This window comes from Mastigoproctus giganteus, chromosome 11 (assembly GCF_048544385.1).
Source record: "Mastigoproctus giganteus isolate SK-2022 chromosome 11, ASM4854438v1, whole genome shotgun sequence".
NCBI lineage: Eukaryota > Metazoa > Arthropoda > Arachnida > Uropygi > Thelyphonidae > Mastigoproctus > Mastigoproctus giganteus.
In genome coordinates, this window is record NC_143585.1 from 157,834,307 (window position 1) to 158,078,099 (window position 243,793).

Here is a 243,793-nt window from a genome sequence, read left to right on the forward strand (position 1 = left end):
ATTTCTCCTCCACTTTCCGCTCAGTTATTACAAAATCATCTAGCTCACTGCCAATGTTTACTTCACCTATGACATTCCTCTTCCTGAATAACTCCTCATGTGTGAATGTAGATAAAATACTCGTTTAAATTGTTAGCCACCTGAGCAGGATCCTCAACTGTTGAACCATCAATATCCAGTTGACCAATCTGATTCATCCCTTTCCTTCTTGAGTTTAAATAGGTAAAGAACTCTTTTCTGTTTTTCTTTGCATCCTTTGCCAAGGATTTCTCATAATCTGCCTTTGCCTGCCTAATCTCCTTTGTGACTTGGTTACAGACCAACTTATATCTATCATAGGCTTCCATGTCACCCATTAATTTGTATGTATCCCATGCATTTTTCTTCTCTACCATATGTCTCATTAGCTCATCTGACATCCATTTAGGCCTGAACCTTTATTTCTTAGTTGGTATGTAGAGCCTGGTAGCTTCCAAGATTAGTTCTTTGAATGCTTCCCATTTTGAATTTCCTGTTGGTAATATCATTAGTTGGTCCCACTGTATAGAATTGAAATGCTGTCTCATACCATCATAGTCGCTTTTACGAAAGCAAAAACCTTTCCCTTTATCTCTGATGGTAGTTACCTCCTTGAGTATATCCCACTCCAGCACACTGTGATCATTGCCACCTAGTGGTTCCTTTATCTGCAGATTCTTAATGCATGAAGAATTGCTACTGATAATCAGATAAAGAGTATTGCTCCCTCTAGTTGCCTCCCGAACATGCTGATGTAGAAAACAATCATCCAATAAATCCATAAAAACCTTGCTAGTGTGTGAGTGATCAACCCAAAAATTCCAGTCAATACCTGGGAAATTAAAATCCCCCATTATAAGACTCCCTGATTTACTGGCCCACTCTATTTCCCTGTACAGTATCTTATTATACTCAGCAGAGTCATTAGGCCTATAGCACACTTTTACTTTCAATTTTGATTTCCCTATGCCACACCAAACTGACTTGACACTGCCCTGTCCATTGATGTCAACTGGCTTCACTTCCTTGGATTTTATGTGTTTCTTAACTAATAGCATAACCCCTCCTCCCCTGTCTATCCTTTCTGTACACATTGTATTCCCCAAATTCCAGTTCTGCATTCCTTATATCTGTGTGACACCACGTCTCTGATATCCCAACAATATCTGCCTTTGATATTTTGAGCAATACCTTAAATTCATCTAATTTATTTACCAAACTCATAGCATTGGTGTACAAGCAAGTATACATGCACCTGTTCTTATTCTTAGCAGCCCTAATACAACCCATGTGCTTACTTGTTCCGCGATGACTCCCAGCAGTCGCTGAAATATCCTACGTCTTGTTTTCTAGGCTGTTGCTCATTTCAATAGAAGCAGTGTAAGAATCACTTTCACCTCTGCCAGTAGCTACTGTTAATCTATTAGTTCTTGTATCCCCCCCAAACTAGCAGTTTTCCGACCCACCTAACACTGTCTCGACAGCATCAGCAAATATTCCTGCACCCTTTCTGTTTAAGTGTATCCCAACCCTGTAGAAGCAGTTTCTCCTGTTAAGAAGTACAGACCAGGCTGAAAAAAATTCTACCCTTTGAGCCTTGCACAAACTTTCCAGGGCCGAATTGATCGACAAGGCTCTCTCATCATATAGTCCCTCTTATCATGTTTGGGCAGAATTGCAGACACTTTCAAATTCAACCCTATTTCACGGCTTTTTTTCAACAGTGACCTGTACTTGTTAAGTAAATCCGCCGGTCTCCTACTCTTAGCATTAGTAGAGGCATATGATGCAAGAAAGCAAGCTTATTCAGCATCAGCCAAAAAAAAAAAAAAAAAAAAAAACACACACCACTCCCATTTCACCCCTCCGTTCGTTTGAAATACCTGTCCAGTTGAGCATTAAATTTGTTTAGGCTATCAGCTTCAACAACAAGTGATGGAAGTCGGTTCCACCAACCAACCACCCTCTGGCCAAAAGCAAATTTCCGCACATCTATCCGACATCCGTCCTTCCTCAATTTGAATTTATACCCTCTGAGGTGATTATTCTGAGCAAGATGAAGAATCCCATTGGCATTGAGCATGCTCAAACCATTCAAAGCCTTATACACCTTTATCAGATCACCTCGCCGGTGCCTAGTCTCCAGACTCTGTAATTTGCAAAACTTAAGCCTTTCTTCGTAAGAGCAACCCTTTGTTCCATTCACTAATCTTGTTGCCCTTCTCTGTACCCGTTCCAGCAGCTCTACATCCTTCTTGAAATGAGGCCTCCAGACCTGTATACAGTACTCAAGATGTGGCCTAACCATTGCCTTATACAAGGGAATAATCACCTCTTTATCCCTGCTAGAAAAATTCCTGTATATCATTGATAAGGCACCATGAGCTACTCTTGCAGCTCGTCTGCACTGCTCAGAGAACTTCATATCTGCCTGTGCACAATTACCCCCAGGTCCTTTTCATTCTCCACCACTGTCAGTGTAGTACCGCAGAGTCGATACGTTGCTCTGGGGTTACTGTTTCCCATATGTAGTACTTTACATTTGTCAATGTTAAACTTCATTTGCCACCTCTCAGCCCATCTGTTCAACCTTTCCAGATCCTGTTGCAGCAGCATAGCGTCAGTAGTGTCCTTAACAACCCTGCCAACCTTTGTATCATCTGCAAACTTGGACATTAAACTTGATATCCCATCATCAATATCATTCATAAACACCGAAAACAACAACGGACCCAACACTGAACCCTGAGGAACTCCACTAATAACATTAGTCCACGTTGAGCAGTGTCCATTGATTACCACTCTCTGTCTTCTGCCACTCAACCATCCCCTTATCCATAGCAGCAATTTGCCTCCAATGCCACACTGCTCCAATTTGTGCAGCAGTCTTCCATGTGCAACAGTATCAAAAGCCTTTCTAAGATCCAAATATATAATATCAAAGTTATTCCCTGCATCCAGTTCTTTTGTGACTACATCATAGTATCCAATCAAATTGGTCAGGCAAGACCTGCCCTTAACAAAACCATGCTGCGTCTCAGCTATAACTGAATTCTTGTCTAGATGATCCTGCAGTGCTTCTTTAACCAGTGCCTCCATTAATTTACCTGGAACAGAAGTTAAGCTCACAGGTCTATAATTACTTGTGTCAGCCTTTGATCCTCCTTTGTGAATTGGGGTTACATTTGCACATCTCCAGTCTATGGGTACCTCCCCTGAGTCCAAAGAAGCTCTCATAATTATGGCTAGGGGTTTGCTTACTTTCTTTGCCGCCTCCTTTAATATAACTGGATAGATCCCATCCACCCCAGGTGCCTTTTTTATGTTTATCCTCAACAATCTCTCCTCCACCTTCTTCTCAGTTATTACAAAATCATCCAGCTCACTGCCAATATTTACTTTACCTACATCATTCTCCTTCCTGAATAACTCCTCATGCGTGAATGTCGATGCAAAATACTCATTTAGATTGTTAGCCACCTGAGCAGGATCCTCAACTGTTGAACCATCAATATCCAGTGGACCAATCTGATTCATCCCTTTCCTTCTTGAGTTTAAATATGTAAAGAACTCTTTTCTGTTTTTCTTTGCATCCTTTGCCAAGGATTTTTTGTAGTCTGCCTTTGCCTGCCTAATCTCCTTTGTGACTTGGTTACAGACCAACTTATATCTATCATAGGCTTCCATGTCAGCCATTAATTTGTATGTATCCCATGCATTTTTCTTCTCTGCCATATATCTGTTTAGTTCATCTGACAACCATTTAGGCCTAAACCTTGAACAGTATTTCTTAGTTGGTATGTAAAGCCTGGTAGCCTCCAAGATTAGTTCCTTGAATGCTTCCCATTTTGAGTTTGCTGTTGGTAACATCATCAGTTGGTCCCACTGTATAGAATTTAAATACTGTCTCAGACCATCATAGTCGCCTTTACGAAAACAAAAACCCTTCCCTTTACCTCTGATGGTAGTTACCTCCATGAGTAAATCCCACTTCAACACACTGTGATCACTGCCACCTAGTGGTTCATTTATCTGCAGATTCTTAATGCATGAAGAATCACTACTGATAATCAGATCAAGAGTATTGCTCCCTCTTGTTGCCTCACGAACATGCTGATGTAGAAAACAATCATCCAATAAATCCACAAAAGCCTTGCTAGTGTGCGAGTGACCAACCCACAAATTCCAGTCAATATCTGGGAAATTAAAATCCCCCATTATAAGACTCTCTGATTTACTGGCCCACTCTATTTCCCTGTACAATATCTTATTATACTCATCAGAGTCATTAGGCCTATAGCACACTCCTACTCTCAATTTTTATTTCCCTATGCTTATGTCACACCAAACTGACTCGACACTGCCCTGTCCATCGATGTCGACTGGCTTCACTTCCTTGGACTTTGTGTTTCTTAACTAATAGCATAACCCTTCCTCCCCTCCTGTCCTGTCTATCCTTTCTATACACATTGTATTCCCCAAATTCCAGTTCCGCATTACTTATATCTGTGTGACACCACGTCTCTGATATCCCAACAATATTTGCCTTTGATGTTTTGAGCAATACCTCAAATTCATCAAATTTATTTACCAAACTCCTAGCATTGGTGTACACGCAGGTATACATGCACCTGTTTCTATTCTTAACTACCCTAACACAACCCATGTGTTTACTTGTACCGCAATGACTCCCAGCAGTCTCTGAAATATCCTGAATCTTGTTTTTCAGGCTTCTGCTCATTTCAATAGAAGCAGTGCAAGAATCACTTCCACCTCTGCCAGTGGCTACTGTTAATCTATTAGTCCTTGTATCCCCCCAAACTAGCATAATATCATTATGCTAGTTGAGGGGGATACAAGGACTAATAGATTAACACTCTTAATATCATTAGTGCCAACGTGTACAACTATATCACCTTTTGTGCCCTTAAAAGATAATATCCGCTCTACCACCTTAAGTGTAGTATCACACAGTTGGTACGTTTCTCTGGGGTTACTTCTACCCTTATGCAGTACTTTGCATTTGTCAAGGTTAAACTTCAGTTGCCACTTTTTAGCCCATCTGCCCAAATTATCTAGATCTTGTTGCAGTAGCACACTGCTATTACTGTCATTAACAACCCTGCCAAACTTTTTATCATCTGCAAACTTCGACACTAAGCCTGATATACCTTCATCAATATCATATATAAATATCATATATATCATACATAAATATACAAAACAACAGAGGACCCAACACCAAACCCTGTGGGACTCCACTAATAACATTAGTCCATGAAGAGCAGCACCCATTAATTACCACCCTCTGTCTTCTCCCACTCAACCATCCTTTTATCCATTGTAGCAACTTACCCTTACCCTTAAGGACTATAGGGTGACACAAGTAATTAGTACCTGTTAGTTTAACTTCTGTTCTGGACAAAATAATGGAGTGACTGGTTAAAGAAGCACTGCAGGATCATCTAGCCAAGAGTGCAGTTATGGTTCAGACACAGCATGGATTTGTTAGGGGGGGGGGGGAACCTTGACTAACCATTTTGATTGGATACTACGATATGGTCACAAAGGAAAGGGATGCAAAAAATAATTTTTATATCATTCAAAGATAACTAAAGAACTAAGCTACTAGGCTTTACATACCAACTAAGAAATATTGTTCAAGGTTTAGGCCTAAATGGATGTCAGATGAACTAATGAGACATATGGCAGAGAAGAAAAATGCATATTTTTCTATGATAGATATAAGTTGATCTGTAACCAAGTTACAAAAGAGGTTAGGCAGGCGAAGGCAAATTACGAGAAATCTTTGGCAAAGGATGCAAAGAAAAACACCAAAGAGTTCTTTACTTATGTAAACTCTAGAAGGAAGGGGATGAATCAGATTGGTCCACTTGATATCGATGGGTCAACTGTTGATGATCCTGCTCAGGTAGCTAACAAACTAAATGAATATTTTGCATCGACATTCACACATGAGGAGTTATTCAGCAAGGGGAATGCCAGAGGTGTATTCAACTCTGGCAGTAAGCTAGAGAATCTTGTAATAACTGAGAGTAAAGGGGAGGAGAAATTGTTGAAGATAAAGATAAGAAAGGCACCTGGGGTGGATGGGATCTATCCAGTTATATTAAAGGAGGCAGCAAAGGAAGTAAGCAACCCCTTAGCCATATTTATGAGAGCTTCCTTGGAGTCAGGGGAGGTACCCATAGACTGGAGATGTGCAAATGTGACCCCAATTCACAAAGGAGAACAAAGGCTGACACAAGTAATTATAGACCTGTGAGTTTAACTTCTGTTCCAGGAAAATTAATGGAGACACTGGTTAAAGAAGCACTGCAGGATCATCTAGACAAGACTTCAATTATAGCTCGGACACAGCATAGTTTTGTTAAGGGGAAGTCTTGCCTGACCAATTTGATTGGATACTATGATACAGTCACAAAAGAACTGGATGCAGGGAATAACTTTGATATTATATACTTAGATCTTAGAAAGGCTTTTGATACTGTTGCACACGGAAGACTGCTGCACAAATTGGAGCAGTGTGAAATTGGAGGCAAATTGCTGCTGTGGATAAAGGGGTGGTTGAGGGGGAGAAGGAAGAGAGTGGTAATCAGTGGACACTGCTCATCGTGGACTAATGTTATTAGTGGAGTCCCTCAGGGTTCAGTGTTGGGTCCATTATTGTTCTTTGTATTTATAAATAATATTGATGATGGTATATCAAGCGTAATGTCCAAGTTTGCAGATGATACAAAGGTTGGCAGGGTTGTTAAGGATGCTATGCTGCTGCAACAGGATCTGGAAAGGTTGATCAGATGGGCTGAGAGGTAGCAAATGAAGTTTAACATTGACAAATGTAAAGTACTACGTATGGGAAACAGCAACCCCAGAGCAACGTATCAACTCTGTGGTACTACACTGACAGTGGTGGAGAATGAAAAGAACCTGGAGATAATTGTGCAGGCAGATATGAAGTTCTCTGAGCAGTGCAGACGAGCTGCAAGAGTAGCTCATGGTGTATTGTCAATGATATATAGGAATTTTTCTAACAGGGATAAGGAGGTGATTATTCCCTGTATAACGCAATGGTGAGACCACACCTAGAGTATTGTATACAGGCCTGGAGGCCTAATTTCAAAAAGGATGTAGAGCTGCTGGAACGTGTACAGAGAAAGGCAAAAAGATTAGTGAATGGAAGAAAAGGTTGCTCTTACGAAGAAAGGCTTAAGTTTTGCAAATTACAGACTCTGGAGACTAGGCACCGGCGAGGTGATCTGATAGAGGTGTACAAGGCCTTGAATGGTTTGATCATGCTTAGTGCCGATGGGATTCTTCCTCTTGTTCAGAATAATCACTGAGAGGGCATAAATTCAAATTGAGGAAAGACAGATGTAGGATAGATGTGCGGAAATTTGCCTTTAGCCAGCGGGTAGTTGGTGGAACAGACTTCCATCACTTGTTGTTGAAGTTGATACCTAAACAAATTTAAGGCTCAGCTGGACAGGTATTTCGAACGAACGGAGGGGTGAAACGGGAGTGGTTTTTTGTTTTTTTTATGGCTGATGCTGAATAAGCTTGCTTTCTTGTATCATATGCGTCTACTAATACTAATTTCAAAATTATTTTTTTCTTCCAGTTCCTTTGTAACCACGTCACCCTTCAATCCCCCTTTGTGAATTGGAGATACATTTGTACATCTCCAGTCCATGGGGACCTCCCCTGAGTCCAAGGATGCTCTCATAATTATGGCTAAGGGTTAGCTTAGTTGCTTTGCCACCTCCTTTATCCACCTGGGGTGGATGGAATCTATCCAGTTATATATGTTTAACTTCAACAATTTCTCCTCCACTTTGCTCTCAGTTATTATTTGTTATTTGTTTGTTATTTTAGTTTTTAGGAGCATTATCAACTAAGGCCATATTGCTCCGGGGATATGCGGTGGTAATTCCTTGACCTTTCCACATCCTCCGTATTTGGTGGTCTTGGGCTCGAACCCCGGTCTAATCAAGAAATGTGTGCTGCACACTGCTGCTCTTTTCCACCTGGCTACGGAGGTGCCTTAGTTATTACATATTACAAAATCATAATCGCACTGCTACAATTTGATAACCTTCTGGCATTTTCAATGCTTAGTAACTCCTCATGTGTGAATGTCAGTTCAAAATACTCATTCAGTTTGATTGCTATCTGAGCAGAATCATCATCAGACGAACCATCTATATCATGTTTGATCAATCTGATTCATCCCCTTCCTTTTAGTTTATATAAGTAAAGAAATCCTTGCTGTTTTTTTTTGGCTTCCTTTGCCAAAGATTTCTCGTAATCTGCCTTCGCCTGCCTAATGCTTGAGAAGGGTTGCATGCTAAACTAACTAAATGCTGATACCTTTATTCTAACTTTTTTTTTTTTTTGCAAATTTAAATTAGCTTAAATTGAGAAAAAAAAAATTGTAAGGGATTAGTTGACTGCTGAAATTAAACTTTTACTTTGTAGAATTAGGCAAATTATTAAAAAGTAAGCAAGCATGAAACGAATTTTTTTTTTTTTTTTTTTTTTTGGCTGATGCCAAAAAAAAACCCATTGAATTGCTGTATAAGTCTGCCTTCTTGCATTATTTGAGCAGCCATTCTGTATTCTGAAATGATAAAATGGCTAATATAGTTCTGTTTTGGATGTTTCATCACAATAAAACTATGCTGTTCTACCTTGGGTTTTGTTAGAAAATTTTTGCTAGATATGATCTGCTGCCTGTCAGCTTGCAAAAAAAGCTGTTGATATGGTATCCGAGCTTTTAAATAAAATGAAAATGGTGGATTAATCTTTTTTTTCTTTTTTTTGGTTATTCCATTTGTTTAAAATATGTGCACTCTCAAGGCAGTTTGTGTTTAGTGGTTATTTTGCTGTAATCATTAAGACTGTTGCACTAACTAAGCAGTTTAATCATGAAACATCAATTATTTGTAAATATTGCAGGAGTGGCCTCCTCGACCAGACCCTAATACATCCAGTTCTACAGTTAATGTTGCCCTAGGAGCCTTACCACCTGGATATACTGTAGTTCCTGTGCCATCAGGTAAAGGAACAAGAGTGCGCCGTTACCTTCCTTTGCCACCACACACTGATCCCAACCTTGGCACTATTAGCTATCTGGATGACACTTATAAAAAAGCCAAGTGAGAATCAATCATAGATCTTTATTTATATTTATTCATGTCTGCATAATTCATGTAATGATTATAAAAGTTCCAAAAGTTTGATTTCAAAATTCAGTAGATGTATATTTTTTTTATTTCCTACAATTTAATGATAACACAAGTAACAAATTATTTGAAATTCATTTCATGAAAGCAGTTTAAATCATATTGTACTTACATACTCAAAACAATTGGAAATGAGAAAAATATTAGGACAAATCAAAAAATAAAGTCTCTTTTATTTAAATTTAAAAGCTGTATGTAGTATGGAAATTGAAATTTCAGCACTTATAAAATGTTATTGATAAATTTTATGAAACTCATTTAGTTCCTCTTACATTTTTCTGTGAGGTGAAGTATTAGAAATGGCCTGCCATATAGACATGTATCCAAAAATGTATGATGAATCATCCATTTCTTTTGGTTTGAAGGCAAGAAACCATTAGGAACAATAAAGAAGTTATGGCTTTATTTAATGAAACAGTTTTCTGTCTGCAAAAAAATTGTTAATTGTTTAAGGAAGGAAAAACAACTTGCAGGTTTGTGATTTGTTGTTGTTATTTGGTTTTTATGAGCATTAGCAACTAAGGCCATATTGCTCCGGGAATATGCGGTGGTCATTCCCTGACCTTTCCGCATCCTCCATGTTTGGTGGTGACGGGCTCGAACACTGGTCTAATCAAGAAGCGTGTGCTACACACTGCTGCTCCTTCCCACCTGGCTACGGAGGCGCCCAAACAACTTGCAGGATGATGATGAAATCACTTGACTGATTTTGCAGAATTTGACTTTAGTGTTAATTCAAAAAACATATTCTCTAATTCTATAAGCACCCATAAATTCCATAACAAGAAAGCAACTTCATTTTATTGATGACAGAGTCATCAACTTGCATGGCTGGATGAGTGTCTTCTGTGCAGCTGGCAGCACAGATTGGATGCAGCACTTTATAGCATACCCATATAGGCTGATTAACAGCTTGAAATTTCCACCGGGGCTCACATCTGGTAAGTATGGTCTTGGCACACCCAGGGTCCTGAACTGGATATCATCACTTCTTTCTTGGTGATTCCCTTCTACTTCTGACACTGACTGACTGACTGACACACACACACACACACACACACACACTCACACACACACACACACACTCACTCACTCACTCACTCACTCACACACACACACTCACTCACTCACTCACTCACTCACTCACTCACTCACTCACTCACTCACTCACTCACTCACTCACTCACTCACTCACTCACTCACTCACTCACTCACTCACTCACTCACTCACTCACTCTCTCTCCCCCTCCCTCCCTCCCTCCCTCCCTCCCTCCCTAGGCTTCCTTGCATAAATAATAATAGCATTACTTGTTTCTTGAAACATTTCCCTAGCATTGTTTTGAAAATCTAACCAAATATCAGTAAATGTTTAGAAAGAGGCTACATGTCTTTTTATAACTATACATGACTTCTTTTCTATGTTCCGTATGTTATTTTCATAAGTTATAAGACATATTTGAGCCGACCGGGCTAGCCGAGTGGGTAAAGTACCTGCCCGGCAACCCAAAGGTCGCGGGTTCGATTCCCGCCTCGGGCTTGGATCAAAGTACTGCAAAAACCTTGGGAGGTGCAATATGGCCACAGCAGCCGATGCGCCAACAACTACCAAATCAAAAAAAAAAAAAAAAAAAAAGACATATTTGAATTAGTAAAACTGTGATTTCCTCTTTAAATTTTTCTAATTTTTAAAAAAACTACTGTGAATTTCTATGCATTATAAAATCTGGCCTCCGAAGCTGAGCAGTCAGTAGAGTGGTGGGCACTAGCACATGCTCTTTGAGTAGACTGGGGTTCAAGCCCCTACCTGCTAAATGTGGTCGATCTGCCAACCTGCACTGGACCGGAGTGGCAGATTATGCTCCATTTCCCTCAACGTGAATTGTTGAGGAAGCTTCCATCCAGCAATGGATTGATAATGACCTTGGAAGTTGAAATTTCATCATATAACTAAGTTATTCATCTCTCTAAAAGATGATTTTTATAATAGAAATTGTACATATTGATTAAAAAAAATTTGATAAAACTGATATAATGATTAAAACACAACACAAAAAAATCATTCAACTAAAGGATGCAAAAACAAAACACAAAACAGTTGGAGACAATCATAAGCCACGCCCATCGTAAAATGAAATAAGTAAGCACCTCTTGACATGGTCACTGGTTAGTAGAATCAACCGGTTTATAAAATCAAATTTCAGAAATAAATCATTAAAATGCACTACACTTTCATCATTATCACATGTTCAGTTGTAAGAATCAATTTTGAATGACTTAAAACAATAAGAATAAAACAATAAAAACAATTTTCAGTTTCTGGTTTATTGGGCTTTTCTGTTAGTGCAATTTATTATAAATGATTAGTAAACTCGATCTTATTGCATTTGTGATAGTACTGATAGCTGGAAATTTGTGGATTTTGACGTTATTATGGCGAAATGTGTTTCCCCTTCCATGGAATCTTCAGTCATATAAAAAACATAAATAAATTTTTAGAATCTTCTCTTCATTCCTATTTTTTTAATTTTCATAAACTTGCTACTCCGTATTGCACTTGCACATATCACGTTAGTTGAAATTTTATGCGTGCTGTGTTCTTCATTATTAATTGCGTATGTTTTTTTACTGTATTAAATTTTACAACAAAAAAATGTCAGTGAACAGAAATATCAATTAGTTAGCATGTACATAATACAATAGTAATTTATCTTTGTACATATGTGTAAATTTATTTTGCTAACCTGTGGGAAAATTTCTTCCAATTTCCATGTATCATTTAATTTTGTTAATTGGAAAGACAATAAAGAGTAAATTTGTGCTTTATATGTATACTTTTATAGCCCGTGGATAATATTGCTTCTATTTTCGCTTATCAGAATCACCATTTAATAGAATTAAAATTCAATTAACAAACGGGATCACAATAACTGCCGCTTACTACATATCATATAATGAATGGAGAGTCCATCGTAAAGTGATTTGCTCATAAAGTGGGGGTCCACCATATATATATATATATATATATATATACTGTGGTTTACATAATCTCACTGCAAGGTGGTTTGGTGTACAAGATTCTAAGGGATTATCTTTATAGTCTTGATATCAGAGTTAGCTGGGAAGGAGGTCAAAACGAGGGAGGTCAATACACATTTAAGGATATGTGATAAAAAATTTAAAAATATGAAAATTGTTTTAAATGAAAATAGAATAAGGCAAATTCAATAAATAAACTAAGTAATATTGTAGGAAAACTTTTCAAGTTAAAACCTTCTACGGTGGTTGCTAAGGATTGACCTAGGTTGTATGTACAGGCACTCCCCGGCCATAAGTCGACTATAAGTAATAGTCGACTTATGGAAGTTCGACTTTATGTAAGTTTTTGCTGGCCAGTGTAAACTTAAAAAAATCTTGGAAATGCATTTTGCATCACGTAGGAATGAAGGTATGAAAATATCGTAATGTGAATGAAAATATCGTAATGAATGGTATGAAAATATCGTAATGTATTTTCATACTTTCATAAATGAAGGTATGAAAATATCGTAATGTGAACCTAATAACACATTGTTGTTTTTTTTTTTTTTTTGTTTTGTTAATTCATTCCAAGGCCTTGGAATTTGAAAATTTTTTTTTATAACAAAGATATTTATCTCTCTAAAAGGTAATTTTTATAATGGAAATTGCACTATGCTTTCATCATTATCATATGTTCCATTATAAGAATCAATTTTGAACACCTTTGTGATATTTTTCTAAAACATGTTTCTGGAGGTCACTACCATAAAACATTAAAAACAATTTGCACTTTCCGATTTATTGGGCTTTTCTGTTAGTGCAGTCTATTATAAACGGGTGTAAACTCGATCTTATTGCATTTGCGATAATACCGAAAACTGGAATTCTGTGGGTTTTTATGTTATGGTATTATGGTTAAATGGCTTCCCCTTCAAACATAACTAAATTTTCAGAATCTTCTCTTCATTAATATTTACTTATTACAATTGCGAAGGGAAAGGGACCAACAGAATGTGCAAGTGCTGGCAGTGCTAGGAAACAAAACAAAATTGATTTAGAAATGAAGATGATTAATTAAGAAGTACGAAGCAGGACAAAATTTGTCATCTATTGCACACAATTAGGTCTCGCTGCTTCAACAGTGAATACTATTTTCAGGGACAGTGCACATATAAAATAACATGCTAAAGGACCAGTGCATTTAAGATCAAAACAACATTCAGGTGCTATATCAAAGATGGAAAAGCTGTTAATTATATGGATGGAGAATCAGATTCAAAAGCAAGTGCCCCTGAGTCCAATGGCCATTCAAGCAAAAGTAAGAAGTATTTATGAAGATATTAAAGATAAGTACAGTGAACCCTGAGCCACGTTTTGGGCATGCAACGGGTGGTTTAATAGGTTCAATCATCGCGCTGGTTTCCAAAACCTTAAAGTATGCGGTGAAGTCCCCATTGCCGATTCTGCAGCTGCAGATAAATTTTGTGATGTGTTGGAAAAAACCCCTTCAAAATCTCCACAGCCCTCAACTGATGCAATGGCATGCTTATCACTAGAGAGTTAATTCTTTCAATGATGCTTGAAAGGTAAAACTTGCCAGTCTCCTCTCTCTTTTTGTAATTTTATAATTTTGAAATTTTTCTAATTTTGTACACTTGTAATTTTTCCTGTGCATGAGATAAAAAAATTGAATAAATAATTCTATTTACATGTTCGTCGAACTTTACTTTTTTACTTCAATCAAATGCGTTCCGCGTAACGCAACCCTTATGTCAGTCGGGGAGCGGCTCCTTAGTTGGTGGGACATTTAGTTGGAGTGTTGGTTGTGGTTAAGAAGTTTCAAATCATTTTTAATTTGGGTTAAGACTCTATTCTAAAAAATGTGCATGTGGCTATTTTTGATCTTAATTCTCTTGAAGTTAATATTATCCATGGCTCCTGTTACAAAGGCTTCCTTGTAGAGTCTACAGGTATGGTATCTGTCTGTGCTGCTGTTGTTTGGAAAACATCGATTTGTGGCCCTCCATTCGTCTGTGGAACCATACACTGAGGACAGTGGAGAAAGACCTGGGGCTAATTGTGCAGACAGGCTGCTAGAACAGCTCTAGTGGTTTATTGCCAACAGTGATAAGGAGGCAATTGCCCTGTTGATAAGGCAATGGTTATGCCATATATATATATATGGAGGCCTCATTTGAGGAAGGATGTGGATCAGTCATAATAGGAGCAGAATGAGAAATGAAAGAAGGAGCTGTTGGAATCTATCCTTCTTAAAATCTATCCATTTTAAGAAGGATAGATTTTACATCTTTCTTAAAATGAGGCCTCCAGACCTCATTTTAAGTACAGTACTCAAGGTGTGGCCTGACCAGTGCCTTATACAAAGGGATAATCACCTCCTTATCCCTGCTAGAAAAATCCCTGTATATCATTGACAAGACACCATGAGCTACTCTTGCAGACCGTCTGCACTGCTCAAAAAACTTCATATCTGCCTGCACAATTACCCCCAGCTCCTTTTCATTCCCTATCACTGTCAGTGTGGTAGCACAGAGTTGATATGTTACTCTGGGATTACTGCTTTCCATATGTAGCACTTTACATTTGTCAATTTTAAATTTCATTTGCCACCTCTCAGCCCATCTGTTCAACTTTTCTAGATCCTGTTGCAGCAGTGTACTGTCATTAGTGTCATTAACAACCCTGCCAACCTTCGTATCATCTGCAAACTTGGACATTAAGGATATACCATCATCAGTATCATTTAGCATTAGCATTAGTAGAGGCATTTGATGCAAGAAAGCAAGCTTATTCAGCATCAGCCAAAAAAAAAAAAAAAAAAACCCACTTCACCCCTCTGTTCGTTCAAAATACCTGTCCAGCTGAGCCTTAAACTTATTTAGGCTATCAACCTCCACCACAAGGGATGGAAGTCTGTTCCACCAACCAACCACCCACTGGCTAAAGGCAAATTTCCGCACGTCTATCCTACATCTGTCTTTCCTCAATTTGAATTTATGCCCTCTCAGGTGATTTTTCTGAGCTAGAGGAAGCATCCCATCAGCATTGAGCATGCTTAAACCATTCAAGGCTTTATACACCTCTATCAGATCACCTCGCTGGTGCCTAGTCTCCAGACACTGTAATTTGCAAAACTTAAGCCTTTCTTCGTAAGAGCACCCCTTTGTTCCATTCACTAATCTTGTTGCCCTTCTCTGTACTCGTTCCAGCAGCTCTACATCCTTCTTGAAATGAGGCCTCCAGACCTGTATACAGTACTCTAGGTGTGGCCTGACCATTGCCTTATACAATGGAATAATCACCTCCTTATCCCTGCTGGAAAAATTCCTGTATATCATTGACAATACTCCATGAGCTACTCTTGCAGCCCGTCTGCACTGCTCAGAGAACTTCATATCTGCCTGCACAACCACCCCCAAGTCCCTTTCATTCTCTACCACTGTCAGTGTAGTACCACAGAGTTGATACGTTGCTCTGGGGTTGCTGTTTCCCATGTGTAGTACTTTACATTTGTCAAGGTTAAACTTCATTTGCCACCTCTCAGCCCATCTGCTCAACCTTTCCAGATCCTGTTGCAGCAGCATAGTGTCAGTAGTGTCCTTGACAACCCTGCCAACCTTTGTATCGTCTGCAAACTTGGACATTAAGCCCGATATACCATCATCAATATCATTTATAAATACAGAAAACAATAATGGACCCAACACTGAGCCCTGAGGGACTCCACTAATAACATCAGTCCACGATGAGCAGTGTCCATTGATTACCACTCTCTGTCTTCTCCCCCTCAACCACCCCTTTATCCATAGCAGCAATTTGCCTTCAATGTCACACTGCTCCAATTTGTGTAGCAGTCTTCCATGTGCAACAGTATCAAAAGCCTTTCTAAGATCCAAGTATATAATATCAAAGTTATTCCCTGCATCCAGTTCTTTTGTGACTGCATCATAGTATCCAATCAAGTTGGTCAGGCAAGACCTCCCCTTAACAAAACCATGCTGTGTCTGAGCTATAACTGAAGTCTTGTCTAAATGATCCTGCAGTGCTTCTTTAACCAGTGCCTCCATTAATTTTCCTGGAACAGAAGTTAAGCTCACAGGTCTATAATTACTTGTGTCAGCCTTTGATCCTCCTTTGTGAATTGGGGTCACATTTGCACATTTCCAGTCTATGGGTACCTCCCCTGAGTCCAAGGAGGCTCTCATAATTATGGCTAAGGGTTTGCTTACTTCCTTTGCTGCCTCCTTTAATATAACTGGATAGATCCCATCCACCCCGGGTGCCTTTCTTGTGTTTATCTTCAACAGTTTCTCCTCCACTTTACTCCCAGTTATTTCAAGATTCTGTAGCTTACTGCTAGAGTTGAATACACCTCTAGCATTCCCCTCGCTGAATAACTCCTCATGTGTGAATGTCGATGCAAAATATTCATTTAGTTTGTTAGCTACCTGAGCAGGATCATCAACACTTGACCCATCAATATCAAGTGGACCAATCTGATTCATCCCCTTCCTTCTAGAGTTTACATAAGTAAAGAACTCTTTACTGTTTTTCTTTGCATCCCTTGCCAAGGATTTCTCGTAATCTGCCTTCGCCTGCCTAACCTCCTTTGTAACTTGGTTGCATATCAACTTGTATCTATCATAGGCTTCTGTGTCATGTGTTAATTTGTATGTATCCCATGCATTTTTCTTCTCTGCCATATGCCTCATTAGTTCATCTGACATCCATTTTGGCCTAAACCTTGAACAATATTTCTTAGTTGGTATGTAAAGCCTAGTAGCTTCCAAGATAAGTTCTTTGAATGCTTCCCATTTTGAATTTGCTGTTGGTAACATCATCAGTTGGTCCCACTGTATAGAATTTAAATACTGTCTCAGTCCATCGTAGTCGCCTTTACGGAAGCAATAACCCTTCCCTTTACCCCTAATGGTAGTTACCTCTTTGAGTAAATCCCACTTCAGCACACTGTGATCACTGCCACCTAGTGGTTCATTTATCTGCAGATTCTTAATGCATGAAGAATCACTGCTGATAATCAAATCAAGAGTATTACTCCCTCTAGTTGCCTCCCGAACATGCTGATGTAGAAAACAATCATCCAATAAATCCACAAAAGTCCTGCTAGTGTGTGAGTAACCAGCCCCCAAATTCCAGTCAATATCTGGGAAATTAAAATCTCCCATTATAAGACACTCAGATTTACTGGCCCACTCTATTTCCCTGTACAGTTCCTTATTATACTCATCAGAGTCATTAGGCCTATAGCACACTCCTACTCTCAATTGTGATCTCCCAATGTTCATGTCACACCAAACTGACTCCACACTGCACTGTCCAGCGATGTCGACTGGCTTCACTTCCTTGGTTTTTATGTGTTTCTTAACTAATAGCATAACCCCTCCTCCTTTCCTATCCTGTCTATCCTTTCTGTAGACGTTGTACTCCCTAAATTGCAGTTCTGCATCCCTTATATCTGTGTGACACCAAGTCTCTGATATCCCAATAATATCTGCCTTCGATGTTTTGAGCAATACCTCAAATTCATCAAATTTATTTACTAAACTCCTAGCATTGGTGTACACGCAAGTATACCTGCACCTGTTTCTATTCTTAGCTACCCTAACACAACCCATGTGTTTACTTGTACCGCAATGGCTCCCAGCAGTCTCTGAAATACCATGCATCTTGTTTTTCAGGCTTCTGCTCATTCTAATAGAAGCAGTGCAAGAATCTCTTTCACCTCTGCCAGTGGCTACTGTTAATCTATTAGTCGTATCCCCCCAGTCTAGCAGTTTTCCGACCCACCTAACACTGCCTCGATAGCATCAGCAAATATTCTTGCACCCTTTCTATTTAAGTGTATCCCATCCCTGTAGAAGCAATCTCTCCTGTTAACAAATACAGTCCAGGCTGAAAAAAATTCTACCCCTTGAGCCTTGCACAATCTTTCCAGGGCCGAATTGATCGACAAGGCTCTCATCATATACTCCCTCCTATCGTGTCTGGGCAGAATTGCAGACACTTTCAAATTCAACCCTAATTCTCGGCTTTTGTTCAACAGTGACCTGTACTTGTTAAGTAATTCTGCCGGACTCCTACTCTTAATATTATTAGTGCCAACGTGTACAACTATATCACCTTTTGTGCCCTTAAAAGATGATATTCGCTCTACAACATCATCGACCTTTGCCCCTGGCAGACATACCCTGGTCCTGTTCCACCTATCTTTTTTACAAAGCATGTTCCCCGTTTCCCTGACAATAGAGTCACCAACAACTACTAGTTAGCATTAGCATTAGTAGAGGCATTTGATGCAAGAAAGCAAGCTTATGCAGCATCAGCCAAAAAAAAAAAAAAAAAAGTAACATAAATAAATAAAAATAACCACTTCCACTTCACCCCTCTGTTCGTTCGAAATACCTGTCCAGCTGAGCCTTAAACTTATTTAGGCTATCAACTTCCACGACAAGGGATGGAAGTCTGTTCCACCCACCAACCACCCGCTGGCTAAAGGCAAATTTCCGCACATCTATCCTACATCTGTCTTTCCTCAATTTGAATTTATGCCCTCTCAGGTGATTTTTCTGAGCTAGAGGAAGAATCCCATCAGCATTGAGCATGCTCAAACCATTCAAGGCTTTGTACACCTCTATCAGATCACCCCGCTGGTGCCTAGTTTCCAGACACTGTAATTTGCAAAACTTAAGCCTTTCTTCGTAAGAGAACCCCTTTGTCCCATTCACCAATCTAGTTGCCCTTCTCTGTACTCGTTCCAGCAGCTCTACATCCTTCCTGAAATGAGGCCTCCAGGCCTGTATACAGTACTCTAGGTGTGGCCTGACCATTGCCTTATACAAGGGAATAATCACCTCCTTATCCCTGCTAGAAAAATTCCTATATATCATTGACAATACACCATGAGCTACTCTTGCAGCTCGTCTGCACTGCTCAGAGAAATTCATATCTGCCTGCACCACCACCCCCAGGTCCCTTTCATTCTCTACCACTGTCAGTGTAGTACCACAGAGTTGATACGTTGCTCTGGGGTTGCTGTTTCCCATATGTAGTACTTTACATTTGTCAATGTTAAACTTCATTTGCCACCTCGAAGCCCATCTGCTCAACCTTTCCAAATCCTGTTGCAGCAGCATAGTGTCAGTAGTGTCCTTGACAACCCTGCCAACCTTCGTATCGTCTGCAAACTTGGACATTAAGCCTGATATACCATCATCAATATCATTTATAAATACAGAAAACAATAAAGGCCCCAATACTGAACCCTGAGGGACTCCACTAATAACATTAGTCCACGATGAGCAGTGTCCATTGATTACCACTCTCTGTCTTCTCCCCCTCAACCACCCCTTTATCCATAGCAGCAACTTGCCTCCAATGCCACACTGCTCCAATTTGTGCAGCAGTCTTCCATGTGCAACAGTATCAAAAGCCTTTCTAAGATCCAAGTATATAATATCAAAGTTATTCCCTGCATCCAGTTCTTTTGTGACTGCATCATAGTATCCAATCAAATTGGTCAGGCAAGACTTCCCCTTAACAAAACCATGCTGTGTCCTAGCTATAACTGAAGTCTTGTCTCGATGATCCTGCAGTGCTTCTTTCACCAGTGCCTCCATTAATTTTCCGGGAACAGAAGTTAAACTCACAGGTCTATAATTACTTGTGTCAGCCTTTGATCCCCCTTTGTGAATTGGGGTCACATTTGCACATCTCCAGTCAATGGGTACCTCCCCTGAGTCCAAGGAAGCTCTCATAATTATGGCTAAGGGTTTGCTTACTTCCTTTGCTGCCTCCTTTAATATAACTGGATAGATCCCATCCACCCCAGGTGCCTTTTTTGTGTTTATCTTCAACAATTTCTCCTCCACTTTGCTCTCAGTTATTACAAGATTCTCTAGCTTACTGCTAGAGTTGAATACACCTCTGGCATTCCCCTCGCTGAATAACTCCTCATGTGTGAATGTCGATGCAAAATATTCATTTAGTTTGTTAGCTACCCGAGCAGGGTCATCAACAGTTGACCCATCGATCTCAAGTGGACCAATCTGATTCATCCCCTTCCTTCTAGAGTTTACATAAGTAAAGAACTCTTTGCTGTTTTTCTTCGCATCCCTTGCCAAGGATCTCTCGTAATCTGCCTTCGCCTGCCTAACCTCCTTTGTAACTTGGTTACAGATCAACTTGTATCTATCATAGGCGTCCGTGTCACGTGTTAATTTGTATGTATCCCATGCATTTTTCTTCTCTGCCATATGCCTCATTAGTTCATCTGACAACCATTTAGGCCTAAACCTTGAACAATATTTCTTAGTTGGTATGTAAAGCCTAGTAGCTTCCACGATAAGTTCTTTGAATGCTTCCCATTTTGAATTTGCTGTTGGCAATATCATCAGTTGATCCCACTGTATAGAATTTAAATACTGTCTCAGTCCATTGTAGTCGCCTTTACGAAAGCAATACCCCTTCCCTTTACCCCTAATGGTAGTTACCTCTTTCAGTAACTCCCACTTCAGCACACTGTGATCACTGCCACCAAGTGGTTCATTTATCTGCAGATTCTTAATGCATGAAGAATCACTACTGATAATCAAATCAAGAGTATTACTCCCTCTAGTTGCCTCCCGAACATGCTGATGTAGAAAACAATCATCCAATAAATCCCCAAAAGCCTTGCTACTGTGTGAGTGACCAGCCCCCAAATTCCAGTCAATATCTGGGAAATTAAAATCCCCCATTATAAGACTCTCTGATTTACTGGCCCACTCTATTTCTCCGAACAGTTTCTTATTATACTCATCAGAGTCGTTAGGCCTATAGCACACTCCTACTCTCAATTTTGATCTCCCAATGCTTATGTCACACCAAACTGACTCGACACTGCACTGTCCAGCGATGTCGACTGGCTTCACTTCCTTGGATTTTATGTGTTTTTTAACTAATAGCATAACCCCTCCTCCCTTCCTATCCTGTCTATCCTTTCTGTAGACATTGTACTCCCCAAATTCCAGTTCTGCATTTCTTATATCTGTGTGACACCACGTCTCTGAAATCCCCACAATATCTGCCTTTGATGTTTTGAGCAATACCTCAAATTCATCAAATTTATTTACTAAACTCCTAGCATTGGTGTACACACAAGTATACATGCACCTGTTCTTTTTCTTAGCTACCCTAACACAACCCATGTGTTTACTTGTACCCCAATGATTCCCAGCAGTCTCTGAAATATCCTGCATCTTATTTTCCAGGCTGCGGCTCATTCCAATAGAAGCAGTGCAAGAATCACTTTCACCTCTGCCAGTGGCTACTGTTAATCTATTAGTCCTTGTATCCCCCCAATCTAGCAGTTTTCCGACCCACCTAACATTGCCTCGATAGCATCAGCAAACATTCTTGCACCCTTTCTATTTAAGTGTATCCCATCCCTGTAGAAGCAGTCTCTCCTGTTAACAAGTAGTTCCTTCGGGACCAGCGCATTCTGCCTTAGGGGTTGTCTCTGTGTCACGCGATGCCCAAGTGCAAGCTCTGGCGTTGATGTGGGCAGCTGAGAGCTTGATGGGCCCCCCAATTTAGTTTCTTCGAGGGCATCCACCCTGTCCTTCAAGCTCTCATATAGGCCCACAAGAACGCCGAGTTGTTGCCTGATATCGATACACTCCTTGCATCGCGCACACACAAAGACATCCCCCTTGGCAGTATCATGTCCCGTACCCGATTGCTCTGCAAACATCAAGCAAACAGTGCATTTTATAAGGCTGTGAGTCAGAGGACAACTGCCCCCCTCAGTTCTGCTCTGAGCCACAGCGCTTCCATTAGCTTGAGCCTTTTGCTTTGCTGCTCTGGTCTGAGTCATGATTCTATTAATTTATTAATTAATTATGTTATGTTATTAATTATATTACGTTTGTAATCTAAGTCGTTATATGTATTTATTTAAACGTACAATTTAACTGCTAACGAAGTTCAACTAATGTTATCTAGTACGGTATATAACCTACGGTATATCTAGTACGGTATCACAAATTTATAAATACAGAACACAACAATGGACCCAACAATGAACCCTGAGAGACTCCACTAATAACATTAGTCCACAAAGAGCAGTGTCCATTGATTACCACTCTCTGTCTTCTCCCACTCAACCATCCCTTTATCCATAGCAGCAATTTGCCTCCAATGCCACAGTGCTCCAATTTGTGCAGCAGTCTTCCATGTGCAACAGTATCAAAGGCCTTTCTAAGATCCAAATATATGATATCAAAGTTATTCTTTGCATCCAGTTTCTTTGTGACTACATCATAGTATCCAATCAAACTTGTCAGACAAGACTTCCCCATAACAAACCCATGCTGTGTCCAAGTTATAACTGAATTCTTGTCTAGATAATCCTGTAATGCTTCTTTAACCAGTGCCTCTATTAATTTCCCTGGAACAGAAGTTAAACTAACAGGTCTGTAATTACCTGTGTCTCCCTTTGATCATCTTTTGTGGATTGGGGTCACATTTGCACATCTCAAGTCCATGTGTACCTCCCCTGAGTACAGTAACGCTTCGGGACATAATTATTTGGTGGTCACAGGCTTGAACCCGTGACCACAAATACAGAGGATGCGAAAGGTCAGGGAATGACCACCGCACATCCCCAGAGCAATATGGCCTTAGTTGCTAATGCTCCTAAAAACCAAATTACAGCAGCAACAACCTCCTTTAATATAACTGGATAGATTCCATCCACCCCAGGTGCCTTTCTTATGTATATTCAACAATTTCTCCTCCCCTTTACTCTCAGTTATTACAAGATTATCTATCTTACTGCCAGAGTTTAATACACCTCTGGCATTCCCCTCCCTGAATAACTCATCATGTGTGAAGGTAAATGCAAAATATTCATTTAGTTTCTTAGCTACCTGAGCAGGATCATCAACAGTTGAACCATCGATATCCAGTAGACCAACCTGATTCATCCCCTTCCTTCTAGAGTTTACATAAGTAAAGAATTCTTTGCTGTTTTTCTTTGCATTCTTTGCCAAAGATTTCTCGTAATCTGCTTTCGCGTGCCTAACTTCCTTTGTGACTTGGTTACAGACCAGCTTATATCTATCATAGGCTTCTGTGTCACCTGTTATTTTATATGTAACCCATGCATTTTTCTTCTCTGTCACATGTCTAATTAGTTCATCTGACATCCATTTAGGCTTAAATCTTAAACAATATTTCTTAGTTGGTATTAGTACTAGAGGCATATGATGCAAGAAAGCAAGCTTATGCAGCATCAGCCAAAAAAAACCTTCCACTTCACCCCTCCGTTCGTTCGAAATACCTGTCCAGCTGAGCCTTAAATTTATTTAGGCTATCAACTTCCACAACAAGGGATGGAAGTCTGTTCCACCAACGAACTACCCGCTGGCTAAAGGCAAAGTTCCGCACATCTATCCTACATCTGCCTTTCCTCAATTTGAATTTATTCCCTCTCAGGTGATTATTCTGAACAAGAGGCATTATCCCATCAGCACTGAGCATGCTCAAACCATTCAAGGCTTTGTACACCTCTATCAGATCACCTCGCCGGTGCCTAGTCCTCAGACACTGTAATTTGCAAAACTTACGCCTTTCTTTGTAAGAGCAACCCTTCGTTCCGTTCACTAACCTTGTTGCCATTCTCTGTACTCGTTCCAGCAGCTCTACATCCTTCTTGAAATGATTCCTCCAGACCCGTATACAGTACTCAAGGTGAGGCCTGACCATTGCCTTCTCCAAGGGAATAATCACCTCCCTATCCCTACTAGAAAAATTCCTGTATATCATTGATAACACACCATGAGCTACTCTTGCAGCCTGTCTGCACTGCTCAGAGAACTTCATATCTGCCTGCACAATTACCCTCAGGCCCTTCTCATTCTCTACCACTGTCAGTGTAGTACCACAGAGTTGATATGTTGCTCTGGGGGTTGCTGTTTCCCATATGTAGTACTTTACATTTGTCAATGTTAAACTTCATTTGCCACCTCTCAGCCCATCTGCTCAACCTTTCCAGATCCTTTTGCAGCAGCATAGCGTCACTAGCGTGCTTAACAACCCTGCGAACCTTTGTATCGTCTGCAAACTTGGACATTAAGCTTGACTTACCATCATCAATATTATTTATAAATACAGAAAACAACAGTGGACCCAACACTGAACCCTGAGGGACTCCACTAATAACATTATTCCACGATGGGCAGAGTCTATTAATTACCACTCTCTGTCTTCTGCCAATCAACCATCCCTTTATCCATAGCAACAATTTGCCACCAATGCCACACTGCTCCAATTTGTGCAGCAGTTTTCCATGTGCAACAGTATCAGAAGCCTTTCTAAGATCCAAATATATAATATCAAAGTTATTCCCTGCATCCAATTCTTTTGTGACTACCTCATAGTATCCAATCAAATTGGTCAGGCAAGACCTTCCCTTAACAGAACCATGCTGTGTCTGAGCTATAACTGAATTCTTGTCAAGATGATCCTGCAGAGCTTCTTTAACCAGTGCTTCCATTAATATTCCTGGAACAGAAGTTAAACTCACAGGTCTATAATTACTTGTGTCAGCCTTTGATCCTCCTTTGTGAATTAGAGTTACATTTCCACATCTCCAGTCTGTGGGTACCTCCGCTGAGTCCAAGGAAGCTCTCATAATTATGGCTAACGGATTGCTTACTTCCTTTGCTGCTTCCTTTAGTATAACTGGATAGATTCGATCCAACCAAGGAGCCTTTCTTGTATTTATCTTCAACAATTTCTCCTCCACTTTACTCTCAATTATTACAAGATCATCTAGCTCACTGCCAGTGTTTTCTTCATCTGTGGCATTCCCCTTCCTGAATAACTCCTCATGTGTGAATGTAGATGCAAAATATTGATTTAGTTTGTTAGCTACCTGAGCAGGATTATGAACAGTTGAACCATTGATATCAATTGGACCAATCGGACTCATTCCCTTCCTTCCAGAATTTACATAAGTAAAGAACTGCTTGCTGTTTTTCTTTGCATCTCTTGCCAAAGATTTCTCGTAATCTGCCTTCGCCTACCTAAACTCCTTTGTAACTTGGTTACAGATCAACTTATATCTATCATAGGCTTCTGTGTCACATCTTAATTTATATGTATCCCATGTATTTTTCTTCTCTGCCATATATCTGTTTAGTTCATCTGACATCCATTTCGGCCTGAACCTTGAACCATATTTCTTAGTTGGTATGTAAAGCCTAGTAGCTTCCAAGATAAGTTCTTTGAATGCTTCCCATTTTGAATTTGCTGTTGGTGACATCATCAGTTGGGCCCACTGTATAGAATTTAAATACTGTCTCAGACCATTGTAGTCGCCTTTACGAAAGCAATAACCCTTCCTTTTACCCCTGATGGTAGTTACTTCCTTGAATAAATCCCACTTCAGCACACTGTAATCACTGCCACCTAGTGGTTCCTGTATCTGCAGCTTCTTAATGCATGAAGAATCACTACTGATAATCAAATCAAGAGTATTGCTCCCCTAGTTGTCTCCTGAACATGCTCATTTAGAAAACAATCATCCAATAAATCCACAAAAGCCTTGCTAGTGTGTGAGTGACCAACCCACAAATTCCAGTGGGACCACTAGGTGGCAGTGATTACAGTGTGCTGAAGTGGGATTTATTCAAGGAAGTAACTACCATCAGGGGTAAAGGGAAGGGTTATTGCTTTCGTAAAGGCGACTACAATGGTCTGAGACAGTATTTAAATTCTATACAGTGGGCCCAACTGATGATGTCACCAACAGCAAATTCAAAATGGGAAGCATTCAAAGAACTTATCTTGGAAGCTACTAGGCTTTACATACCAACTAAGAAATATCTGGGAAATTAAAATCCTCCATTATAAGACTCTCTGATTTACTGGCCCACTCTATTTCCCTGTACAGTTTCTCTTATTATACTCATCAGAGTCATTAGGCCTATAGCACCCTCCTACTCTCAATTTTGATCTCCCAGTGCTTATGTCACACCAAACTGACTCAACACTGCACTGTCCAGCGATGTCAACTGGCTTCAATTCCTTGGATTTTGTGTGTTTCTTAACTAATAGCATAACCCCTCCTCCCTTCCCATCCTATCTATCCTTTCTGTAAACGTTGTACTCCCCAAATTCCAGTTCTGCATTACTTATATCTGTGTGACACCACGTCTCTGATATCCCAACAATATCCACCTTTGATGATTTGAGCAATACCTCAAATTCATCAAATTTATTTACCAAACTCCTAGCATTGGTATACACACAAGTATGCATGCACCTGTTCCTATTCTTAGCTACCCTAACACAACCCATGTGTTTACTTGCACCACAATGACTCCCAGCAGTCTCTGAAATATCCTGCATCTTATTTTCCAAGCTGCTGCTCATTCCAATAGAAGCAGTGCAAGAATCACTTTCACCTCTGCCAGTGGCTACTGTTAATCTATTGGTCCTTGTATCCACCCAATCTAGTAGTTTTCCGACCCAACTAACACTGCCTCGATGGCATCAGCAAACAATCTTGCACCCTTTCTATTTAAGTGTATCCCATCCCTGTAGAAGCAGTCTCTCCTGTTAACAAGTACAGACCAGGCTGAAAAAAATTTTACCCCTTGAGCCTTGCACAATCTTTCCAGGACCGAAATGATCGACAGGGCTCTTATCATATACTCCCTCTTATTGTGTCTGGGCAGAATTGCAGACACTTTCAAATTCAACCCTGATTCACGGCTTTTTTTCAACCGTGACCTGTACTTGTTAAGTTATTATGCCGATCTCCTACTCTTAATATCAAAGCCTAGTTGCTTCCAAGATTAATTCTTTTGAATTTGCTGTTGGTGACATCTTCAGTTGGTCCCACCTTATAGAATCTAAATACTGTCTCAGACCACTGTAGTCACCTTTACGAAAGCAAAATCCCTTCCCTTTACCCTTGATGGTAGTTACCTTTTATGAGTAAATCCCACTTTGAATAAATCATCAGCAAACTTATCTGCATCTTTGAGTAAATCATCTGCAAACTTAGGCATTAACCCTAATATACCTTCATCAATATCATTGATAAATACAGAAAAACAATAGTCCCAACACCGAACCCTGGGTACTGCACTGATAATATTATTCTACGAAGAGCAGTGTCCATTGATTACCACTCCCTTCTTTCTCCCACTCAACTATCCTTTTATCCATTGTAGCAACTTTCCCTTAATGCCATACTGCTCCAATATGTACAGTAGTTTTCCATATTCCACATTATCAAAAGCTTTCATAAAATTCAAATATATGATATCAAAATTATTTTTGCATCCAGTTCTGTTGTGACTACATCGTAGTATCCAATAAAATTAGTCAGACAAGACTTCACCTTAACAAACCCATGCTGTGTCTGAACTATAACTGCAGTCTTGTCTAGATGATCCTTCATTGCTTCCTTAAACAGTGCCTCCATTAATTTCCCTGAACAGAAGTTAAACTAACAGGTCTGTAATTACTCATGTCACCCTTTGATCCCACTTTGTGAACTGGAAATACATTTGCACATCTCCCACAATTATGAATGCTTCCTAAGTCATAGGAAGTATTCATAATTATGGCTAAGGGTTTGCTTTGCTGCCTCTTTTAATATTACTGAATAGATTCCTTCCATTCCAGGTGCCTTTCTTATGTTTAACTTCAACAATTTCTCCTCCACTTTGCTCTGATTTATTACAAAATCATTTAGTTCCCAGAGTTTGATAAACTTCTGGCATTCCCCTCTCTGAATAATTACTCATGTGTGAATATAGATGCAAAATACTCATTCAGTTTGCCAGCTAGCCGAGGAAGAGCTTCGCCCTATCTAGCATAAATGACCTCAGTGCTAATAACTATGGTTTAATTTTCAAATATAGGCATAACGTTTAAAGGAAACAAGCTTCATTTGAGCCAAAAAGCAAGGCATATGAACAATTGTGCTCTGAACAATGAACAATTTTTCTTCTCTGCAACGAGTCTCACTAGGTCATCTGACATCCATTTAGGCCTAAACCTTGAACAGTATTTCTTAATTGGTATGAAAACCCTAGTAGCTTCCTAGAATGCTTCCCATTTAGAATTTGATGTTGGTAAAACCATCAGTTGGTTCCACTCTACAGAATTCAAAAAATGTCCGAGACCACTGGGTCACCTTTACAAAAAGCATAACCCTTCCCTTTATCTCTGATGGTAGTTTCATCTTTAAGTAAATCCCATATCAGTACACTATGATCACTGCCACCAAGTGGTTCCTTTATCTGAGGATTCTTAATGTATGAAGAATCACTGCTGATAATCAGATCAAGAGTATTGCTCCCTCTGTTTGCCTCTTAATATGTTGCTGTAGAAAACAATCATCCAATAAATCCAGAAATGTCTTGCTGGTGTGTGAGTGACCAACCCACAAGTTCCAGTCTATATCAGGGAACTTAAAATCCCCCATTATAAGACAATTCGATTTACTGGCCCACTCTATTTCTCTGTACAGTTGTTCATTGTACTCATCGGAGTCATTAGGCCTATAATACACTCCTCCTCTCAGCTTGGTTTTCCCAGTGCTTATTTCACATCAAACTGACTCAACCCTGCACTGTATACCCATGTCAACTGGATGCACTTCCTTAGATTTTGTGTTTCTTACCTAACAGCATCTCACCCTCCTTCCGTTCTATCCTATCTATCATTATGTACACATTGTGCTCCACAAATTGAATTCTGCATTCCTTATCTGTGTGTGACACCATTTCTCTGATATACCAACAATGTCAGCCTTTGATGTCTTCACGCGCACCTGAAATTCATCAAATTAATTTCTATACTCCTAGCATTGGTGTAAATACAAGTATACGTGCCCCTGTTCTTACTCGTAGTTGCCCTAACACAACCCATGTGTTCCATGCCTAGCAGCCCTTGAAATTCCTAGTACCTCGCTTTCCACGCTGATGCTCATTACAATAGAAGCAGTGCAAGAATCACATTCACCTCTGCCTGTGGCTATCATTAATCTGTAATTCTGTGAATCCCCCCCCCCAATCTCTCTCTCTCTCTCTCTCTCTCTCTCTCTCTCTCTCGCTCTATATGCATAAACTGTGAACAGACACAATTTGTCCCCAACAACAACAACAACAACCCCCCCCAATCTAGCAGTTTTCCAACCTACCTAACACTGTGTGAATAGCATCAGCAAATATTCTTGCACCCTTTCTATTTATAGTGTATTATACTTTTCTATTATAGCGTATCCCATCCCTGTAGAAACAGTCTGTCCTGTTAACAAGCACAGACCATGCTGGAAAAAATTCTACCCCATGAGCCTTGCAAAATCTCCCCAGGGACGAATTGATTGACAAGGCTCTCAGCATATACTCACTCCTATCATGTCTGTCAAAAATTGCAGACACTTTCAAATTTAACCCTAACTTGCTACTTTTTTTTCAACATTGACCTGTTCTTGTTAAGCACCCCCAGGAGCTCATGTGTGGTGAGTACGGGCTTGGCAACCCAAGGTCCTGAGCTGGATATCATCATTCTTCTCTTTCTTTCTTGGTGATTCCCTTCTACTTCTGACTCTCTCTCTCTCTCTCTCGATAACTTAGAAATTTTTTTTGCCTTAAAAGATGATATCTGCACTACAATGTCATCAGCTTTTGCCCCTGCCAGACATACCCTGGTCCTATTCCACCTATCCTTTTTGTACAATATATTTTCCGTCTCCTTGACAATATTCACCAACAATAACTAGATCCTGTAGGACCAGTGCATTCTACCCCGCAGGTTGCTGCTGTGTTTCCTGATGCACAAGTGTGAGCTCTGACATTGAGTTGGGACCTGAGAATTTGATGGGTCTCCCATTTCAATTTCTATGAGGGCATCTACCCTACTCTCCAAACTTTCATAGATGCCCATTAGAAAGCTGAGTTCGCACCTAATTTCTTGACACACTCTCTGCACCTAGAACACACAAAGACATCCTCCTTGGCTAAATCATCTCCTTTTCCAGAAAGGTCTGCAAACCTTTCACGAGTCGCACATTTTTTTAGGCTGTGATGCATTGGAGAATCACCCTCTTCGGTTCTCCCCTGAGCCACAGCCCTCCCGCTGCTTTGCTGCTCTAGTCTGGGGTATGATTTCTGCTTAAATGCAATGAAAATGAAATTAAATAACAATGAAAATTAATAAGTTTAATAAATTTAATTGATTAAATTTAAGCAATAAATGAAGTAAAATAAAATTATAATAAATAAATTAAATAAATAACAATGAAATAAGTGAAAGTAAAAAAAAAAATAACTTAAGTGTAAGGAATTAGATACAAGTGAATATCTGCTGATTTCTATAGAGCAGGGATCACATTTGGTTTCTTCATTGACTGTGGTGAAAGAAAAGAAAAAAAGTAATTCATCATAGTTCTTTTTTGGCATTAGATTAATGAAATATTAAGAAAATAATCAGATAACATATTTTATTTCCTTTTATTAAAGAACACTTCCTGGTGACTGAGTTGTCAGTGTAAGTGTGTCGGTATATGTTCTTAAGTTGATCATGATTTGATTTTATGTGACCACTAAGTATGGTGATATTTTTGCATTGTCTATCTTGTAATCTCCTCTGTACTCTCTGTGACTGTCCCTTAGTATCGATAGAAAATATATTTATTATTATTACAGAATGTGAGGTGCATTCAGTATAATATATTATTGATTTTTTAAATATCATTTATCAGATTAAGATTCATCAGAATTTTATATCATTTGAACTTGCTAAAATGCAAAACTAAAATAATTACTTATTTACAAGGTGACTTAGGTTCAGGTCATTCTAAGTCCATGATAAATCATTCTCAGTCCAAATGGATACTGAAATATGACAGTTTAGACCTCCACAATAGGTGCATGGAGAATTGTAATGATATGATTAAAATATAATTAATTGTAATTTTTGTTTTAATTGACATTTTTAAAATATATCCCACGACCATTTTCAGTTGATTTTTGCCATATCTCATTACAACTAAAACATTTTGATTGTATTTAGATGTGATAGCAGCGCAAATAAGCAAAACCAACAATTTACTTAGTAGATAAACCTAATTTCTTTTTGAGTGATTGCCATTAATACTGATAAAAGTTGGTTTAGGCTTTGGTTGGTTTTTGAGAAATTATTATGATGCAAATTGTCGTGGTCATAGAGCATGGTTTTATGTGGTGCTGATTATGTAGTACTAACCAGAGTATCTTAATTTGTCGTATTGACTGTGATTGTTTTTAAAAGAACAGATTTAAGTCTGTTTCATTGTATTCACAGGTTAGCTGCATGTTATAGGCTGAATAACCCATGGCCTGAAAAACAAGAATAATCTGAGATCAGCTAAATGTAGCCCCAATTATAGCAGCCTGAATTCTTTCAGTCTTGGGATTAGAATCCAGACTTTGAAACATGGAACAAATGTCAAATCTACTCCACTTTCATGAAAGACAAGAACAAAAATGATATCAAAGATGTTTTATTGGATGAAAAAAAGTAAACTGTATGTAAATAAATGTTGGTATTAAAATACTGTACCATAATATGCCTTCCTATACTTTAGGTGCATAGCTGCCAAGTCTCCAGATTTACGATGGAGAAGCAGCCTTTTTTACTTGATTTGAGTCTTCTCCATCTCGCCATTATAACATAGTATAGTTGTAGCAAAGAGTTTTTCTTATCTTTTTACAAAAACTCTTTTTTTTCATCTTTTTCTTTTTGCAAAACCATAATAAAACTACATTAAAATTAGATTAAAAAAAAAAAAAAAAAATTGAAAATGTATTCTTATTTTCTTTCCCAAATTACCAGTTACATGTGCTTTGGAAGTTGTCTATATTGCAAAATAGAAATCCACAATAATAGTAGTAGTAGAAGTGGCATGTGATGCAAGAAAGCAAGTGTATAAGCTTATGCAGCATCAGCCAAAAAAAAAAAAAAAAAATCACACCATTCCCTCCAAATGCCTATCCAGTTCCTCCTTAAATTTATTTAACCTATCAACTTCCACGACAGATGGAAGTTTGTTCCAGCAATTAACCACCCGCTGGCTAAAGGCAAATTTCCGCACATCTATTCTACATCTGTCTTTTCTTAATTTGATTTTATGCCCCCTTAGGTTTGTAATCTGAACAAGTGGAAGGATCCCATCAGAATTCAGCGTGCTGAACCCAATCAACGCCTTATACACCTCAATCAGATCACCGTGCAGGTGCCTAGTCTCCAGCCACTGCAATTTGCAGAACTTAAGCCTCTCTTGGTAAGAGGATCCCTTCATTCCCCTCACCAATCTTGTTGCCCTTCTCTGTACCCCCTCAAGCAAATCTACATCCTTCCTAAAATGAGGCCTCCAGATCTGTACACAGTACTCAAAGCGTGGCCTGACCATTGCCGTATACAGAGGGGCAATCACTTCCTTTTCCCTGCTAGCAAAATTCCTATATATCATTGACAAAACCCCATGGCCTGCCATGGCAGCCTGTCTGCATTGCTCTGAAAACTTCATATCTGACTGCACAATTACTCCCAGGTCTTTTTCATTTTCTACCACCTTAAGTGTAGTACCACACAGTTGGTACGTTTCTCTGGGGTTACTTCTACCCATATGCAGTACTTTGCATTTGTCAAGGTTAAACTTCATTTGCCACTTCTTAGCCCATCTGCCCAAATTATCTAGATCCTGCTGCAGTAGCACACTGCCATTACTGTCATTAACAACCCTGCCAACCTTTGTATCATCTGCAAACTTCAACACTAAGCCTGATATACCTCCCTCAATATCATTGATAAAAATAACATTGTTTTCTGTTATGTGCAGTAATTTCTTAATACAAGGAAATATGAACATAAAATTCCAGAAGACATATACACAAGGTTTTCCATGTATTGATAAAATCTAAAAAAAAAAAAGGTAACATCATTTACCTTATGTATATAAGGTAAATAATGTTACCTTTACCTTTTGCAATATCATTTACCTTTTGCATTATCATGCAGCTGGAAACTGTGATTCAATCAGACATTTGCAAACAAATAAGCAGAATGACATTGTGCAGTGCATAGAAAAAAATGGAAAAATAGATGCTGCTGTTCAGGATGGCAGTGATATCGTACCTGGCATATGTTTATTTTCATATTTTGTCCAAAAAAATCTTCTTTGGGTTGTGCTGAACAAGCAGGTTTATTGTTTAGAAATGTTTTCTGATAGTGAAATAAGAAAATAAAAAAAAAAATTATTAAGATTTTGGAAGAAAACAAGAGACATTATTGAGGTGTTGAAAAAAACAAAAACAACAGACACAGGAGCTGGTTATTGGAAGTGACTCTACTGTCAGGAAAAGGGAAAATATATTGTGCAAAGATGGTAGGTGAAGAAGGATCAGGGTATGTCTCTCAGTGACAATAGTTGATGATGTATAACAGATATCATCTTTAAGGGTACAAAAGGTGATTTATTTATACATGTTTACACTAATGACATTAAGAGTAGGAGATCTGCTGAAAAAATGTCATGAGTTAGGGTTGAATATGAAAGTTTCTGAATTTCTGCACAGAAACAATAGGAGGAAGTATATGATGAGAGCCTTGTCAATCACTTCGACCCTGGAGAGATTGTACAAGGCTCATGGGGCAGAATTTTCCTCTGCATAGTCTGTGCTTGTTAACAGAAGACAGTGCTTCTACAGGGATGAGATACACTTAAATAGGAAGGGAACAAGAATATTTGCTGATGAAATCAAGGCAGTGTTAGGTGGATCAGAAAACTGCTAGCTTTGGGGGGGGGGATACACAGACTAATAGATTAACAGTAGCTACTGGTACAGGTGAAAGTGATACTTGCACTGCTATTGGAATGAGCAGCAGCCTGGAAAGCAAGGTGCTGGGGATTTCAAGCACAGCTGGGAGTCATCATGGAACAAGTAAGTACATGGACTGTGTTAGGGTAACTAAAGGTGAAAACAGGTGCATGTATACTTAAATAATACACCAGTGCTAGAAGTATAGTAAATAAATATGATGAATTTGAAGTGCTGCTCAAGACATCAAAGGCGAATATTGTTGGGAAATCAGAGATGTTATGCCACACAGATATAAGGAATGCAGAAATGGAATTTGGGTAGTACAATGTCTATGCAAATGATAGACAAGATTGGAAGGGAGGAGGGATTCTGCTGTTATTTAAGAAACACATAAAATCTAAGGTTGACTTGGGTGGACAGTGCAAAGTTGAATCAGTTTGGTGTGACATAAGCACTGGGAAAGCAAAAATGAGAGTAGGAGTGCGTTACAGATCTAATGACTCAGGTGACTACTACAAGCAACTGAGGTCTGAGACTACAGTGGTCTCAGAGATTTAAATTCTATACAGTGTGGCCAACTGATGATGTTACAACAGCAAATTCTAAATGGGAAGCATTCAAGGAATTAATCTTGGAAGTTACTAGTCTTTTCATACCAACTAAGAAATACTGTTTTGAGAGCTAAATGAATGAGCTTCTGAAATTAGCAGCAGCAAATAAAATGCATGCAATGCTTATAAATTATCAGGAGATTGAGGAACTTGCAGTAGCTCTAAATGATTCTGCAATCAATTCACAATGTGTGTTAGGGAACTAAGGCAGATTACAAGAAGTCTCTTTCAAAGGATGAAAAGTAGCAAAGACTTTTTTACTTATGAAAAACTAGACAGAAAGGGATTAATCACATTGGTCCACTAGTGTGACCAAAGTGAGCAATCTGATGATCCCACTCAGATTGCTCACAAACTGAATAAATATTTTTATCTGTGGTCACATATACTCAGCTTCTTAGGAATTGGAATGCCAGAAGTATATCAAATTATAGGGAGCTAAATGATTTTGTGATAACCAAGAGGCAAGTGGAAGAGAAATTATTCAAGTTAAATGTAAATAAAACAGTTGGGCAGATATAATCTATCTAATTGTATCAAGGGAGGCAATAAAGAGGTAAGCTTTAAACTTTAGTCATAATTTTGAGACCATCCTTGGATTCAGGGGGGGGGGGAGTTCCCCATGGACTGGAGTGGTATAAACCTGAGCCATGTCAACCAGTTTGGACGTGGAGAGATTGTGCAAGGCTCATGGGATAGAATTTTTCTTAGCATGCTTGTTAACAGGAGGGGACAGCTGCTTCTACAAGGATGGGATAATCTTAAATAGGAAGGGTACAAGAATATTTGTTTTAGCATTAGCATTAGCAAAGGCACATGATGCAAGAAAGCAAGCTTATATAGCATCAGCAAAAAAACAAAAAAAATCCTTATTTCACCCATCCACTCACTCCAAATGTTTGTCAAGTTCTGCCTTAAATCTGTTTAAGCTATCAACTTCGACAATGACAGATGGAAGTTTGTTCCACCAATCAACCACCCGCTGGCTAAAGGCAAACTTCCGGACATCAATTCTACAACTATCTTTCCTCAATTCGAATTTATGCCCTCTCAGGCGATTATTCTGAGCAAGAGGAAGAATCCCAACCGCATTAGCATGTTCAAACCATTCAAGGCTTTATACACCTCAATCACATCACCTCGCAGGTGCCTAGTCTCCAGACACTGTAATTTACAAAACTTAAGCTCTTTCTTCGTAAGAGCAACCCTTTATTCCATTCACTAATCTTGTTGCCCTTCTCTGTACTCATTCCAACAGCACTACATCTTTCTTAAAATGAGGCCTCCAGATCTGTATACAGTACTCAAGGTGTGGCTTGACCATTGCCTTATACAAGGGGATAATCACCTCCTTATCGCTGCTAGAAATATTCCTGTATATCATTGACAAGACGCCATGAGCTACTCTTGCAAACCGTCTGCACTGATCAGAAAATTACATATCTGCCTGCACAATTTCCCCTTTTCATTCTCTACCAATGTCAGTGTAATACCACACAGTTGATATGTTACTCTAGGGATACTGCTTCCTATGTGCAGTACTTTACATTTGTCAATGTTAAACTTCAGTTGCCACCTCAGCCCATCTGCTCAACTTTGCTGGATCCTGTTGCAGCAGCATAGTCATTAGTGTCACTAACAACCCTGCTGACCTTCGTATCGTCTGCAAACTTGGACATTAAGCTAATATACCATCACCAATATCATTAATAAATACAGAAAACAACAATGGACCCAACACTGAACCCTGGGGGACTCCACTAATAACATTAGTCCATGAAGAGCAGTGTCCATTGATTACCACTCTCTGTCATATCCCACTCAACCATCCTTTTATACATAGCAGCAATTTGCCTTCAATGCCACACTGCTCCAATTTGTGCAGCAGTGTAAAAAGCATTTCTAAGTTCCAAATATATATCAAATTTATTCTTTGCATCCAGTTCCTTTCTGACTACATCATAGTATTCAATAAAAGTTTTCAGACAAGACTTCCCCTTAACAAACTATGTCCAAGCTATAACTGAATGCTGTGTCCAAGCTATGGACACAGCATAGCTAGTCCAAGCTAGTCAAATTTTTCAGACAAGACTTCCCCTTAACAAACTGTGTCCAAGCTATAACTGAATGTTATATCCGAGCTATAACTGAAGTCTTGTCTAGATGATCATGCAGTGCTGCTTTATCCTGTGCCTCCATTAATTTCCCTTGAACAGAAGTTAAACTTACAGGTCTGCAATTAACTGTGTATCAATGGGAGAGTTGGTTTTCCAAGTAGGGTGTCCTACTGTGGTCTGATTTAGGGTGGGGCCCTGAAAAAAATTCACACAACCATTCCCTTAAAAGTTTGTCGAGTTCCTCCTTGAATTTATTTAAGCAATCAACTTCCACAGTGACCTATGGAAGTTTGTTCCAACAATTAACCACCTGCTGGCTAAAGGCAAATTTCTACACATCTATTCTGCAACATTCTTTCCTCAATTTGAATTTATGATCCCTTATGTTCATTATCTGAGGAAACGGAAGAATCCCATCAGAATTCAGCATGCTCAACCCATTCAAGGCCTTATACACCTCAATCAGATCACCGCAGGTGCCTAGTCTCCAGTAGCTGCAATTTACAGAAATTAAGCCTGTCTTCTTATGAGGATTCCTTCTTTCCCCCTCTTTAATCTTGTTGTCCTTCTCTGTACATATCAGAGAAGGACAACAAGAGAAGGCCTCATTTAAGGAAAGATGTAGATTTGCATTAACAAATCTACATCTTTCCTTAAATGAGGCCTGCAGACCTGTATGCAGTACTTAAGGCATTGCCTGACTATTGTCTTATACAGAGGGATAATCCCTCCTTTTCCCTGCTAGAAAAATTTTTGTATATCATTGACAAAACTCCATGACCCGCTCTTGCAGCCTGTCTGCATTGCACAGAAAACTTCATATCTGACTTCACAATCACTCCCAGGTCTTTTTATTTTTCTACTACCCTAAGTGTAGTAACACACATTTGGGACATTCCTCTGTGGTTACTTCTACCTATATGCAGACTTAGGTGATTACTACCTTATAAATAAATGAAATTGTTCCATTTAAATCCCCAGTTGTCACAGCTAATCCCCAGTTAGAATGTCACAGTCATACCATTATAATTCCACACTTTCCTGGCAACATACGTAAATGGGAGTGAAATGTTAGTTTTTGGTCAACAATTATACTATATATTATTAATGCTGATATTATTTTACCTGAAATTTTGATTTGTGGGTATCTGTTTAGTTTACCTTTAAGCTGTATTGATTTGGTTTTAGATATTTGTAGTTATGGATGTTTACCCATTCCTGTAAAGTATTATTTAATGCAGTGTTTGTCTTAACCAAAAGAGCAAGGTCATCAACAAATGTGACCTCAGTGTCAACTGGCCAGTGTCCATCCCTAGAAGCAGGGACCAAGCACTGAACCCTGAGGCACCCTTGTGTTCATTTCTGGTATTACATTAGTGTTTTGTTTTAACTGAAACGTGCCTATCATTGAGGTAGTAATGTATACAAGTTCTGGTGTGTTCCAGCATGATGAATGTTAACTTGGACATTAAGCTTGATATACCACCATCAATAATATTTATAAATACAGAAAACAATAATGGACCCAACACTGAACCCTGAGGGACTCCACTAATAACATTAGTCCACGTTGAGCAGTATCCATTGATTACCACTCTCTGTCTTCTCCCCCTAAACCACCCCATTCTACATAGCAGCAATTTGCCCCCAATGCCACACTGCTCCAGTTTGTGGAGCAGTCTTCCATGTGAAACAGTATCAAAAGCCTTTCTAAGATCCAAGTATGTAATATCAAAGTTATTCCCTGCATCCAGTTCTTTTGTGGCTGCATCATAGTATCCAATCAAGTTGGTCAGGCAAGACTTCCCCTTAACAAACCCATGCTGTGTCCGAGCTATAACTGAAGTTTTGTCTAGATGATCCTCCATTGTTTCTTTAACCAGTACTTCCATTAATTTTCCTGGAACAGAAGTTAAACTCACAGGTCTATAATTACTTGTGTCAGCCTTTGATCCTCCTTTGTGAATTGGACTCACATTTGCACATCTCCAGTCTATGGGTATCTCCCCTGAGTTCAAGGAAGCTCATGATTATGGCTAAGGGTTTGCTTACTTCCTTTGCTGCCTCCTTTAATATAACTGGATAGATCAAATCCACCCCAGGTGCCTTTCTTGTGTTTAACTTCAACAATTTCTCCTCCACTTTACTCCCAGTTATTACAAGATTATCTAGCTTACTGCCAGAATTGAATACACCTCTGGCATTCCCCTCGCTCAATAACTCCTCATGTGTGAATGTCAATGCAAAATATTCATTTAGTTTGTTAGCTACCTGAGCAGGATCATCAACAGTTGAACCATCGATATCAAGTGGACCAATCTGATTCACCTGTTGCTTCTATAGTTTACATAAGTAAAGAACTCTGCTGTTTTTCTTTACCTCCCTTTCCAAAGATTTCTCGTAATCTGCCTTAGCCTGCCCAACCTCCTTTGTAACTTGGGGGTTGGACATGGCAATATCATGTCCCCTACAGAACATGATATTGCCATGGGGGATATCTTTGTGTGTGCGCGATGCAAGGAGTGTTACGAAATCAGGCAACAACTCAGCGTTGTTATGGGCCTATATGAGAGCTTGAAGGACAGGGTGGATGCCGTCAAAGGAACTAAATTGAGGACCCATCAAGCTCTCAGCTGCCCACATCAATGCCAGAGCTTTCAATTGGTCATCACGCAACACAGCGGCAACCCCCCCCCCCAAGGCAGAATGCACTGGTCCCACAGGAACTAGTAGTTGTTGGTGACTCTATTGTCAGCGAAACGGGGAACATTCTTTGTAAAAAGGATAGGTGGAACAGGACCGGGGTATGTCTGCCACGGGCAAAGGTTAATGACGTTGAAGTGCGGATATCATCTTTTAAGGGGACAAAAGGTGATATAGTTGTACACGTTGACACTAATGATATCAAGAGTAGGAGACCGGCAGAATTACTTAACAAGTACAGGTCACTGTTGAAAAACAGCCGTGAAGTAGAGTTGAATTTGAAAGTGTCTGCAATTCTGCCCAGACATGATAGGAGAGAGTATATGATGAGAGCCTTGTCAATGAATTCGGCCCTGGAAAGATTGTGCAAGGTTCATGGGGTAGATGTTTTTTCAGCCTGGACTGTACTTGTTAACAGGAGAGACTGCTTCTACAGGAATGGGATACACTTAAATAGAAAGAGTGCAAGAATATTTGCTGATGCTATCGAGGCAGTGTTAGGTGGGTCGGAAAACTGCTAGCTTGGAGGGAGATAAAGACTAATAGATTAAAAGTAGCCATTGGCAGAGGTGTAAGAGATTTTTGCACTGCTTCTATTGGAAAGAGCAGAAGCCTGAAAAACAAGATGCAGGATATTTCGGAGACTGCTGGGAGTCATTACAGTACAAGTAAACACATGGGTTGTGTTAGGGTACCTAAGAATAGACAGAGGTGCATGTATACTTGCGTGTAGACCAATGCTAGGAGTTTAGTAAATAAATTTGATGAATTTGAGGTATTGTTCAAAACATCAAAGGCAGATCTTGTTCAGAGACGTGGTGTCACACAGATATAAGGAATGCAGAACTGGAATTTGGGGAGTGCAACGTCTACAAAAAGGATAGACAGGAAAGGAAGGGAGGAGGGGTTATGCTATTAGTTAAGAAAGATATAAAATCCAAGGAAGTGAACCCAGTCAACATCACTGGACAGCGCAGTGTCGAGTCAGTTTGGTGTGACATCAGCGTTGGGAGATCAGAATTGAGTGTAGGAATGTGCTATAGGCCTAATGACTCTGATGAGTATAATAAGGTACTGTACAGGGAAATAGAGTGGGCCAGTAAATCAGAGAATCTTATAATGGGGGATTTTAATTTCCCAGATATTGACTGGAATTTGGGTGCTGGTCACTGACACGCTACCAAGGCTTTTGGGGATTTATTGGATGATTGTTTTCTACATCAACTAGAGGGAGTAATACTCTCGATTTGATTATGAGTAGTGATTTTTCATGCATTAAGAATATGCAGATAAATGAACCACTAGGTGGCAGTGATCACAGTGTTCTGAAGTGGAATTTACTAAAAGAGGTTACTACCATTAGGAGGTAAAGGGAAGGGTTATTGCTTTCGTAAAGGCGACTACGATGGACTGAGACAGTATTTAAATTCTATACAGTGGGACCAACTGATGATGTTACCAACAGGAAATTCAAAATGGGAAGCATTCAAAGAACTTATCTTGGAAGCTACTAGGCTTTACATACCAACTAAAAAATATTGTTCAAGGTTTAGGCCTAAATGGATGTCAGATGAACTAATGAGACATATGGCAGAGAAGAAAAATGCATGGGATACATACAAATTAACATGTGACACAGAAGCCTATGATAGATGCAAGTTGATCTGTAACCAAGTTACAAAGCAGGTTAGGCAGGCGAAGGCAGATTATGAGATATCTTTGGCAAGGGATGCAAAGAAAAACGGCAAAGAGGAAGGGGATGAATCAGATTGGCCCACTTGATATCGATGTGTCAACTGTTGATAATCCTGCTCAGGTAGCAAACAAACTAAATGAATATTTTGCATCGACATTCACACATGTGGAGTTATTAACTGAGGGGAATGCGAGAGGTGTATTCAACTCTGGCAGTAAGCTAGAGAATCTTGTAATAACTGAGAGTAAAGTGGAGGAGAAATTGTTGAAGATAAACACAAGAAAGGCAACGGGGGATGGGATCTATTCAGTTATATTAAAGGATAAAGGAAGTAAGCAACCCCTTAGCCATAATTATGAGAGCTTCCTTGGACTCGGGAGGTACCCATAGACCGGAGATGTGCAAATGTGACCCCAATTCACAAAGGAGAACAAAGGCTGACACAAGTAATTATAGACCTGTGAGTTTAACTTCTGTTCCAGGAAAATTAATGGAGGCACTGGTTAAAGAAGCACTGCAGGATCATCTAGACAAGACTTCAGTTATAACACGACACAGTATGGTTTTGTTAAGGGGAAGTCTTGCCTGACCGATTTGATTGGATACTATGATGCAGTCACAAAAGAACTGGATGCAGGAAATAAATTTGAAAGTATATACTTGGACCTTAGAAAGGTTTTTGATACTGTTGCACATAGAAGACTGCTGCACAAATTGGAGCAGTGTGGCATTGGAGGCAAATTGCTGCTATGGGTAAAGGGGTGGTTTAGGGGGAGAAGACAGAGAGTTGTAATCAATGGACACTGCTCATCGTGGACATCATTATCAATGGAGTCAATCAGGGTTCTGTGTTGGGTCCATTATTGTTTTCTGTATTTATAAATGATATTGATCATGGTATATCAAGCTTAATGTCCAAGTTTGCAGACGATACAAAGGTTGGCAGGGTTGTCGAGGACACTACTGTCACTATGCTGCTGCACCAGGATCTGGAAAGGTTGAGCAGATCGGCTGAGGGGTGGCAAATGAAGTTTAACATTGACAAATGTATAGTACTACATATGGGAAACAGCAACCCCAGAGCAACGTATCAGCTCTGTGGTACTACACTGAGAGTGGTAGAGAATGGAAGGGACCTGGGGGGTGGTTGTGCAGGCAGATATGAAGTTCTTTGAGCAGTACAGATAGGCTGCAAGAGTAGCTCATGGTGTATTGTCAATGGTATATAGGAATTTTTCTAACAGGGATAATGAGGTGACAATTGTCTAAGGCAATTGTCAGGCCACACCTAGAGTACTGTATACAGGTCTGAAGTCCTCATTTCAAGAAGGATGTAAAGCTGAGCTGCTGGAACAAGTTACAGGGAAGGGCAGCAAGATTAGTGAATGGAACAAAGAAAGGCTTAAGTTGTTTTACAGTGTGTGGAGACTAGGCACCAGCGAGGTGATCTGATAGAGGTGTATAAAGTCTTGAATGGTTTGAGCATGTTCAATGCTGATGGGATTCTTCCTGTTGCTCAGAATAATCACCTGAGAGGGCATAAATTCAAATTGAGGAAAGACAGGTGTAGGATAGATGTGCGGAAATTTGCCTTTAACCAGCGGGTGGTTGGTTGGTGGAACAGACTTCCATCCCTTGTCGGGGAAGTTGATAGCCTAAATAAGTTTATGGCTCAGGTGGACAGGTATTTGTAATGAACAGAGGGGTGAAGTGGAAGTAGTTTTTTTTTTTTTTCTTGGTTGATGCTGCATAAGCTTGCTTTCTTGCATCAAATGCCTCCACTAATGCTAACTTGGTTACAGATCAACTTATATCTATCATAGGCTTCTGTGTCACGTGTTAATTTATATGTATCCCATGCATTTTTCTTCTCTGTTATATGTCTCATTAGTTCATCTGACATCCATTTAGGTCTAAACCTTGAACAATATTTCTTAGTTGGTATGTAAAGCCTAGTAGCTTCCAAGATAAGTTCTTTGAATGCTTCCCATTTTGAATTTGCTGTTGGTAACACCAACAGTTGGTACCACTTTATATAGAATTTAAATACTGTCTCAGACCATTGTATTTGCCTTTACGAAAGCAATAACCCTTCCCTTTACCTGTGTTGGTAATTACCTCTTTGAGTTTTTTTTTTTTTTTTTTTTTTTTTTGGGGTAGTTGTTGGCGCATCGGCTTCTGTGGCCATAATGCACCTCCCAAGGTTTTTGCAGTACTTTGATCCAAGCCCGAGGCGGGATTCAAACCCACGAATTTTTGGTTGCCAGGCAGGCATTTTACCAACCCGGACCTCTCTGAGTAAATCCCACTTCAGCACTGTGAACACTGCCTCCTAGTGGTTCCTCTATCTGCAGATTCTTAATGCATGAAGAATCACTACTGATAATCAATTGAAAAGTATTACTCCCTCTAGTTGCCTCCCGAACATGATGATGTAGAAAACAATCATCCAATAAATCCACAAAATCCTTGCTAGTGTGTGAGTGACCAACCCACAAATTCCAGTCAATATCTGTGAAATTAAAATCCCCCATTATAAGACTCTCTGATTTACTGGCCCACTCCATTTCCCTGTAGAGTTTATTATTATACTCATCATAGTCATTAGGCCTATAGCACACTCCTGCTCTCAATTTTGATCTCCCAATGCTTATGTCACACCAAACTGACTCAACACTGCACTGTCCAGCAATGTCGACTGGCTTCACTTCCTTGGATTTTATGTGTTTCTTGACTAATAGCATAACCCCTCCTCCCTTCCTATCCTGTCTATCCTTTCTGTAGACGTTGTACTCCCCAAATTTCAGTTCTGCATTCCTTATATCTGTGTGACACCACGTCTCTGATATCCCAACAATATCTGCCTTTGAGGCTTTGAGCAATACCTCAAATTCATCAAATTTATTTACCAAACTCCTAGCATTGGTGTACACACAAGTATACATGCACCTGTTCCAATTCTTAGCTACCCTAACACAAACCATCTGTTTACTTGTTCCGCAGTGACTCCCAGCAATCTCTGAAATATCCTGCATCTTGTTTTCCAGGCTTCTGCTCATTCCAATAGAAGCAGTGCAAGAATCCCTTTCACCTCTGCCAGTGGCTACTGTTAATCTATTAGTCCTTGTATCCCTCTAACACTCCCTCGATAGCATCAGGAAATATTCTTGCAGCCTTTCTATTTAATTGTATCCCATCCCCGTAGAAGCAGTACCTTCTGTTAACAAGTACAGACCAGGCTGAAAAAAATTCTCCCCCTTGAGCCTTGCACAATCTTTCCAGGGCTGAATTGATCGACAAGGCTCGCATCATATACTCCCTCCTATCGTGTCTGGGCAGAATTGCAGACGCTTTCAAATTCAAGCCTAATTCACGGCTTTTTTTCAACAGTGACCTGTACTTGTTAACTAATTCTGCCGGTCTGCTACTCTTAATATCATTAATGCCAACGTGTACAATTATCTCACCTTTTGTGGCCTTAAAAGATGATATCCGCTGTACAACGTCATCAACCGTTGGTAACTCACAAGAAAGACAAACCTCATCTGAATATCTAAACAGCTACCTAAATACATTCTGTAAGTATGCAAAATTTTTTGGCCTGTCTGTTAATCCAGAGAAGTGAAACTATCTCATCTTTACTCCAAGTTGGATGACTTCTGCTGATACTCCATGTTCTCTATATCTGGAATTGGCAAGAGATGTTCTGACTCCCACAGACAGTGTCAAATTCCTAGGAGTAATCCTTGATGCCAACCTCCCCTATAAAAAACAAATACAAGCTCTGTATTCCAAAGCCCTGAGAATGTTCTGGGGGAATGAAAATAGATCTGTGCAAAACTCACAATAAGCAAATAATCAGGAAATACCTTGCAACTTACTTCTGTAGTGTGCTCTCCTATGTCGTGGTAGTTTTGTCGGTGGCACCATCCACCTGCCTTTGGAAACGATGGGGCCTCGAATTCTGGGTGCTGAGATGGGCCAACTTGTGGACGTACCAGATTAACACGACATCTAAATATGCACTCTACTCCAACCTGCAATACACGCTCACAGTCCACAGAGCCCATGTACTAAAAATAAAGGCATTCCTTCATCTGTGCTCAGCTAAGCATGATCACATCAACATCTGGAACACGGTTGGTTGGCATTTGCCAGGCTGACATCTCCGCAGTATCTCCACCTTGTGCTCAAGGCTCCAGCAATTACAGAATTTCAAGAGATACTTCCGAAATGTGACTCTGGATACTCTCAACTCGCTCAACATCGACCTGTGGACTATAGACAAGGCATATCCCGATGCCATCTTGTCCTATCTTGCCGTTTGTAAAGGACATTTATGTAAGTGCCGATCTTAGTTAGCCGATGTCATTTCATGTTCGTTATAATTACGTCTTCATATTTGCAGTTTGATTATTATTTTTGTTTTTTATTTATTAATTATTATTTAGTTTTTTTTTTTTTTTCTATTAAAAAAATCACTTGTATATACAACATATTTTAAGATTTCTCTGGCTTTCTGTGTAAAGAATCACTATTGTATACAATTTATGTAAATAAAAAATATTATTATTATTATTATAATTTATGAAATCCTCAGTGGATGTCATAAATTTTCAAGTCATAAACAGTCTGGTTTCAAGCCACTTCCTGGCTTGAAACCAGACTGTTTTTTGTATTTTAAGCCTGCACTCAAGTAATGAGTGTCCAAGCAAAGTAGCATTGTCCTTTTCAAGGTGATGGGTCTATAAGACTCTTTGGATCCATTGGTGGATTTTTCTGTTTTTTTTGTTTTTTTTTAATTAAACTGATATTTGCCTGTTTCCAGGTAGTGGGAAAAATTCCCCGCTGCAGGCAGTTGTACGTCTGAAATAAGTGACCTGAGAAATTTTTAACCAGTTCTTTTAGTATCTCTTATTTCATTGAGGTCATTTCCTAGGCATTTATTGTTCTTAGTTGTATTTTAAGCTGCAGTTAGTTCCTCAGTGGTGAAAGGTCAATATTTTGGTAGTCATTAGTTTCAGTGCAGTTGTTTGCTTGTTCTTCATTTAGGGGTTTGTTGTCAACTAGAAACAGTTCATCTAATATGTTGCTAACTGTTTCCTCGCAGGAATTTGTACTCTGATCAGCTACAGTATTCACAGTTTAACACCATCTCTTTTTGGCAGCATTGTTGGTAGCAATGTAGTATGCCACACCCCCAGGGTCAGCATTACCACTGGTACCAACAACTGAAACTGATTGTTAAGACACCCTTTCTTTTTCTGCCTAATAAGGTGGGGCACTGTTATTGCATTTAAATAGTAAAGACATATCATTTTGTGCTGGCTGCAATTTTAGCTGAAAATTTATTGGTAATAGATTCTTTAAGGGCAAGAAGGATTTATGGATATGATAAAGGAAGTGAAGTTCTACTGAAATATTTCATTTCAGGAAATTGGTAACTATATAAACTGTAAGAGTTTAAATTTCATTTTGACAGCTGGGATATTCTGATCCGAAAAATATCAATGTGCTACCTATGCTACAGCATAGGCAGCTAATATTGCCCTTTTATGCATCTTTAGTTCAAACTCTGGGTTATCCCCAGGGGCTCACATCTGGTGAGTATGGGCTTGGCTCACCCAGGGTCCTGAGCTGGATATCATCATTCTTCTCTTTCTTGGTGATTCCCTTCTACTTCTCTCTCTCTCTCTCTCTCTCTCTCTCTCTCTCTCTCTCTCTCTCTCTCTCTCTCTCTCTCTCTCTCTCTCTCAGGGTAACTCGAGAATTTTTTTTGGCTGGTGCAGCATAAGCCTCAGGCTTCCTTGCACCATATAGCTGCTAATAATAATAATAATAATAATAATAATATATTACAACTAGGGAATTATCAAATGTGCTGGGGGCATTTCTGTACTTTGCTGGGCCCAAACATTTGCTCCATTTCAGAGTGCCATTGTGGAGAAATAAAATATTTTAGTATTTTCACTCATCTGAAGCATTTGAAAAACATAACTAGTTAGTTCAAATATCATTGTTGCAGGAGGTAGAAGATCTTAGCTAGCACCACGTGATTGTTTAAACCATTACTGTACTGGCGTATTGTCTCATTTCTTGACTGTGAGACTGCAAAAAAAAGGACTTTATTGAATTTAAAACAAAACACGAGGAGGGAATACAGTGGTCTCCTAAAGGATTTCGGAGTGTTGATGATATGGAAATTTCATAGCAAACTGATCATATCCCAAGTGGTGTTGTAACTGGCTTTGGAAGAAGGGTCATGGAAATTTGCTCTGATATATTGCTGATGCATCCAGATAGTAATGCTAAAAAGAATTTGGAACATCAGCTTTACATGAAAAAAACTACAAAACTGATGCTTCAAAAAGAGTACAGTGACTAAGAAAAAGCGTTAGAGTAAAAGGAAACCAAAACGGAAAAGGGACAGCAGGTGACTGGAAGAAAGTCACAGCTGGTAAAACCCCCTGGAAAGGAAAAGGTTGACAACAATGGGAAATGAGGTTAGTGTAACACAAATAACTCACAAGGATTGGGAGGGAGGATGTTGTGTCTGGGGTAGTGTTTGAGGATAGTCCCCTTTATGCTACGGATTGTGCTTATGATGAGTTAGATCGCAAGTGGTTGACTTTTAGGTAGGGCATAAACATTGGAATAACAAAATGGGATATTTTAGAAAATACTCCTCATTCCAAAGTAAATGACCCACACTGTCAAAAATGAACACTATAAGTATGATCAGATGGAAACTGTTTCATATACAAGTGAGTCATTGGCATTAGAGTGAGTACAACAGAATGTGAAAATGGAAATAAAACTCATGCAAGATGAAAGCTGCATATCACATGATAGTAAATTGGAAACTCCTTGTGTTGTTAGGGAACAACTCTCACCAAAAGGTATAACATCCCCAGTTTCAGGTACTACTCACAGAGTTGGTACTATACATACTTTTGTACCCAACTTTGAACCTGATGAAAACAGTTTCGGGTCAGACGATATCATGGAAGCAGTAGCACATGAATGCAAAAAAAAAAAATGGGGATTCTTGTGATCACATAGAGACAAAACAAGAAAAAATTGAAGCTATTCCTACAGTTAAACATGGCCAAGTTTGTTTATGCTGTGTAATGCAGGACTGGAATGCTCTGGAATAGCATACATCAATTTCTGTTTGATGAAAGAAATGCAATAAATTGTAGGGCAAAAGCAAAAATCCTTTCAAGATGGAGTGAACTTGAAAACACAGTACAGTAATACCCCGAAGTTACGCGATAGGTGGGTCCAACGAAGATCGCTTGAGTCAAATTCGCGTAAGTCGGGGTACAACTTTGCATATAAATACATATAAATTTTGTTTAATTGGGACAAAGGACTAACAAAAACACTAGTTTAGAAGAAAAATATTTAATAAAATTGCAGTTCTTTATACATATTAATATAAAGAATAAATGTATTAATATGTATTAATATTAATACATATTAATAAAAAAATAAATGAGTTACGTAAGAAAGTTATTTCGATGTTGATGGCTTCATAAAATCTAATAAATTCGTCTGACGACACAGTGCCTTCTTTTTTTCATGCAGAATTTCTTCGTAGCAAGCTAATAATTTTTTTATTCCTTGCTTTGTAGCTATAATGCATTCTTCGTTGGAGTCTATGTTTTCTAAAATTTTTAAGCCCTTTTCAGTTGAGCTGAGACCTTCTGTCAAGCTTTCAATTGTCATGTGCTTTTCTGGTGGAACTGGGTCTGAAGTGTCGGATACTCCAGTGACATTTTGCTCATGCATCTCTATGAGTTCATTCATTGTCAGCTCCTGACTATGTGAATCCAACAGCTCGTTGACATCATCACCATTGACTTCCAAATCTAATTGCCTGGCAAGATTAACAACTTCTTCTATCACATGAACGACATGATCAGTTTCTGGTGGTTTTTTTTTGTCTCGGTTTTGAAAAAAAATGGACAAAGTTACTTCCTGACACATTCAATGTTTTTTTGTGAATTTCATCTCAAGATTCTTCAGTGATTCTTACAGCATCTAAAACATTGAATTGTTTCCAAAAGTCTTTAACAGATATCTCACTATTTTGTCTCATAGCTTCATTCAGACGTGGAAACAAATGTTTTGATGAATCCCTGGTCCATGGGTTGAAGCAAGCTGGTTGTGTTTGGAGCCAAAAACAGAACTTTCACACGTGGGTAGAAATTAATTAGGGTGGCAGGAGGGTGACCAGGTGCATTGTCAATAAGAAGCATCACTTTAAATGGAATATGTTTAGACTTGCAATAACGTTCGACTTCAGGTATGAAGTGGTGACCAAACTAGTCCTCAAAAACGGAAGCTGTTACCCAAGCTTTATGATTTGACTTCGAAATCACTGGTAAGCTAATTTTAGATATATACCAAACGAAAAAATCAAGAACCGCGTAAGTCTGGGTATTACTGTAATTGAAATGGAAGAACTTAATGAGTGCATAAAGGAAAGAAGAGATTGGAGGAAATGGTTGAGGAATATTAAACTCAAATAAGAGAATTACAGCGCGGGATCAGTGGATCAGGGTGAAACTGTGGGTTTACGAATGAATAACATCACTTTATAGTGATGGAATCAAGGGTCTTGGCTTGGGAATAATACTATTAAAAAGAACTCTGGGACAAATTCAGGGGACAGATACTGTGCAAAATAATGATCTGTTGAGGAACAAAGGGATAAAATGCATGCACTTATTTTAGCATTACATTAGTGGAGGCATACGATTCAAGAAAGCAAGCTTATATAGCATCAGCCAAAAAAAAAAAAAAAAAAAAAAACCTCCATTCATTCCAAATGCCTGTCCAGCTCAGCCTTAAATATATTTAGGCTATTAGCTTCCACAACAAAAGATGGAAGCCTGTTCCACCAATCAACTACCCCTCTGCTAAAGGCAAATTTTCCCACATCTATTCTACAACTATATTTCCTCAATTTGAAACTGTGCTCCCTCAGGTTCTTAGTCTGAACAAGACGAAGAATCCCATCAGCATTTAGCTTGCTCAACCCATTCAAGGCCTTATACACCTCAATCAGATCACCTCGCAGGTGCCTTATTTTAGCATTACATTAGTGTAATGCTAAAATAAGCATTACACTAATGTAATGCTAATGTAATGCGAAAATTGCTGCGCCTCTCCAGGCGCTGCAATTTTCAGAACTTAAGCCGTTCTTGGTATGAGCAGCCCCTTGTTCCCCTCACCAATCTTGTTGCCGTTCTTTCTACTCATTCTAGCAACTCTACATCCTTCCTAAAATGAGGCCTCCAGACGTGTACACAGTACTCTAGGTGTGGCCTGACCATTGCCTTGTATAATGGGATTATCACCTCCCTGTCCCTGCAAGCAAAATTCCTATATATATCATTGACAAGACTTCATGATCTGCCCTGGCAGCCCGTCTGCACTGCTCAATGAACTTCATATTTGACTGCACAATTACCCCAGGTCTTTTTCACATTGCACTTCTCTAAGTGTAGTACCATCCATTTGGTATGTTTCTCTTTGGTTATTGCTACCCATATGCAGTACTCTGCATTTGCCAATGTTAAACTCCAGTTGCCACTTCTCAGCCCATTTTCGCAACTTATCTAGATCTAGTTGGAGTAGCATAGTGTCATTACTGTTGTTAACAAGCCTGCCAACCTTTGTATCATCTGCAAACTTGGACATTAAACCTGATATACCTTTATCAATATCATTGATAAATAAACAAAACAACAATGGGCCGAACACCGAACCCTGGGAAACTCCACTAATAACATTTGTACACAAAGAGCAGTGTCTGTTGATTACCACTCTCTGTTGTTTCCCACTCAACCATCCCTTTATCCATTGTAGCAACTTACCCTTGATGCCATACCTGTCCAATTTGTACAGCAGTCTTCCATGTGCAACAGTATCAAAAGCTTTCCTGAAATCCAAGTATATGATATCAAAATTATTTTTGGCATTCAGTTCCTTTGTGACCACATCATAGTAAGCAATCATATTGGTCAGACAAGACCTCCCTTTGACAAACCCATACTTTGTCTTAACTATTACTGCAGTCTTGGCTAGATGATCCTGCAATGCTTCTTTACCCAGTGATTCCATTATTTTCCTCAGAACACAAGTTAAACTAACAGGTCTGTAGTTACTTGTATCACCTTTTCAACCTCCTTTGTGAATTGGTGATACATTTGCACACCTTCAGTCCATGGGGACCTCCCCTGAGTCTAAGGAAGCTCTCATAATTATGGCTAAGGGTTTGCTTACTTCCTTTGCTGCCTCCTTTAATATAACTGGATACATCCCGTCCACACCAGGTGCCTTCCTTATGTTTAACTTCAACAATTTCTGCTCCACTTTGCTCTCAGTTATTACAAAATCACTTAGCTCCCTGTTAGCGTTTGATAAACTTCTGGCGCTCCACTCATTGAATAACTCCTCATGTGTGAATGTAGATGGAAAATACACATTCAGTTTATCAGCTACCTGAGCATGATCATCAATAGTCAACCCATCTATTTTAAGTGGTCCAATCTAATTCATCCCTTTTCTTCTAGAGTTTACATAAGTAAAGAACTCTTTGGTGTTTTTCTTTGCATCCTTTGCAAAGATTTTTCATAATCTGCCTTCGCGTGCCTAACCTCCTTTGTGACTTGATTACAGTCTAGTTTATACCTGCCATAGGCTTCTGTATTGCCTGATACTTTATATTCATTCCACACATTCTTCTTCTCTACCACTAGCCTCATTAATTCATCTGATATCCATTTAGTCCTAAACTTTGAACAATATTTCTTAATTTTAATGAAAAGCCTAGTAGCCTTGAAAATTAAGTCCCTGAAGGCTTCCCATTTAGAATTCGCTGTTGGTAACATCATCAGTTGATCCCACTGTACAGAATTTAAAAACTGTCTGAGACCTCTGTAGTCACATTTACGAAAGCAAAAGCCCTTTCCTTTACCTTTGATGGTAGTTACATCTTTAAATAATTCACGCATCAATACATTGTGATCACTGTGGTTCCTTTATCTACAGATTCTTATGCATGAAGAATCACTACTGATAATCAGATCAAGAGATACTTTATATGCTTGAGACATATTGTTATTATCTACAGCAACATGTTCTAGAGACAACCCTCTGGTTGTGTCTCAAACATGTTGCTGTAGAAAACAAGTGATCCAATAAATTCACAAAAGTCTTATTATTATTATTATTATTATTATTATTTGCCATATAGTGCAAGGAAGCCTGCGGCTTATGCTGCACCAGCCAAAAAAAAAAAATTTTCAAGTTACTCAGAGAGAGAGAAAGAGAAGTAGAAGGGAATCACCAAGAAACAGAAGAATGGTGATATCCAGCTCAGGACCCTGGGTGTGCCAAGCCCATACTCACCAGATGTGAGCCCCTGGTTTGCTAGTGTGCGAGTGACCAATCCATAAGTTCCAGTCAATATCTGGAAAGTTAAAATCTCCCATTATAAGACATTCTGATTTACTGGCCCTCTCTATTTCTCTGGACAATTACTCATTATACTCATCAGATTCATTAGGCCTATATCAAATTGCAGACACTTTGAAAGTGTCTGCAATTCTGCCCAGACACGATAGGAGGGAGTATATGATGAGAGCCTTGTCGATCAATTCGGCCCTGGAAAGATTGTGCAAGGCTCAAGGGGTAGAATTTTTTTCAGCCTGGACTGTACTTGTTGACAGGAGAGATTGCTTCTTCAGGGATGGGATACACTTAAATAGAAAGGGTGCAAGAATATTTGGTGATGCTATCGAGGCAGTGTTAGGTGGGTCGGAAAACTGCTAGCTTGGGGGAGACAAAGACCAATAGATTGACAGTAGCCCTGGCAGAGGTGAAAGAGATTCTTGCACTGCTTCTATTAGAATGAGCAGAAGCCTGAAAAACAAGATGCATGGTATTTCAGAGACTGCTGGGAGCCATTGCGGTACAAGTAAACACATGGGTTGTGTTAGGGTAGCTAAGAATAGAAACAGGTGCAGGTATACTTGTGTGTACACCAATGCTAGGAGTTTAGTAAATAAATTTGATGAATTTGAGGTATTGCTCAAAACATCAAAGGCAGATATTGTTGGGATATCAGAGACGTGGTGTCACACAGATATAAGGGATGCAGAACTGCAATTTGGGGAGTACAACGTCTACAGAAAGGATAGACATGATAGGAAGGGGGGAGGGGTTATGCTATTAGTTAAGAAACACATAAAAACCAAGGAAGTGAAGCTAGTCGACATCGCTGGACAGTGCAGTGTTGAGTCAGTTTGGTGTGACATAAGCATTGGGAGATCAAAATTGAGAGTAGGAGTGTGCTATAGGCCTAATGACTCTGATGAGTATAATAAGGAACTGTACAGTGAAATAGAGTGGGCCAGTAAATCAGAGAGTCTTATAATGGGAGATTTTAATTTCCCAGATATTGACTGGAATTTGGGGGCTGGTTACTCACGCACTAGCAGGGCTTTTGTGGATTTATTGGATGATTGTTTTTTACATCAGCATGTTCGGGAGGCAACTAGAGGGAGTAATACTCTTGATTTGATTATCAGCAGTGATTCTTCATGCATTAAGAATCTGCAGATAAATGAACCACTAGGTGGCAGTGATCACAGTGTGCTGAAGTGGGATTTACTCAAAGAGGTAACTACCATTAGGAGTAAAGGGAAGGGTTATTGCTTCCGTAAAGGCGACTACGATGGACTGAGACAGTATTTAAATTCTGTACAGTGGGAACAACTGATGATGTTACCAACAGCAAATTCAAAATGGGAAGCATTCAAAGAACTTATCTTGGAAGCTACTAGGCTTTACATACCAACTAAGAAATATTGTTCAAGGTTTAGGCCAAAATGGATGTCAGATGAACTAATGAGGCATATGGCAGAGAAGAAAAATGCATGGGATACTTACAAATTAACACATGACACAGAAGCCTATGATAGATACAAGTTGATATGCAACCAAGTTACAAAGGAGGTTAGGCAGGCGAAGGCAGATTACGAGAAATCCTTGGCAAGGGATGCAAAGAAAAACAGCAAAGAGTTCTTTACTTATGTAAACTCTAGAAGGAAGGGGATGAATCAGATTGGTCCACTTGATATCGATGGGTCAACTGTTGATGATCCTGCTCAGGTAGCTAACAAACTAAATGAATATTTTGCATCGACATTCACACTTGATGAGTTATTCAGCAAGGGGAATGTCAGAGGTGTATTCAACTCTAGCAGTAAGCTACAGAATCTTGAAATAACTGGGAGTAAAGTGGAGGAGAAACTGTTGAAGATAAACACAAGAAAGGCACCCGGGGTGGATGGGATCTATCCAGTTATATTAAAGGAGGCAGCAAAGGAAGTAAGCAAACCCTTAGCCATAATTATGAGAGCTTCCTTGGACTCAGGGGAGGTACCCATAGACTGGAAATGTGCAAATGTGACCCCAATTCACAAAGGAGGATCAAAGGCTGACACAAATAATTATAGACCTGTGAGCTTAACTTCTGTTCCAGGAAAATTAATGGAGGCACTGGTTAAAGAAGCACTGCAGGATCATTTAGACAAGACTTCAGTTATAGCTCAGACACAGCATGGTTTTGTTAAGGGGAAGTCTTGCCTGACCAACTTGATTGGATACTATGATGCAGTCACAAAAGAACTGGATGCAGGGAATAACTTTGATATTATATACTTGGATCTTAGAAAGGCTTTTGATACTGTTGCACATGGAAGACTGCTACACAAATTGGAGCAGTGTGACATTGGAGGCAAATTGCTGCTATGGGTAAAGGGGTGGTTGAGGGGGAGAAGACAGAGAGTGGTAATCAATGGACACTGCTCATCGTGGACTAATGTTATTAGTGGAGTCCCTCAGGGCTCAGTGTTGGGTCCATTATTGTTTTCTGTATTTATAAATGATATTGATGATGGTATATCAAGCTTAATGTCCAAGTTTGCAGATGATACAAAGGTTGGCAGGGTTGTCAAGGACACTACTGACACTATGCTGCTGCAACAGGATCTGGAAAGGTTGAGCAGATGGGCTGAGAGGTGGCAAATAAAGTTTAACATTGACAAATGTAAAGTACTACACATGGGAAACAGCAACCCCAGAGCAACGTATCAACTCTGTGGTACTACACTGACAGTGGTAGAGAATGAAATTGACTTGGGGGTGGTTGTGCAGGCAGATATGAAGTTCTCTGAGCAGTGCAGACGGGCTGCAAGAGTAGCTCATGGAGTATTGTCAATGATATACAGGAATTTTTCCAGCAGGGATAAGGAGGTGATTATTCCATTGTATAAGGCAATGGTCAGGCCACACCTAGAGTACTGTATATAGGTCTGGAGGCCTCATTTCAAGAAGGATGTAGAGCTGCTGGAACGAGTACAGAGAAGGGCAACAAGATTAGTGAATGGAATAAAGGGGTGCTCTTACGAAGAAAGGCTTAAGTTTTGCAAATTACAGTGTCTGGAGACTAGGCACCAGCGAGGTGATCTGATAGAGGTGTATAAAGCCTTGAATGGTTTAAGCATGCTCAGTGCTGATGGGATTCTTCCTCTAGCTCAGAAAAATCACCTGAGAGGGCATAAATTCAAATTGAGGAAAGACAGATGTAGGATAGACATGCGGAAATTTGCCTTTAGCCAGCTGGTGGTTGGATGGTGGAACAGACTTCCATCCCTTGTGGTGGAGGTTGATAGCCTAAATAAGTTTAAGGCTCAGCTGGACAGGTATTTTGAACGAACAGAGGGGTGAAGTGGAAGTGGGTTTTTTTTTTTTTTTTTGGCTGATGCTGCATAAGCTTGCTTTCTTGCATCAAATGCCTCTACTAATGCTAATGCTAATCACACATCTACTCTCATTTTTCCTTTCCCAGTGCTTATTTCACACCAAACAGACCCAACACTGCATTGTCCACCAACATCAATTGGATGTACTTCCTTAGTATTTATGTGTTTCTGAACTAACAGCATAACCCCTCCTCCCTTCCTATTCTATCTATCCTCCTATACACATTGTACTTCCCAAATTCCAACAACGCACTGCCTATATCTGTGTGACACCACATCTCTGATATCCCAACAATATCTGCCTTTGATGTCCACTAGCACTTCAAGCTCATCAAATTTATTAAATATTCTCCTAGCATTGGTGTACATGCATCTGTTCCTGCTCCTATCCCCCCCCTAACACAGCCCATGTATTTACTTGTTCCACTATGACTCCCAGCAGTCGTGGAAATCTCCATTACCTTGCTTTCTAATCTGCTTCCCATTTTAATAGAAGCAGTGCAAGAATCACTTTTGCCTCTGCCTGTGGCCACTTGTTAACCTTTTAGTCTGTGTATCTCCCCCATGCTAGCAGTTTTACAACCTACCTAATATTGCCTCGATAGCATCAGCAAATATTCTTTCACCCTTTCTATTTAAGTGTATCCCATCCCTGTGGAAGCAGTCTCTCCTGGCAACAAGCACAGACCATTCTGAGAATAATTCTACCCCTCGAGCCTTGCACAATCTCTCCAGGGCTGAATTGATTGACAAGGCTGTCATCATATACTCCCTCCTATCCGGTCTGGGCAAAATTGCAGACACTTTCACATCAAATCCTAACTGGCAACTTTTTTTTCAACATTGAACTGTACTCGTTGAGTAAATTTGCCGATCTCTTACTCTTAATGTCATTAGTTCCAACATGTACAACAATATCACCTTTTTTGCCCTGAAAAGATGATATCTGCTCAACAACATCATCAACTTTTGCCCCTGGTAGACATACCCTTGTCCTGTTCCACCTATCCTTCTTACACAGTATATTCCCCGTCTCCCTGACAATAGAGTCACTAACAATAACTAGTTCCTTTGGGACCAGTGCATTCTGCCTTGGAGATTGCCTCTGTATTGCCCAATGCACAGGAGTGAGCTCTGTTGTTGAGCTGAGCACCTGAGAGCTTGATGGGCCCCTCATATTAATTTCTTCAAGAGCATTTATCCTACACCTCAAGGTCTCATAGATGCCCATCAGAACGCTGAGTTGGCACCTAATTTCCTGACACTCCAGACACCTAACACACACAAAGGCATCCTCCTTGGCTAGATCCTATCCTATTTTAGAAAGGTCAGCAAGCATTTCAGATTTTGCACATTTTTTGAGACTGTGTTGCATTGGAGAATTGCCCCCTTCGTTTCTACCCCGAGACACAGCACTCTCGCTAGTCTGTGAGCTTTGCTTCGCAGCTCTAGTCTGGGTCATGATTTCTGTTTAAATATAATTTAATTAACAATGAAATTTAATAAGATAAATAATATTTTTGATTAATTGATAATACAATAAGCTAACAGATTCCTTATACAGTGCTTCGTATTACGCTATCTAGTTTAACTTTATACCTTACGCTATCAGTTTGAGATATATATACATTAAGCTATTTCTTATCGACTACAATATGGCGACTAGTTGAACAATATTGGCGCCAACACCGGGTGTCATAACTTCCAAAATCGCTGGTCAAATTCAAAATAAGAAGCTAATGAACGCTACTAAACCTAATTGATATCTCTGTAAAACACAGTGTACTATGTTAAATGACGAAGAATACGTTAAAAATTAAAAAATACTTATCCCTTTACAGCAGCCAAAAATCCACCATCCGTACTGTTCTGCGATCCCAAAGCCCTCCCTTATTATTAAAGCTATGAATGATTCTCACCTTAAAACAAGTAATGATGTCCAGAAAGCTGTCAGCAGAGTTTTGACTGTTATGCTGAAGTGTATAAGAATATGTAAGGTGAGGTAAATGGCGGGGAAAGGTATCATTTTGGAGTTAGAAAATTAAGACAACATTGATCGTATAAAACAGAATGAGAAAATTAAGCGGCTGGAGTTTCTCTCTTTTCAAGAACACCAGGCCCAAAATTAATAGTCTATGATGTGGAAGAGGACGTATAGACAATTTCATGAATGACCTCTACGAATGCAATTTAAGTTACACGAAGATGAAAATGGTGGAAATGAAAAGCAAAATTTTAATCTGATTTAAAATTAATTCATTAATTAAGTTAAAACAGGTATAAATTGGGTAATGGAGATGTCATGGTGATCTACAACTATTTATTACATCAAGGATGGATATACATAGGAATTATGTCCTACAGAGTAAATTTGTTTAATTTCCTAGCCATCTCTTACAATTATTAATCATTCAGGTATACACTTCGAAAATGTGTAGACATTATGAACCACTCTGTCATTGCACTAAGGATGGACATTCATGCCATAACTATCCTAATATCCATTAACCACCCTCGTTACAAATTCTGTATCCAGAGGGAATAGATCAAGCACTCAGTTAGAGATGAAAAGTGTCTGGAATATGAAAAGGTGAGGACACTTATAACTGAATGGATGGATTACTTCTTATTCAATAACCTATCAGTAGAATAAACATAAGAGTGGACTTAGGAACATGCAATATATTGGTGTGCTGCGATCTATAGCACAAAATAGAGTGACTATGATTTATGAGACTGTTAACATAATAAAACTGAATGGACAAAGGTCCAGGAACATTGCAAATTATTGAGAATAGCCTGCAACTGTGAAAGAATTGATCTTGGCAGTATTTGGAAGCTGTATGAATGCAATGATAGAGTCATGGGCTATTCACTGAGCACCGAAATTGCTTTGTGCATTCAGAGCAATTTATGTGGCAAAATTCTTGTTTTTAATCACAACTTGTCCATCACCCTGCTCCATTTGGCATTTGTGTTGAAACTGCGGAGTTAAATTTTATTTGGTGAGCATGTATTTTCATCATGATGGTGACATTCCATTACACTTGATTATATTGAAAGCTTGCTAGACCATTTGCATGGAACTCGAAAAATACATTACGGTTCAGTAGAGCTACTTATTGAAGGGGACAATTGTTGTAGGAGATTACTCAGCATGACTTGTTCGCTGACAACCCATGATCTGAACATAGTACATTTTGGACAGTTAAAAGAGAATCCAATATTGATGGTGCCAACTGTTCAGACATCTGATTTAATCAATAATTGGGCTGTTTTACCAGATTGGGTATCCAGTGATCACCAAGTAATCAAGTTCCAGATGAGACTGACCTCTGTTTATATAAACTGTGTAGCAACAAATTACCCTGCTAGAGATGTTGCACATTCAATTCAGGCTACAGGAAGAACAACTCATATTTGGGAGAAAAGTATAATACAAATATTGGACCATTTGGTGGGATATTTGAAACAACACAATGTGAATGAAACTAATATTTATGCATACATCAATGTGATATTGCTTAATGAGAAAAACACTGGCATGAGAAATGAGCTCCAGTTTCAAACAGAGGAGTTGGAGATAGCAATTCATGAACTAAAAAATAACAGATGTTCCAGTATGAATCTGGTTGAGGGTGAGGTAATTAAAAGAATTGTTCCTGTGATTCCAGCATATCTGCTTACTATATATAATGCCTGCTTGAGAGATGTTATTTTCCCAGATGTTTGGAAAGAGGCATTGTTGAAATTAATTTTGAAATTGCCACTGAAGCCTCCAGAATTGGTGGATTCTTACCATCCATTAGAATTGCTGAGCGGATTGGGGAAAGTCTGTGAACATATGTTGGCTGTCAGAATAATGAGATATGTCTGAAACAGTAGCATCCTGTCAGATGCACAATATGATTTCACTCAAGGCAAAGGAATGAGTGATGCGCTTAGGCAGCTAGTGACTATAGTGCAGCAATCGCTGGCAAAATACTGACTAGGTTGACCTCATTGATTTTGCAGGTGTTCCACAGTGTTATCTGTTATAGTGTGCTTGCTGGACAACCTTCATCACCTGGCGATTAAGGCAATCGACTTCTATAATAATTCAACGTTCAATGTGTGCAATGAGGTTTTCGGGCAAGTTCAATCACTAATATTAATGTTCCAGAAAGACACCTGTGTTTTACATGACCGACTAGTGATTTATTTTAGCACAGAATCTCGTGTTCTCAAGAACTACTCTGGGACGTGGAGAATATACCCGCAACAACAAGATCGCGTTGTGATTTTCACTCTGGGTTCTTTCCAGATGGTTGGATTCCAGAGCGCCGCAAATGATGGTCCTTTCTCTGTTATTTGTGCTATGGATAGTGTGTAGCAAGAGAATGGTCATGAGGCAAGTGTGAACAAACAAAACATGGTTTATTAAACATAAACATATTACACAAATGGTTAAAAGAAGACAATAGTTATATCTTTAATATGATAACATCATTTTCTATCTCTGCTTCTAACTAAACAATAGGTTAATATGACAATTATACACTTCTACAAATTTGTCTGTGTTCTTCATGTAACCTTGGGAGGACAGCTATTACTCGTGCTTGGGTGAAACGATAGACATCTCGCTGTCTGAGCATTCAACTATCAGTGTAAAACTAACTGGTGAGTTTGACGTCTCACTGTATTGTGTAAAGTAATGAGTTACATTGGTAATATAATTTAGGGTCTAAGTGCAATAAATAGGCATTTAACAAAGTGCATATCTCAGAGGAGAGATGTATGAGGGTGAAAAAGAATACAAGAGGGGGGGTGGATTTATTGGTGGGAAGTTTCATTAGGGTTGTAATCTAAAACAAGGGTGGACTTACAGGAAAATTCCTGGTTAACCACGAGGATCAAGGAGTCAGCAGAGCAACCCATCTGATACTATTTTTCCACGATCTTGTCTTGATCTTCACTTGTCTTGTTACGGTGACACAACTTCAAAACCTTAACTCTCGCTTCTCTCTGCAAGGAAAACCGCAACCTGCGATTTTCCTTGCAACCCACAACCACCACTCCAGCAACAACAACCCCTTTTCCTTCTTCCCCCTTCATATATATATATATATATGACCCCCTTTTGAGTTTCCCCAGACTTGTATTGATTTACAGGTCAATTTTACGGAGAGAAGAAAAACACAGGGACTGTCATCTAGGGGACTTGGCACAGCCAAAGATGGAATTTATGAGGAGGGAGGGGAACTTCATATTTGTATAGGGTTGCTTCTCCAGACTGCCTAGCCGAGGTTACCAGCCATAAAAGCTTGCCCACTTCTACACAAGGCATCTCCAAAACAACAAACATCCCGTTGTTACCTGCTTCGGATTACACTAAAAGGGTATTTCTTTCTAGCAGTACTCTTCTTTCCCGACAAAAGTTGCATACTTTCTCACCGTTTTTTGTAAATATTACGTCCACAACGTTCGTCCAATCCAATTGAATAACGACCTCTCGCTGTGACCCAGCTGGACATATTACGGTGGAATAATGTTTCAACCACTGCTTTCCCTAGCGCGGCGTGAACGAGCGCATGCTAGAATGAAAGGTAAGCAGTCTCTTGCAGGAAGTTTGTTTGTTTGTCGTTTGGTTTTAGGAGCATTAGCAACTAAGGCCATATTGCTCCGGGAATATGCGGTGGTCATTCCCTTGACCTTTCCTCATCCTCCATATTTGGTGGTGACGGGCTCGAACCCCGGTCTAATCAAGAAGCGTGTGCTGCGCACTGCTGCTCCTTCCCACCTGGCTATGGAGGTGCCGCCTTGCAGGAAGTGAATGTTGTTCTACAAGTATAGCAGTGGCAAAAGTATAGGGGGATTTGGAGCGGTGACTGCTTCTTAATGGCAAGCCATGAGGTAAAAATGAAAGCATTTTTACACTCTTCCCTCCATTGCCAAATTTTGGTTATGGGAAAAGAAGAATTCACATGACCAAAATTCAAGATTTTTTTGAACAGGCTCAAAGATAAATTATGGACTCTCTCGGTTTGGAGCGCGGGGAGGGAGGGTGAAATAAACATACCTCCTCTTACAAAATTGGATTAATCTTAATCAATACAAATAGTACCTAATAAAACAATCTACTCTACATAACAACATTCTGTATGTTACTGGGGTTGTCAGAGGTTAACCAACGTCAACTTGATACAGTTTTACATACGACAACCTTACCTTGGTCAAAGCAATCGTTACTACAAGGATCTCAAACCAAAGAAAAAGAAAAGAAAAAATTTTTAACATGATTTGGAAGATATAATGTTCTGTTCACTAAGTGGCAACTGTTCATAAATTGTTGTAAAAATGTCTTCTGGGTTCACACATCCTTTTCTTTTATCATGGTGTAGAATGTTCTCTTGTTTGTTAGTGTTGATTTTGGAAATCTGTAGTATTGGTTTGCCGAAGTAACGATCTATTGCTGGTCCGAAGGATCAATGGGAATTCACTTCTTCTAGGACACACAGAATGTAGTTTCCATGTCACACTCTTCGCCCGATGCAGTAGCATGATTTGGAACAAAATAAACAAAGAGTTAGCATCTACTCTTTTCTCTAACATTCATTGAAAGTATCATGTATACTTAGTACTAAACATAATTCATATTTATGACAATCAACATCTAAAGAAAATACATTATACATACGGCGCATTATAGCCCTAGCTGCTAATGCGCCAATAAAATCGAAATCAAATCATTATACATACAATGTTATTTAACAACTTGTATAATTGTATATTTTGGCTAAATACAATACATGTTAATCATCCCTTAAAATACATAATCAAGGTTTAATAAAAGAAAATGTTCAAGGTAACAAACAATTATAATGGTTAAATCAAGAACATAGAGTGATATACTTGATTAATTAATAATGGTTAAATCAAGAACATAGAGTGATATACTTGATTAATTGATAGCATAATTACCCATGAAACAATAAAACAATAGGTATTATATATGTCCTTATCATTTACGAAATTATCAACATAAGATCTTCAAACATATTGTAAAACCATTCACTATGGAAAAACATAAGGTTAACATATATCAAAACTAAGATTAACATTTATATACGCACTCATAATTAAAATAGGATATGCACATTAACATACAATTCTACTTCATTGATACAACATTAATACTTCAAAAGACTATCCAATCCTCAGAATTATAACACTTGCTGTTGATTGTTCCCTGGTGATGATGAAGGTAGTAGGTTCAGCTTCCTTGCACTTATTTAATTGTTTTCAATGCAATAGTTGCTTCCCTTTTGAAAGATTGAGACACTGCACTGTACTTCTGTTCTCCAAGGAAAATAACTCACTGGGGTACATAGCACTGCACGTCACATGAATAGCACTAATAGAGTTGATTCAAACGATGACAGCCTTTGCTAGGGATTAAAGCAGGATGTCCTCGCAGAGTAGGCACATCTGATGATTCCAACTTCACACTTGATTAAACTTTTCATTCCGGTACTGATTTCTTTCACAGCTTTATCAGTGCAGGAGATTAATCAGATTCTTATTTCTTCTGGCTTCCAACCTAATTATTATTGACAGCTTCAAAGACCTTGTTCTTCCTTGGTCTTGGCAAATAAAGAAACTTTTCCTTGCTATCTTTTTTTTCATTCGCTTACTTTGAAAAAATAGGCACAGATTACCTTAATAACACAATGTTTTTAAACAGTAGTCTGGATTTTTGAAGGCACGAGCACGAATACAGGAATAATTCTTCAGCAGTTTTGTTTCTATTTTCCCTTTTAGTTGATAATAGCTATGTATTTGTTCTGTCTTGACCTTCTTACATAAATGCAATATCAATCATTCCCTTGATTTCATACGTAATAGAGGTCTAATTAGTAGGTAAAGTTCTATTCGAAAAATTATTTGTAGAACTAGAATTCTGATTCATATCATTTCAAATCCTTATCTCAGAGGGAAACTGGGTTTTTTTTATTTTTTCAAAGTAGCACAAGAAGAATATCCCCTTATCTTGACCTTGAAATTCAGATGTTAATTCTTTTTTTACTTAACTCCTTTCTCTAGAAAAATGATAAAAACAAGTAGTGACTGGGAGGAACCAGCCGTCCCCAGGCTAATCGCTCTTTCTCATTTCCAAAAAAAAACTGAATATATCATTTTTCTTTTCTTTTCCGCTCCGGATCTTCTCTCTTGAACATGAATTTAGAAATTTAGATATGCATTGAGAGAGAGAGAGAAACCAAAAAGTAACTAGGGAGGTACCTATGAACCCCTAGACTAATTGCATCCTTCCTCTCTACATTTAATCCTGTATAATTAAGACAAAGTTTGTATACCCAAGATATATTTGTGTGAGAAAAGTAATAATGTCTGCTCAATAATAGTATTTGCTCAATGGTCATATTATGTTTAAAAGTTCTGGTACCAATCCTGTTTTTTTTTTCTTGATTCCTGAAAAATAACTTCTGCTTCTGCCTGAAATCCATAGTTATAATAAATTAAATTCTCTTTTCTGTGTTTTTACCTGTACCATTTGATACCCTGTGTTCGTTGAGTCAATCAATAACATAATTGCTGATAAAACATAATGACAGAGTCTAATGAGATCTATCCTTTTCTATAAACATGACCTCTAACCCTTGCTCTTCAAAATGAGTTTCCTCGTCCAACGACATGTCTCATGTGTCTAACCTGATCCACGTTTTCCATTGGTGGTGTCAAACACATTCTGTTTGACACCACCAATGGATTCCTAACAGTCTGCGATCCAACTCTGCTAGCCAATACGTTTGGCGCCTCCGTAGCCAGGTGGGAAGGAGCAGCAGTGCATAGCACACGCTTCTTGATTAGACCGGGGTTCGAGCCCGTCACCACCAAATACGGAGAATGCGGAAAGGTCGGGGAATGACCACCGCATATCCCGGAGCAATATGGCCTTAGTTGCTAATGCTCTTGAAAACCAAATAACAAACAAACAACCAATACGTTTCGGCTGCTTGTCTCTGACATACACATGAGGACTGCTGATTACACTCAGTTTAAATACAGAAAAAGAAATGTCACTCTCATATGCCTCTCCTGTTCCAAAAAAAATTTTTTTTCAAAGACAGATGAAACACAATAGCGAGCCTTCTCCTTGTAAAGCTCTCTCATTCTTCAGAGTTTTAATCTAAGATTCATTAATGACCCCAAGCAACTCTAAGAAGACCTGTTAAATCAAAACCTTTGTTATAGTTTTGTGAATCCAATCTCGAAGCGAGTGGTCCTAACATCCACTGTATTGTTCTTTCTACTCCACTTGGCTGTTCTACTTGATCTGAGTTTCCTTGTTCCTCAATATTTTGATCTAGAAGTCCACCACTCTGCATCCCCGTTTCACCAATGGGATTACTCTGTCCTGTTTCCTCTCTTCTAACGGAAGCTGATTGGGGTATCATCACTTCATTTTGTGATGGGGGAATAAGGGTTACCAGATGTGGGGCATGAGTCATGCCACTGCGACTGCGTAAATTATACCATGCGACTGGGTTGGCATACGGGCGATTTCGTCTGACTTCACAGACTGCTCTATGTCTAATTGCAGGTGCCTCCGTAGCCAGGTGTGAAGGAGCAGCAGTGCGTAGCACATGCTTCTTGATTAGACCGGGGTTCGAGCCCATCACCACCAAATACGGAGGATGCGGAAAGGTCAGGGAATGATCACCGCGTATCCCGGAGCAATATGGCCTTAGTTGCTAATGCTCCTAAACACCAAATAACATATCTAATTGCCTATTCTGATTCTCATTTTGGAAAGATAACGAGGGAATTGACACTGGAATAGATGCAGTTTTAGTTGGTTGGGTTATCACAGGTCGGGGGTCTATTGGTGGGATCAAATCACACTCTTCCACTATGGGCTCATCAAAAATCCAGGTTTCCTTTGGCACTGTCTCTGTACACGTTTGATCTGGTAATTCAATGTCTTCCGATTCCTCTATTCTAAGTTCGGGAAAACTTTCTGATTAACTACCTTCGTCAATCGATCTACATGTACAATCTGCTTATCTTTTGGATTATTCAGATTCTGTATTTCATAGTTAACCAGTGAGGTCTGACTGATCACTCGATAAGGGCCTGTATTCAAACGAGCCAATTTCTTTGTAGTACCTACTTTTATCTTAGGAGTAAAAAGATAAATGAGGCTTCCTACGTGGATATTCTTGTCTACAGCTATTGATGCTCTACGTTGTTCTTGCTTTTGCACTGCTTCCTCCAAATGTTGAGAGACAATCTCATAAGTTCTCCGAAGGTGTGCACACATCTGTTCCGAATAATTTTCCAAAGACGTGTACGAACGTCTTACTTTGACATGCAATAGGTCAGAGGACAACACCAAATCTCTACCATATCAAAAAGTTGGGTGATTCCTGCGTGGAACTGTGAGTTGCAGCATGGTACACAGCGACTGCCAGTGGAACCATGACATCCCAATCCGATTGAGCATCGTTGACTACATGTGACAAAATCGTTGCTAACGTACGATTCAATTGTTCCACTTTAGCATTGCACTGAGGGTGAAAAGAAGATGTGTGGAGTTGATGGATGTTTAGCTTCTCACACACTTGCCGTAACAACGAAAACATAAAGTTACATACCTTGATTTGTAAGTATGTACTTAGGAATTCCATGTCTTGCAATCACATTGTTGATGAAAGCTGTGGCTACTTCGTCAGCCTTTTGGGTCTGAAGTGGAATCACTTCGGCGTAATGTAAAATTATCCACTGCTATCAATAGATATTTGTGTCCTCTCAAAGCCATTGGAAGAGGTCCGAGAATGTCCAGAGATACTCTTACCCATGGTGAGTTTTCAACGGGAACTCTCATCAGGGCCGCTTTGGCCTTAGGGTTGTATCCCTTCCGTTCCATACAAGATGGACATGACTCAATGTAATTGTTGACATCACTATACATACCTAACCAGAAAAAACCTTTTCTGATCTTCTCTAATGTCTTCTGTAATTGTAAATGTTCCCCACTGAGGACATTGTCATGACATGATTTTAACACTTCTGTCTTCAAGCCAACTGAGACTACTAATTGTTCGATCGGCTCTTGCAGTGTAGCTCCAGGGTCAGATAAAGTGTAATGACACAATATTCCATCTTCACTCAAATAAAAGGAATTTGGGATTTTCGTTGATGCCTGGAGTACTCCCTCCAGCTGTTCAATTAACCTTTTCAAATTCGGATCCTCTCTTTTAAGGGTTTTAATCAAAGTTCTGATTTGCTGTTGTGGCAAAACCAGTGATTCGCAAGTTACATCTGCCGATACAGGAGCGACTAATTCAGTAGTTTTGGGTTTCTTTGGATTTTCATCTTCCTCTAGCACTGGTCTGGAAAGAAAATCTGCATTCGAATGTGCTTTACCAGGATGGTATACAATTTTGTTGTCATACTCTTGTAACAACATGCTAAACAGGGTGATGGTTTTTCAGATGGAGCAAATAGCTCAACAGTTGGTGATCCGTTAACAGTGTGAAACTATTGGACACTAGAAAAAGGTCTGAATTGCATTACCACAAAAACTATCACCAAGGCTTCCTTTTCTGTAGTACATTATCTTCGATTTCTTTAGTAGCCTGGAAGCATAAGCAATGGGCTGTCTCAAATTCTCACTTACCTCTTGTTCTAACACGGCCGCGACAGCATAGGATGAAGCATCAGAAGAAACAACGAAGGGTTTCGTGAAGTCGGGGTAAATCAACAGAGGTTGCGTTATCAAAGCAGTTTTCAGCTGGTCAAAGGCCTGCTGAGTGGAGCTGTCCCAAACAAAAGGTGTTTCTTTCTTGGTAAGCTGCGTCAAAGGGCGTGCTATTTCAGCAACTCTGGGATAAATTTTCTATAGAATCCTACCATTCCAAGAAATTATTGGACTTGTTTGACTGTCCTTGGAGGTCGACACTCTCGGATTGCAGTGCCATTGGCTGGATCAGGGCGAATACCATCTCCGCTAACCAAGTGGCCCATATACTTCAACTGCTCTTTCAGAAATTCAGATTTTTTTAGGCTTCAACTTAAGGTCATATTCTCTCAAGCGCTGGAAAACTTTCTTTAGCTTCATAAGAGGTGAATTAAAGTCAGCGGATGCAATCACAATTTCATCCAGGTATGCAAAAATCGAGTCTCTTTTCAGATCCTGTAGTGCCAAAGACAGCACGCACAAACAAACACAGGGTGTTTTTTTTTTTAGCCCGAACGGTATTTTTTGATATCGATACAATGATTCCCCAGTGGTAAAAGCTGTTTTATGGTGATCTGCAGGATGGACTTCGATTTGATGAAATCCACATTGCAGGTCCAAGGAACTGAAATAATGCACTTGTCCAAGAACTTCCAAAATTTCTGACATGTTGGGGATTGGGTAATTGTCTGCAATGGTCTTTGCGTTAAGCTTATGGAAATCAATACAAAGACGATAAGATCCATCTTTTTTCTTTACTAAAACAGTTGGTGCTGAATATGGAGAATTACTCGGTTCAATGATATTCGACTCCAGAAGATCATTTACTTGCCTTTGGACTTCATCCTTCAATAAAAAAGGAACTCTATAAGCCATTTGCTTCACTGGGATATTGTTGGTCAATCGAATTCTGTGTTTAAACACTTGAATCACCTAACTGAGCTGGGGACTTAGTGAACACATCCCTATATTCGTACAACAAGTCTGACAATTTGCGTCTTTGATCATCTGTCAAATGATCAAGGTCAAAGTCTTGTATAGTCACAGGAGATGCTCTTTTCTCATCTCCTTCCTCACCTACAAAGGTAACCGGATTATTATTAATGCGTTCTATATTAGCAATTCCCATTCCTTTTGGGTGACGAGGTTCGGTCGTCAGATTAGCAACTAGCACTTAGATTTTCCCATCTGGTCCTAATCTGTCCACTGAACACCTAACAGCTAAATCATCCCGCCTCAAATTAGAATTTGGTTCTGCTAGTACTAGTTGTTCGGTAGAAGCAGCAAGCTGGTTACAAAATGCTGTTACTACCTCTCTGAAGATGCTGGTAGCAAATGCTTGGAAGTAAGTTTGGCTACAGAGGGTTTGGAATCCAAGAATTGTTCCTTAACACCTTCTTCTCTTAGGCAAATTCTTAATGGCACCAAACATACTATTCCTTTACCTAGGTCTATTGTGAACGAAAATTGTCTTAAGACATTTAATCCCAATATTATATCGTATTTTCCCTTAAAATTTACAGTAAATTTTCCCTTAAAATTTCCAGCTACTAAAACATTTTCCCAAAAGGTTGCACTGTCTAATTTAAGATTTGCCGTAACTTCAATATGTATAGGAACAACATATTGTTAATCTGTTAGTCCATGTATCCCCCCCCCAAGCTAGCAGTTTTCCGACCCACCTAACCCTGCCTTGATAGCATCAGGAAATATTCTTGCACCCTTTCTATTTAAGTGTATCCCATCCCTGTAGAAGCAGTCTCTCCTGTTAACACTATCTTCTGATAGTGACTACTCAACCTCAACATTCTGTGAAGCTATTAAAGCTCACAACTTTGGAGGACACCCAATAAAAGTTACTCCTCATGCCACCTTAAATTCCTCTACAGGAGTAATAACAGAATGGGACTTATTACTTGTCTTAGAGGAGGAAATTGCCCAAGAATTACATGATCAAAAGGTCATCCAAGCAAGGAGAATCAAGATTCGAAAAGATGGTACTCTGGTTCCAACAAGGATTGTAATTCTTACTTTTAGCACTCCTAACTTACCAACATCTGTAAAATCAGGCTATCTACTGCCGTGTCTGGCCATATATCCCATCAGGTGCTACAAATGCCAAAAATACAGACATTCACAAACTACATGTTGAGATGAGTCAATATGTCCCAACTGTGGTTCAAAGGAAGATAACCAATATGACTGCACTATTACCACTCCGCATTTCCCAAACTGTAATGGTAACCATCCGGCTTTCTCAAAAACATGTGAATTATGGATGTAAGGGAAAAAATTTCAGAAATATAAAGTAGGAAACAAAGTGACGTACTCAGAGGCAAGAAGACAGATAATCAAAACAGAGACAAAGTGAACATATGCCACAGCAGTTCAACATTTACAGTCTGTAGGGATCTAGACTGAAGTATCAGTTCCTCTGAATATATCAATTGCAAACTGGGCACATTCATTGCTCTCTATTTCAAAACAGTGTCCTACACAAAAAACAAGTGAACAGTCTAGTAATACCCCAATTACCATACCAACCGATGTTTCATCAACAATAAAACCAAAAGTAACAGAAACCATGAAACTGCAAGCATGACTCTCCACTGGAATGGATATCGATGAACATCGTGATTCAGATGATGGAATCCTAGAATTACAGGCAACCGATGAGATTGATGTGACCCACCCCTTCTTTCCTAAGAAAGACCAAACAAAAATAGATCGATACAAGCAAACTACAACTAAAAAGCAGTCAGAACCAAAAACAACCCATAAAACTACATAATGGAAAGAATCCTTCAGTGGAATTGTAGGGGCTTTCGGAATACAGAAGATGATTTGCAGGATCGCATCAATCAGTATGCACCAGTTGCCATAGCTTTACAGGAAACTTTTAAATTCTCGAGTGTGTCCTACCGTCATAAGCTATGCTATCTATAGATGAGATAGGAGTTTTGATACGCCAGCTCATGGAGTGGTGGCGATTAATGTCAGAAACAATATTTCCATCCAAACAAGTTTCTCATAAGACTCCTTTTGAAGTAGTGGCAGTGCACATTGTAATTGGTACCCCTCTTATATAGCTTCTATATACCTCCCTCCAAATTTCTCTTTCTACTCAGATGACTTAGAGAACCTAATAGATCAGCTACCATCTCCCTTCTGCTTATTTGGGGACTTCAATGATCATCATCCGCAATGGGGATCTCCAGCAATAGACAAAAAGGGCAAACTAATTGAATCCCTGCTTGATACTCATTGCCTTACCCTGTTAAACACTGGCAAGCCTACCTGTATTTATGGGATCCATGACTGCAATAGATCTCTTAATCTGCCTCCATATATGCCAATATATGGTGGCAGATTCTCATTCCATATATGCCAATACGGAATCGTTATTCTTGATAACCCACTAAACAGTGATCATCTACCAATCCTTTGTAAGATTCAAACACGAGTTAACTTGTCCCCATTGCGGTGCTCCAACTGGAAATTCCATAGGGTTCACTGGCATGAGTATACCTCTCTAATTCAGTTTGATGATGATATAATTCAGTCCCAGGTCCATAGATAATGTCACCGATCATATAACCAACCAGATGTTAAAAGCTGCTACTTCTGCAATACCTAAATCTGTGCCTGGGAAATGTAAACACAGCAGTTTCTGGTGGAATCAGGATTGCACACATGCTAAACAACAAAAAAATAGAGCTTGGAATTTATTTCGAAAATTCACTACAACTGGTAATCTCATTAACTTTAAAAGACTCAGAGCCAAGTTCCTCAAAATAAGAAGAAAAGCAAAGAAAGATGCCTGGTTAAACTTTACTTCCGTTTTAAGTAAAACTTACTTAAGTTTTACTTCCACCATTAAAAAGAACGCGGACAATAGACCCATCTGGAAGAAAATTCAAGCACTTAATGGTAAATACGTGCAGTGCCCAGCCTCAATCTTAAACTGGAAAGGACAAGAGTTGTCTACACCAACAGAAATAGCCAATGCACTAGCCAAATCTTTTTCCAGTATATCAGCAGTGTCCACATACAATTGGTGTACATGCATGTGTACATGCACCTGTTCCCCTATGACTTCCCGCAGTCCTGGAAATCTTCAGCACTTTTTCTAGGCTTCTGCTCAATCTAATAGAATATACCCAGCAATGACTTGGGGGTATTGACAGTGCTGCACGCCCTGGTTATCAACAGTACCATAAATTGCTATATAGAGTCCAACTTGTGTTTGTTTCACTCCAGTGCAATTTTGGTGCACTGGATTGAAGCACCATAACAATCAGAAAATAGACTGCTTTTTAGATTAGGGTTGTTTGGTTTTTAGGAGCATTAGCAACTAAGGCCATATTGCTCCGGGAATGTGCGGTAGTCATTCCCTGACCTTTCTGCATCCTCTGTATTTGGTGGTGATGGGCTCGAACCCCGGTCTAATCAAGAAACGTGTGCTACGCACTGTTGCTCCTTCCCACCTGGCTACGGAGGCGCCTTAGATTAGGGAGTGGTCTCTTTGCTTTTGGCCCCTATCTGGTCTGATGATTCTTTTAATCATGGCTGCTTATTTCTGTATTTTAGTTGTGAGGTATTTCAAGTGAGGATGGAAGATTAGCTTGGCATCAATATAGAGGTCTAAGTACTTAACTTCCTCTTAGAGGCGTATTGAGATATTGTTGATCTTCATGACTGGAGGGCTTCGGAGCTGTAGTTTCCCTTTCAGAAGGATTGATTTTGTCTTCTCACCGGGAATCCAACCAACCAACCGACTTCTCACCAGAAATAGTAAGTTGATGAGCAGTGACCCAGTTCTGGGGATGTCCCAATGCTTCATTGGCCTTAACCTCCAGAGCAGCTCTAGAGTCAGACTGTACAACAAGGACTAGATTGTCGGCAAAAGCTAAGGGGTAAACCCACTAAGGTCCGTCCCCAGAAACTGGTTCAGGACAGTGGACCATAAAAATGATCCAAGAAGAGAGCCCTGCAGACAACCCCGGAAGATACTTCTTGTGAATGTCTGAAATTTGGTGACAACCTGCACTCATCTGTCTTCAAGATATGATCTAATGCTGCTGTAGAGGTTATAATATGAGAACAGATATGTTTGTGTCAGACTAAACCTGGGATTTCTCCCATCTCCCAGTGTCCACATACATGTAGACATGTATAGTATCTTATGTAGGATGGCACCTGAACGAAAGTTCAACTCCGTCTTTGCACACTGTAACAGGCCAGAAATGTGTGTTCATGTGTTGTTGTGTTGTTTCTGGCCGTTTTGTCACCAGGCATTCAATCACCTGGAAAGCCTGCCCAGTGTCCATCTACACCACGGGGAGGTAGGCTACAACACAACTACGCATGAACCATGGCCAACCTCCACGGTCACGCACTGAATGACCAAAGAGAGTTTGGAGCCATTCAAAAGAACCCCAAGCCGGCAACACACACATACACACAGTAATTTCCAGGAGACAGGACAGCAGAAGACGAAGAAATAAGGAAGATAATAGCATAAAGAAAAAAAAAAAAAAAGAATAAATAAAAATAATAATAATAATAATAATAATAATAAAAAAAGAATAAATTTAAAAAAATAATAATAATAAAAAAAAGAATAAATAAATAAAATAAAACAAAAATAAAAAAAATCAAATAAAACAAAATAAAAATAAATAAAATCTTTATTCATGTGTCCACATACATGTGGACATGCGTGTGTATGGGTATGGTGGTTCCTAGAACGCCGTTCAAATCCACCTAATTTCTTTGTATGTTGAACAAACTCGGCAAAACAGGCCAGCATGTAATAGTACAATGTTCGTGTAGTTTAATGCATGTTGTGTTGTGTCATGCTGACCTCTTGGCTACCCAGAAGCAGCTATCACCAGGAAGGCTGCTTCTAGATACTTGTCCACACCACGGGAAGGTGGGCCAGTTCCAATAGATGGGACACATAAGGTCTCAGGTTATGAGACAACAACACTAAAAAAAAAACCCTCTGGGGACCCAATCCAGAGCTAGAAAAAAAAAAAAAAAAATATATATATATATATATATATATAATAATAATAATAAAATAAAATAAAAATAATAAATAAATAAATAAAGGTTTGGCTGTATGTGTCCACATACATGTGTGGACGTGGTTTTGTAATGGGCGTCACCTATAACGTCAGTTCATCAACGCCTCGCATCTCTGCGAAGAACAGTACCACTGTAGAAGGGCCAGAAATAAGTAGTGTATGTTTGTGTGTATTATGTGTGTGTTCTGTTGTTGTGTCTGACCGTTTGGCTACCCAGAATCATCAGTCACCTGGACAGATGATTCTGGGCACTCACCCCCACCACGGGAAGATGGACCAGTCTCAATGGAGCTCGCACTGTCTCCATTGGCAGAGGTGAAAAAGATTCTTGCACTGCTTATATTGGAATGAACAGAAGCCTGAAAAACAAGATGCAGGATATTTCAGAGACTGCTGGGAGTCATTGCAGTACAAGTAAACACATGGGTTGTGTTAGGGTAGCTAAGAATAGAAACAGGTGCATATATACTTGCGTGTACACCAATGCTAGGAGTTTAGTAAATAAATTTGATGAATTTGAGGTATTGCTCAAAACATCAAAGGCAGATATTGTTGGGATATCAGAGACGTGGGGTCACACAGATATAAGGAATGCAGAACTGGAATTTGGGGAGTACAACGTCTACTGAAAGGATAGACAGGATAGGAAGGGAGGTGGGGTTATGCTATTATTTAAGAAACACATAAAATCCAAGGAAGTGAAGCCAGTAGACATCGCTAGACAGTGCAGTGTCAAGTCAGTTTGGCGTGATATTGGGAGATCAAAATTGAGAGTAGGAGTGTGCTACTCTGATGAGTATAAAAAGAAACTGTACAGGGAAATAGAGTGGGCCAGTAAATCAGAGAGTCTTATAATGGGAGATTTTAATTTCCCAGATATTAACTGGAGTTTGGGGTGTGGTCTCTCACACACTAGCAAGGCTTTTGTGGATTTATTGGATGATTGTTTTCTACATCAGCATGTTCGGGAGGCAACTAGAGGGAGTAATACTCTTGATTTGATTATCAGTAGTGAATCTTCATGCATTAAGAATCTGCAGATAACCACTAGGTGGAAGTGATCACAGTGTGCTGAAGTGGGATTTACTCAAAGAGGTAACTACCATCAGGGGTAAAGGGAAGGGTTATTGCTTTCTAAAAGGTGACTACGATGGACTGAGACAGTATTTAAATTCTATACAGTGGGACCAACTGATGATGTTACCAACAGCAAATTCAAAATGGGAAGCATTCAAAGAACTTATCTTGGAAGATACTAGGCTTTACATACCAACTAAGAAATATTGTTCAAGGTTTAGGCCTAAATGGATGTTAGATAATCTAATGAGACATATGGCAGAGAAGAAAAATGCATGGGATACATAATAAATTAACACGTGACACAGAAGCCTATGATAGATGCAAGTTGATCTGTAACCAAGTTACAAAGGAGGTTAGGCAGGCGAAGGCAGATTACGAGAAATCTTTGGCAAGGGATGCAAAGGAAAACAGCAAAGAGTTTTTTACTTTTGTAAACTCTAGAAGGAAGGGGATGAATCAGATTGGTCCACTTGATATCGATGGGTCAACTGTTGATGATCCTGCTCAGTTAGCTAACAAACTAAATGAATATTTTGCATCGACATTCACACATGAGGAGTTATTCAGCGAGGGGAATGCCAGAGGTGTATTCAATTCTGGCAGTAAGCTAGACAATCTTGTAATAACTGAGAGTAAAGTGGAGGAGAAATTGTTGAAGATAAATACAAGAAAGGCACCTGGGGTGGATGGGATCTATCCAGTTATATTAAAGGAGGCAGCAAAGGAAGTAAGCAAACACTTAGCCATAATTATGAGAGCTTCCTTGGACTCAGGGGAGGTACCCACAGACTGGAGATGTGCAAATGTGACCACAATTCACAATGGAGGATCAAAGGCTGACACAAGTAATTATAGACCTGTGAGTTTAACTTCTGTTCCAGAAAAATTAATGGAGGCACTGGTTAAAGGAGCACTGTAGGATCATCTAGACAAGACATCAGTTATAGCTCGGACACAGCAAGGTTTTGTTAAGGAGAAGTCTTGCTGACCAATTCGATTGGATACTATGATGCAGTCACAAAAGACCTTGATGCAGGGAATAACTTTGGTATTATATATTTGGATCTTAGAAAGGCTTTTGATACTATTACACATGGAAGACTGCTGCACAAATTGGAGCAGTGTGGCATTGGAGGCAAATTGCTGCTATGGATAAAGGGGTGGTTCAGGGAGAGAAGACAGAGAGTGGTAATCAATGGACACTGCTCATCGTGGACTAATTGTGGACATCGTTATCAGTGGAGTCCCTCAGGGTTCAGCGTTGGGTCCATTATTGTTTTCTGTATTTATAAATGATATTGATGATGGTATATCAAGCTTAATGTCCAAGTTTGCAGACGATACGAAGGTTGGCAGGGTTGTCAAGGACACTACTGACACTATGCTGCTGCAACAGGATCTGGAAAGGTTGAGCAGATGGGGTGAGAGGTGGCAAATGAAGTTTAACATTGACAAATGTAAAGTACTACATATGGGAAACAGCAACCGCAGAGCAACGTATCAACTCTGTGGTTCTACACTAACAGTGTTAGAGAATGAAAGGGATCTGGGGAGTGGTTGTGCAGGCAGATATGAAGTTCTCTGAGCAGTGTAGACGGGCTGCAAGAGTAGCTCATGGTGTATTGTCAGTGATATATAGGACTTTTTCTAGCAGGGATAAGGAGGTGATTATTCCCTTGTATAAGGCAATGGTCAGGCCTAGAGTACTGTATACAGGTCTGCAAGCCTCATTTCAAGAAGGATGTAGAGCTACTGGAACGAGTACAGAGAAGGGCAACAAGATTAGTGAATGGAACAAAGGGGTACTCTTACAAAGAAAGGCTTAAGTTTTGCAAATTACAGTGTCTGGAGACTAGGCACCAGCGAGGTGATCTGATAGAGGTGTATAAAGCCTTGAATGGTTTGAGCATGCTCAATGCTGATGGGATTCTTCCTCTTGCTCAGAATAATCACCTGAGAGGGCATAAATTCAAATTGAGGAAAGACAGATGTAGGATAGATGTGCGGAAATTTGCCTTTCGCCAGCAGGTGGTTGGTTGGTGGAAGGGACTTCCATCCCTTGTTGTTGAAGTTGATAGCCTAAACAAGTTTAAGGCTCAGCTGGTCAGGTATTTCAAACAAACAGAGGGGTGAAGTGGAAGTGGTTTTTTTTTTTTTTTTTTTTTTTTGGCTGATGTTGCATAAGCTTGCTTTCTTGCATCAAATGCCTGTACTAATGCTAATTCGAGACTCTGACCCACCTGATTGTTAGCAAAAGATGGGCCAGATTCCTCTGGGGGCCCACTCCAAAGGAGAGAAAAAAAAAAAAGGTAATTTCCGCGTGGTGTTAAAAAAAAAATAATAAATAAATAAAATAATAATAATAATAAAAAAAATTATAAAAAAAATAATAAAAAAAAAAAAATAGGGAATGTTGCTCTCTATTGAGTAGCTCCACCAGACAAAGGAGTAGAATTATTTGTAGCCGTATAACTGATTCTTCTTCTTGTGAAAACATCAGATGCAGACTGCTGAAGAGGAACATAAGAATTCTTGTCCCCCACCAGCAAAGTTTCATACCCATGAGAGAGTGTAGAAACTGACAAACGAATAACATCTCTAAAGTCATTATATAGCGGACATTCAAATAAAATGTGGATCCAATTTTCATTTTCCCCGCATTGACAAGCTTCTGTTCTAGAAAGACCAAAATGACATAGTGTTTCGTTAAGAGATCCATGTCCCGTTAAGAGGAAGGATGTATATAAGTCTAAAGAGAACCAAACAGGTTTCTGCTCTACACAAAAGGTCACCTCAGGGAAAAAAAGTCCTAGTAACAGATCCGACAGATGACGTATCTTAGCGTGTCTGCCATAGATTTATCATTTCATTCCAGAAACGATTACATTCTTGCTTAATATCTGAATTAATATTCAGAACCAAACCCATAAATTCAGTTGATAGTTGGTTTTTTAACCTATAACAAAGATCTCTGTATGCTACATGAAGGTCCAATGGTAATACACCTGCAAGAACCTGCAGTGCAGAAGTTGAAACAGTATGACAAGCTCTTAACTTACATAATAATATTGTACGTTGCATAGTAGCCAACTTCAATCGAAATTTAACAGTTCTAAGTCTGTGAAACCATACACCTGCAACATAAGTAGCCATAGGAAGGAATACGGCATTATAATAGATTCTCATGGTATGTCTAGAAAGTCCCCAGTCCGAACGAGAAATTTTTACAATAGCACCAGTGAATCATCTGATCTTTGTTGTTACATTATTTAAATGAGAGACAAAATTAAGCTTTGAGTCGATTGTAATCCCAAGTAATTTAGTTTCAGAGACAAGTGGAATCCTGTTATTATTAATCTTCACTAAAGGGTGTCGTTGAGAGTTTAAATGTGATCCAAAGATCATCATTTTAGTCTTAGACTAACTTATTGTCAATTTATTATCCACTGTCCATTGAAATAAATTTTGTAAGACATCATTGGCATTACTTTCAATAGCAGATCTAGATGAAACATGAATTAAGATAGTAAGATCGAAGGCATAAGCGATGATTTTAGTACTACTGAATCTACGGGAAATCCAATCCTAATACCATATTCCATATAAGAGGCCCTAAGATAGACCCCTGGGGACATCCTCGTGAAACTTCTCTAGACACCTCCTGAAATTTAGATTTCACTAAAATGTGATGATTACTGAAATAGCTTGTGAACAGGAGGTATAGTTGCTGAGAGCATCCAGCTGATCGTAACTGTTCGAGAGCATTCTGCCACCATAGAGAGTCAAAAGCGCCCTCGAAATCAACAAAGGTAGCTAATGTGTACTTTGATGTTGAACTCTCAATACTGTATGTGTCCACATACAGAAAAACCTTTAAAAAAATTAATAAGTCATCTGCAGAAAAACATAAAATAAGCTTCTCTACCATGCTATCACATGTATAATCAGCCATTTACATTAACAGAAATTTTACAGTCTCTCAATAAAACATTCAGTACTGCTGCTGGTCTGGATGCAGTCTGCTATGTAATGTTAAAAAAACTAAATAACAAAGCAATAAACTCCCTGTTGAATTTCTACAACTGAATATTTGTAGAAAATGCTTTTCCTCCTTCCTGGCATCACTCAATTCTACTAGCATTTCTGAAGCCAGGGAAGGATCATACCATCCTGCATAATTACAGACCAGTTTCACTGACTAACTGTTTAGGCAAAGTCTTTAAAAAAAATGGTTCACAGGTGCTAACGTGGTTTCTAGAAGCTGACAATCTGCTAAACCAAAACCACTTTGGGTTTCGGAAAAATCACTCAAACTTAGATGTGATGATCAAAGCAGAAGCTAACATTCACAATGCTTTTGTAAGGAGACAACATCTGGTTATGGTTAATCTTGACATTGAGGAAGCTTTCGATACCACGTGGAGATATGGTGTCCTCCAGGACCCTCGTTCTTTTGGTTTAAGGGGGCAGTTACCCCAATTTATACAAAACGTTTCAGGTCGGATCTATGAACAGTTTATCTAAATCATTTGAACAAGAGGAGGGTGTATCACAATGTTCTATCCTAAACACAACATTATTCCCAATAAGAATTACAAATATGACACAAGATGTACCAAAAACAGTTGAATCATACATGTTTTCTGATGACCTCATTATCTCTTGTCAGTCACAAACTATAAATACCATTGAAAGGCAACCTCAACTATCCATAGCCAGAATAGAATCATGGGCACAATGAAATGGATATTCCTTAGCAGAAAATAAATTGACTGCAATTCATTTCTGTAAAATACGCAAATTACATCGGGTTACTGAAATATATTTAAAAAACAACCTGATTCCGCTTACCAACAATTTTCGTTTATTGGGTTTATATCTAGACAATAAACTTAATTTTTCCAGTAACATAGCCTATCTTAGAATGGCCTTTCTAAAGAACCTAAACATCATAAGAGCTGTCCGCTAACTCCTTGGGTGCTGATAGACACTCCTCCTTTCATGTTTAAAAAACTTTTAATTCGGTCCCGCTTAGATTACGGATCACCTGTTTATTACTCTGCAAGAAACAGTTCCTTGTTACGTCTCAATACCATTCAACATAGTGCCCGAAGGATAGCCATGGGCACTTTCAGAGCATCTTCAATCCACAGCCTGTATATTGAGGCAAATGAACCACCACTGCACCTCAGACAAAAATCTTTACTATGTAGCTATGCTGCAAAAATTAAAAGTATTCCATCTCATCCCAGTTGGGAAAACCTGTTTGACCCTCAGTATATAATGCCATACCATAATAAACCTAATGAAAACCATCCAGTGCATCTTAGATTGCAAGAGCTGATGCCTAGTTGAAATATTAACTTTCAGCATATCCTTGAGGACAATACTCCTGAACATCTCTCCTTCAATCCACACCTCCTTATGATAATTTCTTTCTGAGATGGGGAAAGGCTCCCTGCCAAACAACAACTTACAGCAACTTCATGAAACCCACACTTTTGAAAACTCAGAGATACTACTTATTTATACTGAAGGCTCAAAACCAGATGAAGCTGTAGATGCTGCAGCAATTTGTTCTACCTTCTCAATAGCTGTGCCTCTTCCTACAGAATGCAGTATCTATACAACAGAATTGTATGCAATAAAACTAGCCCTAGTTAATATAGCCAAGCAGCAATTCAAGCTAGCTCTTATATATACAGACTCCTTAAGTGCAGTCACTGCCTTTCAATCTACTACTTCTTCCCACCATCCCATTCTGAAACAGATCCAGTCTCAATTATATCAGTATCAAATATCCAACCAGATGGCCACATTCTATTGAATCCCTGGTCATGTCGGCATTCCAAACATTATCAGGATGTTTAGCAGATCGTGCTGCTAAACATCCTGATAATGGATCTTTCTGCCATCTGAAAGTGCCATTTTGGCAAGACTCCAGTTCGGGCATTCCTATATAACTCATCTGTTCCTGCTTATGGGAGAGAACTCTCCTCAATGTTCCTTCTGTCAATCCCAATTAACAATCAAATATATTCTCATAGAATGCCCTCAATATTCAAGTATCCAGAAATCCAGTTTTTGCTCTCTATCGGACTTCCAGGAACCTTTGACTTTACAGCACATACTTGACAATAATGCAGATTTTGAAGCTCTGTTTCAATACTTGATATGCATTAATATTTATAATCACCTCTGATAACTATATTATATTTTCAGCCATATGTTAATCATGAACAGGCACAATATGACTGTACTTATGGCCTTGTGCCAAAAAAAAACCCAGCACAACAACAACAGTGGTTAAATCAACTGATCGGGGGAAGGCTGTCCCGGGGGGGGGGGTGCACTGCACCCGGACACCAATATTCAAGGAGCACCTGAAAACCTGAAACGTACATATACATATGAAGAAAATTTTAAAGGGGCACCAAATTGCGATTGGCACCCCAGCATCACATTCCTTAGAAATGCAGTGCTGGGGTGCCAATGATTCTGTCAGAAAAAGCATGCGAGGTTTCAAAGATTGTTGGTGGAAATGGACACATTGAGATTAGACCTGAGACCACATATATTTGTGAAATGATTGGGAGGTTTAAATCTTTTCATAGATACGTTTGCTCTATTAGTGTGACTTCAAGGTGTATTCAATAGTAAGAAAAGATGGAGGGGAGAGGGGACATGCTGTATAAAGTAATGAAATTTTTGGATATGGCATACACATGGCAAGAATATACCCAGATCCTTGGCATAACATGGCCTCGACAATTCTTCCCCGCATACACACTACTTGGGCTCCTTCCACTCACTATCTGGCATAGTAGAGGCAGTGAGATTATACACTAGCTGATCCAGAAGCCTCCTAGATGATACTAAAATTAAAATTAAAATTACGGTTGCTCAGAGTGAAACGGATACAAATATAGATTGTAACAGGTTTAATAGGAAACATACATATATTGGATAGATACATAAAGCTTTCGGTTATCTAGTTAACCTTCTTCAGTTGATATGAAATGACAGTTAGAATGGAGGCATGTACTGCCAATCTGGTACGTGAATCGCGTGGCTAATTGTTTGAGGTTGAAGCCTGTGGCTGTGATGCATGTGGACGTGGCCAGCGCTTGTCAATAGACAGGATCGTTGCTTCGGTGATAGGATGGACTTGACAACCACTGTTCCTGTTCACTGAGGTATTGGAGCATTTGATGTTTAACGATTCCAACCAGGCCCGGTGCAGATAATGGCGGGACTTATCCACAATCACGACATCGCGGTGTGGGTCAATGTTGTGGTGGGTTGCCCAGATGTGCTCGGCAATAGCTGAGTGCTCCACATCTGCTAAGCGGATCGCTCTTTTGTGTTCGGAAAGGCGTTTTTCGAGCCGTCTCCCAGTTTCCCCGAAGTAGCAGCTAGTGCAGTCACAGCAAGAGATGCGGTAGACCAATCCGCTTTGTAGCAGTGTGGGGACAGGTGTTTTCACTGTGGAGACGAGGGATCGTAACTTCCTGCCTGGGAGTTGCATGCACTTTATCCCATGTGATTTTAAGATTCTACAGACCTGTTGTGACAGGTTTGGGTAGTATGGGATAAAGGCGCTCATGGTTGAGTCACCACCTTGGATATTTCTGTTGGTCGCTATGTGGTCGCGTGCCTGTAGGTCACACCTGTCAAGGGTATTGATGGGATAGCCACACCTCGTAAGGTCTGCCTTGACTTTAGCGATTTCTGTGAACCTCTCATTTACAGAGCTAGAGTGTGTCCAGGCGCGAGTTAGTAAGGTTCGTGCAATGGCAAGAAGATGGCTATGCGCGTGTGCTGACCGGAAGTTGGTAAATTGGCCAGCACACAGGTTTACGATGGATCGTTGTCTTCAATCATGTGCCCTCGCGCCGGACAAGGGTGTCTAAGTGTGGTATGGTGTTGTTCGACTCTAGCTCAATCATTAATTTTATGAAAGGTGACAGAGAGTTGAGGTGGGCTAAGATTTGGTCACCTGAATTTCTGGGGATAACTACGAACACATCGTCCACATAGCGACACCAAAAGGCAATGGGATCTGATATGTCTGTAAATGCACGACCCTCTAACTCCTCCATCGCGATGTTTGCCGTGACCGAACTAACTGGGGAATCCATGGCTGTGCCGTGTACCTGCTGGTAAATGGAGTCGTTAAAGATGATTGCACCGCCTGTTAAGCACAGTCTGAGGGCGGTGGAGATATCGTCTGGTGTTAGTTTGGTTCTGTTGCCAAGGGTTTCATCACTATCTAAGAGTTGTTTTGCACATGTGATGACAAGTTCTACAGGGATGGAGGTAAAAAGTGAAACTACATGAAACGATGCCATAACCTGATCTTGTGAGATGGATATGGTACGGATCTTTTCTATGAACTCACTACTGTTGGAGACGATGTTGGTGGTCTTGCCTACTAGTGGAGAAAGGAGCCTCGAGACAAACTTAGATAATTCGTAACTCGGTGAGCCACAACAGGATACAATGGGTCTTAATGGTGTGCCTTCCTTGTGTACTTTTGGTAGGCCGTAAAATTGTGGGATCTGGCAGCCGGAGGCACAGAGGTTGATTACGTGTTGATTTTGTTATTTTCTTTTGAGCCAGCTGTTGACGAGGATGTTTACTCTTGACTCCCATCATTCCAAGGCTTTGATGGGGGGAATGGTTAAGGGCTTGTAAATAGAAGTGTCCCGCAAGAGCAGCAAGTCTTTTCTCATAATCTGCACGGTTCATTACGACTGTTCGATGTCCTTTGTCCGCCGGTAGGATGACGATGGATAAATCCCGTTTCGGTGTCTTAAGGGCAGAAATTTGTTTGTGGCTGAGACTGGAAGAAGCAGGGCGAGCATGGTGTAGGACTGCTGCAGTTTTTAGGCGAATTGCGTTTGCCACATCTTCGGGGAAGTGTGTTAAACATGCTTCTACGCCTAGAGCAATATCAGTGATCGGTGGGTTCCTTGGGAGAACAGCAAATTTCATACGCAGGGTCAATACAAAATCTGTGCGACCTGCAGAAGGGGTATTATGCTGATGACAAAATTGACGGGATTCATTAATTAAAGCATTGAACTTACATATTTTAACATGCACAATAGCGTTCAGATTCTCTGATGGCTTGGTAGCACAAGGTACGGATTAAATTGGTGTAAATAGGATCGGGAACTAGACTCCTAAGTTCGACCAGCAGGGCTGCTTTGTTCGTTGAAGCATATTGCAAGTCTCGGTGAAGGCAGCCAATCCATGTGCTCAGGGTCTTGTAGCTGAAGTTCTGACAGGCACGTCGCATGCATTCGTTAGGAAATGGTGGTTTGTAATGAAATCCTTTCGGGATAACTCTGTTTGATTTGCACCTGTGAGCAAATCTGAGCTGTTGTTTGCCACGGGCTATGAAGATGAAATCCTTTTGCAGCTTCACGACCATATCGTGTGTTGGTTGGCCAAGAACAGTCCGAATATGATTAAAGAGGCCTATGCCCTCCAGATTCGTTACTACTAAAATTAAAATTAAAATTACAGTTGCTCAGAGTGAAACGGATACAAATATAGATTTTAACAGGTTTAATAGGAAGCATACATATATTGGATAGATACATAAAGCTCTCGGTTATCTAGTTCACCTTCTTCAGTTGATATGAAATGACAGTTAGAATGGAGGCGTGTACTGCCAATCTGGTACGTGAATCGCGTGGCTAATTGTTTGAGGTTGAAGCCTGTGATGCATGTGGACGTGGCCAGCGCTTGTCAATAGACAGGATCGTTGCTTCGGTGATAGGATGGACTTGACAACCACTGTTCCTGTTCACTGAGGTATTGGAGCATTTGATGTTTAACGATTCCAACCAGGCGCGGTGCAGATAATGGCGGGACTTATCCACAATCACAACATCACGGTGTGGGTCAATGTCATGGTGGTTTGCCCAGACGTGCTCGGCAATAGCTAAGTTTTTCGAGCCGTCTCCCAGTTTCCCCGAAGTAGCAGCTAGTGCAGTCACGGCACGAGATGTGGTAGACCAATCCGCTTTGTAGTAGTGTGGGGACAGGTGTTTTCACTTTGGAGACGAGGGATCGTAACTTCCTGTCTGGGAGTTGCACGCACTTTATCCCATGTGATTTTAAGATTCTACAGACCTGTTGTGACAGGTTTGGGTAGTGTGGGATAAAGGCGCTCATGGTTGAGTCACCACCTTGACTCAACCACGAGTGCCTCACAACTGAGTGGTCACCCACAGGACTTGCACATAGGGGTTATATCCAGGGTCACTAATAGTCCCAGCCTCGTGAAGGTGCAAGCTCCTCAATGAGCCCTAGTAGTATACTGTACTGGCTCACTGTGAAATTTCCTGCCATTAAAGTTTTGCAGTCTGCCATGCATGTTGGTAATGGCAAAATAATATAGTAAATATTGTCCAGTGGTTACCAACTTTGCCAAACACTAACCTAGATTTTAACTTTTGTTCATCTGTGTAGGGTAAGCAATGGGGAAGAGAAACTGGATACTTTATCAGCTGTTTTTGCAAAAGTCCTATAAATGGGCACACCGAGGGTCCTGAGTTGGATATCATTCTTCTCTTTCTTGGTGATTCCCTTCTACGTCTCTCTCTCTCTCTCTCTCACTCAGGGTAACTCAGAAATTTTTTTTTTGCCTGATGCAGCATAAGCCCCAGACTTCCTTGCACCATATGGCTAATAATAATAATAATAGGGAGACAGTCTCCCGAGCAAGACAGTGGAGCAACTGGCGCTGTCCCCCATAAGGCTACCACAAGTGAAGGGCAAGACCATCCAACTGGAAGTACTTCCTGTGCAACTGTGCTAGTGACCACCCAGGAAGGAAGGAAACGCCAATGCATGAAGTGGTGCATTGAAATGAATATGTACATCATGCAAGCATACTATGAAATAACCAGGCTAGAGACCGATATGACAATGTACAGGTCGTGATGACATACCAAATAGTTGGAACGATACCTGGATATTCAGGTCACCGAACAGTGATTAGCAGACCAAAGAAGGACCATCATCATGAAGAACCTAATAGCTCCAGCCATCTTGGAAAAAATCAAGCAGGATGTCAGTGATCAACTACAAAGCACAAAGAATATGGTCAATATAGAACCAGAGGAGGAACATCATACCATGGAACAAGAGAGAACAGCAAGAAGAAATACAACCCAGATTAGCTGAAATGGAAAGAGATGAAGTCATGTATCCAGAATAGAAGATGAGTGGAAGAAGGCCCTAACAGAATTCGAAGGAATGGACCCCACAAGAACCCATGTGATATCTAAGCAGAGGCCAAATAAAATCCTGTGGAGAGTAACAGACCACCTCAATCGGCAAATAATGCCACATTACCTTGACAACAATGGTGCAACGCTGGAGGCTATCCACACAGCCATACTGTGTTGCCATAGCAGCCACTAGGATTAATGGAAAAGAAATGAGAGACAAGCATCAGAAGAACAGAAAACAGACGTTACCACCAGCTTGGGAAAGAAGACTTCAACAGAAAATAGAAGAATTAAGAGTCAAGATAGGTCAGTTGACCCAGTACCTAAAGGGCAACAGAAATAAGAAATTGATTGGAAAGGTGAAGAGCATCCTCAAGAGAGACACACAGCGTCCACAGCAAACACGAGACCAGAAATCAGAGAATAGGAGAATATTTGGTCACACTTCAGCAGAACTTCCTCACACTCAGCAAGAGACTGCACAGATACAAAGAGAGCTCCCAAAGGAAAATAAACAACTGAATCTTTGATGAGAATCAAAGAGCCTTCTACAGGAAACTGGGCGAAGATAAGAAAGCAGGAAATGGACCATCTGAGAAGAAGACAATCGAGGAGGCCTTTGACTCTGTACCTCATAGTTGTCTTATTGAGACTCTGAAGATCTACAAGGTCAATCCTATAGTGACAAACTTCCTAGGAGCAACAATGGTGAAATGGAGTACCACCATTATGGTCGAGAACATCACAACCAGTCCAGTCCCCATCAGAAGAGGAATCTTTCAGGGAGATTCTCTGAGCCCACTGTGGTTCTGTCTAGCACTCAACCCGCTATCCACCACGCTTAACCATGCTTAACCATGCAAGTATGGATATAACCTCAAAGAAGGAAGAAAGAACCTGTACACCCTCACCCACCTGATGTACATGGATGACATCATGCTCTATGCGGCAACCGAGTAGCAACTCCAGCGACTACTCCGGAGCACCGAAGAATTCAGCAAGGACATCTGGATGGAATTTGGTGTAGACAAATTGCTGCAGTGTGTGTGTGCAAGACCCACACACACACTGCACCAGGGAAAATTAGTTGGCCGAAACTACCAGCTGCTGACTGGTAAAGAGATCAAAGCTATGACAGAAGTAGAGAGCTACAAATACCTAGGGATGATGCAGGCTCAGCAGTTAGAGAACAAGGAAATCAAGAAGTCCCTGACTGAAAAATATTATCAGAGACTCAGAAGCCTGCTGAAAGCAAAATTGAATGGAGGGAACATAGTTACAGCCATAAACACCTATGCAGCTCCAGTACTAACATACACCTTCGGGATCATAGATTGGACCAACACTGAGCTAGAAGATATCATGATTTCTGTTTTCTGTTGCTCTATTTCTGATAGAGCAACAGAAAACAGCGATAGTTAACCTGATGGATTACTTCGAGAACCACACAGCACCACTCCACCAGGCCATAAGGAAGATAGATAAGTGGTAAATCCCACTCAACCTAAGCGAGGATCCTCCACCCACCCACCCACACAACCATCCTGTGTACTTGGTAGCAGTACCCGTCACGGAGTGGAATCCCCCAATCAGGGAGAAATAATATAAGAGCAACACCAATAATAATAACATCAATAGAGTGATAATCTCAGTGCATGAGGTTTGTCCCCCATTGTTTTCTGCTGACCATAACTGACAACTGTTGTCAATCAAAGTGCGATTTCTTACAGCTACCACAAAGCAAACTTTACATAAAGACTTCCACATTTCTCAATACCCATTATAGGTAACTTAGCCTTATTCAGTAGAATTGCATTTCTTAAATGATATTCACTATGGATAATAATAATATTAGCTTCAAAGCTAACCCTCACCATTATTCAAATGAGTACAAAATAACTTAAATGAATTCTTCACACTCAAAGACAAAATTGATGAACCAATGTACCTGGAATCAAAGGTCTAAGAATCTCAAACTTGCCCCCAAAATACATTAAGCCACCAGCCAATATCCACGAGAGAAAGAAGACATTAGGCTCATACTTAAATGGATGCCAAAATAATATTTTAAAAAATTTTGTTAGTTCTCTGAAGTGGACAAGGCTTTTCAACTTTATTCTCGATCACAGGATGGTAAAATGCGAAGTGTATGATGGAATTTAAAGCAGAAAGATTAGTTGTTATCTTGGTGCATATGCGTGAAGGACCAAGGATCTGAGATAGGATAGGGGCAACACGCATTAATTGAATTTTGGTGCAGTTTAATTTCAAGGGTCTCCTTGATTAGCAACTTTGTGTAATTGTGTTGAATGTCAAGTACTTTTGCTTCATTTAATAGAAAGGTCTGGCCTTCATTGACAGCTTGGAAAGCCAATTTGAAGCAGAATAATGGGAAGCAAGAACAGATGTTGAATGTTGCTTGACCCTCATATCGAGTGTAGAGCCTTGGTATGAAGAATCACAGTCTTTTGATTCTTCATACCAAGAATCATTTGTTTGAAATGATTCTTGTTAGAAATGCAAAGGAGGATTGGACTGATTGATTATTTAGTTATTATTTAACTGCATGTAGTTTCTTCATCGGTCTAGATACAATTTTAAATTCAGTGTCTTTGAAAAGTCTATTTAATTGGTGGTACCATTATTCAATATATGGAAAGGAAATAAAATGTTTTTGTTTACTGTATTACTATTATTGGTTGGTGTGCTTTTATGTAACCTATTTTCAGCTTTTATCCTTATTTGGTTACAGATAGGCATACGTTACAGGAAGTCTACGTAGCCGAGTGGGCAGGAGCGGGAGTGCAGTAGCACACGCTCTTTGAGTAGACCGGCGTTCAAGCCCCTGACTGCTGAATACGGTCGATCTGCCAACCCGCACTGGACCAGCGTGGCAGATTATGGTCCATTTCCCTCAGCATGAATTGTTGAGGAGGCTTCCATCCTGCAGTGGGTTGATAATGGCTGCACTTTACTTTTTTTTTCTTTTTAGATAGGCATAAATCCCTATTTGGATATCTATTAGTTTATGTTTATTGTGTATATAATGTAGAACTTACTGAGCCTTGCATTTTTTGGCAAATGTTTTTATTAAAATTTTCTGCACTGCTACCTTTCATGCCTGCGTACTGTTGAGTTAAATGTTGCTCACAATGATACCACCTTTGTACTTTCAAATGTAACATTTCAACAACTTCTGTGATGTTAATTTCCCTTCTTAGGAATGAATTCAGTGTGATAATACATATATATTTAAATGCAAATACATGTACATGTATGTATGTATGTGTCTTTATTTATATTGTTGTAAATATATTATTACTTTAGGAAAGTCCTGGGATTAAGAAGAGTCGATCCGTTGCCATCATTTGCTCACACAATGAGATCTGTTGAATACTTGCAGGATGATTCGGTACCAGTAGCTTTAGTAATGGGTGGACTTCATCCTCGCGATCCTCTTAATTATTCATATGGTGAGTAATATAATATATGAAGCAATATTTATGTGTTTACTATTCTTGAAGGTAAGGCAACAATAAGGTATCCATTAAAAATAAACAGACAAATTAAAATTTGTATTATTCAGAAAATTAAAATTAAATTGAAAAGTTTCTGGCCTGAACTTGAAAGGGTAGTAGTACAATGTTAAAAATTTCTGTGCTTAATGGGAAACACTAGTAACCCAGCAAATTTCATCCAGTTTTAATAACATCTTTTTTAATAACAGGTCCTGAAATGAACAGAGTTGTGTGAATGAGGAAATATGGACAAAATCACTCACCATCTGGTCATTCAGTATTTGGGGAAAAGAGACTAATGCCAAATACAATTTATGATGATATTATTGCAGCAAGGGGGAGGATGCCCATTCCATTCTTTGGTCAAGAAATGGACAACAGAATTTAAATGAGGGAGGAAGATGACCCATGCTATGGAAGACTTGCATCACCCATCACTCCAGAAATTGTTGATTGAGAGTGTGCATGATCACTCACACACGCTAGCAAGACTTTTGTGGCTTTATTGGATTACTGTTTTCTAAACGGCTATTTTTAAGAGACAAGCAACGGGAGCGATACTCTTAATCTGATATCAACAATGATTATTCATGCATTAAGAATCTACAGATAAAGGAACCACTAGGTGGCAGTGATCTACTGTGATGGATACTCATGTGAGATTTACTTAAAGGTGTAACTACCATCAGGGGGGGAAAAGGAAGGGTGTTTGCTTTCATAAAGGTGACTATGGTGGTCTCAGTCAGTTTTAAATTCTATGCAGTGGGAACCAACAGAAAATTCTAAATGTGAAGTATTCAAGGAATTAATTGAAAGCTACTAGGCTTTTCTTACCTTCTCATTTTAAAATGGTGTTTGCAGGCCAGCTGCTAGTACACCAGACTGAAGCTATTGATAACTCTCTATTAGGCTTCCTGATCAACTAGTGTATAATCTCGCTGCCTATACTCTGCCAGATAGTGATGGAGGGAGTCCGAGTAGTGTGTATGTAAGGAGCATTGTCGAACCCACATTATGTCAAGAAATTGGCTATATTCATACCATGTGTAAACCATATCCAAAAATTTCATTACTTCATACAGCAACCTTTTTTTACTACTGAATACGCGTTGAATTGTCAAACTTATAGATCAAAGTTATCTGAAAGATGTAAATCTCTGAAATACTCATTCATTCCACAAATATAAGTGATCTAAGTTCTAATTTCAATGATGTCCATTTCCACTTATTACAGTCTGCCAAACCCCATGTACTATTTCTGAGAGAATCTCAGTTATTGGTTGATTCAACCACTGCTCTTCTCAGTTGCCCAAATTATTCGCTGTATGATTCCTTTTGCCTCAAAGGTGGTACTTGTGCATATATCCGTTCCAATATTTCCTGTCAGAGCCTTCGTAATTTGGAATTTGGAATCTCCTCTTTTCAATCTTCTCTGGCATAAAATCTTTCTACCAAATACTGTCAAATTCATCTGTTGTCCCTACCATTCCCCCAACTCCACTAGTCACTTGGAACTCTCTGACTTCCTCTGTTTGAAACTTGACTTTCTCCAGTCCAACTTTCCTAACAGTGAGGAAATTTTCCTTATTAACTTTAATGTTCACAACTCCAGCTGGCTTCCATTATATAGTCACCTGGACCCAGCTGTCAAGATGCTGAGGTTTTTGCTATTACTAATGACTTTGCACAGATTGTTCATTTACCTACCAGAATACCAGACAATCCTAACCACACGTTCAACATGCTTGATATTTTTCTCACGAACAACCCGTCTAAGTAAAATGTTGAGGTGAATGGTCCACTAAGCACTTCAGATCATAGGTGATAGTCTCTTCTTAATGGAAACTTTCTCTCATGGCCATTCCAAACCTCGTATTCAGTGGCATCTGTGAGTTTTCTTTTCTTCTTTCCTTGGTCAGATTGCTGATTCAAAACTTCTGATGTCAACATTTGCTCATATTTTGTCAGTGAAATTATTCTATTAAGGATGGAATCCGTTATTCCACACTATACCTTAAAATCTTGACCTTTATCTAAACCTCAGTTTTTCAATAAATGTGCTAGGGTTCAAGAGAAGAATGTTGCATATCATAATTGGCTTGTTTACAAATCTTCAGTTTCATTTTCTGCTTACACCAAAGCTCACAACAATTATAAAGCAGTTATTAATCAGTCCAAACTAGATTTAAAACACGCTAAGAGTAGAAAACTTGTTTCTTGTCTGAATGATAGTCAAGCATCGTGGTCTCTTGCCACAGCTATTGACCACACCTTTTACTCATCACTACTCCCATTTCTGTCAAAACCAGATGGTTCTATTGTCACTTCAGCCAAGAATAAAGCTGACCTGCTAGCATCCCATTTTTCTTCCAACTCATTCCCAACATGCTCCATTCAATGCCTCCTGTGGTCTTCCATCAAAAGGATGTCAGAAGGAATTTGAAGAATCTTGATGCTAAGAAAGCTCCAGGTCCCGATGGTATTTCTCCACTTATTCTCAAAACCTGTGCTCCTGAACTTACTCCTATTCTTTGTCATCTTTTTTCACTTTCTTATTCCAAAGGTGTTTTTCCTTCTGCTTGGAAATTTGCTCATATCCAGCCAAGCACTAAAAACTATCCTTCCCATCCAGATATCATCCCATTGCAATTACTTCTACTTTTTCTAAAGTAATGGAGAAATCAATTAACCATGAACTCTTAAACTATCTGGAAACCTTCCATCTGATCAATGATCACCAGTATGGATTCCATCAGTGTTGATCAATTGGCGATATTCTGGCTTATGTTACCCATCTATGGACAAATTCAGAGGTAAAATGTGGTTAAATCAACAGTTCCTCTTGACATTTCAAAGGCTTTTGATGGTGTTTGGCATAAAGGACTTCTAAATAAGCTTCTATGGTTTGCCAACTGTTTTTTGTAATTGGGTATCGAGTTTTCTCTCTCTCTCTGACCCCAAACTGCAGGTGATGGTAGATGATTCTCTGTCTGCTAACTTCTCCTCTAATGCTGGTGTTCCCCCAGGTTCAGTTCTTTCTCCTACTCCTTTCCTCTTGTATATTAATGATCTTTGACTGATATAGTATCCATAGTTTTGCTGATGATGGCACACTATATTCATTTCATCTTCCAGTTTGAGAAACCTTGCCCTCCACAAACAGCTTCAACATCTTAAATATCTCTTACCAGTTCCTTAAATGCTAATCTCCAGGTAATTCTCTAGTGGAGCAAAGATCACTTAGTTGATTTCAGTTCTTCTAAAACTGAATCCTGACTTCTATCTTGCAAAAAAAAGGATTCTTCTGCACCTATGCTTATCTTCAATGACTGATTTATAGGCAAGATCTCTATTGGAGATTCTCTGCATCTAAAAAAACTTGCTTTTCTCTTTTGCTTATAGCATTACTTTTCTTCCAACAGCTGTTCACTCTGTATAAATCTAAAATCTGTTCTACCATGGAATATTGTGCCCAAGTCGGGGTGGGCACAATATTCCATGGGGTGGTGCACCGCCCAATTCCATGTTGCCATTCCACCCCATTCCATGTGAGAGACAGGGTGGTGCCCCAAAATCTGTCTCTCAGGCTTCCAGATTCCATTCAAAAGAGGGCAGTTAGGTTAATTAATAACTCATTTACAGAGTCTCTTCACTCTTTGTCTTATAGACATTCTCTTTCTGCTGCATGTGTTTTCTATAGGTACATCCATCGGCACTGTTCTTCTGAATTGACTTCTATAATTCCTGCTCTCTCTTTAAAAGCAGTTCAAACACGTGCCTCAACCAGTCAACATCTTTTTACTGTTCAACTTCAAACTCAGAGAACCAACTTTTCTTCTTCTTCATTTATTCATTCAACTTAATTTTATGGAAGTTGAATGAATAAAGGAGGTCGCTGCTCTTCCCTCATGACTTATTTCCTGAAAATGTCCGTAGATATTTCTTTCTCATCATCATCTCCAAGCCATGCATGGTACTAAGTACTGTAGACTCATCTATAATACCCTTAGTTTCGGGTTTTCATTAAAAAAAAAATAATAAAAAATACCAACTAAGAAATGCTCTTCAAGGTTTAAGCCTAAATGGTTGTCAGATAAACTAATGAAACTCATGGCAGATGAGAAAAGTGCATGGGATGCATATAAATTATCAGGCGACACAGAAGCCTATAGTAGATATAAGGTAGTCTGTCATCAAGTCACAAAGTAGGTTAGGCAAGCTTAGGCAGATTATGAGAAATCTTTGGCAAATGATGCAAAGGAGAAACATCTAAGACTTATGTACACTCTAGAAGGAAGGGGATGAGTCAGATTGGTTCAATTGATATCAATGGTTTTGCTGATCCTGCTCGGGTATATGACGAACTGAATGAGTAATTTGCATCTAAATTCACAATGAGCAATTCTGTGAGGAAGTGGAGGCCAGACGTTTATCAAACTCTAACAGGGAGATAATGATTTTGTAATAATTGAGATCAACGTGGAAGAGAAATCGTTGAATTTAAACATAAGAAAAGTACGTGGGGTGGTTGGGATCTATCCAGTTATACACTGGTGCGCAAAACTTAAAGACAAGTCAGGCTTTCACCTGTAGCTTCTCATAGGAGTGGCCTGGATATGGGAAAAGCTTACCAAAGGAACCATGTGAGGTACAGAGCTGCACCAGCCAAATTATACTCATCAGATTCATTGGGTCTATAACATACTCCTACTCCTATTTTCTCATTCCTAGTGTTGATGTCTCACCAAACAGACTCACAGTTGCACTGTCCATCTATGTCAGCTGGATGCACTTCCTTGGATTTTATGTGTTTCTTAACTAACAGCATAAACCCTCCTCCCTTCCTGACATGTCTGTTTTTTCTGTACACATACATCCCCAACTTCCAATTCTGCATTGCTGATATCTGTGTGACACCACATATTCCAACAGTATCTGCCTTTGATGTGTTGATCAGCACTTCAAATTCATCAATTTTATTTACTATACTTTCTAGCATTAGTGTACCTGAAAGTACAGGCTGTTACCACATTAAAAATTTTCACTTTGAGTTTCCGGGTATGCATACGATTTTTTTTTTTTTTTTCCCCTCGAATATCAGGTATCGACAAAATTGAAAATACAAACATTAACTGCAAAAAATGAATGTTAAATACCATGTTTGAAACCACACACGTAGCTATATAATACAGTGTACCCCGTTTTACGATTTTAATCCGTTACCATCGTATCGTGAACATATCGTAATGTGTACTCAATAACACATTGTTTTTTAAGAATTTGAAGTTGAAATTTTCGCTGTATAACTCTCCAAAAGCTGGGTTTTTTTATAGTGTAAATTGTATTAATTAGCAATTCAAATCATTAAAATGCACTATACAGGCATACCTCGGTTAACGTTACCTCTGATAACGAAGCCTCGATATAACGAAGTCGGCAATTTCAAGCCCCATTTAACATAAAAAAATATTCCAATTTAAGACCAACGCCCGACAATCATTCGATTGGTGACTGACGGCGACTCGTTACGTATTCCCGAGCTGCGGGCGTGTCTGTTATAACAGTTTTGCGCGTCAATCGCATAATTTAGTTGTTGTTTACATGATTTGACGTTGTTTCAGTGTGGCGCATTGCAATAATCGACGTAGGTTCTTTGTAGCATTACATAACGTAGATTTTGTAAATTTTAATAGAAATATTTTTGTTTTAGTTAATTAAAATGTCAGAATCAAAGAAAAGAAAAGCAATTTCTTTGGAAACTAAACTAAATATCGTACGACGTGTTGAAAGCAGCGAAAGAAAATCCGATGTGGCACATTCTTTAGGATTAGCGCAATCAACTTTAACAACCATACTAAGTCAATCAGAAAAAATAAAACAGTCTGCTCAAAATTGTACAGATGTTACAGCGGCAAAATTAACTCGCTTAAGGAATCCAATTTTAGAAAAAATGGAGAAAATGTTAAGTTTGTGGATAGATGATATGTCACAACGTCATATGCCTTTAAGTCAAATGGTGATTCAAGAACTTTTTCATTATTTTTGTTTAATCACCTGAAATCTAAACAAACTGAAGAAATTACAGAAACCTTTAGGGCTTCTCGTGGTTGGTTCGAGAAATTTAAAAAAACGGGCCAGGATTCATAGTGTAAAATTAACAGGAGAAGCTGCAAATAAGTTTCCAGAAAAACTAAAGGAAATAATTGAATGTGAAAATTTTCCACCAAATTTGGTGTTCAATGTTGACGAAAGCGGTTTGTTCTGGAAACGGCTACCAACAAAAAGCTTCATTTCTATTGAAGAAAAATCAGCTGCTGGGTTCAAAGCAGCCAAAGACCGTTTAACGTTACTCTTTGGATCAAATGCCTCTGGCGATTATAAATTAAAATTGTTATTAGTTTACCATTCAGAAAATCCGAGGGCGTTAAAAGGTAACATAAAAATGAATTTACCTGTAATATGGAAAGCAAATAGAAAAGCGTGGGTTACCAAGGAGTTATTTACTGATTGGTTTGTTAACCACTTTTGTCCTGGAGTAAAACGGTATTGTCAAAAAAAAACAACTTTGAAGAAAAAGCTCTTTTGTTGTTAGACAATGCTCCGGGACATCCTACTGATCTTAACACGTTGGACACATGCATTCCTGTCAAAGTTGTGTTTCTTCCAGCAAACACAACTTCCCTGATTCAGCCATTGGATCAGGGAGTAATAGCATCATTTAAAGCTTATTATCTGCGTCGAACATTAAGCAATTTAACAAAACTAGAGGATAAAGAGGAAATGACAGTTAAAACTTTTTGGAAAAATTACACCATTAAAAACGCAATTGAAAACATTGATAGTTCTTGGAAAGAAGTCACCAAGAAATGCTTACATGGAATTTGGCGCAAAATATGGCCAGAAGTTGTACTAGAAGAAGAAAATAACATCCAAGAAATTAGAAATGAAGTTATCCAGATGGCTCAATCAATAGGTTTCGAAAATGTCGATGAAGAGGATGTTAGAAATTTATTGAATGCAGAAGATGATGGTTTTTTCAGTGGAAGATTTAGAAAACCTTGTTAGCAACGAAGACAAAGATAATGAAGGCGAAGTTAAAGAAGTTCCTGCCGAAAAAGTGTTAACAACCAAAGATTTAAAAAGGTGCTTAAATGACATTGAAAACGTTTTAAATTTTTTTAGTGAAAATGATCCTGATTTAGGAAGAAGTGTTATAGTTAAGCGATCAGTGTTAAATGCAATAACTCCGTATAGGCAATTGTTAAATGAAAGAGAAAAAAAGCATAAACAATCAACTTTAACCTCATATTTTAAAATGTGATTTCACTTTGTATGTAAGTTGACTGTTTATTTAATAAAACTTTTCTTTGTTCGAAAAAAAGCTTTTCATTTTCTTTAAGTAGGAACGTATCCCTATTCTGGCCATAGTATTTTTACCTCTGAAAACGAATTTTCGCTTAACGAAGTAATTTTGTGGAACGCATCCTATTCGTTAATCGAGGTATGCCTGTACTTTCATCATTATCCTATGTTCTGTTATAAGAACCAATTTTGAATGGCTTTGTGATATTTTTCTAAAGCACATTTCTGGAGGTCATGACCATAAAATAATTTGCACTTTCCGGTTTATTGGGCTTTTTTGTTACTGCAAGCAATTATAAACGGGTAGCAAACTCGATTTTATTGCATTTGAGAATATACTGATAGCTGAAATTGTGTGGTTTTTTTACTTTGGTGAAACGTGTTTCCCCTTTGCTGAAATCTTCAATCATATAAAAAACATAAATAAATTTTCAGAATCTTCTCTTCATTCCTTTTTGTTTTTTAAGCTTTGTAAACGTTATTCTGCACAAATCGTGTTAGTTTCAATTTGTGCGTTTCATAAAAAAATGCTTATGCATGCTATTGAAATTTATAAAGAAAAGAGAAAATTATCTTGGAAATAAATGCCTCTTGAAGCATTTGCGAAGAAGGCAACTCCTTGTGCAACAAGCCAATAATGAGTGATAAACAAGTGTGCATTTAGTTGATGATGATGAGGAAGAATAAACATTCTTTAACATTTGTAAGTCATAAATAATTTCTCTATTATTATAATTTGCTTTATTTTTCAGGCTGTTTTCATTTCTTTGGATAAATCAATCTTAGTTTAAACATAAACTAATTAGCTAACATAATTTCATTGTTGATAATGTAACCCCTATTTTTCTCCATTATGTCTATGGAAATAAATTCCTGCTTTACGAGTTTTCATTTTACGAGCGTGTGCTAGGAACAAATTAACTCATATAGTAAGGAACTACCTGTATACATCACTTCTTCTTACTCTTAGTTACCCTAACACAGCCAGCCCATATATTTACTTGTTCCACTATGACTCCCAGCAGTCCTGGAAATCTCCATTACCTTGCTTTCCAGTCTGCTGCCCATTTTAATAGAAGCAGTGCAAGAATCGCTTTTGCCTCTGCCTGCAGCCACTGTTAACCTTTTAGTCTGTGTATCCTCCCCCCCCCACGCTAGCAGTTTTCCGACCCACCGGTTCGCAGGAGAGCCCTTCGGTTCTCCTGCAAGCCACAACACTGGCTATTTTGTGAACCATGCTTTTCTGCTCTATTCTGGGTCATGATTATGTTACGTATAATTTAATTAACAAGGAACTTTAATAAGATTAATAATTTTTGCTTCTTAATTATAACACTGTATTAGAAATCTGTTACTAATCTAACAGATTTCTAATACAGTGTTACATATTTCTCTATCTAGTTTTACGTTAAACCCTATGCTGTTCCGTATCGTATAACAATGGCAGCAAGTTACGAATGTAAAGTCTACAGACACTAAGTATTATCTTTTAAAATCGCCATCTAGATTCAAAAATAACCACGGAGCTTGGCTAGAACTCTAAATCTACTTATAGAAAAATTATTTCATATAACAATTAAGTCAATTAAACGACTAAATATAAATGAAAACTTAAGTGTTCACCGGAGCTGCAAAAGTCTTGCTCAATGTGGTAATAACCTCGTACCCACATTATTCGAGTTACCATCCTTTCGCTATTATTTGAAATTATTTTCTATTATTTTAATTTTAATAATTTTCTATTATTTAAAATCAATTCACAAATGCATATAAATATATGACAATGCAGACTGCATTAGACCACGAAATTGAAGAGCTTACATACAGGTTTCTAAATATGGATATTCGTAAATAGGATGCAGGCTAAAGAAAGTTTGGTAAATAATGGTAACAGCAACAAGGAGGGGAAAAAATATTTTATCATGATTCCATATGTCCAACAATGGTACAAACAACTCAGTATTCTTTTTAGGGACACTGATTCAACGTAATAGCAAAGCCCACTGAAAAACAGCATTCCGTTCTGAAAAAGCAATCTGCATTTTCCTCTTCAGATATGGAATTACTCGATGTAGTTTACAATATTCCATGCAGTAATTGTGATTCTTCATATGTTGTTTACACTAAGTGCCTTTTAGATACTAGTTTAAAGCAACATGTGGCTTCGGTTAGGGCAGTAAGGACAGCAGCATCTGAACTATCATTTCATTCGATAAATGAGGATCACGTCTTTTTGTTTAATGAAGCTAAGGTTTTGAGCACACATCATGATTACATAAGACTTTTCATAACTGAAACATAAGAAATGAAAATAGAAAAAAAATGCAATTAACATACGGAGACATTTGATCATATTGGATTTTTGGACTTTTTCACGCATGTTGGTTACAAAGTAATCTCGTAACAAATAGCATGGGGGCAGTTCACATTAGTCAGTTTCCCACCTGTGATCACGACAAGTCGAAAAGTTTTGTCCCTTGGAGAGATTGCTTTTACAGGGATGGGATACACTTAAATAGAAAGGGTGCAAGAATATATGCTGATGCTATCGAGGCAATGTTAGGTGGGTCAGAAAACTGCTAGCTTGTGGAGGGAGATTAACAGACTAATAGGTTAACAGTAGCCGCAGGCAGACATGAAAATGATTCTCGCACTGCTTCTATTGGAATGAGCAGCAGCCCAGAAAGCCAGTTGCTGGGGATTTCAGGAACTGCTGGGAGGTCATGAAACAAATAAATATATGGGCTGTGTTAGAGTAACTAAGAGTAAGAACAGGTGCATGTATACTTGCATGTAAACCAATGCTAGAAGTATAGTAAACAAATTTGATGAATTTGAATGTTGGTTAAGATATCCAAGGCAGATATTGTTGGGATATAAGTGATGCAGAATTGGAATTTTTCAGAATAGAATATGTACAGAAAGGATAGACCTGATAGAAAGGGAGGAGGAGTTATGTTGTTAGTTAAGAAACACATAAAATCTAAGGAAGTGTATCCAGTTGACATAGATAGACAGTGCAAGGTTGAGTCCGTTTGGTGTGACATAGGCACTGGGAAAGCAAAAATGAGGGTAGGAGTTTGTTATAGGCCTAATGACTCTAATGAGTACAATGAACAATTATACAGAGAAATAGGGTGGGCCAGTAAATCAGAGTGTCTTATAATGGGGGATTTTAACTTCCTAGATATTGACTGGAACTTGTGGGTTGGTCACTCTAATACTAGCAAGGCTTTCGTGGATTTATTTATTGGATGATTGTTTTCAACAACAGCATGTTTGAGAGGAAACAAGAGGGAGTAACACTCTTGACCTGATTATCAGCAGTGATTATTCCTGCATTAAAAATTTACAGATAAAGGAACCACTAGGATCACGTCTAGGAGCAGTGAACCTAGTGGTTCACTGCACCACTAGGAGCAGTGAACACAGTGTACTGATGTGGGATTTACTTTAAGATGTAACTACCATCAAGGGTAACGGGAAGGGTTTTTGCTTTCTGAAAGGCAACTACATTAGTCCCAGAGATTTTTTGGTTCTATACAGTGGAACCAACTGAGGATGTTACCAACAGCAAATTCTAAATGGGAAGCATTCAAGGAAGTAATCTTGGAAGCTACTAGGTTTTTTGTTACAACTAAGAAATACTGCTCAAGGTTCAGGCCCAAATGGATGTCAGATGAAATAATGAGACTTGTGGCAGTGAAGGAAAATGCTTGGGATACACATAAATTATCAGGTGACAGAATCCTATAATAGATACAAGCTAGTCTGTAATCAAGTTACAAAGGTGGATAGGCAAGCAAAGGCAGATTATGAAAAATCTTTGGCAAAGGGTGCAAAGAAAAACAGCAAAGACTTATTTACTTATATAAACTCTAAAAGGAAGGGGATGAATCAGATTGGTCCACTTGATATCAATGGTTTGACTGTAGATGATCGTTCTCAGATATCTGCTGAACTAAATGAGTATTTTGCATCTACATGCACACATGAGGAGTTATTCGAGGTGGAGAGGGCCAGATGTTTATCAAACTCTAATATGGAGTTAATTCTTTTGTAAGAACGGAGAGCAAACTGGAGGAGAAATTGTTGAAGTTAAACATAAGAAAGACACCTAGGGGTGGATAGGATCTATCCAGTTATATTAAAGGAGGCAGAAAAGGAAGTAAGCAAATTGTTATCCATAATTATGAGAGCATCCTTGGACTCGGGGAAAGTCCCCACCGACTGGAGATGTGCAACTGTATCTCCAATTCACAAAGGGTGACACAAGTAATTACAGACCTGTTAGTTTGACTTCTGTTCCAGGGAAAATAATGGAGTCACTGGTTAAAGAAGCATTGCAGAATCGTTTAGACAAGACTGCAGCAATAATTCAGACACAGTATGGGTTTGTCAAGGGGAAGTCTTGTCTGACCAATTTGATTGGATACTGTGATGTGGTCACAAAGGAACTGGATGCAAAAAATAATTTTGATATCATATACTTGTATTTCAGGAAAGCTTTTGATACTGTTGCATGTGGAGGTCTACTGTACAAATTGGAGCAGTATGGCATTAAGGGAAAGTTGCTACAATGGATAAAGGATGATTGATAGGGAGAAGACAGAGAGTGGTGGTCAGTGGGTACTGCTTTACGTTGACTAATGTTATTAGTGTTGTCCCTCAGGGTTCATTGTTGGGAACATTGTTGTTTTGTATATTTATCAATGATATTGTTGAAGGTATATCAAGCTTAATGTCAAAGTTTGCAGATGATACAAGGGTTGGCAGGGTTGTTAATAACAGTATGCTGCTGCAACAGGATCTGGAAATGTTGTGTAAATGGGCTGAGAAGTGGCAACTGAAGTTTAACATTAACAAATGTAAATTACTGCATATGTGGGTAGCATGGGTAGGATCTGGAAATGTTAGGTAACCCTAAGAAATGTACCAACTATGTGGTGTTGCACTCAGGGTAGTGGAGAATGAAAGAGACCTTGGGACAATTGTGTAGTCAGATATGAAGTTTTCTGATCAGTGCAGACAGGCTGCCATAGTAGGTCATGGGGGTCTTGTCAATGATATATAGGAATTTTGCAAGCAGGTATAAGAAGGTGATTATTCCCTTGTATAAGGCAATGGTCGGGCTACACCTTGAGTACTGGCGACAGATCTGGAAGCCTCATTTTAGGAAGGATGTAGAGTTGCTTTAGCAACTCTATCCTTCAGATATGCTTTAGCTTTAGCCTATGATATGCTTTAGCCTATTTGATATGCTTTAGCCTATCAGAGTTGCTTTAGTAACTCTACATCCTTCCTAAAATGAGGCTTCCAAACCTGTATTTATTGAGAGGAGTCTAGCAACTCATCTCAATGTGTACAGAGAAGGGCAACAAGACTGTTGAAGGGAACAAAGGGGTGCTCTAATGAAGAAAGTCTTAAGTTCTGTAGATTGCTGCTTCTGGAGCCTAGGCACCGAGGAAAGACGGTGGTGAAATAGATGTGCGGAAGTTTGCCTTTAGCTAGTAGCTCCAGCAGGTAGTTGATTGCTGGAACCAACTTCCATCTGTTGTTGTGTAAGGTGGTAGCTTAATAAATTCAAGTCAGAACTAGACAAACATTTGGAATTAATGGATCAGTGAAATGGGAAGGGGTTTATTTATTTATTATTTTTTTTTTGGCTGATGCATATAAGCTTGCTTTCTTGCATCATATGCCTGTGCTAATGCTAATTTTTAATATATTTATTAACATATATTTGTACCTTCGTGAATTTTAATTTGTATTTTTAAGAACTTTGACACAATGTTTTCAATTTCTCGAGGTTGTGAGGTGTATTGGATAGATCTGGGGTCTGATTGGGAGCCTTTGGTTATGATCCCGGGGATGTCTAAGCTTTTATGAGCTTAGAGAATTGAATGCATTTATTGGATTTTAAATGTAGTATATTTTAAATCATTTTAAATTTTGAATCATGTATAAACAAGGGAGGGTTTGGAAGGGAAGTAATCCTATGGGGAAAAATAAAATAGAGGTAACTTGAATTTTTTATAAAAACCAGTAAATGTGTTGAATATTCATCCAAATCTCCAGTTTTATTTTCTGCATACACTAAATCTTGCAACAATTATAAAGCAGTTATTCATCAGTCCAAATTAGATTTTGAATAGGCTACAAGTACACTACTTGCTTCTTGTGCAAATGGTGGTAGTAAATCTGGCATATTGGCCACAACTTTTGTCCATTTATTCTTCCATGTCTATTAAAACATGATGCTTGTATTGTCTCCTTAGCTAAAGATAAAGCAAACTTACTTGCATCTTAGGTGGCCTCTAACACTTGTATGATCTTGATAAACCACCTCCTGCCATTTCCATTGTAGTCCACTGAGTGCCTCCTTTTGTCTCCTGCAAAATGGATGTCAGAAGAATTTTAAACTATGTTGAGACCAAGAAAACACCATGTCCTGATGGAGTTTGTCCAGTTGTTCTTAAAAACCTGTGCTCCTGCTCTGTTTTGCCTTTTTCACACTTTCTTATTCTACTTTGTTTTTTTTTTCCCCTTCTGCTGGAAATTTGCTTACATCTAGCTGGTTCTTCAAAGAAAAAAATAAATAAATAAATAAAATCTTGCAAAACCTTTTCAGAGAAAAGGTTATGCAAGTTATGTGTTTTTCCTTGTATAGTAATTTTAATGCTTTAGCCTATCAGCAGTCTTGAAAAGGCTTGTTATTCTTCTATGGAAGCAGTGTCGTTTCAACCCCATGGATATACATTTGGAAAATCAGAAAAATATAATTCAGAATTGTTCACATTTTTGATGTCACCTTTATTTTCAATCTTTTCTAAATACAACTCTGAAAAATCCTTTTTTTTTTTTTTATATTTAAAAAAATATATATTTTTTAAATAAATTTTTTGAAATTAATACTTAAAGACCTATTGGAAAGCAAATTGCAAACCCCATTGCTTCAGATGTGTGCATATGGAAGCAGGCCTCTCAATAACAGGAGCACATGCTGCACAAACATGAAGTGCACATGTAAACAGTTTGATTCCAGATTATGCTTCAACATTATGAAGCCAAAGTGTATTACTGATTGGAGGAAAGCATGCATCAATAAAGCCAGCTTGCTGTCAGTAATTGCATTTGACGGATGCCGCTTAACAAGTATATATAATTAGTGCTTTAATTCCTGAATTTTTTCAAATTTGCAATAATTAACAGAGATTTATGGAATTTTTAGTAAGAAATCAATGAAAACATTTTCAAGAAGAGCTTTTAGGCATTTCAGCTGGGTACTGTCTCATCAGCCTTGCGTGCCTGGCTCACGATTAATTAACTCAGGAGTACCTGTATTCAGTTGAGCTGATAAATTTTACATAGTCATTTCTAACTTCCCTTGATATTTAATCAATCTTAATATTGCAGGAAAAACAGTATTGAGATACCATCCATTGAAGGATAGATGGGAATTTGTTGGTCTGATGCCTGAACCAAGGAATCATCATGCTGCAGCTATTATTCATGATATTGTTTATGTTACAGGTAAGGAATGGTCTAATAAATGTAACATAAGTATAAGTAACTTGAACATAAAATAAGTCTTCATAGTGTATAAATAAATCATTCCTTGATTTATTTGTATACACAATGAGTACTATTTGTCTATAAATTTTATATAAATTCATATATATAATTTTATATAAAATGTCATATTTTATAAATCCACTTAATTTCCACTAAATTATGTATAATTTTTTTATTTTTTGCTATTATTTGATTTAATTTATGTATATCCATGCACATTTACATGAAAAGCAAGTTACCGTCTATGTTAATACTTGTTCAATATGACATGCAGTTTTTTTTTTTTTTTAATGCTTCGCCATGCTAAAAATACACCACTAATATGTGCACAAAGAGAAGGCACTGCTTAATGTAACCACTGATTATTAGAATCAGTTGTGTTTTAGAATGAACTATCAGAAAAATTGATAAAAATTATAAAAATATTTTAATAGGCTATGGGAGGAAGCAAAAATTTAGCATTAGCATTAGTAGAGGCATATGATGCAAGAAAGCAAGCTTACGCAGCATCAGCCAAAAAAAAAAACCCACTCCCATTTCACCCCTCCGTTCATTCCAAATACCTGTCCAGCTCAGCCTTGAATTTATTTAGACTATCAACTTCCACAACAAAAGATAGAAGTCTGTTCCACCAATCAACTACCCACTGGCTAAAGGCAAACTTCTGCACATCTCTCCTACAACTGTCTTTCCTCAATTTGAATTTATGCCCTCTCAGGTGATTATTCTGAGCAAGAAGAAGAATCCCATCGACATTGAGCATGCTGAAACCATTCAAGACTTTATAGACCTCAGTCAGATCACCTTGCAGGTGCCTAGTTTCCAGACACTGTAATCTGCAAAACTTAAGCCTTTCTGCGTAAGAGTAACCTTTCGTTCCATTCACTAATCTTGCCCTTCTCTGTACTCGTTCCAACAGCTCTACATCCTTCTTAAAATGAGGCCTCCAGACCTGTATACAGTACTCAAGGTGTGGCCTGACCATTGCCTTATAAAAGGGGATAATCACCTCCTTATCACTTCTAGAAAAATTCCTGTATATCATTGACAAGACACCATGAGCTACTCTTGCAGACTGTCTGCACTGCTCAGAAAACTTCATATCTGACTGTGCAATTACCCCAGGTCCTTTTCATTCTCTACCACTGTCAGTGTAGTACCATACAGTTGATAGGTTACTCTGGGGTTACTGCTTCCCATATGCAGTACTTTACATTTGTCAATGTTAAACTTCATTTGCCACCTCTCAGCCCATCTGCTGAACTTTTCTAGATCCTGTTGCAGCAGCGTACTGTCATTTGTCCTTAACAACCCTGCCAACCTTCGTATTGTCTGCAAACTTGGACATTAAGCCTCAAATGTCCAAGAAATTTAAATCATTTCTTATGGCATCAACTAAATCACTTATTAAGATGCCTACAATACTGGATTAGTATTAGTAAGTGACAAATGGGGCTTAGAGGGGAACAGGTATCCTGTGTGTTATCAGACACTCAGCCTAAAACACTGATGGATTCAATATCTCTCTATTACAGAAGATTTAGGAGAAGTCCGGTTGGCCTACCTCCCTAAAATACACTCATGCACACCTTCTCGATGGTAAGCCCTGTTACGCCACTTAGGTGGCAACGAACGTGTAGAGTGGTTCTCTTCAAGACACTTGGTCAGCGTGAAGAGGAAAAGACCAAACCCTCCAGCAATGAGAGCACAACAATACAAATGGCCCTCAGTCCCCAGCAGCTTTCACTCTCCCTCTTACGGCAGCGAGAGGATCAGAGTGGAAGCAGAGGGTGCTAAGAATCTCTGGGTACGACCAGGCTGCCATGCACGGAAATTGAACTTGGCCTGTTATAACGTACGATCACTCATCGGTGAAGACAGGATATTAGAGCTGGAAAAGGAATTAGAAAATGTGAATTGGAATATCATCGGTTTGGCTGAAACAAGAAGAAGAAATGAATCACTTATACGTTTATGAAGTGGAAATCTGCTGTACACCAATGGAAACAGTGAAAGGAGTGAAGGTGGAGTTGGGTTTCTGGTCCATAAAGATTTAAAAACAACATCTTGGAATTCAAAAGTACATCACCAAGGGTGTCAAGACTAATACTCAAGATTTCTAAGAGGTACAAGCTAAAGATTATAATGATTTATGCACCAACATCGAGCCATGATGATGAAGAGGTTGAAGAAATGTACACTGAAATTGAGAGGCTTGTAGATGAGCAGAAAACCCACTACACTATTATTATGGGGGACTTCAATGCTAAGGTTGGAAAAAGGTAAAACAGCGCAGAAAGAGGAACTATAGGAAATTTTGGAATTGGTGAAAGAAATAAAAGAGGTGAAAGACTTGTGGAATTTGCAGAATCTCAAGGAATGTCAGTAATGAACACTTTTTTCAAGAAAAGGGTGAACAGAAAGTGGACATGGAAGAGTCCAAATGGATTAACAACTAATGAAATCGACTTCATCCTCACTAACAGAAGATATATTGTGAATGATGTTACCGTCCTGAATAAGGTAAATGTTGGAAGTGATCACAGAATGGTAAGATGTACACTTGATATAGATGTAGGAAAGGAAAGGAAAAAACTGACTCGAGTAAATGATACAAAGGTCTTTGAAATAACAGAGGAGGAGAAAAAGCAGTATGTACTGGAACTTAAGAACAAGTTTCAGCTTCTGCAGACTGCTCAGGACCAAGATATCGACGAGGAATATTACAACTTTCTGAAAGTGATAAAGCCCAAGAAACCTATAGGGAAACATAAATCCAAAGCAGAAAAAATTAGTCAAGAAACGCTTGTCATGATGAACCAAAGACGACAAATGAAGAGCAAGAAGAACACTGACAGGGAGAAAATTGAGTATACTGAGTTATGCAAAGCCATTAGAAAGAGACTCAGAGAGGACATAAGAAGATTTAACACAAGAAAAGTAGAACAAGCATTAAGGGAAAACAAAGAATTTAAATCAGCAGCCATGAGCAGTAATACAGAAAGACAAATGATACTGAAACTGAAGAATAGCGATGGTGTACTTATAAACAGCAGAGAAGGCATAATTCAAATAGCAGAAGACTACTATAGAGAATTATACAAGGAGCGAGGGAATGATACCAGCAGTGGGGAAGATGGATTGCAAAGTAGCAACACATACGACATACCCGATATTCTTCCTGATGAGGTAGAACATGCATTGAAGAAAATGAAGAATCGGAAAATCCCGGGGGAAGATGAAGTTACTGTAGAGTTGTTAAAATTGGGAGGAAGAGACATAACACAAAAACTGGCAAGGCTCTTCACAAAGTGCATTAGAAAAGGTGTGATGCCTAAGCAGTGGAATAATGCAATCATAGTTTTGCTGCATAAGAAAGGAGATAAATCAGAAATTGGAAATTATAGACCAATTAGCTTGTTATCCCATATCTACAATTCACAAGGGTCATTACTAACAGATTAGAAAGAATACTTGATGAGAATCAACCGAAAGAGCAAGCTGGCTTTAGGACAGGATTCTCAACTGTGGATCACCTTCACGTAATATCACAGCTAATGGAGAAAGCAAATGAATATAAAACACCATTATGCCTGGCATTTGTGGATTATGAAAAGGCATTTGACTCCATACAGCATAAGGCAATGTTTCGGGCACTGGAAAAGACAAGGCATAGATACTCCATATATTATGATTTTGAAGAAAATATATGAGAGTGCTACCTCCTTTATTAGACTAGACAAAGACAGTAGCAAATTTAAAATCGAGAAAGGAGTTCGACAAGGAGACACAATATCTCCGAAGCTGTTTACTGCTGCCCTTGATGAAGCTTTCAGAAGATTAGACTGGTCGCAGAAAGGAGTCAATGTGAACGGAGAGTACCTAAACCATTTACGATTTGCAGATGACATTGTGGTCATAAGCCACGATCCCAAAGAATTAGAGGAAAATCTTAATCAGTTATGCACAGTTAGTAAGGATTTTGGACTAAAGATGAATATGGCTAAAACAAAAGTAATGATGAACAAGTATGCCACGGAAAGGGAAATAATGATTGAAGGAGCAGTAATTGAAAAGGTGGAATCATATACTTATCTGGGACAAGTTATTAGCTGTAATAATGATAAATGGCTGGAAGTCAAGAGAAGAATAAATTTTGGATGGATAGCATTCAGGAAATATAGTCACATACTGAAGAGCAATATCCCAGTTTGTCTGAAACGTAAAATAATGAACCAATGTATACTCCCCACCATGACTTATGGAAGTGAAACTTGGGCACTCACCAAAAGAATGGAAGAGAAGCTAAGAACTACACAGCGAAGAATGGAACGAATTATATTGGGAATCAGACTGTTAGATAAGAAGAGAAACACATGGATTAGGCAGCAAACTCAAGTAAAGGACATTCTTATCAAAACTAAAGAACTAAAATGGTCTTGGGCAGGACACATAGCTCGAAGACATGATGACAGATGGACTAAGAAAATAACAGAATGGTACCCGAGAGGAGCTAGAAGAAAACCTGGAAGACAAAGGCGGAGATGGATAGATGAAATTCATGAGTTTTTGAGTAGTAAATGGATGGCTAGTGCTCAAAACAGAAGGAACTGGAAAGTTGCTGGAGAGGCCTTCATCCTGCAGTGGATTGAAAATGGCTGATGATGATGATGATGAAGTGACAAATGATGCAATGAAGCTTATATGGCATCACCCCCAAAAATTAAATAAATTAAAAAAATATATATGTATATATAAACACATAAAATTATGTACTGTGTATATAATCCAGCAGGCTTGAAAAAACATGTTTAGATCATGACACCATGATTGTTGCAATAAATAAAAGTACACAGTTTTGGAAAAAAAAAAAAAAAAAATCATCGATTCATTTGAGTTCATGGCTGAAATACCATCAATAGTGGCTCCATTGTGTGTGGTATTTATTGATGTATCTGACGATAAATCTAAATTGAAAATTATTTTTCATAAAATTCCTTTCCATTCTTGGTGTTTCGATCATTGTACACATTACAAGGAAACTTATACATAAATCTTACTATCTAGAAGGATGGATCCAAAAAAAATTGGTTGTGATATATGATAAATTCACCTTTATATAAATTTTATGTCATTAAGGTGAGAGATGATTTTTTCAAAATGATAAAAATGAAGAAAGAAAGTCCATGGAACCATGGGATGAGATATTGAAACAAGGTGAACATGATAATGAACCATTGTTAATACAACAGCAAACGTTCGTATGGTCAGAGGAAAGTATCTGTGTATCATACCTGGTTAGAGATCTTCCCCAGCAAGTTAACTATTTGAAATTCACCAAAATTTAAAGATGGGTTTAAAATCACTCTGTACATGATAGCATCTAGCAAAATCCATAGATCAAATCGCCATGGTGTAACACTCCAGCATTTGTTGTATATACCAGTACTGCAGAAAGTTTACAAGTTGCATTTAAATCTGTAGGAACCATGTTTAATATTACGTGTTCTATGTTGGAATCAAAGGAATTCATAAACAAATTAGTAGAATCCAATTTGGCATTCCTCAAATCCATTCCCAATTTGGCATATCATTGGAGTCAATGAAAATGGGATGTGTTGCCATGATTTGTTAATTAGGAAAGCTTACAACGTTCTTGACTTCAGGCACGTGTGAACCAACATGGTCTACATTACTATATACACGGTGTATCGTAAATAGTGGTCCAGAGTAAAGGAGTCGGTACACCGTGTTCTTAGGTATCACGTACAGGAATTTCAGTTACTTTTAGTCAAGATTCTCGGAAAAAAAATAAATTTCATTTTTTTTTAAATTTCTGTGTCTTGCATCACTAATTTGCCTATAATTTCAACAAATATCAATATTTTTTAATTCTGTTTTTTTATTATTACTCCTGAATAGGTGCACTATCGTAAACAAATACATTCGACTAATTTAAAGTCAAAGGTTTTTAAAGAAATTCATTTTTTTCCTATTTCGATACTCATCTCCAAAAAGTCATGTGACTTTAGGTGCATATTGTCTAAAAAAAATGTACTACACTGTCAGTGCCCATTAATTTAAAAAAAATCATTATTAAATCAAGATTCTAAAATGGTACAACATTAATTGCTAACAGTTCAGAAAAAAAAGTTATTGGCATTTAAAACAAAAAGCAGCTTAATTGCCTAAAATATTTTGGATTCAAACTTTTTTATTTTAAGTTCTTTGATTGGGTTTTTTGAAATAAAACATTCTTTTCAAATTAACTATTTATTTCAACTAAACGAAATGCTCAAAATGGCCACCATTAGCGGTGATGCATGCTCTGCATCGCTGAATAAAAGATCGTTTGAGTCTGCAAGCAAATCCGTTTGCATTAATTTCTTCAGCCGCTGTTTGAATCCTTTGACACAATTTTTCGACAGAAGTGATTTCCTCTTTGTAGACCTTTTCTTTCAGACACCCCCAGTAGAAAAAATCTAGGGGGTTGAGATCCGTGAATGTGGTGGCCATAAAATTGGGCCTAACCGCCCAATCCATCTTTGTGGAAAAGTTTGATTTAAATGTTCTCGTACAATAACAGCGAAGTGAGTGGGACAGCCATCATTCTGCAGCCACATTGTGTCTCGTATTTCTTGGTCGACATCTCTCAATAACTCAGGGAGGTCGTTTCGCAAAAAATTTAATCTTTGCGAATCTTGACTAAAAGTAACTGAAATTCCTGTACGTGATACCTAAGAATACAGTGTACTGACTCCTTTACTCTGGACCACTATTTACGATACACCCTGTATGTTATATAAATTTTGATATAATAAAGAAGTAACAACTTTACTATATACAGAGCCAGCAACTCTAATAAATGAAGATCCTGTAACATATGCTATATATTTCAATAAGGTTGTTGAAAGTATACTCTCAATTTTGAAATCAAAAATTATATCCCTTTAGATAATATTATGTTGCGGATTATTTCAAAAGAATTGAATTTGAACACAGAAGAAGTCCACATGAACATATATTTTTATGGTTAAACAATTCACCTAAATCACCATTGGACAAGAAAAATAGTAAAATGGAAGCAGAAATTAGAATGATAGATTCATTATGTTCTACATAAAAAAATTCTGAAAATACAGAATAACAACAAAGTAAACATATGTTCCCTTGTTATATAAATAAAAATAGACACTCAAAGATTTTCCTATAGAAAGAAATATAAAATGATGCCCGAATAATTGGAATTAGATGATCATGGCACTTTCTAAAAATTTCACCAAGCTAATTGATGTCATTCAGATGAGGAATATCTAAACATTTTAAGAGACACTATCTCATGACCATGTGTATTTCTTCAGTGCACAATGGGAGAAAAATTTACCAATAGTTACAACCCATGAATCTTAGACACTCTCATGTCTAATACTGATTTACAATTCATCATTGAAGAATATTTGTGTGCTACATGTGTAATCGAATATTGTTAATAAAACTAATAAAGGAATCAATAATTTACAATGATAGATTCATAGAATTTCAGGAAGAATATCTGGATATGGATATGATTGATTTCAAATGGGTGTTGAGTGTGGATGCATTTAATTCTGCAGAAATGAGTTCATAAGAAACTGCTTGGTATTTAACTATGACAGCTTATGTCTATCTCTTGATGGGGAAATCAAATATATTCCCACTATGTGGCCACCCAAGCATCAGAAATTACATAAATCTACAGTGGAATTAGACAAACAAAAAATTGATGGTGAATCTTTTAGATATGTGGAAATATATCATTTTTGATAAATACGAACAATGTGGTGAAGAATTGGAATGTGTAACTTGCACAATATGTGCTCATTATTGAAAGGGATTTAATGGAGGGGTAAAAAGGAATTTTCTAAAATTATTCAGTAATTATGATATGAGAGATTTTCATGAATATATATGTTACATGAAATAATACGTGAATGTCCTAATTGCAAAGGCCACATCTGGCCCATTGAAAATCATATGATCTCTGAAAAACAGAAAAAAATCCAGAAGTACAGGGTAGAATGAAAAGTGTCATCTCAAGAGCCTAAAAAACAAATTATGCTCAATGCATCCAAAAACAAATTATGCTCAATGCATCCAAAAACACATATGCAGCAGCCATGCATAAATATCAATCAATGGCAACACAAACTGAAGTATCAGTTTCCCCAACCATATCGATTGCAGATTGGGCCCGATCTATACTGCCATCGTCGATGCCTTTTTTTAATGAGGAGAATGAAATTTTGAATAAAACAGATATGTTGAACTTTATGAACAAAATAAATTATTAATTCATAAGTGAAGGAAAGAATTTGAATCCAATATTGATATTGAAAAGACGTTTGAAGTTATGTAGGCAACTGTGCATTGAACTGGATGATAATGATCAAACAGCAACAAAAAAAAATTAACAATTTCAGCAGTCAAAATAAACTGACAATTTCGTTTCCAATTCCAAAAATATTGACAATGAAATAAGAATAGCTATGATGAACCAATTATCATCAGTCATGAGCAGATAAATGAGAACACAAACCAATACAAGTTTTGCTGAAGTCGTTGGTTTCATCGACGATGACAGTCGTCAATGAAACCGACTCCTAAGGAGCAAAAGGTAGTAGACAGAGCCAACAACACCACAGTCACAGTTCCACCAGCCACACCACATAGATCATCAGATATTACAAAATTGAAAACAGACTCGCCTCTCAATAGGAAGACAAACAATATCAGTTTAGCAAACATGGATACCGATAATAATGCTGACCCAAATGAACCTCTCCTAGACCTTCACGCAGAAGATGACATGGTACTACACTTAAGGTGGTAGAAAATGAAAAAGACCTGGGAGTAATTGTGCAGTCAGATATGAAGTTTTCTGAACAATGCAGACAGGCTGCCAGGGCAGGTCATGGGGTTTTGTCAATGATATATAGGAATTTTGCTAGCAGAGAAAAGGAGGTGATTGTCCCTCTGTATAAGGGTCAGGCCACGCCTTGAGTACTGCGTACAGGTCTGGAGGCCTCATTTTAGGAAGGATGTAGATTTGCTTGAGCATATACACAGAAGTGCAACAAGATTGATGAGGGGAATGAAGGGATCCTCTTACCAAGAGACGCTTAAGTTCTGCAAATTGCAGTGGCTGGAGACTAGGCACCTGCACGGTGATCTGATTGAGATGTATATGACCTTGAATGGATTGAGCATGCTGAATTCTGATGGGATCCTTCCACTTGTTCAGATTACGAACCTAAAGGGGCATAAATTCAAATTAAGAAAAGACAGATGTAGAATAGATGTGCGGAAATTGCCTGTAGCCAGCGGGTGGTTAATTGCTGGAACAAACTTCCATCTGCCATTGTGGAAGTTCATAGGTTAAATAAATTTAAGGAGGAACTGGACAGGCATTTGGAGGAAATGGTGTGATTTGGTTTTTTTTGTTTGTTTTGTTTTTTTTTTTTTTGGCTGATGCTGCATAAGCTGCAAAAATTCCAATTGAACTTCACTTGCTTTTTCGCATCACATGCCACTACTACTACTGCTGGATGCTCAAACTTTCTAAAAAGAAAGTGAAGCTCGATTGCCATAAACAGCCTGGGAATAAAAAAATCATAATATAAAATATAAAAATAATTTTTATAATTTATATTTTTAAATTATTTATATTTTATATTCAATATAAAATATAAAAAAATCAGAATCATCCTCATGCAACAAAATCAAATATTGCACCATATCATACAATGGAGCTGTAGAGGAATTTGCAGCAACATTGATGATATCTATGAGCTAATCAATCATTATCAACCTGCAGGCATCTGCTTACAAAATACAAATTTAACACCAGGTGTATCTCTCTCTCAGTTAAAAATTATACTCTATTTAGAAAAGAAAGAACTATTACAAATACTGCTCATGAAGGCATAGCTATACTCCTAGATTCAAGGGTACATCATCATCATCATCAGCCATTTTCAATCCACTGCAGGATGAAGGCCTCTCCAGCAACTTTCCAGTTCCTTCTGTTTTGAGCACTAGCCATCCATTTACTACTCAAAAACTCATGAATTTCATCTATCCATCTCCGCCTTTGTCTTCCAGGTTTTCTTCTAGCTCCTCTCGGGTACCATTCTGTTATTTTCTTAGTCCATCTGTCATCATGTCTTCGAGCTATGTGTCCTGCCCAAGACCATTTTAGTTCTTTAGTTTTGATAAGAATGTCCTTTACTTGAGTTTGCTGCCTAATCCATGTGTTTCTCTTCTTATCTAACAGTCTGATTCCCAATATAATTCGTTCCATTCTTCGCTGTGTAGTTCTTAGCTTCTCTTCCATTCTTTTGGTGAGTGCCCAAGTTTCACTTCCATAAGTCATGGTGGGGAGTATACATTGGTTCATTATTTTACGTTTCAGACAAACTGGGATATTGCTCTTCAGTATGTGACTATATTTCCTGAATGCTATCCATCCAAAATTTATTCTTCTCTTGACTTCCAGCCATTTATCATTATTACAGCTAATAACTTGTCCCAGATAAGTATATGACTCCACCTTTTCAATTACTGCTCCTTCAATCATTATTTCCCTTTCTGTGGCATACTTGTTCATCATTACTTTTGTTTTAGCCATATTCATCTTTAGTCCAAAATCCTTACTAACTCTGCATAACTGATTAAGATTTTCCTCTAATTCTTTGGGATCGTGGCTTATGACCACAATGTCATCTGCAAATCGTAAATGGTTTAGGTACTCTCCGTTCACATTGACTCCTTTCTGCGACCAGTCTAATCTTCTGAAAGCTTCCTCAAGGGCAGCAGTAAACAGCTTCGGAGATATTGTGTCTCCTTATCGAACTCCTTTCTCGATTTTAAATTTGCTACTGTCTTTGTCTAGTCTAATAAAGGATTTAGCACTCTCATATATTTTCTTCAAAATCATAATATATGGAGTATCTATGCCTTGTCTTTTCCAGTGCCCGAAACATTGCCTTATGCTGTATAGAGTCAAATGCCTTTTCATAATCCACAGATGCCAGGCATAATGGTGTTTTATATTCATTTGCTTTCTCCATTAGCTGTGATATTACGTGAAGGTGATCCATAGTTGAGAATCCTGTCCTAAAGCCAGCTTGCTCTTTCGGTTGATTCTCATCAAGTATTCTTTCTAATCTGTTAGTAATGACCCTTGTGAACAACTTGTAGATATGGGATAACAAGCTAATTGGTCTATAATTTCCAATTTCTGATTTATCTCCTTTCTTATGCAGCAAAACTATGATTGCATTGTTCCACTGCTTAGGCATCACACCTTTTCTAATGCACTTTGTGAAGAGCCTTGCCAGTTTTTGTGTTATGTCTCTTCCTTCCAATTTTAACAACTCTACAGTAACTTCCATCTTCCCCCGGGGCTTTCCGATTCTTCATTTTCTTCAATGCATGTTCTACCTCATCAGGAAGAATATCGGGTATGTCGTATGTGTTGCTACTTTGCAATTCATGTTCCCCACTGCTGGTATCATTCCCTCGCTCCTTGTATAATTCTCTATAGTAGTCTTCTGCTATTTGAATTATGCCTTCTCTGCTGTTTATAAGTACACCATCGCTATTCTTCAGTTTCAGTATCATTTGTGTTTCTGTATTACTGCTCATGGCTGCTGATTTAAATCCTTTGTTTTCCCTTAATGCTTGTTCTACTTTTTTTGTGTTAAATCTTCTTATGTCCTCTCTGAGTCTCTTTCTAATGGCTTTGCATAACTCAGTATACTCAATTTTCTCCCTGTCAGTGTTTTTCTTGCTCTTCATTTGTCGTCTTTGGTTCATCATGACAAGTGTTCCTTGACTAATTTTTTCTTCTTTGGATTTCTGTTTCCCTATAGGTTTCTTGGGCTTTATCACTTTCAGAAAGTTGTAATATTCCTCGTCGATATTTTGGTCCTGAGCAGTCTGCAGAAGCTCAAACTTGTTCTTAAGTTCCAGTATATACTGCTTTTTTTCCTCCTCTGTTATTTCAAAGACCTTTGTATTATTTACTCGAGTCAGTTTTTTCCTTTCCTTTCCTACATCTATATCAAGTGTACATCTTACCATTCTGTGATCACTTCCAACATTTACCTTATTCAGGATGGTAACATCATTCACAATACATCTTCTGTTAGTGAGGATGAAGTCGATTTCATTAGTTGTTAATCCATTTGGACTCTTCCATGTCCACTTTCTGTTCACCCTTTTCTTGAAAAAAGTGTTCATTACTGACAGTCTTTGAGATTCTGCAAATTCCACAAGTCTCTCACCTCTTTTATTTCTTTCACCAATTCCAAAATTTCCTATAGTTCCTCTTTCTGCGCTGTTTTGCCTTTTTCCAACCTTAGCATTGAAGTCCCCCATAATAATAGTGTAGTGGATTCAAGGGTACCTTACAGACAAATTTCCTTACAAACCTCCATTGAAGCTGTTGATGTGTGTAATGATTGATATTACTGTGACACTTGTCTCTATCTGCCTTCCACCCAGTCAACCCTACACCATTCATGAACTTGAAGATCTTATTCTGCAGTTTCCAACCCTGATCTGTTTATTGGGTGACTTCAATGGATTCCTGTGGGTTCTCCCAATGCAGATGGACGAGGACAACTCATTGAACTTCTTGCTGATAGACAAAACCTAACTATTCTAAATACTGGCTCACCAACTTACATCCATATCTCTACAGATACAACCTCTGCAATAGCTTTCTCCATTTGCTCTCCGTCCTTCTTTCCTAGTATTTAGTTGACAGCCCTTGATAATCCGCTCAGCAGTGATCACTTCCCAGTAATATGTAAAATTCAAACAGCACATTCCATAATTTCAGAAAACCTCATAAAGTGGAAATTTTCCAAAGCAGATTGGGCAAAGTTCACTTCACTTCCCTTGTGTCCTTTGATGACCAGATCATCAAAATCTCTCCAATCGACACAGTTACCGATCACATTACAATACAAATACTGGCTGCTGCATTTACTGCGATTCCACAATCACAGTCAACCATCCATAGAATCATAAATTATTGGTGGACTGAAGAGTGTCAGTGTGCAAAAAAAGAAAAAAAAACGAGTGCGGAATTTGTTTTACAAACATTCTACCACGGTCAGTTTTAAAAACTACAAGAGACGTAGAGCCAAGGCCCGTCACATTAGGAAGAAAGCTAAAAGCGACTCTTGGATTCGATTTGCAAGCTCAATTAATAAAAATACTGACACAAGAATAATATGGAGAAGAATAAAACAGCTAAATGGCAAAATTTTCCCCATTATCCTCCCCACTTTCAGCCCCAGGGGCTGTATTTTCACAGTTGTCTGCCGTGACAGCATATGATCCATCATTCCAGAAGATCAAAGTATTAGCTGAAAAATCCCAATTGAACTTCAGATCTAGATGTTCTTCACCTTACAATCAACCGCTTACAATGCTTGAACTTCAAAAAGCCATATCAAAAAAAACAGTGCTGCAGGCTCCTATGGTATATTACATAATGCTCCTACACTTAGATAAAAAATTGGTCTCTTCACTGCTCACCTTTTTCAATCGCATCTTCCTCAAACATTCTTTCCCCAGTTCCTGGCATCACTCCTATATAATAGCAATTCCCAAACCAGGGAAAGATTAGTCTATTCCTCAAAACTATAAACCCATTTCTCTCACTAGTTGCTTAAGTAAAGCCCTGGAAAAAATAATTCACCGTTGACTCACATGGTATCTTGACTCCAAAAACTTAATCTCTGATAATCAATGTGGTTTCAGAAAAAATCAATCGACCCTGGATCTCATGGTCAAAGTAGAAACAAACATCAGGAATGCATTCATCCGAAATGAGCATCTTGTCATAGTATGCCTTGATATAGAGAAAGCATTTGACACCACTTGCGTTTTGGTATCCTAAGAGATCTGTATTCCCTTGACCTGAGAGGCCACTTACCATATTTCATACAGAACTTCCTTCAGCATAGGTCTTTTCAAGTTCGATACTGACAAGCCCTCTCCCAAACATATGTACAAGAAGTAGGGGTCCCACAGGGCTCTGTTCTCAGTATTACCTTGTTCGCAATAAGAATAAATCACATGATCTCACAGTTTCACAAAACATGACCTTCATTGAGTGGCAGCTCCAAATTTCAATTAATTAGCATTCAGCTATGGATGGCACAGAATTGGTATCGACTCTCTTGTTCAAAATCTAAAGTAGTTCACTTTTGTAACAAATGCAAAATGTATCCAGATCCAGAGCTACACTTAAAAAATCATCCTGTCTCAGTTGTGAACAGCATTCGTCTCCTTGGTCTGATATTCGATAGAAAATTGAACTTCGTGGAATACATCAAATATTTACGAACGTCATGCCAGAAAAAAATGAAAACATACTCAAAATTATTTCTTCAACATCATGGGGTGCAGTTAGGTACATGTTACTTCATTTGTATAAAGCTCTAATCAGATCTTGCCTTGATTACAGTGCCCCACTGTATGATTCTGCTAGGGGGAACGTGCTAGCATGGTTTGCCCCTATTCAACAGTCTGCCCTAAGAATAGCTATAGGCACTTATAGAACTTTTTCCAATTCAAAGTCTTTACATTGAAGCTCATGAACTTCCCCTATGCCTCAGGAAAAACATTTTACTTCTCAACTGTACAACTAAAGTCCAAAGTCTACCTACCCATCCCATCAGGCCGATAATTAATGACCCTCAGTTCACAATGTACTATAGAAATAAACCCAGTGCAGGTCAGCCTACTGCTTTCAGATTTAGGGCATTATTACAATCTTGGAATATCCATTTTCACAGAGGTCTTCAATATTCCTCCAAACAGTCCGGATTCCCCCTCCCCCCCATGATCTTATATTAAACCTTCCTGTGACAGTTATTTCCTAAACTGAGGAAAGCACTCTTTTGCAAATGTCAACATACAACTCCATATTGTCTACACACAAAATTATCTGCATTTTACAAAAATATATATTATATTTTTGTAATGGATCACCAATGGATCAAAATCTGAGTGTGGAGTGGGCAGACATCTTCCCTCATAAAACCTCCATATCACTTCCCAATGAATGCAGCAGTTATACAGCTGAATTATACGCCATTAAACTTGCAATAGAAAATATTCTCCGTCTCTCCATCCAAAAAAGCATGATATATACGGACTCCCCGAGGCTGCTTATTGCTTTACAGAACATTTCTTCTCAAACACATCCTTTAATAAAATTCATAAAATCCAAATTGATGCATGTCCAGGAACTCCAGTGAGTGGTCATTTTTTGCTGGATCTTGGCCATGCTTGGATACCAGGAAACAAATGTATGCACTATGTCGCTAACCATCCATCCAACAGAGAATCATCACAGTATTATGTTCCATATCTTGACTACAAAAGTAATATACAAAGAATATGTAGGGGACAATTCAACGGCAAGCCCAAATACATAATAAATTCCTCCAAATAAAACCTGAACCACAGGTATGGCCCTCCAGCTTCCATGTAAACAGAAGGGAGGAAGTAATCTTAATTAGAGCACAAATTGGCCACAGTCAACTTACCCACCTTTATCTCCTCACAGGTAAAGTGTGAAGTGTGTTTAGGGTCTAGCGGCACCAGGGGTTCCCCCCATCTCCGTGTAGTATACATTGTTGTGTGTTACAGTACTGTTAGAGACCAAAAATTTCAAAGTGTATGGATATTGTAAAGTGCAGTGCCATGTACCATTGTTCTTCTGACCTTTTAGCCATTGGGCCCCTAATGGGACCCACCATTGTCCACACTAAACCCTGTGGAGGAGGCAAGTCAGGTACACCAGTATTTTTATATAGTACTCTGGCAGGTCCTGCCACCTAGTTTCCTAAGATTTCAGTGGCTAAAAAAAAAAAAGCATGCTAGAGGTTGGGTTAAGCCAAAGGAATTTTAAGTTTTACAGTGTAGAATTAAGAATTTTGAGTGTAGAGGCTGGATAATTTTAACATGGGTTGAATGCTAGTTGGAAAGCTAGAGGGGGAGAGGAGACTTAAGGCTTGGGGGGGGGGGGGGGATGAGAGACAGAAATATAAGGTCGATAGAGTAGATGACCCCAAAATCACTGAGGCAGGCCCATGCCCAACCAGGCAAAGAACAGGGGTTGGCAGGGGGAGGTGGCAAACCGTCTCCTCCCACCCTGCCAAGGGAGGGGGTTAAAAGTGGGTAGAGCTAGAGTGCCCTGCTCAGATTGCCAGTATGGCATTTGGCAGCAAGCTGCAAATTGAAAAATCGAGTGGTCGCAGTCCAGATGTGGAAGACCACGTTCAGACAGCGAAAAACACAGCAGGATGCTGAGGAGCTGCAGATCTCAGTCATGGCAGTGAGTATTGTCCAATTAATCAGGTCAGCTCCAAAATTTCCATACATACGCTTACTCAATCTAATGGGTGGTGTCAAGGTCAGTGGTGCAGTATTAAGTGGTCCCATCCAGGTTCAATTTAATAGCTTCATACTTGATGACATAGACATGCAAGAAGTGCAGGTTCTGTCCTAGGAAGGAGTCTAGTTCCAACGGTGTCATCAAACACCATTACTGGATTCCAGAAGAATTTTCAGGCTTACAGTTTAGTAGTTGCATGGGCTTCAGAGTTTCCCGATGTTATCCAGTTTGAATACGTTAAGCATATTCTAGAATTGCTTGAGTCTCCTGTGCTGTCTATCTTGTTGATGGGGCTACCACTCATAACAAAAACACATGTCCACTCATAGCCCTATGGTTGAGGAAGGGTTCTTTGCCTGGTGAAGAGTTTCTGAGCAAAAGTGGAGAAGGCACTGTAATGCTCTTCATTCTCTAATAGGTGTCTTTCCTGCTCTTGTGGGAGATAATGGATCTCAGTAATTAAGATGCGTTTAAGGTCCTCATAGTGTTTACACTCGTACATCAAATGATCCCATGTTTCTTGAGACCCTCTGTTGCAGAGTGGGTTATCTGCTATGGGAAAGGCAGCCAATTTCACTGTAATGGAACCATGGCCCATTAGGAAAAGTGGTTTGAAGGCCCAGAGAGAACCAGATCGGGCATTTAGGATATGTTTGAACATCTGGGATAAATTTGCATGTGATGCCACCCTTCATGGCGGCATTACACACAAATTTATCCCAGCCTTTCTGTTGTTAAGTGAATTCAGTGTGAAGCCTAGGACTGTTTTTCCCTTGAAAAGTTGTTGTATGTACAATTCCAAGTCTAAAGGAAGCACACTGGACAAGGCATGCAGGGCATAAGTTGAGACTGGATAAGAAGGATAGAGCGCTGTATGATTTTAGTTTTACATCTGTAACCGTCCGTGTTTTGGAGAACCATGCCCCAGAGGCATAGGTGATGGCAGGGATGAAGACTGCCTTATAGAAGAGTACCATGGTACTCTTCTTGAGACCTCAGTCCCGTCAGGTCACCCTGGCCACAAGGGCAGTGTAGTTAGTAATCTTATGAATATGGATCAGATGTGGTGGGAAGGATAGCTTTTTATCTAAGACTACTCATAGATATTTCATTGTGGCTGCAGTTTGATGGTAGTACCCTGTATCTTTATTTGTGGCGGTCTCCTTTCTTGTAGCCTGCCTTTCAGGTGAGATGCTTAGCTTGTTGTGGGAGGATCAGTCCTGCAATTTTGCCAGAGCATGGTTTGCATGGCTTTCCAAGAATTCCCTAGAGTCTGCCCCGAGCATAATTATCAGATCAATTCACATAATCCTGTGACCGAATCTTGCTGAGATCAATATATAAGAAGTCATCCAACATGTAATTCCACAGCAGGGGCCCCCAATACCGAGCCCTGCCAACATCCATGGTGCAGTTGCTTTGTCACTTGACTGTAGAAGGTTTTGACCATGATGTACTTGTTTACTCACCATTTTTCAGTACATAGGAATTGCCCCAGAATCCAGGCAATGGTTGTATAGGTTCGGTATTAGTTTAGGTTCATATTCAATTGCTTTTTTGATGATTTCTGGTTCGAGAAGGTCTCTTCCAGGTGTCTTCTTGTTTTTTATCCTGAGCAGCAGCAATCTCTTCTGCAGTGAAAAGCTGTAGCAGCAAACCAGTTTTTCCGGGTAAGTTTCCCAAAATTTGCGGTAGTCCTTGGGTTGGCTTTCTTTGCCTTCACCAAAAAATCAAAAATAAATCATCATAAGCAAACTTCTATTAAAAACAAACGGACCAAACTTCTCCCTTCAAACCAAATAATGCAGCACATTCTTTCACTGGAATTGTGTGATTCTTTCAGTGGCAGTGCAACAAAGGTGAATTGTACTATCTGATTAAAAATCAGATCAGATTGCTACAGGATCTGTTATGATCCTATACCAATTTAACCCCTCAGGTGTCTCCGCATGTTATCTTTTGCACAGATGTGCTGTATCCGCTGCTCATGCAGAGGTAGTCATTCTGATGAGTAACAGCATTCCCTTTAGACATTAATTAACTTCCAAATCTCGCTGTCTCAATTCAGAATAAACTAAGGATCCTGACTAGATCTATAAGCTACTTATAGAAAATAATTTAATATTAAAATTGATCAATAAAGCAGCTAAATGTGGCTAAAAAACATCTTGTTCAGCGGAGCTGCTACTTGTAACACGTGGATTTGATACCCTTACTGATACTAAGTAATACCTACAAAATCTCTGTATAAGTTAAACTTTAAACTAAGTATCGTAACCAGGAATATAAAGCTACTCGAGAAAATAAGTTAATATGCCAATTTAAGCTAATAAAACAGAAAAAACTTCTCTATTCCAGGAGCAGTAAAAACTTCGCCTGCACAAGGCTACTCTTGGTTATAATAGATCCTTGATATATGAGATGCCTGATGTTGTATGATGTATTAAGACTATAATGCATTTAGGGCTTATGCCTCAGACTTATACAAAGTCTAGACTATGTATAAGTTAAGTGCAAATGCATCATTAATACACAGCCAATTCTAAATTTGCAAAATATTTGCAAAGGTGGCATCATTTTAAGTTGTTTTGGCTGTGTATTAATGAAGCATTTGCACTTAACTTATACATAGTCTAGACTTTCCCGCAGCCTGAGGCCTAAGCCCTAAATGCATTATAGTCTTAATAGATCATACACCATCAGGCATCTCTCATATTGTGGAGTTATACTTCACAACTCTTTTGCCAACATTGCATCACTTGGGTACCTACCCACCCACCGAAGAAGGGCCAAATAGCTCTGAAATGGCACCAGGGGAAGCCTGATGATGTCCGGAGTTTCCGAGAATAGGTAACAACAGTCTTCCCCACTGGGGAAGCGTTGCCCATTCGAGGAGTTTATGAGTGGTGTGGTTTGAAGGAGTTACTGTCCCTTTCATTCTTCTATACCGTTTCTTTTCCTCTTCCACTCCTACTATTACTTTCCCTCTACTTTTTTGCTTTTCTAAGTCTATTAGGACAAGTGGATAGTCGAGTTATTATTCCACACATATACAAAATAGCCCTGAAATGGTGCCATCTGGGTGGTGGTATCCACTGAGTATAAGTAACGTTAGCCTTCTCCTTTAGGTGAAGTGTTACTTATTCGAAGTAGTGCAATATCATGGCAACTCGTTGTGAAGGTATTCACAATATGAGATATGACTTAAAATGATGCCGCCTTTGCAAATATTTTGCTAATTTAGAATTGGCTGCGCATTAATGATGCATTTGCACTTAACTTATACATAGTCTAGACTTTCTTGCAGCCTGAGGCATAAGCCCTAAATGCATTATATATCATATATTTGTAACGAATAAAAAGAAAAAAGTTCTAAATATATTAATAAAATAATCATTTATAAAGTAGTTTGTTGTTATTATTTACATGTTTAAATAATGTTTTTGTAATACAGACATGTAGAGCTGTTAATTCACCTCTTAATTATAACCAAAAATAACAGGTAGATTAGCATTAGGAAATTGGCACCTTTTTTGTGAATGTCTGACAAAAAATCCTGCTTATGCTAACACTATTTGATTTTACAAATTTTCACGCGAAGTTCCTTTGACACTAATTTTCGAAGTTTATAATGCAGATATCAAGAAAACGTGCTGTACTGGTATTGTTTCCTAAAAATATTTACAATAAAGCAAACTTTTCTTTTATTAAATGTACATTGTAGTGTTATCAGTTTTAAAACCAATTTTTTCCTTTTCCAATGTGGCTTCTGACAGATGAATTTCTTTGATTTTGTGTTATTAGATGCAATACACATTGAGAAAGGAAATACAATCTTTTTGTTTTTTAAAAACAATTCATCCCAATTCTTTTGGTTATGTTTCTTATGCCAAGAAACAATTGCATGCATTTTTAAAAATTTTTTTTTTTCCTTCTATCATGCTCGTAAGTGTCAGGGCCTTCTGTATCACTCACTGCTCTCTGTAACTTAATTCGCTTTAGCCAGAGGCGGAGCACACACATGGGAAATACAAACAAATTTAGTGACATGTTCTGTAATCAACACCTGATTGTTTTTCTTGGGAATAGTTAGAGAATGCATACTTGAATGTACATTTTTGCTGTTTGTGCATTAATTGATTTTTCTGAATTTTAAAGTTGGGACATCGAAAACACTTCTGTTTATGTTAAATTGAGAGTTTCAGTTTTGTAGTTAGAATAGAAATTACAGAAATAATTAGTTAATTTTACTATGGTAATTTTCACCCCATAGGACTAACAATGCTTGAAAATGGGAAGGGACTGAAGCAGGGAATTTGTTGGAAAAAATCTAGCCGAGATAATCCCTGCAGAGGCTGCCACATAGGGGGGGGGGAAGGAAGCACAAAGGGTGCCGAAATAAGCGCACCCCCAGCTGTATTTTCCATGTCACCATATATACAAGCTTATTGCCCAAATGCCATTAGCCATTTTGGATTGAAGTGCATGCCGCTCTATGGTTTATAGCCATTGTCGGTTTAACAACCGGAAAGTAAAATTCTAGAAAATGTAACAACTGGCTCACAAAATTCTTGAAACCAGCTCATGAAAGCGGGCTCCGGCTCACCACTGGTTATGAGGCATTATAATCAGAGGGAATATCTTGACTGCTTGAAAAAGACATAGATGATGGGACACACACACATCAGATGTTGATGGCTGGAGCTCAGGGATAAATGCTGTACAAGCACCTACAGAGGTTTGGTTCGAAGCCATTTTCTGAAACATTTCTTGTAAGTTAAGTTGTTTTGGTCTTTCTTTTAAAAATAATTTCTGAATTTTATAGAAAGACATTATGTGATGCTCTGTAGCAAAACTTTTCCTGAATCAGTTCTTCTGATTCAGAGAATGGAGCAGGAGGGAATATCTTCTGCTCCGTTGGCTTATCATTCTATCAGTATATTCTTTCTTCAATGGTAGCACAATTCTCATTACCATCATCACTCTCATTATCTTTTTTGTTCATTACCATATCACAGATTTAACATTCTGTTAGCTGAAGGGTAACTGGAGCATGATCATCAATATGGAGGCACTATTCCACTGCACCTTCATCCAATTTCATTCATATCCACTTCATGAACTTCAGGGCATGACAGATCTGTAGTATAATTTATCAAGTCAGCAACAATTTAATTCTCTTAAATATCCTAAATCTAGTAAATTCAAGTTCTTCTTCATCAAAGAACATTGATGCTGTCTGCAAATAAGGCCAACCATGTTTCATAGTGACTTTAGCAACCCCATCCCAGGGTTGCTAAAGACACTATGCAATCCGAATTGCATCCTTGATATTTCCAATATCTCTTAATATCCAAATTGCATCATTGATATTAAAATTTTTTTGAAATTTCATTATCTCAACACCTTTATTAGATTCTGTGAGCATTTTATGCAAGGATTTATCCTTATAGATGCACTTGAATAACCTCATTATTTCTTGATCTGAATCAGAATCTTACATTTAGGTGGCAAATACACAGCAAATACATTATATTTGATAAGGGGCTCAGCAGCAGGGTGTGTTGAACAGTTATTAAGAATTAACATTATCTTATTCTCATTGGAAAGCCCAACAGACGTACAATGTGTCCTAGCCTCTGGAACAAAATGGTTCTTAAACCAATCAAGAAAGATTTCTTTGGCTATCTGTGGTCATTTGTTTGCCATGTAAATAACTGAGAAGCTCTAACTCCTTTGGAAGCTGTTGGATTTTTGTTTTTGCCAATAACAAATAATTTGGTTTTATGTGATCATGCAGCATTTGAACACACTAACACTGTTAACCTCTCTTTGGATTCTCTGAACACACTGGGTGATGATTCTTCTGGTGCAACAACAGTTTTTCTAGGAATATGCCTCCAATTTAAAGAAGTCTCATCAGTATTATACACTCGCTCTATAGTCAATTTTGTCTCATTAGTTAATTTTGCAAATTCACCCAAATATGCTTTTGCCACTTGATAATCAGCCGATGCTCTTCCACTAGCAATTGCCAGGATACAAAGACCATTATGTTTTTCAAAATTTTCACACCAGCCTGATGTATACTCATATGGCATTGTTAGGCTTAATTGATTATGAATTTTTTTTTGCTTTGGCCATGATGAAACAGTGAATAAGTTGGCATCCTCTTAGTGCTGCTGCTATATCCATTCCATTAACACCTTATGTATTTCGATGTTCTTCTGGTTTAATGTCTTCCTGTGTTCCATTAACCTGGGTAAATTACTATCACCATAAAATTTTAAATAGTTTTTCTTTTTGCTTCTTCAAATCATGGATAGTAGATGCACCAACACCATACTTGTCACTTAATAACATTACCAATGCACCTTTGTATATATGATATCAAAAAATAATTTTGATATCATATATTTAGATTTCAGAAAAGCTTTTGACACTGATGCACATGGAAGACTATTGTACGAATTGGAGCAGAATGGTATTAAGGGTAAATTGCTACAATGGATAAAAGGATGGTTAAGTGGGAGAAGACAGAGGATGGTAATCAATGGGTGCTGCTCTTCGTGGACTAATGTTATTAGTGGAGTCCCACAGGATTCAGTGTTGGGTCCACTGTTGTTTTGTATATTTATCAATGATATTGATGAAGGTTTATCAGGCTTAGTGTTGAAGTTTGCAGATGATAAAAAGGTTGGCAAGGTTGTCAGTGTGCTACTGCAACAGGATCTAGATAATTTGGGCAGATGGGCTAAGAAGTGGCAACTGAAGTTTAACCTGGATAAATGCAAAGTACTGCATATGGGTAGAAGTAACCCGAGAGAAAAGTATCAACTGTGTGGTACTACACTTAAGGTGGTAGAAAATGAAAAAGACCTGAGGGTAATTGTACAGTCAGATATGAAGTTTTCTGAGCAATGCAGACAGGCTGCCAGGGCAGGTCATGTGGTTTTGTCAATGATATATAGGAATTTTGCTAGCAGGGAAAAGGAGGTGATTGTCCCTCTGTATAAGGCAATGGTCAGGCCACGCCTTGAGTACTGTATGCAGTATGCCTTGAGTACTGCATACAGGTCTGGATGTCTCATTTTAGGAAGGATGTCGATTTGCTTGAGCATGTACAGAGAAGGGCAACAAGATTGGTGAGGGGAATGAAGGGATCCTCTTACCAAGAGAGGCTAAAGGTCTGCAAATTGTAGTAGCTGGAGACTAGGCACCTGCGTGGTGATCTAATTGAGGTGTATAAGGCCTTCGATGGATTGAGCACGCTGAATTCTGATGGGATCCTTCCACTTGTTCAGATTACGAATCTAAGGGGGCATAAATTCAAATTAAGAAAGGGCAGATTATTATTATTATTATCAACCATATGGTGCAAGGAAGCCTGAGGCTTATGCCGCACCAGCCAAAAAAAAATCCCGCATCGCATTACCCTGAGAGAGTGTGTGTGTGTGTGTGTGTGTGTGTGTGTGTGTGTGTGTGTGTGTGTGAGTGAGTGAGTGAGTGAGTGAGTGAGTGGGTGGGTGGGTGGGTGGGTGGGTGAGTGAGTGAGAAGTAGAAGGGATTCACCAAGAAAGAGAAGAATGATGATATCCAGCTCAGGACCCTGGGTTTGCCAAGCCCATACCCACCAGATGTGAGCCCCTAAGGCATGTAGAATAGATGTGCAGAAATTTGCCTTTAGCCATCGGGTGGTTAATTGCTGGAACAAACTTCCATCTGTTGTGGAAGTTGATAGGTTGAATAAATTTAAGGAGGAACTGGACAGGCATTTGGAGGGAATGGTCTGATTTTTTTTTTTTTTTTTTGTTTTGGCTGATGCTGCATAAGCTCATACACTTGCTTTCTTGCATCACATGCCACTACTACTACTACTAAGAGATACTGCTTCCTTTTAACAGTGTTGTCATCAACATTTTGTCCTGCAGAATTTTTTAATGATCACACATACCCACACATGACTGTGGGTATGTGCGATCAGGATTGCTAAAAAAGACACTAAAAATGATTTTAAACATTCAGCATCAAAACAAAATGGACTAATTAGAAATTTTCATAAAATATGACTGTTTTTATTAAACAAACAGAAACTTTTACAAAATGAGTGATGAGTTTATTTTAGTAATATGTCTATGCTTGTGCAAACAAAAAAAAATATTAATGGTTTTATTGGTAGGCAAGGAAAAATTAATTTGTACTACATTCTAGAACTTTCATGGCTCGTATGGAAGAGGTTAAATGTATTACTTTTGGTCTTAATAGCTAGTTTTTTGAAATTTCTGGATAGTAGGTATCTGGATGAAGGGTTCTAAAGTGTATTTACTTTTTGGCATAAATTTCATAAAATGAAATTTATGCCAAAAAGGATTTGTGATTAGCTACATATTTTCTGATACCTACTGGAAAATTAATTACCGTATTTCCCCATGTATAAGATGCACCTTAATTTTGGGGCCCGAAATTTGGAAAAAAAGTATATTACATAAAGTTATTGAACTCAAATTTTATTCATCATAAAATTTATACAACTCCCATCCATTAGCTTGTCCTCAACTGTGTCTGATGACGAATCATTGTCTTCATATATTGCCTCGTCCTCCATCTATGGCATTTGAAATGCCATACTTCTTAAATGACTTGACAACGATCTCAATCTTGATATTATCCCAGGATCTTTTCACCCAGGTACAAACTTCTCCTATAGTTGGTTTCTTCACTCTTCCTGCTGGTGTCAGATTGTCCCCAGAAGATTTCATCCATTGGTTCCATTCATCTCTCATGGCGACTTTGAAGGGTTTGTTAATGCTGACATCAAGTGGTTGGAGCTGGGATGTCAAGCCTCCAGGTATGACGGCAAGTTTTGTTTTTTGCTCTGCAGCAATCTTCTTTGTGTTTTTTGTTATGTGTGTCCTGAACTGATCAAGCACCAATAGGACAGGTTTGCGTAAGAGACCACCTGGTCTCCTGCTCCAAACTTTCTCAATCCAGATCTTCATCCCATCCTGATCCATCCAACCCTTGTCATGAACGTGGACAATCACTTCTCGAGGAATGTCTTCTTTTGGCATTGTTTTGCATTTGAAAATCAGCATAGGAGGCAGCTTGGTTCCATTGGCACAACAAGATAGAACAACTGTATAATGGCTCTTTTTATGTCCACTTGTCTTCATAGTTACAGTTTTCACCCCCTTCTTATCAACAGTTCTGTTACTTGGGACATCAAATTGAAGGAGGACTTTGTCCATATTTGCAATCTGTCCCAACTCAAACTGATGTGTCTTCTGACATTGAATGACAAAACGATGAAATTCAAGGACCTTCTGCTCATAGCTTTCAGGCATCTTTTGGGCAAGTCTGATACATGTATACATGCTTAGTCCATTCCGTTTCATGAACCTGAAGCACCAATTGTGTCCTCCTTTGAAATCAGTAACTTCTTTTTCATCAGTAATTCTTCTTGCCTCATGCTGAACCATCTTTATGGACACAGGAATTCCAATTGCCCTTTGCTCTTCAACCCATATCTTCAATTCCCTCTCTAAATCAGGCCATTTTGCTGACTTGCCTTCTTCTGCCGTGGCGTTTTCAGTAGGGTTTCTTCTTCCCAACTCAAAAGTGAATGGAAATCGTGCTGCTGAACTTACGTTCAGCAGCACGATTTCCATTCACTTTTGCAAACTGGATCACTTTTAACTTGAATTCAGCACTGTACGAAAATCTTTTCTGAGCCATTTCTGGGCAGAATGTGGCAAAACGTAATATACCGGTAACAAGTGCGAAACAATGAGTGCAAAGACAACAAGCATGAAAAAGCGGGAAATTCAAGTAAAAAAAATCTACAACCACTGTATAAGATGAACCCAGTTTTTAGACCCCAAATTTTTCGAAAAAGGGTGTGTCTTATACATGGGGAAATACGGTAATTAGTAACTGACCCCTGGTATATGAACATATGGTAACCGAGAATTATATCCCTATGAGTGTAAAACTAAGCAAATCCTTTCCCTTTGCACCACACTAGCAGAGCAGATTTACTGAAGTCACAGTGTCTCAGTTGCTGTAGAGTCTTCATAGGCCATGGAACAATGTAATTAGTGTCCATGGTTCCCAAGACTTTATTTTTAGTCTCTGAAATATATGTACTGGAGTCCCAGATGACCTAAATTTGACATTTCCTCTTGGACCTGCCCATGTGATATACAGGAGGCCGGAGATAATTGTCAGGTTATTTTTTTTAAGAAAGCAGGACTGAATTGCGTATAAAAGATGCATAAAAAGTTTTAGTATGCAAATACAAAAGTGTGTTATCTCAAATCCATTATTGAGAGGGATTATAATGTTTTTAATATGTATTCCAGCTTCAAATATTTTTTTAATTTAAGTGATATTTAAATAAACTCTCTCTCTCTCTCTCTCCCCCCCTCCAAATCCTTTAGGAGGGTATGATCCAGATATCCGCAATAGTGGTGAAATGGTTGCAACACGGTCGACATTTGCTCTAAATATCCATACTGCTGAGTGGATACAAAAAGCTGATATGCATTGTGCTCGTTCTCACCATGGTTTGGTTATTGTAAAAGACAGATTATATGCAATTGGTGGGCGTGATAGTAATGGAAGGTAAGTGTCCACTTTTTTCTTTAGTCCAATGTTCAGCAATTATACTGCATTTTGTAATTATACATTAAAATTGCAGTATATTTGCAGCACTATTGTTGCAAAATATATAATCTGAAAGTTCAATTGTATGTTCTCCTTCCAGCTCCTTGCTCCCTGCAGAGCTGTTCCTTCAACAAATTCCTCCAACTGCACTGATCTTGTGCATTATGAATGGCATCGCAAGCTGTCATGCCCAGAAGCTCACTGATGTCATCCTTCCACCTAGTTGCTGGCTTCATCTGCTCCTCTTTCCCTTGATTTTTTCTTCCATTATATTTTTCAACAGAAAGTTTTCCCTCCTTGCTATGTATTTGAGTTTTCTTCTGTTGATGCTATGAATAAGAATTTCAGGCTTGATAATTTTATTCAGTACCCACTCATTTGTTCTTTGACCAAGGTAAGAAATATGCAGTATTCTCCTGTACCACCACATTTAAAATGCCTCAGTTTTCTTCCTTCACCTCTTTTCAGATTAGATCTTTCACATCCATAAGTGGCAACCTGAAAAATTAATGAATCAATGATTCTCAGTTTTGCCTTTAAGGGCAGATTTTGATCTCCCCATAATTTTATCAGATCAGTGACTCGTTTTAGAAATTGCCTGTCGTCTCTTTACATCATTTGAGCAGTGTACATTTTTATTTATTTCTGACCCTAAGTAATCAAATTCAATCACTTCTTTGATATCTTGCTCATTCACCTTCACTTTACTGGAACAGAGATTATCACCAATCACCACAATTTTAGTCTTACTCACATTCAGAAACAGTCCTTTTTTCTTACTTGCTTCACATACTCTCCTCAGAGTTTCTTTAAGATGATCCTTGGAATTGCAAATTAGCACAGTATCATCTGCATAATGAAGGTTGTTTATTTTCAGTCCTCAAATTTGGATGCCAGTGTCTAAATCATCCGAAGCTTCATGCAATGATATCTTCGGCATAAAGATTAAAAAGATGAGGTGACAATGCAGCCCTGCTTGATAACATTACCGATTTTAAAAAAATCTGCATTTCTCATGTTGGTTCTTACAGTTCCATCCTTTTCTTGGTATAGTAGCTTGATCAGCTGAATTATGTGGATTGGAAATCATATTAATCAAAATTTCCCATAGTTTGTCATGTTGAACATGTTCAAATGCTTTTGAATAATCCTTTTGAATTGTATGTTGTTTGTGAGGAAATGCTAAACTTCTAAAATCGTATGTTAACTCTAAAATGCATGCTTAGGCTAGTTTCACACAAGGATATGCATATCTAGAATACCAAGTTTGTAATTCACACTTCTTTCACATGGGCGTTTCATATAGGGCGACTTGGGCCGAGGAATGGGCACAACTAAGTGCTTCCCCTCCCAAGTTAATCAATGACTTTGTCACCAAGAGTTTTGTTAGTTTATAATGGACAGTGTCGACACAACTCTTTTGGAATTTGAACAAAAAACTAACAAGTAAAATACAGAAAAGGAAACATTGAATTCATCCAATCATTAGTTTGTATGCCAAAAGAGGAACTTTTCATTTAGACTTTGAAGAACTTCTGTGTGATCTTGATAAATTTTTCAATTACTTCCAAATGTCTGTTAGCCCATTCAGTGAACTACTTCAGATTTTGAACAACTCTAATTAAAGAAAACTTATCAACTTCGTTTGTCTTTTCTTGATCCCAAGTTTCAAATTCCACCTCATACATAAATTGCATGACATTCCTCCATGCATCTTCCCTCTTCACTTTGTTTGCATAATCACTGTAGGATTTGCCCTATGAAAAAATTTATTGCATTTTTGATTAGTTAACATATTAATTTGTGTTTTATAAATAGATTAAATAGACTTGGTCACGTTCATTAGCTTATTTTTTAAATATAGCTAGTGATTTTGTAAGTTACAATTCGCTACTCCTACCGTTATCGTAGCGGTGTTTTTGGTGGGAATATTGCAGCGTAACCAGTAGCTCAGAAAAATAGTAAGGTGTGTATCAATTTACTATATATTTTGATAAATTATATTACTCTAATATTTCTCAAAATATTACTATATTTTGAGAAACCTTGCTCTCGAATATCCACTACCAATTCCTTAAATGCGGATCTCCAGTGGGGCAAAGACAACTTAGTTGATTTCAGTCCTTCTAAAACTCAGTCCTGTCTTATACCTTCTTTGGTGACACTCCAATTTCTAAGCAAGATGATATATCTCTTTTGGGGATCACCCTGACTTCTAATCTCTCTTGGTACAGGCACTTTACAAATATTGCTTCCTCTGCATCTAAAAAACTTGGTCTTCTTCTTCACTCTCGGTGTTACTTTTCTTCCAAACAGCTGTTCACTCTGTACAAATTGCAAATCCACCCTGCCATGAAATATTGTTCCTCCATCTGGGGCAGTGCTCCCAAAACCTCTCTCAGGTTTCTAGATTCCATTCAGAAGAGGCCAGTTAGTTAATTAATGACTTATCTCTAACAGAGTCTCTCCATTCTGTCTCATAGATGTACTGTTTCTGCTGCATGCCTTTTCTACAGATACTTGCATGGCGCTGTTCTTCTGAATTGGCTTCTGTAATTCCTGCTCTCTCTTTCAAAACAGTCTAAACACGTGCCACCACCAGCCAACATCCATCTTCAAACTTGCAGAACCAACTTTTCATCTTCCTCGTTTATTCATTCGGCTGCCATTTTCTGGAACAACCTTCCTTCATACGTATTTCCTGAAAATTACAGTCTACATAAGTTCAAGTCTAATGTCAACAAAAATATCTTTCGTCTTCTCAACCTCCAACCCATGTATGGTACTAACTACTATAGGTTCTAATACCTCTCATGTTTGGGGTTTTCATTAAAAAAAAATAAATAAGTTTAATTTGTAATAAATAAGTATTTTGAAGGGTTTAATTTTGGGCATATTATATCTCTTGTATTTTTTAATTAGTTAACATATTAATTTGTGTTTTACAACTAAATTAAATAGGCCTAGTAGTATTCATTAGCGTATTTTTTTAAATTTAGCTAGTGACTTTTTAGGTTACAACTCTCTACTCTTACCCCTATTGTACTGGTGTTTTTTCGGGAATGCTGTGGCTCCGGGGAGAACCGAAGATGGCGATTCTCCAACGCATCACACCCTAAAGCAATGTGCAACTTGTGAAATGTTTGCAGCTGGGCCTTTCTTGTGAAATTGGGAAAGTCAGCTTCCCTTAGGCAACAGACTTCACATCCTTTATCCAGAGCCTTAACTAAACTCTTCAGTAATCGAAGCTTTTTATACAAAAGTGGAAGAACCTTTTTTTGGTTCAACCTGTGGACCATGTTTCCTGTAGAACAGCAATTAATCCAATTACCTTAAGACCACGTCTTTGTGTGTGCTCGATGTAAGCAGGGTGAAGAAGTTAGGCACCAACTCAGCGTTGTTATGGGCCTTTACGAGAGCCTGAAGGATAGGGTAAATACCTTCAAAGGACTTAAATTGGGTCACCCATCAAGTTTTCAGCTGCCCATATCAATTCCAAAACTTGCACTTGATCATCAGGCAACGCAGTGGCAACCTTCAGTGCTGAATGCGCTTGTCCCACAGAAGCTAGTTATTGTCAGTGACTCTATTTCATCCAATTGACATTGGTGGACAATGCAATGTTGAGTCAATGTGGTATGACATAAGCACTGGGAAAGGGAAAATGAGAGTAGGTGAGTGTTATAAGCCAAATGACTCTGATGAGTATAATGAGAAATTGTGCAGAGAAATAGAGTGGACCAGTAAATCAGAATGTCTTATAATGGGGGATTTTAACTTTCCAGATATTAACTGGAACTTGTAGATTGATCACTTGCACACTAGCAAGACTTTCGTGGATTTATTGGATGACTGTTTTCTACAGCAACATGTTTGAGAGGCAACCAAGGGAAGTAACACTCTTGATCTGATTATCAGCAGTAATTCTTCATGTGTTGAGAATCATCAGATAAAGGAATCACTAGGTGGCAGTGATCACAGTGTACTGATGTGGGATTTACTTAAAGATGTAACTACCTTTGGGTAAGGGGAAGAGTTTTATTTTTGTAAACATGACTACAGTGGTCTTAGAGAGTTTTTAAATCCTATACAGTGGGATCAACTGATTATGTTACCAATGGTGAATTCTAAATGGGAAGCTTTCAGGAAATTAATCTTAGAGGGTACTAGGTTTTTCATACCAACTAAGAAATATTGTTCAAGGTTTAGGCCTAAATGGATATCAGATGAATCAGTGCGGCTCATGGAAGAGAAGAAAATGCATGGGAAGCATATAAATTATCAGACGATACAGAAGCCTTTGGCAGATATAATTTAGTCTATATTCAAGTGACAAAGGAGATTAAGCAGGTAAAGGCAGATTACGAGAAATCTTTGGCAAAGGATGCAAAGAAAAAGCAGAGAGTTGTTTATTTAAACTCTAGAAGAAAAGGAATGAATCAGGTTTGACTATTGATGTTCATGCTCAGGAAGCTGATAAACTGAATCAATATTTTGCATTTACATTTACACATGAGTACATTTACACAACTCGAAATGTAGCAGAGTGGCGCAGTGGAAGTGTGCTGGGCCCATAACCCAGAGGTCCGTGGATCGAAACCACGCTCTGCTATTTGCGTATTTTTTTTGGAACAGGACCAGGGTATGTCTGCCAGGGGCAAAGGTTGATGACGTTGTAGAGCGAATATCATCTTTTAAGGGCACAAAAGGTGATATAGTTGTACACGTTGGCACTAATAATATTAAGAGTAGGAGACCGGCAGAATTACTTAACAAGTACAGGTCACTGTTGAACAAAAGCCGAGAATTAGGGTTGAATTTGAAAGTGTCTGCAATTCTGCCCAGACACGATAGGAGGGAGTATATGATGAGAGCCTTGTCGATCAATTCGGCCCTGGAAAGATTGTGCAAGGCTCAAGGGGTAGAATTTTTTTCAGCCTGGACTGTACTTGTTAACAGGAGAGATTGTTTCTACAGGGATGGGATACACTTAAATAGAAAGGGTGCAAGAATATTTGCTGATGCTATCGAGGCAGTGTTAGGTGGGTCGGAAAACTGCTAGCTTGGGGGGAGACAAAGACCAATAGATTGACAGTAGCCACTGGCTACTGTCAATCTATTGAAAGAGATTCTTGCACTGCTTCTATTAGAATGAGCAGAAGCCTGAAAAACAAGATGCATGGTATTTCAGAGACTGCTGGGAGCCATTGCGGTACAAATAAACACATGGGTTGTGTTAGGGTAGCTAAGAATAGAAACAGGTGCAGGTATACTTGCGTGTACACCAATGCTAGGAGTTTAGTAAATAAATTTGATGAATTTGAGGTATTGCTAAAAACATCAAAGGCAGATATTGTTGGGATATCAGAGACGTGGTGTCACACAGATATAAGGGATGCAGAACTGCAATTTGGGGAGTACAACGTCTACAGAAAGGATAGACAGGATAGGAAGGGGGGAGGGGTTATGCTATTAGTTAAGAAACACATAAAAACCAAGGAAGTGAAGCCAGTCGACATCGCTGGACAGTGCAGTGTTGAGTCAGTTTGGTGTGACATAAGCATTGGGAGATCAAAATTGAGAGTAGGAGTGTGCTATAGGCCTAATGACTCTGATGAGTATAATAAGGAACTGTACAGGGAAATAGAGTGGGCCAGTAAATCAGAGAGTCTTATAATGGGAGATTTTAATTTCCCAGATATTGACTGGAATTTGGGGGCTGGTTACTCACACACTAGCAGGGCTTTTGTGGATTTATTGGATGATTGTTTTCAACGTCAGCATGTTCAGGAGGCAACTAGAGGGAGTAATACTCTTGATTTGATTATCAGCAGTGATTCTTCATGCATTAAGAATCTGCAGATAAATGAACCACTAGGTGGCAGTGATCACAGTGTGCTGAAGTGGGATTTACTGAAAGAGGTAACTACCATTAGGGGTAAAGGGAAGGGTTATTGCTTCCGTAAAGGCGACTACGATGGACTGAGACAGTATTTAAATTCTATACAGTGGGACCAACTGATGATGTTACCAACAGCAAATTCAAAATGGGAAGCATTCAAAGAACGTATCTTGGAAACTACTAGGCTTTACATACCAACTAAGAAATATTGTTCAAGGTTTAGGCCAAAATGGATGTCAGATGAACTAATGAGGCATATGGCAGAGAAGAAAAATGCATGGGATACTTACAAATTAACACATGACACAGAAGCCTATGATAGATACAAGTTGATATGCAACCAAGTTACAAAGGAGGTTAGGCAGGCGAAGGCAGATTACGAGAAATCCTTGGCAAGGGATGCAAAGAAAAACAGCAAAGAGTTCTTTACTTATGTAAACTCTAGAAGGAAGGGGATGAATCAGATTGGTCCACTTGATATTGATGGTCAACTGTTGATGATCCTGCTCAGGTAGCTAACAAACTAAATGAATATTTTGCATCGACATTCACACATGAGGAGTTATTCAGCAAGGGGAATGCCAGAGGTGTATTCAACTCTAGCAGTAAGCTACAGAATCTTGAAATAACTGGGAGTAAAGTGGAGGAGAAACTGTTGAAGATAAACACAAGAAAGGCACCCGGGGTGGATGGGATCTATCCAGTTATATTAAAGGAGGCAGCAAAGGAAGTAAGCAAACCCTTAGCCATAATTATGAGAGCTTCCTTGGACTCAGGGGAGGTACCCATAGACTGGAAATGTGCAAATGTGACCCCAATTCACAAAGGAGGATCAAAGGCTGACACAAGTAACTATAGACCTGTGAGCTTAACTTCTGTTCCAGGAAAATTAATGGAGGCACTGGTTAAAGAAGCACTGCAGGATCATTTAGACAAGACTTCAGTTATAGCTCAGACACAGCATGGTTTTGTTAAGGGGAAGTCTTGCCTGACCAACTTGATTGGATACTATGATGCAGTCACAAAAGAACTGGATGCAGGGAATAACTTTGATATTATATACTTGGATCTTAGAAAGGCTTTTGATACTGTTGCACATGGAAGACTGCTACACAAATTGGAGCAGTGTGACATTGGAGGCAAATTGCTGCTATGGATAAAGGGGTGGTTGAGTGGGAGAAGACAGAGAATGGTAATCAATGGACACTGCTTGTCATGGACTAATGTTATTAGTGGAGTCCCTCAGGGCTCATTATTGTTTTCTGTATTTATAAATGATATTGATGATGGTATATCAAGCTTAATGTCCAAGTTTGCAGATGATACAAAGGTTGGCAGGGTTGTCAAGGACACTACTGACACTACACTGCTGCAACAGGATCTGGAAAGGTTGAGCAGATGGGCTGAGAGGTGGCAAATGAAGTTTAACATTGACAAATGTAAAGTACTACACATGGGAAACAGCAACCCCAGAGCAACGTATCAACTCTGTGGTACTACACTGACAGTGGTAGAGAATGAAAGGGACTTGGGGGTGATTGTGCAGGCAGATATGAAGTTCTCTGAGCAGTGCAGACGGGCTGCAAGAGTAGCTCATGGAGTATTGTCAATGATATACAGGAATTTTTCCAGCAGGGATAAGGAGGTGATTATTCCATTGTACAAGGCAATGGTCAGGCCACACCTAGAGTACTGTATACAGGTCTGGAGGCCTCATTTCAAGAAGGATGTAGAGCTGCTGGAACGAGTACAGAGAAAGGCAACAAGATTAGTGAATGGAACAAAGGGGTGCTCTTACGAAGAAAGGCTTAAGTTTTGCAAATTACAGTGTCTGGAGACTAGGCACCAGCGAGGTGATCTGATAGAGGTGTATAAAGCCTTGAATGGTTTAAGCATGCTCAATGCTAATGGGATTCTTCCTCTAGCTCAGAAAAATCACCTGAGAGGGCATAAATTCAAATTGAGGAAAGACAGATGTAGGATAGACGTGCGGAAATTTGCCTTTAGCCAGCGGGTGGTTGGTTGGTGGAACAGACTGCCATCCCTTGTGGTGGAGGTTGATAGCCTAAATAAGTGTAAGGCTCAGCTGGACAGGTATTTTGAACGAACAGAGGGGTGAAGTGGAAGTGGGTTTTTTTTTTTTTTTTTTATTTTGGCTGATGCTGCATAAGCTTGCTTTCTTGCATCAAATGCCTCTACTAATGCTAATGCTAATGAGTAGTTATTCAAGGAGGGCAATAACAGAAGTTTATTAAACTCTAACAGGGAGCTAAGTTATTTTGTAATAATTGAGAGCAAAGTGGAGGAGGAATTGTTGAAGTTAAAATAAGGAAGGCACCAGGGGTGGTTGGGATTTATCCAGTTATATTAAAGGAGGCAGCAAAGGAAGTAAGCATACCCTTAGCCATAATTATGAAAGCTTCTGTGGACTGGAGATTTGCAAATGTGTCTGTCCCCAGTTCACAAAGGGGGATCGAAGAGGGACAAGAGTAATTACAGACCTGTTAGTCTCACTTCTGTTCCAGGGAAAATAATGGAGTCACTGAATAGGGAAGCAATGCAGGATCATCTAGACAAGACTGCATTTATAGTTCAGACACAGCATGGGTTTGTTAAGGGGAAGTCTTGTCTGACAAATATGATTCGATACTATGATGTGGGCACAAAGGAATTGGATGCAAAGAATAACTTTGATATCATATACTTGGATTTTAAGGAAAGCTTTTGATACATGTGGCACATGGATGCTACTGTACCAATTGGAGCAGTATGGCATAATGGTCAAGTTGCTACAATGGATAAAAGGATGGTTGAGTGGGAGAAGACAGAGTGGTTATTAATAGACACTGCTCTTTGTAGACTAATGTTATCAATGGAGTCCCCCATGGTTCGATGTTGGGCCCATTGTTATTTTTGGTATTTATCAATGGTATTGTTGAAGGTATATTAGGCCTAATGTCCAAGTTTGCAGATGATACAAAGATTGGCAAGGTTGTTTATGACGGTAAAGACAGTATGCTACTGCAACAGGATCTACAATAGTTAGGCAGGTGTGCTGAGAAGTGGCAACTAAAGTTTAACATTGCCAAATGTAAAGTACTGCATATGGGTAGCAGTAACCGCAAAGTAATGTATCAACTGGGTGGTACTACACTCAGGGTAGTGGAAAATGAAAAGGAGATTAATTGAGTAATTGTGCAGTCAGATATGAAGTTTTCTGAGCAGTGCAAAAAGGCAGCAAGAGAAGCTCATAGTGGCTTGTGAATGATATACATACATTTCACTATCAAGGATAAGGAGGTGATTGTCCCCATGTTTAAGGCAATGGTCAGTCCACACCTTGAGTACTGTATACAGGTCAGGCGGCCTCATATTAGGAAAGATGTAGAGCTTCAGCACGAGCAGCAGAATATAGTGATAGCTACACCAGCAGACTATGTGGCAGAGTTCACCTCCAGGTGGAATAGAAGGGGTGGTGGTGTTGCTATGTTCTTCAAAGACGCGACCTTCAAATTGATCAACACTATCTACAGTGACTCACCAAATTTCGAAGCCCTAGCCATGACACTGCTCAGAAATTCATCCACAGTAGATATCTGCGTAATATATATCCCGTCGGTACCCACAATTGATATCATCACTGAGGCAGCCAACTGGGGAATCGCCCACTTTCATCCCTCAGCTCACCATATCGCCATTGGGGATTTCAACCTCACTCCACAACTCACTGCCCACAAGAAGATTTTTGTTGACTAGATGAAGTCAGTGAATATACACCTAATCGATCACTGCCCTACTAGAGGAGAAAACCACCTTGACTTGCTATTTTCCTCCTTAGCATGTATGATTGAAGAACCACCTGAGACGCATTACAAATCGGATCACGACCCTATCTACGCAAAATTAATTATTCCTACTCAGGGACCACCTGTTAAAAAAAAACGTGCAAACCGCCATCATTGTCAGCCCCAAGCTCCTTAACATCCAAAAATGCCTGCAAGCTGCCACCCTCATACCTTGGCATGTACTTGAAACGTGTGACGTCCCGTTGGCGGTAACACTATTAACAAATTGGGTAAACTCTATTGCACAGTATTCCGCATCAAAGAAGATAAGAATCTCACCTTACTCCAAAGCCTGGTTGAATCCAACTGTACACATGGCCTTCCTGTTAAAGCAGCAGCTACACCAGATCTGGAAAAGAACTCAACCGACTTCCGACCGGATATCTTATACAAGAGCACGAGCGCAATTTAATAGGGAGAAATCCCGAGCAATAACAGAACACCTGGACGCCCAACTCCAAAAAGGGAAATCCCATACCGCTTCAGGTCCCACAGCTTTCCGAGTCAGTTGGACCCAACTCAATGGTTAGATCATATTACCAGATTCAATATGCGTGCAGATCAACTAAACTCTCTTTTATGTCCCGACAATGAATTGCAACAAGACATCTTGCATTCCATCACCATCTCCACACACCAGCTGACAACGGCGATAAACTCCCTTCCAGCGACAGCAACCGCGGGGGCCGACAAAGTGCCACAATTCATGGTAAAATGCCTCAGTCCGTTCATCCTCCAACCGCTCAAGTCCATCTTCAACGGAATTCTAACAACAAGAAATTTTCCTAAAGCCTGAAACAGTTACCTCGTTAGACCACATCCAAAAGTTCGAAACCCCACTCTACCCAGGCACTTTCGGCCAATATCTAACTCCTCAATGCTCCTGAAAAAATCTATGCTGCCCACCTTAATGAATCAGAATCTTGGAGATAGGCCGCCACAGGTCCACTACGCAATCCGAAACCGATCCACAGTGACGAACCTCCTTGCAACCACATGTAATATATTGTCCGCCTTTGAACAGCAAGAGGAACTCGCAATCACATACTTGGATATTGAAGCTGCCTTTGACACCATCAACGTGTCGGCGCTCCTCTGCTTACTGGAAGACCACTATCTAATCCAAGGTAATATCCTCTGGTTCATAGCTTCACTCCTCTATGATAGGGTACTACAAGTTTACGCCTATGCACAATCACACAAGAAGGCAATTTCTGCTGGTGTTCCTCAAGGAGGAGTCCTATCTGGCTTATTATTTACAGCCATCATTGCACCTCTTGTCCGTAACAATGAGAAAATCATCACCTGTGCAGATGATATAAAAATTCTAACGCCTATTGCTTTCAACAATCACCTTGAAGCTACAGCAAGCATTAATGATAGTCTCATCAACGTCGCCTCTTACCTCGAACAGTATGGACTCTCGATCAACCCACAAAAAACAAAACTAATGGTTTTCTCTCTCAGACCAACCCCTACAATAATAGCCCCAACATTCGATGGAACTGTAATATCTGCCACTCCTACACATGTGGATTTGGGAATAGTATTTGACCCAAAACTCCGGTTTCGTGCTCATGTAGACAAGCTCACTTCCAGAGCAGCCTCTCTCCGATGGCTAGCTAAACAACAACTAATTTATGTTAAGGAGTCTCGTATAATTAAGAAATATATCAGAACAGTAGTTTATTCTCCACTCCTCTATGCTGCTGAAGTGTGGGCATCAGCAGCTACTACAACGAAGAAACCAATCCTCGCTGCAGAATTCTGGCTACTTAAATGGGCTAACTGGAAAGCTTGTCTCCCACGACAGGACAGAACTACACCTTTAGCTACCTCACTGGGGATGCAGCGACTCCCTGACATCATTGAAATACAACGACTGATAGCTACAGTTAAAATGATCACGGGCCAGATCTCAACACCGTCCATTTGGGATTCGTGTTACTGGCAAATACCCAAGCCAGAACTTCGGTTAAACCCTGACGCTCCGCTTGAGGAATCGGAGGCTTCATATCTCAGACCGCTTCCTCCCAAACCAAATGCTATCGGAAGTACAGCACCTCGACGCTGACCTCCAGAAGTTTTGCAGCAATAAAACCTACAGGAAAGAAGTATTAGCAGCTCGCTCCAATCCCAGAATCTAATGAGAACAAGATCGTGCATCCTCCACACCATCTGCCAAGCTATCCTGTGCCACGACAGAACTCGTTTGACAGAGAAGTGCCATTCATATATATTATATATTTTATTGTAAATAAAATTCTAAATGCAAACATATTTGATTGTAAATTTTATTGTAAATATAACCGTACGATGTCACTTGTAAATATAGTTAATACTGTGTAATGTGAGGAAGTGTAATGACATGTTTACATGTTACATCTTCAATTTTAGAATGTGCATTATCCATCATATATCCTGATGTGAGCATTATCTATTATCTAATTATCTATTCTGATGTGAGCCCCTGGCCGTTGGCTGTGATGGGACAATTGCAACTTTACTTAAATCTATATATGTACATTGTATTAATTTAGTTGCAATAAAGATTTTCTCTCTCTCTCTCTCTCTCTCTCTCTCTCTCTCTCTCTCTCTCTCTCTCTCTCTCTCAGCTGCTGGAACAAGTAGAAAGAATGGCAACGGGATTGGTGAGGGGAACAAAGGGTTGGTGTTACCAAGTTCAGCAAATTGCAGCTTCTGGAGACTAGGCACCTCTGAGGTGATCTAATTGAGGTGTATATGTCCTTGAATGGATTGAGCAAGCTCAATGCTAATTTGATTTTTCCTCTTGCTCAGATTACTCACCTGATGGGGCATGAATTCAAATTGAGGCAAGGCAGTTGTAGAAGAGATGTGTGGAAATTCTCCTTTATCCAGCAGGTGGTTGATAGTGGGAACAAACCTCCATCATCAACTTAAATAAGTTCAAGGCAGAACTAGACAAATTCTTGGAGTGAATGGATGGGTGAAATGGGAAGAGGTTTTTTTTTTTTTTTTTTTGGTTGAGGCTATATAAGCTTGCTTCCTTGCATCATATGCCCCTGCTAATGCCAATGGTAACTGAGGGCACTCTGTACAGTAGCAATGAATTTATTGCCAAAGACTCCCTCCATCACAAGTACAGAATTGCTGACCAGGCTAGTCAAATGGGTAAAGGGCCTGCCTGGCAACCCAAAGGTCGAGGGTTCGATTCCCGCCTCGGCCTTGGATCAAAGTACGGCAAAAACCTTGGGAGGTGCATTATGGCCATAGAAGCCGATGCACCAACAACTACCAAATAAAAAAAAAAAAAAGAACAAACAAGTACAGAAATAGTAAATAATAAAACAATATAAAATAGCAAAACAAGAATAGAAAACTTTAGGAGGAGCTTAAGCCTCTCTTGATAAGAGGATCCCTTCATTCCCCTCACTAATCTTGTTGCCCTTCTCTGTACACGCTCAAGCATATCTACATCCTTCCTAAAATGGAGGCCTCCAGACCTGTATGCAGTACTCAAGGCATGGCCTGACCATTGCCTTATGTAGAGAGATGATAACCTCCTTTTCCCTGCTAGCAAAATTCCTGTATATCATTGACAAAACCCCATGACCAGCCCTGGCAGCCTGTCTGTATTGCTCAGAAAACTTCATATCTAACTACACAAATAATTACAGGTCTTTTTCATTTTATACCACCTTAAGTGTAGCACCACACAGTTGGTACGTTCCTCTGGGTTTACTTCTACCCATATGCAGTACTTTGCATTTGTCAAGGTTAAACTTCAGTTGCCACTTTTCAACCCATCTTCCCAAATTTTCTAGATCCCGTTGATATAGCATACTGTCATTAACAACCCTGCCAACCTTTATATCATCTGCAAACTTCGACACTAATCCCTTCATCAATATCATTGATAAATATACAAAACAACGGTGGACCCAACATAGAACCCTGTTGTTGTTATTTTTGTTTTTAGGAGCATTAGCAAATAAGGCCATATTGCTCCAGGGATATGCGGTGGTCATTCTCTGACCTTTTTGCATCCTCCGTATTTGGTGGTCACGGGCTTGAACCCCAGTCTATTCAAGAAGCGTGTGCTACGCACTACTGCTCCTGCCCACCTGGCTACTGATGCACCAAACAGAACCCTGTCAGACTCCACTAATAACATTAGTCCATGAAGAGCAACGCCCATTGATTACCACCCTCTGTCTTCTCCCACTTGATCATCCTTTTATCAATTGTAGCAACTTACCTTAATACCATTCTGCTCCAATTTGTACAGTAGTCTTCCATGTGCAAGAGTGTCAATAGTTTCCTGAAATCCAAGTATATATCAAAATTATTTGTTGCATCCAGTTCCTTTGTAACCACATCATAATGTCCAGTCAGATTTGTCAGACAAGACTTTCCCTTAACAAACCCATACTGTATCTGAATTATTGCTGCAGTCTTGTCTAGATGATCCTGCAATGCATCTTTAACAAGTGACTCTATTATTTTACCAGCAACAGAAGTTTAACTGGTCTGTAATTACTCGTGTCACCCTTCTATCCCTCCCTTTGTGAATTGAGGATACATTTGCACATCTCCAGTCCGTGGGAACCTCCCCCGAGTCCAAGGATGCTCTCATAATTATGGCTAAGGGTTTGCTTAGTTGCTTTGCCGCCTCTAATATAACTGGATAGATCCCATCCACCCCAGGTGCCTTTCTTATGTTTAACTTCGACAATTTCTCGTCCACTTTGCTCTCACTTATTACAAAATCATTAAGCACCCTGCTACAATTTGATAACCTTTTGGCATTTTCAATCCTTAATAACTCCTCATGTGTAAATTTAGATATACCCATTCAGCTTTTTTGCTATCTGAGCAGGATCATCAACAATAGTCGAACTATCAATATCAAGTGGACCAATGAGATCCATCCTCTTGCTTTTAGAGTTTATATTAGTAAAGAAATCCTTGCTGTTTTTCTTAGCATCCTTTGCCAAAAATTTCATGTAATCTGCCTTCGCCTGCCTAAACTCCTTTGTGACTTGATTACAGACTAGCTTATATCTGCCATAGTCTTCTGTGTCTCCAGACAATTTATATGCATCACATGCATTTTTCTTCTCTGCCACGAGTCTCATTAGGGTACGTCCATAGCCAGGTGGGCAGGAGCAGCAGTGCATTGCACGCTTCTTGCCTAGACCAGGGTTCAAGCCCGTGACCACCAAATACGGAGGATGCAGAAAGGTCAGGGAATGACCACCGCATATCCCTGGAGCAATATGGCCTTAGTTGCTAATGCTCCTTAAAAAAACCCAAATAACAAAAATAACGAGTCTCATTAGTTCATTTGACAACCATTTAGGCCTAAACCTTGAACAATATTTCTTAATAGATATGAAACTTTTAGTAGCTTCCATGATTAATTCCTTGAATGTTTTCCACCTAGAATTTGCTGTTGGTAACATTCAGTGGTGAGCTATAGTGGGCTTGCATGGGCTCGCAAGAGACCATTGTTAATTTTTTTAAAATTTGCGAGCCCATTGTTGAGACGATCATTTATTTTACAAATGAAATCCTGGATGTAATTATTGAGTATCCAGAGCCGATACTACGGTGGGACGAGCGGGACCCATTCCCAGCATTTTAATGGCACAATCGATCAGTTATGTATTTTAAAATTGCTTCATTTTTGATTTAATTACAGTCGGATCTCTGATTAACCAAATTCTTTATAGCGAATTTTTTTTAAAATTCCCATTGGTATTTACATTTAAAATACAATAGTTTCCGTAGAACGGAAATAATTTCCATGTAACGAACAGATTAGGAGAGACAACTTTGTATGCATTGATCTCACCTCTGGCCTTTAGGTAATTAGAAAGCTCGAATTAAGGGTGAAAGGATTACCGTTCCACAACGTTAGTGGTGTTTGTAAAACTTATGCAGCCACATTCCGAGAAGTCGTGCTGTTCAATCTGCTTTCCATAGCCAATCAGAGAATTAAGAAGATTCCAGACACGGATAATAGCCTCTGGTCAACCTGTGGTGTGGTTCCCCTTTATTCCGACAAACGGTCGTATGTTTTTCGGAGAAGTGAGTATTCCACGCGTTTCAGTAAATTTCTCCATCTATGTTTACATGGTCACAGTAGCTGAATATCTGAGTGATTCCGATATTTTGCACAGTATTCAAAGAACTAATGACAGTAGCAACGTAGGGGGGGGGTGGGATTGAGCAACTAAGATATTATATAAACTTTACAAAAATGAAATGTTGGCAGATTTTGAAATTTCGTCGAAGCTTTCACTATGTAGAAAATGTTCTACAATATAATGGCATAGGGGCAATAATAAAAAAAAAAAAAAAAAAAAAAATTTATCCATTATATCACCAATCTCCAAAATCCAGCACGAATTAAAGATGATTGCTAAAGAATTTGATGTGGAAACTACAAAGATCGGTCGTGTGTTCGAGCTACGAAGAGCAGCTTGTAGCTTGCAGATGGTAATTGCGGGTTAAGGGAATTATCCAGCTTTGTGCAAAGATTTTGAATCGGAAGTTAAATATTCGGGATTGTTAAATCGACTTTTAAATCTGGAATGTCAAAAAAGCACTAATGATCAACATCCTGCAGGAGCTCTATTATATTTCAGAAGCTTTACAGAATCACTGTGGTAAAAGCAGATTAATTATTCAAACTATCAATGCTATTGCTAATTTGAAAAATTCTGATGGAAATTATGAAGCTAAAATTGAGAGCATGTTGAAGTGTAAAGAATTTGAAGCAATCAAAATTGAAAGTAAGAACAGTAAAATTACCTTGTGACAAGTTATTAAATGCATTGTTTTATCCTTAAAGGATAAGTTATTAATGCAACAGGGTAATTATAAATTAAATAAAGAAAATAATGATACCATTCAATGAAATTTTAAACATATTCTACTGGAAATCGTGGAATTTGAAAGAACTTTCGTCTCAGTGGCAAGACGGTGAAAATCGAATAAGAAATTTGTTTTCTGATAAAATATGAAATAAAAATTAATGATTATAGAGATTTTGTCGAAGACAGTTTATCGGTAAAATCGAGTGAAATTCCCTTTACAATTAAGAAAGCCAGAAATATCTTTGAAACCGTTGCGATTAGCAGTGCTGAAGCTGAGTGAGTTTTCAGGGTAATGAATAATATCGTGTGAATGAATGAATGAATAAATAATGTTGACAATTAAAGACGTTGCAGATTATGATGATCATACATCTAAATGGAAAACCATTGGTTCAATTTGATCTGTATCGTTATGTCAAATCATTCGTAATAATAGCTCAGCTATTGAGCAAAGAAGATCGAAAACAAATATTAATAAAACAGTAAATTGCATATGGCAATTTTTTAGAATAAAATCTTCTTGAATATTTGTGCAATATTTTTTTTTCATGTAATCTGTGTACCTTTTCTATAAAAGTTTGTTTTTTATGTAATATTTGTTTTTATATTCTAGAATGTGTTTATCATGAAAAAAAAATGTATCCATTATATTTCCCTAGTTGTAAAAAAAAAAAGAATAAAAAAGTCGCACGTCTGCCGAGCATGCCCGGTAGATGGTTTTATGTGAAACATCCTTTGCGAATGTGACGTCATACTATTCCAAAAAGTTAGAACTCGATTTACCATACTGGTCATGAAAAATGTGTCACGTGCTCTAATCTAATTATACTACTAGTGATTGTTCCACACAGACTAGTGATCTGAGTGTGGGAAGTGCTTCTGACAGATGCCGCAGGTGACGTCACTTCCGTGACCGATCAGATTTACTCAGTAGGTCCCCCCCCCCCCAAAGGATATTTTAAAAATCGGCAAAAGTGCGAGCCCATTGTTAAAATATTCAGAGCTCACCACTGATCCCACTGTACAGAATTTAAAAACTGCCTGAGACCACTGTAGTCACTTTTATGGAAGCAAAAACCCTTTCCTTTATTCCTGATGGTAATTATATCTTTAAGTAAATTCCACATCAGTACACTGTGATCACTGCCACCTAGTGTTTCCTTTATCTGCAATTTCTTAATACATGAATGATCACTGCTGATAACCAAATCAAGAGTATTACAGTCTCTGTTTGCCTCTCGAACATGCTCTGCAGAAAACAATCATCTAATAAATGGTCCCACACAATTGGTACATATCTCTTGGGTTTCTGCTACCCGTACGTTGTACTTTGCATTTCTCAATGTTAAACTTCAGTTGCCACTTTATAGCCCATCTGCCTAACTTTTATAGATCCTGTTGCAGAGCATACTGTCTTTACGGTCATTATTAACCCTGCCAACCTTTGTATCATCTGCAAACTTGGACATTAGGACTGATATACCTTCATCAATATCATTGATAAATACACAAAACAACAATGGGCCAAGCACCGAACCCTGGGGATACTTGCTAATAACATAACTCCACTTAGAGCAGTGTCCATTTATTACTGCTCTCTGCTGTCTACCACTCAACCATCCCTTTATCCATTGCAGTAATTTGCCCTTAATGCCATACTGCTCCAATTTGTACAGAAGTCTTCCATGTGCAACAGTATCAAATGCTTTTCTGAAATCCAAGTATAATATAATATCAAAATTATTTTTTGCATCCAGTTCTTTTGTGACAACATTGTAGTATCCATTAAAATTGGTCAGACAAGACTTCCTCTTACCAAATCTATGCTCTGTCTGAACAATTTCTGGTGTCTTGTCTAGGTGATCCTTTATCACCTCATTAACCAGTGACTCCATTAGTTTCCCCAGAACAGAAGTTAAACTAACAGGTCTATAATTATTTGTGTCACCCTTTGAACCCCTGTTTGTGAATTGGGGATACATTTCCACATCATTAGTCCATGGGGACCTCCCCTGACTCTAAGGATGCTCTCATAATTATGGCCAAGGATTTTCTTTCTTCCCTTGCTGCCTCCTTCATTATAACTGGATAGATTCCATCTGCCCAAGATGCCTTTTTTTTTATGTCAACAATTCCTCCACTTTGCCTGCTCTCAGTTATTATTATAAAATCACTTATATCTCTGTTAAAGTTGATAAATTTCTGGTATTCCCCTCCTTGAATAAATCCTCATGTCGGAATGTAGATGCAAAATAATTATTCAGTTTATCATCTACTTGAGCAGGATCATCAATAGTCAACTATTATGTGTAGTGGACCAATCTAATTCATCCCCTTCTTTCTAGAGTTTACATAAGTAAAAGAACTCTTTGCTGTTTTTCTTTGAATTATTTGCCAAAGATTTATCATAATCTGCCTTCACCTGACTAACCTTTTTTTTTTTTTGGCTGATGCTGCATAAGCTCATACACTTGCTTTCTCGCATCAAATGCCACTGCTGCTACTACTACTACTACCACCTCCTTTGTGCCTTGATTACTGACTAGCTTATACCTTCCAAAGGCTTCTGTGTTGTCTGATAATTTATATGCATCCCATCCATTTTTATTCTCTGCCATGAGCCGCATTATTCCATCTGATATCCAGTTAGGCCTAAACCTTGAACAGTATTTCTTAGTTGGTATGAAAAGCCTAGTAGCCTCCAAGATTACATCCCTTCAGGGATCTAATTTTGATGGGATGTAATTCCCATTTAGAATTCACCATTGGTAACGTCATCAGTTGATCCCAATGTATAAAATTTAAAAACCACTGTAGTCTCCTTTATGAAAACAAAAACCCTTCCCTTTTTCCATGACGGTAGTTGCATTAGTATTAGCAAAGGCACATGATGCAAGAAAGCAAGCTTGTATAGCCTTAGCCAAAAAAAACCCTTATTTCACCCATCCACTCGCTCCAAATGTTTGTCAAGTTCTGCCTTGAATCTTTTTAAGCTATCAACTTCTACAACGATAGATAAAAGATTTTTCCAGCAATCTACCACCTGCTGGCTAAAGGCAAACTTCTGCACATCTATTTTGTCAATTTGAATTTATGCCATCTCAGATGATTATTCTGGGCAAGAGGAAAGATCCCATCAGCATTGAGCATGCTCAAACCATTCAAGGCTTTATACATCTCAATCAGATCACTTTGCAGGTGCCTAGTCATAAGACACTGTAATTTCAAAACTTAAGCCTTTCTTCATAAGAGCAACCCTTTGTTCCATTCACTAACCTTGTTGCCCTTCTCTGTACTCATTCCAACAGCTTTACATTCTTCTTAAAATGAGGCCTCCAGAGGCCTCATTTTAAGAAGTACTCAAGTACACATCATACAGTACTTAAGGTGTGGCCTGATACAAGGGGATAATCACCTCCTTATCGCTGATAGAAAAATTCCTGTATATCATTTACAAGACACCACGAGCTACTCTTGCAGACTGTCTGCTCAGAAAACTTCATATCTGCCTGCACAATTACAATTACCCCCAGGTCCTTTTCATTCTCTACTACTGTCAGTGTGGTACCAAAGATTTGATACGTTACTCTGGGATTACTGCTTCCCATATGTAGTACTTTACATTTGTCAATATTAAACTTCATTTGCCACCTCTCAGCCCATCTGCTCAACTTTTCTAGATCCTGTTGCAGCAGTGTACTGTCATTAGTGTCATCAACAACCCTGCCAACCTTCGTATCGTCTGAAAAATTGGACATTAAGCCTGGTATGTTGTTTGGTTTTTAGGAGCATTAGCAACTAAGGCCATATTGCTCCGGGAATATGCAGTGGTCATTCCCTGACCTTTCCGCATCCTCCGTATTTGGTGGTGACGGGCTCGAACCCCAGTCTAATCAAGAAGCGTGTGCTACACACTGTTGCTCCTTCCCACCTGGCTAAGCCTGATATACCATCATCAGTATCATTTATAAATACAGAAAACAATAATGGACCCAACACTGAACCCTGTGGGACTCCACTGATAATATTAGTCTACGAAGAGCAGTGTCCATTGATTACCACTCTCTGTCTTCTACCACTCAACCATCCTTTTATCCATTGTAGCAATTTGCTTCCAATGCCATACTGCTCCAATTTGTGCAGCAGTCTTCCATGAGCAACAGTATCAAATGCTTTCCTGAAATCCAAGTATATGATATCAAAATTATTTTTTGCATCCATTTCCTGTGTGACCACAAAATAGTATCCAATCAGATTGGTCAGACAAGATTTTCCCTTTGAAACCCATGCTGTATCTGAACTATAACTGAAGTCTTGTCTAGATGATCCTGCAGTGCTTCTTTAACCAGTGATTACTTGTGTCACCCTTGTTGGGCATTTATATTATATTTTGTATTTAGCTAAGGATATAACTAAGTTAACATTGTGATTGTTACGATATAGTTTAACTTGATAGTGTAAGTTATAACATAAGAACTAGATAGTGTAATATGTATCATTGTATTAACCTACCCTATTGTATTATTGCCAATTAAATATATTAACATTATTAAATTTTATTGTTAACCAATTAAATAGGATTAAAAACAGAAATCGTGCCCCAGACTAGAGCAGCAAAGCAAGAAGCACAAAGTAGTGGAGTACTGTGGCTCAGGGGAGAACCAAAGGGGACAATTCCCCAATGAAACACAGCCTAAAAAAATGTGCAACCCATGAAATGTTTGTGAACTTTCTGGAAAAGGACATGATCTAGACAAGGTGGATATCTTTGTGTGCAAGGTGCTGAGAGTGTCAAGAATTAGGTGCCAACTCAGCATTCTGATGGGAGTTCTATGAGAGTTTGAAGTGTACAATACATGCCCTTGAAAGATTAACATGGGGTGAACCATCAATTCCTCAGCTGCCCAACTCCACTAGAGCTCATTCTTGTGCATCAAGCAATATCATTTATAAATACAGAAAACAGCCGCATTCTACAGGGCAGAATGTGCTGGTTTCACAGAAACTATTTATTTTCGGTGACTCTACTCTCAGGGAGACAGAAAATATATTGTGAAAAATGATAGGTGAAATAAGACCAGCATATGTTTGCCAAGGGTAAAAGTTGATGATGTTGTAGTAGTGCAGATATCATCTTTTAAGAGCACAAAGGGTGATATCATTGTGCATGTTGGCACTAATCACATTAAGAGCAGTTGATCTACAGTCTTACTTAACAAGTACAGGTTAATGTTGAAAAAAAGTCACAAGTTTGGGTTTAATTTGAAAGTGTCTGCAATTCTTCCCAGACACGATAGGAGAGAATATATGGTGAGAGCCTTGTCAATCATTTCGTCCTTGGAGAGATTGTGCAAGGCTCGTGGGCTAAAATTTTTCTCAGCATGGTCTGTGCTTGTTAACAGGAGAGACTGCTTCTACGGGAATGAGATATATTTATGTTGAAAAGGTGTGAGGATATTTGCTGATGCGCTTTTGAGACAATGTTAGGTGGGTCGGAAAACTGCTAGCTTGGGGGAATTCATAGACTAATAGATTGACAGTAGCCACTGGCAGAGATGAAAGTGATTCTTGCACTTCTTCAATTGGAATGAGCAGCAGCTTGGAAAGCAAAGTGCTGGGGATTCCAGGACTGCTGAGAGTCATCATTGAAAAAAGTAAATGCATGGGCTGTGTTAGGATAACTAAGAGTAAGAACAGATTCATGTATACTTCCATGTACACCAGTGCTAGGAGTTTAGTAAATAAATTTTATGAATTTGAGGTGCTAGTCAAGACATCAAAGGCAGATACTGTTGGGATATCAGAGACGTGGTGTCACACAGATATAAGGAATTCAGAATTGTATTTGGGAAGTACAATGTGTAGGGAAAGGATATACAGGATATGAAGGGAGGAGGAGTTATACTCTTAATTCAGAAACATATAAAATCTAAGGAACTTCATCCAGTTGATGTCGATGGACAGTGCAATGTTGGGTCAGTTTGGTGTGACATAAGCACCAGAAAGCAAAATTAAGAGTGAGAGTACGCTATAGGCCTAATGACCTACTAACAAGTACCATAAACATCCGTACAGAGAAATATTGAACCAGTAAATCAGAATGCCTTATAATGGAGGATTTTATCTTCCACATATTGGAAACTTGTGGGTTGGTCACACTCACACTGACAAGACTTTTGTGGATTTACTGGATGATTGTTTTTCTACATCAGAATGTTCGAGAGGTAACGAGACGGAGTAATACTCTTGATCTGATTATCAGCAATGATTATTCATGCATTAAGAATCTTCAAATAGAGAAACCACTAGGTTGCAGTGATCACAGTGTACTGATGTGGGATTTAATCAAAGATGTGACTAACATCAAGGGTGTTCCCAGGTGTGCCAAGCGATTTTGTGATCAAATGTCTTTCCATTGAATTAGCGCTCTCTCTTTAATAAATAAAATCGTCTTCTTTATTTAGCATTACACTAACAATGAATTATGTAATCCTCAATAAAGAAATTACTTTGCTTGATCAGGAAGAGAAGTAACCTTCTTTCTTTTTCGTTTTATTTGCATATTATTACTAACCCACTACTGCTTGATCATAAAGTTGGCCCTTTTTATCCTGCCTCCACATTTCATGGCCAGTAACCTGGAGGTAAAAAGGTCTCCATTCTAGGGCGAAATGGAGCAAGCAGTTTCCAAAACCCAGAAAACCACTGGGTTAACAAAAGAAGCTCTGACAAGGCAACAAGAAGAAGAAGATGATTCTGGTTCTGTCGCAGCAAAGCATCAAAAGACTGATGTAGACAGAATCTGAATTCCAACTTTCCTAATCATTCATTTCACTTATGAAAACCTGATTGGAAAAACTGTCTCCATTCCTAGTGCAGAAATGTATAGAAAGCACAATAGGCACTCCCAAGATTGTGTCATTTAAGATCAGGAGATATATTGGTTGAAGTTGCCACTGCTTGACAGTCTGAGCAACTAAAAAAACTAAAAACTTTTGGTGGAACTTCTGTCACCTTTTCACCACACATTTCTCTGAATACATCAAGAGGTGTCATCACTGAATGGGACCTCATCAATCTTTCAGATGAAGAATTGAAACAAGAACCAAGAGATGAAGGTGTCATCAATGTAAGGTGAATCCTGACAAAGAAAGATGATATTCTTTCTTTGCAAAGCATCAAAAGACTGATATAGACAGAATCCGAATTCCAACTTTCCTAATCATTCATTTCGCTCAAGAAAACCCGATTGGAAAACTGTCTCCATTCCTAGTGCAGAAATGGATAGAAAGCACAATAGGCACTCCCAAGACAGTGTGTCGTTTAAGATCAGAAGATATATTGGTTGAAGTTGCCACTGCTTGACAGTCTGAGCAACTAAAAAAACTAAAAACTTTTGGTGGAACTTCTGTCACCTTTTCTCCACACATTTCTCTGAATACATCAAGAGGTGTCATCACTGAATGGGACCTCATCAATCTTTCAGATGAAGGTGTCATCAATGTAAGGTGAATTCTGACAAAGAAAGGTGATATTCTAGTTCCTACTCACAATATAATCCTCACCTTTGACAATCCAAAACAATGTTCAAATCAGGTTAGCTCAACAGCTGGGTTAAACCCTACACCCCAAACTCATTATGCTGCTACAAGTGCCAGAAGTTTGGGCACTCACAGTCTGCAGAGGAGCAGCTGCCTGTGCCAGATGTGGATTCACTGCACACACTAGGACAGATTGCTCAGCCACACCAAACTGTCTTAAGTGTAAAGAAGCTCATCCTGCGTATTCGAAAGAGTGTCCCCTTTGGAAATATGAAAAAAAGATACAGCAGTACAAAATTGAACATAACGTAACCTACCAATAGGCTAAAAAATCGTTATCTATTCTGAATATTAGCAAGCCCACCTACGCCCAAATAACCATAAAACACTTATCAATTGCTACCCAAACTGAGGTAATTATACCATCAAGCAAATCAAGGTCAATATTGCCCGCAGTACCAACCAACCAAACAAAATGGTGAATATATAAAAACACTCTGGATTAATTGTCTTAAAAAGCTTAACCAGGCACAATGTGGTGAGTTGACTGTTACACACTACATCTCTACCATGCATTAATGCAGTCATGTCTACATCTCTACCATGCATTAATACAGTCATGTCTACATCTGTACCATGCATTAATACAGTCATGACTACATCTCTGCCATCCATTAATAGTCATGTTCTGAAGCATATAGCACTGCTAGACCAACTGCTTTACATTGGCTTGATCCTGTACACCACAGTGCTTTTTGCTTTGCACTGGGGACATACTATACATCACCAATTCAGAGCCAGTATGCTGAAGTGCATGAAACACCCTTGCAGCTACGCAGACATATGCTAAATTTAAGTGTATCCCATCCCTGTAGAGGAATGGGATAAGCTCCTGTTAACAAGCACAGACCACGCCGAGAAAAATTCTACCCTTGAGACTTGCACAATCTTTCCAGGGCTTAATTGATCAACAAGGCTCTCATCATATACTCCCGGGGTGCCTTCGTAGCCAGGTGGGCAGGAGCAGCAGTGCGTAACACACACTTCTTGATTAGGCTGGGGTTCGAGCCCATGACCACCAAATACGGAGGATGCGGAAAGGTCAGGGAATGACCACCGCATACCCCCCCCCCCCCCCCGGAGCAATATGGTCTTAGTTGCTAATGCTCCTAAAATCCAAATAACAAACAAACAATACATCATATACTCCCTCCTATCGTGTCTGGGCAGAATTGCAGACACTTTCAAAATCAACCTTAACTCATGGCTTTTTTTCAGCATTGACTTGTACTTGTTAAGTAATTCCGCTGGTCTCCTACTCTTAATATCATTAGTGCCAACGTGTACAACAATAACACCCTTGGTGCCCTTAAAAGATTATATCTGCTCGTCATCAACCTTTGCCCCTGACAGACATACCCTGGTCCTGTTCCACCTATCCATTTTGCACAATATGTTCACCGGTTCCCTGACAATAGAGTCGCCTACAACAACTAGTTTCTTTGGGACCAGCGCATTCTGCCTTGGTGTTTGCTGCTGTGTTGCTTGATGTTCAAATGCAAGCTCTGGCATTGATGTGGGCAGCTGAGATCTTGATAGGCCACTCAATTTAAATCCTTCGAGGGCATCCACCCTGTCCTTCAAGCTCTCGTATAAGCTCACAACAATGCTGAGTTGGTGCCTGATTTCCTCGCACTCCTTACATCGCTCACACACAAAGACATTCCCCTTGGCAGTATCATGTGCCATTCCTGATTGGTCCACAAACATCAAACAAGCAGTGAATTTCAATAGACTGTGATTCTGAGGACAGTTGCACCCACTCAGTTCTCCCCTGAGCCACAGCACTTCCATTAGTTTGAGCCTTTTGCTTTGCTGCTCTAGTCTGAGTCATGATTTCTATTTAAGTTCAATAAAATTCCAATACAAAATATAACCCTAAACTTATATTCCAATGCAGTTATAACACTATATTTATATATTAGATAGTATGAATCAGAGCTGTACTACTCAATATGTTCTACGTTGATGATAATATTAGTTAAATGATAAGAGGAGTTTACTTCAATATAGTGCGTAGAACACTTCCGTATGATACCCTCCAGAAATTAAAACGGAAAAAACGAAAAAATCTACAACTTACCGGTACATTAGAGTAAAATATAAATAATTAAATTAAATAATCAATTAAACACAATTCAAATCAATTTAATGCAATTAAAAATCAAATTAACGCAATTAAAAGAATCTAACGAAAATATTCAAAACGATTTTCCTTCCTGAAGCTGACAACACTTTTCGACCGTATGTCGTGATCACAGGAATGAAAATTACCGAATCGGGTTAAACCTGATACTTAAATAGAGATTATTTGTCTTCGCGCATGCGCGTAAAGGTCCATGCATCGGAGATCAAATATGGCCATCGAACATTAGCAGACTTCTCGTGTAATTTAATTTCAACGGTTTCTGCAATTAATAGTCACGTATAATTACGTTGAACATTAAGTATTTTGGCCTCGTTAAATAAAACAGTATGTTTTTCGTTAATGGCATGAAAGGCTAATTCTAACGCTGCTGAACGAGAAGCAGGAACTGAGGCTTCATGTTGATTTACACGAATATTAAGAGAAAATCGGGTCGAACCTTGATAAGACGAGTCGCAATCACCGCAAGAAATGCTGTATACCATATCATTAATTTGCATGGTCAGCGCCATTATGAGGCAAGCATTCAGAAACAGACGGGGCATACAATATGACAAGGATCACTATGTGACTGACCTGATGTTTGCCGATGATAGTGCTATCTTTGCTGGTAATGACTCTGAAGCCACGGACATCCTCTACGACATTGCCTGCATTGCCCGGCCATACGGTTTGAAGATCAATGCTGATAAGAGAAAGGCCCTGACAACAGATGGGTCGCAAGCCACCATCTATCTCGAAGGCGTCCAGTTCGAGCAAGTGCAGGACTTCAAATACCTTGGGTCGCTGGTCCAGGAGAAGAAAGTTGCATCCACCATGGAAATACACAGCAGAATTGGACAGGCGGCCACTGCGTTCGCCTCGCTCAAATGGTGTCTGTGGAAGAGGACCAACATTTCCTCAAAGACTAAAATCCGACTCTTCCGGACTTTGATCTTGCCCATTCTCCTTTACGGATCAGAAACATGGATTTGTCTCAAGCTATATTTAAACAAACTTGAGGTATTCCAAATGCGATGCCTGCGGCAGATTTTGGGCATCTCACTTCGTGACCGCATCACTAATGATACCATCTGCACCAGATGCCAACAGCAACCAACCATTGCCGACCAAATCCAGAAGCGAAGGCTTAGATAGTTTGGCCACGTATGTAGAATGGGCACGAACAGAATACCATCCACACTCCTTTGGAGACAACGACCCACCCAATGGAGCATCCAACGGACCGCGCCTAGGAAAATGTGGGCAAGCAAGTGGAAAACGACTTGAAGAGCCGACGTCTCGACCTTAACCAGGCCAGGACTGACGCCATGGATCGTAAAGTATGGAAGAACATCACAGAGCAAGTCCGAAACCCTACAGCAGCATACTGGTTGCGTGGCCAACCGCTTCCCCCAGCTGCCAGCTAAGGACCAAGAAGAAGAAGAAGAAGAAGAATTGCATTTGCGATTATACCGATAGCTGGAATTGTGTTGGTTTTTACGTTATTATGGTGAAATGTGTTTCCCCTTCACTGATATAAAAAACATAAATACATTTTCAGAATCTTCTCTTTATTCCTATCGTGTTGCATTCAGTTGGGGTGATTCTGCGTTTGACTGCCATTTCTTGTAAACACAAAGACGAATCGTGCATAAGCGAATTCGGTTCGTGTTATATAAGATATCGTTCCCCTATTTATAAATCGTGTATGATCGAATTCGTGTAGTGTAAACACGTGTTATACGAGGACTGACTATACAACATCAAAAACTAAAAAGAATATCAAAGTAAACTATAGGAATTGCTTGACAATTTCAAAGTTTGTTAGATAATTATTGCATTTCTTGTAAACCCATTTCAGATTCATGCAGCCAGTGATGGTTTTCTGATTCTTATAACCCTACTTCCTGAAAAAGTTCTGGAGAAATGGAATTATTAGAAATTCAGTCAAATTCTGGAAACTTGTTCCAGAATTGGAGTACAGGCAAATCTCCCCCTCCAGTATAACATGGTACTTCTACAATACAGTTTCGCTCTAACACAATTGATAAAGTGTGACAATCCTTACACAACACGGTACTTATATCACACGGTTTCACTCTAACACGGTTAGAGAGTTGTGACAACCTCACGTAACATGGTATTTTTGAGCTTTTGTGCAGGGAAAAACTCTGCTATTATGTTGGATGTAATTTTTCAACATTTCCATTCTGTTTTGTGAATCCTTGCTTTCGGCTCACTAAGCATTATGTAAAAATATTGGTAAATCCCCATGTTAGGTCTGTGCTATTGAACTTGTGGAAAAATCTAGATTTCAAAGTTTTATTACAATTGGATAATCAGCTAGACCATCCAAAAGATTTAAGTCATCCAAACATTGAAGTAATATTCCTATCACCTAGTACACCTTTAATTAGATCAAGGCATTATATCTACCTTTATTTTCTCATTACATGAGATAAAATCGTTACAATGGGTTTTTGGAAAAAATTGATTCTGAATTGAATTGATAGAAAATTGAAGTGATGGAGGAATGGAAACATTTTTCAATTGTGGACTGTATCGGGATCATAGCTTTATCACTCAAAGAAGTAAAACTATTAACATTAAATGCATGTTGTAAAAATGTATAACCAGAGTCAGTTCATTCAGGAAATATGGTCGAACTGACAGAAAACAGAATCCGTGCGATAGTAGAACTTGCTTAATCAGTAGGAAGGGAAGGTTTGATTATATGACTACTGAAGCCCCTCATGGATAGCACAGCTGGTAGAATCACCGGAATCCCCACACCAGGTGGAAAAGATCTAAGTTCGAATCCCGTCAATGACGGGAGGAATTTTCATGAGTCTTTTTCACAACATGGCTGAGTTAGTCAGTCTGGGGCCAAGGGTAGCATAGTTTTTGCTCCAGGAAACTCTGGTTTTTCATCCAGAAAAAAAAGAAAATAGACCTCAGAAAAAAGATTTAGTCACCGATGCTCCTAAAAAAAAAAAAAAAAAACAGAGATATGATTACCGAAGTCGTTCAAGAATTACTGGTAGAAAAAGAGGCTGGCAAAGCAGATTTGGTGGAAATGGCATCGGAGGCAAACCAATTAAGAAGATGATAGTGCAGATGAAAATTCTGAACTTCCAAATTCTACACTAAAAAGTATACAGAAAGGCATAAAGTTAGCCGAGCAATTAGAATCTTATTTTTTTGAATTCAGATTCTTCGACTGAAAGGAGCCCAAAGTTTAAAAGGGAGCTTCAAAAATGCCTAGTTCCATACAATGAAATTACAAAGATCTATCAAGCAAAAGCAAACAAATCCAAATTAATGATTTTGTAAAGAGAGCACGAAATCTAGAATGGTATATTTTTTGTTAGCTCTTGGAATGTAACCACTCTTTTTTTACTGGTTCTTAGTCCTGTATAACATGGTTTTGTGCTACATGAGATTTTATAGGAACCTTATAGGATCATTCGTGTATTAAGAATTTGCAGATAAAGGAACCACTAGGTAGCAGTGATCACAGTGTACTGATGTTGGGATTTACTTAAAGATATAATTACCATCAGGGGTAAAGGAAAGGGTTTTTGCTTCCGTAAAGGTGAGTACAGTGGTCTCAGAAAGGTTTTAAATTCTGTACAGTGGGATCAACTGACGATGTTACCAACAGTAAATTCTAAGTGGGAAGCATTCAAGGAATTAATCGTGCATGCTACTAAAAGTTTCATACCTATTAAGAAATATTGTTCAAGGTTTAGGCCTAAATGGCTATCAAATGAACTAATGAGACTCGTAACAGGGAAGAAAAATGCATGGGATGCATATAAATTATCAAGCGACTCAGAAGCCTTATGGCAGATATAAGCTAGTATGTAATCAGGTCACAAAGGAGGTTAGGCGGGCGAAGGCAGATTACGAGAAATCCTTGGCAAAAGATGCTAAGAAAAACAGCAAGGATTTCTTTACTTATATAAACTCTAAAAAGAAGGGGATGAATCTGATTGGTCCACTTGACATTGATGGTTCGACTGTTAATGATCCTGCTCAGATAGCAAACAAACTGAATGAGTATTTTGCATCTACATTCACACATGAGGAATTATTAAAGTTTAAAAATGGCAGAAGTTTATCAAATTGTAGCAGGATACTTAATGATTTTGAATAAGGATACTTAATGAATAATAACTGAGAGCAAAGTGGAGGAGAAATTGTTGAAATTAAACATAAGAAAAGCACCTGGGGGGGTGGATGGGATCTATCCAGTTATATTAAAGGAGGCGGCAAAGCGACTAAGCAAACCCTTAGCCATAATTATAAGAGCATCCTTGGGAGGCACCTCTGTAGCCAGGTGGGAAGGAGCAGCAGTGCGTAGCACACGCTTCTTGATTAGAGCGGGGCTCGAGCCCATCACCACCAAATAAGGAGCATGCGGAAAGGCCAGGGAATGACCACTGCACCGGAGCAATATGGCCTTAGTTGCTAATGCTCCTAAAAACCAAATAATAACAGCATCCTTGGACTCACGGGAGGTTCCCACGGACTGGAGATGTGCAAATGTATCCCCAATTCACAAAGGGGGATCGAAGGGTGACACAAGTAATTACAGACCAGTTAGTTTAACTTCTGTTCCGGGTAAAATAATGGAGTCACTGGTTAAAGATGCATTGCAGGATCATCTAGACAAGACTGCAGCAATAATTGAGACACAGCATGGGTTTGTTAAGGGAAAGTCTTCTGACAAATTTGATAGGATATTATGATGTGGTGACAAAGGAACTGGATGCAAAAAATAATTTTGATATCATATATTTGGATTTCAGGAAAGCTTTTGACACTGTTGCACATGGAGCAGAATGTTGCACATTCTGCTTCAATTTGTACTACTGTACAAATTGGAGTAGAATGGTATTAAGGGTAAGTTGCTACAATGGATAAAAGGATGGCTAAGTGGGAGAAGACAGAGGGTGGTAATCAATGGGTGCTGCTCTTCATGGACTGATGTTATTAATGGAGTCCCATCGGTTCGGTGTTGGGTCCACTGTTGTTTTGTATATTTATCAATGATATTGATGAAGTATATCAGGCTTAATGTCGAAGTTTGCAGATGATACAAAGGTTGGCAGGGTTGTTAATGACAGTAATGGCAGTGTGCTACTGCAACAGGATCTAGATAATTAGGGCAGATGGGCTAAGAAGTGGCAACTGAAGTTTAACCTTGACAAATGCAAAGTACTGCATATGGGTAGAAGTAACCCCAGAGAAATGTACCAACTGTGTAGTACTACACTTAAGGTGGTAGAAAATGAAAAAGACCTGGGCGTAATTGTGCAGGCAGATATGAAGTTTTCTGAGCAATGCAATGCAGACAGGCTGCCAGGGCAGGTCATGGGGTTTTGTCAATGATGTATAGGAATTTTGCTAGCAGGGAAAAGGAAATGATTATCCCTCTGCATAAGGCAATGGTCAGGCCACGCCTCGAGTACTACGTACAGGTTTGGAGGCCTCATTTTAGGAAGGATGTAGATTTACTTGAGCGTGTACAGAGAAGGGCAGCAAGATTGGTGAGGGGGAATGAAGAATGAAGGGATCCTCTTACCAAGGGAGGATTGAGTTCTGCAAATTGCAGTGGCTGGAGACTAGACACTTGCGCGGTGATCTGATTGAGGTGTATAAAGCCTTGAATGGGTTGAGCACGCTGAATTCTGATGGGATCCTTCCACTTGTTCAGATTACGAACCTAGGGTGGCATAAATTCAAATTAAGAAAAGACAGATGTAGAATAGATGTGCGGAAATTTGCCTTTAGCCAGCGGGTGGTTTATTGCTGGAACAAACTTCCATCTGTCGTTGCGGAAGTTTATAGGTTGAATAGATTTTAGGAGGAACTGGACAGGCATTTGGAGGGAATGATGTGATTTTTTTTTTTTTTTTGGTTGATGCTGCATAAGCTCATACACATGCTTTCTTGCATCACATGCCACTACTACTATTAATTAAAAAGCTGTATATAATATTGGTGTAAATACACCATAGAAAACTCTTAAACATTTTCTATGGTACACCGTTTAAACGTCTATTAAATGTTTTCTATGGTAAAATATTCTATATAATATTTGTACACTGTAATCAACAAAATTACATCAATATTATATAGAATATTTACACTCTTAAACATATGATGCTTTATTGCATCAATCTTCATTTTAACGTTAATTAAAAAGAAAAATGAAAGATAAGATTAATATATGAAAATAAATATATATATATATATATGTGTGTGTAAAATTTGTAATAAAAAATGATCAATGAAAATATATTTTTAAATTATTAATTATAGTTACCCAGATCACATCTGATCATGGCACTCATACATCTGAGGTTATGATATGCTGTAGCTCCCTTATCATAAAGTTTGGCCACCACTGTTATATAGCAATCTCTTGAGCTAAACCAAGTCAAATGCTTTGCTAAGTTAAGCAGCATGCCACGCAAGATGGTTGCTTGTCTGTCATTTTATGTCTTTTTATGTTTCATACTGAATGATATTTGAAATTATTAATTATGGTTACCCATATCACATCTGATTGTAGTTCTCATGGCTCTGAGGTTATGATATGAGCTATACCAAGTCATATACTTTGCTAAGTTAAGCAGCATGCCACAGAAAAAGGTTGCTTGTCTGTCATTTTCATTTAATGTATTTGATATTCTATAGAAATAATAATATTCCTTTTTATGTTATTATTTCCTTTAAGTGCCTCATGTTGATTACAGTGTAAATCTTGAATTATAATGCTAAGCCTACTGCTATCTAATGTAATCTTTTTTTTAATTTTTTATTTATTTTTTATTTATTTATTTTTATTTTTTTTGTGAAAATCCCAAACACAAAAGGTATTAGAACCTACTATGCATGGTTTGAAGGTGGGGAAGATGAAACAATATACGTATTGACATTAGACATAAATACTTTTCAGGAAATTTGTAATTACATGTAATTTTCCTGAAAATTACAAATGTAATTTTCAGGAAATACATGTGATGGGGAAGTTGTTGCAGGAAACAGAAGTTAAAGAAATAAATGTGGAAGAAAAAAAAGTTGATTTTGTGAGTTTGACGTGAGACAGTAAATGGATGCTGACATTGCGATGGCGCCTCCGTAGCCATGTGGGAAGGAGCAGCAGTGCATAGCACACGCTTCTTGATTAGACCGGGGTTCGAGCCCATCACCACCAAATACAGAGGATGCGGAAAGGTCAGGGAATGACCACCACATATCCCGGAGCAATATGGCCTTAGTTGCTAATGCTCCTAAAAAAAAAAAACCAAACTGGTTGCGACATGTGTTCAGACTGGGTTGAAAGGGAAAGAGAGAGGGAGGTGGAATTATAGAAGCCAAGTCAGAAGAACAGTGCCCATGGAAGCATCTACAGAAAAGGCACACAGCAGAAACAGAATGTCTATGAGACATAGAGTGGAGAGGCTCTGTTAGAGATGAGTCATTAATTAGCCAAAATATCCTCTTTTGAATGGAATCTAGAAGCCTGAGGGAGGTTTGGAGGCATCACCTCAGATGTGAGAACAATATGTCATGGTAGGGCAGATTTGTGATTTTGTACAGAGTGAATAGCTATGTAGAAGAAAAGAAACACCTAGAGTAAGAGAAAACCCAGTTTTTTTAGATGCAGAGGAAGCAATATTTGTAATGTGCTTATGCCAAGAGAGAGAGAGAGATTAAAAGTCAGGGTAATTGCTAATAGAGATATGTGATCTGATCTTTTTTAGAAATCTTAGTATCATTAAAGATAAGTGTAGAAGCAGAAAAATCCATTTTGTGAGGACTGACAGGATAGGACTGAGTTTTAGAATGATTAAAATTAGATAACTTATCTTTGCCCCAATGGAGAATCTGGAGATCAGAATTTAGGGAATTGGTAGTGGATATTAGAGAAGTTTAATCTGTTTGTACAGTGTAAAAAAAAAAAAAAAGGTAAAGTGCAGCCATTATCAACCCACTGCAGGATGGAAGCCTCCTCCTCAACAATTCATGCTGAGGGAAATGGACCATAATCGGCCACGCTGGTCCAGTGCGGGTTGGCAAATCAACCGTATTCAGCAGTCAGGAGCTTGAACCCCGGTCTACTCAAAGAGCGTGTGCTACTGCACTCCCACTCCTGACCACTCGGCTACGGAGGGTAACATTACTCAAACTGGAAGGTGTAATGCAATGTGCCATCCAAACTATGGCTAGGATTTACAGTCAACTAGAGGTCATTATTATACAAGAGGAAAAGGGGGAAAGAGTGGGAGAAAGGACTGAACTTTGGGGAACATCAACATTAGTGGAGAAGTCAGAAGACAGAGCCATCTACCATCATGCACGATCAGAGAGAGGAAACTGGATACTGATTATAAAAAAACACTTGGGAAACCATGACATGGAAGCTTATTTAGAGACCTTTATGCCTAACAAGAACTTGAGCTTCACCAAAATTTTCCATTTATCCATAGATGGATAACACATCAGTATATTACCAGTGGATTGACACTAATGGAATAATGGATCAATGGCAATCATTGATCGAATGGAATGTTTATAGATAGTTTAGGAGTTGGCAATTAATGCATTTCTTCATTACTCTAGAAAGAGTGTAAGTACAGTCTGTCCTCGTATAGCACGATAGTTGCGTTCCTAGAAAACCTCGTGCAATGCGAAATCGTGCAATATAAACAACAGGCCCTATGGGAAAAGTAGGGTTATGTGCCGACCACCCAAGATTGAACACACATTTGGAACCAAAACATTACCAAACAATAAATAATCGGGTAATTTTAATCGTTATAAAATTTAAGTATTTTATAACGATTAAAATACGTAATAAAAATATTATAATAAAGTATTTTTAGTATTTTTTAATACTAAAAAAGTATTTTTTACGAATAAAATACGTATTTTATTCTTAACAAAATTATTATATTAAATAAAATAGTCGTAATAAAATACTTACGTATTTTACAATACGTAAGTATAAATTATAATACGTAAGTCGTAATAAAATATTGCTAATGCTTTTGCTTCTATCGTAAGCAAACTTGTTTTTTATTTGATTTTCTATCCAAACAGATGACAGCCGTTCCATCTCTTCCAATTCTTGTGTCTTAATCTAATGGATTTTAATTACACTGAGTTGTTCCTGCTATGAAAGTTGTTTTTATTTTCTCTGCATTCTTTGTAATTCTCGGCGTTGCCTGATTTAGATCTATAGCACGTGCAATATCACATGGCCTTTCATTTCGCTCAAAGCGTTTCAAAATTTCATATTTTTTCTCTATCGACAGAGGCGGACAGAAGCCTTACGGGGGAAACCACGGTGGGCCGGAGGCCGGTGTGATTTTGGCCATAAACCGTAGTATGAGGCCACTGTAAATTTTCCCGGTTAAGAATTTTTGATCCAGTCCGCCTCTGTTTATCGATATTGCTTTTTTTTTTTTTCTCTCTGAATCTGCAGTATCTTAGCCAGAACGCTTCCTTTTCACACCTTTTAAGTATTTTACTCATTTTTAGGGAATAAAGCACAATTATAAAACGAGGAGGCACGCTTGATACACATAAACAAAGCTGTGCGCGTGTAGCAACTGAATAAACAACACCGTAAAGGCCGAGATACACTATTAACACCTCACATTTTGCTAAAGCACATTTCTGGGGGGTTACTACCATAAAACAATAAAAACAATTTCCAGTTGTGTTCCTGCTAATGGAATCTGTTATAAACTGGTAGTAAACTCCATCTAATTGCATTTGCGATTATATCGATATCTGGAATTGTGTTGGTTTTTACGTTATTATGGTGAAATGTGTTTCCCCTTCACTGATAAAAAACACATAAATACATTTTCGGAATCTTCTTCATTCCTATCGTGTTGCGTTCAGTTGGGGTGATTCCGCGTTCGACTGCCATTTCTTGTAAACACAAAGGCGAATTGTGTATAAGCGAATTCGGTTCGTGTTATATAAGATAACGTTCCCCTATTTATAAATCGTGTATGATCGAATTCGTGTAATGTAAACACGTGTTATACGAGGACCGACTGTAAGTGCAATGGGATGATAATTGGATGGGAGGGGTTTGTCACCTTTTCTAATACTGAATGGGCTACATATGAGCAAATTTCCAAACAGAAGGAAAAACACCAGGAATAAGAGAGTGTAAAAAGGCAACACAGAACAGGAATAAGCTCAGGAGCACAGATTTTGAGAACAAGTGCAGAAATAGCATCAGAACCTGGCACTTTCTTGGCATCAAGACTTCAAAATTCTTCTGACATCCTTTTGACTGAAGACATAGCAGGCATTAAATGGATTGCACTGAGAATGGTAGGAGGTAGTTTACCAAGATTTTCAATAGAATGCAAGGGTTAGAAGAAAAGTAGGATGCTAGCAGGTCAGCTTTTTCAAAAGGATGTCAGAAGAATTTGAACAACTCTGGTGGCAGTAGATCCATCAGTATTTAAGAGAGATAGGAGTACAGATGTGAAAAATATGTAGTCAATAGCTTTTGCAAGAGACCAGAATCCTTGATTACCATTTGAGTAAGAAGCAATTTTTCTACTCTTAGTCTGTTCAAAATCTAGTTTTTACTGATTAGTAACTGCTTTAAAATTTTTGCCCTCTTTGGTGTAGGCAGAAAATTAACCTGGAAATTTGGGTGCATGCCAATTACAATATGTGACATTTTTATCTTGAACTGCCTTAGTGTATTTATTGGAAGACCAAGAGATTTAGATAGATGATATGATTTTAAGGTGGAGTGTGGAATCAAGGATTTCATCTCTAGAAGAATAATTTCACTGACACAATCAGGCGAAACATTGATATCAGAAAGTTTAAAACAGTAATCCGACCGAAGAAAAGAGGAATAGAAATGTCAACGACCATCCCATTTTTCATTCTTGTAGAGCCAAACAACACAAGGTTAAGAATGACCACAGGAGAAAGGCTACATTGGAAAAGAGACCATCACCAAGTTGTGATCTGAGATTCCTAGAGGACCATTCACCTCAACTGTGTACTTGGAATGGTTATTCATGAGAAAAAGATCAAGAACGTTGACCTGTGTGGTTAGGACTGTCTGGTATTCTGGTAGGTCAATGAACAATCTGAGTGAGGTCATTAGTAATTTCAAAATCCTTAGCACCTTGACCAGCTGGGTTTGTATGACTAGAAAACTGAAGCCAGTTGGAGTTTTGAACATTAAAATCACCAAGGTAAATTACCTCACTGTTAGGAAAGTTGGATTGGAGAAGGTCTAGTTTCAATGAAAGAAAGTCGGAGAGTTTCAAGTGATTAGTGGAGTTGGGGGAACAATAAAGGCAACAGATGAATTTGAAAGAAGGGGGTAGAGAGATTTTTACACCAGAGAAGATTAAAAAGAGGAAATTCCAAATTTCTGCATTTCTGATAGATAATATCTGTGTGGATATATGCAAAAATACCACTTTTGAAGTGAAAGGAATTGTACAGTAAATAATTAGGACAACTGAGATGAGCATTGGTTGAATCAACTGATAATTGGGATTCTGTAAGAAAAAGTAATTGGGGCTTGGCAGATAAGTGGAAATGGGCATTATTGAGACTGGAACTGAGACTGTATGTTTTTGAAATAAATAAGTCTATGATCTTTGTAGGTATACAGAGTTATGCAGATTTATTGAGAAATAAAAAATAAAAAAATAAAAAATTGGAAAACCAAGTACAACTGGTTGTACTTTGACAAATCTCACAGTGAAGCATTTTGTAAGTTTTGCAATGCTTTCCTAAGAAATGACTTGAACCCACTCCAAAAAACTGCCATCATATTTATTACCATGCCGTTCACTAATTTCCGGAAGGCACTTGGAAAAACTGGTAAGCTTGAAAAACATAATTCTAAGAAGCATGCATACAGTCTTTCTTTGCAGAAAATTTGTTCACAATAATTTCATAAACCAATTCATTCTGTGCTAATTAATAAAAGCGAAAAACAAATGTGATAACCAAAAATCTCTGTGTACTTTAATTCAGGGTTTATATTTTTTGGCTAAAGAATAAATACGTCACACAACAAAACATGAACTTTAATTAAACAAGTAATACTTTAAATGGGATGAAACCCTAAATGCCTAGTTAGAAGAGCAAACCAATCATTCAACATATATCATTAAAGCAACGGGATCCGAATTTCATTCATGTATTGCTGAAGTACTCAATAAGCATGATGTAAAGAACATTAAAATTAAATACTTCTCTTTAATGGTCAACAAATATCAATAATATAACTGAAATTACTATCTTAACATGTTTTGGATGACGGAAATAATATCAGGTAAATTTTTCTATATTCTCGACAGTACAGATTCAGAAACGATAGCTCAAACTATTGCGAGAGAATTTCAACAGAGAGAGAGACATTGACTTAAAATATTTACTAGCCTGTGCCTTTGATGGTGCTGAAGAGTTTTCTGTGAATATTAATAGAATTCGGAGGAAACTTTCTGAAGCGGCACGAGAAATACCATGCATTCATTGCCAAGCACACACACTTTCATTTGCATTAACTAATGCAAAAAATAAATATCCAACCATCAAACATGTGTTACACATTATAAAAGACATCTATAACTAAATTCATAAATCACTGAAACTTGAGAGAGTATTACATGATGTACAATCTATCCTGGAAGAGCCACTATTAGAGAGAGAGCAAGAGAGAGGAATCACCAAGAAAGAGAAGAATGATTAAAAATTCCTGAAACGATTGAAGTTTGTTGGCTGAGCAATTTCCGATTGATTAATGCAGTGAAGTTGTGTTATAGTAGCTTCATGATGACGTGAACCTATTCACAAAGACAAGCCAATCTTTTGTCTCACTGACCGGTGGGATTTTATTGAAATTAGAAAAATCTAGCTTTTTAATTAATCTCTGCATCATGCATGAAGAATTATTTGCTGTTTCAATTTGAATTTGTTACAGTTATACAAAAGGAAGAGCTCCACTTGCCAATTCACTGCCAATGCTTATCAACTCGACAATACAACATTTAGAAAATACAGTATATCGTCAGATTGCATCAAACAAAACCGAGAAAGTACAATTTGTAAAAATTATCATAAAATGCTTCAAACTTTCATCATATTCAACCAATTGTTCCAAATGAAGATATTAGTACAATTTACAAAATGGCAAAAAAATATGCTGATACCATGGTCACTCAAATGAAGGGCCATTTAAATGACAAAACAATGTCAATCATCAATGTTACTGCAAAATTTGATTCATTGAAACTTTCTGAAAACTAACAGAAGATGACATAAACATAATCTCCTCTTCTCTAAACTTGAACTTTGATCCTTTGTGGAATGACATTCACTATTTTAAATATCTGATGAAAACAGAAAACCAATTCAACAACAACCTTATATATTCAATTTTGAAATCAAAAATTGGATATGTTGAGCTAAAGACATGTCTTTAGCTCAACATATATTAGACATATACTAGACAACATATACTAGACATTATTAGCATTAGCATTATTAGTAGAGGCATATGATGCAAGAAAGCAAGCTTATGCAGCATCAGCCAAAAAAAAAAAAAAAAAAAAAAACCACTTCCCTTTCATCCCTCCGTTCATTCGAAATACCTGTCCAGCTGAGCCTTAAATTTATTTAGGCTATCAACTTCCACAAGGGATGGAAGTCTGTTCCACCAACCAACTACCTGCTGGCTAAAGGCAAATTTCCGCATATCTATCCTACATCTGTCTTTCCTCAATCTGAATTTATGCCCTCTCAGATGTTTATTCTGAGCAAGAGGAAGAATCCCATCGGCATTGAGCATGCTCAAACCGTTCAAGGCTTTATACACCTCTATCAGATCACCTCGCCGGTGGCTAGTCTCCAGACACTGTAATTTGCAAAACTTAAGCCTTTCTTCATAAGAGCAACCCTTTGTTCCATTCACTAATCTTGTTACCCTCCTCTGTAGTCGTTCCAGCAGCTCTACATCCTTATTGAAATGAGGCCTCCAGACCTGTATACAGTACTCAAGGTGTTGCCTTACCATTGCCTTATACAAGGGAATAATCACCTCTTTATCCCTGCTAGAAAAATTGCTGTATATCATTGACAAGACAATATGAGCTACTCTTGCAGCCTGTCTGCACTGCTCAGAGAACTTCATATCTGCCTGCACAATTACCCCCAGGTCCTTTTCATGCTCTACCACTGTCAGTGTAGTACCACAGAGTTGTTAGGTTGCTCTGGGGTTGCTGTTTCCCATATGTAGTACTTTACACTTCTCAATGTTAAACTTCATTTACCACCTCTCAGCCCATCTGCTCAACCTTTCCAGATCCTGTTGCAGTAGCATAGTGTCATTAGTGTCCTTAACAACCCTGCAGACCTTTGTATTGTCTTCAAACTTGTACATTAAGCTTGATATACCATCATCAGTATCATTTATAAATGCAGAAAACATTAATGGACCCAACACTGAACCCTGAGGGACTCCACTAATAACATTAGCCCACGATGAGCAGTGTCCATTGATTACCACTCTCTCTGTCTTCTCCCCCTCAACCATCCTTTTATCCATAGCAGCAATTTTGCCTCAAATGCCACACTGCTCCAATTTGTGCAGCAGTCTTCCAGCAGATGGGCTGAGAGGTGGTAAATGAAGTTTAACATTGAGAAGTGTAAAGTTTGATACTGTTCCATGTGCAACAGTATCAAAAGCCTTTCTAAGATCCAAATATATAATATCAAAGTTATTCCCTGCATCCAGTTCTTTTGTGATGGTATCATAGTATCCAATCAAATTGGTCAGGCAAGACTTTCCCTTAACAAAACCATGCTGTGTCCAAGCTATAACTGAAGTCTTGTCTAGATGATCTTGCAGTGCTTCTTTAACCAGTGCCTTCATTAATTTTCCTGGAACTCACAGGTCTATAATTACTTTTGTCAGCCTTTGATTCTTCTTTGTGAATTGAGGTCACATTTGCACATCTCCAGTCTATGGGTACCTCCCCTGAGTCCAAGGAAGCTCTGATAATTATGGCTAACGGTTTGCTTACTTCCTTTGCTGCCTCCTTTAATATAACTGGATAGATCCCATCCACCCCAGGTGCCTTTTTTTTTATGTTTATCCTCAACAATTTCTCCTCCACTTTCCTCTCAGTTATTACAAAATCATCTAGCTCACTGCCAGAGTTTAATTCACCTGTGGCATTCCCCTTCCTGAATACACTCCTCATGTGTGAATGTAGATGCAAAATACTCGTTTAGTTTGTTAGCCACCTGAGCAGGATCCTCAACTGTTGAACCATTAATATCCAGTGGACCAATCTGATTCATCCCTTTCCTTCTAGAGTTTACATAGGTAAAGAACTCTTTTCTGTTTTTCTTTGCATCCTTTGCCAAAGATTTCTCACAATCTGCCTATGCCTGCCTAATCTCCTTTGTGATTTGGTTACAGACCATCTTATATCTATCATAGGCTTCCATGTTACCCATTAATTGATATGTATCCCATGCATTTTTCTTCTCTGCCATGTGTCTCATTAATTCATCTGACATTCATTTAGGCCTAAACCTTGAACAATATTTCTTAGTTGGTATGTAAAGCCTAGTAGTTTCCAAGATAAATTCTTTGAATGCTTCCCATTTTGAATTTGCTGTTGATAACATCATCTGTTGGTCCCACTGTAAAGAATTTAAATACTGTCTGATATCGTCGTTGTCGCCTCTACGAAAGCAAAAACCCTTCCCTTTACTCCTGATGGTAGTTACCTCTTTGAGTAAATCCCACTTCAGCACACTGTGATCACTGCCACGTAGTAGTTCCTTTATCTGCCGATTCTTAATGCTTGAAGAATCAGTACTGATAATCAGATCAAGAGTATTACTCCCCCCAGTTGCCTCCCAAATATGCTGATGTAGAAAACAATCATCCAATAAATCCACAAAAGCCTTGTTAGTGTGTGAGTGACCAAACCACAAATTCCAGTCAATATCTGGGAAGCTAAAATCTCCCATTATAAGACTCTGATTTACTGGCCCACTCCATTTCCCCGTACAGTTTCTTCTTATACTCATCAGAGTCATTAGGCCTATAGCACACTCCTACTCTTAATTTTGATCTTCCAATGCTTATGTCACACCAAACTGACTTGACACTGCACTCTCCAGCGATGCCAACTGGCTTCACTTCTTGGATTTTATGTTTCTTAACTAATGGCATAACCCCTCCTCCCTTCCTATCCTCTCTATCCTTTCTGTACACATTGTACTCCCCAAATTCCAGTTCTGCATTCCATCTGTGTGATACCACGTCTCTGATATCCCAACAATATCTGCCTATGATGTTTTGAGCAATACCTCAAATTCATCAAATTTATTTACCAAACTCCTAGCATTGGTGTACAAGCAAGTATACATGCACCTGTTCCTATTCTTAGCTACCCTAACACAAACCAATTGTGTTTACTTGTACCGCAATGATTCCCAGCAGTCTCTGAAATATCCTGCATCTTGTTTTCCAGGCTGCTGCTCATTGCAATAGAAGCAGTGCAAGAATCACTTTCACCTCTGCCAGTGGCTACTGTTAATCTATTAGTCCTTGTATCTCCCACCCAAGCTAGCAGTTTTCCGACCCGCATAACACTGCCTCGATAGCATCAGCAAATATACTTGCACCCTTTCTATTTAAGTGTATCCCATCCCTGTAGAAGCAATCTCTCCTGTTAACAAGTACAGTCCAGGCTGAAAAAAATTCTACCCCTTGAGCCTTGCACAATCTTTCCAGGGCCGAATTGATCGACAAGGCTCTCATCATATACTCCCTCCTATCGTGTCTGGGCAGAATTGCAGACACTTTCAAATTCAACCCTAATTCACGGCTTTTTTTCAACAGTGACCTGTACTTGTTAAATTATTCTGCCTGTCTCGTAATATCATTACTAATACTAACGATATTAATACTCTTAATATCATTAGTGTCAACGTGTACAACTATATCAACCTTTTGTGCCCTTAAAAGATGATATCTGCTCTACAACATCGTCAATCTTTGCCCCTGGCAGACATGCCTTGGTCCTGTTCCACCTATCCTTTTTACAAAGCATGTTCCCCATTTTCCTGACAATAGATTTACCAACAACTAGTTTCTGTGGGACCAGCACATTCTGCCTTGAGGGTTGTCGCTGTGTTGCGTGATGACCAAGTTCAAACTCTGGCATTGATGTGGGGAGCTGAGAGCTTGATGGGCCCATCAATTTAGATCCTTCGAGGGCATCCACCCTGTCCTTCAAGGTCTCATATAGGCCCATAACAACACTGAGTTGGCGCCTGATTTCCTTACACCCCTTACATCGCATGCACACACAAAGACATCCCCCATGGCACTATCATGTCCCGTACCCGATTGCTCCACAAAGATCATGCAAGCAGTGCATTTTAAAAAGCTGATTCAGAGGGCAACTGCCCCCCTCAGTTCTCCCCTGATCCACCGCACTACCATTCGCTTGAGCCTTTTGCTTTGCTGCTCTGGTCTGAGTCATGATTTTGATTTAATTTCAATAAAATTTCAATTTCATTACAAAATTATAACCCTAAACTTGTATCCCGACACAGTTATAACGCTATATATATTTCTCAGTATCGAGTATTATCCACGAGTTCCATTTATAATATACACGTAAGTTAGTTATAATCCAGTTTAATACAAATATATACTAATAAAATCAGTAGCTTTTGAGATGCGTGTCTCTTTGTCAACTGACAAATTAAATACAAAAATACAGCGAGCTGAGTGAGGCACGTTAATCATGCGTCATTGTTGTTGCACGGATGTGCACTGCTTTCTACACCACTGATCATCCAGCAATAAAACGGTTGTCTCTAGGATGGGATGTAAGACGTATGCCTTTCTGGCGATTTAATGCCTTTGGATTGTTTACTACGTTGAGTGACTCTAGCCATAGGCGGTGGCGAAAGTGTTGTGAGTGGTCTACTATTTCAAAGTCTCGTTTGGGGTCAAGATCGTGGTTGGTGGCCCAAAAATGTTCCGCGACCGCGGACTGGTCAGTTTCGGCAAGCCGAATTGCTCTGTCGTGTTCCATGAGGTGATCCTGGAGACGCCTTGATGTTTCTCCTATATGGCAACTGTTACAGTCTCTACAGGTGATGCGATATACCACATTGCTGCGTAAGACAGGTGTGACAGGGGTCTTCACGCTGGAGACAAGTGAACGTAGGTTCCTGCAGGGTAATTGCACACATTTGATGTTGTAACTTCTAAGGACCTTCGAGATCCGTCCTGACATGCCTGGATAATAGGGAATGTAGGCAGACGATATACCGACTTGGTTCGGTGGTCTTGGGTTGGATGTGAGTTCTTCTGCCTGTAATAGGCATTGAAATATGGGATGCATATGAATTATCAGGCGACAGAGAAGCTTATGGAGATTGTATAAGTTAGTCTGTAATCAAGTTACAAAGGAGGTTAGGCAAGCAAAGACAGATTATGAGAAATCTTTGGCTGAGGATGCTAAGAAAATGAGCAAGGACTTTACTTATTTTAACTATGACATGGGAATCACAGAGCACTGAAAAATATAGAAGGCTAAAATTATCAGTGCTACAAGTTGATAATAATACCACAGAAAAGGTTAAGCTAGCAGAAGCTGAGTGTTAGAAATCAGTAGGACAAGAAGTTTTTCATGAATATAAAAAGAAAAGAACATATTACAGCAGATTAACAAATTACAACTTAACAAATACTGTTCATGGTTTAGGTCTAAATGGATGTCAGATGAACTAATGAGACTCGTGGCAGAAAATAAAAATGGATGGGATGCATATGAATTATCAGGTGACAGAGAAGCTTATGAAGATTGTATAAGTTAGTCTGTAATCAAGTTACAAAGGAGGTTACATAAAGCCTTGAATGGTTTGAGCATGCTCAATGTCAATGGGATTCTTCCTCTTGCTCAGAATAATCACCTAAGAGGGCATAAATTCAAATTGAGGAAAGACAGATGTAGGATAAATGCGTGGAAATTTGCCTTTAGCCAGTGGGTAGTTGGTTGGTGGAACAGACTTCTATCCCTTGTTGTGGAAGTTGATAGCCAGAATAAATTTAAGGCTCAGCTGGACAGGTATTTCGAACGAACGGAGGGGTGAAATGGGGGTGGTTTTTTTTTCTTTTTTTGGCTGATGCTGCATAAACTCTCATTCTTGCATCATATGCCTCTACTAATGCTAAATGTGTTTAATTGAAGCTGAGCATCAGTATCAAAATTAGCAATATTTAAATTATAGATTTATTTTATTTGACAAATTTTCAAGTATAAAGTCAAGTAAAGCTCTTGGACTTGATTGTAATAATTCGATTTTTGACAAATTAAGTGAGAGAATGCATTGAACCATTAAAATTTGTTAAGAGGACATCTTTGGACAATGAAATTCCTTTGGACTGGAGAAGTGCCAGTGTATCACCAATACATAAAGGCTGGGAGTGAAGTCTTTAACTAAAGCTGGTTAATCTGACTTCACAAGTATAGTACAGGAGCATATAAAACTTGGACTTGATTGTAATAATTCGATTTTTGACAAATTAAGTGAGAGAATGCATTGAACCATTAAAATTTGTTAAGAGGACATCTTTGGACAATGAAATTCCTTTGGACTGAAGAAGTGCCAGTGTATCACCAATACATAAAGGCTGGGAGTGAAGTCTTTAACTAAAGCTGGTTAATCTGACTTCACAAGTATAGTACAGGAGCATATAAATAGAAATAATAGTCTGAAGAAAATACAGCATGGTTTTTAAAAGGAATATTATTTCCTAACTTTTACTAATTTATTTTGCTATTTTGAAAGCATTGCCCATGAGCTACATATAGGAAATAATATTTTCCTACATGCAGCTCATGGGCATGCTTTCAAAAAGAAATATTTTCCATGAGCTTCATTTAGGAAATAATAATAATATTTTTATAAATTTTTGATATTGTTTATTTGCTTTTTAGCAAAATGTATGACTCAATCCTGCACAGAGGTTGCTATAAGGTGGAAAATGTTAAGATTATGGGTAAGATTCTTTGATTGATTGCTGGTTGGCTGCAGGATAGTATGCAGAGTAGTGATTTTCAGACTGGGATAATATTAGAAGTGAGGTGTCCTTTAAGGATCAGTTGAGGGGCCACTCATGTTTCGTTTTCTTAAATGACATTGACGGAGGGTTAGAGGCTGTGATTTTAAATTTTTCATAAGATGTAAAGATTGGGAGAGCATTAATAATCAGCACCATTCACTGCTCCTTCAGAACTTGGATAGGCTTCAGGGATGGTCAGAAAATGTCAGCTATATTTTAATGCAGTAGAATGCAAAGCCTTATCATATATTTTGTGGGAGGAATTAAAAAGTGTAAAGGAGGAAATACATATTGGGGTTCGAATATAGATGGACATGAAGTGCATAGTAGACTGGCAACAGACAGAACCCTTCTTGTCCATTTGGTGATTTGCTTATAAAGTTAGGTCATAATTTCAGTCTATAAGAGGAAGTAGTATAATTCCGCAGATAAGAGGGGGGTTACAATCCTTCTATATAAGGCAATTTTAAGACCACACTTGGTGTGCTGTGTCTATGTATGGAGTCCACACCTGAAAAAAGAAATCCAGCACCTTGACAGGGTCCAGAGATAAACAACCAGCTCAATGAGATCTGAAAAATGACTCCCATATAAGGGAAGACTTCAAATATATGGGCTACAGCGCTTGGTAACGAGGTGCAGTAGAGGGAATCCAATTGTGGGCAGTTCTGAGCTGGTTAAATTATGGTGAAATGTTTACTGTTATGAATGATTCTGATCTAGAGCCATAAATTTGAATTATGAGGGAATACGTTTAGACTAGAATCATGGGAAGTTTTCTTTTGGCTAGTGAGTTGTTAACTAATGAAATAATTATACCTCTATGTGTAGTTGATGGATAGCCAACAACTTGGGTAAATTCAGAAATCCACAGGATATCTATGTCAGGTTGGAACACATAGGTAGGTTTTTCTCTTTTTTTATTTAACTTTTAATTAATTCAACTATTTATTTTATTTTTAAATTATTTTATTTATTCAGCTATTTTATTATTTTATTTTTTTGTTATTATTTTTTGGCTGGTGCAACAAAGGTCTATGGCTTCCCTGTCCTATGTTTTTTAATACTAATGGTGATTTTCCTAATTAAATAATTCTATTATATGAATGATTAACAGAATAAACTTCATTTTATAATAATTTATGTGGTTAGTTACATTCATGTTTCACATTATTCGTTATAAAAAATCAAAAAAATTATTCTTTCAAAACAAATTATTTGCATTCTTTTGTTTCTGCCAATTCACTCATATGTAATTTTTTGTATATGAAATTTAATGCACCTTTGGTTTGTTATTGCTATTGGATAACTTATTTGAGAGTCATACTTTTCAAAATCATTTATTGCTTAAAGTGCATTCATGTAATTTTACTTAGTTTTAAACGAAAAAATTTAACTGTGTTCATAAATATATTAAAAATAGTTTTCAGTACAGCAATATTTATACAGGAAGCTTTTATAACTTTAATGATATTTCAGATTAGTTGCATCTCTAGAAGAATACATACCTGATGAAGATACATGGAGATTACTCAGGCCAATGCCCACTTCTCGAATGGGTATGGCTTGTGCCGTGTTTGAGAGTGTAATCTGGTGCCTTGGTGGTATTGGTGGGGATGAATCAGCACCAGTTTTGGCCAGTACCCTGTCCTATGATCCATCTCATGATAGGTATGGTTATTGAACATTAATACAGTTAATGCAGTTCACTTACATAGTAGATATTTAGTATTGCCAATGTTATCTCTCTCTCTCTCTCTCTCTCTCTCTCTCTCTCTCTCTCTCTCTCTCTCTCTCAGTACAGTAGGTTACCGATTATTAAAATGGTTGGATCAATGAGTCTACTGCACTGAAAGTGATTAACAGCCATTCCACATTACTGTGGAATGGCTGTTAGTAATATATTTTCCCAACTGGTCTTTGGATCTTACTGGTTGTTTCACTTGTTAACTCTCTAATTGAATTTTTGAAGAAGGTTGCTCCTGATAAGAGAAGTAGAGAGAATATACAAAGAAGGAAATGAAAGTTAGAACTCTAATTGGGCACTCTCAAAATCAGAATTTGTACTCTTCTGAATACAGAAGGAAAGAAAAAGTGAGAAGTAATCATCTGTACTCATCAGGGCATGATTATTTCTTCAGAGAAAAACTGCTATTCCAAACAAATTCTACAAAATTAGTTGGAGGAAAATTCAAGCCAAAGCACTATATAATATGAGAAAAATATCACATTAGATGACTCTCCTTTTGAAAAATACTCCTAGAAAATATCATTACATCACTCACCTTTTGAAAAACACACCTACAAAATACTTAAAGAAAAAATAATTTACCAAACAAAATGGTGAATTAATGAACTTATCAGAAAATATGAAGTGATTCCTTCTCGCAATAGTTATAGATCACAACCTGTCATTGACCTTATACACGGAAATCTTACAGAGGCAATAAAGGAAAGCTTGTTGTTCATTGGGACCTAGCAAAAATTTCTGCTTTTATAGGCCCAGAACACATGTGAACCTTTGGGAACTGGCATTTGCAGCCTTTTGGTCTACATATACTGTTTTTTTTTTTTTTTTATTTTTCATCCATCTGGGCTGCTCTAGAATGGCTAGGGGTGAAAAGTTTAGTATTCAACTTCAGAGTATATTTTATGTTCACGTCATTTCATTAAATTATCAATCACCTCATAAATATATGAGGTAATTATCAATTACCTCATATATTCATTTTTTATATATTTTTTACAGTTTACTGATAGTTTTAAGTAATTTTCAGTACATTTGTATTAAGTTCAGTTTTTAAAAGGTTTTGCTGGTTTGAAGGTTTTAATGTTTTTAATGTAGAGGTTAAGGATTTTAGTTTAGGATCATTAATGATAGTATGTGCTTTACTGTGTTTCATTTTATTTCTTCATTTTTCTGAGCATACGGATTTTAATGAAGGCTTCATATTATCACTTCCATAGGATTTCAAATAGCAGTAATGGCAAATGATGCAAGAAAGCAAGCATAAGTCAAAAAAAAAAACTACACAGTTCACCCATCTGTATACCCTCCAAGAATTTCGCTAGTTCTTCCTTGAATTTATTTGACTCATCCACTTCCACAATAACAGATGGAAGTCTGTTCCATCAATCACCCACCCACTCGCTGAAGGCAAACTTCCACACATCTGTCCTGCAATCATCCTTCCTCAGCTTAAATTTATGCCCCCTCATGTGTGTAATCTCAGCAAGTGGAAGAATGCCATTAACATTCTGCTTGCTCAATCCATTCAAGGCTTTAAACACCTCAATGAGATCTCCCCTGTCATAGTGATTATCTGGTACATTTAACAGTTTGTTTTTCTTGGTTTCTATTAAGTATCGCACTCTGAGTCTTCTAATACTCAAGAGTCTTTAACTCTTGAATATTAGAATTAAATACATCTATTCAAATACTATAACCTAGAAAAGAAAATCACCTTTCTTTAACCCTTTTTTTATTTTTAGTTTATACTAACCCTCTCTTCTTTGCTTGGTTCTCTAAGTGGCATCGCACATGCCTCCACGTGGCAAGGCTGGTAAACTAGGCCAAAAAGAGCACACTTTGAGTGAGACAAACTTTGATTTATACGATTGCCAGATGCACCCCAAACCTAAAAAAAGAAATATAGTTCCAATGCAGGAACGGCCAAACATATCCTATTCCAACTTGAGGATGTTGCAGACATTTGTCCAGATAAGCCAAGCTGTGCTTGCTACCTGGGAGTCTAAAACATTGATGGAACTGATATTCGGGTGACACTCAAATCAAGTGGATCCAGTTTCAGCGAACTCTGGTTGGTCTGTCGGATCAAATCCTTTGCTTGCACCTTCACAATGGTGGGACTGTTATTAAGTCTGGGTATAACTCCCATATGCAAGTCCTGAAATACGGCACCTAGCACACTGTGGATGACCACCCAGGTGTGAACCAACATAACTGGGGTTTGAGGTGTGGTGCCCACACACCACACAGAGGAATGCTGCTGCTCTGTGTTGCCAGGCAATACTAGGTGATAGATTACTCTCATCAGATAATCCTTTATTAAATCATCTGGTGCATTACCACCACCTTGCTTATTGGAGGCTTGAAGTAGTGGAACCCATCTTTAGTCTCCAGAGTAAAGCTCCGGTAAACCCTCGCTCATCTCTTCCATCACGCAGTACGATTGATGTCTTTTGAGGTTATAATGGACATCACAGCGAGATCCAATCTTCCTTATATTTCGAGGGTAAAGCTCTAAAACAGTGTTCGCAGGCCGCCCACTAGTTAGCACACTGGACCAAACCTGTTGGTAACTCTCTAGGATGCTTCCAGATCTGCTAGTGTATAATCTTGCTGGCTCTACTCTGCCAGATAGCGACTGGAGGGAGTCGGAATAGTTTGTATATGGGGCACTGGCGAGGCCACATTATGTTGAGGAGCTGAGTATAATCTTACAATATGTATGCCATATCCAAAAATTTAATTACTTCATACACCAGACCCCCACCCACCCACCATTTCTTACTGCTGGATACACCATGAATTGTCAAACTAATAGATCAAACTTATCTGCAGAAAGATCTAAATCTCCGAAACACTTCCTCTTTCGTTTCACATATATACATGATCTCAGTTCTAATCTCAATGATGTCCATTTCAACTTATAGTCTGCCAAACCCCATGTATTTTTTCTGGCAAAATCTCAGTTATTGGTTGATTCAACCACTGCTCACCTCAGTTGTCCTAATTATTCACTGTATGATTCCTTTCGCTTCAAAGATGGCACCTGTGCATGTGTCTGTTCTGATATTCCCTCTCAGCGACTTAGTAATTTTGAATCTCCTCTTTTTGATCTCTGACTTAAAATCTCTCTACCACATTCTGTCAAATTCATCCGTTGCTTCTATTGTTCTCCAACCTCTACCAATCACTTGGAACTCAGACTTTGAAACTTTTAAACTTTTGAAACTCTTTGAAACTTGACTTTCTTCAGTCCAACCTTCCTAACAATGAGGTAATTTTCCCTGGTGATTTCAATATTCACAACTCCTGCTGGCTTCTGTTTTCTAGTCACACAGATCTGGCTAACAAGGAGGACGAGAGTAGCCTTGTGCAGGCAAATTTTTTTCTCTCCTGGAATAGAGAAGTTTTTTCTGTTTTATTAGCTTAAATTGGCATATTAACTTATTTTCTAGAGTAGCTTTATATTCCTAGTTATGATAACTACAAGTAGTTGCTCTTGACATCTCAAAGGCTTTTGATCGTGTTTGGCAAAAAGGTCTTCTAAACAAGCTTCCATCTTATGGTTTGCCAACTGTTTTTAGTAATTGGTTATCCAGTTTTCTCTCTGATCGCTCACTGAGGGTGATGGTAGATGGCGCTCTGTCTTCTAACTTCTCCACTAATGCCGGTGTCCCACAAGGTTCAGTTCTTTCCCCCACTCTTTTCCTCTTGTATATCAATGACCTTTTTCCATTGACTGGAAATCCTATCCATAGTTTTGCCGATGATAGCACATTGCATTCAACTTTCCATTTTGAGAAACCTTGTCCTGCTCAATCAGCTTCAACTTCTCGAAAATCTGCTACCAATTCCTTAAATGCCGATCTTCAAGTAATTCTCCAGTGGGGCAAAGACAACTTAGTTGATTTCAACCCTTCTAAAACTCAGTCTTGTCTTATATCTCGCAAAAAGGATTCTTCTGCTCCTATGCTTATCTTTAGTGACACTCCGATTTCTAGTCAAAATGATATATCTCTTTTGGGGGATTACCCTGACTTCTAATCTCTCTTGGCACAAGCACATTACAAATATTGCTTCCTCTGCATCTAAAAAACTTGGTTTTCTCTTTCGCTCTCGGCGTTACTTTTCTTCCAAACAGCTGCTCACTCTGTATAAATCGCAAATCCGCCCTGCCATGGAATATTGTTCCCACATCTGGGGTGGTGCCCCCAAAACCTCTCTCAGGGTTCTTGATTCCATTCAGAAGAGGGCAGTTAGGTTAATTAATGATTCATCTCTAACAGAGTCTCTCCACTCGCTTTCTCATAGACGTACAGTTTCTGCTGCATGCCTCTTCTACAGATACTTCCATGGGCACTGTTCTTCTGAATTGGCTTCTATAATTCCTGCTTTCTCTTTCAAAACAGTCCGAACACGTGCCACCACTAGTCAACATCCATTTACTGTCCAACTTCAAACCCACAGAACCAACTTTTCATCTTCCTCATTTATTCATTCAACTGCCGTTTTCTGGAACAAAACTTCCTTCATACTTATTTCCTGAAAATTACAGTCTACAGAAGTTCAAGTCCAATGTCAACAAATATCTTCTTTCGTCTTCTTAACCTCAAACCCAAGCACGGTACTAAGTACTATAGGTTCTAATACCTCTCGTGTTTGGGATTCACATTAAAAAAAAAAAAAAAAAAAAACTAGTTTAAAGTTTAACTTAGAGATTTTGTACGTATTACTTAGTATCGGTAAGGGTATCAAATCCACGTGTTACAAGTTGCAGCTCCGCTGAACGAGAAGTTTTTTAGCTATGTTTAGCCGCTTTATTGACCAATTGTTACATCAAATTATTTTCTATAAGCAGCTTATAGACCTGGTCAGGATTCTTAGTTTATTCTGAATTGAAACAGCGAGATTTAGAAGTTAATTAATACTTAAGTGTCCTTAGATTTACCGTTCGTAACTTGCCGCCATTGTTATATGATACAACATTATATCCTGAACTAGATAGCGTAAGCTTAGTATATATAGTATAGTATAGTATAATATATAATATAATATTTTCAATCAATCAGTAAAATCTATTAATCTTGTTAAACTTCATTGTAAATTAAATTGTACTTTTTAACTAAATACATATAACGACTTAGACTACAAACGCAACATAATTTGTTACGGAAGTTATATAAATGGAACTCATAGATAATACTTGATACTGAAAAATATATATAGCATTATAACTGTGTTGGGATACAAGTTTAGGGTTATAAATATCAGAGCAGCAAAGCAGAAGGCTCAATCTAATGGGAGTGATGCGGCTCAGTGGAGAACTGAGGGAGCGGGGATGGGGGCAGTTGGCTTCTGAATCACAGCCTTTTAAAATGCACTGCTTGCATGATGTTTGCATGCAATCGGGTACGGGACATGATAGTGCCATGGGGGATGTCTTTGTGTGTGCACGCGATGTAAGCAGTGTAAGGAAATCAGGCGACAATTCAGCGTTGTTAGGGGCCTATATGAGAGCTTGAAGGACAGGGTGGATGCCCTCAAAGGATCTAAATTGAGGGGCCCATCAAGCTCTCAGCTGCCCACATCAACGCCAGAGCTTGCACTTGATAATCACGCAACACAGTGGCAACCCCCAAGGCAGAACGCGCTGGTCCCACAGGAACTAGTAGTTGTTGGTGACTCTATTGTAAGGGAAATGGGGAACATGCTTTGTAAAAAGAATAGGTGGAACAGGACCAGGGTATGTCTGCCAGGGGCAAAGGTTGATGATGTTGTAGAGCGGATATCATCTTTTAAGTTCCCAAAGGTGATATAGCTGTACACGTTGGCACTAATGATATTAAGATTAGGAGACCGGCAGAATTACTTAACAAGTACAGGTCACTGTTGAAAAAAAGCTGTGAGTTAGGGTTGAATTTGAAAGTGTCTGCAATTCTTCCCAGACACGATAGGAGGAAGTATATGATGAGAGCCTTGTCGATCAAATCAGCCCTAGAAAGATTGTGCAAGGCTCAAAGGACAGAATTTTTTTCATCCTGGTCTGTACTTGTTAACAGGAGAGACTGCTTCTACAGGGTTGGGATGGGATACACTTAAATAGAAAGGGTGCAAGAATATTTGCTGATGCTATTGAGGCAGTGTTAGGTGAGTCAGAAAACTGCTAGCTTGGGGGAGGGATACAAGAACTAATAGATTAACAGTAGCCACTGGCACAGGTGTAAGTGATTCTTGCACTGCTTCTATTGGAATGAGCAGCTGCCTGGAAAACAAGATGCAGGATATTTCAGAGACTGCTGGGAGTCATTGCGGTACAAGTAAACACATGGGTTGTGTTAGGGTAGCTAAGAATAGGAACAGGTGCATGTATACTTGCGTGTAGACCAATGCTAGGAGTTTGGTAAATAAATTTGATGAATTTGAGGTATTGCTCAAAACATCAAAGGCAGATATTGTTGGGCTATCAGATATGTTGTGTCACACAGATATAAGGAATGCAGAACTGGAATTTGGGGAGTTCAATGTGTACAGAAAGGATAGACAGGATAGGAAGGGTGGAGGGGTTATGCTATTAGTTAAGAAACACATAAAATCCAAGGAAGTGAAGCCAGTCGACATCACTGTACAGTGCAGTGTCGAATCAGTTTGGTGTGACATAAGCATTGGGAGATCAAAATTGAGAGTAGGAGTGTGCTATAGGCCTAATGACTCTGATGAGTATAATAAGAAACTGTACAGGGAAATAGAGTGGGCCAGTAAATCAGATAGTCTTCTAATGGGGGATTTTAATTTTCCAGATATTGACTGGAATTTGTGGGTTGGTCACTCACACACTAGCAAGGCTTTTGTGGATTTATTGGTTCATTGTTTCTACATCAGCATATTTGGGAGGCAACTAGAGGGAGTAATACCCTTGATTTGATTATCAGTAGTGATTTTTCATGCATTATGAATCTGCAGATAAAGGAACCACTAGGTGGCAGTGATCACAGTGTGCTGAAGTGGGATTTACTCAAAGAGGTAATTACCATCAGGGATAAAAGGAAGGGTTTTTGCTTTCGTAAAGGCGACTTCGATAGTCTGAGACAGTATTTAAATTCTATACAGTGGGACCAACTGATGATGTTACCACAGCAAATTCAAAATGGGAAGTATTCAAAGAACTTATCATGGAAGCTACTAGGCTTTACATAAATGGATGCCTAAATGGATGTCAGATAAACGAATGAGACATATGGCAGAGAAGAAAAATTCATGGGATACATATAAATTAATGGGTGACATGGATGCCTATGATAGATATAACCTGGTCTGTAACCAAGTCACAAAAGAGATTAGGCAGGCAAAGGCAGATTATAAGAAATCCTTGGCAAAGGATGCAAAGAAAAGCAGAAAAGAGTTCTTTACCTATGTAAACTCTAGAAGGAAAGGGATGAATCAGATTGGTCCACTGGATATTGATGGTTCGACAGTTGAATATCCTGCTCAGGTGGCTAATAAACGAAACGAGTATTTTGCATCTACATTCACACGTGAGGAGTTATTCAGCGAGAAGCCAGAGGTGTATTCAACTCAGGCAGTGAGCTAGGTGATTTTGTAATAATTGAGAGGAAAGTGGAGGAGAAATTTTTGAAGATAAACATAAAAAAGGCACCTGGGGTGCATGGGATCTATCCAGTTATATTAAAGGAGGCAGCAAAGGAAGTAAGCAAACCCTTAGCCATAATTATGAGAGCTTCTTTGTACTCAGGGGAGGTACCCATAGACTGGAGAGGTGTAAATGTGATCCCAATTCACAAAGGAGGATCAAAGGCTGGCACAAGTAATTATAGACCTGTGAGTTCCAGAAACTTCTGTTCCAGGAAAATTAATGGAGGCACTGGTTAAAGAAACACAGCAGGATCCTCTAGACAAGACTTCAGTTATAGCTCGGACACAGCATGGTTTTGTTAAGGGAAAGTCTTGCCTGATTAATTTGATTGGATACTATGATGCAGTCACAAAAGAACTGGATGCAGAGAATAACTTTGATATTATATACTTGGATCTTAGAAAGGCTTTTGATACTGTTGCACATGGAAGACTGCTGCACAAATTGGAGCAGTGTAGCATTGGAGGCAAATTGCTGCTGTGGATAAAGGAATGGTTGAGGGGGAGAAGACAGAGAGTGGTAATCAGTGGACACTGCTCATCGTGGACTAATATTATTAGTCGAGTCCCTCAGAGTTCAGTGTTTGGTCCATTATTGTTTTCTGATTTATAAATGATATTGATGATGGTATATCAAGCTGAATGTCCAGGTTTGCAGATGATAAAAAGGTTGGCAGGATTGTTAAGGAACTGACACTATGCTGCTGCAAAAGGAACTGGAAAAGTTGAGCAGATGGGCTGAGAGGTGGCAAATGAAGTTTAACCTTGACAAATTTAAAGTACTACATACGGGAAACCGAACCCCAGAGCAATGTATCAACTCTGTGGTATACACTGGCAGTGGTAGAGAATGAAAAGGACCTGGGGGTAATTGTGCAGGCAGATATGAAATTGTCTGAGCAGTGCAGACAGGCTGCAAGAGTAGCTCATGGTGTCTTGTCAATGACATACAGGAATTTTTCTAGGAGGTATAAGGAGGTGATTATTCTCTTGTATAAGGCAATGGTCAGGCCACACCTTGAGGTCTGGAGGCCTCATTGCAAGAAGCATGTAGAGCTGCTGGAACGAGTGTAGAGAAGGGCAACAAAATTAGTGAAAGGAACAAAGGGTTGCTCTTACGAAGAAAGGCTTAAGTTTTGCAAATATCAGTGTCTGGAGACTAGCCACCGGCAAGGTGATCTGATAGAAGTGTATAAAGCCTTGAATGGTTTGAGTATGCTCAACGCCGATGGGATTCTTCCTCTTGCTCAGAATAATCACCTGAGAGGGTATAAATTCAGATTGAGGAAAGACAGGTGTAGGATAGATGTGCGGAAATTTGCCTTTAGCCAGCAGGTAGTTGGTTGGTGGAACAGACTTCCATCCCCTGTCGTGGAAGTTGATAGCCTAAATAAATTTAGGGCTCAGCTGGACAGGTATTTCGAATGAACGTTGGGGTGAAATGGAAGTGGTTTTTTTTTTTTTTTTTTTCTTTTCCTGTTTTTGGCTGATGCTGTATAAGCTTGCTTTCTTGCATCATATTGTTTGCTATTTGGTTTTTAGGAGCATTAGCAACTAAGGCCATATTGCTCCGGGATATGCGGTGGTCATTCCCTGACCTTTCCGCATTCTCCATATTTGGTGGTGACGGGCTCGAACCCCGGTCTAATCAAGAAGCGTGTGCTATGCACTGCTGCTCCTTCCCACCTGGCTACGGAGGCGCCGCTTGCATCATATGGCTCTACTAATTCTAACTAATGCTAATGCTAGTCAACACAGTGAGGCTTTTGCAATTATTAATGACGTCACAAAGATTGCTCATTTACCTACCAGAATACCAGACAATCCTAACCACACACTTGATCTTTTTCCCACAAACAACCCTTCTAAGTACACAGTTGAGGTGAGTGGTCCACTAGGCACCTCAGATCATAACTTGGTGATGGTCTCTTGTCCAGTGGCACCTTTCGCAGCCTCGTGTTGTTTCACATTACAAGGAATAAAAATGGGATGATCTGTGAGATTTATTTTCCTTGGTCAGATTACTGTTTTAAAACTTCTGATATCAACATTTGCTACAGGTCTTTTCGGTGAAATTATTCTTGTATTGATGGAATCCTTTATTCCACACTCCACCTTAAAATTCATCTTTTATCTAAGCCTTGGTTTTGAAATAAATGTGCTAAAGCTGTTCAAGAGAAGAATGTTGCATATTGTAATTGGCTTGTTTCCAAACCTTCAGTTTCATTTTCTGCCTACTCCAAAGCTCGCAACAATTGTAATGCAGTTATTAATCAGTCCAAACTATATTTCAGACAGGTTAGAATGAGTAGAAAACTTGTTCTTGTCCAAATGACAGCCATGCATTCTGGTCTCTTGACAAAGCTATTGACCACAACTTTTCACACTTCTGTTAAAACCAGAGTCTGAATTGGCAATAGAACCACTTAAGAACCAAGGATACAGAACCAAGAACAATAGAATCAAGCATAAAGCTGACCTGCCTGCAATCTAGTTTTCTTCCAACTTGTGTATTAATGATCTTGGTAAACCACCTCCAACCATTCCAAGTATGCTGCATTCAATGCTTCCTGTGGTCTTCAGTCAAAAGGATTTTGATGAATCTTGATGCTAAGAAAGCTCCAGGTCCTGATGGTATTTTTCTACTTGTTTTCAAAACTTGTGCTCCTGAAAGTAGTGATGTTCTGTGTCACCTTTTTTCACTTCTTATTCTGAAGGAAATTTTACCTTCTGATTGGAAATTTGCTCATATCCAGCCAGTTTTCACCCATCCATTCGCTCCAAATGTTTGTCTAGTTCAGCTTAAATAAATTCAAGGCAGAATTAGACAACGTTTGGAGCAAATGGATGAGTGAAATGGGAAGGGTTTTTTTTTTTTTTTTGCTGATGCTCTATAAGCTTGCTTTTTTGCATCATATGCCTCTCCTAATGCTAATTCCTAAAAGCAGTTAGCATTAGCATGAGTTTAAGCATATGATACAAGAAAGTAAGCTTATACAGCATCAACCAAAAAAAAAAAAAAAACTTTCCATTTCTCCGATCCAGTCACTCCAAATGTGTGTCTAGTTCAGCCTTAAATTTATTTAAGCTATCAAGTTCCACAACAACAGATGGAAGTCTGTCCCAGCTATCAACTACCCGCTGACTAAAGGCAAACTTCCGCACATCTATTCTACAACTGCCTTTCCTTAATTTGAATTTATGCCCCCTCAGGTTCTTAATCTGAGCAAGCGGAAGAATCCCATCAGCATTGAGCCTGCTCAAACCATTCAAGGCCTTATACACTTCAATCAGATCACCTAGCAGGTGCCTTTCTTGGTAAGAGAACTGCTTTGTTCCTCTCACCAATCTTGTTGCTCTTCTCTGTACTCGTTCTAGCAACTCTACATCCTTTCTAAGATGAGGCCTCCAGACCTGTATGCAGTATTCAAGGTGTTGCCTGACCATTGCCTTATATAAAAGTATAATCACCTTCTTGTCTCTGCTAGCAAAATTCCTATATATCAGCGTTTCCCAAACTGAGGTCTGCAGACCCCCAGGGGTCTGCAGACCTCAGTTTGGGAAAATCAATTTAATTAATTAATTTAACTACTTTAGTAGATAGCTATGTTAAAATTATGCATTTGCACTAACCTACATATTAGCTAAGGCATGTTATATGCAAAAAAAAACGTAAAAGATTTTTGGATCTGATGTACTTTCAGTATTACAAAGAATACAAGCAGTAGAAAAATCTGGGAAAAAATATATAAAAAAAAAAAAAAAACCGAATGAGAAATCCCTCCTGGTTATCAACACCTGTTCTAAGATGGAATGGCAAAGACAGTTTAAATTGCAAATGCCCTGGCTGAACCCTTTGCTCAAATCTCGCCTACATCAGCATCTGAGCCAGCCTTCAAAAAAATAAAATGCCAGTGTAGAATGGGTATAAGCTGAATTTTGGTACAATGTTGCCTCTTCCGTACAACCAACCTTATACAGTTTTTGAGCTAGAGAGCTCCCTAAGCATATAACTGAATTTTCTCAGAAATACTATCCTCATTCTTGGCACCACTCAATAGTCTTAGCTTTTTCTAAACCAGAAAAGCATCAGTCAAATCCACAAAGTTATTGGTCAGTATCTCTTAGCAGTTGCTTTGGTAAAACATTAGAAAATGTGATTCACAATCAATTAGTGTGGTTTGTATAATCTTGCTTGGCAATGAACAAAAACTAATATGGCCTACAAAAATCAGTGAGTGCTAGACCTTCTGATCAAGGTAAAATCCATAATTCAGAATGTCTTTATGCCAAATCGTGGTCTGCCTGGATATTGAGAAAGCTTTCGATACCACCTGGTGATAACCCCAGGGCTCACATCTGGTGAGTATAGTCTGCTTGGCACACCCAGGGTTTCTGAGCTGGATATCATCATTCTTCCCTTTCTTGGTAATTCCCTTCTACTTCTCTCTCTCTCTCAGGGTAATTCAGAAATTTTTTTTTTTTTCTTTTTTGGCTGGTGCAGTATAAGCCTCAGGCTTCCTTGCACCATATGGCTAATAATAATAATATGGAATCTTTCAAAACCTGTATGCTTCGTGGTCAGCTGCCACTGATTATACAGAGGTTTTTCTAGAGTAGAAATTTTCAAGTGTGTTGCTGCAATTCTCTATCCTGAGTAGCTGCCCAGGAAGAAGGGGTCCCACAAGGACCAGTTCTTAGTGCCATGCTCTTTGCAATTAGGATAAACAATTTAACAGAGAATATCCCAGATATTGTTGAATGCTATCTACATGATCTTACAATATCCTGCCATCTACAAAACATGCACTGCAAAACTCCATTAAACAAGAAATTTAACTCTTAATAAACAAAATAGTGTCAATGGTTATCACCACTTGGCATTAGAAATCACTACCATCCAATCCACTTTTGCAAAAACATCAGCTCCATCCAGATACCGAGCTAACAGTGGGAACCCAATCAATACCAATCACAATATCTGGTTTTTAGGACTAATACTTAATACTAAGCTTATTTTCCAGAAGTATATAATGCAAACACAAACTCTGTATAGGAAGAAGATAAATATACTTAAATATACTTTCTTCTGTGACATGGAGAGCACATTGCTTATACCTACATTGAACCTTAATCAGATCCCAATTGGATTACAGATCCCCCAGTTTATGATTCTTCATGTAAAATTCTGGATTGGCTTGGCTCAATCTGGTCTAGCATAGTGTTCTCAGGATTTCCCTAGGAGCTTTCAGGACAAAGTTTGTACATAGATGCCCACGAACCTCCCTTACATCTTAGGAGAAAAATATTGCTTCTTAACTAAGCAGCCAAATTACATTGCTTCCCTTCTCACCCCATCTGCACACATCTTTTTGATCCTCAGGGGGTAAACATATATAGAAACAAATTTAATGCGAATAAATCTGCAGTTACCTGGTTTCAGGAACTAACACAACAGTGGAGCATCCGACTTGCAAATATCTCTCAAGCCTCAGACACAATACAATCATCATGGACAATGCACATACCTCCTCAGTGGGGAACCACTCCCTGGCAAGCCAAAATTTTAAACAGTTACATGCAGCTCATACCTTGGACAATGCAGAAGCACTCTGAATATACACTGTGTATACAGTGGCTCAAAAACTGATACATCTGTAGGAGCAGCCATAATGCTTCCTATGTCGACAGTCTCTGTCCTGTTACTGCTTGAATGTAGCATTTTTATAGCTGAACTCTATGCAATTAAAATGGCTTTGACTCATCTTAATAACCTTTAAAGTTCACAGGTCAATATATACAGCTTTTTAAGTGTAGTGATGGTTCTAAAAACAAATCACAGGATTTCCATCCACTTAGCCTTAAGTGCCAAGTGATTTTCCTAGCCAGTTTTATAGTGTTTTTACTAGCTTCTCAAAACTTTTTTCCCCACTTACAACATTAGTGCTGACCACTTGCAGCGTCACTGCTACCTCATTAGCAGCATCATTGTTGATTTACCATCCACAGTAAGAGCTGTCTATTTAAACTACCGAATTCGGCCCTACATTCCGAATCCTATTCGTACTACTCTCCTACCCCTCTGATTGCTTGATCACTGGTTGACATGTGGCAGGACCAGTAACCTGGGTGAAAAGTCATCCCTCAGGACTAAAAAGGAGAAACTGTGGATTTAAATAACTTTCCACCTTTACAACTTTCCAGCTCAAGGACAGAAACATTCAGCAATAATGACTCTAATCAACTTAAAAGGCTTCGAAGGGAAGCACAGTGCCACAACACATCAAACTTTCTGATGATACACTCTGTTCACCTAGCCTGTGGCCAAGTTGTCACCATTTCTTATACAAAGATATTTGGAACTATTTCTGGATCACCAAAAATGGTGAAACATCAATCCAGAGATCTCCTGATTGAAACAACAACCTCAAAACATTCTAAATGGCTGCTAAAAATAATAACATTTGTTGGTACCAGTATCCATTTTACTCTCCACAACCCCTTAAATTCATTACAAAGTGGGACCTATTTATAGTCTCTAGAGAAGAATTAATTCAGGAGCTTGGCAATCAAAAGGTCAGTGTAAAATGAATAATGACCTAAAAGATGGAAATTTCATTCCTACTAGATCAATAATTTTAAGATTTAGCTCTCCAGATTTACCATCCACAGTAACAGCTGGCTATTTAAACTGCTGAATTTGGCCTTACATTCTGAATCCTATTCGTTGTTTTAAATACCAGAAATATGGCCATTACCAGGAGGCATATAGAGGTGATGCCATTTGTCCTGTTTGTGGTTCAAAGGATCATACACTTGCAAACTGTTCAGACTCAACTCCTGTTGAAGCATTTTACTTGCACCCCCATAAGAGCTAATAGTATAAGCTGCAACACGTTGAGATTACTTGAGAGATTCTCAGATGGATTGCAGGGTTGCTGCAGGGCGGAAAGCAGAGGGTTGTGATTAATAGATATTCTTCAGATTGGTGTAACATCAGAAATAGGATTCCTCCCCCCCACCAAGGATCGGTTCTTGAATTACTGTTGTTTCTGATTTTCATAACTGACATTGATGAAAATTTAGGCCTAAATGGATATCAGATGAAATAATGAGACTCATGGCAGAGAGAAAAATTTGCATGGGATGCATATAAATTATCAGGAGGAAACATTTGCAAAAATATTAGCATTGGCAGAGGCATATGATGCAAAATAGCAAACTTATGCAGCATCAGCCAAAAAAAAAAAAAAAAAACTTCCACTTCACCCCTCCGTTCGTTCAAAATACCTGTCCAGCTGAGCCTTAAATTTATTTAGTCTATCAACTTCCACAACAAGGGATGGAAGTCCCTTCCACCAACCAACCACCTGCTGGCTAAAGGCAAATTTCCGCACATCTATCCTACATCTGTCTTTCCTCAATTTGAATTTATGCCCTCTCAGGTGATTATTCTGAGCAAGAGGAAGAATCCCATCAGCAGTGAGCATGCTCAAACCATTCAAGGTCTTATACACCTCTATCAGATCACCTCGCTGCTGCCTAGTCTCCAGACACTGTAATTTTCAAAACTTAAGCTTTTCTTCGTAAGAGCAACCCCTTGTTCCATTCACTAATCTTGTTGCCCTTCTCTGTACTCATTCCATCAGCTCTACATCCTTCTTGAAATGAGGCCTCCAGACCTGTATACAGTACTCAAGGTGTGCCCTGACCATTGCCTTATACAAGGGAATAATCACCTCCTTATCCCTGCTAGAAAAATTCCTGTATATCATTGAGAAGACACCATGAGTTACTCTTGCAGCCTGTCTGCACTACTCAGAAAACCTCTTAATATCATTAGTGCCAACGTGTACAACTATATCACCTTTTGTGCCCTTAAAAGATGATATCCACTCTACAACATCATCAACCTTTGTCCCTGGCAGACATACCCTGGCCCTTTTCCACCTATCCTTTTTATAAAGCATGTTCCCTGTTTCCCTTACAATAGAGTCACCAACAACTACTAATTCCTGTGGGACCAGCGCATTCTGCTCTGGCGTTGATATGGGCAGCTGGGAGCTTGATGGGCCCCTCAATTTAGATCCTTCGAGGGCATCCACTCTGTCCTTCAAGCTCGCATATAGGCCCATAACAATGCTGAGTTGTCGCCTGATTTCGTTACACTCCTTGCATCGTGCACACACAAAGACATCCCCCATGGCAATATGATGTCCTGTACCCGTGCTCCACAAGCATCATGCAAGCAGTGCATTTTAAAAGGCTGTGATTCAGAGGGCAACTGCCCCCCTCAGTTCTCCCCTGGGCCACAGCACTCCCATTAGCTTGAGCCTTTTGCTTTGCTGCTCTGGTCTGAATCATGATTTCGATTCAATTTCAATAAAATTTCAATTTCAGTACAAAATTATAACCCTAAACTTGTCTCCCAACACAGTTATAACGCTATATGTATTTTTCAGTTTTGAATATTACCTACGAGTTCCATTTATATAACTTCCGTATCAAGTAATGTATTCATTAATTATGTTACATTTGTAATCTAAGTCGTTATATGTATTTAGTTAAAAGTACAATTTAATTGGCAACGAAGTTTAACAAAATTAATAGGTTTTACCGATTAATTGACAATATTATATTATATATTGTACTATACTAAGCTTGCGCTATCTAGTTCGGGATATAACGTTGTTTCGTATAACTATGGCAGCAAGTTACGAACAGTAAATCTACGGACACTTAAGTACTAATTAACTTCCAAATCTCGCTGTCTCAATTCAGAATAAACTGAGGATCCTAACTAGGTCTATAAGCTGCTTTTATCAAATTATTTTAGAAAATAATTTGATATAACAATTGGTCAATAAAGCGGCTAAATATGGCTAAAAAACTTCTTGTTCATTGGAGCTGCAACTTGTAACACATGGATTTAATACCCTTACCAATACTTTTATGCAATTACAAGGCTGAGTAAAGAATAAATACACCAGATTAATCAGAAAATCACAAAATAACGCCATACTACTGAATTTAAATCAAAAGTTTTAGAAAATCAATAATTTCAAATCAATAAATAAGAAAATCCACTTAGCAGCTTTGAACACTTCTGTCTCCCACTAGCCTCGTCAGCAGACTCAAGTATCTAGTTAAGTCCATAACTGCAATCATACCCCCAGGGTTTTCAACCCTGAAAGAGAAAAGTGAGAAATATCCATTAAACTTTTCTTCAAAAGGGCTTGAACCATATAATAAGTCCTTTACAAAGGAAGAATTAAATGCAGCACTCTTTCTCACATGTGCAAGTTCTGTGGGACCAGATGGCATCCATTACAAAATGATAAAACATGATTCAGCTCTCACTGCAATCTAAGAAATTACCTTTTAATTTTATTTAATAGAATTTTTCATAAGAAACTGTTTCTGGTTTCCTGGTAAAAGGCAATCGTTCTTCCCTTCCCAAAAACAGGAAAGGATCCTAGAAATCCAAGTAACTATCATCTTGTTACTCTGACAAGCTGTTTGTGCAAGGTCCTGGAAAGAATGGTTAATGCTCACCTTGTACAGTATTTGGAAACAAATGGTCTGCTTTCCAGGGCACAGATCAGCTTCCGAAGAAACAGATGCACTCTGGATCATTTAATCCGACTTGAAACGTGATGCTTTTATTCAATCAAAGCATTTGATAACAGTTTTATTTAATATTGAAAAGCATACGACACAGCCTGGTGATTTTGGAATATTACAAGACCTCTATAACTTTGGTCTTAGGGGTAACTTTTCCTCTTTTTATTAAACACTTTCTCTCAAATCATCAAATTCAAGTCCATTTAGGATCCACATTCTCTCGAGTGTCTTGTCAGGAGGAGGGATTCCCACAGGGGTTCGGTCTGAGTGTTATACTTTTTGCAATCAAAATCATCTATTACAGAACAACTTCCATCCACAGTAAACAATGCACTCTAATGGTGATGATTTTGCTATATTTTGTCATTCATGCAATATCATTGAGGGTCATTGAAAGGCAACTGCAGAAAACCATCGATCAACTTGTATCTTGATCATTGGCTAATGGGTTCAGATTTTCATCACAGAAGACCATTTGTGTACTCTGTCTCAAACATAATCTTCATTCTCACCCAGATGTAATGCTTGGGCAAAACAACATCCCAGTTGTAGCAGAAGTAAAATTCTGTGGACTTATTTTCGACAAGAAGCTGACATTTCTACAACATATTCATCAGTTAAGGACAAGGTGTATTAAAGTTTATTATTCTGAATTTAGATAGCGAGATTTTGGAAGTTAATTAATACTCAGTGTCCGTAGATTTACCATTCATAACTTGCCGCCATTGTTATACGATACGTTATATCCCGTACTAAATAGAGTTAGCTTAGTATAGTAGAGTATATAATATTACCAATTAATCAGTAAAATTTATTAAACCTGTTAAACTTAATTGTCAATTAAATTGTACTTTTTAACTAAATACATATAACGACTTAGATTTTACAAACGTAACGTTATTAATTAATACATAACTTTATACGGAAGTTATATAATAAAACTCAGAGATAATACTCGATTCTGAAAAACATATATATAGATATATAGTGTTATAACTGTAAGTCGAGGGTTATAATTTTGTACTGAAATTGAATCGAAATCATAACTGAGACCAGAGTAGCAAAGCAAAATGCTCAACCTAATGGGAATACTGTGGCTCAGGGGAGAACTAAGGGAGGCAGTTGCCCTCTGAATCACAGCTTTTTAAAATGCACTGCTTGTTTGACGTTTGTGGAGCAATCAGATACAGAACATGATATTGTCAAGGGGAATGTCTTTGTGTGTGTGTGCGTGATGTAAGGAGCGTGGGGAAATCAGGCGAAAACTCAGCATTGTTATGGGCCTATATGAGAGTTTGAAGGACAGGGTGAATGCCCTCGAAATTGAGGGGACCATCACGCTCTGAGCTGCCAACATCAATGCAAGAGCTTGCACTTGATCATCACGTAACCCCCCAAGGCATAATGCGCTGGTCCCACAGGAACTAGTAGTTGTCGGTGACTCTATTGTCAGGTAAACGGGGAACAAGGTATGTAAAAAGGATAGGTGGAACAGGACCAGGGTATGTCTGCCAGGGGCAAAGGTGGATGACGTTGTAGAGCAGATATCATCTTTTAAGGACACAAAAGGTAATACTGTTGTACACGTTGGCAGTAATGATATTAAGAGTAGGAGACCGGCGGAATTACTGAATAAGTACAGGTCACTGTTGAAAAAAAGCCACAAATTAGGGTTCAATTTGAAAGTGTCTGCAATTCTGCCCAGGCACGATATGTGGAGTATATGATGAAAGGCTTGTCGATCAATTTGGCACTGGAAAGATTGTGCAAGGCTCAAGGGGTAGAATTTTTCTCAGCCCGATCTGTACTTGATAACAAGAGAGACTGCTTCTACAGGGATGGGATACACTTAAATAGAAAGGATGCAAGAATATTTGCTGATTCTATCGAGGCAGTTATTTCTTTGTTATTTGGTTTTTTTTTAGGAGCATTAGCAACAATATTGCTCCAGGGATTTGCGATGGTCATTCTCTGACCTTTCTGCATCCTCCGTATTTGGTGGGCATGGTCTCAAACCCCGGTCTAATCAAGAAGCGTGTGCTACGCACTGCTGCTCCTGCCCACCTGGCTACGGAGGCACCATCGAGGCAGTCTTAGATGGTTCGGAAAACTACTAGCCTGTGGGGGGGGGATACAAGGACAAATAGATTAACAGTAGCTGCTTGCAGAGGTGAAAGCGATTCTTGCACTGCTTCTATTGGAATGAGCAGCAGCCTGGAAAACAAGATGCAGGGTATTTCAGAGAGTGCTGGCAGTCGTTGCGGTACAAGGAAACACATAGTTTGATTTAGGGTAGCTAAGAATAGGAACAGCTGCTTGTATACTTGTGTATACACCAATGCTAGGAGTTTGCTAAATAAATTTGATGAATTTGAGGTGTTAGTCAAAACATCAAAGGCAGATATTGTTGGGATATCAGAGACATTGTGGCACACAGAGATAAGGAATGCAGAACTGGAATTTGGGGAGTACAATGTGTACAGGAAGGATAGACATGATAGGAAGGGAGGAGGGCGTTATACTATTAATAAAGAAACACATAAAATCAAAGGAAGTGCATCCAATCGACATTGGTGGCAGTACAGTGTTGAGTCAGTTTGGTGTGACATAAGCACTGGGAGATCAAAATTGAGAGTAGGAGTGTGTTATAGGCCTAATGACCCTAATGAGTATAATAAAACACTGTACCGGGAAATAGACTGGGCCAGTAAATCCTATAGTTTCCCGGATATTGACTGGAATTTGTGGGTTGGTCACTTGCACACTAGCAAGGCTTTTGTGGATTTATTGGACGATTGTTTTCTACATCTGCATGTTCGGGAGGCAACTAGAGGGAGTAATACTCTTGCTCTGATTATCAGAAGTGATTCTTTGTGCATTAAAAATCTTCAGATAAAGGAACCAATAGTTGGCAGTGATCAGCACTGAAGTGGCAGTGATCACAGTTTACTTTAAGTAAATAGCTCAAAGTGGTAAGTACCATCAGGGATAATTTAAATACATGTCCCATGTATTTAAATTCTATACGGTGGGACCAACTGATGATATTAATAATGGCAAATTCAAAATGGTAGGCATTCAAAGAATTAATCTTGAAAGCTACTATGCTTTACATACCAACTAAGATATATTGTTCAAGGTTTAGGCCTAAGTGGATGTCAGATGAACTGATGAGACATGTGGCAGAGAAGAAAAATGCATGAGACACATACAAATTAATGGGTGACATGAGAGCATATGATAGATATAAGCTGGTCTATAACCAAGTCACAAAGGAGATTAGGGAGGCAAAGGCAGATTATGAGAAATCTTTGGCAAAGGATGCAAAGAAAAACAGCAAAGAGTTCTTTACCGATGTACACTCTAGAAGGAAAAGTATGAATCAGATCGGTCCACTGGATATTGATGGTTCAACTGTTGATGATCCTGCTCAGGTAGCTAACAAACTAAATGAGTATTTTGCATCTACATTCATTGATAAGGAGTTATTCAGGGAGGGGAATGCAGAGGTGAATTAAACTCAGGCAGTGAGCTCTATGATTTTGTAATAACTGAGAGAAAAGTGAAGGAGAAATTGTTGACGATAAACATAAGAAAAGCACCTGGAGTGGATGGGATCTATCCAGTTATATTAAAGGAGGCAACAATGGAATTAAACACACCCTTAGCCATAATAATCAGAGCTTCCTTGGACTCAGAGGAGGTACCCATGGACTGGAGATATGCAAATGTGACCCCAGTTCACAAAGGAGGATTGAAGGGCAACACAAGTAATTATACACCTGTTAGTTTAACTTATGTTCCAGGGAAATTAATGGAGGCACTGGTTAAAAAGCACTACAGGATCCTCTAGATAAGACTTCAGTTATAGCTTGGACAAAGCATGGTTTATTAAGGGGAAGTCTTGTCTGACCAATTTGATTGGATACTAAGATGTGGTCACAGTGGAACTGGATGCAGGGAATAACTTTGATATCATATATTTGGATCTTAGAAAGACTTTTGATACTGTTGCATGTGGAAGACTGCAGCACAAATTGGAGCAGTGTGGCATTGGAGGAAAATTGCTGCTATGGATAAAGGGTTGGTTGAGTGGGAGAAGACAGAGAGTGGTAATCAATGGACACTGCTCTTTGTGGACTAATGTTATTAGTGGAGTCCATCAGCATTCAATGTTGGGTCCATTGTTGTTTTCTGTTTTTTTAAATACAATATTGATGATGGTATATATGGAACCTATTTCACAGATACTCCACCACAGACAATCTGATTCAGTACAAAAGAATGCAATCTATAGCGTGATTCTCTAGGAAGCAGAGTCGAAGAGCAACATGGATCAAATTCACATCTACAATAAACAAACAACAAATGCACATATAGTCTGGAATAAAATAAGAAAAATGACAGATAGATATAGAAAGAAGCCATCACCAATACTGGTCTGCGATGGATTTGATTAAACCTACCATTATTGCAAATACATTAGGTGAGACTTTCGGAAAAGTATCAGCGAAAGCTTCATACCATCCGGAATTTCTGATCCAAAAAGAAAAAGAAAAGCGTAAGAATAAATTTAAATCAAAAGATAATGAGCCCTACAATCAACCTTTCACAATAAATGAACTGCACGAAGTTTTGTCCTCAGCCAGACCAAGTGCAGTAGGCCCAGACGACATACATTACAACATGATCAAGCACCTTAATAAGAGTGAATTAGAAAATTTATTGAAACTGTATAACAGAATATTCCAAGAAAATGTATTTCCAAACACATGGCGCCATGCAATAGTACTAGCTTTCTCTAAACATGACGAAGACCTAACAAATCCATGCAACTATCGACCAATAGTCCTCACCAGTTGTTTAGGAAAATTACTAGAAAAATGATAAATAAGAGATTAATATGTTATTTAGAGGAAAATAACATCTACACAAACATGCAATGTGGTTGTAGACATGCATTTATCAGATCACAACATATGGTTACAGTATGTTTTTAACATTGAAAAAGCTTACAATACCACTTGGAGATATGGCATCCTAAGAAATATGCCCTATGCTGATTCAGAGGCAGTTTTCCTGTTTATCCAGAACTTCCTTATGAACAGAACCAAGTCAAAATACAAACTTCTTTCTCCAAAATCTACCAACAAGTAGAAGGCATCCCATAGGGCTCAGTCTTGAATGCCATAAAGATTAATTCGATCACAAATCAACTCCCTCCTTCAGTTTCACATGCACTTTATGTTGATGACTTTAGTATCTCTAGTAAGTCACAGAACTATTGAGAGGAAGTTGCAATGTGCATTCAACAGTATAAGTGGGCACTTGATAACGGTTTCAGACTGTCAACACAAAAAAAAACAATATGTGTTACATTTTTATCTCAAAAGAAATCTCCATCTTGACCCTGAATTAAAACTAGAAGGCCAGAATATACCAACGCAGCTGAAAGAAAAATTTCTTGGACTAATCTTCGATAAGAAACTCACATTCGTGGAGCACATCAGGGAGATACGTAAAAGCTGTACAAAATACCTGAAACATATTTAAAATCCTTTCATCAACAGCATGGGGAGCAGACAGATATTCCTTACTAAACCTATACAAAGTACTAATTAAATCAAAGTTGGACTATGGAGCCCCAGTGTACGATTCACCATGGAAAATGGCTCTGAAATGGCTGGACCCAGTTCATCGTATTGCACTGATGCGTATTGCTTCTGGTGCCTATTGTACCTCTCCCATATATAGAGATACTTAAGCAACATAGTCTAGCCATGGACTGCCTAAATCAAGCACGTGAGAATATTATGTTGTGAACAACAAAGCAAACATGTTGCAACATATCCTAACACCTTTCAAGCATGCTCTGACCAGTACAAAATGTGCACAAATGAATAATTGCACTCTATAATGGTTAACAATGATATAACATTGATGACCAATGAAAAATATACAAAACAACATTGGGACCTGAGGAGGATCATCAACAGTTGAACCATCAATATCAAGTGGACCAATCTGATTCCTCCCCTTCCTTCTAGAGTTTACATAAGTAAAGAACTCTTTGCTGTTTTTCTTTGCATCCTTTTCCAAAGATTTCTCGTAATCTGCCTTTGCTTGCCTAACCTCCTTTATGACTTGATTACAGACCAGCTTATAACTACCATAAGCTTCACTGTCACTGTTAATTTATATGCATCACATGCATTTTTCTTCCATTTAGGCCTAAACCTTGAATAATATTTCTTAATCAGTATGAAAAGCCTAGTAGCTTCCATGATTAGTTCTTTGAATGCTTCCAACTTAGAATTTGCTGTTGTACAGTGGAACCAAATGATGTTATCAGTTGGTTCCACTGTACAGAATTAAAAAACTGTCTGAGACTGCGTAGTCACCTTTACAGAAGCAAAAACCCTTCCCTTTACCCCTGATGGTGTTAGTATTAGTAAGCATTAGTATTATTTTACTATTATTAGTAGTAGTGGTACTGGTTAATGTTATTTTATTATTAGCAGTGGTACTAGTTAGTGTTATATTATTATTAGTAGTGGTACTTTTCATTGTTAATATTAGTACTAGTAATACTGTGCATGGGTTTGAAGGAAATAAGGTTGGAGGGGTGGAATCCTGGAATATCTTGGAGACTAAACATGGGTTTCACCATTTCAAGCCTCCAATAAACAAAGCAATGGTATTGCACCAGTTACTAATACAGGTCGACCATCACTAATCTGCCCACCAGTAATCTGGTTCCACCGCTAATTCGGACATAATTTCCGCAAAGGTAATTTCAAATTTCCCAGGTTGGTGCACCGACCTGTCGCAACTGTTTTGGTCTGTTGGTTGCAGCATCAGCTGTTGGTGTGAACTCATAAACACTGGCAAGCCATTCCCACTTGTTTTTCTGCATTTATTATTATAATCTGCTTACATTTAGCCCCAGCCATGGTTCCAATTCATAAAGGAAGTGCCTCTCGTGGTGTAGAGCGCAAACACCATACATTGTCCATAACAGATAAAGTTGAACTTCTGAAAAACTCAACAGCGGTGTGTCTGTGAGAAGTTTAACTCTGCTTAATTGTAAATTCCAGCAATTTCTCTCAGTTCCTCTTATCTTAGTAATTTTTTTTAGCCATTCCTTTTTAGATTTTTTACAGCACACTTGTACAAACTTGCGGAAAAACACAACACAATATGATGGATAATACAGCGTGCTAACGAACTTATTTTCACAAAATCTCTAACAATACTGACAAACTTATATAGAGTTTATTTTATCGTAATTTGTTTTTTTGCAGCACTCGCCGCACACGCAATAAACTAATCACAAATTACCTTCATATGTATGCCGTAATAGCATCACACGTATGTGGCCGACACAGCTTCTCAAGAAATAAAGTAACCAATATGTGTGGCCAACAGCCAATAATTGGCTGTTGGGTAAAATATATGTGCTAAAATAACCATCGCTGATCTGGCAAACTCACTAATCCGGCACCCCAAAGGTTCCAATGCTGCCGGATTAGTGATGGTCGACCTGTACTGACTAGTACCACTACTATTAGTACTAATAGTACTGTGCATGGGTTGAAGAAGATGGGGGATGCTGAAAACTGTGCTCTTGAGGCTAAACATGGTTTCGCCACTTCAGGTCTCCCTCCCTCTCTCCAGAAACTGTGAAAAACTGAAGGCATCACATCCACCTCAAGGGGGGTCAGTCCTTAGTGGCACAGCTTATTACATTCAGAATACTACATACTGTGACTCTAACCATTCCCAGTACAGTTGGAAATGTTAGATCAGTAGCTAAATATATCTTTTAGTCAGTGATCTCACAATATTCACAGAATTCACACAATGTTCACTAGCCATTCACAAAATGTGTGTGTTCCATAGAAAGGCAACACCAGGTGTCGATTAATAAAATAGAATTATGGATGTTACATAATGTCTACTGATTATCGCTACAGAAAACCACAGTTATACACTTTTGCAAAAAGTGCAAAATGCATCTGAAATTGGGAAGTCATTTCATACAATATTCTACAAAATTTGGTTTCTAGGTCTCATCATCATTATCATCAGCCATTTTCAATCCACTGCAAGATGAAGGCCTCTCCAGCAACTTTCCAGTTCCTTCTGTTTTGAGCACTGGCCATCCATACTACCCACAAACTCATGAATTTCATTTATCCATCTCCGCCTTTGTCTTCCAGGTTTTCGTCTAGCTCCTCTTGGATACCATTCTGTTATTTTCTTAGTCCATCTGTCATCATGTCTTCGAGCTATGTGTCCTGCCCAAGACCGTTTTAGTTCTTTAGTTTTGATAAGAATGTCCTTTACTTGAGTTTTCTGCCTAATCCATGTGTTTCATGAGGAAATTTGCCTTTAGCCAGCGAGTGGTTGGTTGGTGGAATAGACTTCCATCCCTTGTCATGGAAGTTGATAGCCTAAATAAGTTTAAGGCTCAGCTGGACAGGTATTTCGAACGAACAGAGGGGTGAAGTGGAAGTGGTTATTTTTTATTTATTTATTTATTATTATTTTTTTTTTTTGGCTGATGCTGCATAAGCTTGCTTTCTTGCATCAAATGCCTCTGCTAATGCTAATGCTAATGCTAATGTTTCTCTTCTTATCTAACAGTCTGATTCCCAATATGATCCTTTCCATTCTTCGCTGTGTAGTTCTCAGCTTCTCTTCCATTCTTTTGGTGAGTGCCCAAGTTTCACTTCCATAAGTCATGGTGGGGAGTATACATTGGTTCATTATTTTACATTTCAGACAAACTGGGATATTGCTCTTCAGTATGTGACTATATTTCCTGAATGCTATCCATCCAAAATTTATTCTCTTCTTGACTTCCATCCATTTATCATTATTACAGCTAATAACTTGTCCCAGATAAGTATAAGACTCCACCTTTTCAATTACTGCTCCTTCAATCATTATTTCCCTTTCTGTGGCATACTTGTTCATCATTACTTTTGTTTTAGCCATATTCATCTTTAGTCCAAAATCCTTACTAGCTGTGCATAACTGATTAAGATTTTCCTCTAATTCTTTGGGATCGTGGCTTATGACCACAATGTCATCTGCAAATCGTAAATGGTTTAGGTACTCTCCATTCACATTGACTCCTTTCTGTGACCAGTCTCATCTTCTGAAAGCTTCCTCAAGGGCAGCAGTAAACAGCTTCGGAGATATTGTGTCTCCTTGTCGAACTCCTTTCTCAATTTTAAATTTCCTACTGTCTTTGTCTAGTCTAATAAAGGAGGTAGCACTCTCATATATTTTCTTCAAAATCATAATATATGGGGTATCAATGCCTGGTCTTTCCAGTGCCCGAAACATTGCCTTATGCTGTATGGAGTCAAATGCCTTTTCATAATCCAGAAATGCCAGGCATAATGGTGTTTTATATTCATTTACTTTCTCCATTAGCTGTGATATTACGTGAAGGTGATCCATAGTTGAGAATCCTGTCCTAAAGCCAGCTTGCTCTTTCGGTTGATTCTCATCAAGTATTCTTTCTAATCTGCTAGTAATGACCCTTGTGAACAACTTGTAGATGTGGGATAACAAGCTAATTGGTCTATAATTTCCAATTTCTGATTTATCTCCTTTCTTATGCAGCAAAACTATGATTGCATTATTCCACTGCTTAGGCATCACACCTTTTCTAATGCACTTTGTGAAGAGCCTTGCCAGTTTTTGTGTTATGTCTCTTCCTCCCAATTTTAACAACTCTACAGTAACTTCATCTTCCCCCGGGGCTTTCTGATTCTTCATTTTCTTCAATGCATGTTCTACCTCATCAGGAAGAATATTGGGTATATCATATGTGTTGCTACTTTGCAATCCATCTTCCCCACTGCTGGCATCATTCCCCTGCTCCTTGTATAATTCACTATAGTAGTCTGCTATTTGAATTATGCCTTCTCTGCTGTTTATAAGTACACCATCGCTATTCTTCAGTTTCAGTATCATTTGTCTTTCTGTATTACTGCTCATGGCTGCTGATTTAAATCCTTTGTTTTAATGCTTGTTCTACTTTTCTTGTATTAAATCTTCTTATGTCCTCTCTGAGTCTCTTCCTAATGGCTTTGCATAACTCACTATACTCAATTTTCTCCCTGTCAGCGTTTTTCTTGCTTTTCATTTGTCGTCTTCGGTTCATCATGACAAGTGTTTCTTGACTAATTTTTTCTTCTTTGGATTTCTTTTTCCCTATAGGTTTCTTGGGCTTTATCACTTTCAAAAAGTTGTAATATTCCTCGTCGGTATCTTGGTCCTGAGCAGTCTGCAGAAGCTCAAACTTGTTCTTAAGTTCCAGTACATACTGCTTTTTCACCTCTTCTGTTATCTCAAAGACCTTTGTATTATTTACTCGAGTCAGTTTTTTCCTTTCCTTTCCTACATCTATATCAAGTGTACATCTTACCATTCTGTGATCACTTCCAACATTTACCTTATTTAGGACGGTAACATCATTCACAATATATCTTCTGTTAGTGAGGATGAAGTCGATTTCATTAGTAGTTAATCCATTTGGACTCTTCCATGTCCACTTTCTGTTCACCCTTTTCTTGAAAAAAGTGTTCATTACTGACAGTCCTTAAGACAGTCCTAGGACAGTCCTAGGTCTCATATTAGATGCTAAATTTAACTTTCTAAAACATATACAGCAATTCAAATTATTTCTTTGACAAAAATGAATATTCTTAAGGTACTCACTGCTTGTTGTGGGGATGCTAATTGCTATACCTTGCTTCATCTGTATCAAACCATAATCTGATCCCAACTGGACTATGGTGCTCCACTATGTGATTTGGCAAGCAAGTGAGTATTGCAGTAACTAAATACAGTTCAATATAATGTCCCTAGAATATCTTTAGGTGTATACCAAACATAGCTTATATATAGATCCCCTTCAAAACTGTTTTATCATCTATCTTTGTCCTATATATGAACTACAAATCAATAAGTCGGCATGCGTGTACTGAACAATGGACACTAACATAGCAAGGTCAAAAACCCATAATAAGCTTCTTCAAATCAAACAAACTCCACAACTCTGGCAGCTGATTTTCCATGAGAACAGAAGGGAAGAGGTTGCCTTGCAAGGATATGTATAAATCACCACACCTTAGGCATTTCCATTTATTAATAGCTCAAGACCATACTATTTATTCTCTCTCTCTCTCTCTCTCTCTCTCTCTCAATCCCTACTTACTGTGAAACATTCTCCTTGATTGTTCCCATTATCAAGCTGCTTAGCTTATATCATTTAAATCTCTTTCGCCTCAGTGCAATCCTTTGGATCTTGTTTGACTTCTTAGGAGACACAGCCGATCTAATTAATTTGTTTAAATATTTGAAAAATATTCACATGTAAGACCACCTTTAAGATCCACGTTCTATGATAGGCATAATTTGACTTTAGTTGTCCTTGGGCCAAAAATCACCATAAGAAATCCAACAAAGCCATTTTATTTCTCAGTTAAATTAACTGCACATCATGGAGTAAGTTCCGAGAGCATTTCTGTACTTACTCCATACACCTTACTCTATTTTACTAAAAATCAACTTTTAAGAAAAACAAAGCAGTTAAAGATAATTTTTATATAATTTCTTACAGACTAGGAATTTCAGAATTTAAGTATATCACCAAGTAAGTTATATTATAAATTTTTATGTAGCTGAAAACTTTCTGAATTTACAGTGGAGAATTTGCCATTTTATCCTTCTCAGATTTGACCCTTCTCCATTTCACTGCTGTAATATAGTGGGTTTCTCAGTCTTTTTGCAAAAAATTCGATTTTTCTCCATCTCTTTTCTTTTCATAAAAAATAAATAATAAATAAAAGTATTTAATGTTGATTTTTTTTAAAATTAATTTTGTGTGAATTTCAGTCTCTTTTCATTAAAAATTGACCTTCAGATGTGCTGTGGTAGTTTACTTGCTTCCTCACATCACTTTGCTAGTACTGTTAATTGTCATAAAATTTTAAAAAATTTAAATAATTTGCTCTTGATAATTAAATACTTTTAGAGAATACTTATTTCTTGTTGAAAAGACTGTATTGTTTTATAGCTGGACAAGCCGACCACCACTGCGACGGCCAAGAGCCTTTGGTAATGCTGTTGTAATAGATGGAGTACTGTGGTTAAGTGGAGGCTGTTCATTATCCAGAGTAGGAGAAAGGGAGTATTTAGTGAGCATGGGTGCTGTTGATTCGTATAATGCAGAAGAAGCAATATGGGAAAGAAGAACAATGATTGGTAATCCCAGGCACTGTGCAGCTACAGTTGCAGTTGGTAAGAAATATATTTAATAATATATTTCTTATATTTTTAATCCTTTAGATCCAAAGTTCTAAGGAAGCAAGGTTTTCAGTGAATAAGGAATTTTTCGAGCATCATACATGAATGTTAACATTTATTAGATTACTTGATTATATGAGAAATAACAAAGTATAACTCATTGCCTCACTTTAAGTGAAAAATGTATTAATAATAAACACTTGTAGATAAAGGTAAATCTGCATTAACAGGTATATTAATAGGTATCATATTACAAATGTTGTATATGTTTTGTTTGTTTTTTTTTTGTTTTTAGGAGCATTAGCAACTAAGGCCATATTGCTCCGGGATATGCGGTGGTCATTCTCTGAACCTTTCCGCATCCTCCGTATTTGGTGGCGACGGGCTCGAACCCCGGTCTAATCAAGAAGCGTGTGCATGTTGTATAAATATGCACTGTGCACAGCAGTTAAACTGAAAGAACCATCTGAATAACAAAACATGTGCAAGGTAGCTAATGAGAACAAAACTGGAAATCCAGTTCTGCTTTAGTATTAGCATTAGCATTAGTAGAGGCATTTGATGCAAGAAAGCAAGCTTATGCAGCATCAGCCAAAAAAAAAAAAAAAAAAAAAAAACCACTTCCACTTCACCCCTCTGTTCATTCAAAATACCTGTCCAGCTGAGCCTTAAACTTATTTAGGCTATCAACTTCCACGACAAGGGATGGAAGTCTGTTCCACCAACCAACCACTCGCTGGCTAAAGGCAAATTTCCGCATGTCTATCCTACATCTGTCTTTCCTCAATTTGAATTTATGCCCTCTCAGGTGATAATTCTGAGCGAGAGGAAGAATCCCATCAGCATTGAGCATGCTCAAACCATTCAATGCTTTATACACCTCTATCAGATCACCTCGCTGGTGCCTAGTCTCCAGACACTGTAATTTGCAAAACTTAAGCCTTTCTTCGTAAGAGCACCCCTTTGTTCCATTCACTAATCTTGTTGCCCTTCTCTGTACACGTTCCAGCAGCTCTACATCCTTCTTGAAATGAGGCCTCCAGACCTGTATACAGTACTCTAGGTGTGGCCTGACCATTGCCTTATACAAGGGAATAATCACCTCCATATCCCTGCTAGAAACATTCGTATATATCATTGACAATACGCCATGAGCTGCTCTTTCAGCCAGTCTGCACTGCTCAGAGAACTTCATATCCGCCTGCGCAACCACCCCCGGGTCCCTTTCATTCTCTACCACTGTCAGTGTAGTACCACAGAATTGATACGTTGCTCTGGGTTTCTGTTTCCCATGTGTAGTACTTTACATTTGTCAATGTTAAACTTTATTTGCCACCTCTCAGCCCATCTGCTCAACCTTTCCAGATCCTGTTGCAGCAGCATAGTGTCAGTAGTGTCCTTGACAATCCTGCCTACCTTTGTATCGTCTGCAAACTTCGACATTAAACTTGATATACCATCATCAATATCATTTATGAATACAGAAAACGATAATGGACCCAACACTGAGCCCTGAGGGACTCCACTAATAACATTAGTCCACGATGAGCAGTGTCCATTGATTACCACTCTCTGTCTTCTCCCCCTCAGCCATCCCTTTATCCACAGCAGCAATTTGCCTCCAATGTCACACTGCTCCAATTTGTGCAGCAGTCTTCCATGTGCAACAGTATCAAAAGCCTTTCTAAGATCCAAGTATATAATATCAAAGTTATTCCCTGCATCCAGTTCCTTTGTGATTGCATCATAGTATCCAAACAAATTGGTCAGGCAAGACTTCCCCTTAACAAAACCATGCTGTGTCCGAGCTATAACTGAAGTCTTGTCTAAATGATCTTGCACTGCTTCTTTAACTAGTGCCTCCATTAATCTTCCTGGAACAGAAGTTAAACTCACAGGTCTATAATTGCTTGTGTCAGCCTTTGATCCTCCTTTGTGAATTGGGGGTCACATTTGCACATCTCCAGTCTGCGGGTACCTCCCCTGAGTCCAAGGAAGCTCTCATAATTCTGGCTAAGGGTTTGCTTACTTCCTCTGCTGCCTCCTTTAATATAACTGGATAGATCCCATCCACCCCAGGTGCCTTTCTTGTGTTTATCTTCAACAGTTTCTCCTCCACTTTACTCTCAGTTATTACAAGATTCTCTAGCTTACTGCTAGAGTTGAATACACCCCTGGCTTTCCCCTCGCTAAATAACTCCTCATGTGTGATTGTCGATGCAAAATATTCATTTAGTTTTTTAGCTACCTGAGCAGGATCATCAACAGTTGACCCATCAATATCAAGTGGACCAATCTGATTCATCCCCTTCCTTCTAGAGTTTACATAAGTAAAGAATTCTTTGCTGTTTTTCTTTGCATCCCTTGCCAAAGATTTCTCGTACTCTGCCTTCACCTGCCTAACCTCCTTTGTAACTTGGTTACAGATCAACTTGTATCTATCATAGGCTTCTGTGTCACGTGTTAATTTGTATGTATCCCTTGCATGTTTCTTCTCTGCCATATGCCTCATCAGTTCATCTGACATCCATTTAGGCCTAAACCTTGAACAATATTTCTTAGTTGGTATGTAAAGCCTAGTAGCTTCCAAGATAAGTTCTTTTAATGCTTCCCATTTTGCATTTGCTGTTGGTAACATCATCAGTTGGTCCCACTGTATAGAATTTAAATACTGCCTCAGTCCATCGCAGTCGCCTTTACGAAAGCAATAACCCTTCCCTTTACCCCTAATGGTAGTTACCTCTTTGAGTAAATCCCACTTCAGCACACTGTGATCACTGCCACGTAGTAGTTCCTTTATCTGCAGATTCTTAATGCTTGAAGAATCAGTACTGATAATCAGATCAAGAGTATTACTCCCCCCAGTTGCCTCCCGAACATGCTGATGTAGAAAACAATCATCCAATAAATCCACAAAAGCCTTGTTAGTGTGTGAGTGACCAAACCACAAATTCCAGTCAATATCTGGGAAGCTAAAATCTCCCATTATAAGACTCTGATTTACTGGCCCACTCCATTTCCCTGTACAGTTTCTTCTTATACTCATCAGAGTCATTAGGCCTATAGCACACTCCTACTCTCAATTTTGATCTCCCAATGCTTATGTCACACCAAACTGACTTGACACTGCACTGTCCAGCGATGTCCACTGGCTTCACTTCCTTGGATTTTATGTATTTCTTAACTAATAGCATAACCCCTCCTCCCTTCCTATCCAGTTTATCCTTTCTGTAGACGTTGTACTCCCCAAATTCCAGTTCTGCATTCCTTATATCTGTGTGACACCAAGTCTCTGATATCCCAACAATATCTGCCTTTGATGTTTTGAGCAATACCTCAAATTCATCAAATTTGTTTACTAAACTCCTAGCATTGGTGTACACACAAGTATACATGCACCTATTTCTATTCTTAGCTATCCTAACACAACCCATGTGTTTACTTGTACCGCAATGACTCCCAGCAGTCTCTGAAATATTCTGAATCGTGTTTTTCAGGCTTCTGCTCATTCCAATAGAAGCAGTGCAAGAATCTCTTTCACCTCTGCCAGTGGCTACTGTTAATCTATTCGTCTTTGTATCCCCCCAAGCTAGCAGTTTTCCGACCCACCTAACACTGCCTCGATAGCATCAGCAAATATTCTTGCACCCTTTCTATTTAAGTGTATCCCATCCCTGTAGAAGCAATCTCTCCTGTTAACAAGTACAGTCCACGCTGAAAAAAATTCTACCCCTTGAGCCTTGCACGATCTTTCCAGGGCAGAATTGCAGACACTTTCAAATTCAACCCTAATTCACGGCTTTTTTTCAACAGTGACCTGTACTTGTTAAGCAATTCTGCCGGTCTCCTACTCTTGATATCATTAGTACCAACATGTACAACTATATCACCTTTTGTGCCCTTAAAAGATGATATCTGCTCTACAACGTCATCAACCTTTGCCCCTGGCAGACCTACCCTGGTCCTGTTCCACCTATCCTTTTACAAAGCATGTTCCCCGTTTCCCTGACAATAGAGTCACCAACAACTACTAGTTCCTTTGGGACCAGCGCATTCTGCCTTGGGGGTTGCCGCTGTGTTTCACGATGACCAAGTGCAAGCTCTGGTGTTGATGTGGGCAGCTGAGAGCTTGATGGGCCCCTCAATTTAGTTCCTTCGTGGGCATCCACCCTGTCCTTCAAGCTCTCATATAGCCCCATAAGAATGCTGAGTTGTTGCCTGATTTCGATACACTCCTTGCATCGCGCACACACAAAGACATCCCCCCCATGGCAATATCATGTCCCGTACCTGAATGCTCCACAAACTTCATGCAAGCTGTGCATTTTAGAAGGCTGTGATTCAGAAGGCAAATGCCCCCCTCAGTTCTCCTCTGAGCCACAGCACTTCCATTAGCTTGAGCCTTTTGTTTTGCTGCTCTGGTCTGAGTCATGATTACTTTTAATTTAAATAAAATTTCAATTTATAACCTAACTTATCTCCCAACACAGTTATAATGGTATATATATTTTTTAGTGTCAAGTATTAACTATCTCCGAGTTCCCTTTATATAACTTCCGTATCAGTTATCTATTAATTAATTATGTTACGTTTGTAATCTAAGTCGGTATATGTATTTAGTTAAAGTGCAATTTAAATGCCAACAAAGTTCAATAAGTTTAATAGATTTTACCGATCGCTGAAACTATTATAACCTATACTATACTAATGCTATCTAGGTTCGATATATAACGATCGTATGACGAAGACAAAGGCGGGAATTTACGAACGGTAATCTATGGACACTTAAGTATTAATTAACTTTCAAATCTCGCTGTCTCGATTCAGATAAACTAATGATCCTTACTAGGTCTATAAGCTACTTACAAAAAATAATTTGATGTAAAAAATATTCAATAAGTGGCTAAATATGGCTAAAAAACTTCTCGTTCAGCGGAGTTGTAACTTGTAACACGTGGATTTGATACCCTTACCGATAGTTTTATGCAATTATCGCAATTAAATACACCAGATTAATCAGAAATATCACAAAATAATGCTATACTACTAAATTTAAATCAAAAGTTTTAGAAAAACAATAATTTCAAATCAATAAATAAGAAAAATCCACTTCGCGGCTTTGAACACGTCTGGCCCCTACTAACTAGCCTTGTCAGCAGACTCCAAACTCCAGAACTCAGTTTAGTTCCTTCGAGGGCATTTAATGTAAGCAAAAGGTAAAGTTGGGAGCATATTAATCTTACAGGATGTCTTGGAACCATTTGCAGATCCAGAAATTGGGAGGGGGGGGGGACAAAAGTTCTCATGTCAATGTTGTTGTTGTTATTTGGTTCTTAGGAGCATTAGCAACTAAGGCCATATTGCTCCGGGGATATGCGATGGTCATTCCCTGACCTTTCTGCATCCTCCGTATTTGGTGGTGATGGGCTCGAACCCCGGTCTAATCAAGAAGCGTGTGCTACACACTGCTGCTCCTTCCCACCTGGCTACGGAGGCACCTCTCATGTCAATTATGAAGTCTAGCCTGTCTAGGTGCTGTGTGGTGTGTACAGGGTGTAATGCCGGTACAGTAAATGCATTATTTTTTTCATATTAGGAGAATCACAAGAATCAGGAAATTGTAGTTAAACAAATTCAGAATCCTTTAAACTTAAATGTTTACTCACATTTTTAAATACATAATTACAGCATAAAACTACATAATTCACTACTACTTCACTTACGGGGGTTTTTAAAAGGTAGTTCAAGTTATATGTTGATGTGATTGATATGTTAAGATATGATGTTGTTTCTAATTCCAATTTGGGGGACGGGCATGTGTCCCTCCCCTAAATCGACTTATCTTTGCCCAATAAAGTGACAAGAGATCCTGCATTATTCAGTAGAATCTTGCATTTCAACTTTATATCCCAGGAAATGTCCACAATATACATTTAGTCTGCATGATATTTTGAACGTATGTATTTCTCCCCATTGGAGAAATACCTAGAGATCAACATTTAAGGAACTGGTAGTAGATATTTAAGAAGTTGTAATTGTTTATGCTGGGTTGGATTTGTTGAACTGAAAGATGGAATATGGTGTACTATAATTGGAATACTGTGGATAGGACTTCAGTCAGTGGCAGATGGTCATTAATATATAGAAGGAAAAGAGTGGGTAAAGAAAATTTGGAGAACCTTGGCATTAGTTGAGAAGTTAGAAGACAGAAGGCCAACTAACATTACATGCCTAAGCAAAAACTGGCTACCTGGTTGCAAAATTTGTCTGGGATTTGAGGCCCTGCTATGTGTCATCATGGAACAAATGAATACATTGGCTGTGTTAAAGTAACTGAGAGTAAGAACATGTGCATGTATACTTGCATGTACACTAGGAGCATTTGTAAATAAATTTAATGAATTTGAAGTACTGATTAAGTCATCGAATGCAGACATTGTGGGAATAGTGGAGACATGGTGTCACTGAGACATAAGTTATGCTGAATTTGAATATATGGAGTATATTATATATAGGAAGTACCTACAGGACAGAATAGGTGGAGGGTTATACTCTTTGTTAAGAAGAATATTAAATCTAAGGCAATGCATCCAGTTGACTTTGAGTGACGAGTCAATGTTGAGTCAGTTTGGTGTGATATAATCACTGAGAAAACAAAATTGAGAGTAGGAGTGTATTATAGGCCTAAAGACTGTAAGGAGTATACTAAATAGCTATAGGGGAAAATAGAGAGGTCCAGTAAATCAGAATGTCTCATAATGGGGGAATTTAACTTTCCAGATGTTGACTGGAATTTGTGGGTTGGTCACACACACTAGCAAGACTTTTTTTGTGGATTTCTTGGATAACTGTTTTCTACAGCAGCAACATATTATAAAGGCAACAAGAGGAAGTAATACCCTTGCTCTGGTTATCAGCAGTGAGTCTTCATGCATTAAGAATTTGCAGGTAAAAGACTGGCTTGGTGTTAGCGATCACAGTATATTAATGTGGAATTTAATGAGAGACATAACTGTCAAGGACAAAGGGAAAGGCTTTTGCTTTCATATGGTGACTACAAAGGTCCCAGACAGTTTCTTTGTGTGTAGTGAGACCAACTGATGATGTTACCAACAGCAAATTCTAAATGGGAAGTATTCAGGGAAGTAATTAAAGAAGGTACTAGGCTTTTCATACCAACTAAGAAATACTGTTCAAGGCTTAGACCTAAATGGATGTCAGATGAATTATTAAGACCAGTGGCAAAGAAGAAAAGTGCATGAGATGCATATAAATTATCAGGTGATACAGAAGCCTATGGTAGATGTAGATTAGTCTGTAATCAAGTTACAAAGGAGGTTAGGCAGGCTAAGGCAGATTATGAGAAGTCTCTGGCAAAGCATGCAAAGAAAAACAGCAAAGACTTCTTTTCTTATATTAACAGTAGAAGGAAGGGGCTGAATCACACTGGGCCACTTATGGGTTAACTGTTGATGACTGCGGACAAATTGAATGGGTATGTTTCATCTATATTCATACATCAGGAGGAATTCATTAGGGTAAGTTATTTTAAAGGGATGTTGATTTTTTGTGTTTGCAAAAGTGTACATTGTCCTAGACTCCCCATTTTCTATACTACTGTCTGATTTAAATTGATTTATGGATTCCAAGTGTACACATCTGCTAGAAATAGCATTCTGCGATGGCTAGACCCAGTTCACCAAGCCATCCACATTGCTTCTGGAGTATTTAAAATATCTCCTATAGATTTTATATCTGAAAACAACTGAGCCACCTCTTTCTCTCTTGACGAAAGCAGTTGTCGTTAAAATATACTTTTAAACTGAAATCCCTGCAGACCACCCTATGTGGACATTTGTTTTTTAGCCACAATGGGAAAATATAACACCCATAAAACTGCTAACTGTCCCTTTGGTATTTATGTCCAAGAGATGCTCAGAGAGCTTAATATCACATTAGACAATGTTGCCTAGTCACCAAGACAACCCTTTCCACCCTGGCATGCCCACTTTCCACCATGCAACTTCTTCATTGATTACAGGGGAAATGTACAAAAACTCCTGCAACTGTCTGCTGCCCTTGATCGTACTCTGATTTCCTGCCTTTCTTCACTGATGGCTCGAAATCATAATCATCTGTGGGATCTGCTGCAGCCTTCTCAGTTCACACAGTATCTGAAATTCCCTAGGAATGCATTATATATATATATATAGGGTGGTCCAAAAGTAATGCTTTTTTTTTTTATAATTTTATACAAGATTACGCTAACATGGATTATTATTTAACAAAGGAACAAAGATTATACAAGATTACGCTATGAACATGGATTATTATTTAACAAAGGAACAAAGAATGGCAATGTTAGCAGAAGAATTTAATATTCGGCAAGTTCAAAGTCATAATATCATAAGACTGGTCAGAAAATTTGAAGAAACTGGAAGCATAAATGATGCAAAAAGATTAGGAAAGCCAGTTTTAGCAATAACGGCAGAAAAGTCGGATGAATTAAGTGAATCATCGATGCGACCTCAAAAATCCAGTTGACATTTATCTGCAGAGTTGGGTATTAGTAAAAGCAGTGTTCTTCGACTCTTAAAAGAGAACAAGATGAAGCCTTACATTCCTCAGTTGCTACAAAGTTTGCATGATGGTGATCAAGACAGACATTTGTAATTTTGTGAAATTTTCTTGAGCAAAGTTTGTGAAGATGAGGACTTCCCTGATAAGATATGGTGGTCAGATGAAGCATCCTTCAAACTAAACGGACATATCAATCATCATAATTGTGTGTATTTGTCTGATGTAAACCCCCCATGTTACTTTGGAAAAGATCTTAACCTACTGGGAATTACAGGAATGGGAATAATAGGCCCAATATTCTTTGATGAGACTGTTAATCAGGATAATTATTTGGAGACATTACAAACTGAATTTTGGCCTAGAGTTCATGATCAAAATAATATTTTTTTTTTCCAACAGGACAATGCTCTACCCCATTATGGGGTTAGGTTAGGGAATGGTTAATCTGAATTTCACAGACAGGTTGCTAGGACAACAACCTTGAGTGGCCACCACAATCACCAGATCTATCCCCTCTTGATTTCTATCTGTGGGGTGTAATGAAAGACCTTGTCTAAAGATGAAACCATAAACAATTTATGAATTAAAACAAAAAATTTGGGAAAAATTTGCCAAAGTTGACATTGCAATGTGTATGAGTGCTTTTAAGAGTGTTATAGCAAGGGCTGAAGAACAAGGGAGGAAGGAGGTGCATTTTGAACATTATTTTGTAGATTGTGCTACTTAAAGGAACATATTAAACATTAGATGACACATTTGAGTTTCTTTAATAAAGGAAATCGTTAAAAATTTATAAGAAAAACTATCAAGAATTTGTAAAATAAAAGGTGTTTCTTTCGGATCACCTTGTACACTGCTGAATTCTATGCTGTAGAACTAGCCTTGGACCACAGTAAAACTAATAATTATCAATGCTTATCAGTTATCTGGCAGGTGCTGTAGCCAGATCAGCACAATCCCAGAGGAATTGCAGCCTTTTGGTTCCCTGTAAGGAGATTTCCAGGACTACTGGGAGTAATAGTGGAACAAATAAATACATGGGCTCTGTTACGGTAACTAAGAGTAGAAACAGGTGCATATATACTTGCATGTACACCAAGTATAGTTAATAGTTAATAAATTTGAGTATAGTTAATAAATTTGATGAGCTTGAAGTGCTCGTTAAGACATCAGAGGTGGAAATTGTTGGGATATCAGAGATGGGGTGTCGCACAGACATAAGGAATGCAGATTTGGAATTTGGGGAGTACAATGTGTACAGAAAGGATAGATAGGACAGAAAGGGAGGAGGGGTTATGCTGTTAGTTAAGAAACACATAAAATCTAAGGACGTGCATCCAGTTGATGTTGGTGGACAATGCAATGTTGAGTCTGTTTGGCGTGACATAAGCACTGTGAAAGGAAAAATGACAGTAGTAGTAGTAGTGGCATGTGATGCAAGAAAGCAAGCGTATGAGCTTATGCAGCATCAGCCAAAAAAAAAAAAAAAAAAAAAAAAAAAATTACAAAACAATCCCCTCTAAATATTTGTTGAGTTCCTCCTTAAATTTATTCAACCTATCAACTTCCACAACGACAGATGGAAGTTTGTTCCAGCAATTAACCACCCGCTGGCTAAAGGCAAATTTCCACACATCTATTCTACATCTGTCCTTATTCAATTTCAGTTTATGCCCCCTTAGGTTCGTAATCTGAACAAGTGGAAGAATCCCATCAGAATTCAGCGTGCTCAACCCATTCAAGACCTTATACACCTCAATCAGATCACCTTGCAGGTACCTAGTCTCCAGCTGCTGTAATTTGCAGAACTTAAGCCTCTCCTGTAAGAGGATCCCTTCATTCCCCTCACCAATCTTGTTGCCCTTCTCTATACATGCTCAAGCAAATCTACATCCTTCCTAAAATGAGGCCTCCAGACCTTCACGCAGTACTCAAGGTGTGGCCTGACCATTGCCTTATACAGAGGGACAATCACTTCCTTTTCCCTGCTAACAAAATTCCTGTATATCATTGACAAAACCCCATGACCTGCCCTGGCAGTCTGACTGCGCAATTACTCCCAGGTCTTTTTCATTTTCTACCACCTTCAGTGTAGTACCACACAGTTGGTACGTTTCTCTGGGGTTACTTCTACCCATATGCAGTACTTTGCATTTTTCAATGTTAAACTTCAGTTGTCACTTTTCAGCCCATCTGCCCAAATTTTTTAGGTCCTGTTGCAGTAGCACACTGCCATTACTGTCATTAACAACCCTCCCAACCTTTGTAACATCTGCAAACTTTGATACTAAGCCTGATATACCTTCATCAATATCATTGATAAATATACAAAACAACAGTGGACCCAACACTGAACCCTGTGGGACTCCACTAATAACATTAGTCCACAAAGAGCCGCATGCATTGATTACCACCCTCTGTCTTCTCCCACTCAACCATCCTTTTATCCATTGTAGTAGCTTACCCTTAATACCATTCTGCTCCAATTTGTACAGTAGTCTTCCATGCACAACAGTGTCAAAAGCTTTCCTGAAATCCAAGTATATGATATCAAAATTATTTTTTTGCATCCAGTTCCTTTGTAACCACATCATAATATCCTATCAAATTTGTCAGACAAGACTTTCCCTTAACAAACCCATGCTGTGTCTGAATTATTGCTGCAGTCTTGTCTAGATGATCCTGCAATGCATCTTTAACCAGTGACTCCATTATTTTACCCGGAATAGAAGTTAAACTAACTGGTCTGTAATTATTCTTATCACCCTTTGATCCACCTTTGTGAATTTGGGATACATTTGCACATCTCCAGTCCGTGGGGACCTCCCTGAGTCCAATGATGCTCTCATAATTATGGCTAAGGGTTTGCTTACTTTCTTTGCTGCCTCCTTTAATATAACTGGATAGATACCATCCACCCCAGGTGCCTTTCTTGTGTTTAACTTCAACAATTTCTCCTCCAGTTTGTTCTCAGTTATTACAAAATCATTAAGCACCATGTTGCAATTTGATATCCTTGTAGCATTTTCAAACCTTAATAACTCCTCATATGTGAATGTAGATGCAAAATACTCATTCAGTTTGTTTGCTATCTGAGCAGGATCATCAACAGTCGAACCATCGATATCAAGTGGACCAATCAGATTTATCCCCTTCCTTTTAGAGTTTATATAAGTAAAGAAATCCTTGCTGTTTTTCTTAGCATCCTTTGCCAAAGATTTCTCGTAATCTACCTTCGCCTGCCTAACCTCCTTTGTGACTTGATTACAGACTAGCTTATATATATCATAGGCTTCTGTGTCGCCTGATAATTTATATGCATCCCATGCATTTTTCTTCTCTGCCACGAGTCTCATTAGTTCATTTGACAACCATTTAGGCTTGTCATTTACATTGATTAGATGTGTGTTATAGGCCTGAATGAATCTTATGAGTATAATGAGCAGTTGTGCAGAGAAACAGAATGGGCCAGTAAATCAGAATGTCTGATAATTGGGGATATTAACTTTCCAGATATCGACTGGATATAAAGGACAGAAAAATGCTTGGATGAAGTCCAACATTTTTTTTAGATTGGTTTAACGAAGATTTTATTCCAAGTGTGAGAGGCATTGAGAAAATGAGGGTAAAGCTGGTAAAATTTTGCTTATTATTGATAATGCACCATCCCACTCTCCTCTTAAAAAACTGAATTCAATTGACAAGAACTTCGTTGTCAGGTTTTTACCACCAAATGTTACAGCCCTGCTGCAGCCAGTGGATCAAGGTGTTATTGAGAAACTAAAAACGACGTGCAAAAAACAAGTCTTGTGTTGCTTGCTGCTACCAGAGGGAGGTGAAGAGAGTGTGGTTGAGTTTAAGCTCAAGATTAAGGATTGTTGCTACATGTTAGTAGATGCCTGGAACATGTTGTCAGAGAGAAATCTGAAAAAGGCATGGCATAAACTTTGGGGTGCTGCCGAAGAGACAGTCATACATGCAAGATTTGAATGAAGACATAGGTGAGATTGTAACTTTATTTCAAGGGATTTCCTGGGTTTTCCGAGTGTAGGCAAGATGATTCAGAGGCACGGTTAAACAACAATGCTGATGATCCTGGTTATCATATTTTAACTAAAGAAATTGTTGTTTTAGTCCAGGATGAAGAACATACTATCTTTAACTGAAGTGATTCTGATGATGAAGAAGTCGAAGCAGGCCCACTCACAGGAGGCCTTCACTGCTAGAAACTGCAATAGCATGGTGTGAGCAACAGTCTGAATGCAGTTCTACAGACATTCCACTATTAAAGAGGATGTGAGACCTCGCCACGAAAAAAAAAGACAATCTCGCATTTGAAAGAAAAATTCAAGATTACATATTTTAAAAAATAAACCTTCCCAAGATTAATTATACTCTTATTTGTGTGCAGTTACTTGTGTTTGTTTATTTCTGTTTATGTAAAAAAAGTGTGATTTATAGTTGAAACCATGTAAAACAATTAGGTAAGTTCAAAATAAATATAATATACATTGTTTCTTCAAAACATTTTGTTATTATTTACAAACCATTAACTAAATCAATTATTTTTTATAATACTTCTTTTAAGTAAAAATTAAATGCAACAAGGCATCATGTCTTTAAGAGTATAATAATCTATATAATATTGGTGTAAACACACCATAAACAACTCTTAAACCAAAAACTACGTTAGTAGTGTGAAGGGCATCATTTTATCTGTATCTCATATTGTGCTCTTCCTTCACAATAAGTTGCCATGTATTGCACTACCTCGAATAAGTAATGCTTCACTAAAAGAGAAGACTATTGTTACTTATTCTCAGTGGGCACCACCACCCAGACAGCACCGTTTCAAGACTTGTTTGTATATGTGTGGGATAATAATTCTACTATCCACTTGTCCCTGTTAGACTTAGAAAAGCAAAAAGTAGAGGGAAAGCTGAAAGTTATAGTAAGAGTGGAAAAAGAAAAGAAATGGTGCAGAAGAATGAAAGGGACAGTAACTCCTTCAACTTACACCACTCAAAAACTCATAAATTCCTCGAATAGGCAATGCTTCCCCAGTAGAGAAGACTGTTGTTACCTATTCTCAGAAACTCCGTGAATATCTGACTCCTCGTGGTGACCATTTAAAGGCTAGTTTGTATATGTGTGGGATAATAACTCTACTATCCACTTGTCCCTATTAGACTTAGAAAAGCAAAAAGTAGAGGGAAAGTTATAGTAAGAGTGGAAAAAGAAAAGATACAGTGTAGAAGAAGGAAAGGGACAATAACTCCTTCAACTCACACCACTCAAAAACTCATAAATTCCTTGAATAGGCAATGCTTCCCCAGTAGAGAAGATTATTGTTACCTATTCTCGGAAACTCCATGAATATCAGGCTTCCCCTGGTGACCATTTCAAGGCTTGTTGGCCTGTCATCAGTGGGTGGGCAGGTACCCTGGTATCGCAGACATGACAATCCAATTGTGAAGATAATCCCACAATATGAAAGATGCCAGAAGGTGTATGTGATAATATTTAAGTAAAAATTAAATGCAACAAGACATCATATCTTCAAGAGTATAATAATCTATATAATATTGGTGTAAACACACCATAGACAACTCTTCTGGGTGGTAGTGGTGGTGGTGCCCACTGAGAATAAGTAACAATAGTCTTCTCTTTTAGTGAAGTGTTACTTATTCGAGGTAGTGCAATACATGGCAACTCGTTGTGAAGGAAGAGCACAATATGAGATACAGATAAAATGATGCCCTTCACACTACTAACATAGTTTTTTTTGTTTAAGAGTTGTCTATGGTGTGTTTACACCAATATTATATTTATAATACTTCATATTTCAAAATATAGTAGTAATAAATAACCTTGCATAAAATAACCAGACCTAAATACCCTTTGTTTCGTATAAACTGGGTATTCTCATGTATATTTTATTATCCAAAACAGCCTTGGTCCCAATTAGTTCGGATAATCGACGTTCTACTGTATTACATTAGGGTGACTCGGTAAATTATTACATATACCCATTTATATCATGTCTATAAATTGCATGTCTTCTCAATTTGCTTGTTTTGCTGGACAAAAAAACCTTGCTATCTACGCCTGAGACCGAATAACTCAGCCACAGAGTGAAAAGGCCCATTAAAATTCCTCGCGTCATCGACAGGATTCAAACCCGGGCCTTTTCCACTCAGTGTGGGGAGTACAGTGACGATACCACTGTGCTACCCTTGCAGACTGAAGGTAGTGCATGTGGGAAGAAATTTTATGAAATTTTCGAATACATGCAATATCTTAATTAAGTCAAGTTTGACTGATTTACATGCACAGCTGAGCCAATTTTTCGTTATTGGTGCAAAAAAGTATTGGCAGATTGTGAGCGCATTCAGGCAGAGTGAAAACAAAAAAGGTGCTAAATTTAGTCATTGGCAATGAAGATTTTATAAATGCAACTATATCAAACTGTATTCACAGAGAAGCTGAGAAGATTGCAAATTTTATTTAAAGATAGATAATGACAAAAATTAACAGGGTCTAATTCTGTTTTGCAAGATTTATTTTAATTTTGTTCTTGATTTGATAAATTATTTGAATTAGTATTTTAGGGATTTTTTTTTTTTTTTTTTTGTGGCATTTGTATCGTTTTAATGTTTCAGTAAATTAATAAAAATATTAAAAATTGCATATTACTTCGCCATCCACTTGCACTTGCACCACCGTGTATCATGCTGTCGGCACCCATGCATCTGGAAGTACGTTACAAGAATTAAAAACATGCTGATGTTTAAATATGAACAAAACACTTTGTGATACTAGTATGAAAATCCCATCATGGCAAATGCCTCTGATATACATTGATAATGGTTTTCAGGAATGGGGAAGAACCTGCTCCCAAATTCTACCATTAGACAATTATATGTAGTCACACAGCATAGAAACTACATTCAAGTATACACAGATGGCATCTAAGATGGAAAAACAATGTTGATATGGCTGTAGTTCTACCGAGTAACATCATAGTTCCACTTAGAATGCAGTACTTTTACAGTGGAATTTACAGCTTACTAACCTTGAGAAACATTAAATAGTTATATTTTCAAACTGTTATATACTGACTTAAGCACTTTATGTGCTCTTCACTGTAATTCTTCCAGTCATCCTCCATTACAAAAAATTCAAAAACAGCTAGTACAGCTTCACACTTTTAATCGGCTTATAATTTTTTATTGGATTCCTGAGCTTCTGGTATCCCAGGAAATGAACAGGCTGATGCTACTGCTAAGAGTGCCTCCAACTGAATCTCACCTTCCTTCAAGGTACCTTCTGTTGATAAGATAAGGGTATAAGATACCTTATGTTACTTAAGATCAAAACTGAGCCTAAGCAATGGTTATGCTCAGTTTCTCAAACTTAAGAAAGAATAGAAAGGAAGAAGTCATACTTTCCAGATTATGAATTAGCCATACTCACGTAACACATAATTACCTGCTAACAAAAAGACAGCCCTCCACATTGCAATAAGTATAAATCCCTACTAAAACATATCATCTTAGCATAAACATTTTTAAAGGGAATGGCAAATTGCATTCTCTTATTTTCATTATCAGCAGACCTTAAAACATACTAGGAGACCGAGATGATATTGATGATCTTTTTATTTTTCTAAAACAAATTGACAAATATAATCTTATTTGAAACTTCATGTCAAATTCTATAAACGTGTTCCATCCAAGACTGTAATAGATGCATTGAGGCCTTAGCTGCCGATGCACCAATAAATCAAACAAACAACAACTTCCATTTCTTGGAAGTTGACTACCATTGCAGATTAATAAGAGAGATTCTGGCTTAGTCATAGCCCCTCCAAAGTGATTCTGACATGACCTTTAAGAATCTAAAACAAGAAGAGAAGATTCAGTTATTTTGTTCAATAAGGAAGTATTTTACTGTTGCATTTGACCACATAGTGCACAAGGTTCCTTTGTAAAATTATGATATTATAAATGCTAAAAATGGGTAGCAGTAACTCCAGAGTAACATACCAACTGTGTGGCACTACACTCGGGATAGTGGAGAATGAAAAAGACCTGGGGTTATTGTGTAGTCAGATATGAAGTTTTCTGAGCAGTGCAAGAATAGCTCATTGGGGTCTTGTCAATGATATAGGAATTTTGCTAGCAGGGATAATGAGGTGATTATCCATTTGTATATGGGAATGGTCAGGCCACACCTTGAGTACTGAATACAGAGAAGGGCAACAAGATTGGTGGGAGGAAGAAAGGAGTGCTCTTACCAAGAGAGGCTTAAGTTCTGCAAGTTGCAGCATCTGGTTCAAATTGAGGAAAAACAGTTATAGAATAAATGTGCAAAAGTTTGCGTTTAGCCAGCAGGCAGTTGATTGGTGGAACAGACTTCCATCTGCCGTGGAAGTTAACAGCTTAAATAAATTCAAGGCTTAACTAGAAGCTTTTGGTGTGAATGGATGGGTGAAATGGGAAGGGGTAAAATTTGTTCACGTTTCCAGCTCCTCTCTCTGTCCCTGAAGATAAAGAAATGGATAAACAAAAGATGATTTTTCCATATTAATTCGGTCAATTTGAGCATGAGATCGCACCAAAAGCTATTATTAAAGAAAATTAATTTATCAACATTTGTCCTTTGTTTGAAAAATGTCTGCCCTTAAAATAACCACCCTTACAAGTGAAAAGGAAACTTGAAATATAAAAAATTATCTCAAATCATGCTTGGCATTTTAAAAATTCCTCATAGCAGTTGGGAGTGAGAGTATATTGAGGCAGGTTAGAAAAACAAAAACTGAACTTCTCTTTCTGATGAAAATTTGGTGGAAATGCAGGGCCATTGTTATAAAAGAAACTTTGATTCAGAATTTCTGAAGGATGTAGAGTCTGTGAAAGTATCTATCTTATAGTAATCATAATCTAATTGATGTGTAACAGGCAATCTAAACAGAAATCTCTCCCTGCATCTACAAATAGTAGCAATGCAAGAATCACTTTCACCTCTGCCTGTGACTCTAGTTAAACTATTAGTATGTGTATCCCCCAGGCTACCAGTTTTCCGACCCACCTATCACTGCCTTGATAGCATTAGAAACTATTTTTGCAACCCTTCTCTTCAAGTGTATCCTATCCCTGTAAAATAGTCTCTCCTGTTAACAAGTACAGACCACGCTGAGAAAAATTCATCATGAGCCTTGCACATTCTCTCCAGGTCCAAATTAATTGACAAGGCTCTTAATATATACTCCTTCCTATCATGTCTGGGCAGAATTGCATACACTTTCAAATTCAACCCTAACTCGTGACTTTTTGCCAACATGGCCCTGTATCTTAAGTAAATCCTCAGATCTGTTACTTTTAATATCATTAGTGCCAATGTGTACAACAATGTGTAAGACTTTTTTTGCCTTACAAGATGATATCTGCTCTACAGCATCATCTGCTTTTGCCCCTGGCAGACATATCTTGGTCGTATTCCACTTATCCTACTTGCACAACATATTTCCCGTTTCTCTGACAATAGAATCACTGACAATAATTAGCTCCTGTGGGACTAGCACATGAATATTGCCTCTAGTTATGATGCAGAAGATTGAGCTCTGACATTGAGTTGGGAAGCTGAGAGCTTGATGGGCCCCTGTTCTAGTTCCTTCGAGAGCATCTACCCTACTCAACAAACTTCATAAACACCCATCAGAATGCTGAGTTGATGCCTAATTTCTTCACACTTTCTGCTTTTAGCCCACACAGATATCCTCCTTTGCTGAGGATGTCTGAAAAAAGCACAGCATTTTTGTGTTTTCAGATTGCTATCCAAGTAACTTGCCTATCACTTTAAAGTCAGCACACCAACCAACCATATGTTCTTCATACTTAATATTTGAAAACAACTTCTTCAAGTTATTATACGTTTCTTTCAAATGCACAGATTGAGCTAATAGAATTGACCCATATTTATTTCCATTGTGGAACAACACACATTTGAGACTACTCTTTGATGAGTCAGTAAGAAGTCTCCATTGTGTATAACTGTAAATAATTCCTAAACAGTTTATTAAGTCATTATATTACTGCAAAAAACCATGGATCATCCTAAGGAAAGTAGAGGACTAGTTCTCATTCTCTGTATCGGTACTATGAGAAAAACGCCCCATTTGCTATAATGTTTTTTTTTTACTTTAGTCTAGAACCAAAGAGTTTTGGAGATTCCTTCACAAAATCTAAATCTCTTAACCATATCATTGAGTTCGTGCTGTGAAAACAGTTAAGAGTTGGACTCCATATTTCTAGGCATGTAGACTTCACTTTCATCACACTCTCTGCTGCTACATTCCCCAATATGTGGAAGGTTATATTCTTGTGGAACTGGTCTAATGGCAGATGGAATACTAGGATACATAATGCCCTCCTTACTCTTTTGCATATTATTCCTATACATTAACTAAGCAAAACTAACAGTCATTGCAGTGGTTTGTAGGCTCCTGCCAAATCGTGGAAATTGAAAATGGCATCGCCTTCTTTTTACCATTTTTCCACAATCTCAATGCTTCAACAGTGGTTTGGCAAACCTATGGAGCCCATTCTTTATCTTAGTCACTGGTTTTCACTTCAAAATAAATTTTGAAGTGAAACCAATACACATTTTTTACAAATTCTGTAATATATTGTCTTTGCTTTAGGGCTACATAACTTTCACAAATATAAAAAATAAGTTGGGATTCTTCAAACACTTGCATAAAGACATTTTACTCACCTTTCAGCACGTTTTTACATGATAACCTTAAAAATAAATTGAGCTCACACTGATAAACACTGCTGCATGAAGCTCTCAAAGTCAAGAAACAAATAATGGGCAGTGTTATCAACATGTGAAGATTTAGTTTACAAATTCCGAGTATTTACTCTTAACTTAATACATTGAATAATACTATTCATGACATCAAGTTAAGTGACTTGTGAAAAGAGTATGTGATATGAAAAAAAGAATAATGTTTCTGAAATCATCATAAAAAGCAGAGTTAAAAACAGCTGTTAGTTTACAAACATTGAAAACCATGCAGAGTGGTGTTATTAATGCTCTTCATGCACTGATATTATTAGTGGAATTTCCCCAGGGTTCAGTGCTGGGCCCATTGTGGTTTTCTGTATTTATTAATGATATTGATCTATTGATAAAGTTGGCAGGATGCTTAATGAGTAATCAGGGCAAGCTAGTGCAGTAAGATCTAAAAAAAATTAGGCAGATGAGCTGAGAAACGGCAGTTGAAGTTTAAAATTGACAAGTACAAGTTGCTGCATATGGGTAGCAGTAATCCGAGATTAACATACCAACTGTGTGATATTATACTTTGAGTAGTGAAAAATGAAAAAGACGAAGTAATTTTGCAGTCAGCTATGAGGTTCTCTAAGCAATGCAGACAGGCTGAATTGTCAGGACAGCTCATAGGGTTTTGTCAGTGATATACAGGAAATTTGCTAGCAGGGATAAGGAGGTGATTATCCCTGTTGTACAAAGCAATGTTAGGCCACATATTGAGTATTGCATACAAGTCTGGAGGCCTGATTGTAGCAAGGATGCAGACTGCTGAGTTTGGTGCAAACAAAGAAAGGGTGGTCTTAGGCTCAGTTCTGCAAGTCTGGAGAACAGGCACCTGCAAGGTGATCTTATTGAGGAGTTTAACGCTTTGAATGGATGGAGCTCAATGCTGATGGAATTCTCCCTCTTGCTCAGACTGCCCACAAGAGGGCATAGTTTCAAATTGAGAAAGATGGTTGCAAGATAGATGTGCAGTGGTTTGTCTTCAGCCAGTAAGTGGTTGATTGTTGGAACAAATTTCAATCTGTTATTGTTGTGTAAGTGGGTAGCTTGAGTAAATTCAAGAAAGGACTAGATGATTATTGGAGGGGATGGATAGATGATGTGGGAAGTTGTTTTTTTTTTTTTTTTTTTTTTTTGACTGATGCATTTTAACTAATAAATACTAATAAAAAATAAAATAAAGTTTAATTTGTAGTGCATTGTGGACCTAAAAAAAAAAAAAAAAACCTCTTGCCTTTTCTAAAAATCATTTTTTTTTCCCTCCTGTTCTCCTGCCCCTCCTTACAAATTCCTGAACTCCACTTTTAGAATGTCAACAGTTAGGGCTGTGTAAAACTTTTAAGTTTTAAAATGTATGTATTAAGTGATACACACCTTTCATTCTTAGCAACTTGCTCTTTCTTGCTATAAATATATGGTAGAAATGAAGTCTCTATCAAGGCTATTTTCCAATAATAAAATGATGGTATGCTTATGTTTTGTCTAATTCTTCTAAGTAAAAGTGGAAGAATTACATAAATTATTAGAGGAAATGGATGAGTGTTGTGGGTGGTGGGTTTTTTTTTGGCTGATATGTGTAAGTTTGCATCATATATGCCACTGCTAATAATTTCAGTTTTTTTTTGGGTTTTTTTTTGGTTTTTTTTTGCTAAAACTTGTATTAAAGTGAAAAAAATATATATATTATTATTATTAGCCGTATAGTGCAAGGAAGCTTGAGGCTTATGCTGCACCAGCCAAAAAAAAAAAAAAAAAATTTCCAAGTTACCCTGAGAGAGAGATAGAGAGAAGAATGATGATATCCAGCTCAGTACCTGGGTGTGCCAAGCCCATACTCACTAGATGTAAGCCCCTGGGGTAATATGCACTTGAATGAATTAAGTTTAAATTACGTATTAATTGAGTATTTGTTGAAGGATAGAGAAATTTACCTGAATATGATATGTAGAACACTTCCTAATGACTCTCCAGTAGGCTGGAGAGTGTCATCAGCAAGTGTTTTATGTATCATATTCAGGTAAATTTCTCTTATTTTTCTAAAAATATTGAAGTAGAACATGTTGTGAGCATCATAGCTCTGTTTTATACTAATTAATTGAGTATGCATACAAAATAATTAAATTTAGACTAAACATTTAACAAGTCATTTAGTATTTCAGTACCATTTTTGTGAATCTCTTAGGCAACCATACATCATCCAGCTTGAGAAATCATTGGCTGAGAGAGAGAGAGAGAGAGAGAGAGAGAGAGAGAGAGAGAGAGAGAGAGAGAGAGAGAGTTATGAAGATTGTAATGAATGTGCACCACTGGAATGGAAATTAATAAGTTGAGATGATATGGCACAGGATAACACTTCAAACATCCTTATGCCTCCCTCCCTCCCTCTGTAAGCAGCTAAATAACATAAAAGGTTAATATATCTTGTTGCTCAGGTCTTAACAATTTTTTGATTTTTTTTGTAAGTTTGTATGTGTAAGTTTTGAATTTTTTGATTTTTTTTAAACAAAAAAAAAAAAAAAAAAAAAGCCACCTGGTTTCACCTGTCCAACTGCTTCTTCAATTTTTGTTAGCTCTTCAAGATTATGTAGTAATTTGATCCAAAAGTTAACCTAGCTGCAGTGAGACCGTCTCACAAATCCCTTAGTGAAGTATTTATTGTGAATTAATTGGTAGATAATGATTGGTGGCTTTTTTACCTCAGCTGCTTTTTGAATTATGCACACCCTGTTACCTGAATTGGTTTGGAAACAGCATTTTATAGTTTTCTCTGGAATATTATTAGCCATATAGTACCAAATTTGTGAGACCGTCTCACAAATCCCTTAGTGAAGTATTTATTGTGAATTAATTGGTAGATAATGATTGGTGGCTTTTTTACCTCAGCTGCTTTTTGAATTATGCACACCCTGTTACCTGAATTGGTTTGGAAACAGCATTTTATAGTTTTCTCTGGAATATTATTAGCCATATAGTACCAGGAAGGCTGAGGCTTATGCTGTACCAGGCGAGAGAGAGAGAGAGAGTCAGAAGTAAAAGGGAATAACCAAGAAAGATATATCGTCGATCCCACTCTAAAACCACGAATCTGCAAAAAGATAGTTTTGAGAAAAACACATTTAAAGATTCTTTGACTTTGGAAAAGATGCTGTTTTTAATCCATATTGGCAATTTAAGATTGTCATTATGTTGAGACTTAAAAATCACTTTCATGGTTTATCGTGAAGTTTGAAATTTTGTCAGATTCATAAAGAATTGAAAAGGTGAAAAAAAAAATTTTAACACATTTTTGTTTGGTCAGAAATGAATAATTTATTAATAAAATAAGGTTAGAATACATATACATATAAATAAATTAAAAATGTATTAATAAAACGAGGTTAGAATACATATACATATAAATAAATTAAAAATTTATTAATAAAACGTGTTTAATTACAATAACATACAAATTGGTATAAATTAATTTTCAATATCTTCTTCATATTCAAATTCTTCACTTCAATCCAGTGCTGGTAAATTATCCTTTATTTCTGCAGATGCTTTTAAATTTAAATACAAAATAATTAAATTTGTGATACTCCTTTTGATATTGTCAAATCTTGGCACATTTTCATTAAATCTTTCAGATTTGGGAAGGTTATGTTGCTCATTGCTGGGTCTTCCTTTGGGTTTTTTAGATTTACTGTTATAAATTATTATATTATGTTATATATCAATTCCTTAATATATCATCAGTTATATATTAGTAAGAGATCTGCAGATTTACTTAACAAGTACAGGTCAATGCTGAAAAAAAGTTGAGAGTTAGAGTTAAATTTGAAAGTCTGCAATTCTGCCGAGAAATGATAAGAGGGAGTATATGATGAAAGCCTTGTCAATAATTCAGCCCTGGAGAGATTATGCAAGGCTCACAGGGTAGAATTTTTTTCAGTGTGATCTGTGCTTGCTAACAGGAGAGACTGCTTCTAAAGGGATGGGATACACTTAAATAGAAAGGGTGCAAGAATATTTCTGAAGCTATCAAAGCAGTGTTAGGTGGGTCAGGAAAATGCTAGTTTGGGGGAATTCACAGACTAAAAGATTAACGGTAGCTGCAGGCAGAAGCAAAAGTGATTCTTTGCACTGCTTCTATTGTAATGAGCAGCAGCCTAGAGAGCAAGTTGCTGGAGATTTCAACAGCTGCTGGGAGTCATCATGGAACAAGTAAATACATGGGCTGTCTTAGAGTAACTAAGAATAAGAACAAGTGCATGTACACTAATACTAGAAGTATAGTAAATAAAATTGATGAATTTGAAGTGCTGATCAAGACATCAAAGGCAGATATTGTTGGGATATCAGAGACATGGCATCACACAGGTATAAGCAGTGCAGAATTGGAATTTCAGGAGTACAATGTGTACAGAATGGACAGATGGGGTAGGGAGGGAGGAGGGGTTATGCTGTTAGTTAAGAAACACATAAAATCTAAGGAAGTGCATCCAGTTGGCACGGGTGGATAGTGCAATTTTCAGTCTGTTTGGTGTGACATAAACTCTGGAAAAGGGAAAATGAGAATAGGAGTATGTTATAGGCCTAATGACGCTGATGAGTACAATAAACAGTCATGCAAAGAAATAGAATGGGCCAGTAAATCAGAATATCTTGTAATGGGGGAGTTTAACTTTCCAGGTATCGACTGGAACTTGTAAGTTGGTCACTCGCCCGCTAGCAAGATTTTTGTGGATTTATTGGAAGATTGTTTTCTACAGAAACATGTTTGAGGGGCAACCAGAGGGAGTAATACCCTTGATCTAATTATCAGCAGTGATGATGCATGCATTATGAATTTGCAGATAAAGGAATCACTAAGTGACGGTCATCAAAACAATGTACTGATGTGGGATTTACTACAGATGTAATTACAATCAAGGGTAAAGGGAAGGGTTTTTGTAAAGGTGACTCTGTAGTCACCTTTACAAAGTTTCCAATCAAACTGTTCACCTGTCTGAACAGTTTGATTGGATACTACGATATGGTCCCAAAGGAACTGGGATGCTAAAAATAATTTTGATATCATATACTTGCATTTCAGGAAAGCTTTTGATATTGTTGCACATGGAAGACTGTTGTACAAATTGGAGTGATATGGCAATAAGGGCAAATTGCTGCAATGGATAAAGGGATGGTTGAGTGGGAGATGGCAGAGAGTGGTAATAAATGGACACTGCTCTAGGAGGACTAATGTTATTAGCGGAGTCCCCCAGGGTACGGTGCTGGCCACATTGTTGTTTTGTGTATTTATCAATGATATTGATGAAGGTATATCAAGCTTAGTGTCGAAGTTTGCAGATGATACAAAGGTTGGCAGGATTGTTAATGACACTAAAGACAGTATGCTACTGCAACAGGACCTAGAAAAGTTACGCAGATGGGCTGAGAAGTGACAACTGAAGTTTAACATTGACAAATGCAAAGTACTGCATATGGGTTGCAGTAACCCAAGAGAGCTATACCTAGTCTTTGGTACTACACTCAGGGAGAGGGGGAATGAAAAAGACCTGGGGGTAATTCTCTGAGCAGTGCAGACGGGCTGCTAAAGCAGGTCATGGAATTTTGTCAGTGATATATAGGAATTTTGCTAGCGGAGACAAGGAGGTGATTATCCCTTTGTATAAGGCAATGATCAAGCCACACCTTGAGTACTGTATTCAGGTCTTGGAGGCCTCATTTTAGGAAGGATATAGAGTTGCTAGAATGAGTACAGAGATGGGCGACAAGATTGGTGAGAGGAACAAAGGAGTGCGATTATGAAGAATAGCTTAAGTTCTGCAAGTTGCAGCATCTGGAGACTAGGCAACTGCGAGTTGACCTGATTGAGGTGTATAAGGCCTTGAATGGTTTGAGCAGGCTCAACGCTGATGGGATACTTCTGCCTGCTTAGATTAAGAACTTGAGGGGGCATAGATTCAAATTGAGGAAAGATAGTTGTAGAATAATGTCCGGAAAGTTGCCTTTAGCCAGTGGGTAGTTGATTGCTGGGACAACAAACTTCCATCTGTTGTTGTGGAAATTGATAGCTTAAATAAATTTAAGGCTGAACTAGGCAAACATTTGGAGTGACCAGATTGGTGAAATGGGAAGGGGTTTTTTTAGGTGATGCTATATAAGCTTGCATTCTTTCATCATATGCCTCAACTAATGCTAATGCTAAATTCATCTTTGTAGTTTGTTTTGTAAAACATTTTGACATGCCTGTCCTGTCCTTTTTTGGAATTCAAGGCAGCAGACTTTTCTCCAAGGAACCTTTTTAATTTGTTTCGCGAGAAAAGTAAAATCATAAAAGTCATCGTATTGCATGTTATTTACACAGAATGGTGTGGGTTTTAATCTTGTGCCTCTTATTATTTGGGCCCATCCCTGAGAGACATACACAGGTACATACTTGGCTTTTCTCTCAAGTCATACTCCATTTCTGAATGGCCTGGCTCAAAAAATGTGTGTCTAACAGTTTTGAAACTAGGGATAATTTTTAACAAGTACATGCACATCGAAGCCATAAGTATATTCTTATTCTGATCCCCGCACAAATCAAACATAATTCTAACTGACGTAATTGTTTTATGATGTAATTAGTTTTGTCCCTAATGTATTTAAGCAAACCTGTTGCTTAAAACAAATTTCATTAGTGCCTCTCTTTCCTTGGATCTTATCCCATAAGTAACAGTGAACCTCATGGGAATGCAAATCAAAAACAGTTAGATTGTAAATAGCTAATTTATGTAGTTAAAAAATTTGGCTAGCATTTCCTTTGGAGTATTAAAAACAGCTTCAAGATTGAAATTATATGCTAGATATACGACTGATCATTACTGGCCAAGTTTTTATCGTCCTCTCTACACTGGTGGGCTGCTTCCATTTTTTCAATGTGCATATTAAAATTGTCTGTCTTATCTGTTTTTTCTTTGGGAGTCAAACCATGATAAACCAAGCATTTTTTACATTGGTCCTTCTTGGGGCAAAAGAAACCTAAATTAAACTTCCTAAACACTTGCCTAATTTTTTCAAATGACATTTTTTTTCAGGCCCTGTTCAGTACACTGTTTATTAAACATCCTGAACACTATTGAAATGTTGAGAGTAGCATCAGGATACTTTTTAGATGTAGTTTTATAGATTAATGAGATTCTACAGCCCAGGAAAGATGAAATAAATTTATGAACGAAATCTGCAGTTTCTTGGGAGAGCTTATTATTAAGTGGATGTTTCTCCCTTAAATCTTGAGATGCTACTCCTGTTTTTGTAAATTTTGATAATGAGCTACATATTAAACCATCAGTAACGTTGCACATTGCCATGAAAAATTCCCAACAAACTATAACTTTTTCCCTTTTTCAAACTATAAATTTACAGACATAGAGTAAATATTTGTATTTGATCGTCTCGAATTATCACCTCTTGTCCTTTTCTTTGTTATCTGCTTTATATGATGCGAAATAAAATTGCACTGATCGTTAATAGTTAGCAAACTTCTAAAATCATTATAAATATTTTTCCTGTTTTGTTCATTTACCATTAAACTGCATTGATTTTTACTCATACTGGAACAAGAGGGTGGTAGCAGTGGACGAGCTGCATGCTGTATACCACGAAACCCAATGTATGACTCTCCTTTCATTCTCATCTCATGATGAATGTGTTTTTTCCAAACTCTTTTCTTTCATTGGCAAGAGCTCTAAAAATCAAACCAAAACAATTACTACATATGGGAAACAGCAAAAAACCAAATGTACTACATATGGGAAACAGCAACCCCAGAGCAACGTATCAACTCTGTGGTGCTACACTGACAGTGGTAGAGAATGAAAAGGACTTGGGGGTAATTGTGCAGGCAGATATAAAGTTCTCTGAGCAGTGCAGATGGGCTGCAAGAGTAGTTCATGGTGTCTTGTCAGTGATATACAGGAATTTTTCTAGCAGGGATATGGAGGTGATTATTTCCTTGTATACGGCAATGGTCAGGCCACACCTTGAGTACTGTATACAGTTCTAGAGGCCTCATTTCAAGAAGGATGTAGAGCTGCTGGAATGAGTACAGAGAAGGGAAACAAGATTAGTGAATGGAACAAAGGGTTGCTCTTACGAAGAAAGGCTTAAGTTTTGCAAATTACAGTGTCTGGAGACTAGGCACCGTCAAGGTGATCTGATAGAGGTGTATAAAGCCTTGAATGATTTGGGCATGCTCAGTGCCGATGGTATTCTTCCTCTTGCTCAGAATAATCACCTGAGAGGGCATAAATTCAGATTGAGGAAAGACAGATGTAGGATAGATGTGCGGAAATTTGCCTTTAGTAGCCAGGAGGTGGGTGGGTGGGTGGATGGTTGGTTGGTTGGTTGGTTGGTGGAGCAGACTTCCATCCCTTGTTGTGGAAGTTGATAGCCTAAATAAATTTAAGACTGAGCTGGACAGGTATTTCATTCTCATCTCATGATGAATGTGTTTTTTCCAAACTCTTTTCTTTCATTGGCAAGAGCTCTAAAAATCAAACCAAAACAATTACTACATATGGGAAACAGCAAAAAACCAAATGTACTACATATGGGAAACAGCAACCCCAGAGCAACGTATCAACTCTGTGGTGCTACACTGACAGTGGTAGAGAATGAAAAGGACTTGGGGGTAATTGTGCAGGCAGATATAAAGTTCTCTGAGCAGTGCAGATGGGCTGCAAGAGTAGTTCATGGTGTCTTGTCAGTGATATACAGGAATTTTTCTAGCAGGGATATGGAGGTGATTATTTCCTTGTATACAGCAATGGTCAGGCCACACCTTGAGTACTGTATACAGTTCTAGAGGCCTCATTTCAAGAAGGATGTAGAGCTGCTGGAATGAGTACAGAGAAGGGAAACAAGATTAGTGAATGGAACAAAGGGTTGCTCTTACGAAGAAAGGCTTAAGTTTTGCAAATTACAGTGTCTGGAGACTAGGCACCGTCAAGGTGATCTGATAGAGGTGTATAAAGCCTTGAATGATTTGGGCATGCTCAGTGCCGATGGTATTCTTCCTCTTGCTCAGAATAATCACCTGAGAGGGCATAAATTCAGATTGAGGAAAGACAGATGTAGGATAGATGTGCGGAAATTTGCCTTTAGTAGCCAGGAGGTGGGTGGGTGGATGGTTGGTTGGTTGGTTGGTTGGTTGGTTGGTTGGTTGGTTGGTTGGTTGGTGGAACAGACTTCCATCCCTTGTTGTGGAAGTTGATAGCCTAAATAAATTTAAGACTGAGCTGGACAGGTATTTTGAACGAACAGAGGGGTGAAGTGGAAGTTTTTTTTTTTTTTGGCTGATGCTGCATAAGCTTGCTTTCTTGCATCATATGCCTGTACTAATGCTAATGCTAATTAGAATTGTCTGCATACATTCGAAAGTGTTAAGGACTCATATCCAGGTAATTTGTTTTCTTTTCCATTACTAGGTTGTGGATCAGTACATTGATGGGTGAGTTCCCCCTGGTAAAGACCCTAAAATTTAAAAAAAATACTTTATGAAATATTCAAACCAAAAAATATGTTACGATAACCACGCTGTTATAAAAATATCTTGCAACTCAACAAAATATTTATTTTTTATTTATTTATTTACATTTCAAAACAATAAAATCAACAAAATGTTTACCTGTTGGATTATCTTGATCTCCATTGCTAGGACGTGGACGAATACTACTTGGGAATGAGTCACTCTCATCATCGGATGGTACATCATTTTTATCATCGTCTGAAACTTCAAGTCATTCAAGGGATCACAATCTTAATCTTCTAAATCAGATTCCATTTGGAGTGAGGAACACATCGCAAGAATATTTTGCATTCTTGTACTCATTATTCCAAATTTTACTTTTGACCGCAAAAATGAAATGTTATAAAGGACAACTGAACAGTAATACTCATTGGCAAACTGGGACAAACAAAACTATACATGTATGCACGAGCTGTTCTCCCCTCCACCTGCTGTACATGCCAAAAACCCAAAAAGTGGTACTTTTGCGAATTGCTCTGACAGTATTTAACGTGCCAAATTAACGAAAGTGCCACATTCGTGAATCTGCATGGTGAGAAGTGTTTTTTCACAGATAAGTGAAAATGCATGTAACATTTTCAACCACTACACCCTGCCAAAGACACACATGTCTTTGGCAGGGTGCAGTTGACCAAGAATGCATTTAGGTAAAAAGTGCCAAATTTGCACATTCACAGATTACATAGATTATACAGATACAGAATTTGAGTATGCATTGGAAAATAGTATGAAATAATAATATTCCACATTAATGCAAGAAATTAGATATAAAATGTAACTAACGATTGAACGTGAACGCTACATCCACTTGTAAAATATGAATAATTACTTTTGTATCTAATACAGAAGTAATATATATATCTAGCTAAGTGAAGTAAAAGAATTATACAAGAACATATACCTACATGTATATGAGCAGGTATGTATGCCATTAACCAAAAAGATATGTTCCTTCATAGTAAAATGGGAAGTGTTCAGGGAAATAATAATAAAAGATATTGTTTAGGCCAAAATTGATGTCAAATGAACTGTGTCATCATATATGTGAGATGATTATAAATTATTAGGGGATACAGACACCTAACCTAGTCTACAATAAAGTTATTAAGGATACATTATTCCCCTCCCAGTGATTTCTCATAATCCGGTCATGTCAGATTATGCAAAACCTTTAACTAACAATGCAAAGAAAAGTAGCAAAGAATCCTTTGCTTATGTTAACACTGGAAGAAAAGGGAAGGACCAGATTGGTTCACTGGATGTGAATGACATAATTAGTGATGATTCTATTCATGTTTCTGACAAACTGAATAAATCTGAATAAATATTTTGCATCTACATTCACTTGTGAAGAAATTTTTAAGGATGATTATACCAATCAAGTAAACCTAATTTTGAATGGAAACTAAATGATGTTATAACTGAGAAATAAGGTGAAAGAGAAATTGTATTGTACTTACTTCAAGGCTGCCAGAGCAGGTCATGGGGTATTATCAATAATATACAGGAATTTTGCTAGCAGGGAAAAGAAGGTAATTATTCCTTTTTATAAGGCAATGGTCAAGCCGCACCTTGAGTACTGCGTACAGGTCTGGGGGCCTCATTTTAGGAAGGATGTAGAGTTGCTTGAGCATGTACAGAGAAGGGCAACAAGACTGATGAGAGAAACGGAGTCCTCCTCTTACCAAGAAAGACTTAAGTTCTGCAAATTTCAGCGGCTGGAGACTAGGCACCTGCCAGGTCATCTAATTGAGGTGTATAAGACCTTGAACAGGTTGAGCACGCTGAATTCTGATGGGATTCTTCCTCTTGCTCAAATTACGAACCTGAAAGGGCATAAATTCAAATTGAGGAAAGACAGTTGTAGAATAGATGTGTGAAAATTTGCCTTTAGCCAGTGGGTGGTTAATTGCTGGAACATACTTCCATCTGTCGTTGTGGAAGTTGATAACTTAAATAAATTCAAGGAGGAACTGGACAAATTTTTAGAGAGAATGGTTATGTGAAATTGCTTTTTTTTTTTTCTTTTTTTTTTTTTTTTTTTTGGCTGATGCTACATAAGCTCATACGCTTGCTCTCTTGCATCACATGCCTCTATTACTACTACTACCACTTGGAGCTAATGGAATTATCCAGTTATATTAAAAGAAGCAGAAAAAAAGTAAGTAAACCTCAGCCATAATTACGATGCTTCTCATTTATAATTTGTTGTTGGTAATTTCACCAATTGGTGCATAGAATACTTACTGCATAGAATTTACAAACTGTCTGCCTTTACAAAAGCAAAACCACTTTCCTTAGCTCTTCACAGTAGTTACATTTTGAAGTAAATCTCACATTAGTACTCTGTGATCACTGTCACCTAGTTGATATTTTATCTGCAGAATTTTAATGCATGATCTGATCATTTCATCACTGCTGATAATTAAATCAAGAGAGTTGCTTTCTTTTGTTGCCTCTCTAACATGCTGGTGTAACAAACATTCATCTAATAGATCCACAAGTCTTGCTACTGTGTGAGTGACCAACTAGGTCCAATCAATATCTGATGAAAGGTCTCCATTATAAGATATTCTGATTTACTTTCCCACTCTATGATTGCAATGAACAGTTGTCTGTACAATTTGGTCATTGCAGTCATTAGGCCTATGATACACTCCTTCCTACTCTCATTTTTGTCCTCGTAGTACTTACATCACATCAAACTGACTCAACATTGACTGACTCCACCCATTGACTGGATGTGCTACCTTACATTTTGTGCTTCTTAACTAAGAGCATACCCCCATCTATCCTTTCTATACAACATTCTATTCCCCATATTCAAATTCTGCATCCCTCATGTCTGAGTGAAATCATATCTCTGATATCCCCATAATGTCTGCATTCAATGACCTGATCAGTACTTGAAATTCAACATATTTATTTACTGTGCTTTTTTCATTAGTGCACACACAAGTAAAAAGTAACCTGTTTTTATTCTTAGTAACTGTAACACATCCCATGTATTGCCTTGTTCTGTGAATATCCCCCCCCCAGCAGGCTTGAACACTTAGAAAGACAGTTTTATCAGCACATAAAAGTCAGCATTGAATTTGTGTACTGCTAATTTATCTGCACTTGCAGCTTCAGCATGCATAGTTAGCTATTAACTTTGATCTGATATACTTGAACCATTGCTTACTATTCTCAAGTCTTCAAAATGGGAATCAGATCACTGAAGAAGCGTTTCATTTTTAGTCTTCATAAATGGCTTTTTCCATATCACAAATAAATTTAGCACTCACAGATTTACCCCTCATTTGTTTTTCATCAATAGTTCATTAATAGTTTTTCCATATCTTCTGAATTAATTCCCTCCATTTAAAAACTATGATGGAAGCATGATCACTGTTTAAAATGAATCCTTATGTTTAATGATAGTTGAAATCAAGGATTGCATTTCAGCATTATTCACAAGCACTTATTTTAATGCCACCTTTGTGTTCTGAAATAATTTGTTGCTTCTGCATGAAAAATGATTTCCTGCTTTTCTTTTCTTTCACATTCACTTTTGCAGCCATGACTATTGACTTAATTTAATAAAATTGCATAGATTTATGAAAATCGTAGAGAAAGAGAATCTCTCAACAAAAATCAAACCAAGAGATGAACTCCAAGTGCTGATAAAAGCAACCCTGATTTTTGAACTCTGTGATTAGCTGAAAACAACATTCATGCCAACATCATAAAATACAAGTATATATTAAGGGTTAACAAAATATTGTTAATCAAGGGCTCACTATATTATTGTTTCCCAAGTAATTAAATAATCTGGGATGATTATTACCCAAATGTAGAACCTTGTATTTCCAGATGCCATACCTTACTTGCCATTTTTCTAACCAAACTGAATAATTTATCTGTCTTATTAAAACGATGAAGACCTTGTGAGTTGCTTCAAAAAGGCCTAGTTAAAATATCTTAAAGATTGATATTTTCAGTCATCCAATTTTTTATTAAGTTAATTTACAAGTAAGATTATCTGAATAGTTTATCTAGAATCAGTTTTTTCTTTTATTTATTTAATTATCTTTCAGAATCCTGTATATACATGTTTGGTGGAATTTGTACACAAGAATGGGGAGCACTTGCAAGAAATGAAATGGTTATAACAACAGAAGGTACTGTACATACCTGCAGACCTCTTCCTGTTCCATTAACTGGCATAGCAGCTATCACTATTCCACCTGTCACTCCATCTTTGCGGCCAACAAGTCTTAGCTGTCTTGTAGAACGTAAACTTACTTTTTAAATAATGTAGAGCTGCAAGTTCTCATGCATTTTGGAACACTAAAGAACGCTGTAAAATAAAAGTTTTCAGATTAGTAAAGCTCTGTTTTTTTTTTCCCCCAATAATATATGCCTATAAATAATTTTTTTTTTTATTACAATTCAGTCAGGTCTATTTGCATGTGCCTCACTACATTACAGACAATTAAATGATCAGAACTTCTTTTATACTTTTAAATTCCTTTGGATTGTCTGAAACCAACAATGTCAACATACGACTCTCTGATGAAATTGTTGTACAGCCCCTCTAGGTGTTGTCAACTTTCAGGTTAACAGTGTTAAAACCTATATGAAAATAATGATAAATGGCAATACTGATACTTAAGGGAGACACATATATGGCTTAAATAAAATTTATAAATTATACAAACCATAATATAAGTCAATAGCCATGAAATTGTATATTTGCAAGAGGAAAATTCACACAAATAACTAACATATCAGGGATGATCATTTAATTAGCAGACTGGTGCAAGATTTTGTTAACTGCCACTAGAGGTGCTCTCCCTGATCACTACTGAGCAGACTTTATGTGTGCATGACAGTACTTGTTAGGCTAGCATTGTATAAAGAGAGTTTTTTAGCTGTGTGTCACTGACAATCGTTTTGAAGCAAGTATCATGTCGAAAATACAGATTGAACAAAGATATGTGATTTGCTATTGTGTCAGATG

General features: G+C 38.4%; 1 protein-coding gene across 1 annotated transcript; it reads left to right on the forward strand.

Moving 5' to 3' along the window:
* The first annotated feature begins 89,764 nt into the window (after positions 1 to 89,764).
* Positions 89,765 to 243,082, forward strand: LOC150078531 (alpha-scruin-like). The gene is made up of 7 exons (XM_090384599.1): positions 89,765 to 89,814; positions 104,638 to 104,754; positions 114,157 to 114,159; positions 131,698 to 131,881; positions 179,933 to 180,124; positions 209,578 to 209,801; positions 242,868 to 243,082. The coding sequence occupies exons 1-7, from the start codon at positions 89,772 to 89,774 to the stop codon at positions 243,080 to 243,082; spliced, it is 978 nt and encodes a 325-aa protein (XP_090240725.1). The 5' UTR covers positions 89,765 to 89,771.
* The last annotated feature ends 711 nt before the right edge of the window (positions 243,083 to 243,793 follow it).

Excerpts from the sequence above, each read along its gene's own strand:
- LOC150078531 (XM_090384599.1), top strand. The coding sequence starts at position 89,772 with ATGGGTGGACTTCATCCTCGCGATCCTCTTAATTATTCATATG. Across the intron at positions 131,882-179,932 it reads GGGCGTGATAGTAATGGAAG|ATTAGTTGCATCTCTAGAAG; the intron begins GTAAGTGTCCAC and ends ATGATATTTCAG. Across the intron at positions 209,802-242,867 it reads TGCAGCTACAGTTGCAGTTG|AATCCTGTATATACATGTTT; the intron begins GTAAGAAATATA and ends ATTATCTTTCAG.